Source organism: Diospyros lotus, chromosome 2 (assembly GCF_014633365.1).
Source record: "Diospyros lotus cultivar Yz01 chromosome 2, ASM1463336v1, whole genome shotgun sequence".
NCBI classification, from domain to species: Eukaryota; Viridiplantae; Streptophyta; class Magnoliopsida; order Ericales; family Ebenaceae; genus Diospyros; species Diospyros lotus.
In genome coordinates this window covers 44587163-44862658 of record NC_068339.1, presented here as the reverse complement: position 1 = coordinate 44862658, position 275496 = coordinate 44587163, and the positions used below count along the sequence as shown (strand labels likewise).

General features: G+C 35.8%; 16 protein-coding genes and 1 pseudogene across 22 annotated transcripts; 6 read left to right on the top strand and 11 right to left on the bottom strand.

Annotated features, from left to right (window-relative positions):
• Positions 1-15742: 15742 nt before the first annotated feature.
• LOC127793926 (putative pentatricopeptide repeat-containing protein At1g17630) lies at positions 15743-19016 on the bottom strand. The gene has a single exon (XM_052324726.1). It carries the CDS (start codon positions 18825-18827, stop codon positions 16665-16667), a length of 2163 nt encoding a protein of 720 aa, XP_052180686.1. The 5' UTR covers positions 18828-19016; the 3' UTR covers positions 15743-16664.
• Positions 19017-19723: 707 nt separating this feature from the next.
• LOC127795221 (chaperonin CPN60-like 2, mitochondrial) lies at positions 19724-33267 on the bottom strand. 4 transcript variants are annotated; one of them, XR_008021763.1, is made up of 18 exons: positions 33106-33267; positions 32794-32925; positions 32410-32569; positions 30012-30187; positions 23863-23958; positions 23677-23781; positions 23286-23372; positions 23067-23156; positions 22813-22893; positions 22671-22739; positions 22486-22563; positions 21629-21724; positions 21450-21549; positions 21266-21369; positions 21074-21179; positions 20420-20498; positions 20103-20340; positions 19724-20000 (listed from the first exon to the last, which is right to left on the bottom strand). XR_008021763.1 is itself a non-coding variant. In XM_052326759.1 (17 exons), exons 1-17 carry the CDS (start codon positions 33163-33165, stop codon positions 20235-20237), a joined length of 1725 nt encoding a protein of 574 aa, XP_052182719.1. In that variant the 5' UTR covers positions 33166-33267; the 3' UTR covers positions 19724-20234. The 4 variants fall into 4 exon arrangements, 2 of the variants coding, with proteins under 2 accessions (XP_052182719.1, XP_052182720.1); XR_008021762.1 differs by having other exon boundaries at positions 19724-19995; XM_052326759.1 differs by having other exon boundaries at positions 19724-20340.
• Positions 33268-37523: 4256 nt separating this feature from the next.
• Positions 37524-38706, bottom strand: LOC127793745 (NDR1/HIN1-like protein 6). Its single transcript, XM_052324446.1, has one exon. It carries the CDS (start codon positions 38511-38513, stop codon positions 37752-37754), a length of 762 nt encoding a protein of 253 aa, XP_052180406.1. The 5' UTR covers positions 38514-38706; the 3' UTR covers positions 37524-37751.
• Positions 38707-45227: 6521 nt separating this feature from the next.
• Positions 45228-58810, top strand: LOC127794428 (receptor-like serine/threonine-protein kinase ALE2). 2 transcript variants are annotated; one of them, XM_052325490.1, is made up of 11 exons: positions 45228-45922; positions 46753-46848; positions 48236-48358; positions 48463-48669; positions 48774-48881; positions 48990-49097; positions 49220-49591; positions 49991-50281; positions 56121-56513; positions 56631-56874; positions 57696-58810. In XM_052325490.1, exons 1-11 carry the CDS (start codon positions 45853-45855, stop codon positions 58387-58389), a joined length of 2706 nt encoding a protein of 901 aa, XP_052181450.1. In that variant the 5' UTR covers positions 45228-45852; the 3' UTR covers positions 58390-58810. The 2 variants fall into 2 exon arrangements, with proteins under 2 accessions (XP_052181450.1, XP_052181451.1); XM_052325491.1 differs by having other exon boundaries at positions 45229-45922; positions 56124-56513.
• A 932-nt stretch (positions 58811-59742) lies between these two features.
• On the top strand, positions 59743-60402 carry LOC127794845 (uncharacterized). The gene has a single exon (XM_052326100.1). The coding sequence runs from the start codon at positions 59743-59745 to the stop codon at positions 60400-60402; it is 660 nt and encodes a 219-aa protein (XP_052182060.1).
• Positions 60403-64472: 4070 nt separating this feature from the next.
• LOC127794363 (protein HOTHEAD-like) lies at positions 64473-68699 on the bottom strand. 2 transcript variants are annotated; one of them, XM_052325390.1, is made up of 5 exons: positions 68290-68699; positions 67709-68084; positions 65320-66025; positions 64656-65227; positions 64473-64571 (listed from the first exon to the last, which is right to left on the bottom strand). In XM_052325390.1, the coding sequence occupies exons 1-5, from the start codon at positions 68369-68371 to the stop codon at positions 64514-64516; spliced, it is 1794 nt and encodes a 597-aa protein (XP_052181350.1). In that variant the 5' UTR covers positions 68372-68699; the 3' UTR covers positions 64473-64513. The 2 variants fall into 2 exon arrangements, with proteins under 2 accessions (XP_052181350.1, XP_052181351.1); XM_052325391.1 differs by having other exon boundaries at positions 67709-68081; positions 68290-68693.
• Positions 68700-71978: 3279 nt separating this feature from the next.
• On the bottom strand, positions 71979-103026 carry LOC127794362 (protein ROOT HAIR DEFECTIVE 3-like). The gene is made up of 23 exons (XM_052325388.1): positions 102819-103026; positions 101602-101751; positions 101198-101264; positions 100999-101101; positions 99408-99478; positions 99222-99285; positions 99069-99134; positions 98885-98932; positions 98752-98814; positions 98562-98618; positions 98004-98162; positions 97868-97936; positions 97680-97771; positions 95600-95678; positions 94542-94707; positions 78624-78748; positions 77921-78183; positions 77708-77804; positions 77447-77605; positions 76795-76899; positions 75579-75673; positions 75346-75442; positions 71979-72685 (listed from the first exon to the last, which is right to left on the bottom strand). The coding sequence occupies exons 1-23, from the start codon at positions 102820-102822 to the stop codon at positions 72437-72439; spliced, it is 2448 nt and encodes an 815-aa protein (XP_052181348.1). The 5' UTR covers positions 102823-103026; the 3' UTR covers positions 71979-72436.
• A 4403-nt stretch (positions 103027-107429) lies between these two features.
• LOC127794025 (pentatricopeptide repeat-containing protein At2g17210) lies at positions 107430-110356 on the bottom strand. Its single transcript, XM_052324884.1, has one exon. The coding sequence runs from the start codon at positions 110245-110247 to the stop codon at positions 108010-108012; it is 2238 nt and encodes a 745-aa protein (XP_052180844.1). The 5' UTR covers positions 110248-110356; the 3' UTR covers positions 107430-108009.
• A 1871-nt stretch (positions 110357-112227) lies between these two features.
• LOC127795163 (probable galacturonosyltransferase 3) lies at positions 112228-120565 on the top strand. The gene is made up of 9 exons (XM_052326659.1): positions 112228-112499; positions 113424-113476; positions 113606-113666; positions 115024-115074; positions 115146-115283; positions 117844-117981; positions 118064-118398; positions 118496-119441; positions 120277-120565. Exons 1-9 carry the CDS (start codon positions 112437-112439, stop codon positions 120550-120552), a joined length of 2061 nt encoding a protein of 686 aa, XP_052182619.1. The 5' UTR covers positions 112228-112436; the 3' UTR covers positions 120553-120565.
• A 3494-nt stretch (positions 120566-124059) lies between these two features.
• Positions 124060-126043, bottom strand: LOC127794844 (putative beta-D-xylosidase; annotated as a pseudogene).
• A 7027-nt stretch (positions 126044-133070) lies between these two features.
• LOC127795066 (WD-40 repeat-containing protein MSI4-like) lies at positions 133071-170629 on the bottom strand. Its single transcript, XM_052326509.1, has 15 exons — positions 170383-170629; positions 169953-170016; positions 165422-165508; positions 165268-165330; positions 163309-163374; positions 163129-163203; positions 162760-162835; positions 156215-156437; positions 155841-155922; positions 150614-150687; positions 150246-150357; positions 150069-150143; positions 146046-146125; positions 145822-145921; positions 133071-133408 (listed from the first exon to the last, which is right to left on the bottom strand). The coding sequence occupies exons 1-15, from the start codon at positions 170511-170513 to the stop codon at positions 133313-133315; spliced, it is 1404 nt and encodes a 467-aa protein (XP_052182469.1). The 5' UTR covers positions 170514-170629; the 3' UTR covers positions 133071-133312.
• A 6433-nt stretch (positions 170630-177062) lies between these two features.
• On the top strand, positions 177063-182812 carry LOC127795065 (transmembrane 9 superfamily member 7). The gene is made up of 7 exons (XM_052326508.1): positions 177063-177281; positions 178386-178550; positions 178678-178787; positions 179017-179125; positions 179216-179328; positions 181156-181306; positions 181412-182812. Exons 1-7 carry the CDS (start codon positions 177165-177167, stop codon positions 182567-182569), a joined length of 1923 nt encoding a protein of 640 aa, XP_052182468.1. The 5' UTR covers positions 177063-177164; the 3' UTR covers positions 182570-182812.
• Positions 182813-185060: 2248 nt separating this feature from the next.
• LOC127795067 (uncharacterized) lies at positions 185061-190552 on the bottom strand. Its single transcript, XM_052326510.1, has 6 exons — positions 190043-190552; positions 186988-187040; positions 186386-186473; positions 186201-186299; positions 185468-185601; positions 185061-185375 (listed from the first exon to the last, which is right to left on the bottom strand). The coding sequence occupies exons 1-6, from the start codon at positions 190535-190537 to the stop codon at positions 185339-185341; spliced, it is 906 nt and encodes a 301-aa protein (XP_052182470.1). The 5' UTR covers positions 190538-190552; the 3' UTR covers positions 185061-185338.
• Positions 190553-192268: 1716 nt separating this feature from the next.
• LOC127795064 (beta-galactosidase-like) lies at positions 192269-198913 on the bottom strand. Its single transcript, XM_052326507.1, has 19 exons — positions 198538-198913; positions 198337-198432; positions 197982-198094; positions 197794-197860; positions 197595-197687; positions 197323-197466; positions 196689-196777; positions 196483-196588; positions 196304-196391; positions 195566-195684; positions 195291-195455; positions 194991-195172; positions 194740-194849; positions 194219-194328; positions 193988-194098; positions 193791-193901; positions 193353-193558; positions 192935-193271; positions 192269-192698 (listed from the first exon to the last, which is right to left on the bottom strand). Exons 1-19 carry the CDS (start codon positions 198721-198723, stop codon positions 192588-192590), a joined length of 2544 nt encoding a protein of 847 aa, XP_052182467.1. The 5' UTR covers positions 198724-198913; the 3' UTR covers positions 192269-192587.
• Positions 198914-214702: 15789 nt separating this feature from the next.
• LOC127795812 (uncharacterized) lies at positions 214703-229888 on the bottom strand. Of its 2 annotated transcripts, XM_052327718.1 has the most exons (7): positions 229593-229888; positions 229392-229513; positions 228110-228199; positions 227494-227546; positions 216476-216578; positions 215896-215993; positions 214703-214972 (listed from the first exon to the last, which is right to left on the bottom strand). In XM_052327718.1, the coding sequence occupies exons 1-6, from the start codon at positions 229825-229827 to the stop codon at positions 215907-215909; spliced, it is 690 nt and encodes a 229-aa protein (XP_052183678.1). In that variant the 5' UTR covers positions 229828-229888; the 3' UTR covers positions 214703-214972; positions 215896-215906. The 2 variants fall into 2 exon arrangements, 1 of the variants encoding a protein (XP_052183678.1); XR_008021867.1 differs by lacking the exons at positions 214703-214972; positions 215896-215993 and adding an exon at positions 219685-219827.
• A 6696-nt stretch (positions 229889-236584) lies between these two features.
• On the top strand, positions 236585-256314 carry LOC127795014 (DEAD-box ATP-dependent RNA helicase 20). The gene is made up of 10 exons (XM_052326411.1): positions 236585-236786; positions 236949-237211; positions 247125-247304; positions 247415-247576; positions 247728-247882; positions 249589-249681; positions 250012-250097; positions 250206-250432; positions 254847-255077; positions 255760-256314. Exons 1-10 carry the CDS (start codon positions 236731-236733, stop codon positions 255819-255821), a joined length of 1515 nt encoding a protein of 504 aa, XP_052182371.1. The 5' UTR covers positions 236585-236730; the 3' UTR covers positions 255822-256314.
• Positions 256315-259995: 3681 nt separating this feature from the next.
• Positions 259996-273256, top strand: LOC127795527 (uncharacterized). The gene is made up of 3 exons (XM_052327276.1): positions 259996-260163; positions 260381-260569; positions 272561-273256. The coding sequence occupies exons 1-3, from the start codon at positions 260115-260117 to the stop codon at positions 272881-272883; spliced, it is 561 nt and encodes a 186-aa protein (XP_052183236.1). The 5' UTR covers positions 259996-260114; the 3' UTR covers positions 272884-273256.
• Positions 273257-275496: the final 2240 nt, after the last annotated feature.

The following is a 275496-nucleotide window of genomic DNA, read 5'->3' as shown; positions in this document are numbered from 1 at the left end:
TTATTTTGTTATTACTATTTTTAACCCAAATTAAGAAACTCTAAATTAAGTCTCTCTCTCTCTCTCTCTCTCTCTCTCTCTTGTGTCCAAAATAAAGAAGCTAAATTTAGTTCAGCCAACCCAACTCAACCCGATTCCTCTTCTCTCGAATATGTCTTTGGGTAAAGTTGCCTCGCTTTGATTTGTGAATGGCAATGTTTGATTACATATGTATATAAATATGTATATATGTATGGCCATGATGGACTCCGACGATCTTTCTCCACCTCCCATTCCCGAGAGAAAAGCAAAGGAGGATCAAGACAAAAAGCAACAACTAAAAAACAAAGCTTCATTTCTCATATCTCAGCCCATCCACCAGAAACTCAGCCAAGATATCTCACCCCAAAAACTTAACCATAATAACAATGAGCTCCACATCATCCTCCTCCACCACCACCACTAGGGCTAATGGTGCCCAGGCATGCACCATCTGTAAATACCAGCGCCACAAGTGCTATCCCGACTGCATCCTCGCCCCTACTTCCCCTAGGATTGATAGTCCTACCTCCTCAACGCCCATAAGCTCTTCTTTTTCAACAACATCACCAAGATCATCCGCAACCTCACCCGGCCAGAGAATGACGAGGCCATGAAGACCATCATCTTCTAGTCGACCCCATCGGCGGTTGCTCTTGTATCATCCGCGACCTCCAACGCTAGATCCAACTCGACTACCTTGAGCTCGACCTCGTCTTCCACTAACTCATCCTCTATCGCATTGTCGTTGACCAATGGGGAAGACGAGGACGAGGAATTTTTCTTATAGGAGAATAACAATTTTCAGGAGATATCTACATGGGCCATGCAGGATATGACATCTTCTTGCATGCAAAAGAAGCAGCAAGGGTTTCTAAAAGTGGACTGTGAAGATGACAAAGATTTCAAGCCCAACCTTCTCGACATAGTCGGCGAGAAGGTCAAGGTACAAGCGTTAAATTGACTTGAAAATCAGATTCAGAAATATAATCAAAACAAATAAAAATTCAAATAATCACACCAAAAAAAACGTAAAAGTAAATGAGCAAAAATATATATTTGACCTTATTTTTTTTATATTCTACCATAAAACAATAATCCAATAGTATATATTTGCATGAAAGCATGGAATAAAATCCAATGATGATGTGTCAATTAAGGAATTCTTCGCAATTCTTCATAATTCATTACAACGAAATTGTTATGCTACTCGTGTCGAGTAACATAACATTTGCCTTATAGGAGCAAAATCAGATAGGGGTGTGGGCTCCATCCCCCTTCCCCTTCCCCTCTTACACACCTCCCCTGCATTCTCGCTTTGGGCAAACTCGGCGTGGATAGGAGAACATTTCTCTTCATTACAATACCTCGTAATTTTACAAAATAAAAAAAATAAAAAAAGATGAATGCTTTTCATGGCATGTTAATGGATATATACAATTTACACTTTGTTGTTCAATTTGTAGATATAAGATTAGTGTAATTTTTTAAAATATACATGTAAACATTGTAATTTAGTTAAATCTAGTGGACGAGGGTAATTTACTTTGTTTCTTTAAATACAAATTAACATTGTACCAATTTTTATTTTGTTATTACTATTTTTAACCCAAATCAAGAAACTCTACATTAAGTCTCTCTCTCTCTCTCTCTCTCTCTCTCTCTCTCGTGCCCAAAATAAAGAAGCTAAATTTAGTTTAGCCAACCCAACTCAACTCGACTCCCCTTCTCCTCAATCTGTCTCTGGGTAGAGTTGTCTCACTTTGATTTGTGAATGGTGATGTTTGATTATATATGTATATACATGGTCATGATGGACTCCAATGATCTCTCTCCACCTCCCATTCCTAGGAGAAAAGTAATGGGGGATTGAGAGAAGAAGCAGCAACCAGAAAACAAAGCTTCATCTCTCATATCTCAACCCCTCCGTTGGAAACTCAGCTGAGATATCTCATCCAAAAAACTTAACCATAATAACAATAAGGTCCACCACCACCACCAGGCCTAATCGCACTTAGGCATGCGCCGCCTGTAAATTCCAACGCCGCAAGTGCTATCCTGACTGCATCCTCACCCCCTACTTCCCCTACGACCGCCAGTCCCAGTTCCTTAACGTTCACGAGCTCTTCGGTGTCAGCAACATCACCAAGATCATTTGTAACCTCACCCTGTCGAAAAAGAACAAGGCCATGAGGACCATCATTTTCCAATTCGACATCCGCGCAACCAACCCCATCGGCGGCTACTGCCACATCATCTGTGACCTCCAACGCCAGATCGAGCTCAACCACCTTGAGCTTGACCTCGTCTTCCACTAGCTTGTCCTCTACTGCATCGCCTCCTCCCTGATTAGTGGTTAATTTTGTAAAATTTTGTTACAATTATAACCCTTGTTTTGATTTTAAATTAGTTTAATTGAATAGTTATGTGTAATATATATATATATATTATAACATAATACATATACTCAATAGAGTGCATGCATGGAGCATCTATATAATATATAAGTATATAATATACCATATAAATATATACATAATATATAATTTAATAACACTCAATTGCTTGTTTGTAGGCATGAAGAATGTGGGGTTGGAGATTCAAATTGAATTAAAGAATGAAGAATTAAAACTCATGAGGAATTAAAACCATGAAGAATTAAGGCCCAACTTGAGCAAGCTCATGGAAGACATCATTTGAAAAAAGCCCAAGCATTTTTTTTAATCCTAATGAAGACCAAAAACTCAATTGTAGAAATTTATTTTTTTTTATTTTTTTATTTTTAAATATTTATTTTATGAGTGCTTTATTAAATGTGTTTTTTAGCTAAAATTCATTTAACTATTAGGTGTATATTATAGTTAAAATTCATTTAACTTTATGAGTGCTTTATTATGTGTGTATTTTAGCTAAAATCTATTTAATATTAGGTGTGTATTATAGCTAAAATCTATTTAACTTTAAGTGTGTGAGTGCCCGTTAAATATAATTATGTCTAATTGAATAATTGAAATTGTGTGGTTTGTATTGCATCTTGTGGGCTATAAATAACTTACTTGATTGTATTTGTAAGGGTGATTATTATTCTTGAATCAAATCTTAGTTGTTTTTTTAGAATTCTCTATTTGAGAATTGCTTTTGTTTTCTCTTATTTTCTCTTGTGATCTTACTTTCTTTTTTTCTTATCTTGAATTCTTATGACATTTATTGTTACTTTATTATTCACCGGTTAATTTCTGCCTTTAAATTTCTGTAATTTTAATTCTTATCATTTTATTATCCACCGCCTAAATAGCCAGTTAATTAATTTATGCTATTTTAATTCCTATTATTTAAATTATGTTATTTAAATTACACCATTTAAATTCCTGCCAATTAACTTTTAAATAGAGATAAGTAGCTAAATTCAATCTTGGGTTAAAGCAAGAACAATGTCCAATGCCAATGATTCCCAAAGAAAGCTGCGCTTTAAATGAGTGACATTAATTTAATTTTCAGTATGAGTGTGTATTAATTATTGAAAAATTACTAGATTGGATTGGAGCGTAAGCCTAACTTAGAGCTTCCATGCCATGTATGGGAGTTACTAGAACTGAAAACGCTATCATACCCAAATCTGGATGATTAATTTAGTTGTTTTGTGTATTAATTACAATTGAATTTATGGTAGTTGCTTAAATTAAAATCTTGTATATCATGTATGGGGATTGCTTAAACTAGAAGTATCATTATCTCTAATTGCATTTAATAACAAACCCTCATATCTGAAATTAAAGTAATGTTGTTAATCTTCTATGCTAAAATTTGGGAATCAACGGGTTGGTGCTGAAATTGTCTTAACTCAAATGCTATCCAATTTCATATCATCACATATAGTGTTTATTTCAACTTTTGTCTTGCTTTATTTCCTTATATCTGTTATCTAAAAAAATTCATAAAAAAATCTTGTTGTCATTTCATCCAAATTCGTGTGCGTGTGTGACATTCTTTTTCTTTTGTCATAAATAAATCTCTTAGTGGACGACCTAGACTCATCCAGAAAATATAAATTTAAATTTGGACTACAACTGCACTCGTACACTGATGAATATAAACCTCTCACTAAAATAAAGGAAAAAATATAAAATTTTTATTATGTTTTGTTTTGTATTTTAATTGCAGGGTGAGAGTGCAGCCACTCCCAGCAAGCCTCTTTGCCCAATTCTAGGGTAGAGAACTTGAGCTAGTATGACAGGACGATCAGGTATGAGAACATAGCTCTGCCACTGACAACCCAGGAAGAGGAGGAGGATGAGGAATTTTTCTTGCAGAAGAATAACGATTTCCAGGAGATAACTGCATAAGCCATGCAGGACACGGCGCCATCTTGCATACAAGAGAAGCAACACGGGTTTCTAAAGGTGGACTGTGGGGATGACAAAGATTTCAAGCCCAACCTTCTCGACATAGCCGACAACAGGCTAAAGCTCTCCTTCTACCATGACGATGATGCTATTGAACAAAGATTCTTCGATTCTCTTATTTTCTTCTTAATTCTTTCTAATGTCTTTCGTTCTTTCTTTTAGATTCATAAATTAATAAATACAAACCCTAAACCAAACTCTATTATTTCAATCACAAATGGCCAAATGGGTATTCTTATTTAACCACCCTATCAACACTTACAAATCATGAGTACACTTCTAACCCTCATCTTCCCTAAGATGAAGTTTAATTTAATGTTAAATGTAGTGACGAGGCAATATCAAAAGAGGAAAGGGCAAGGCTAAAAGATGAGATAGCAACCTTAATGTCATTGAAAGATGATATCAACAATGACTCTCATGATCTACACACAAGTACTCCTGCACTCAGTTTGTTTACACTTAAGTAAATGTAATAGCTAGTTAAACCTCTGTGGACTCACAATTAATTAATTGATGTAGCTAACATATATTTGTTTGTTTATGTATATAAACCTTAAATTCTACGACAATGTACAACTAACTAAACCCCTGTGGACTCACTCTTTAATTGTTGTCATCAAATTGAGCACAAATAGGATAGACAATATGGAAGTAGTGTCTTCTTAGTGCCAAACATTATATAACCTGTGCATAGTTATCCTTCATTTTGCAGGGAATGTTTAGTTCTTGTGTGATCAAGAGCATACAATCTCAAACTATGAGAACAATTTGAAGGTTTAGTAATGGCTCCACAAGAACCAATTGAGAAATAATATTCTTACATTATAAGTTAGTACGTACCATGAGTCTTTTTCTTGCAAGCCTTACTTCCACTAGGTGGGGTTGACTATATAAATTTTAGCTCTCTAATCATCTCTATCCACGTCCAAATCAATAATTTTGTTCATATACGAACATAATATTGTACACATCCAGGTCTTTTATCAGTCCTCACAATCTTCTCTTCCTTTCATCCAAATCTCATTTGTTTTTCAATAATTCCCATTCTTCATTGTTCATGCAAGTAACTATAAATTTCTTCTATGACTTTCAACTGCTGCAAAACTGTTTAGACAAAATTAGCATTCCACGTTGATGAATTCCACCCGTAAATGGAAGAAGAGTAGCAATATATCTTACTGAAAGGTTGGAGGCGTGGCCTCATGAGATGAGTAGAGACACATTGTCCATGGAAAGTCACCAAGGAGATACTCTGAGAAGTCTATAGTATCGAGCATGTAACTGTGGAAAATGGAGATCACAATGGTGCTTATTGGTGTGGCTTATAAGCATCAGAAGTAATATGTCCCATGTTGTTATTTAGCTCTAACAACTAGTACTTTTGGTATATTGCAAAGTCTAACAAGACCAAAAAAGTGCAGCATAATATAACATTGATCGAAGTTGGGATGTTGCATAGATTCATACAACATTGAGATAATAAAGAATCAAGCATACTTTGTCATTTCCTTGGAACTCCTCTAGAATAGTAATTTTTTGCGATCTCAGGTTCTTTCATTATAAGTAGTTCAACCTTGTCTTAAAGTTTGAAGTTTCACAATGCGTACCTTGTCATTCCCTTGGAGCTCCTCCTACTATATATCCCATGTCTCTCTAGCACTAGTTGCTCCCATTGTTCTTGGAAAACTTGCCTCTGGCAAGGCTGTTGGAAAGAAGAGAAGACAACGTTGAAGAAGAGAGAAAATACGAAGTGAATTTTGATAAAGGCAACAACTTCAATTAATAATCTTATTTATTTAAAAAATTTCGAACAATACATTTAAATAGACAAACAAGAACAAAGTGGAAGCATCCACGTATTGAGATCAAGGCCTCACCTCCACCCACCAAGCCATAAATAAAAAACATAAGATGATAACAACTAAATCCTAAATATTAAGAATCGCAATTGCTCCATCTTTTACAAGTAATACACATGAGTGGAAGACTTATTCAACAACGTTAACATTTTGCATCAGCACCTAACATCCCCCCTTGATGCAAAATCGACAACTCCAAGTGAGCATCTAAACTTCACAAACTTGGGATAGCTAAATCCCTTAGTAAGGGCATCAACAACTTGATCATTTTTTGAGCAATACTTCATCACAATCAATCCTTCAACGACAACATCTCGAATAAAATGATGACGAAGCTCAATATGCTTTGTTCTTCCATAAAACACTAGATTCTTAGTCATTGAAATTTTTGTTTTGTTGTCACAAAAAATCTCCATTGCCTTTCCTTTAACTTGGTGCAAATCCTCTATTATTCTTCGCATCCAAATTGCTTGACAAGCAGCCAATGTAGCATCAATGTACTCAACTTCTAAAGATGAAAATGTTGTGCTTGCTTGCTTCTTTGAGTTCCATGACACCACTCTCAAACCAAGACTGAAAATGAAGTTGCTTATGCTCTTTTTGTCATCTACAAGACTTACCCAATCATTATCAATAAAACCAAGCAATTTAAAGTTAGGAACTGCCTTGTACCAAATCCCAAAATTGTTTGTAGCTCGAATGTAGTGAAGAATTCATTTGGTTGCTCCAAGATGATGCAAGGAGGGATTATGCATGAACCTTGACACTAAACTGATGAAAAACATGATATCCGGATAAGTGCAAGTCAAATACATTAACCCACCAACCAAATTCATGAAATACTTCTCATTGCCCCTTGAAATTCCATCATCCATTGTCAACGTCTCACTTGTGTTCATAGGAGTAGAAAACGTCTTACAATCCTGCATGTTAAAATTTTTTAACAAATCCAGAACATATTTTTCTTGTGAAATAAAAATACCATCAGTTTGGCAAATTTATAATCCAAGAAAATAATGCAACAACACCAAATCTTACATTTCAAATTCATCAGTCATGCCCTTCTTGAATTCTCTAGTAAGAATTTCAGAAGAATTAGAAAAGATAATGTCATCCACATAAATACAAACAATGAGAATATCATTACCTTTCTCCTTCACATACAAAGTGAGCTCACTACTACTACAATGAAAACCATTATCGTTCAACAATGAATCAAGCCTACCATACCATGCTCGTGGTGCTTGCTTGAGCCCATAAAGGGTCTTCTTAAGCTTCTACACCTTATCTTCTTCTCCTTCAACAACAAACCCTTGTGGTTGCTCAATATAAATATTATCTTCCAAATAACCATTCAGAAAGGCAAATTTTACATTAAACTAAAAAACGTTCCATTTCATATGAGTTATCAATGCTAGTCTCAAATCTAACAATAAGAGAAAAGGTTACAAAAAGTCTTTATCATAGTTTTGCACATATCATTTGGCCATTAACCTTGCCTTACACTTTTGCACACTTTCATCTGCATTGTACTTCACCTTGTAGATCCACTTTACACCAATTGCATCTTTTCCTTGTGGCCTATCTACTAGCTTCCAAGTGTTGTTTTTCTCAATGGAAGTCATCTCCTTCTTTATGGAATTTTCACATTCATCTTTTCCATATGCTTCATCAAAACTCATGGGTTTTGTTACTAAAAGAGCAAACGTGTTAAAAGTCTTAAACTTCTTCTCAAGGTTTTTCCTTCCTTGGAAAAGCCCCAAAAATGTTCCTAGTAGTCATTCTTAAAGGTTGAGGAGTTGGAAAGGCCTGTGCTGACAACCTTGGAGGACTAGGTGTAGGTGGATCTTGTTATGTTACTTCGTTATCTTTTTCTTGTGACCCATTTGACTCTTTTTTTCATATGAAATATTCTAGAGTTTTTCTGCATTCCACTCCCAAAAGATGTTCTCATCAAAAATAACTTCTCCATGAATGATTAGCTTCTTAGTAACAAGATTATACAATGGATCCCCTTTTTATCTCATCACTATGCCTAACAAAAATGCATTTCTCACTCTTCTTGTCCATCTTTGTACGATCAGTAGGAGCTAGCATGGCATAAGCAATGCAACCAAAAATCTTTTAGGCACTTTCATTGGGCTTGCAGTTCCACCAAGCTTCATAAGGAGTCATATCATGCACTGCCTTCATTGGAGAGATGTTGAGAAGGTAAACCGATGCAACAACTGTTTCAGCTCAAAAATCATTTGAAAGCTTCTTCTCATTCAACATATTCCCTGCCATCTCTACTACTGTTCGATTCTTTCTTTCAGCGACTCCATTCTATTCCAAAGTTCCTCTCACAGTAGTTGTTTCTTGATCCCATTTTGCTTGCAAAATAGGGTAAATTCATCAGATAAAATTTCTCCTCATCTATCAGTTCAAAGAATTTTTAATCAATGACCACATTTTTTTTTCTGCAAAGGTCTTGAATTCTAGAAATTTTTCAAGAGCTTCTGATTTCTAAACAAGGAAAAACACCCAACTCATCCAAGTAACATCATCAGTAAACAACAAAAAGTATCTACTCTTATTCAAGGATAGGGTATTAATTAGCCCACAATATTTGCATGCAACAATTCCAAAGGCTCATTTGCTCTCCATGCTTTTGCAACCGAAAATGATGGTCTATGTTGTTTCCCATAAACAGATCCTTCATAAACATCATCAACAAAGGTAATAGAAGGCAAACCATGAACCATATTTTCTAGCTCAATAACTTTAACCCATTAAAATGCAAGTGCCCATATCTTAAATGCCACAACCATGAGCCATCTTTAACACTAGCAACAATTGCAAAATCATCCAAACATGAAACCTCAAAAAGGAACATCTTATTTTCAGCCATGGGAATTTTAACAAAAGGCATATCAGATTTTTCACACACACCATAATGAAATACAACTTAATAACTCTTTTGTACCAATTGACCCACATTGAGTAAATTATGTGCTAAGCTAAGGATGTAATAAACATCATGAATCAATCTTTCAATACCTGACTTGGTTCTTACCACTATTGTTCCCTTGCCTTCAATTTGCACTTGTTTGTCATTTTCAAGACAAACTTGCAACTTCATTATTTCATCAATACTCCAAGAAATATTTCTAATACCTATCATGTGATTACTACATCCATTATCCAGAAACCAAAAATCACAGTTACTCACCTTTGGATTCATACAAGTAAGAAACAAGTTACCCTATCTTCTTTTTCTTAAATAAAATTTGCTTGTTACTTAGCCTTTCTCCAACAGTTCACCTTAATGTGCCCCATTGACTGCACTCCCACCCTGCAATTAAAACACAAAAACAAAACACAATAAAAATTTTATATTTTTTTCTTTATTTAGGTGAGAGGTTTATACTCGTCAGTGTACGAGTGCAGTTGTAGTCCAAACTTAAATTTATATTTTCTGAATGAGTCCAGGTCGTCCACTGAGAGATTTATTTATGGCAAAATAAAAAGAATGTCACACAAGCACACACGCATTTGGACAAATTGGCAACAAGGTTTTTTATGGTTTTTTAAACAACAGATACTAGAAAATAAATTAAGGCAGTAATTGAAATAAATACTTTAAGTGAGAATATAAAATTGGATAGTACTTGAGTTAAGACAATTTCAGTACCAACCCGTTGATTCCCAAATTTTAGCATAAAAGATTAGCAACATTAATTTAATTTCAGATATGAGGGTTTGTTATTAAATGCAATTAGAGATGATGATAGTTCTAGGTTAAGAAATCCCATACATGATATGCGGGATTCTAATTTAAGCAACCACCATAAATCCAATTGCAATTAATACACAAAACAACTAAATTAATCATCCGGGTTTGGGTATGATAGCGTTTCCAGTTCTAGTAACTCTCATACATGGCATGAAAGCTCTAAGTTAGGCTTACGCTCCAATCCAAACCTAGTGATTTTTCAATAATTAATACACACTCATACTGAAATTTAAATTAATGTTACTTATTTAAAGCGCAGCTTTCTTTGGGAATCATTGGCGTTGGACACTGTCCTTGCCTTAACCCAAGATTAGATTTAGCTACTCATTTCCATTTAAAAGTTAATTGACATGAATTTAAACGACGTAATTTAAATAACAGAATTTAAATGACAAGAAATTTAAAGGCATAAACTAACCGGCTATTTAGGCGGTGGATAATTACATGACAAGAATTAAAATTGCAGAAATTTAAAGGCATAAACTAACCGGCCATTTAGGCGGTGGATAATTAAATGACAAGAATTAAAATTACAGAAATTTAAAGGCACAAATTAACCGGCCATTTAGGCGGTGAATAATAAAGTAATAATAAATGACATAAGAATTTAAAAGAAGAAAGGAAGGAAGTAAGATCACAAGAGAGAATATTAAAAAAAAGAGGAAAGAACAAGAACAATTCTCAAAGAAAGAATTATAAGGAAACAACTAAACTTTGATTCAAAAATAATAATCACACTTACAAATGCAATCAAGTGAGCTATTTATAGGCCACAAGCTGCAATACAAACCACACAATTTCAATTATTTAATTAGACATAATTATATCTAATGGGCACTCACACACTTAAAGTTAAATGGATTTTAGCTATAATACACACCTAATATTAAATGGATTTTAGCTAAAATACATACCTAATAAAGCACTCATAAAGTTAAATGGATTTTAGCTATAATATCCACCTAATAGTTAAATAGATTTTAGCTAAAAAACACACCTAATAAAGCTCTCACATAAAAAATAAAAATAGATTTCTATAAATTAGTTTTTTAATCTTCATTAGGATTAAAAATAATCCTTGGGCCTTCTCCAAATAATATCTTCCATGGGTTGCTCAAATTGGGCCTTAATTCTTCATGGGTTTGAATTCTTCATGGGCTTGATTTCTTCATGGGTTTGATTTCTTCATGGACTTTAAGTCTTCATGGGCTTGAATTCTTCATGGACTTTAAGTCTTCATGAGCTTGAATTCTTCATGCCTAAAAAAAATAATTTAATGTTATTAATAAATTATATATTATATATATGTATTACACATGGCACATATATATATATATTAGATTATATTATATATATATATATTACATGCATGCATATAATGATGTATATGTATTATATATAATTTTATTTATTATTATTATTATTATTAAATTTTACTTTAAAATTTCATTTCATTCATTTTTCAATTTAAACTTGCATATAACCATAAAATATATATTAATATCTAATTTAAACCATTTTTAAGATCAAAAGAAGGGTATAATTATAACAAAATTTTTACAAAATTAACCATTAATCACCCATCTTCTTGCAAAAGTAGCACTACTTATCATTGCGGTTCAACTTTTGATTGCCTTTGTCACGACTCTTAGTTTCTTAGTGGCTTGAATCTGATCTTCCACAACCTCTATTGCAACCACAGTAGCCACATCTATCTCTGCCTGCAAAACCATTGTCAATATTTCTCTTTTCACTAGAGATCTCCATATTCGTCTGAAAAGCTTGCTCTATGTTATACTATGCAAGCATGTTCATCCTCTCTTCATGTGCTAAGAGTGAACCCATTAGCTCATTGAGAGAATACTTAGCAAGATCCTTTAACTCCTCAATAGCAATAAAAACATAATCAAACTTAGAAGGCAACTCCTCAAAACCTTCTCTATAATTGTCTGATCCTTAATTGTCTCCCCATAAGTTTTCATTTAATTTACAATAGCAAACTCTACCAAAATAATCTTGAACCGACTCACTACTTTCCATCTGCAGGTTCTCAAATTCTCTATGAAGAGTTTGGAGTTTCACAATGGTTACCTTGTTATCTCCATAGAACTCTTGACATAGAATGGTCCAAGCTTTTCTTCGATGTCACCACATTCGTAATCCAAGGAAAGATTGAGTCTATCGCTACTTGTTGCAATACGAGCAACACCTTTGTGTCTTTCTTCTAAAACTCTTTCAACTTTGTCGCCTTCTCAACTTTGTTAGATTCTCTACACCCAATTTCTACAAGATCTCATAGCTCTTCAAAAATGAACAACGTTTTCATCTTAATGCTCCAAAAAGCATAATTATCTCCATTGAAGATTGGCACCAACGATTGAGAAAGGTTTAGAGTATCCATACCATTAGACATTAAACAAAGTTAGGTCCCTTAGACAGGGAACCCAAGAATCAAAATGAGTTTGTGAAAAATCAAACTCTTACTTGATTACTCATGAATCTCACTCTTATACAAATTGCTATGCAATCTATACCTAACAATTAAGAGATAAAATACAACATAAATTTAAGTTTGATAAAGATTAGATTAGATTAGATACATAGCCTACTCCTACAAATTCTCCTAAATTTTAGGGACTTATCTAGACTCTTGTTTTCATTATCCCTTGAGTCTCCAAATCCTCCTTATCTCTACTTATCAGTACCTAATTATTTTTAGTCCCACATTTATTCTCTCAATAAGACTCCTTAGCAGTCTAGGTGTAACACCCAAAAATTTTGTAAATAAGCATTTTGATTTAAATATGAAAATTCGTGAAAAATAGGATATCAAAATACCCTGAATAGGTGACCTAATCAACTGCAGGGATTACCCAGGAGCTTAGATGTCTAAAGAAGAGGGTATGTCAGTGACGAGCGTCTCGAGACAAGATTTATGACGTCAAAAGAAATTGGATCAAAGACAATTTCGGTTCAACTATGATTTGGCCTGAAAAAATTGAATGATTGTAAGGGACTTTTGAGAAGTCAACGAAACCCTGAATAGGTTCATATTTAGCATAAGAAGCAACCCTTAAGTGGTTTCGAGAAAAAACAAAAGGATTTGCGGTCAAAACAAGATCTTTCGTATATTCGGGCCTAAGTGTAATTTATCAATTTTGGCTTAAGGAGGTTGAAATGATGGTTTTTCTAAATCTTTGGAGGTGAGATGAAGGGTTTAGAACTTATAGGTATTATTGGAATTATTGGATAACTCAAGGGCTTCGAATAAGGGCCAAAATGAAATTTAGAATCAACAGAGGTCAAAGTGCAACATTTATAAAAATGGCCATGGCCACCTTCGACTACCATCGAAAAAGGTCGCCTCAAAGCCCAGCATGGGCTTTAGGGCATGAAGAGTCGAATGGGGCAGGGTATAGGTCAAGGATGGCCATGATTTGATGTCAGTAAGATGGGGTATGGTCGAGACTTGCCGAAAAATCGGGGGACAGGTGTTCGAGGTACATCTTAGTGATTTGAGGCTACCTAAGGTTGTATCAGGCATTAAAGGCTTAGATTAAACTAGGCATGGCTCGTTTTGGACCAAAAATTAAGTATAAATAGAGGGTTTAAAGTGGCCCAATACACCAAGAATTAAACTTCAAATTGCTGGGTTTGAGAGTGAATCGGAGGTCGTGGATATGGGATTTTGTTTTTGAGTGAGTGAGAATCATTTCTGAAAAATTTTAGAGATCTTCAAGGTCAATTGAGTGGTGTTCGAAGATGGCTAGAATTTCGAGAATGTCGCCAAGTCAGACTAATTTTAGTCAATTTGTGGCACCTCTAGTGGTGTTTTTGGACTAAGGTTGGTACCATCAGGACCGACTTGAAATGGGCTACAAAGTATTGCAAAAGATAGGTTATCGGAGCATCGTCGGTGATTAGCAAGAGGTTGAAGATGATAGGCGCATGTTCTACTCTCAGATCACGCGTAGGGCGCGTAGGTAATTTTTGAAATTTTTTATTATTTTTTAGAAACATATTTTATAAATTATGGTGGAGAAAAATTTGAAAAAAAAAAAAACCTTGAAGTATTTATTTTGGAATTTTTTAGGAAAAAAATAAAAAGAAGATGAGAAAATATAAGAAAATTATGAAAAATAGATGTTGATATTATTTTGAATAAATATGATATCTAGGGATTGTTAAAGCTCGAGATTAAGCATTAGTACGATTATTGAGAACTGACACAAAAATTGAGGTTGACACAAGAATCAAGGTATTTTGAATTATAGTTAAGGTGAGTGTTCGCCTTTATAACTTGGTTCATCGTGAGTTGTTTCTCGAAACTTGATTTTGTTTCATGTAAATGATTTGACATGTGATAGATTATTTTCATATGGATGGTTCATCTAAAGTGGTTAGTTACATGTGCATTGAATTTTGTGATTTAAATTATGTGCATGGAAATGTTGGTTTTAAATTATGCATGGTATGTGATAGTGATATTGGCATGTTTGTGTGTTATCCATATGGGATGTGGGTTGTCAACTTGTGTTGTGGCACTTAAGTGATAGCATTCGGGATGCATGCCAAGGATTAATGTTATGTGACCCACTTGGGATGAGGTTGAGACGGACAACACCCTATGGTATTCAAATGGCGGGGCTAAAAGTGGACACCACCCCAGATTCATTTGAGAAATAACATTATTGTCGATGTGAACGTTGATTTCGGGGATAGTGTTGAGATTCAGAATGCTTTTGATATAGAAGCATAATGTCTGACATGATAGTGGGGTGATACCTAGGTTCATGCGTTGAGATTGTCCCTCTTAAGCAGGATTATCTTATGCTAATGTGTCAATATAGTTGTGTTGCATTTAGAGAGATTGCATTTTCCTCGGTTATGGTTAAATATTGTGTGGGATTCTCTTAGACTGAGACATGTCAAGATATATCGGCTTGTTTCATGGTCTTGCATATATTCCTAAAAATATTTTTGAACTCTCGCTTAAATTATTCACTATCTAATTTGAATTTTATCCTTAAAATATTCAAACGTTCCAGGTGAAAGCAACGGCGCCAAATGAAATAAGGTTTTCGAGATGTAGCCATTGTTTTCGTTAATAATCTTTAGCATATATTTTGCTTATGATCGAGATGTTAGTAATTGTTATTGAAATATAAGTCTCTATATACTTTGTTTTGAAATGTCACATATTAAACAATGATACGAATTCTATATTATAAATAAAGAAATTACAATTATCTATCATTGAGATTTTGATATTACTTGCATTGATGTGATGATATTACCCTTTTTACCTTATTCCTTTAAGTTGATACGTTGAAAAAATAGATCAAAATTATCAAAATTTAATTTATGTTGAGTGAATATTTAAATATATATATATATATATATTCCTAAAATCTCAAGTTAACACACGCTTTGAAAGAATGGGACGTTACACTTGGACTCTCTCCAATAGACATGATGAAAACAAAAACCTTTACCTCCACTCTAGAAGCTATAACTTACCACACAATAACGTTAGTTTTTTTAATCGAAACCTAACTTCAATATAACAAATGTTGGAAAGGAGAAGAGCAAACATCGTTGAAGAAGAGAGAAAATACGAATCAGAGAAATAATACAAAGCAAAAAAGTACGAAGCGAAATTTAATAAAGGCAATAACTTCAATTAATATTTTGATCTATTCAAGGCATTTCTAACAACACATTTAAATAGACAAACAAAAACATCCACCCAATATGCCATAAATTAAAAATATGGGATAAATAACAACTAAATCCTAAGTACTAGGAACTGCAACTGCTCCAATTTCTACACGTGAGTAGAAGACTTATTTAACAACGTTAACATTTTGCATCAGCATTTAACAAAGGTTTGTTGCAAGATAAATAGATTTTGTGAATCCTTCAACTCTGTTTTTTGAGCTACAATAAGAGTTGAAGTATCCTCCGGAGCAAATTGAAAAAAAAAAAAAAAACCATCTTGTACATTGTCCCACAAATCTTGGGAGCCCAAAATTGTCTTCATTTTTATACTCTAAAAATCATAATTTTCCCTCGAGAAAATTGGGACAGTGACAGAAGATTACTGAATAAATTCTGCCATGATGAAGGAATCTTTAGAGTAATATGGAACGATAGAATGGGATTTTAGTAATGTTTGGGGGATGGACCTATGCCCAATTTATGATGGAACCATGTTGTTCTGATACCACTTGTTGAAATGGAAATGAGGAAATGATATTCTCAAAGTAGTATTTTACTAATGGAGGAGAAGAGTGCAAAAGGTTTATATATAGCAGAGAGTCCTTTTCAGTAGATGAGGCAAAGTAGGAGAACCAGGAGTTGCTTGGTTGGAGCAGAGCAGAGCACTGGAGTTTGGGATTTTGTTGCTTCCTCCAATTGAAAGAGCCATTCCTATTTACAGGAATTGGAAGTCATTGTGCTCACCTACATCACAAATCACCGCCTTTGATCGTGGCTCCAGTTTAATTTCTTTATCTTTCTAGTGCTTTTATCCACCATGTGCAATTTGATGTTTCTAGATAGAGGTTTCTAGATGGAGGCTTCCAGATGTGCATCACAGCTTCATCAGGCATATAATTCTTCACCTACATATTGCGGAACAAAGCTCCTGTCAGGAATATAGCCTTCAATCTCCATCTGGAGGCCCAAAACCTTCAGCATATGATGAACTTTCTCCATCCCTGTTTGCATGGTATTCCCTGCTAAGAACATATGCGGTTTATTCTTAACCTCAATCCAACTCTGCCCAGGGATCTTATTTAAACCCTTCACCTTAGTAGAGATTCTAACTCTTGCAGAATCCTCCCATCTTCCATGTGCAGCATAAATATTAGAGAGCAGCATGTAGCTCCCAGTTGTCTCCAAGTCAAGACCAAGGATCTGAGAAGCAATTTGTTCTGCGGCATCTGAATTTTTATATATCCTACAAGCGTTCAGAAGAGCTCCCCAGACATAAACATTGGGTTCCATTGGCATGCTTCTCATTGTGTTACTTGCCTCTTGAAAGAACCCAGCCCGGCCAAGAAGATCGACAATGCAAGCATAGTGCTCCACTTGGGGTTCCACTCTAAACTCTCTTATCATTTGATCAAAAAGCTCACGACCCTCATTAACAAGCCCAGCATGGCTACATGCAGAAAGAACAGCAACAAAAGTAACAGCATCTGGTTTATATCCAGCTTTAACCATTCGCTTAAAAGTTTCTAGAGCATCGTTACCAAGTCCGTGCATTCCATACCCTGCAATCATTGTGTTCCATGAAATTACATCTCTACCATCAAGCTTCTCAAACAACAAATGTGCTTCTTTGAGACTCCCACATTTAGCGTACATGTTAATCAAGCCATTCCCCACTAAAACGTTCCCGTCCATCATGGCTTTAATTACATGGCCATGGATTTCCCTGCCAAGACCAAGGCCTGATAATTCTGCACAAACTGATAAAACACTGGAAATTGTAATGGAGTTTGCCCGTACTTTGGCCAGTTGCATACGCCGGAAGAGTCCCAAGGACTCCTCCCCGCGTCCCTTAGAAGCAAATCCATCAATAACAGCACTCCAGCTTATTACATTAGGTCTCACCACTGGATACTCATTTGAGTTTTCCATATGTGAAAACAATGAGAAAGCCTCGTCACATAACCCAGAATCTGCATAGGACGATATCAAAGCATTCCAACTCACTACGTTCTTCAATTCTATTTCCATAAACAGCTTTTCAGCATCTGTAACCGCTCCATGTTTACCATACATGGATATAAGAGAGTTTTTGACAAATAAGTACTTCTCAAAACCACCCTTTGTAACATGTCCATGGATTACCTCACCCTTACCAAGTGCACCCAAATCAGCACAAACAGATATGACAACAGCAAGGGCTTCAGCGGTGGTGCCATTTCCTTTCTTTCTCATCACGCCATACAAACGTAACGTTTCTTCGTGACGCCCACACCGGGCATGACTAGACAACAATGACGTCCAAGTCACTAAGTTTGGCTCCAAACCTTCCAATTCCATCCGACGAAACATTTCAAAAGCGCCATCACAGTCATAATTAAGTGCATATCCCGAAACCATGGTGTTCCACGAAATATGGCTTCTCACAGGCATTCTATCAAACACTCTGCGGGCATCCCCCGTTTCCCCGAGCTTTCCATACATACCCAACAACTCATTCACAACATGAAGATGATACTGAAAACCCATCTGCACAACATGACCATGAACACTCTTGCACAACCTAGAATCGCCGAACGAAGCACAGGCCCTCGTAGCCAACGGGAGCGTGAAACCATCAACTCCAACCCCAAGCTTTAGCATCCGAAGATAAAGTCTGAGAAGCTCATCATATTCTTGATATGCTGCATTAGCTCTCAAGATTGAGTTCCACAAAAGCAGGTTCCAATAGCATTCAACTGGGGTGGCTGCAAATGCTTTGCGGGCATCATCAAGAAACCCGAAACCAGCGTAGGTGGAAACAATCCTCGCAGCCAAGAACGCCCAGCGGCAAGAACCAGTAACAAAAACTTGGGCGTGAAGTTGTTGGCATTGCAGAATAGTAGTGCATTGTCGAAGGAGGCGATCGAGGAAATCGGGAAGTTCGTTGTGGGTCTCCCAGTGGAGCGACTTCAAGATCGAACGCTGGAAAATCGAAGGGTAAGAGGGTTTGGGGAGAGAGAGATGGAGCGGGACTGAAATCAGACGCCTTGAGAAAGCAGCATGAAGCATGGAGGTGTCAAGGATTATTCAAACTCTGCTGGTACTTTCATCGAACAACTTGCGAGTTGCAGCTAAAATTTCATGGACCAAATAGTACTTTTAATGTCTTACATTGAAAATTTATTTTGACCTAATAAATGCTAATTCTTTTCTAAGATAAAAGGGATCGAAAAAAAATAATTGAATCTAACAATTATATATATATATGTATTTACACAAAAAAAAAAAAAAAATCTCTCGATTGTTGTTTAAGTGTATAATTACATCTCTTACGAAATTTATATGTGTTTTTTTATATAAAAATTTAATTAATATTTAAACATTAATTACTTTGTCTTATCCCATAAAATTTGTAATTCATATGATTGAGATATAACTAAATTATTATAAGAGATAAGAGTGAAAACCCTCTTAAGAAATATATATATATTTTCAAAAGCGAAAAAGCTACTCTTATCACCTTTTTAATTATTTTAAAAATCTGGGTCAAAAACATTATGTACATTTAAAAAAAATCTCAATAAACAAATGTAAAGTATCCTTAAAGATGAAAAGGCAGATAAGACACATTTAATTTTGTAGTGTTTTTAAAACATAATAATTTATTTTTATTAAACATTTAAAAATATATAAAAAAATATCTATTTAATATACTAATATCTTTTTTAATCATTTTATAAACTATCTAAATAATATACTACCTATTTATTAAACATTTAAAACATAATATTTTATAACAAGTACTTTGAATTTATAAACAATTTAATATAAACTATCTATTTAATATACTAATGTCTTTTTTAATCATTTTATATACCTCCTGACTTACTAAACGCTATTTTTATCAACAGTGTTTTTATATAACACATCATAAGAAAGCACGACACAATAACAAATGAGCCAAGTAGACAAATAGACCCCTCCTAATTCTAATTGCAATAGAGTACTGTACTGTTAAAACAGTAGCAGTAGCCAAAAAGGAAGCCTAATTGCAATAGAAGATCTTGTTTTCCCTTCACTTGAGGAAAGAGAGCAAACAGGAACAATGGGCAGGAATCATCCCCAATGCATTTTCCTCCAAACATTAACTGGAATTGACGATCACATCTATCATCCCATTTTTGGGTCTCATTTGAAGGCATGAATCAACCAGAAAGAGATCAACGATGAGCAGTGTCTGCCCTTGAATGGAATAGGATTATAATTAGAAGGATAAATCTAGCAAATAACAAAACTGTACGTTACCTAAGAGCTACTGTAACTGTTCTTGTAGAAGTTGTAAACCTGTTAGCTCTTGGGTCGAGAAGTTCGACAGCTCTAGGGAGGAATGATACATGTTCCCGAAACGATACAAGTCGAGCATTGCTAGCATAGCATCTTAACAATGTCAAAACTTCAAAGTTCGTGTCAACCGAATCAGTAACCCATGTCATCCAAGTTAGGCATGCGGTTTGCAAGTGGGTTCTTCTCTCCTTGAAGGTCCACGACAGTAGCCTCCGTTGTTGTCAATAACATTGACACACTGCAAACCAACACCAGTTTTGGTCTATGAGTTTGGGAAGATTGAATAGAGATGCACACAAGTGTAATACTATGATCACCTGGCAGCATCTACCAAGGCTGTTCTAACTACTTTCAACGGATCCATAATTCCAGCTGCTACCATGTTAACATAACGACCTGGTTCAATACAACAACCATGCATAAACGCAGCATACTTAAAGCAAAATATTTACTTTACAAGCTCAGTTTGCTACAGAGTATCTGTCATTTGAACTAAAACAGAAAATAGTCAACGGTTGATGATGCAACTCTAGTTCAAAATCTTGGGAAGTCATCCCAACAGACATGGCAGCACCATTTGCCAAGCCTAGATCAACTAAAGAGAATATTTTCCTATTTCAACCACAAAGCTAAGTCTACGCAGCTTAAAGCCAATACTAGTGATCAGAAAAATCATTTGCTTTTGTAAAGGCTAATACTATGATCAGAAAAAAGCCAAATCCCAATTGAACAGAGCATGAAAAAAATATTTGTTTTTGTAATTGTTCAGATAAGTTATGCGAGGATTCATTGAACCAAGATCAAATCTGGACTGGAAAATTTGAACGGTCATGAGCCATCTCTTGATCCAGGCAACAAACAGGTTTTAAGTGTTTATCTGATTCACAAGATTCAGCTTGGTCAAAGTTGAGTTCCATATAACAGAATTATGAGGATGAGGGGATTATAAAACAGTATCCAGAACAACAAACCCTTAGCAGCATCATAACCCAAATTAAGGTCATCTTGCTCCAAAAGCTTGCCAACAACCAAAGCACCATCATCGCCAGCATTTGAAACAATAGTGAAAGTAGGTGCCTGCAAAACAATATTCAACATTAAGGTAATATAAGAGTGCAGATAACACTTCAGAGCATGTGACCTGGAAATTCCAAAATTGGAACCTTTAGAGCATTCTCAATAATTTGAACCCCTCTCTTCTGGTCTTCATTTGCCGTTTGGATATTCCCCAGAGCTTTGGTGGCATACAAGAGAGCAATGCCACCACCTAGAAAACACAAGAACATTGTAACTATCTCTTGGATAACAAAATGTATTTGAACTTTGATACTGAAAACATCAACTTGCCTGGAACAATTCCCTCTTCAACTGCTGCCCTTGTGGCATTTAAAGCATCTGTAACCCTATCTTTCCTTTCTCCAACCTCTACCTCGCTAGCTCCTCCAACCTGAAAGAAGTTGAAGATTTGCAATGAAGCCTCAAATTACAAACAAATGCATAAATTCAGTAAGATAAAGAATGCTTACCTTGAATACAGCAACACCACCAGATAGTTTTGACAATCGCTCCTGTGCTTTCTCCTTGTCAAAAATAGCAGTGCTCTTCTTAATGGTGGTCCTTAGCTGTTAAATATATGAGTATTGCATCATTTACATTTTCTCGTGTATTTAAATTTGAAAATCAACAAAATTCTTCAGTCTCTGCTTCCAGTTTAAACATGTAATGATACATCAATATAATCCAGGAAAGAAGCTGAAAAATTAATGACTAATTGTGAAATGATACACAGACCTGAGAGAAGAGAAGGGAGGGAAAAGAGAGATTGGAGGGAAAAACTGATTCAATTCTATTAATCTAGGGCTACAAGTATTACTAAAACACTGCAACTGCTATATACAAGTTACCTAAGCTAGGTACAAGGTAAAACTAATATACACAGCACCTAATACAATCAAACTAATATGAATTGTCAATACTAATAAATGTAACTATGTATATCATGTTGGAACCTATATAACATGTGAATTCTACATATCTTCCATCATAAAATCTTTTCTGGAGTAATCCATAGATTAAGACCATACCAAGAGGCCCAATATATATATATAAAGAAAGAAAGTCATTTGTCAGTGCTCAAAGAAATGGGTAATAACGAGTTCCCTTCCAATAAATGGAAAGCTAAATAAAACTCATATTTGTCTTTATATGGACACTTTGTGTAAATGTTAATATTTCTTTCTATGCAAATTCCTTAGCTCAACAATACCACCCACACAGTTGAGATTAATTGTAGGACTCAAATACAATAACCAAAAAGAGAAAGGGAAAAACAAACAAAAGAAAGGCCTAACTAAATCAGCATGTCTTCCAAAGCCACCAATACCTGTTCACATCTTTCTTCAATCAGCTTCTTATCCCCACCTCCATGAAGAATTATAGTGTCATCAAGAGAAACTGTGACCTGCTCCATAAATCTTCAATAGCTCTCAGAAATTTCAGGTTAACCAAAAATTAATAATAATAAACAGATGTATGCATATGCATACAAGCTCATGCATCCACACAAACCTTTTTTGCAGTACCAAGCATTTCAATTTTAACCTTGTCAAGATTTAAGCCGCTTTCTTCACTGATAATCTGAAAGAAACACAATGAGTCCATTTAACAATACAATAAATTCAGGCCTAGGTATCTAAACTGCTTGAGTTACCTCTCCTCCAGTAAGAATAGCAATGTCATTTAAATTAGCTCGTCTGTTTTCCCCAAATCCTGGCGCTTTAATGGCACAAACCTAATCAACATGGATCAGCAGGTTAAAAGATCATGAGAAAATTGCCATAATCAAAAAGAATACACTAAACAAGTGAAAGTATTGACATTATTGTTCCTTGTTCACTTTGTTGTATAACTTTTATTGAAGCAATTTGTCAACTAAACTGGGCTCAATCAAAGCCAAGTTGATACCTTAATTCCAGCACGATGCTTGTTTATAATGAGCATAGCCAGTGCATCACCCTCCACATCCTCAGCAACAATAAGCAAGGGCCGATTTTTCTGTCCAACAAGTAAACAGAGAAAGAAAAGAGAAAAAGTAATTATAAATACAATTTCTCAACAACCTCAAGGTGTGGCCATTCTTCAGCTTGCCACACATGCAGGACCCTCTAAAAAGTGACTTCTTACCTTTACAGCAAGCTCTAATATTTGAACAAGTGAGTTCACATCTGAAATTTTCTTGTCATGAATAAGAATGAGTGGATATTCCAGTTCCTGCCAACACAAAAGTATTGATATCATGAAAATAGATAGATAACTCAATTCAGGTCAAATAAAAAGGGGCAATGCATGAAGGGACTGAGACCACTTTAGAAAACATAGAAATGGGTACATTTGAACAGAATTAGCCAATGAAATAGAAAAACTACAGCTTCAGCCATATGAGGAACAGTATTATGATAATCAAGCAGCAGATGCTTCAAAGTAATGACATTATTTTAAGAGGAGATAGAAACATTTCAATTTTAGGAAATTAAACTATAAATCGTAACAGTATCCATTGAAGAGTTATACATACACATTTTTGTGTCTTCTGATCAGTAACAAAGTAAGGAGATATGTATCCCCTGCCCAGCTTCATTCCTTCCACCGCATCCAATTCGTCATCCAAAGTATTTCCATCCTGCATATTTTTTCAGAGCCAGAATGCATGTCAAAGAATTGATTGACGGTTTCCCATCAGGATAAGAGCTGGGGTACTCACAGAAACAGTAATCACTCCTTCGTTTCCAACTTTCTCCATTGCACGTGCTATCATTTCCCCAATTTCACGCTCACCATTTGCAGATATAGTTGCCACCTAACTCATATGTAAAGTGTAAGTACACAAGGACAGGGTCATGCAAGAGCAGCATAAGACTGTTACCTGCAGTCATGTGAAGGCACAGGAGAGGCGAAAAAACCAAGAAACACAAAACAATTACATGAAGCATAACTCAAGTAACCTACAAAAAAGTTCTAAAAATGAGGAAAATTTCACATTCTGTTGGTATACTTGTTAAAGATGACATTTGAGTTGTTGCATGCAGTCACGTATAAGCACTGTTGAGGAGAAAAAACTAAGAAACACATCAAGCAATTACATGAAGCATCAATTAAGTAACCTGCAAGAGGGTTCATGAAAATGCCCAATCCAAACTAGCCACTTTGACAGGAAAAACCGGGAACTGGACATTAGACTGGTCCAGTCAATCCCAAAAATCAGCCGGTTTTATAGCAAACCAGGTGGTTGAACTAGGAATCAGGTGACCAGCCCAGTTCAACCACTTGTTCCCCAAAATCTCCCCTCCCCTTTGTTCATGAAACAGACACAACAAAACCCAAACCACCAATTTGCAGAATTTACAAACTAACCAGATTCCTCCTTTGTTGATGTCGGTACACAACTGACATTTAGCTTGTTCAAATGGATTATTGAAAGCTAACAAACAAAATCCAACCCATACAAAGAAGCAGAGGCAGAGGCAGAGGCGTTTTAAGGGGCAGGGAGGCCACAGCCCTTTCCAACCTGCATTAATGGTCTAATGCAATGTTGGCTTTTGGATTGGCTCAGTGGGGCAAGGTTGAAGGTTAGGTTTTGGTTTTCCCATTCTGCTTTGTTGGGTTTGTTTTAGATAGTCTCCTCAAGTTATGTCTGAGTGGGTTGTTTTATGTATGTCTGGTTGGGCTTTTAGGTTGTGGCTAGTTCTTGCATCGTATCTAGCTTAATCTATTGTCAATAAAATTTTCATCTCTTTTCAGGAAAAAAAAAAAAGCCCGGTACATGCTTGCTATTTATCAACAGATTCAGTCACCATAAATTGGTATATGCTTGCTACTAATATTAAAAGTTCCATCTTTTTTTCCTCTCTTAGCAAGCTCCAAGTCATCTGAAGACAAAGCTCATCTGTGACTTTCAACTCTTTGGGCCCCCCAAAAACAGAGGTCTTTTTTTTTTCTGTAAATACCCAAAAAACAGATGTCACCCTCTGCCTCTGCAAAGAAGGTCCTTTCTAGTAACTGAATCTCAAACGCAAACAAAAAGGAAACAGACAAACACTTGTTGAGAGGAACAGAAGGAACCAAAAACACTTGACGGCTACTCCATTTGAAGGAAAATAAATCACTCTGCATACAGCCGCAGGTCCCACAGCTATCGCCATGACCGACCTCATCCAAAAAGCATGTAATCATTCAGATTTATTGATTAACTCTTTCCAGCACCCCATAACTACAATCGAAGAACATCTCCACAAGCCCTCTCCCAAGGTACTATGAAGCATGGGTGGCAAGATCACTGTTCGCTAGGGGCCATGGTAGAAGGTCAGAGGGTTGCCTGTCACAGGTGAGCCTTCCAATGAGGAGAAGTCACCGGAAGAGTGAGCCACGCGCCAGGGGTCCCCAGCGCGAGACAACTCCAATTGGCCTCCAGCAATTGCTCTTCGACTCATCTCCCTCAGATCTATCAGATGGCGGTCATTAGAACTATAGGAAAGTTTAAAAAATGGGAGAAATCAAAAGAATACAATGGTTTTGCATCAGTAAGGCGTAGCAGCAGAAAAACAACAAGGTCAGGTTTTATTTCCTCTATTTGATTTCTCAATTTCCTCTTTATATTAGATTTCTCATTTTCCTCCTTTGAAACTCTGGATTGCTATTTTTGGTGATACAGTTCATGACACCAAGCGAATCAGGTCATTTTTTCCTCCCAAATTGGGACATTCGACCCAATTTGCAGTTCCAGGGGTGCTACTGCAACCCTGGTAACTACGATATGAAGTGTGGACGAGCCTAGACTCTCCCTCTTTCCCTCCATCGGTATTGAATTGACTTTTTGATTCCTTTTTGGTGGTGGGATTATTTAGAAATCAATAGAGCATCCAGCTTTTATTGCGTAGATGTGGAGTCATGTGGAGCATCTTAATGGCCTATGTATTTTGAATATATATTTTGATTTGACAAAAGAGTGTATATATAATATAAATTAATGCTGCAAAGCTATGCACTTGTACTTTCACCTTTGTTGGTGGTGAGTTCAAAGCCATGGTTTATAGATGCATATATAAAAAAGTTTTAGATGTAGGAGAATGTTATTATAGATCATATATTGTATTTTTAATTTTTTTAAATCATAGATTTAATTATTATATTTTTTATTTAGTAAAATTACATTCAGGTTCTTCAACCATACCGCTTTGCCCTCTCCCCTTTGTACTTCGGTGACCCGGTTCATTTTTCTGATCATCGATTGATATACTTATTAAGGATATTGATGCGGTCACCAATCAAGACTCGGCCCAAGGCCGACCCAACTAAACTGGAATAGTATCACCAAAATAGTAGTGTCATAATGTTATTTTAATACTTCTTAAGTTTTAGAATTCTACTTGATTTAGGATTCTACTTTATATTTCTACTTGATTTAGGATTCTATTTCATGTTTCTACTTGATTTAGGATTCTACTTCATGTTTGATTAGAGTTTTATTTTTATTAGGATTCTAGTTAAATTTTATTTAGGATTTATTTCTATTAGAATTCTAATTGGATTTTGTTTTCCAAATATTAGATGGATTTGGATTAGCCAAATACTATAAATATGCCTAGAATCTAGAGTTTGTAATCAAGTTTTTCTTAATCAAATTTCAGCAACCTATTTAGGTTTTCTTAGCAAACCAGTCTTGTTTTTGCGTCTTCTTGAAAGCCAAGCTTCGGCCATTGAAGTTTGCTCTTTCAAGTGTTTATTTTGGTGTGTTTTCTTCACACTCGCGCTACACGCTGCGTCAGGTGGTATCAGAGCGGTTAATCAACCAATCAGATGGCCAATCTTGAAGGTAACGGTAGCAACCAGCCTCGTGACGGTGATCAGGGGTTGTTCGCAGTTTGGAGAGCAATCGAAGAACAGCGGGAAGTAACTCGTACTATCCAGCAACGATTGGAGCAACATAGCAACCAATTGGGCACCTTACTACGAGTTGATGATGACAGGAACCTGAATAATGGGGTGAATCAAGCCGGAGCGGGAAGACCACCCATTAATCATGTCCTTGTTAATCCTAGAAGACTAGTGATTGAAGATAGCGATGAAGAGGATGATTTTGGTCGAGCAATAGCTAACCCTGGTGGTAGAGGGGTTAGGAGGAATGCGCATCAGCACAACCACTGGGGCAATGATGAGTATAAACTAAAAGTTGATATTCCCACCTTTAGTGGAGATCTTGATATTGAGGGGTTCCTGGATTGGATCACTGAGGTTGACCGTTTTTTCGAATACATGGAGATCCCAGATGAACGACAAGTAAAGTTAGTGGCTTACAGATTGAAGGGCGGTGCATCTGTTTGGTGGGAGCGATTAAGAGAAACAAGATTGAGGGAAGGCCGACAACCAGTTCAGACATGGAGACGAATGAAGCAGCTGTTAAGAGGTAGGTTTTTGCCCCCTGACTATGAACAATATATGTTTGAAACTTATCAAAGATGTGCACAGGGAATGAAGAGTGTGAATGAATATACCTCTGAGTTTCTGCGATTGGCGGAGAGAAACCAATTGTCAGAAAGTGACAATCAACAAGCAGCTCGTTACTTGAATGGATTGAAGCTTGCTATTCGTGATAAAATTGGGGTTCAGATGGTTCTGAGTGTGCAAGAAGCAAGGAACTTAGCTTTAAAGGCTGAGTTAATGTTGAGTGAGAGATCTCGTAATGACAACTATCGTCGGTATAGTGGGAATGAAAATAAACAACCAGCTTTTGATAAAGGCAAGTCGGTTCAAGGAGCGCAACCCTCCAATCCACCCCATACAGTCAACCCTAATAAGGCTACAACAGGGGGAAACATTCGAGTGAACATTGTAGAAAAGGAAGAGGAAGATGTTGCTGAAGAGGAAGTATATTGCGGGCCTGATGGGGAGGATGACAAAGAAGATTATGGACATGAGCAATATACCTGTGTAGTGAGGAAGTTAATGCTATCTCAAAAGAATGAAGATACTACTCAACGGCATAAGCTTTTTCGCACGAGGTGTACGGTGAAAAGAAAAATCTTTGAGTTGATTATTGATAGTGGAAGTCAAGAGAACATCATAGGAAGAGATGTGGTGGCAAAGATGCAGTTAATTCCTGAAAAACATCCAAGCCCTTACATGATTGGATGGATCAAAGAAGTTTGTGGCATACATGTGGATGAACGTTGCAGAGTGCCTTTCTCTATTGGTAAGTACTTCGACGAAGTCTATTGTGATATTGTTGATATGGATGCTTGCCATATTTTATTTGGGAGGCCTTGGCAATTTGATGTGGATGCTACGCACTCGGGTAGGAAGAACACATATCAGCTTGAGAAAGAAGGTGTGCGTTATACTTTGTTACCCATAGTGGAAAAGAATCAAACCAAAGCTTATAAAGTGGAGCTTGATTTCGAAGATTATGTTGTGCCAGCAACCTCAACGTTTGCAAACTCAGGTCTTATTTATGTTGCTAACATGACAGAAACTCCAAGGTTATTGACTCATACTGGGGTATTTTCCAGTCCCGATGGCTCAAGCATTGCTTCGCAACCCAAGGATGGTGGTGTTTCTTCTGATCGACTTGCGACTGTAAAGGAGATAGAGGTCATGGTAGCAAATCCTTCTACAGTTCATTCAAGCTCTGGCATGGTTGAATCGAAGGCAATAAGATCTACCAGATTAGAGAAGCGCTCAAGATGGAAGGTTCAACATCCTCAATCTAACAGTAATAATGCAATGGAGGCAGAAGGCAACAAACATGGTGATGATTGGACCCATGCCAATGCTGATATGGCTAAGAAGGGGAGGAATGTCTTTGCTCATGTTCTCTTAGCAGAAAAGTTCAAGCGGTTTAGGAAGATGTCAAGCAAAAGTTGCACAAATAAGAAATATAAGGCAACAGCTGACAAGCATAGGAAGCACAAGGTATTTGAGATTGGAGATGAAGTTATGATCTTTTTGAAGAAGGAACGAATTCCAACAGGAAAGCATAACAAGTTCAAGCCAAAGAAGTATGGTCCTTACAAGATTCCAAAGAAGACCAATGACAATGCTTATGTTGTGGATTTGCCTAATCATATGGGTATTTCTAAACATTCAAAGTGGCTAATATCTCTTCGTACTTATCGGATGTGGATTTGTCCAAACAGGATCAAAATTCGAGGTCGAATTTTTCTCAAGTGAAGGTGAATGATGCGGTCACCAATCAAGACTCGGCACAAGGCCGACCCAACTAAACTGGAATAGTATCACCAAAATAGTAGTGTCATAATGTTATTTTAATACTTCTTAAGTTTTAGAATTCTACTTGATTTAGGATTCTACTTTATATTTCTACTTGATTTAGGATTCTATTTCATGTTTCTACTTGATTTAGGATTCTACTTCATGTTTGATTAGAGTTTTATTTTTATTAAGATTCTAGTTAAATTTTATTTAGGATTTATTTCTATTAGAATTCTAATTGGATTTTGTTTTCCAAATATTAGATGGATTTGGATTAGCCAAATACTATAAATATGCCTAGAATCTAGAGTTTGTAATCAAGTTTTTCTTAATCAAATTTCAGCAACCTATTTAGGTTTTCTTAGCAAAACAGTCTTGTTTTTGCGTCTTCTTGAAAGCCAAGCTTCGGCCATTGAAGTTTGCTCTTTCAAGTGTTTATTTTGGTGTGTTTTCTTCACACTCGCGCTACACGCTGCGTCAGATATACTTTAGTCTAGAAGAGAAAGAAGAAGAAGAAAGTGAGGGCATGATCATAGGAGTATATATATCTTGATAAGCATGATATAAATTATATATAATATTTCCCAAATTTACTTTTCTTTAGAAAGCCCAACAATTAAAGTAACTCTTTTTCAAAACTATTACCTGTGTTATCTCTTCTGGTGTGCTTATCTTTATAGCTCTGCTCTTCAACTCATCCATAACAGCATCAACTGCCATACTAATACCACTACGCAAATCCATCACATTTACACCAGCAGCTACAGACTTGCAACCTTCCATGAATATTGCCTGTGTAAGGACCGTGGCACAGGTGGTACCTGCAACCATGAATGTGAGAAGTATATAAATCTAAAGAGAACTTTTTATATGGCATACTAGACATTACATGCAACAATGATTTGAAAGCCACTGGGTCATGGTAGATTTTGTATTCTCACTAGAGAAAATGCTCAATCAGACATATTCACAACAGAATACCAAACAATATCTTGAGCCAAGAAAAATAAGCTACATAACTCCAATGTCTTCAAATGCAAATGCTTTTGTCAAACAAGTGAAAATAATGGTATTGCTAGTGATGGTGTTATGCACGTTAACAATGGCCAAGAACGGTGGTGGTCTCTGTTAGAGTTATGCCCCACAAGCCAATCATGTTTTATGTAATTGATCATACTTTACATTAGAATTCTTTTTCTTCAATCAATTGTTATTGCAAGGCATTATATTTTTATTTGTCATTGATGATTGTTGTCATTATTTATTGCAATCCATACTTGACAAAGTCCATAGATCAAATAGGCTCATGGAATATGGTCGTGCATAGAGATGACGATCATGAAACATATTCCTTATAAGTCTTGATCTTAAATGTTCCTAGTCATAAATGGACACTGATAACTCGGATAGACTAACACATATGATACGTGCTCAATCAAGAAAATGTCTTGTTTCATGGGCATTGGTGTGAGGACACTAGTGCATATATGTGGGTGCTTATTATAAAAATAAGTACACTGAACTGACCCGCTACAGAATTCCTAATGGTTATTATTTAATGTCGAATTGGAATTCTTGTGTTGCAATAGTGCAGATTGATCCTTAGACTTGAGACATCATGGTAGTCTTATATTTGACTAGTTACACCTTGGTGCTTTTTTGGATTCTAATGGAGTCATTGACAAACTATCACTGGGCGTGGACTTATCACATATGAAGGCTTGTGAATGTCAAAATAGGATTCATCACTTGTCATCAAGATGAAAGGATGTCCTATGTATTTCGATGATTTCATGACTGAGAAAATCCTTGGCCAATGTGAGGTGGAAATCAAAAGGTGTTTTGATTTCACCTATCAAGTCATAAATCTGGAATGGATATATAGTTATTGAATGATTAGGGTTTCATCATAAAACCATACCCTAAATTCAATCGGGACATAAATCGATGAAAGGATTTTACTGCACGGTACTTGCAATTGAAAAGATCCGTGTTTTTTCATCGTTGGCTAGGTATTCATGGCATGTTGCTAGACGTTAACCATGATATGTAGGGTTTTAGAATTAATTTGATTAATTCTAAAACTATTAATTAAAGAGTTTAATTAAGAAACCCATAAGTTTAATTAAAGAGTTTAGTTAATCTAATAAGTTGGGCCTTGAGATAGCCCAATATAATTGGCCCTACATCTAGTCTAATGGTGGACCTAAGGGGTCAAACACTTAGATCGAGCCCATTCCACAATTAAAAAAAAGAGAGAGTCGGCCCAATGTGATTTAAGGGTCGGACCGAACCTAAAGTGTTTAGGGTTTTTCCATGGCGTGATTAGGGTTCTTGAACTCTATTTATATGCCGCTTAAGAAGCTGGAAAAAAAAGAGGAAAATTTCGTGTCTCTCAAAAGGCGCCTAGGGTTGCTAGCAAGACCGAGGCGTCCGTGGAAAGATCGATCGTGTGGACCAACTTAGAGGAGATCGCGCTTGCATCTCTGTGGATTGAAATCGGGCAGAATTGAAGCCTACACAATTGTGGTTTCCTAACAGTCCCATCTATGACAAATACCAATAAATAGAAATGAACATGTGAAACAAGTAACCATACATGGAGAAAGCAATATGTTAACTTTGAATATACTCTCAGAGAACATAATAGCACTTTTTAAGGTTTACACTACTGCAAAAAGAAGTTCATTTCCTGAAGGGCCAGTAGACATTTATGCAAATCATAGATGGCCATGAAATGATGGTGATGATAGAGTGATTATTGCAGCACAAGTGGTATCTTATGCATGTCAGAGGCAACACCAATGATTATGAAGGAAGAGATGCACAAGTTGCTGCACGGCAAGAAAACATTATGTCTCTGCGAAGACTACTTATTATTTAAGTATGAAGGATTTCATTTCTTACTTGCTTTTCCCTTATCAAGGAAGCTATTTCAAGTAAAACTAAGGAAAGACTCCTAATAACATATAGGCACGATGCTTTGACTAATGCGTGGAGATTACAATTTTTCATGGCATGAAGTCAAGAGAGAGTATTTTACCGTCGCCTGCAGCAGAATTTGTTGCATTAGCAACCTGCTTCACAAGATCTGCACCAACATTTTTAGCCTTTTCAGCAAAATTTATGCTTTTGGCAACAGTGACACCATCCTTTGTGACTTTATGTGCTCCGTGGCTTTTCTCAATAATTACATTACGACCCTGAGTTGAAAGCATGAAGAAGACATCCTGGTCAGTCTTGAGCCTTTGAGACATTCACTCCAAATTGCAATCTCAAAGCCAATTGAAGAAGATTTTGGATTGAATTTCTTCCATCAACATATCAGAGCACCAACCAGTTGTTAAAGGAATTAGAAGAACGTATCAACGGAGATTCTAAACCACATAGTGAACAGTGTAATATAAAGCTACAAGATTCTAACTACCTTTGGTCCCATGGTGACCTTAACGGCCTCTGCGAGCTCGTTAACGCCCTGCAGCATAGCGGCTCGAGCCCCAGTGCCAAAACTGATATCCTTGGCAACATAATTTCTGCCATGTACAACTCTACTGCGCACCTTCCAAACCAAACAGTAATCGGCAAAGCAGACTTGTCAAGTCACCAATCCAACATTGAACAGAATAATCAAATCTTTCAGTGCCAAAGTGGAAACCGAATTCAATCAAACGTTAAAGAACATGAAATTGGGCAAATGCAGGGAAAAGAGTAGGGAAATGAATTGGGGGAAGGGACTCACCAGTTCTCTGGAAGCAGAGGACCTCAAAGACGAGGACAAGGCTGCACCGACTCGGTACATGGCGGCGATGGAGAGAGAGGAACTGATGATGAAGAAGAAGAAGAATGGTTGGATTCGAGGGGCTCGAGAGCGAGAGGCCTCCAGGCAGAAATGGGGTTTAGAGAGTAGGGTTTAAACTTCGAGCCTAATTTAAATTATGGGGTATATTTAAATAATTTTAAATATAATTAATTGTTAAATACCAGACTTTACTTTAGATAATAAATAATTATTATATCTTATTTTCAACGTACGAACAATTTTATTAACTAACAATGAATACGCAGTTCTTTGAATTACTTAATCAATTAATAAAACAATATTGAATGTCGTATCCTTGGTCCATTATTCAAGATCTTTTTATATCTTTTAGTAGGGATGTTTAAAAAAATTAACTCATTGTGAAAAATCGGTTGAACCGCACTACTCTGCATCGTGCGATTTTTTGAGTGAGCAGTTCGGCACAATTTTATGTTTGAAAATTTCACAATTCGGCTCAAAATCGAACTGCCCAAATAATATTTTAATAATAAAAAAATATACCCGTGTATATATTATTTCATTTGATATAAATCTCACTTATTAAATTTATGAGTTCAATTTTTAAAGTATTTTGTTTTAACAAAAAGTAACAGATTCATTTGATTCATTGGTGCATTTTGCTAAGTACATACCTAACTGCATAAATCAAACCATGCCAAACTACAAAAACTAAGCACATTTGTGCATTCTGCTAAGTACATGCCTACTCGTAGAAATCAAACCATAATAAATTGTGCCAAACTACAAAAACTAAGCATTCAACAAATTGTGAGAATCGCACTTTGAAATGTGTTGCAGTTTCTCCTCACCAAACTAATCCATGCAGTTTGATTTTATAAAAAAATCGCACATGCAGTTTGAAATATTGAAAATGTCAAAAATCGGTCAAATCGAACGTACACACCGCTACCTTTTAGGTGAACCTTTATAATTTAAATAATAATAAGAATAAGTAACTCTACCCATATCATATATATTTAGTTGATTAAAAACAATATTAAATTACTAAAACAACAAATATTATAATTTAGTCTTTAATTGAACACACCAATATAATCAAAATCAATTATTGTTTTTAAAGGAATATCATAAAGTTTCTAGCTATTTTTGAAATTATCACTAAAACAATGTATAAATCGATATATATGAAAATAGTTATATTTACTAAAATATTTGAGATTTCTACTTAAACTTCGTTAATATTGGTTGTTTTGAAAATAATTTGATTAATTTTGATCATTTCAATTTATTGGATTTTCTTAATTTCAATTTATTTTGGTTTTATTATATCTAAATTTAATTAATTAATTTCAATTGCTAAATTGTCCAATAATTGACCAAATACTCACTTTTAACAAAAATATCTTGTCTTCTAATTTGGCAATAATTTTGTCATGATTACATTATTAATTAATTTCATAACGTAAATCTATTATTACTTTTAATATTAGATATATAATTTGTTTTTATCATAATTGATCCAAGATGCAAACAAAAGAAAAGTATTGTATTAGGTAGCTCGCGATTAGTATAAAAAATGATTTTCATTATGTATTTTATAAATGAGAATTTATACAATTGATATTTAGTTTTAAAATTATAAAAAAATTCACATTAATATAATTTATTATATTTGAATTAAACGTGGTCAAGATCACTTCTACACTTTGCTCTCATGAATCCTAATTTATCATAGTGTCGAGAAACATACAATCACAAAGTACGATAAATTATGCAAACTATCAGCCCTCTAATGTCTAAGTTAGTTATAGTATAAATAAAATTATATAATAAAAAATTAAAAGATAAAAATATATATATTTATTAATTAAGATGTAAAAAGAATCTCAAATCCCATAATAATTCTCAAAATTTCATTATGTACATGTTTTCTAGGTTGGTTGTATCGACCTATGAAACACGAAAACACTTCATAGGAGTCGTTTTTTCATTTTCGAAACGTTTCATATTCCTATTTCAAACTCTATTTATGTCTTTTTTTTAGAAAAATGTTCATTTCCATGTTTTCGTTTCTTATCGAAAACGTTTCCCGTTTCCATGCAACATAGGTATCGACTTTCTTTTTCTCTTAATTTACAAAAGTACCCCTTATCTCATAGCCTAAGTCATACTTTGAATGGGGTTGCTAATGAATCATTAAAGCGAGCATTTGTTGAATGCTCATGTGCCAGATGGCAGCGTCATGTTCCAGAGATGAGTGCCGAATTGCCTCAACATGAACTCCATTAATTAATGATTTATTTATAATGAGTGATTGATCAATTATTTATCCACCCTGATTAGCCACTCAATTGTTTTTTAAAAAAATTTACATTAATCACTCTTTAATATAACTTCTAATTTAATGAATCTTAGACCGTCTTCTCTTTACTATTTTCAGTCTATTTTAAATTTTGAGTTCTTTAAAATATTAAAAATAAGTTTATTTTATTTTTTTTAAAAAATATATATTTGAAAATAATAAAAAAATTATAAAAAAACTTAAAAAAACATTTTATTGTTTTAAGTGTTTTCAGTGTCAAAACAATTTATTCCTAAATTTTGAACATAAAATTATATATTTATTTAAAATTTTAAAAATATAGTATATCTATATTATAATTAAAAATATAAGATGACATATAGTGTATTATTAAGTGTATTATATATATTATGTATAGTAATACTTAATATAAATTATGTTCAAATATCACTAATTTATTAATTAATTTTATTATTTTATTTTAATAGTAAAATTTAGTTAATTTTATTATTTAATAATAAAATTCATTGAATAAAATATCACTTTGAATTTTTTTTTTAAATTACAAAATAAACGCATTTTCTAATTTTATGTTTCAAGAAATAATTTTTTAAAATAACGAAAAAACACGTTTTCAAAAATTTTAAAATAAATACTCAAAATATAAAATTAAAAATAAATTAAAAATTAAAACACGAAAGATGACGCAACCTTATTTTTTTCATTTTGAGAAATTATTGCATTAAGAAAATAGATAAAATGAATATTTTATCCTTGATTTTAGATTTACTCGTTCAAGTTCTCTATAAATTCAAAATAAATTTAAAAAAATTATCAAGTGATGATCAAAATGACAATATTGAATTGTAACAACAACCCAACAAATGTTGGAAATTAACATGGAGTTTAATCCCAATGGTTGAATTAAATAATTGAGATTAACCTTTATTCGTCGCTATGTTTTTCAATCCCACAATATAAAAGGATAGCAAAAAAAGAGAAAATGAAATGAAAAAAGAGAAAGTGTGTGGTCAATAAAATGTGAATGTTGGGTTTGCATTGAATCTAATTATTTGGGTTCAAAGTGAATCTCAAATTGTCATTGGGTTTATTACATGAGAAAATTCAGAACTTTAACATGATTATTACTAAATAAGAAGAATTAAAAAAATAAAGCGAGATATATAAGGGTAAGAATAAAGAGTTTTAGGGCATGTGAGTATTTTTAAAATTTAACAATAGACATTACGAGGTTAATTTACTAAATTCTTAATGTCATATGTCTTCCTAGCAATTTCTAAAAATCAATAGGCAAGTGGCTTTATTTGAAGAGTGATTAGTGCATTTTATTAAAAAATTAATTGAAAAGTATTTTGTAGACTAAGAGTGCTTTCTTTTTCTTTCTTTTTTCACTTATTTTAAATTTTGATATTATAATCCTCTACTCATGAAGAGATGCAATGAAAAAAAGAAAATTTATTAGAGGGAAAAATTCAATATTGTATAAATCTTAGGGTTATAGTAATTTTATAGTTAGTGATGAATATATTCGACGAAAACGATGTTTTATCCATAAGTCATAATTAGATGTCGTTTTAACAATTAAAATTGATATATCTTTTGTTAATCAATTTTTTAGTCAAGAATGAGTATAACATTTCAATTATAAATTTTAAAAATATTAAGATGTCATTTTATACACGCATCATACCCACATTAATTTTATTTATCTTGTATTTTTATAAATATAAATTTCAATTTTATAAAATAATAATAATAATAATAATAATTTGTTGTTTTTTATTTTGGGCCCCAATAAAATTAGACAAATAGTCACCAGAACCACCCCCTTGGACAAGTAAGGGCCAACCGCACGTCGGTGGCGTTTCCTTTACAACCAAATTAACGCGGCGCTAAAATGTCAACACCTCACCGTCCCTCGATCGTTATCGTTCACATGATCCGCACGTGTCACCCCCCCAACCAAAACTGTTCACGTTATTTTCCCTCGTTTTCTCGCCAACCAAACAGCATCAGATTATGAACCAGAATGAACGGATCAAAAATCAATCAATTTCCAAACAAATATACATATATATAAATCCTATTACAGTTCATCGAAAGAATTATATCATATGATGACTTCCTATATCCTATTACAACCATACAGAAGAGAATCAAGCTTCCTCCATTTACAAACCCATCAACGTTAATTCAATCCCAATAAGAGAAAACAAAAGGAACGTGGAAATTTCAAGTAATCGAGAAGAGGAATTACGTACGAGATAACAGCTTTAATCTTTCAGAGAGTCCATTTCCAGATCTTGATTCGGAGGTCAACCTTGCACTTGGCGTCCGCCGTGGAGGCCGCGGCAGCCGCCTTTCCGGTGGGCACGGAAGCTGTAACGCCGCTGCATTTCACTCTGACGGGGACTTTCTTCGTCTTCACCCCGCCCATCTTCACTTTGACCTTGGTGTCGAGCTGGATCTTGATGGGCAACCCGTTTTTGTTCTTGAGATCCGACTTCAGTAAAGTGGCTGATGAGTCGTCCAAGCTTTGACCTTTGGACACAATTGCCGTTCGCAGAGTGGTCGTGTTCTTGGTGCCGTGCGCGAAGGCCGGGAAAGAGCCGGAGCCGACGTTGACGCCGTCGGCGGAGATGGAGACGGAGATGGGGTCGTAGAAGAACTGGAGCTTCTTGTTGGGGTTACGGGCGGTGATGGAGATATTGAATTTGGCGTTGAGCTGAGAGGAAGTGAGGTTGAATTGGGAGATTTGGAGGGCGGCGACGGAGAAGGAAGGGCGGTGGGGGCGGTACAGGACCCAGATGACTGCGCCCGCGACGGTGGCGAGGACGAGGAGGATGAGGATGAGGAGGGTGGTCCAGAGGCAGCAGGAGCAGCAGCAGCTCCGCCGGCTGCGGCGTGGGGGCTGGGGGCGGTACAGGGGGCGGGCGGTGTTGTACATCTGGGCCTTGGTGGCCGGGAAAGAGGGGTTGCCGCCACCTGGCGCGGCGGTGCCGTTGGTGGCGGGCTTGGCGGAAGGGTAGACCCTGTCTGCCATGGCGGAGCTTGGGATTGAGAAATTGCCAAGCTTTATGTGCAGTAGTGGTAGTGATTGGGAATTTGTACAGGGAATATAGCTTTATGGAGGCAGTTTTAGAGAGAGCAAGGGAAAGGAAAAGGAAAAGGAAAGGCAGCGGCAATGGGAGAAGACAGCTGCCTCATAACCAATCCACAGCTCATCTCTTCAAATATTAATTTATTTTTACTTAATATTATTCCATATATGCTATTCAGTACCAACAATGATAACAAGAGGCCACTCAGGCGGTGCCCGGTGCGATGGTGATTGAATCTTCAACGCCAAATTCCCTTGCAAGTATGGTAGTGTGTTATATCTTACATTTATATTGACATAACACTTAAATACACTTATATTTATATAAATTTTTTAAATTTTATATGAAAAGTCTTTTTTACTTCTGGTGAAGATCTACAGATCGAGATTGACCCACTTTTCTTTTCTTCGACCGACAATTTATAATTGACCCCCCATCTTCCATCTTCTTTACTTTGACCAATAACTTACAATTAACTCTTATTTTTTTTTTATCTTTATTTTCATTGACTACCCATAACTTATTTATTGGTGAATTTGTAATTTGACGATTCTTGAACATAGTGTTTTACTGTTTTGTTTTACGATTTTATATTTTTGTGCTAAATGACATGTTTATTATATACTCAATACTAATTATATAATTAGATAGTTAATATATATAAATTATAAAAGATCAAATATTCAATATATCATATTTGAAGTTCAGAAGGTGATAGATAGACTTTTTATGTAAAATTTATGAGAAAATATGTAAGTTTAACCAAATATTAATGTAGGGTATCATTATAAATATCACACTTTAACTTTAAGTGTTCAAATACTATTTCTATTGTAATAAATGACACTTGGGGGTGACAATCCGTATTTCTATTGCACATTTACATTGATAAGATATACAATATAATCCATCAATACATAAACTTCACCTCAAATATCAAAATTCGAGTGTCACAATACAATAGATTAATGTTACTTAAACACTTAAGCTGATATCAAAATTAATGTATTATTCATTGGCATTGATATGTCATGTGATACAATATATCAATACACGAATATTATCTTAAATATTAAAATTGAGTGTAAAAATAATATTTTTAAAATAAAAATACCCTTAAAAGTCAAAGTCATTGTATAATAAGACTATCACAGAGTGACATTTAAGTCTGCCATCTTTGTCATAAAAAAAAAATCAGTGATTATCATGTGGCTTATATTTTATTTTCATCCCCTTTCTTAAATTCTCAGCCTCAAAGATGGACCTGGGCATTTTACCTGCAAGTGCAGCCGAGTGCATAATATAATCTCTCAACTAGTAGTAGTTAATGCAACTAGTAGTAGTCGATTCAACTTGTACCCACGTGCGATTATGACTTGCGATCCACCATTATGATTCAAGTAGATCCGGGGGGCCATGATCTCCTACTCCTAGGATCATCGGACGGCCTCTGATCGCCGGATTTCTCGCGGCTCCATTTGACTTGGGTGATGTCTTTCCCACGCTATAAGATCTTACTAATAAAGTAATTTTTTAAAGTATATTTATATATCTTACTTTTAAAAATAAAAATTATATGAACAATATTTAAACCCACGATCTTTAATATTTAACGTAAAATTAATTTTACTATGCCATTTAACTTCGCTTCGACACAAATCACATCTCTAATATATACATATATAAATATTTTAAATAAAAAAATTGAAAAGAGAGGAAAGGGAGGTAAATATAGATTCAGATTATTATTTGATTTTTTTTGTTAAAATTAGCTTTAGAAATAATAGGCGAAGAGTCTATTCTACCCTTGCATCAACATACATTTTGAAAAACAGGAGGTGTGTCAATGTAAGGCTTTTTGACAATTCCTCCCATCAATTTGGTCGTAGTTTATAGAGATTAAATAGATGCAATGTCATGCACACATAAAAGAAATAATATGTTTCCATTTTATATTGTCGATAAGTGAACAGAACATTGTCGATATTAGGACATTATCTATTTCATTAGAGATAATTTACAAAAAAAGAAAATAGACTATCAACAATTTAATACATAATTAGTAAGTAGTTATATTTCTTATATTGTCTTGAAGTGTGTCCAATAATGCTCTTTCCAATCCTTAAATCAAAAGTAAGGAGTTAATGGAAAAGAAAAATATATGAACATTGTTATAAAAAAAAAAAATGTAGGGTGACAATAAATAACAACAAAATAAATAAAAATTTAAGATAAAATAAAATTATTATGTTATCTGCGTCGAGCCAAACAACATAAGATTTGCTCAACACAAGTAAAATCAAATGGGAGGCGTGGGCTCCATCCCTTCCCCACGCATATACACCCTCCATATGTTCACATTAGACAACAAAATAAATTTTTAAAATAAGATAAATAATCCTTTACACTTTCGAGGTCTCAACCCTTATATATATATATACTTATGAAAATTAGTAATGATTGATGTCAATATAGTGATGATACATAGTCCACAATGGTGTCTCCATATTGGGCATGGTAAATATCTCTCTTCATTATTATAAAATTTTGTGCTAGTTATCTAAAGATAGTGAGTACTTTTAGTAGCTACTTTAATATAACTTATATATTTAAATATTTACATATATCGACACCATATGTGATAATACTTAATAAATACATTTAAAGTATATTCTCCTGTCACGTTTCATTATACATATTAATAACTTATAATTTGTGTCAACATTAATATGTATATTTTCATAATTTTCATTTGTACTTTTATTCTCCAACACTCATGTGGCTTAGAAACAAGGGTCATGGTTTTAGTTAATACTCAAATCCCATTGAGAAACAATCAAGGTTGGTGACATATCTAAAATCTCAAATTCTCTACTTTGTAATATTCTACATTTCACTATTGTGATTGTTACCTTCTAACATAAACTTTACTTTTATTTTAAGTTTCATTTCTTATTAATTATAGTAAAGAGACGGACCGTGTAAAATATGTATACAAAATTTTTTAATGAAAGTTCATTGAGTGGCATTTGACAGCTATAATTTATTTTTTTAGGTAAAATTTTAAATTAATTAATCCTTGGAGTGATGAAAGATTGTTTGAGAAATTAAATATGATTAGAAGGTTATGAGTTTAAATCTTATTAGTATAATTAGTTTTTTAAGCTAGATACATAAATGGTATTTAAAAATATATATAATTTATTAATAAGATTTCATAATATTAAGAGAGGGTGTTCGCTTATACACTAGTATAAATTATTAGAACTTTTTCGTAAATTGACTACCACTAATTAGAATTTTGAACTATGAGAAACAAGTTTATAAGACTAGTAAAACCCACTAAAGTAATCTGGTCAGGTTTACTTAGGTCTATCTTAGTATTTAATTATGTTGATACGAAAAGATATAGAGAGTTTGTAAGTTATTAAGTCGTTTAAAGAGATGAGCCATTAATAAAATCTAGAATTAGATATCCCTCTCATCCAAATTCATTTTTCTATTTAAATAAAACGTTTTATTTGTTTATCCCATTAATAATAACCATACAGTTATTTGAGATAAAATGAGACCACCTACTTAGAACACGTGAATGTTCTCATATTTATTCAATCTCGATAGTGTCAACTAGCAGTTCGCTTAAAGAGAAGATTTAGATGGTTGTGGAATTTGATATTTCTACAACCTTCTTTTAATTAGTGTTGTTACAAGTGGTTTTAACAATAAGATTACCTAAGAAAATATATCGACAAAAGTGTTTATGTAACTAAAATATTATTTGGTAAATGTAACGCTTGCAATTCAAAACTTTGATTGGGGATAATTTTGTTGAAAAAATAATTTTCTACTCTTGCTTTTGGCTTATCACAAAAGTTTCAAATTTTTACTTTTACCTTACAAACAAAAATAAATAAATAAAAATTTCAGTCAATATAACACTTATGGTTTACTTTTACTTTACAAAAAAAAATAAAAATAAAAATTTCAGTCAATATAACATTTATGGTTTTGATCTTGCACTGTAAAAGAACTTTCAAAAAAAAAAAAATCGCCTTTTTATACACAACCAATTGTAAGGGTGACCAAATGAGCTAAATTGGATCGGAACCGAGAAGTTTTTCATCTGAAGATCAAATATTGGTAATTATTTTCCTGTTTAATGTGAATTTAAAATAATATGTACATGTATATATATAGTTCATATAAAAAATATTAACTATTAAGTAATATATTGTGTATATAATAATATTAAGTAATATATTAAGTCTTAAATTATTAGCTATTACTAACCAAACTGACCCCTAATTTTGTAAAAAGCTCCATAATGAGAGAGAATTAATTGCCACCCTTTTGAGGGCTTATAGGAGACAAGCCCGGCATCTCTTTGGGTTGGGCCTGTTTGTGGAGCTGCCAGCCCAAGTTTACAATAGGCAGCCCGATCCAGCTCTATGTCACCTTCACCACATATAATATTTATGTTTTTCTTCAAGAGATACCCAAGAGGGCAACTAAGTAAAACTTCTCAGGGCCCTTATGGACCATACTCAAGTAGTTGTAACACTTGTGGTCCCATTTTTATTTTTTTTAAAAAGATAAATACATATAACCTAACTGATAATTTAAAAGTAATGAGATGTCATGATAAGTAACCATGATGTAATAATGCGACAAATATTGTAATTAAGCTCTATATTGAATTCAAAGGATGAAAAGATGGGTAGGCTTTGTGATCCTTCCAAAAGTTAGGTCAAGTTATTAAATTCAGTTCAGAGGGCATTAGTGTGGTCAAATTAATAATTCAGTTCAAAGGGCATTAGTGTGTTCCAATGGGGGCATGGTGGGAGATGGTTAGGAATATTGCTATTATGAGGAGTAGGAAAGTCATTACTTATTAGAAGGTTTGGTGGGTTTCACTACAAATCCTTTTATTGGCTCTACCCTTTCCTTGCTTCACTTATTGCAAACCCAACTAACTTTCCAATTAGTCAAATTGAGTGTGACATCAAAGCATATATATATATATATAGTTAAGTCGGTAAATGTTTTGAAGTTTTACAATAAATTTTTATTTATAGAAAAAAAAAATTATGTAATTAATCTAGACATCAAAAAGGCAATCCTATTGTTTTTACAAAGTTTCTTGTAAATAAAAATTTCATTGAAATAAAAAAATATTTACATCTTTAAGCCAAGGCATACTCTGAACCTCACACCAAAAGATTAAACTAAAAAATTTAAACAACTAATAAAAATATACAATCCCATTAAAATCAAGATATTTACAATTATCAGGAGAAAATATCATTAGTGCCGTCTATTGAATTCATTCAAAAAAAAAAAAAAACTTTTTTAATGATTATGTTAACTTTGGTCATCAAATATTAATAGTTGTATTGATAATTCAATGATACTTACTAAAATAATCATTTAGAATGTATAAGCAAACTCATGAGTTTAAATCGTCATTTTACCAAGTCTGCTCTCAAAGATATTGAAAGGATGAAGAAAAATGCAATCTTTTTTATAATTGCATATTATAATTTGTAATAAGATTGAAGTGATTTTTATTAAAGATCCAAATATGTGATACATAATTAAGATGATTTGACTGTATGATAGAAATATTAATAGATGTACTTTTATAAAGAAAGTTGATAAAATGTAAGAAAATTGTAGTAAAAAGAGATAAAGAGAGAAGACTTTTAGTTTTAGGTACCAATAGATTAGAATTTCGTTACAAAATATATATGATAGCGGACAAAAATAGTTGACTAATTAACATTTATACTATTGATTTTTAGAATTTCGTTACAAAAGATATGATAGAGGACAAAAATAATTGACTAATTAACATTTATGTTATTAATTTTTACTTAATGAGATTAAGACTTGATATATTGTTATTATTAATTATATTTCAATGATAAATAATGTTATAAAAATAAAATAAAAAATCTTGTACATCGTGAAGAGTGAAGGTGGGGGGATTTAATTAATGGGTAACCCAACTTTGTCACATAAAGGAAAGCCCACCGACACCTCCATGGTGATGGTGATTGTGGGGGTGGGGGTACATAGGATTGGGATGAAAAGCCACCGCCAATGTCGTTTCTATCCCATGTCAAACAAATACAGCGGGGTCCCAACACCTCTCTCCAAACCAGCACCTAGCCCATGGTCTTCTGTACTGTGGGTCCCACGCCTCTAAAACTGAAAACAGTATCTTTATGTTGAATACGCCCATATCATAGTTGTAAATCTTAACTTATATTCAACTCATGAACTTATACGTATCATGAAGTATTGATAATCATCGATGAGTTACATCAAGATACATCTGAAATAACACTTTGATTGAGTCACTTAATGACAAAGGATTTATATAGTTAATAAAGTATCAACCTTTGATGTTGTTGAAGATTGACGAAGTTAATTTGTGTTCGCCTGCATCTCTAGTTATGCTTGATTTAGCATCCTTGTTTGCTAGGATTAACCCTTAATCATGTGAGGTTTAAGAACTCAAATCAAGGTATTAAATTTTAATTGGGTTTTATTAAGTTTTAATGTTTAATATTCATTAAATCAATTAAAAAATAAGGGTAGCTTCCCCAACCTTAATAAATCACTGTAACAACTGTTACGTCCTGAGAATAGGAGTAGCAGTTTGACAAAAGCTTTGATCCCAAGATCAAATCTTCATATCAAAAGGCCACTGGTCACTACAGTAATGATTACAGCTTGGAATTGATAAAGAAATGGGTCAAGCATTCCCTAAGTTAAACAAATCAGCACAATTCAATCTTTTTCTACGCTCCAACTAACTTCTGACTGATCCTCAATTCTTTTGGATTCCTCTCTCTCTCTCTCTCAAAACCGCCCTTTTCAGAGGGGAGGTGGGGCTGATACTTCTGTAGGTTTGCTGGATTTGCCTTTTGCTCGATCAGTTTAGACATCTCTAATCACTCATGACAACTGAAGCTATTCCATCAGAACCCCAATCAAAGTTCTGTAATAAACTCAAGGGCTTTGTCTCAAGAAAGGCACCAAAATTGAGTCCTTCCCCTCACCTAACCCTTTGTTGTACTCTCTACACACTGCATTCTCCTTACTTCACTTGTACTGCTTGTGGGTCTCCTCCTGTAATCTAAAACCCCCAATACCCATGTCTTTACTTCTCTGTTTTCTCCAACTCTCGCTTGATTTCTCTTCATTTTCACTTCTCCCTTGGATTGGTTGGGCCAGAAATGGAAGATCTTGAGGGCTGATTTCAGATTGAAGGACATGGGGGTGCCTCTGATTCTCATTTTTAAGCTCGTAATTGTCAGTGCTTTATCAGTTTGTGGATCTGCAGGTAATGGTTTTCTTCTTCCTTGAGTTAATTAGAGATGAACTTGGTTGCTGCTTTTAGTTTCTTGATTAACTCCATTTGGGGGTTCTCAAATTTTGGATTCTGAGTGGAATTAGGATTTGGGATATCAAAATTGAACTTACCTGGGCTTTAGGGATTGGGATAGAGGAATGTGTTTTATGTGGAATTAATTTTGTTAGGAAGCCTCTTTTGATTATGACCAGTGTATATCTCAATTAAGCTTGTTTCATCAAACCGGTTAATTGAGAATTTGCATTTCAATTTTCTATTGCTGTGATCTTTATTCAGAAAAAGCAAAAGGAGGATTTAGAGTCTCCTTTATTCTTTGCAAGCAGATGTGGCTCCAAAAATTGACCACTGCTTTCTTTTCCAGATTGGTAATTTACTGGTGTTTGTAACCTTCAGCAGCTAATCAAGAATCGTTGATGGTGTATTTACCTTTTCAAGAATATGAGCTTTCTATTTATCTCATCTTATTTTCACTTTTCGACATCAAACAGGCAATTGTTTCTTGAATGTCAATATCGAACACTTGAACTTCATTAATGCCTAACAAACTATTTTATGTTGAAAAAAAAAAGGAAAGATATTCCATATTCATCTCAAGTAGGATTAATCTTCAACAATTAATTTCAAGGTGATAATCCTTTGAAGCAAATGCATGCATTTTTATCCCTGAATGAGTTTTGTGTCAGAAGTTCAGTTCTAGATTCCATTTCTCATTTATTTATTTGTTTGATTTTTGTACGATCTGGATGGCATACATGGAAATTAAATTCTTGACTGTGACATATTGGCTTTTCCCCCTTCAGCAGGTTTCTCTATACCTTCACTTGCAGCAGCTTCAGCAGTTCTTCGTTTAAATCTAGGAACACCTGTCCTCAGCTCTCATGAAACCACCAGACCAGGTCAGACATTCCTAGAGAATTGTAACTGTCTCTAAAACATAACATTTATAGATTAGAATATAGATTCCCATTTTTCCTTCACTTCAGCTGGTGCCAATACCTTTAGAATATTTTCGCTGAAGTAATTAAGTTTACATCATTTCATACTCGTGAAAGCGCTTTTGTTAACAATGTCTCCTCATGGCCTTCACTGGATAGCATCCTATGCCAATGAATTACTCACTAGATACTAGTAGATCATAGTTTTGCCTTGCCATCTTGTTGGATATCATCCTGATCAAGGGTGTGTGCATAAGTATGAAAAAGTTATACGCGTCCAAATGCTTACACGCATTGAATGATTGTGCTGTTCTCGAGCAGTTATCTACCTCACTCCTGTCATAGCAGCTTTCAGCTTAGTAATAAAGTCTACATTATAGGGACCCTTCTGAATTGGTGAAGTAGTTAGCTGCCCTCCTCCTCAACATCTTTCAGCTCCATGGTAAAGGCTATATTACAAAGATGAGGGCTTAGTAAATATGATAAAGTAAAAAGTTCCTTTATGAAATTATGCATAAAACTTGAGCACACAAAAAGAAAGAAAGAAAGAAAAGAATTATGCATAAAACACTTATTTCTGAGCACAATAAATTGTATGCTAGAGCCTGAACACCCTTACCATTAATTAAATTAAAGAAAAAGGTATCTAAGAATTCAAAATTTGTCCCTAATCATGTGTCCTTGGATGTGAGAATTGGGTGCCTGACATGTTCACAGACACCGACACCTGAGACCCATACCCAAATCCTTGTAGCATGGGTTAAAGTATTAACCGTAATCAAGTAACAGAATTCCAAACCCACGAGCAAAGCAACAACTGGCTGATTATGTGTACCTCAAAATCCTTGTTAACTGCTGTACTTGTTTCAAAAAGTCCCTGTTAAATCTCAATTTTGTGTTGCTATTTCTTTAACACTGTAATAACTTGTCACCCAGAAAATTATCACCTTCCCATAAGGCCATTCATTTCTCATATATTCTAACAAGGCAGTTTTTCTGGTTGTACCCTTTGGATACATGTATTTTGCACATACAAGGTCTTCATCAAGCCCAACATTTGTCTAATTATTTTCTTAAAATGGATGTTACAAGTACTTTCAGCCATTTAGCCTTATATATTAAAATGAACCAAAACAGATGGTGATAGTTAATACAACCATGAATTCCAATAGAATGTTATACAGGAACTACAGATGTGAAAAATGGAACTGTTGTATTGGGAGAGGAGAAGAGATGTCAATAATCAATTAATCATTGTTTCTATACTCTACAGTAGAAAAAATAGAATTCATATATATGCTTCTGTTATTAGAATTTGAGATATGATTGGTCCAAATAAATGTCACAGGCCCCATTATCTCTCCCATATCAACTTCTCTAAGCTTTGACTGGAAAAGACATGGAATTCAAGCACTACAACCAAATGAAGCATTGCACAATTTGTCACCTAGTTTTACTTATCCCGCTAAAGGTACTTCCATAATTCCACCCAAGTTTTTGTCCTACTCACCTTTATGGATGGAAATGATTTTAATGTGCATCACTCTTGCCAATATAATGTGTTTTTTCTTGCAGCCCCTTTTCAGCACCAGGCTGTGAAGCACCCCATGAAAGCATTTGCTCCTTCAGTATCATCTCTAAGACATCATGCAAAAAATTCAGTGCATGGTTCTGCATCTTCATCGTCATTCTCATTTTATAAGCATCATCATGCAAAGAACAAAACTAGCTTGGCTCCTAAAGAATCTAAATATCATCCTTCATCCACTTATAGTCGTGAAGGTAAGATGTTTCGATTGAGGAGCATTAATCAACTTAGTTCATGAGCATTACTGTGAAAAATTCATGTCAAAATTCTTTTGCCCTTTCAATTCTTTCTTACAAAGGTTTAGGCCCTTCAATCTCCCCTTTACATTCTCCCTCTCCTTCTACAACAAGGCAAAGTTATCCTGTACCTGCACCATCACCAGCAGCCACACCAGGCCAATTTAACAGTATGGCAAGACTTCTATTTATTTTCCATTTGTTTCTTGTTGGAGCCTATACTTCAGTTACATCAATACTAACGTGTCTACATGGTGGTCATTTTCTGTTTGTGGAAGTGCTTATCCGTCCGCCTACAATATCTCCACAGAGCTCTTCAGTTAAAAAGAAGGCTACTCCACCATCGTCACCACTTTTCTCGTTGCCACCTCCTCCTCCTAATGAAGGTATGCTTGTATATACAAGTTGTTCTCCGTTGTGCAAGTCTGGCTGCATTACTTTCAGATTTGGTGATTAAAACTACTTCACGTGTTCATAGAAATTAAGAATTTTCTTATTGTATTTGTAGATTGTACATCAGTGACATGCACAGAGCCATTGACATATACAGCTCCTGGATCACCCTGTGGTTGTGTGTGGCCAATTGAAGTTAGACTGTCCCTTAGCATTGCCTTGTACACATTCTTCCCTTTGGTCTCTGAACTGGCCAAGGAAATTGCTTCCAGTGTTGCACTTAACCAAAGTCAAGTTCGCATTATGGGGGCAAATGCAGCCAGCCAACAGCTAGAGAAAACAATTGCTCTCATCAACTTGGTTCCATCAAGAGAACATTTTGACGCATCTACTGCATTCTTGATCTACAGGAAATTCTGGCACAAACAGGTTTTAATAAAGACTTCACTCTTTGGTGCCTATGAAGTGGTATACGTCCGTTATCCAGGTTGTGCATTGATCTTCAGATTGTAGGATTGTCTTTGGAAGACTTCAACAAAGATATACAATGTTCATCTCACACAAGCGTTTTAACAATTTAAAGCAAACTATATTATTAGAAACTTAAATTCTACTAAAAGACATTGATAACCAATTTCTCAAAAAGTATGTTATTTGAAAATCTGCACAGAACATTGGACTCAGCTGAATTCTTATTATTTCTTTGAGCACAATGCACTATGCCTCCTTTTTGTGTGTCATATGAAACCTTCTAACTAGACCATTGAATTCAATAGCTTCAATAAATAATTTTCAGTTCTTCCTTGAATTGGTTTCACAAACTTCTTAAGCTTCTATAGAGGTATTTTTGGGTCTGTATACACTGCTGAACTTTTGACCTCAACAGGTCTTCCACCATCTCCTCCTTCAATCCCTTCAAGCATCAGTACTATAGATAGTCATCCATATCCTGGCCAGGACAATGATGCAAGTATGATAAAACCTTTAGGTGTTGATGTGCCAAGGAAAAAGAAGGAAAGTTCTAATGGAAGTATGATTGCTGTAATTGTTCTATCATCTGTTACAGCTTTTGTTGTATGCACAGCAGTTATTTGGCTTTTGCTGTTCAAATCTGGCTGCATGCATCAACCAGCACAAGCTCCACATATTTTAATATCCTCCAACAGAAAACCATCAGGTAATCGATTCTGTTAAAACGATAAAATTCATTACATATTTTAGGAAGTTGAAATTTATAGAAACTATGTTATGCAGCTGCTTGAACATGATTTTATCTGTTACAATCAAAGAATATGTGAACTAAGTGAAGATGCAAATGCCGTAATAATTTACATTTACTTGTCTACATATATATGTATATAAAAATGTACATTTTTCCTACTCAAGAATCACAATTATGGAAATTTCTTAAACACTTGCCTACTCAAGAGTCTTAATTTTCTGTTTTTGTATTCAACTCAACTCAATATTGCCTGATTCAAGTTTCTTAGCTCAGCTAGATAAATTCAGTTCTTCTAGCTGGCTCTGTTGATATATATATTCCAAATCAGATCCAAGAAAATCATGTATTTTGCTTCAGCCTCAGCCAATAAAATTATTGGCCTTTCAGAACCTTCAATCTAGAAAAAACAATCACTCTTTACCGGCACAATTGTTGGCCTATGTGCACATGTTATCCTTGATTAGTGCCATTTATAATGTCCTACAACTGCATCCATATCATATTATTTTCTGTAGAAACTGGAATCTCTTGTTCCTCCTTTTTTCTTACTCAAACCCTAGAGAATAGATTACAATATATACATAAACTTCGGCTAAGATTTCCTAAAAAATCTCCTAGACTTTAGCTTCTAGATATTAGGATGAGGACTCCTAATTTTTAGGACTAGATTATACACTAGATTAATTCATAAGATAAACAAAATACATGAACAGATAAATAAGATAACTCTAAAGATGATAAGCTCTTCTTCCAAATAAGATGATAAGCCTAAGCAGCCCATTCTTCATTCACGACACTAGCAGATAGAAAGCATGTAGGACATTGTGATGCACAACTGTAATTCTACACTCCCTCTCAAGCTGGGCTGTGTATATCAAGCATACCCAGCTTGGACTTCAGTTTCTCAAAGGTCTGTCTCGACAGTGCTTTTGTTAGAATATTCGCAGTTTGAGACACTGTTGGAATATAAGTTAAGTTCACCATACCTGCTTCCACCTTTTCTTTAATGAAGTGTCGATCCAATTCTATGTGCTTGGTTCGATCATGATGGACTGAATCTTTTGCAGTACTTATTGTGGCCTTGTTATCACATAATACTCTCATAGACATACTGATTTGCATGTTTAGCTCCCTTAGCAGCCTCATAAGCCATATTCCTTCACATATTCCATGAGACATGGCCCGATATTCTGCTTCAGCACTACTTCTTGCAACCATTGACTGTTTTTTGCTCCTCCATGTAACAAGGTTTCCCCAAACATAGGAACAATAGCTTGTTATAGATCGTCGGTCACTTATGGAACCAGCCCAGTCTGCATCAGTGAACACATCTATTCCTTTATTTTCTGTTTTCTTGAAGTATAGTCCCTCACCTGGATTTCTTTTTAGATACTGAAGAATTCGATGAACAGCCTTAAGATGCACTTTTGTTGGATTATTCATGCTTCGACTTACCATGCCCACTGCAAATCCGATGTCAGGTCGAGTATGGAAGAGGTAGATTAGTTTTCCCACAAGCCGTTGGTATCTCTCTTTGTCTGTTAATCTATCTCCTTGAATTTCATCAAACTTGTAGGCTGCATCCATTGGAGTTTCAACTGGTTTGCACCCAATCATATCTGTCTCCTTTAATAAGTCTAACACGTATTTCCTTTGGGTCACAGAAATTCCCTTTTTTGATCGAGCTATTTCCATCCCGAGAAATTACTTTAGGAATCCCAAGTCTTTTACTTCAAATTCCTTTGCTAACAGTCTCTTTGCATTACTAATTTCTTCATTGAAATCTCTTGTGATAATTATATCATCCACATACATAATAATAATAGCTCTTTTCCCTTCCTTTGAAAATTTCACAAATAATATATGATCAGATTGGCATTGGAGGAATTCATACCTTTTTAGAACTCTAGTGAGTCGGTCAAACCATGCTCTTGGAGATTGCTTAAGCCCGTATAATGATTTTCTGAGTTTGCATACTTTCCCATCCTTACCTTGGTTATCAAATCCTGGAGGTATTTCCATATACACGTCTTCTTCCAAGTCACCATTTAAAAAGGCATTCTTGATGTCGAGTTGGTGAAGTGGCCAATCAAGTTTGCTGCTAAGGTAAGTAGGACTCGAAATGAATTTAATTTGGCCACTGGAGCAAATGTCTCCTCGTAGTCTATTCCATAGATTGGGTGAATCCTTTGGCAACTAGTCAGGCCTTGAATCAGTTTAAACTTCCATCAGCATTATATTTAACTGTAAAAATCCACTTGCAACCAACTGGTTACTTACCTTTGGGAAGATCAGTTATCACCCAGGTGCCATTCTTTTCAAGTGCTGTAATTTCATCCATTACTGCCATCTTCCACTTAGGTTCCCTGAGAGCTTCATAAATATCCTTTGGAATCTGTACATTGTCCAATTGGGTAGAAAATGCACGAAAACTGGGCGATAATTTGTCATATGAGACAAATTTCGCTATTGGATGTCGGGTACAGGATTTGACTCCTTTCCGCAGGGCTATAGGCTGTTTAAATCAGCTGAGATCTCCTGTACTTGGGTTTCAATGTTAGCTTCAGGAGTAGGAATATAAAGTATATTACCTGTATCAACTTCAGGAGGTTCAAAATTTGGAGTTGATTCTTGGTCAGTGGTGGGTATGTTGCAATGCTCTACTTTCCCTTGAGTTTTTTGACGCCTTGAATACACAATCAGCTCCTTAGGATCATTGGAAGGCTAAAGTAGAGGGGTTATAGAGGTAGGTTGAAGATCCTGAAACTAATATTCCTCATGAGGGTGATGCTTCCCCTGAATATCAATTCTGGTGTAAAAAGGTTGATTTTCGAAGAAGGTAATATCCATAGTGTTGTAAAATTTTCTGGTGGCTGGAGAATAGTATTTGTAAACCCCTTGATGAGATGAATATCCAAGAAAGACACACTTAATAGATTTTGGATCAAGTTTGCTGCGTTGCGGCTGAGTATTATGAATAAATGCAGTGCACCCAAATACTTTTAGGGGAATGGATGAGAGTAATTTGGTGTGAGGGTAGGTTTTAAGAAGAGTTTGAGATGGGGTTTTGAAGTTCAACACATGAGAAGGCATCCGGTTTATAAGGTAGGTGGCAGTGAGGACTGCTTCACCCCAAAGATGTTTAGGGATGTTGGATGTTAACATAAGAGATCTGGTGACTTCCAAAAGGTGTCTATTTTTCCTTTCGGCAACTCCATTTTGTTGTGGAGTGTCAACACACGAAGTTTGGTGAATAATACCATGTTTGGATAGGTAGGCATTAAGATTGGAATGGAAATACTCCTGCCCATTGTCAGTTTTGAACACTTGAATCTTGGTTTGAAACTGATTCATGATCATGCTGTGGAAATGTTCAAAAATATTTCCAAGTTCTGATTTCTCTTTCATTAGGAACACCCAAGTGAGTCTAGTGTGGTCATCAATGAATGTGACAAACCACTTAGCACCGGTGATATTGTGGACCCTAGATGGCCCCCAAATATCACTATGTATCATAGAAAAAGGATGCGAGGATTTGTAAGAACGAGTAGGATATGTAGCACGAGTATGCTTAGAAAGTTGACAAATCTCACATTGATAAAGAACAGCCTTCTTATTGAATAATGAGGGAAATAATTTCTTGAGATACATGAAATTTGGATGTCCTAATCGATAATGCCACAACATGGCTGGACTAAGGGTATTTAAGCTAGAGTTTAGTGCACTACATGGTTTTGGACTTGATTGTGATAGTTGAACATCTTCAACTCGAAGTAAGTAGAGTCCTGAACACATCTTAGCACTGCCAATCCTCTTCTCTGAGTCCAATTCCTGAAATTCACACAAGTTGGAAGAGAATTTAGTGATGCAGTTTCTCTCTTTGTCAGCTTACTCACTGAAAGTAAGTTACAATTGAGATTAGGGACATAAAGAACTGATTCAAGGTTGATGCTCCCTAAAATCATAACAGATCCTATGCCTTTTACTTGGGATAGAGTTCCATCTGCTATGCGGACAGTATACTTACTATCAGAACAAGAAGTATACTTGTTAAATAAAGATATATGTCCTGTGATATGATCTGTTGCACCTAAGTCAACTATCCAGGCCTTTGGATTTTCTTGTTGGACACTTAGGGCATGACGGAAGTTACCTTTTGAGGCTAGTGTACTAGATCCAGTAGAATTATTTTGAAGAGTCTGTTGCAGTATCTTTTGAAGGGCTTCTAGTTGTTCTTTACTGAAGGGATTGGCCTCGGCGTTTATTTGTGATTCAACAGTATTTCCACGTCCTTCTTTCTCTCGGGCTGGTTTCCAGTTTGCTAGTTTGCCATGAAACTTCCAATATATATCCTTAGTATGCCCAATTTTCTTACAGTGTTCGCACACTGGTCTGTTCTTCTGCTATTTGTCTCGATTGGAGGAATTTCCTTGGGCTATCATGGCAGAGTTTTCAGCTAGGAGAAAAGGGTGATGTGATCCCAGCATTAGTTTCTTCCAGCTTTCCTCCCTACAGACTTCTGAGAAAACTTCCTTGACACTAGGAAGAGGCTTAATACTTAGTATTCTTCCCCTCACATCATCCAGATCTTTGTTGAGTCCAAGGAGGAATTGGTAGACTTGATCTTTTTCAACAATCTTCTTGTATTGTTGAGAATCTTTTGAACACTTCCACGATTTTTCTTCAAGAATATCCAGCTGCTGCCATTGGCGAGTTAAAGCATTGAAATAGTCTGTTACAGACATATCTCTTTGCCTTAATTCATGAAGCACACTCTTTATTCCGAACACCTCTGATGTATTATCAACATTGGAGTAAGTCTCCTTAACCGCATCCCATATCTCCTTTGTGGTTTTATAATACAAGAAGTTCTCTCCTGTTGCATTCGTCATGGAGTTTATTAACCATGACATGACCATGCTGTTTTCTACCTTCCAAATCTTGTAGGTAGGATCGGTTTCTTGAGGTTGCACTACAGTTCCGGTGAGGTAATCTTCCTTGCCTCTTCCACAGACGAACAACATGACTGATCGTGACCATTGGATGAAGTTTTGGCCATTCAATTTGTGTCCAGTAATCTGAAGAATAGGACCTTCAGGGATGCTGGACATTGGAACGACCATTCCTCTGGATCCGGACGATACTTCAGATGCTGAAATCTTGCCTGTGTTAGCCATGACGGCTTATCAGAAACAAGCCCGCAATGGATTAGATTTACTGCTCTGATACCATGTAGAAACTGGAACCTCTTGTTCCTCCTTTTTTCTTACTCAAATCCTAGAGAATAGATTATAATATATACATAAACTTCGGCTAAGATTTCCTAAAAATTCTCCTAGACTTTAGCTTCTAGATATTAGGATGAGGACTCCTAATTTTTAGGACTAGATTATACACTAGATTAATTCATAAGATAAACAAAATACATGAACAGATAAATAAGATAACTCTAAAGATGATAAGCTCTTCTTCCAAATAAGATGATAAGCCTAAGCAGCCCATTCTTCATTCACGGCACTAGCAGATAGAAAGCATGTAGGACATTGTGATGCACAGCTGGAATTCTACATTTTCCTTGGAAGGGAATCATCCATCTCAACATTTGCAGTTCTAGTATGACTGTCTTCTGAAGATCTTGTTTCATGTATTTCATCTTGAATCTGGTTGCATATCTTGATTCTATGAGGCAAGTTTATTTACTCTTAATTTCTGGTTAACTTGGTCTAGAATACCAGAGGGTCATCATTTCATTTATGCCAAGTTCTTTTTAAGACAATAACGAACATGAATTCAGCAGGGGATGCCAGATCGACATTTGGAAGCAGGACCAGTTCTGCATCTCGGTCCTTGAGTTCTAGCTTGTTTGCATATACAGGAACTGCCAAGATTTTCAACCTACATGAAATAGAGAGAGCCACAGATCATTTTGATGGAACAAGGATACTCGGGGAAGGTGGGTTTGGACTTGTCTATAGTGGCCTTCTTGATGATGGACGGAACGTAGCTGTGAAAGTTCTCAAGAGAGATGACCATCAGGGCACCCGTGAGTTCTTAGCAGAAGTTGAGATGCTTAGTCGTCTGCACCACAGAAACTTGGTCAAATTAATTGGTATTTGCACTGAAGAACATACTCGCTGCCTGATCTATGAACTAATTCCCAATGGAAGTGTCGAATCCCATTTACATGGTAGATACCTATTGAAATGATATTCTAAGATCTTTGCAGTTATTTGATCAAAGTTCTCCATTTTCATTTCTAGCCAACTAGATGTGTTCTCATTGTTTTCTTTTCACGTGCTTTCAGGAGTTGACAAGGCAGCTGCCCCTCTTGATTGGGGTTCTCGAATGAAGATTGCCCTCGGTGCAGCACGGGGTTTGGCTTACCTGCATGAAGACTCAAGCCCTCGTGTTATACATAGGGACTTCAAGTCCAGCAACATTTTGTTAGAACATGATTTTACACCAAAAGTTTCAGATTTTGGATTGGCTAGATCCGCATTGGAAGAGGGAAACAAACACATCTCGACACATGTCATGGGAACTTTTGGGTAAGAACTCTTATTCTCGAAGCGTTGTTTCATATGTCCTAACACCCTATTATTGTATGAATATGAACAGTAGTTATGGTAATTAATGGTAATGGCACCGGTAGCAGGGACTGGAGTCAATAAAATTTTGTCCTAGGACTAAATTAACAATGTAAGATCCACGTCATACTCATCATGCCAGTAGATGTAAGAACTTACCTAGCAAAGTCCTACTAATCTTACTATAAAAAAAAAAAAAAAAGAGGACCTGTTGATGAAGGATGAGGAGAACAGAAAAGAAGGCAGAGAAGAGAACAGTGAGACAATTAGAAGAATAGCGAGAGAAGAACACAAAAATGAGACAGAAGATGAAACTGGAGGCAGAGATTCTATGGAGGAAATTAGATATTCGATATTCAACACATAGTAATTCAATCATCTAGATTAGCTTTACGTTTGTCAAGTATTTATATGTATCCACTTAATCATACTAATCTGAGAATCACAATTTCAAACAATATAATTGAAAGAGGAAAAAAATCCTAATGCTGCAATATTCCTAAATAAACGAGGGCCTGAAATTTTCGATGCTTCTGTTCTTGGTTGCTGAGCTTGAGATTGAAACAAAAAATGGCATCCTGCACAGTGAAAAGCACAAGTGTATTCATGCTGCTGGCCTTGAACTAAGGAGATGATTCCCTCTTCTGTTCATTATTTGCCTCTGCTTGAACATACAAGGATTCAATCAGTATCAGTATAGTTCAGTGCCTAAATATCTGCCATGGTGTTTTTCTGCTCTTAATTCTTCGACCTTCTTGTCTGGTGAACGTTCTTTTCTGCAGTTACTTGGCTCCAGAATACGCAATGACCGGTCATCTTCTGGTGAAGAGCGATGTTTACAGCTATGGTGTAGTCCTCCTCGAGCTCCTAACAGGAAGAAAGCCTGTAGACTTGTCACAGCCTCCAGGTCAAGAGAATCTGGTTGCTTGGGCTCGTCCTCTCCTCACAACCAGGGAGGGTTTAGAAATGATCATCGACCCTGCTCTGAAGCCAAACATTCCATATGATAATGCAGCCAAGGTAGCGGCAATTGCGTCAATGTGTGTGCAACCAGAAGTGTCGCACCGTCCTTTCATGGGGGAAGTTGTTCAGGCCTTGAATCTTGTCTGCAGTGAGTTTGATGACATAAAAGAGCCGGCATCAAGAACTTGCAGCCAGGATGAACTCTCTATCGATTTGGAAATGAAGACTAGTGGAGTTTCAAGTGAGCTCATGAGAGCCTCAGTCGGCCATTATCCAATACCTGGCAATGATGATTCTATCTTTGATGCGAAGCCGGCGTTATCAGCTTCAGACTTTGTTAGTGCATCGGCTAGGTTTGAAGAAGAGGAGCATGGATCTTTTAGAAAGCAATATAATTCTGCACCTCTGGGAATGGGAAGAGGAAGGCCATTCTGGCAAAGGTTAAGAGGGCTCTCTCGGGGCACCATGAGCGAGCGAGGATTTTCGCTAAGACTATGGCCTGGATCTCGTTAAACCTTTCCAATCTGCACCACCATAACGAAAGCTCTCGACATGACTGAAACAACGCATGAATTGCAGTCGCCTTCAGTTCTCGTCGGTTTCTCTGTGGCAGTGAAGCATTCAAAAACCTGGAATCACCGAACCAGAACAGATGATATTCATGAGCATTGGATGAATATCTTGGGTTTTTCCGGGTGATCCTGCTATTGTGCATAACAGTTTCTCTGTTGCAAATGGTGAAGTGTCTTGTGTTTTCTTTGTTTGCATGAATTGAGAGACTCTTTGAATCCTTTGTGAACCTTTTACTTAATCAGCCTACTTCTGTAAGCGTGCATGTGCCTCCTTCACTTGAGATAGTGATTTAAGCAGCAGCCTACGAACCTCATTTCTTGAGAAACCTCCTACCATTTGTGTCTGTTAATCTCTTGTTGCATTTTAGCTGGCAGCATCTCTGATGCATTAGACTCTTCTTTTTGTAATGGTTAGGGTTTGGTCCGAATTAGATTGGATCGACCCTATACTAGACCGATTCTGGACAAGAAAGGCTTCAGGGATGGATCTGAGGAGAGCTGACCCCCAAATTTATAGGTCATTTTAGATCCCTCCTCAAATGGTCTAGATCCACATGACAAATCTGAGGGAGGGTTGAGATTGACATGTGCTGCAACTTATGTTTGCCCCTAGATTCGCTCTTGGTTTTGGATATTTTTTTCTTGTTTTTTAACATAACTTTTTTTAAGAAATACATATATATATATCATTTAGACAAAAAAATTTATAAAAAAATTTAAATAAGAATAAACATGTTTATATTTTAATAATGTATTAATATATATATTATGTTATTATTTAATTTCAACCGATTGAAATTAAAATATGGACTGAGGACCGGATCGATTGGTCTAAATTGAAATTTGAACACCTCTATCCATAACTTTTAAATTATAAAAGTTGTTTAAATTATGTCTCCGTAGCTGTTGAAGCGGTAGATTCTGATTTGGACTGAGTCAAGGTTGCACATATTTGTTTTTTGTTTGTTTGTTCTATTTTCTTGGTGTTTGTTAATAGCAACGGCAAGATAGAATAGTCAATTAATTAGTGCCTTAGTGTGTGGCATATTTTTAGTTTTTTTTATTCTTAGTTGATCTATTTAAACAGTGAAATCATTTCAATAAAGATCTCATTTTCTTGTGTGGCCTATTCTTGCTCTCTGTAATTTCTATGTTTGCAGAATAAACTTCTGCAATCTTCAATTGAATATTCCAACAATGTGGTATCAAAGCAGTCTTCTTACGGGACTTGTGAGTATTTCCAAATGCCTCCCATTGAAAGGCCCAACCAATATTCCAGCAAATCTGTTATACAATGGATTCAGATTCACCATTTACAGTAGTTGCACCACCTGTATTTGATGGTGAAAATTATCAAGTCTGGGCAGTTAGAATAAAGGCTTACTTGGATTCAAGTGATCTTTGGGAGGCTGTTGAAGTGGATTACGAGATTCCTCCATTGCCTAACAATCCAACACTTGCTCAAATCAGACATCACAAAGAAAGAAGGCAAAGGAAGTCAAAGGCAAAATCATGCCTGTTTTCTGCTGTCTCATCAACAATCTTTACCAGGATTATGACCCTAAAATCAGCCAAGGAAATCTGGGACTTCCTCAAGCAAGAGTATGAAGGCAATGAGAGAGTCAAAGGAATGGAAGTGCTGAATTTGATCAGGGAATTTGAGATGCAGAAGATGAAAGAGTTAGAAACAATTAAGGAGTATGCTGACAGGCTCCTCAGCATTGCTAATCGGGTAAGATTGTTGAAATCTGAAATGCCTAATAGTAGGATTGTACAAAAAATCCTAGTTACAGTGCCTGAAAAATTTGAGGCAACAATTTCCTCATTGGAGAATTCTAAAGATCTGTCAAGTATTACTTTGGCAGAATTATTAAATGCATTGCAGACACAAGAACAAAGAAGACTCATGAGGCAAGAAGGTGCAATTGAAGGTGCCCTACAAGCTAAGTTCTAAAGCAAAGGAAAGAAAAAAAATGAAAAAAAGAAGAATGTTGATGCAAATGAGGTTGTTGCTAATGAAAATGGTAGTAATAGTGGCTACAAGAAGAAAAATTATCCTCATTGTCATCACTGTGGCAAGAAAAGGCATCCTCCTTTCAAATGTTGGAAAAGGCCAGATGTGAAGTGTCGTAAATGCAACAAAATGGGGCCTCATGAGAAGATCTACAAAAGCAACTCTCAGCAACAGAATGAAGCTCAAGTTGCAAACCAACAAGAGGAGGATGAACAGTTGTTTGTAGCCACATGCTTTGCTGGATGTAGCCCAAGTGAAAATTGGCTCATTGATAGTGGTTGTACTAGCCATATGACTCATGATCAACAACTTTTTAAGGAGCTTGATAGATCTGAAGTGTCAAGAGTTAGAATTGGCAATGGTGAGCATATTGTAGTCAAAGGAAAGGAAACAGTAGCCATTGAAACCTGCACAGGTACAAAGATAATTTCTGATGTTTTATTTGTGCCTGACATTGATCAAAATTTGCTAAGTGTTGGATAGTTGCTAGAAAAGGGTTTCAAAGTAATTTTTGAAGATAAGCAATGTCTGATCAAAGATGAAAGTGACCAGGAGATGTTCAAAATCAAAATGAGAGGCAAATGTTTTTCTCTAGGCCCAATAGAGGATGAACAGGTAGCCTATCCTATTTCAGTAAAAAATGCAGAGACCTAGCACAAAAGGCTAGGCCATTTCCATCATGTTGCAGTGTTATTTATGCAAAGGAAGGAGCTAGTTCGGGGCTTACCTCATATGGAGACTGAATTGCCAAGTTGCACGGCTTGCCAATATGGCAAGCAAGCAAGGCTTTTCTTCAAACAATCAACCTGGAGAGCAAGTGAAAAGCTGCAACTAATCCACACAGATCTGACTGGACCTCAAAGGACTTCTACACTCAAAGGGAGTAAATATTACATTATTTTTATAGATGATTTCACCAGAATGTGCTGGATTTATTTTCTTAGGTTCAAGTCAGAGGTTGCAAGTGTGTTTTGGAGGTTCAAGGCATGGATTGAGAACCAAAGTGGTTGTAGAATTCAAGTCTTGAGATCAGATAATGGCAAAGAGTATACATCAGAACAATTCAATATTTTTTGCGAAAAGGCTGGCATTGAGCATCAATTAACTGCCCCTTACACTCCACAACAAAATGGAGTGAGTGAAAGGAAAAATAGAACAATAATGGAGATGGAAAGATGTATGCTGCATGAGAAAGGCTTACCTAAAACTTTTTGGGCGGAAGCTACAAATACTGCTGTGTTTCTATTGAATAGACTTCCCACTTAGGCTGTAAAAGGGAAGACACCATTTGAGGCTTGGTATGGATTTAAACCATCCCTACAAAATCTTAAAGTTTTTGGTTGTATTTGTTTTTCACATGTTCCTCAGGTGAAAAGGGACAAGCTTGATAGGAAGGCGGAACCAGGCATTTTCGTTGGCTACAGTGATTTCTCTAAGGCTTACAGAATCTTTCAACCTCAAACAGGGAAGATTTTGATAAGCAGAGATGTTCATTTTGTGGAGCATCAACAGTGGCACTGATAAGCAGAGATGTTCATTTTGTGGAACATCAACAGCGGCACTGGGAAACTGAAAAGAGAAATCAAAACATCAATATTCCACTAAATCATGGAGAAGAGGTTGATGAGGCACCTATTAGAGGTACCAGACCACTTTTTGACATTTATCAGAAATGTAATGTTGCTATTTTTGAGCCTGCAGGATTTGAGGAAGCTAAAAATGATCCAAAATGGACAGCTGCAATGAAGGAGAAGCTACATATGATTGAGAAGAACCAAACTTGGGAGTTGGTTGAAAGGCCTAAGAATAGGAAGATCATTGGTGTTAAATGGGTGTTTAGGACAAAACTAAATGCTGATGGCTCAGTCAACAAGCACAAAGCCAGACTTGTGGTGAAGGGTTTTGCTCAGGTGTTTGGTATTGATTTTTCAGAGACATTTGCTCCTGTTGCACGATTGGACACCATCAGAATGTTATTAGCATTAGCTGCTCAGAATAGATGGAAAGTATTTCAGCTTGATGTCAAATCAACTTTTCTCAATGGTTATTTGCACGAGGAGATTTATGTTGAACAGCCTGAAGGCTTTGTAGTGAAAGGGTATGAAAACAAAGTTTTTTTGCTCAAGAAAGCCCTATATGGCTTAAAGCAAGCTCCAAGGGCTTGGTACAGCATAATTAATGAGCACTTACTGAGCTTAGACTTTGTAAAAAGTCTAAGTGAATCTACTCTCTTTGTTAAAGTTCATAAAACTGACATAATGATTGTTTCTCTATATGTGGATGATCTCTTGGTAACAGGAAGTGGTGCTATGCTCATGGAGTAGTTCAAAAAAGAGACGATGAAGGTCTTTGAAATGACAGACTTAGGAGAAATGGCATATTTCCTTGGCATGGAGGTTAAACAAAATCAGAAAGGTGTGTTCATCTGTCAAAGGAAATATGCTAAGGAGATTTTAAAGAAGTTTCAGATGGAGGATTGCAAACCAATGAGCACTCCTATGAATCAGAAAGAAAAACTCAACAAAGAAGATGGTGCAGAGAAGATAGAAGAGGCTATTTACAGAAGCCTAATTGGGTGCCTAATGTATCTCATAGCAACAAGACTTGACATTTTGCATTCAGTGAGTGTCTTGTCAAGATTTATGCACTGTGCAAGTGAAGTGCATTTCAAAGCAGCCAAGCGTGTGCTAAGATATGTCAAAGGGACTCTTGATTATGGAATTAAGTTTTGTTATGATCAGGATTTTTATTTTCATGGTTATTCTGATAATGACTGGGTAGGGTCTGTTGATGATATGAAGAGTACCTTAGGGTACTATTTTAGTTTTGGCTCAGCTGTGTTCTCTTGGTGTTCCAAGAAGTAGGAGATTGTTGCTCAATTAACAGCTGAGGCAGAGTTCATTGCTGCCACAGCTGTTGTAAATCAAGCCCTATGGCTTAGGAAGATTTTGGTTGATTTACATATGGAGCAAAATGAGAGCACAAAGGTGTTTATTGATAATCAGGCAGCCATTGCAATCTCCAATAATCCAGTATTCCATGGGAAGACTAAACATTTTAGCATTAAGTTGTATTTTTTAAGGGAAGTGCAGAAAAATGGAGAAGTATGCTTGTTGTACTGCAAGACAGAAAATCAGCTTGCTGATATTTTTATGAAGGCACTCCCTGGAAGCAGATTTGAGTATCTAAGAAAGAAACTTGGAGTGTGCAGCTACTAAGGCAAGGAGGAGTGTTTAAATTATGCCTCCGTAGCTGTTGAAGTGGCAGATTCTGATTTGAACTGAGTCAAGGCTGCACATATTTGTTTTTTGTTTGTTTGTTCTATTTTCTTAGTGTTTGTTAATAGCAACGGCAAGATAGAATAGTCAATTAATTAGTGCCTTAGTGTGCGACATATTTTTAGCTTTTTCTGTTCTTAGTTGATCTATTTAAATAGTGAAATCATTTCAATAAAGATCTCATTTTCTTTTGCGGCCTATTCTTGCTCTCTGTAATTTCTATGTTTGCAGAATAAACTTCTACGATCTTCAATTGAATATTCCAACAGAATTGAAGTTTTACTGTTGCAAAGCTGCTAAAGTATTTTAGAGGAATATCAAAAAATTGGAAGCTCCTTTATTATTTTGCAATCTCTTAGTATATGATTAGTGTTGTGAAAGTTTTACTATCGCAAAATCACTTTTTATAGAAAGTAGTTTTAAGCAAGACGATAAACATATGAATCATGATCGATATTCTTTTTAACTATTTTATAAATAACGCATAATAAACTAAATATAATAAAATTGAGAGTATTATATGTAGTATACATACTTGGCCAACTAAAAGATAATATGTTGAGAGTTACACCTTGAGCATAAAATATGTAGCACACATTGAGAAGAAGAGATAAAATTAAGGGTAAAGAAAATTTGAAAGAGTCTATTAAGAATTGGGAAATCATTCATTTGTTGACAAGCTTTCTCTATGTGTAAACTGCTTGTAAAAATAATATATATATAAGTAAAAAACCCTATTATTAATATTCATGCTGCAATTCTCTGCATGGCCATCAAACACCAGATGATCTTCTTCCCAGCCTCTCCCTCAAGATCTTCACTCCCATGTACCTGCAAAAGACCATTCTTGGTTAGTGCAGACATTTGCAATGGGATTTGATCTAATCTAATTCAGCTGATGATCTTCCAATTTACCTGCCCATCATCATGACGGTGGCCTGCGGATTGGTGCCGGGAGATTCGCGAAACGTGGAGCCGTCAATAACTCGGAGACTCTGAACCCCAAGAACCTTGTGGTCAGGGCTCACAACCTTGCCCACGTGGCAGCCTCCGTGGTAGTGCCAAATGGTGGTGACAGTGTCTCTGCAGAACTGCTCCAAGGACTTGGTGTCATTGGTATGCTTGGGGATGAGGTTGACATTGGCCTGGACACTCATGTTGAGCAGCCTCTCCGCAGACACGGCGTCGCCGCCCTGGATGAAGTTTGCAAAGTGTTTGGAACTCACCAGCTTCTCCACGGTGCGAATCCCGTCGACGCATCGCTGCAGGTCGCGGGGATGGCCGAAGTAATTGAAGGTCACAGAAGGGTTATCGTCGACATTGGAATTGATCAGCTTCAGCTCCCCTCTTGCAACAGGCCTGGCAATCTTCTCCAAGATGAAACCCCCCCTGAATGCTTCATGTGGAAGATCACCCTTGCCTTTCCTATAGGCTGCTAGAGCCTCTTGTGTTCTTTGCTTTGGGGGGATGGTGGAGAGTTGCCCAATCTAGCAAGTAATTAAACAACATCCACCGATCATTATTCGTTGTTAACTATATATCTAGAAAATTAAAGAGGAAGGAATTAATTAGAGCTCACCTCAGCTGATAGGATTCCATGGTTGCACTTGATGCTATCCTTGGACTGGCCGAACCCGCTGCTGGCCTCAATGTACACACCCTTCTTGGTGATCCCCACAGTCTGAATTAAGGACTGCCTCACCGGTTTAGTACTGGGTATGAACACCGAGTTAAGGGGATTATCCGACATGCCTTTCCCGACGAACTTGTTCTCAAGCACGAGCGGAATGTTGAGCTTCTCCAGTTCCGGCTTAGGCCCAATGCCGCTGAGCATCATCAGCTGGGGGCTGCCAATTGCTCCGCAGGACAATATCACTTCACTCTCCCGCCTCTGTGCAAGCAATGCTCGGTGTTTCTTGCCATTTTCATCTCTGAAGATCACTCCCACTGCCCTCCGCTTCTTCCCAGCAGGCGGCGCGGTGTCAAAAACGATCTTGTGAACGGTGGCATGAACCAGAACCCGGAGGTTTTGAGGGTTGGCGGAAGCGAGCAACTCGGCGGCGGTGTGCCGGTGGCCGAGCTGGTCGAAGATGGTTCCGCCGACTTTGGTTCCGAACAAGTGATCGTAGGTGAAGCCATTGAAAGGGGAGATGCCCACTTCAAGAAGACTGTCCCTTAGGGCGGCCTGCCATGGCGCGAGATCTGGCTGGTGAACTATTTGCTTCTCTATCCATGGGTATGACTGGTTCACCAGTTTGGGATCCCACCCTGCCCTCCTTACATACCTGCAACCCCCTTATTTACATGAGCAAGCAATTCATTCGGTCGGATGGACCAATACAAGTTTTATAATAATAACATTTATGAAATTTATATGTACACATAATTAAAAAAAAAAAAATGTAACTTGATTTTCTAAATTATCCCTCCATAGTTCTGTGCAACCCTTAAACATCGCCAACCATCGTCAGCCCCTCACAGTCGCCCTCACAATCTCAATCATCGTTTTCGATCATTGCAACCGTTCTCGTGCCTTCTCCAATCATCGTGATCGACCGTCAATCTTCTCTTGTCAATAAAACCTCTTATTTCGTCTTCTCTAATCATGGTCTTCCTAATTGGCAGCTATATTGCATGAAAATGAAAACGTGAAAATAGACATTCTTTTAAAAAAAATAGGCATCAATAAGGTCTAAAACAAGAATAGAAAATGTTTCGAAAATGGAGAAATGACTCCTATGAGATATTATCGTGCAACATAGATTGGCAGTGCCTCTCATCGTCCGTCTTTTTCTTCAGTCGCAGAAACTAATCATCCATTAAACTTGTTTGTTTCCCCCGATCAATTTGACAGGTTCAAGGGTTGCAAAGGTTGAAGGGATAATTTGATAAGTACTCAATTTATATTTTTTCTTATTTATGTATATATGTAGATCTCACAAATATTATTATTATACGACAATTGGCAAGTCAGTATGAACACACTCCTTCTAAATTGATTTTACATATTGGATAAAATTACACACAATTAAACTAATTTGTATCTAATTGACAAAATTAAAAGGATTGGATAAAATTGTAAATAAAACATTTATAATAAATAATACATCATATGGTTGTTAATAGAGTAAAGAAACATTTATTGTTAAATTTTTATGTAAATTGATGGGATAATGGGTACTTGTGGATGGGAATGATAGATAAATGACACAAAAATACCCAGTGGGGTTGGGGACAAGGGGATGAAAACGGGAGAAGGGACACACTCAGTTTATACTTGAATATTTATTATCATTTTTATGGAGACTTAATAATCTTAATGTCCAACAATCATCATATATATAATTTAATGTCCAACCCAATAAAATAAATATTGCATTAAATTTGACTTAAAAAATTGAGTAGCAATTCTCAGATCGATCTAGGTAGAGGGGAGGGAAGTGAAGGACAGATGCATTTATAGCATTTAAGAAACCCACCCACAAGGCAAAAGGAAAGGAAAATGGATCAGATCACAAATATGGGCTGTGATTTTCCATGGCTGGCTGGACAGCTCATGCCTCGCAGAAGTGTATGCCCCCATTAAGAGATTAATTATGGCCCTTCATGTTTTGTTGTCCCAATACCCATTTATCAATTGTTGTTTGTGCTTCCTAAAACTAAAACTAAAACTAAAAGGACAATGACTTCTTCTAATCTCATGGACCCCCCCCAACAGATCTTCTAAGCTCTTAATTTGGTGATTGCACTTGATTGTCACTAACACTAACACTAACACTATCAAATGATAACGACAAGAAGATCATGAGTGGATGCATGCCGTCGTGATACCACTCTTATCTCTATCTATGTTGTATATATATAATAAGGTCAAAATGAAATATATATATATATATAGATGTGACAGACACCATATTTAATGCAAGGCAAATCAAGGGTAAACATTAGAGGAGGATTAAAGCAAGTACCTTGTGCTGGCTCTAGTGTAGAAGCCGGCATTGATGCTGGTGCCGCCGCCCAGGACCCTGGCCCGGGAATTGAAGACGCCGTCGGTGGAGATGAAGAGCTGAGAGGCGGAGGCCGGCGAAGTGTCCGCCAAAGAGATGTGGAAATTCTTCAACAGCGACACGTTGAGGTTGCCGAAGGGGACCCCTCCTCTCTCCAGCAACAGCACCCTGAAGTTGCGGGACAGCGTCGCAGCCAGCGGGCAGCCGGCGGTGCCTCCCCCCACCACTATGTAGTCGTAACCCTCGTCCCCGCCGCCTGATGACGTGTACGCTGGCCGGAAAGTGCTCGCCCTCCTTATGAACGGGTACTCGTCTTCCCACCTGATCCCCTTCCCTGCTAAAAATCAAGAAAAATCATGGTTGACACCGTAACATGGGATTATAGTAATCTTTGACGTCACTCTCGACGAACAAATTCATGCACATATTTGTCACTTAAAAGATTAGTTTTAAGTGTTTTGTGATCGAGTTATTGTGTATATCGATTATCGACCAAGTAATCGTGGGTTCTGATCGATTCATCAAAGAAAGAGAGTGAGGACCTTGGGAAAGAGAGAGTGAGTTGAGAAATAGGAGGAGGCAGAGGCAGAGAAACAGCTTGTACGCAGCCCAAAGCAAAGCCATTGAGAGCTAGAATAAAGCAGGTTCTGGATCGATCTCTCTCTCTTTCTTGAAGGTCTCTGCAATGAGGCTTGAGGTTGGAAGATGGCTGCCAGTGGTTGGCGTTGTTCAGTGTGTGTTGACAGTATACATTTACTCATTTATATATATACAGAGAGGGGGAGGGAGAGCTCATTATTGTGGAAACAATATTTGGCACAGATAAGAGAAGAGGAGAGATGAGGGGAAGGCTGTAATATTAATGGCGGTGATGGTGAGCACACAGAGCGGAAGAACCTCCTCTCTCTCTCTCTCTCTCTCTCTCCATGACTGCATTAAAGATGCCAACAAAGAGCACATTAATGGCGGAGTGAATTAGGCCACGGTTGGAAGATCACCGCCTGATCCCCCCTCATGATCGGATCTCGTCCGTCCATCGCTGGCGGTTGTCGATCGTTGCCCAGCTCGATCTCACCTTCTTCGCCTTCAACCAGCCAGCCAACCTCACCCTACTGGTGCTCATTGATGGCTTCCCATCGCGAGTATTTTCAATGCTTTTATGGAAGTTTACTAATAAGAGTATATATATGAATCATTTCTCCAATTGTCTTTGACCCCATTAATCTCCACTCTTCATTCTCCAAATAGTTAGTTTTTGATCCCACTAATCTCCACATTTCATACAAAGACATTTATAAGTTGTCCTTCCATTGTCATCTTCACTATCATTTGAAGCTTTTTAGAGCTGAGTGTTTAAATACCACTTCTGATATATAATTAATAGTATTTTTTTTTCTCTTATTGATGTATAAATGTCTCATTTCTTCCTATTTTTTAAGCTAAAATTATGTGGTTTAATTTAGATTTACTCCCTTTTATTGTTTTATTTAATTAATTTATTTATTAAAATTAAACAATTATATTATTAATTCTCAAATCTCCTACCATAAATTAATTTTTGTCACAAGTAGTAACTATATAAACTTTGATTTCATGAGTCGTTCTACAGGGCTCGACGAGTCTATCGAGCGACTCATAGAAAAGAGGCAAAAAAATGATTTTATCTTCACCCACTTTGTAAATTTGCAAAACAGGCCACTGCCCCCTGCTCTGTGCGTCTCCTCTGTCGTGGTTGCCGCCTCGCCCCGTCTTACTGCCGTGCCTCGTTGCCGTCGTCTCTCTATCATCACTGCTTAGCCGACAGTCGATGCAGCGATTGTCGGCGAAGGCGAGGCGAGGCAAAACTACGATGGCAGAGGGACAACGGAGGCGAGGTGAGGTGACGGCGGCGAGGCGTGGCGGTGGCCATGGCAAGGGAGACGCACAGAGCAAGGGAATTAATCCATGAGAGGGGGAGGGAGAGAGCAAGGCGTGGGGGCAAAATCGTCTTTTTGCCCTCTTTTGGTAAACTCGTCTATAAATTAGTCGGGTTTTCTAGCATTTTCCTTGATTTCGCTAAGTTTAGTTTCTCTTCTAATTTTTTATCAAATTCAATTCTGTCAACGAAAACAAAAGTATTCTACGACAATATAAACCCTCAAATCACTTATTTTTAGAGTTTAGTTCAAATTTAACATTAATGTATGCTATGAAAAATTAAAGGAGAGACTGAATTTTAACAATCGAAATTTAATAATTACAATAACAAAAATTAAAATATAGTAATTAATTTATTACTAGATGCAAATTTTATACACTAATAATAAAATTTACTCTGAAAAAAATTATATAAATATAAATAAATATATATATATGTGTGTGTGTGTGTATAGCATTGCTTAGGGTGGCCTATAGCTACAAGCAGTAGGTTGGTAATTACTGTAGGCAATCAATTTATGAAGCCTCAACTAACCACCACCATTTTTCATTCATTAATTTTAGCATCATTTTGTCTTATCAGCCTGCAAAAAACAACAATGTTGGTGCAATAATTTCATGTAATAATACATGAAAATGAAAAAAAAAAAAATTGATGTTTACTTTGCAATTCTTTTAAAAATTTTAAGTTGAATGATTACGAAAATAATTAAGCATCAATAAATGTATTTTATTTATAAATCACGCGCATTTACTATGTCTTATTTTCAAAATCAAAATAATTTTATTGATTGATAATAAATATATTATGATTTGAATATTATATTTACTCACTCGATTGATCATCGAATGTTAAAAATAATATGTAATAAATATATTTTATTTAAAAATAAAATTAATTTATTGTTACTTAGGATTACCCTTTTTATATATATATAAAAAAGGGGTTTGCTAATAAGTCATCCAAATACTTATTAAGGTACATTCAATTCAATGCAACAATAAGAAGTACATTAAGGAGTACTAATTAATTTGACATTGCCAGGACGCTGGTGAACCAGCAAAGTCAGCATTAATTTGACTAATTAATGATCTAACCAAAGGCAATTCTAAAAGATTAAAACAATAATAACAATCACAAATAAATAAATTTCCAAACTCAAACCATCTTAAATTCAGTGTTAAATGTGATATGCATAAATTTATAATAGTTTTATCTAAAATTAATAATAAACTTATTTATTATTATAAACTATTACAAATTATTATTAATTTTATATAGAACTATTATAAATTCGTGTACTATGTGAAAATTATTTATTAATTTTATTTATAAGTGTAGTAATCTTCTTAGATTTAACATTTAACTTTTAGTTTTCAAAATTTATTAGACCAATCAACCTCTTATATTTATTGCTTAAAGTGGGCTGTTGTTTTTTTTTTTTTTAAATACTATTTATACATTATTGTGTATATTTTAGGCTACACAATAATATACTAATGTCTAAAATACCCTCACCCAAGTCGATAAAACGATGATATTTATGTCATTTATGTGTTTTATGTAGTTTAAAATATACATAAATGATGTTAAAATTGTATAACTTTTTTTTTTTTTTTTGAGATTATTCTGATAAATCAACCAATCTAATAAGGCTTGACCTCTAATTAAAAATAATAAAAATAAATTAAAATTTATTATTATTATTATTATTATTTTAAAAATAGTAGTAGATTGCTTTAATATCACCTTATCCAAAAAGAACGAAACAAAGAAATATCAAGTTCTCAACATAGTTCAGGTAAGTAATGATCGATGCCTCATGATAAATATAGAATTGTGAATTTAAAGCTTTTTATGTCTTTTGGTATGAATATTTAACTGTCAAAAAATAAAAAGAAAGAAATAAAGGGTTTTGTCTGAAATAGACCTTACTAATCTTGTGCATTATTAGAAGCCATTGCTTGCCAAATAAAACAAACCCGCGTAACATCATCTCAACCATGCAGGAGGAACAAATATTAAAGACAACCTACCTCTTGGCCCTCTACTTAATACTATCATTACATTCGAGAACTACAAAACCAACCTTACTACATACGAAGCAATACATCAACTCAAACCAAGAGAGCCCCACTCCATCCCATTAAATTCCTGCTGCCAAAGGAAGTCCCCCCCCTACCCCACCCCCCCCCCAACTATAAAGTTGGGACTATTTGTTGTATGATTTTTCACACTTTTCATATCCGTATCGAGGCATAAAATGAATGAAAAAGAGTAAAGAGACTGCCAAGCAGAGTGTGTATGTCTTGGTTTTCAAGTGCAAATAGGCTTACTAATTCCAAATAATTATATCCTTTAAATACAAAGGACTTTGATGCTTCTTGTAATACAAAATCGCCGACAAATCCAAAAAGGAAAAGAACCCCCCCCCCCCCCCCCCCCCCCAAGAAAGAAGAAAAGAAGAAGACGAAGAACCCACCATAGCGTCGGTCGATGAAACTTGTTGCCCTTCCCACAGGCAAGAAATCAACCAGTCCTCACAAAACTAAAAACTAAGAAGAACCTATGGCGTGGGGTTTTCACAACAGCAACCCCAGTGCCCGACACCTGAACAAAAAGTCAATTTCCTATAAAATGTTGATCCTCACAAAGCTCACTATTAGTTGGATGAAATATATGATGCTAGAACCATCCCACGCTGAAGGAAGCACAAAGCAGCATCCCCAGCCTCATCAAACATTAAGAGAATTGGTCTTTGAACAAATGGTTTACTGTACTTTTTCGCGTATTGAGGGACTTGAGTATTCGGTCCCATTCTCCGATGAGATTACCTCAGACGAAGCACTGGAAGACAATTCACCATTACTATTTACTCCACTCTGAAAGCTCTTTGATGTTAGTGGATGGTTCCTCTGCGGTTCAGTAGTTGCAGCTTTTTGTCCCTCTTCAGCTAGTCTTCTAAGAAGGTTCATAACAGTAGGGACAAACTTGGAAGACAAGGAGAGAAGTCCGGGAAGCTGGAAGCATTCAATCAAGGATCAGCCCATGAATTCTTATTAGGGAGAAAAAAAAAACAGAAACAGTAACTTATTTCATAATGTTTTTAAAGGTGTGTTATGTAACATTAAACGCCATTTACATCCAACTGCCACCAGAGAGAATATACTATGCACCAATATTACCATCACTGCCTAACAATAATTAATTTAAAGAGCCAACATTATGTAGCCCTACTGGGAGAGAGAGAAACCAACACAATGTACAGAGGAAACATACGAAATGCCAACAGAACGTAAAGAGAGCCAAAAATTGATAATCAAGTATTTCAGATAGAAGTTTTCTTTTGAGACAAGTGATAAGTAACACAATAATAATAAGAAAATAATAAAAAGGGACCAACCACTTTGAAGCCCAACCCAATGGGCCGATCCAGACCAGCCTTGAGAGGGGGAACAGGCTTGAAGAGGATCCAACCCAAGCAGATTAGACCAATCCCACCCGCCCCCCCGGCAGGGACTACACGGCCACAGGGAGCAACAGGTCGGATGATGGAAGCGGAGCAAGGGAATGCAAGAGAGATACAGAGTGAGTGTGCACGAGAGAGAGAGAGACTGATCTAAGGTGCCGATGCCACGGTAAACCCCCTTTTTTCTCTCTTCTCCTTTTCCCTTCCCTTCTTCCCTTACCTCTGTTCTACCAAAAGGGTTGTGGTGAAAACCTAAACCACCAGTGCCAACCACCCTCATGGCACCGGCTATTGGAACTCTCCTCCTCCTTCCCGTTCCGTCTCTTTCCCGCTCTCTGTTGGTGGGAGGGCTGCGGCAAAAACCTATGAATTCCAGCCAAGTAAAACCAACCTGAAATTGACCCCAAGAACTAACTCAACCAAATATCAACTCAATTTCACCCCACTTCTATAAATCGCTCCAATTCCAACCCAATTCCATTTCTTGTTGCTCACCAAGGTAATTTCTAGACATGATATTCAAATAAGATGGTTGCTCCAATTCCAACCCAATTTAGTACAGCATTGGTCAAGACCAACCTCACTGGCTGATGTTCATAGCCTATTGGATTTGGCATGTCGTTATTAAAGTTTCATAAAGATTTCTCCAAGATAGAAGCCCCTCTAACTGTAGCTTGACACTAGAACATACATCCAATGGTACAATGCTTTTGAGGAGAGCTTTTGGACAAACTCGAGTTTTGTTTGACCTTTTCTGAAGTGCCAACTTTCCCTTCAGGGTCTGGAGATTATACATTTAATTGTGACAGAAATAAACACATAGAAATAGACTATCACTTTGTGAAACAAAAGTTGATTTCTGGAAAAATTAGTACCTCATTTGTTGGCTCTAATGACCAGCTGCTGGCTGATCTTACAAAGGCATTACAGGGCCCATGATTTGACTACATTTGTACCAAGCTAGGCACATATGATGTGTATGTGCCTGCTTGAGGGGGAGTGAGAGCTTTATAGTATTGCACATGCTTAGACTTGTACATAGTGCTTCCTAAGTGGTACCTAGTAGAATTGTATATATACCTAACACATGAATAAAATATTAAAATTTTTTCTCTCTCAAAACACAGACTTTGAAGAATATGTTATGAGCATGTATGCTGAACTCTGGGAGAAAGTAAATAGATATCTTAATGGAGCTTTCCTATGACAATAGCTATCAAACTAGTATTCAAATGGCACTTCTTGAGCCTTTGTATGATAAGGATTATAGATCTCCTATTGGATGGTTTTAGAAAGTTGATCTCTTAGGATTGGAATTAGTGTAGGACTCTATTAACAAGGTAGATAGATTAGGCACAAAACTAATGGAGGGCCAAAATAGATAAAAGGCATATGTTGATCACAAACATCAGGACTTAAAATCTGAAGTTGGTTATAGAGATGGTTGGGAATTTCGAACTCATGTAGCCAACCCTACTTAGTGGAATTAAGACTTAGGATCGTTGTTTTATTGATCATGTGTTGATCAAACCAATATGAGAGGGGATGGGTCTAGCTAAGAGGATTTCAGCTGAGGGCCATTAAGGCAACCCCCCAACAAAAAGAATTCGTAGGGGCCAGCAAGGAGAGGGAGATAAGAATGAGGAAGGGATAGAGCAAGAGATGGACAGAGCAAGGGAGGGAGGGAGGGAGGGAGAGAGAGAGAGACACACACACACACACAGATGGACTGACACCAAGATGACAGAGGAGGAAGTAGAGAAACCAGATAGGTACCACGAATCAAAGGAGCTGGCATAACAAGTAAACCCCATTTTTCTTCCTCACCCTCTTTTTTATTGCAAGGACTGTGCCAAAAGTCTGCAACTTATTGCACAACCCCATGTGGCACCAAGTATCAAAAAACCCTTCCCCTCCCAGTCAAGGTCACATTAGTCTCAATCTTCACTTTGGGCTCCTGATTCAGAATCCACTCAGGGAAATGACATCAACAATAACAATCGGTAAAGAAGTCAGATATTACTTTGAGTCTCCCATCTTCAACTGAGAGAGAGAGAGAGAGAGAGAGAGAGAAGGGGGGGGCCATGAAAAGGTCAAGCAGACATACAGTTTCTGTAATTTGTTACCTTCAATGAACTTCCTTTTAACTCCCAGCCACAACAGATCCTAACCAATAAAAGGCAGAAGGCAAGAACAGTCTATAACACTCACCATGCCATTCCGGAATTCACCAGATATGTCTAGCTGCACCCACAATGCTTTGACAAGCAGAAAACCAACAAAAATTACGCCTAGATACAAAGGGTTCCTGTCCACGAATAAATGTTTAACAGTTAAAATGCAGTTGAAATCAAAGGGAATAGTTGCTTTAAGTTGAAGATGAAAGGGAAAACCAGAAATCAAAAGCCAATAAAATTAACTCCGATATGTGGAGGAACAAGTACCTCAAAAGTGTCATAAATTCATTGAACCCAAGGACCAACAGGGCAACAATTGCCCATGGAGGTGGCAGCCAGTTATTGTTGCGCTTGTTGGCTTCCTGAAAAATGTAAAGATAAATTCCAATCACTATCGAACATCATATAAATTCAGCAATAAATTCATGGTGCAAGACAAACTACTTATGAAGAACCTATTCAAATGTATTTCATCCAAACTAGAAAGTACACAATTCTGGTCTACAGGTAGTTGTGAAGTAATGTATAATCGTCATTCTTCCCCTATGCAATTCTGTTTTACATAAACTAAAACATGCTTTTGGTGTAAATGAAGTTGTCTATTAAGAAATAATCATAATTCTTCAAGAGAGTGGATGAGTCCTTGCAAATCTTAACTATCAAAACAAAATATGCGATATTGAGGCTTAACAGCATGAAACATTTTACACAAAGCTCATGGCCAGAGACCAGGATAATAGCTAGACAGAGGAGTGAGGACAACCTGCCTTGGAGTTCTACAGATCTGTGCATATATCGACCACCGGGGGATGGAGCTCAACAGAACATGATGTTTACAGAGTTGCTTTTCTTTCTTTTCCTCAGTGTGTCACATTAATGCACATGACTACCACCACATTGATCTTACATATTCCTTATTCTACAACTACATTTCTTTCGAGTCCTAGAAGATTACTGCTTGACTTCTGTAAGCCACATGCAATTTAGAAATCTCATTCTATAAGTCTATATATGTCAGATGCTTGTCAAACCCATCCTGGTGTGTATTAGAGGAAAATTATCTCTACAATGGGATGAAAAGAAGCACATCCAATCTAGGAAGTGCCAGAATGAAATAGCTTGCAAGTACCTAAGTCACTAAAAGACATGATCAGATCATCTAACAAAATGAGAGCCTGACCTCTAAACACATCACCTTCTTACTTACTAATATTCTCACTTTACTGTATAGTAGTTCTTGCAGGTGAATACCATACCACTACACATTAAACCCATTACTTTCTTATTTATTATTCTTGACACTACTGTGTAGTATAAGTTCTTGCAGGTGAATATACACCATTTATTGTGACAGTTAAAAGAGCACTCAAAATCCAAGCTACCTTTGTTTAGAATAATTGCAAATAAGGAAAAGGGGAAGGGGCCATTGAAACAACAAAAGAAAAAAAGAAAAGACCACAAGCTCCATAGAATGAAATCATGCCTGAGCAGCAATAGCTTGAGTAACTGTGTATTCTGTCTCAGTCTTGAATTGCCTCCACAAAGATTTGCACTGGACAGGTGTGATCAATGTCTTCTGTGATGGAACCTGCTCATCAAAGAACATATAAGTACATCAATTAAACAAAATACCACCAGTAAGCAGTTCAAGTCAATAAAATAAGCTCTCAAAAAATGCAAATAACTAGTCTGGCGTTCAGATCTGCATGGGCATGCAGAGTGCAACAGTGAAAGCACAGAAACATGAAGCAGCATGAACCACTCCATATATTTTTTTTTATCATCATTACTAATACCAGATAGTAAGTACTACAATTAACTTATCAAAAAGAACAAAGAAACAATTATAAGAAGTTAAATATCCAGACGGTAGATTTTTGACGTTATAACCAAGTGATAAAAGCTATTCAGGCTTCTGTACACATGATATTTCTCACAGAATAGTCAGGGTTTAAAAGCTATAACTCTGTAAGAGTTACAAGAGAAATAGTTCACATGAGGACTAAACTAATTTATCCTGGTGAATTAATCACCCGTATTTATATCAACTAGTAAATAATAATTCCATAATTATTAAATATTTTCACAATATCAGAAGCTTAAAGTAGTGAATCTCAGCAACAACAAATGCTCACCTCTTCCCAAGTGCTTGAGGCCAAAGGATCATCTGATGTGATACTCTTGTTGGCAGCACCACTTTTGGTGTCTACCAAAGCAACAGCAAGTGTCTGCTCAATATTATCCACATCATCATCCAAACGGATTGCAGCCATAACAGAAAGCAGCTTGAGAGACTGAAAAGGAGAAATAACATTTAAACAGAACAATCCCAAATTTAAAATGAAACTGAAAATTCACACAATATAAATGAAATTGTAAGATAAAGCACATCATACTGCAGATCTAGCCGTTTTAGTAATAGCTCGAATATCTTCATTCCCAGTCCAAACACGAGGCATTGAATCAGAATCATGGCTAAACAATGTTGAAAACCTGTTGGTCAATTTAGAATCAGCATCAGTAACCAATAGGCTTAAACAACTAAATGAAACTATTGCAAGAAAGCTAAATTTCAGATCCGAACCAGAGATGCTACAAGGATGTAATACCTATCCTTCATGCGGATCAGAACTCTCCCAGCTTCTTCTTTTGCTTTATATTCAACCACTTCTCTTGCATAATTCTCCAAATTTGCAAGCATCTCATCCTTGGTTTGTTCATCCATGTCAAAAGAAGAAATTGCAACAGAAAACCCAGAGACTGCTGATTTAGTCTCACGGAGAAGAAGCTTCTTTATTGCTGGCCAGGTATCATTACCAGCTTCATCTAAAAGAGCTTCCACAGGTCCAGATAATGCCTCATTCAATTTTTTCTGCAGATGAAGTATATCAAACCTTTTTATGACAAAGATTAACTAATTAAGGACAATTCTACTCTGTTTTGGAATCCCTAAACACATGCAGCTTTTCTGTTCACATGCATAACCCGGCATACATAACCTAGAACTCGATAAATAAAAATGACTAAATTTAGTTGAAACAATTAGCAAGATGAAGGTCATATAATTAATATCCATGCTTCTTTTTCAAACCATGAATTGTCTCTACTCAACAAAACTATATCTTGGAAACTTACATTGCACGTAACTCCAAGTTAAACATTACATAATGTTTTTTATCATCCTCTTTGTTTGCCTGATTGATTCAAGAATCATGAAAAACAGAAATGCTTGTGGGATCTCAAAACTTTATCACCATAATTGAAGTCCTTGTGGACAACAAAAATCAATGCCAAGGTCATAGGCTAAATTACCTTGTAGAAGGTAGTAAATTCAGACAGCTTGGCATCACGAACTGCAACAACATGAGCATCTATATCACGCCGAAGTTTCTCCCTCACTTTAGATGGGTCCCAGTTTGCTTGTTGGATGCTGGCATCTGGCAAAATTATTTGGTCAGCATCATCCAAAATGCACTTTGTTAGGGGAATAAGATGTTCAGCTTATTAACCATTTAAACCACGATTTCCAGAACATTCAGCACCTCAAACCGTTTATATTGCTTTGAAATCTTTTTTTACCATAAGAGTCAGTTGAAAGCAACCCCAAAATCTGGTGTTGTGGAAGATGTTGAAATATATCACTAGCTCATAATTAATAACATCTAGAAAATAATTTTGTATACATTCCAAAATGAGTAAAGATCATTCTTATCAGAACATGCATAGTAAATTGAACAAGAAAACCGATAGTTTCTAAAATGTGGCCTGTCAAGTATTAGTGTTGTGAATCAAGGTTTTGATTATATGTGTGATTGGCCAATATTCTGTAGATTTAAAGCTATAATTAGGATGTGATTATATCTACATTACTGTAAATAGAAGGTTACTCAATTAGGAGATTTGTTTCCATAGTTAGGTAAGCATCCTATGTGTATATATATGTCTACCAGTTCAATGAAAATTATTGCCATATTTTTCCACATAGTATCAGAGCCTAAGAAAACCTAGGACTCTTTTTTCGAGAGTTCATTGCCGACTGCCCTTCTGTCGCTACCTACAGCCTACCACCAGCAGCCGACATTGCTGCCTAGCCTTACCTGCTACCACAACCATCACTAGCAGCCTTTACTGCTGCAATAGTACCTTATTTACCACTCTTCTCTCAGCCCTTCCCATTAACTAGAGATGTCGGCCGCCACCTGTGAAGTTAGTTCCCGTGACACAGGAGAAACACTAGCACCCTTGTTGCTTCAGCCGTTTGGAGAATTGTAGCAAATCAATCTGCCTATCAGTTGGATGGGAAGAATTATCTTAAATGGTCCCAGTTGATTTGAACCATTTTGAAAGGGAAAGGGAAGATTAGCCATATCATAGGGACTGAACCAAAGAAGGAAGATCCAACCTATGCAACATGGGATGAAGAAGATTCCATGATAATTGCATAGCTATGGAGTTCCATGGCACCCGAAATCAGTGACACCGGCATGTTTTTATCAATAGCAAAAGAGGTTTGGGAGTCTATCCAACAAACCTACTCAAAGGTTCAAGATGCAGCCCAAATCTACGAATTAAAGACCAAACTAGCTTCAGCGAGGCAAGGGAACAAAACTATCACTGAGTATGCCAATTTCCTAAGGGACTCTGGCAAGAGATGGATCACTACTGGGTCATTGAGATGAATAGTGATGATGCAGCCACCTTAAAAGCTTTCATAGACAAAGATCACACCTACGATTTCCTTGCAGATGTCAACATGGAGTACGAAAAAGTGAAGTTTCAAATCCTAGGTAAAGATGACTTACCTTCACTTAATAAAGTGATTTCGATTATTCTAGCCAAGGAAAGCAAGCGAGGTGTCATGTTGGACCCAAAACCAGTTGAGGCCTCAACAATGATGGAAAATGGAGGAAGTCATGGGTTTAAGAAGGACCAACTGAGTGGAGAGAATGGGAAAATAGTTCCCAAATCCACGGGCAGTGACAGCCATGAGAATATTTGGTGTACTTTCTACAAAAAACCAAGCATACTAGGGAGATGTGTCGGAAGCTGAATGGCAAGCCACCAAGCAAGGAATGGGGAAATAGAGGTGGACAACAACATCGGAGCCAGGGGCAAGCCAATATGGCAAGCCCACAAGTGGAAGAACAGTCCCACGAACCAAAGGAATTCTACAAGGAGGAGATTGAAAGTTTGCAATACTTCCTAAGTACTCTTGACAAACCATTCTCTTAAGATACCTACTCATTGCTACACTTAGATAAACCTTCAATTTCTCATGCTTTAAATGCCTCTGATGCATCCTTTAAAGGCTTATGGATTATTGACTTTGGAATCACTGACCATATGACTCCTTCCTCCCAAATGTTTCACTCATACTCACCCTGTTCTAGCAATCAGAAAATTGCTACAGAAGATGGTTCTTTGATCACAGTAGCTAGAATAGGAGAGATTAAAATCAGTCCTGCCTTGACTCTCAAAAATGTCCTTCATGTGTCTAAACTGTCCACCAACCTTCTCCCCATATCCAAACTATCCTATGATGTCAATTGCAAAGTGATTTTTCTCCTTTCTTGCTATTTGCAAATGTTTCACTCATACTCACCCTGTTCTAGCAATCAGAAAATTGCTACAGAAGATGGTTCTTTGATCACAGTAGCTAGAATAGGAGAGATTAAAATCAGTCCTGCCTTGACTCTCAAAAATGTCCTTCATGTGTCTAAACTGTCCACCAACCTTCTCCCCATATCCAAACTATCCTATGATGTCAATTGCAAAGTGATTTTTCTCCTTTCTTGCTATTTGTTTCAGAACAAGGACTCGGGAATGATGATTAGATATGCTAAGGAATGGAATGGCTTATACTATCTTGATAAATCTGAAAAATTACTAGTTAGCAGGTGGAACCAGCCCTTAACATGCCTTTCAGAAGCATACATACCCACTAAAGACACTATTTGGCTGCATCATTACAGGCTGGGACATCTTGCTTTTTCCAATCTTAAAATCCTATTTCCTTCTTTGTTTAAAGACCTAGATATTAGACAATTTCATTACGATGTCTGTGAGTTTGCCAAATATAAACATGTTGTTTTTCCTGTTAGTAATAACATATGTCATCTTCCTTTTGAATTAATTCATAGTGATATTTAGAGTCCATCAACCATTCAAAATGTTTATGGGGCACATTGGTTTGTTTCATTTATTGATGATTGCACAAGGGTTACATGGGTCTTTTGTCACATACTTAGGCTATAAGGCTCTTACAATAAAGGGGGATTAGCATAGCTGATGGGTGTTGTACCTAGCTATAGCATTACAATTGTACTCGGAGATTGGTAATTGTTTTTGGCGTCAATCTTTTGCTGAGGATCAGTATAAAAAGGATTGACACAGCCATTTCAAATGATTGAATAGAATTGAGTGATCTAATTTCCTGGCTCCTATTCTCTCTCTCTCTCTCGATCCTTCTCCCTCCTCAATTCTCAAATTCTCTACCCTCTCCCTCTCACTTCCCCGCCAAATTCTCTTCTCAAATAGTTGAGAATTCTCTGTCAGATCCTCGATCTGACATTCTAGTATCAGAGCAAGTTCTTGGTCGATGATCTCTCCAAGCGATAATCCACCATGGCCGACAGCACCTGAATGAAGCAAATGAAAGCACAATTGCAGCAAGTCATAGCAACGGTGGAGGAGATGCAGAGTCACATGGGATCCATGTAAGAGATGGTTGGATCAGTGGTAGATAAGAAATTGGATGTTGTAACAGAGGTTGCATGGAGATATGCGCAATCATATGCGGGAGGACATGCAGGAGCAGAGCAACATGTTACACGATCAAATGCAATAATTCATGTTCATGTTTTCCAGCCAAAATCATGTAAGAATTTCGCTTGATTTCCCCCCTAGAGACAGGCTGGAACCAATTCTCTCGAGAATTGAAACCAACAACAGGATCGTTGAATCATCAAAGTTCGAGGTTGAACCAGCCACCGTGGGTGAGAATGTGGTAGAGAGGTGACAAGAGGCACAAGTTACACCCCATCAATTTGGTTTTCCAGTACCAAAACTGGAATTACCTTTGTTTAAGGGACAGAAGCCTCGATGGTGGGTAAGGTGATGTGAGAAGTTATTTAGCATCCATCAGGTGGCCAAGAGCAAGAGAGTGGCCCTAGCATCCGCCTATCTCAACGACATTGGGGATGTGTGGTTTCAAGGATGGTCCAAGGTTAGAGATGGCTATAATTGGGATGAGTTTGTCAAGGGCTTGTGTGTGAGGTTTGGAGATCATGGCATTATGGATATAGTAGAAGAATTTAACAAGTTGAGACGGGATGGAACAATGCAGGAATATTAGCTCATATTCGAGGAGTTAAAGTCACTTACGTTGTGTTGTAACCGTTACATGACCGAGGAGTACTTTGTATCAAATTTTGTTAGTGGTTTGAGCAATGAGCTTCAGTAAACGGTGAAAATGTTGAAGCCAAAGACGGTACAAGAAAGTAGCTGAGGGGGTTTCTTTGCAAGAATTATCAATGGAGGCACTAATGAGAAATCATAGGGTGTAAAGTAAAGGAGGCAGCCATGGGCTGATGCAAATCGGAGGGAAAGTGCATGGGAAGGAATTCCTTAAAACAGGGGCAGGACTCAGATATCAAACAGCCCCATCGTCCACCCCAACCCTGCAACAAAGGGATAAGCTCATAGAACAGAGGAGACAAGCCAGTTTATGTTTTCGGTGCGGGGAAAAGTATTCCCCAGAACATCAATGTAGAAAGCAGTTACTTCTATTGGAAGGGGAAGAAGATGATGGAGATATTGAAGAAGGGGGGCTGACAGTAGTGGAAGAAATGGAAGAAAAGGATAATGAAGCAATATCCCTGCTAGCGATCAAGGGAATGACAAGTAGCAAGATAATCAAAGTAGAAGGAAGAGTGCAAGATAGCACATTGATAGTTCTGATAGCACCCACAGTTTCATTGATGAGGGAACAACTAAGAGGATGAAGTGTAAGTTGGCTAGTACACAACCACTATCAGTAACCGTGGCTAATGACAATAAGGTGGTAAGCAAATCTACTTGTGTGGGCTTTTGTTGGGAGATGCAAGGAGAGACTTTTGAAGCTGATTTAAGATTATTGAAGCTTGGAGGCTGCCACATAGTGTTGGGGGTAGATTGGATGAAGGGGGTAAGTCCGATTAGTTTTGATTTCAATAGATGAAAGTATCCCTTGAAAAAGAGGGCCAAAGGGTGGTTCTCGAAATATGGAAATGGGGACCTACAAAATGATCAAGGGAAAGAGGCTACAGCAAATGTTCAAGAGAAAATTATCCCAGGTGGCACAACTATTCTCAATTGAAGCTAAGGAAGAACTTGAGAATTATGGGGAACTAGAAGGGGAGTGTATGCCGCCCACAAATAGCCTCAAATCTCATGGCAGGTGCATGAATTGGCCCTACTTGATATACTACTAGTTGAATTTCAAGACCTCTTTGTAGAACCTAAGTCATTACCACCTAAGAGACCTTTGGACCATTTCATACCCCTCCAACCCAATGCTGAACCAGTAAACATTTGATCCTACAGATACCCTCCCAAGCTTATATCAGAGATTGAAAAACTTGTGAAAGACATGCTAAACCAATCTATTATCAAACCAAGACATAGCCCTTTTGCCTCACCCGTACTCTTGGTATAAAAGAAAAATGGTACATGGCATTTCTATGTTGATTACAAACAGCTCAATGCCATCACCATCAAGGATAAATTTCAATTCCTATCATCAAAGATTTGCTAGAAGAACTTAAAGATGCCTCGGTATTCTCCAAGTTGGACCTGAGATCAAGTTATCATCAGATCTAGATGAATCCGGTCTAAATGTGCCTTTGCACAGAAACAAGTGGAATATCTTTGGCATGTTATTTCCAGTGCTGGAGTTGGCACGGATCCCAAGAAAATAGTGGCTATAACTGTCTGGCCTAAGCCCACCAACATCAAGGCGCTACGGAGATTCTTGGAGCTCACTGGTTACTAAAGAAAATTTGTGAAGAATTATGGGTTGATTAGCAAATCCTTAACTGAACAGTTGAAGAAATATGGGTTTAAATGGGGTCCTAGGGCAAATGAGGCGTTTGAACAACCAAGGAAGGTGATGAGTGAGGTACCAGTGTTTGGATTATCGGATTTCAACAAGCCCTTCATGCTCGAAATAGATGCCAGCAACACCGAGATAGGGGTAGTTCTATCACAAGATGGTTGACCATTGGCTTTCCTTAGCCAGGCCCTAGCCCCAAGACATCAAAGGCTTAGCATCTATGGTAAGGAGTTGTTGGTAATATTGATGGTCGTGGACAAGTAGAGACATTATTTAGAGAGGGGGGGGGGGGGGGGGCAGTTCATAATTAAGATGGATCACGAAAGCCTCGAGTTCCTATTATAACAGAGGCTACACATACACTTGCAAAAGAATGGCATGGCCAAGTTAATAGGGTTAGACTATGTGATTCACTTCAGAATAGGGAAGGAAAATGTGGCAACGAACGCATTGTCCCGCTGTCAAGAAGAGAGTATGTCAACAACTATCATGACAGTAGTGCCTGATTGGTATCACAAAACGACAGATAGAAATCAGAAGAGGGCGTGAGTGAAGGAATTATTGGAAGAGTTGAGCATTGATACTAATAGCTGGCTAGGGAATACATTGGTCAACGGGTTACTGAGGTATAAAAGACGGTTAGTAATTGAGGAATGCGAGACACTGAAGAATAAGATCCTTCAATCTTTGCATGGGTCACTGTTGGGAGGACCCTTGAGCATACAAAATACCCACCGAAAGGTGAAGCAAATATTCTATTGGCCACAACTTAAGAAATATGTGATGGAGTATGTGATGAATTGTGACATTTGTAGGCGGTGCAAACATGAGATAGTGGCTCACCCAGGCCTCCTACAGCCCCTAGCTATTCCAGAGCAGGCATGGACTAATGTGACTATGCATTTTATAGAAGGCTTACCGAAATCGGAGGGAAAATATTGCATTCTAGTTGTGGTTGATAGATTTACGAAATTCAGTCATTTCCTAAGCCTCTCTCATCCCTTCACAACACAGGAAGTGGCTAGAATCTTTTTGAATAATGTGGTGAAGTTGCTACCACAGCTCAACCAAGATGACTCCCTTCGAAGCCTTATACGGCTACAAGCCAACCCTCTTACCCATTATTGGGGGGCAATCCACAGTGGCAACTGTTGATACCTATATGCAGCAAAGGAAGGACATCCTACAAATGTTGAAGACAGAATTGGACACGGCACAGAATTGGATGAAGCAAATGGCAAACATGAAGTGTAGTTAGAGAGAAATTTCAGTAGGAGAGTAAGTATACTTGAGGCTGAACCATCCCTACCTAAGGACCTAAACTCGCTAGCAAGTATCTAAATTGAGCCCCAAATTCTATAAGCCTTATCTGATTCTTGCAAAGATAAGACAAATGGCCTACTGATTGCAGTTGTTTGAGGGATCCCAGATCCACCCCGTATTCCACGTCTCCTTGCTCAAGAAAGCTATCAAGACACAAGTGGCCAGCCAAGCACTTCCTCCTAGCCTTAAGGAGGAGGTAGACATAGTGACCCCAACCACTATCCTAGATATGCGTATCATCTACAAGCACGGAGCTCCTCTCACCCAAGTGTTGGTCAAATGGTCCTCCTTCCACTCGGACAACAACACTTGGGAGTATTGGCCTGATCTACTCAAGCAGTTTCCTAGCAGTGCCAATTTACTGAACATTTCTTGAGAATAAGAAATAACTTTTTTTGGGGGGGGAGGGGGAGTTGTCATGCACTTAGACTATAAGGCCCTTACAATAAGGGGGGATTAGCATAACTAATGCGTGTTGTACCTAGTTATAGCATTACAATGGTACTCGGAGATTGGTAACCGTTTTTGTGCCAATCTTTTGCAGAGGATCAGTATAAAAAGGACTGAACCAGCCATTTCAAATGATTGAATAGAATTGAGTGATCTGATTTCCTGGCTCCTATTCTCTCTCTCTTGATCCTTCTCCCTCCTCAATTCTCTACCCTCTCCCTCTCACTTCCCCACCAAATTCTCTTCTTAAATAGTTGAGAATTTCCTATCAAATCAGGGATCTGACATCTTTCTTCTTAAATCTAAATCTGGTGTGAGTGATATTCTCCTCAATTTCTTTTCTATGATCCACAACCAATTTGGGACACAAATCAAACGGTTTAAGTTAGACAATGCAATGGATTATTTCAACCAAACCCTTTCCACCTATTTCCTTCAACGGGGAGTTATGAATCCTCATGTGTTTCTACCCCTCAACAGAATGGGATTGTAGAACGAAAGAACAACCATCTCCTGGATACTACTAGAGCCTTGTTGTTTCACAAAATGTGCCTAAACAATTTTGGAGGAAACTCGTCCTCACAGCCACTTATGTCATCAATCGATTACCCTCTAGTGTTACATTTTTAGCCTCTAATGGGAATTTTATCGCACTTCTATCTTAATCTTCTTTCCACAAATCAACTTAGCCCTAAGGTATTCAGGTGTGTTTCATTTGTTCATTTTCACAGCCCTAATCGAGGGAAGTTGGATCCTAGAGCTCTTAAATGTGTCTTTGTCGGGGCTATTTTTCTGCACAAAAAGGTTACAAATGCTATCATCCTCCGACTAAAAAAATTTTGGTTTTTATGGATGTTACATTTGTTGAGACTGAACCCTATTTTACTTACCCTTCTCTTCAGAAGGAGACCTCAAATATAGAGGATAAGGATAAGTTGTTCCTTCCTAACTTATCATCAACTCCTAAACCTCTGCTCAAACCTACATCTGAATCCACTAAACTTGCATTTGAACCTACTTCTAGCCTACTACCCGAACCTGCACTTGACTCTACTCCACAAACTAATGAACCTGAATCTCCCTACAACTTGGTTTCCAATTTGAAGGGGGAGAGGCAACCACTAAAATGTTTTTTCCATATTTACTCAAAAAGGACTAATCCAGAACCCGAACCAAGACTGCACCTATCATCAGATGCAACGTCTAGAAATGAGGTAACATCTCTTGACTCACCTTCTAATGTTGATTCCATAACTGATATTAACCTACCTATAGCACTAAAGAAAGGAATTAAAGAGTGCATGAAATATCCCTTATATCCACTCTCTTACTTTGTATCCTTTAAAAGATGCTCTCCATTTCATAGAAACTTTCTTACCAACATACATACAGTATCCATTTCTACCACATTATTAGAGGCTTTAAACTGTTAAAATTGGAGGAATGCTATGAAAGTTGACATGCAGGCCCTGGAAAAGAATAATACATGGGAGATTGTGGATTTACCAAAAGGGAAGAAACATGTTGGGTACAAATGGGTCTTCCCAATCAAGTATAAAACAGATGGGACACTTGAAAGATACAAAATTAGGTTGGTAGCTAAAAGTTACACCCAAACATATGGAATAAACTACCAAGAAACCTTTACCCCGGTAGCCAAGAAGAACACGATGAGAATTCTCTTATCCCTAGCAGCTAACTTTTACTAGCCTTTACTACAGTTTGATGTGAAGAATGATTTCTTGCACGGAGACCTTGACGAGGAAATTTACATGGGCATACCCCCAGGATTCAACAAAAACAGAATTGAGACTAAGGTTTGTAGACTCAAGAAGGCAGTATATGGCCTAAAACAGTCGCCTAGAGCTTTGTTCAAGAGATTTTCCAAAGTAATGCAAGCCATGGGTTACAAACCGAGCCAAGGGGACCACACCCTATTCATCAAACACTTAGGTTCAGGTTCTGTCACAGCTCTTATTGTTTATGTTGATGACATTATAGTGACAGGAAATGATGAAAAAGAGGGGCAGAACTTGGGTAGATGTTTGGCTGAGGAGTTTGAGATCAAGAAATTAGGGAATTTGAAATATTTCCTAGGTATTAAAGTGGCACAATCCAGACAGGGGATATTTATATCCCAACACAATTATGTCCTTGATCTTTTATGAGACACAAGAAAAATGTGGCTAGCAAACCATCTAACATCCCAATTGACCCTAATCACAAACTTGCTGAAGCTAAGGGAGATAGAGACACAGACAAAGAGGCATATCAGAGGTTGGTCGGCAGGCTAATTTACCTATCTCACACACAATCGGATATAGCCTATGCCATTAGCATAGTAAGTCAATTCACGCAAAAACCCAAGGAGCTTCACTTGCAAGCAGCCTACATAATTTTGAATTATATCAAGGGTACTCTAGGAAAGGGAATTTTATTCGGGGGGGGGGGGGGGAACTCATCCTAAAGGCCTGCATTGATGCAGATTATGCAAGCTCAATGGTTGATAGGAGGTCTACCACAGGATTTTGTACTTTATTGGGTGGAAATTTGGTTACTTGGAGAAGCAAGAAGCAATGAAACTCTATTGTGACAATAAGTCGGCTATCAGCATTGCACACAATTCTGTGCAGCATGACTAAACAAAACACATTGAGGTGGATCAACATTTTATTAAAAAGAAATTGAACAGTGTTCTTATCTGCATACCTTATATACCAAGTGAATTACAGCTAACCGATATTCTAACTAAACTCAATAGTCAGGTCTTTCACTAGCTTACAACCAAGTTGGGAATGGATAATGTCTATTCACCAACTTGGGAGGGAGTGTCATGAATCAAGCCTTTGATTATATGTGTGATTGGTCAATATTTTATAGATTTAAAGTTGTAATTAGGATGTGGTTATATCTATGTTATTGTAAATAGAAGATTACTCAATTAGGATACTTGTTTCCATAGTTAGGTAAGCATCTTATGTGTATACATATGTCTACCAGTTCAATGAAAATTATTGCCATATTTTTCCACAATTATAACCATAAAAATACTTGAAAGTGACAAGATGCTTTGATTATCTCCATTGACAACCTGTATTGAGAAGTGCTTTCATTTTGTTGATATTTGCCTCGAGTTAGCCTAGAAGATCAATGAAGACAATGGCTTATACTGACTAAGGTTTATATAGATAGTTGTGTTTTTTATACCCTAATGTAATTAGTAAAAGTTTGGGGTTAAAACTAGAATTATCTAAATCCAATCTGTTATATTGGATGCTCACCCCTATTATAAATAGAGGGCAAGAGTTAGCTGGTAGGTAAGTGTTCTCATTCCTATTGCAACGAGTTTTGTGATCATTCTAAGAGAAAAGCTAGAGAAAATGTAGCTTTGTAATCTTAGGGAACGAGCATTGTGTGGTACTCGGGAATAGAAGAGAGGGAACTTCTTGTTGTACTGATCATTCTTTTGGAATAAAGAAGACTGCTCACAGGGTGCTTTGACTGCTAGATGTAGGGTTGCAACACTTGCAATCCGAACCAGGATAAATTCCGACTTCTTGTGGTTTGGTTTTCTGGTTTCTGTTAGTTTTGTGAATTCTTGACTTTATGTTTGAGTTAATATCTCTTATTGTTGATCCGAGAGTGGGAAAAGAGTATGAGAGAGAATTGTTCATCTAAATCTGCCTAAACTAGTGAGTCTAAAACAACAATTTGGTATCAGAGCCTTCCCCTAGGATCAAGAAAAGCTTTCATTTCATTTTCTTGGTGTCTCTTTGTCATAATAGCATCAAGAATAGCTGCAACAAGACACGATATAGAAAAATTCGATGGCCAGAATGATTTCGGCCTTTGGAGGATAAAAATGAAAGCACTACTAGGGAACTTAGGACTGGAAGAGGCTTTAGATGAAGAAAAGAAAATACCTGGCACTTGTACTGAAGAACAGAAAAAAGAAATAAGTCAACAGAAGAAAGAAATCAATAAAAAGGCATTCAATACTTTAATTGTAGGTCTAGGAGACCCTTGCGGGAAGTCTCTAAAATGACTACCACAGAAGCCCTTTGGAAGAGACTAGAGACATTATACTTGACCAAAACTTTATCTACCAGGTTATTCTTGAAAACCAAGTTTTTCTCATTTAAAATGGGGGAAGGTTAGAAACTGTAAGAACATATAGATTATTTTAATAAATTATGTCTGGACCTTGAAAACATAGATATCAAATATGACGATGAGGATAAAACATGGAAGAGACAAACTATCCCTAGAAGATGTAGTAAGAGCCTTAAACTCCAAGGAATTACAACAGAAGGTTGAAGGCAAGAATTCTATGGGTGATGCTCTTGTTGTTAGGTCAAGACCAGAAAAGAGGGATCAAAGGTTTAGGGGTAGACCAAGGTCAAAATCTAAAACCAATAGGAAACCTATCAAATGTTTTTTCTATCATGAAGAAAGTCACATCAAACGCAATTGTCCTAAGAAAAAGAGGGAATTTCAGGGTAAAGGGAATGCTGAAATATCATCTTCAATTTGTGAATTTGACTATGATAATGTAGATGCACTGATTATATCTAATACCGAGGATAGGCAAATTGGGGTGTTAGATTCCGGTTGTTCCTTTCATATGACTCCTCATAGGGATTGGTTCCTAAACTATAGGGACATTAATGGTGGTAACGTATTGTTGGGAAATAACCAATAGTGTAAAATCAAAGGGATTGGGGATGTTAAAATTAAAATGCATGATGGAATAGTGAGAATATTGCCGGCTGTTAGTTATGTCCCTGATTTAAAGAGAAACCTTATATCTCTTGGAGAATTAGATAAAAATGGTTACTCCTATAGAGGAGTTGGTGGAGTCCTTAAGGTATCTAGAGGCTCTCTCATATGCATGAAGGCAATCCTTCAAAATGGCATATATGTACTACAAGCATCCACAGTTGGTGGAGAGGCAGCAGTAGGACAGGATAAATCCTATGAGCATTCTAGGTTATGGCATTAGAGGATGGCTCACATTAGTGAGCAAGGGCTTAAGGAATTGACTAGAGAAGGGATTGTGGGTGCTGGAAATGTAACAGCCTTAGATAAATGTGAAACATGCATCTTTGGAAAATCAGCTAAAGTAAAATTCCCTAGGAAGGCTATCCATTCCACTAAGGCCCCTTTAGAAAACATTCATTTTGATCTGTGGGGCCCTTCCCGAGCCTTATCTCATGGTGGAATTAGGTATTTCCTGTCAATAATTGATGATTATTCTAAAATGGTTTGGATTTATGTATTGAATTCAAAGGATAACACTTTTGAAACATTTAAAACCTGAAAAACTATGATAGAAAATAAAAAAGATAGCAAAATTAAAATCATTAGGACTAATAATGGGTTGGAATTTTGCAATAAGGATTTTACCCACCTATGTAATCAAAATGGTATCCTTAGACATCTTTCAGTTCCAGGGAATCCCAAACAGAATGGTCTAGCTGAAAGGATGAATAGGACTCTATTAGAGAGGGTTAGATGCATGATAATTTATACTAGGCTATCTAAATTGTTTTGGGCATAAGCAGTTACTACAGCAGCCTATGTGATTAATAGGTCCCCATCCGCAGCCATAGGGTTTAAAACCCCCTATGAAATGTGGACAGGTCATAAACCTAATATAGACCATGTAAGGGTGTTTTGAGTGTATTGCTTATGCTCACTCTAAGCAAGGTAAGTTAAAACTGGAATTATCTAAGTCCAGTCTATTATATTGGGATGTCCACCCCTATTATAAATAGAGGGCAAAAGTTAGCCAATAGGTAAGTGTTCTCATTTCTATTGTAACGAGTGTTGTGATCGTTCTGAGAGAAAGGCTAGAGAAAAGGTAGCTTTGTAATCTTGGGAATGAGGGTTGTGTGGTACTCAGGAATAGAAGGGAGGGAACTTCTTGTTGTACATATCATTCTTTTGGAATAAAGAAGATTGCTTGCGGGGTGTCTTGACTGCTGGATGTAGGGTTGCAACACTTGCAATCCGAACCAAGATAAATTTCGGCTTCTTGTGGTTTGGTTTTCTGATTTTTGTTTAGTTTTGTGAATTCTTTACTTTTTATTTGTGTTAATATCTCTTACTGTTGATCCGAGAGTGGGAAAGGAGTTTGACAGAGAATTTTTCGTCTAAATCTGCCTAAACCAGTGAGTCTAAAACAACACATTCATCTAAAAGAAAGTAATGAAAACTTGCCTCATGGAAGATTGTCGCTCTTCTTATGTAGATGAAAAGAGTCAAGGACAAGCTCTTCTTTGGTTTTGGGGAATGTGGAAAAGTCATAAGTCTTTCAATTGGGCTATTGTAGTCAAGGAGAAGCTTAAGACTGGAGATTGGAAGAAGAGCTTCCATGCTGATGAAAGGGATCAAGTCCTACGCGTCTAGTGATATTTGGGGCCCAACAAAGGGCTCCAAAGAGGTGCCTCTCATCTGCTCTCCCAATTGTGGCATGTTCATGGAGGTATGCAGCCTTTAGCTATGGCATCCCTTTATTGGATGGGATTGACGCCTCTCCCTTCACATGATAACGGACAATAGGTGCTGAGAGGTCAATAAGGTTTAGCAGATTCATGGGTGTGTCAACTGAGGTTGTGAACCAGAAACCTAGGACTGTATGAGAAGATTGAGAATAGATGGAAGTCTAGTAACAAAGATTCCCATAAGAAAAGGTGCTTCCTCAAGTAAAAAGAAAGAAGAGGGAGCTCAAGAGGTTTAGTAATGATGTGAATCACAAAGAGGGTAGAAAAGGGCAAAGGATGAAGGCTCAGTATTCTGTTAGATTGTACTGTCAGGTAACCCTCGCATTACTGCTTGGAATATAAGAGGTCTTATTTATCCCAACAAGAGGGTGACAATAAAAGTTTTGTTAAATAAATGGAAGCGGAATATTGTTTAACCTCAACAAAAAGCAATCAGGATATGAGCTCAGACATTTTTGGGAGTCCTGGGGATCATGGATGGAGCAGGTCAACAGTGGCACAAATTCGAAATGTCCAGAAGTTTTACTGGAGTACACAGTCCCTATTTCAATGCTGGAAGAAGGCCAATACAAATGGAATCATTTGGGGTTAAAGAAGGTAGAAATGTCCCAAGTACAAGGTTCCTTCTTTATGCTGGTTAAGGGGAGCACATTCTCAAATGCAATATTTTCTGCCTACAATATTTCCGACTATTTTGCTTAATAGTTGTTAGTACTGGTCTCAATTTGGGTCCCATGCCTGTAGGTTTAATAACACATGGCTAAAGGAGAGGCCAGTACTAACACAAGGCCCTGTGGATTTAGTTAAGAGGATCATGGAACGATACATTCTTGGTTCCTCTATTTTACCTCACACGGAAGCTGCACAAATTTGAATGGGACGAGTCCCTTGCATTAGAGCGTCCACAGGTTGACTACATTTGTACCAAGCCGGGCACATATGATATATATGTCTGCTTGAGGGGGAGTGTTGGAAGGATGTAGCTCAGAAGTACTATACATAGTGTTGTTTATCTCAATTGTACGAAGTTAGTTTGTTTTGAGTTGTATATAAACCTAACGATGAATAGAGAATTTAGATCTTTTTTCCTCTATATCATTCCCTCTCTCTCCTCCTCATTCTCTCTCTCTCTCTCTCTCTCTCTCTCTCTCTTCTTCACACTCCAAATATTCTTCAAATATGTTCAAATCATCTTAAATGCATCTCGCATATATTATCTACGATGGGCATCACTCTAATTGTATTACAAATAATCTCATTTTTAATTTTGTTTTTTTCTTATATGGTCGTGTATCTACCTTAACAACCCCAACCCAATTACACTTGCACATTTTATAGTTAACTACCCAACACAAAAATGACATACAATGAGCCAAACTTGTAGCCATCCAATAAAACTTTTCTTTTACCTTTAGCAGAAGGTTACAATCGCATAAAAAAATTGAAAACATTTATCCCTATCTCCAAGACTCGCCACAACCCCATTCACACTTCTATTTTAACTGAATTCACATTCCATATATTTTCAATTTTTAGCCTAGTCAACTTAAAACATTTTTATTCTAAGGTGTCCATCCAAAGCGCAATCTTATTATTGACTCCTTTTGTTTTATCAACTAAGATAATATTATTTGTAAACAATATACACAACACCTCGTCTTGAATGTGCTTAGTGAGCTCATTCATCACTACAAGAAAGGGCTTGATTCATAGCCCCTTTTATTTAACCATATAAAAGGCATAGTAATAGAGAGCATAACAAAATATAAGCAATCATCAAAATAAAAATACAACCAGTAAATCAAAAAAAGGAAATTTGTTTTATAAATATGAATGCATTGTAAAATTTGTAAAAAGTACCTGCAGATGCTTCATCAAACTGAGTCATGAAAGATTTGGTATAATCACGAGCAGCAATAGAAAACCCTTCCCCTTCATTTAAAGCTTTATCAAATGCCTCCTTGAATTTATCCAGAGTTCCTGACCGTATGTGTCCCAACATGGATTGGTAGGCCGGTTGGACAAGCTAAGAAACCAGGAGACAAACAACAAGGAAAGTGAATGTAAATGGATTATCCATCTTCATAGATTTAAGAATAATTACAACATTCCAGTGACCTAGTGGCATCAAGGAACTCCAAAAATGAGAAGCTTGTGTAATCAAGATCTCTTCCCCTTTGAGGCCATGTTTTGGAGCAATTTTGTAATGGAAAGTAATAGAATGGTAAGAAAATGAGTGATGAAAATAAGTGGAATGGAATCAAAAATCTTTTCTCCTTGTTCAGGAGAGGAGAGGTGGATGGTAATGGAAAATACTTTCTCCCTGTCTTAGAGAGCTATGGAAATGGTTGGAATGGAAAATTATTAAATAGTAATATACCCTCATAACAAATATATAAAAAAATGGATATTATAAATACTGAGGCTAGTTTTGTCCATAACTCCATTTACCACACTAAAAAGTTTCCCCGTACTTCCATTCCATCCATTCTCCCCCAAATTGGGGAGAGAAAGAAAGGAGCTTTTAAGGAGATTGGACACAAACCCTTTCCATCTAATGCTCCATGGTAAATTATCAATGCTGCTTCTTAATACACAAACGAACAACCTTCTTCTTATGCTACTATTCAAAATCATCAATGCTCCATGATATTAGATGTTCAGAACCTAGAGACAAACTTATAGAGCTTTCACTCAAGTTAATGTCACACTCAAGGGTCAAATTCCCTCAGCTGGCAGTGCAAGAATTTAGATTCCAATGCTAAAAATCTCAATCAGATAATCTGAGCTTTCTCCACATGCAGATGAGGCAAGAGCTCACACCATTTGCCAGACACATTATTCTAATTATATTGTTTACCCAACAGTAAAGGGTATATAAATGCTAGTTCTACAGAGAGAGACATAAGGAGGCATACTTGCAGCAATTTCTCTTCCAACTGCTTCCGCTTTGCAGATCTAACACCTTCATCAAAATATGTTGCTTCTATATCATACCTGAGAGCAAAAAAAAGGATTGTAACTGAAATTTTGTGATAGACACCACAAAATGATGCTTGAAAAGATAATAGAAATACACCCAAGCATCCAAACAAACTTGCAGGGGATAGCACCACTTGTTGAACAAATAGTTTGAAAGTAGTAAATGCTTAGAAAGACTGCATCACTCAAAAGACAAACATATTTTTAAAAAAAAAAATGTTAATAAGGGACATGATAAACTAATCCACCATAAAACCATTCAATATATGCATGGCTCATATTTATAAGAGTCAAAAATCTTATATTTCCTCCAATAGCATCAAGCGCAAGCCACTGCAGACCAAGACTATGGATTATGACAATACAATCTCTTATACTAAGATATTAGTTTTTTTGACAAGACTGTGAATTATTATCATTCACTTCTCCAAAACACTATTAAATATTGGGCATCTAGATCAGAGGTTGAGAAATGCTTGGTTTCCATTAGTTAGTGCAAACCATAAGGGAATGGAATCAAATCCAAGCTCAGTTGAATCACAGAGCCTGATCCCTTGCACAGTTGGAGGCTCCGGCTATCTTCAAGAAGCATCATCACGCCTGTTAGCCAGATTTGACAGTAGCTTCAGCTCTGGTTTTCTAACACACATGAAAAAGGATGCTGATTACTTGCAAATTTGCAGATACAAGGGGCTTGATGAGGCATTAGAAGAGTTCTTCAATGCCGTGGATAAGGTCAAGGTGGTGTGGGTAGATGATACAATGTCATGGAAGGGAATTATAATGTCTTTCAATGATATCCCCCCGTTTAACTTTTCCTCTGAACTCTATTCTCATTGTTAATAATCAAGGTAAAGGGGGAAACATGCTTTCTTATTGATACCGCACCTACAGAAAAGCAAAACATTATGCTGACAATCCTTACATATTGCCATGTTTGGGATTAAGTTCATTCTTCTGCATTTTTGTTATCCATTGAGTTTTCTGAGCTCTATCCTCGTGCTATTTCATCAGAAGGTACTGTTATAAAGCATCTAAAGAAAGAAGTGTTGGCTGTTAGCTTCAAATGGTGCATCACATCTAGAGGGTGTAAAATGGAAGGACAGTTAAAGAAAAGCTGTTATGTCAGGTCATAGATTCAAATTTATTTTCTCACAATTTTTTGAATTCCCTTTAGCTTCTATATATTCCATGGCTTTATTTTAGAATAATAAATCATACTCTTTTACTCATTAGAAAATTAAAAATGAGTTATGAAGACAAATGCCATCATATCATATTACAATAGTTTGATGTTCTTAGTTAAGCAAAGAATGCCGGTAAGTTCTTCTCATCAATGCAAAAGGCAAGCTTGTAAATTCTAAGCTAACAATAAAACACAGAAAAATGAACCCAAATATTAAAAAGCACACATGAATACAATTCTTAAGACAAATATATTGGTAATAAGAAGCCAAGACAATTATAGCCTTCTTCCTTATTTTATCATCTGCCTCATTCCATCACAAATTGTTATCTCTACATAAAGCCTCAACCATGTAACACTAAAACAACTTAACTTCAGCTGATGTTTGCAATTCAGTCAACGGGCTCTTAACTCTCAAACAACAAAGATATTGAAATGACGAAGAACTTGGATAGCAGGGAGCCAACCCATCTGTTCCTCCCATTCATCAACCACATTCATACAATTATCCATCCCCCATCCCCAGGTCTATTATCATAGCATTCACTAGTATCACTAAGTTGATCAAATCTCTCTTACCAGTTTACTCTTTAAGAAGTTTTCAAAAATTATCATTCCTTAATATGTTGAGCAGCTCCAGTTTCTGTTTTTGGCAACTATTCTTCCAAGATGAAACGTCAAACACATAGACCTTTAGCCAGTTATGCATACCACACACCCAGATTTATCCCTTAATGCCACAAGCTTATGCATCATGGAAGCTAAACATGAAAACGAGACCTGCTCTGAAAACTGATACACAAATATTGGCACAAAGGACATATACTTACTCTGACAGACAAGTGCCAAGAATTGAACTAAGCTTCTGCCCAAAGCCCGATACTGGTTGAGTTTGTACAGTCTCCTCCAAGTGACACCACTCCTGCAATAAATTTTAATATACTAGCTGTTTAAACACAAGAAAATTAAACGAAAAAAATGAGAAGAAACAAACTTTACATGAATGGATGGCAGGTACCTCATTTGTGACAAAAGAAGCAACCTTTTCATTGGCAATTTCTTCACATCGTACAGTCGCCACCATAACCTACAGCACCGGAATATATATGAACAAATTTCCAAAGCTTTACTGGAGTATGTTTTCAAGCCATTACCTTGTGGGCCGGAAGGTCGAGGTCCTTGTTCTCCTTAATAACTTTCCATATCTGTTGTGAACTAAAAGCAAACCCTGAAGCGGGAACTACACCACGCCTATCTCCAGCAAGCCCACCAGGTGCTATAGAGTGGAAAAATCGCTGTCTTAAACTAGCCACCTTTATTTCAGAAAAGCAAAAATACATTATATTCAAATATATAAAATATATATATATATCTGTAACCAAATAGTTACTGCATTGTATTTGAAATTGTGAACTTGAATAAAAATTAAAAAAATAATAATTAAGAAAACAAAATGCTACAAAGTGAGCTAATTTATTGAAAAAAATATCATATCAACAACTTGATAATAGAACATCTGAATTTGGATTAGTTCCAAAGACAAAATGGAAGTCTCGTGTATATTATAAATTAAATTACACAAAAACATTGTTTACTGTAACACTATACTTCATATAGCTAGAAAAAAGATAAAAACATGAATGTCATCTTATATGCTAATGAACAAAAAACGTGGGATTTTTATATCATTACATTATTCTACTCAAATTTACCTGCTCTCTGAATTGTTCTTCCTTCTCCTCATAACTAGAAAGAGCCACAACCTCAACCTGGAAAAAAAATCAGCAGTAAGACTTTTTTGCGTGTGCATATTACATCTTATCAAAAAGAAATGCATCCATAATATACTTTCTCAACAAAATAAGAATGCATAAGCTCATCTTTTAGTAAGATTTAACTTACATTAAAAAATTCACTCAAGGGAGTTTCCTTGTGAGCTTGTGGCTTAGGGACAGAATCCCAAATCTGCATCAAAGTAGTAGTTAGAGAATTGACAACCCAAGATTATAAGTGAGAAATATAATTAATACATTACCTTCTGAATGTCTTCCCTCAGAACAGGTTCCAAGTTTTCCAAGGGAGTCTACACTCAAAGAAAAGGTTAAAACACACACTCAAGATTTAGTTCAATTTCACAAATCCTTAGATTGGGTGAATTCTAAATCTAAGTAGATTTTCTACCCAAAGATGCAAGATGAAATAAGAAGAGAGGTACATACCCTTGTTTTATCACGAATTACAAACATCAAAGTTGTTTTACGTGGGCTAAATAATCGCATCATGACCTTTACAACAACCAAGGACCATGATTAAGCTTAACCAAGTGCATGCAACACAAAATAATTATTTACATACAGATGCATAACAGATACCTGGAAAACAGTTTTCAAAAGAGGTTTATTTGCAGCCTGCTCCCGGCCAATGTCATGGCACCACCTAGAAGCATAATTTTCAGAATATTCATGATATAAGTTATTAAATATCCCAAGAAATAAGCCAAATCAATTGTACAGAGTCCATATAGTACACCTTGCTTGAGTTACTGAAAACAAACTTACATATTAATTAGCACTATATCTGAAACAGCAAGGGCAAACAGGGCACTCTGCTTTTCAAATGCAGTATCATCCTGAAAACAACAGAAAATAGAAACTGAGGGAGGGAGAGAATACCATAATAGTCATTTCTAATTGATTCCAACAATGATCAAATATCTAAATGCGTAGTGACAATATCCTAGATTTATTCCCAAGATGAACAGAAGGTCAATGAATTTGAACCATATATACAACTCCAAATGATTTTTATTTTCAAGCTTAAAACATGAATCCAATAAATCATCCAGCTCACTTCTTGTAAAGACTGCTAACCTTTAGCTGTTTTGGACATCTTTTCCAATGTTGGGGGTTTGAGGGGGAAGAAAAAAATTATACCAAAGGAAAACCAAAATATATCTTTAAATGCAAATAAATCTTTGCCATTCAATGACAAATCATCAATAGGCTGTCATCCATACAGCCTATTGAATTAATCAAGTAAAAGATAATGCATATCAGTGAGATTATAATCTAAAAATGGCATGTTTTAAATCCTTCTCCAATTGTGACATTACAGCTTTATACCTTTTCTTTCTTTGCCAAGATGGTTTCTAGTTGGCCAAAGAAACCATGAAGGAGGTTTTTACTTTAAACAAAAAGACCACTTTTGCGGTTACTTTTCTTTAAAGAAGAAACAAGAGACTACCTTTTCCAAAATCCAAAAGGCATAAACCGCCCATGCAGTTTCTTCGATAAATTTCAAATTGGCTTAGCGGTTTCTTCCTCTCCTGAGGTTTTGCATGTGAGATGAGTGATGTGATTGGGAGTTTTATTCAGGGAATAAGTTTGGTTGAGATTTTTATTTGTACAATTTTTTTATACATAGTTCTATATTTTGAAAAACTCTGTTGTCGTTTAAGCTCTGTGTAAGTTGTTTCATTTTCACAACACTGCTGATACAATTTGCCAACTAGAAGTACAACATACATCACTGCAAATAGAATAGTGAGGTTGTGCATAGAAGAGACATCACTTGGTAATCCCATAATGGAAAAGGTCCCTTTTTTTACAGACCTTAAAAGAAAATCATCGTGATTACGTCAATCCTTGTATTGTCTGAGGCTGATGCAAACTGAAAAGGCCAAAATGTATGCCCCAACAATTAAAAGGTGACACAACCTTGTGAAAGGGAAAAACAAGGTCTGTCACCTCAAGCAATATATGCACATTATACACACATAATCAAGATGCATTAATGCATATAGTACAAGCCCAGTTCAATATACATGCATATATAAATTTATTTTCAGGTAAATATTTCAAGTGTCGGACATAATTAGGTTCGATTGATGAGAAGATATAAAGTAGTACAAGTAAATGGATACATACATAGATAAGAAGCATTATTATATACAGTACAAAACACAACTCAATACATAAATATTAGATATAAATTATTTATTGTTAAGTAAATTTTTCAAGTGTCTGCCATAGTTAGGTAACAAGTTCAATTACAGGAGAAGATATAAAGTAGTATAACATTGATAAAGACAACCATAACAATGAAACCACATGAAGATAATAACAACAAAGGCAAGGTTTCAAAAAGTACTTCTCCTCGTTCTCTCCCATCAGTACCCTCCAAATCCATTACAAGAGTGCAAGGATCAATACCAGCACAATGTGCCATCCAAATACCCTTGGTTGTTTGAGACCTTGAGATAGGGAAAGAAAGAAGGTGTATCTCGTTAGCTTAATGATTGCTGGTTAAAAACAATTTAACTGAACATGAGAGAGCTATGAGTGCTTGCCTGCCCTTAAAAGCGTCCATCTCCCTAAAGTTGGTCCCAAACAGGTTATTTAGCAGAGTACTCTTCCCTGTTAAAGACATGAAAATCATCATCAGAACCATCGAATGAAGTAATAGCATACCTAAAGCCAAACAATGTTGACAGGTAATATATGTTCTCAAACCAAAAATGATAATAATGTCAGGTCCAAAGAGAAGGGGAAAAAAAAAAAAACCCTCATAAAAGAAACTTGAAGTTTAAATTTTTTGCAATATTGAGTCAAAGAAAGAGTTAAGAGTTATGCAGTAAAACATTTTACAGTTATCATATGTCAATAATGCAAAATGCAAGGGAGCATTGGTCCAGAGTGAAAATGTCTTGTCACAAAAATGCATTAGTAACAATTTTGGAGAAAAAAATCATACCACTACTTTGTGGGCCCATGATGGAAACTACAGCATAGGAAAGGCCACACTCAGCCAATTTCACCTCCTTCATAAAATTCTCAATTCCAGTAATGTTGAAATTTCCATCACCATCTATGAGCTGAGTAGAACAACTTTCTTTGCCTTTCTCTGGGACGGGGATCAAATATATTAGCAAGAAAATATAAATCATGGCTCCTAAAATTACAGGGAAAATCCCTGATGTGACTCTGTACTAAAAGAACTACCATTGTTCACCCAAAAATCACTTCTATAAGAAACTAGATGAATGTGACATCTTATAACATTGACCACCAATCTTCATTCCAATGCCGTTTAAATAAAAACCACAAACAGTAGGGTACAGATTAAATGTAACAATGAAGACGAAAATCAAAACGAAAACATTGAGCATTTATGCGTGGTCATATCTTTAACCCTTAAACAACTGCTGCAAACAAATATGCATATGTACAACTTTGAACCTTATGGCAAGACTTCTGATTTTCCAAAGAAGAAACTCTCCTAGGCTAAAGTACTGGACAGAGCTGACATTTTGTGAGGGTAACTGTGATTTATCAGATCCTAGTAGTGACATAGCCAAATCTCAAAACAACCCATTTCTTTTCCCCGCCAATGGTTTCCTGGCAAGTGACTGGAAAGTAGGTTCCTATCATGAAAACAACGTGTATAAGCACCTATCCAGTCCATATCAACTGCTAATCTTCTCAATAATGGTTACAGATGTACGTTAAAGAGCCAAAAAATGAAGGCTCAATCTTGGATAATGTCTAATCATGAGAAGATTCGGAAAACCAACAATCAACCTGCCCAAGATTTATCAAAGATAAGAATTTAACAACAACAAAAATTATTAAAAAAAAAAGTAGAAGCAACTCCATCTATGCTATTTTCCTACCAAACCATACTTCGCGCGGATCCAAATCCCTAAAACTGAATTCGATTCGGAAAAATGAAGAGCATCAGAAATTAGAAACACGGAAATTAACGAGCAGCAACGAACCCAAGAAACGCATAAGAGTTCGTTATTTGCGTCAATTAAAACCCTAAGAGCAACACGGAATTAATTGCCGCCGTAATAAAGCGGGATCAATAAATCAAAGAGTTAAATTCAATGAGTGAGATGACGAAATTAAAGACGCACCCATTTCGTGTAGATCAAATGGATCAGAAGATCGGGAGTTGGAAAGACGTACCCATTTTCCGAGACTTGTTCGACGTGGTAGCTTCGACCAAAGGGGGGGCACCTGAGAAACGAATGGAACCGAGAATTGAAGCCGAGGAAGAGAGAGAGATAGAGAGATCTCAGAATCGATTGGACATCTGAACCTCTACGTGGGTCTTTAAAAGTAGGCTCAACGATCCGACAATGGCAAGAGGGGGCAAAGCGGGTTGGTTTGCAACTTCACCTCTTTTTCTGCAAAGGGGGAATATGTTAAATTCTCCTGAACTTCATGCCCCTTCGTGTAATTATTTGGAATTAAATTGCAATTACTAGTTAACCCTGCCTAATTACACGAAAATGGTAATATTATAATGTGAAAGCCATAGGTCATAATCGTCCTCCTCTTATTTTGTGAACACCACCCAATAAAAATAATTAAGCTTCATTCATTTTAACATAAATAATCCAATCTTAATTAAAAATATACACAAATTTAATTTAGCTGGAATAATAAAATTGAATTGACGAAAATTGTTAACTCAGTTTGATTTCTCCTATCAATTTGGTTCGATTATCAAATTTGATAATTTTAATTAATTTAATTTATTTTATTTTTTATTTAAATAATTCAAAATAATCAAACTAGTAAAAAAAATATTTGTTTATTTTCCTTTTTTGGGTTTCCTTTAGTTTGTTCAATTCATTTTTTTTTTTTAAGTTTTTTAGTGTTGTTCAACATTTTTAATTTCATTTGAATATTTTTTAGTCAAATCGTTTTTTAGTTTGTTAAGTATTTTAATTTATTCAATTGATTCAATTCAACTTTTCACATAACTTTAATCTATTCAGTTTTAATATACTGATTGATTCTGTAATTATTATGTGTTTTTTTTTGCACCATTTTTTATGGACTAGGTCAAACACATAAAAGTTCAGGAAATCTAAGCGAACTTATCAAAAGGAGCTCATATACCACCGAAATTCGAATCTTATAAAGCGAGCTCATTGCAAGCTTTCGACAAAACTCCTAGTGAGCTCTCAGCAATCTACCTAATGAGTTCTTAATAAAACCCTCAGTTTGTTGGACCATCCATATCGCTGCCCTAAAACCACTAACTCGCATAAATAGTAAAACTACTGAAAAGCTAGAAGTATGGTCCATTTACTTTATCTGCAACGGCCCATACTCCTCATAATGAGGATCCTACTTTCGGATTTGTACAAATGATAATGACTGTTTGTCCCTCGTTATATCATCTTTATATTTCTATATGTTATCCAAATTGTAAAGGTCCCTCATTATAAATAAGAGTCAAAGACATCATAAGGGGGCAAAGAAAATAATCAGACACTACCCTTATGAAAGAATAATCAGAGTGTGGTCGTGGAGCAGGTAGTTCTGATCGAACCACGTGAAAATTACTTGTATTTACTCATATTTGAGATATTTATTTTATTCTTCTTGGCATTTTCGAATTCATTTACCGTGATTCAAAATAAATCACGATCGACCGAAATCGAACGTCGACATAACTTTATTTAAACGTGCATAAATTTCAATTTGATCCATTATTAAACCATCTCAATTTGATTTTAAATTTAAAATAGTAATTTTTAATTTTTCATATAGTTCCGCTTTATTAATTAATATTAAAATAAAAAAGTATTTTTTATCCATCATAATCAAATCAATAAATAAATAAATTAATTAAATTATAATGCAATGTGGTTTGCAAGAGAAGTACAAAGTGATGAGGTGGCGATGAGGGGTGGGGCGGGGGCGCGGAATTGTTGGTGTGGCACGTTTTCCCGCACCGACGGTGTGGGCCCCGCCGACCGCCCATCTATCCTTTCGGCGAAGCGGGTGGCGGAGGCTACCGGCGCGTGGGGGCACGGCCGAATCGCAGCCTAGCAAAGTGGGATTTGAGCTTTGATTCTTGTGGGCCCCGCATCTAAATCCACGATTAAAAAGGCATTCATTCCCCTGCCACAAAAGTCCGACCAAAATTATTGATTTACTGATTTATTATTCACATTCTAAATTATTTTTTTAAATTAAGATCAAGAGATGAGACAGTTGCTTATAATTATATGAGCTTATAAGTTAATTTTTTTTAATAAGCTGTTAAAGTGTTTGAATAAAGAGTTTATTTTAATATGAGTAATTTAGATGTTTGATTAATGCCAATTTAATTAAAAATAACTTATGAATGATAAAAAATTAAGCAGGAGTTACCAACTTTTTAAAAAAATTATTAAAGTAAATAAATTATAAGTTCCTTAACTTATAAAGCGAGATATTTCAGATCTCATGTTATAAATTGATCGAATTTATATTTTTTATGTAGTTATTTAAATTTTTTTATTATTTTAATTACATTATTAATTTTAATTTTTGAGTTAATTTAATCTTTATATTTTGATTTCTTTTCATACAACAATTCAAACTTTTTGTTATTTCAATTATAACTAAACATACATTTTTTAATCAATTTAATTCATGTATTTTTATATTTAAAAAAAAAATAATACACATCAAAATATAAAAGTTAAATTGAGTCGAAAATGTAGATCTTAATTGAAATAAGAAAAAGTTTGAATTATCACACGAAAAAAATTAAAATACATAAATTAAATCGAATCGAAAATGCAGGTTAAATAATTTAATTGAAATAAAGAAGAAATTTAAATAATCACATAAAAAATATAAAAACTCAAGAACAAAAATATAAATCTTATACCCAGCAACAATAATTTTAGAAGCTTTTTAATTTATTTTTTGAATACATTGCCCCCACTTCGCGTGGTTTGGGCAATTTGCAGAATAATTTTTTTGTGATTTAAAAATTTTCATGATTTAATTTTGATACTCGGACACCTCATCCTCATCCATAATGAATTTTGTTATTTAGCCTCTAATTAAGTAAAACTAAATAAAAGTATAAGAAATTTAGAAAAACATTAAAAAAACAAACCACATGAGTTAGGTGAGCTACCAAGAGAAAGAGAGATGAGATTGTTGAAATCTATGGTTTGGGGTTAAATTTATGGAATCAAATGAACAAAGAAGACAAAGACGTGAAATAAAAAAAAAAAAAAAAAGAACAAAACACATACATCCCTCTTTAAATCATTTAAGTGAAGAGTGTATTCGTAATTCATTCAAATACATACTTAAATGAATTATCAATATACTCTTAAATAATTTAGTAAGGGATATATTAGTAATTGATTAATAGGGTGTTAACATGAATGTCAACTTGAATGTTTAAGCAACATTATTCAATTTGACAAAATAACTATATTTGTGCTTCTATAAGTTTTACGATGCTATATTCAATTATTAAATATTATTTTTGTTATTAACACTGCTTCAACAACACACAGAAAGCAAGCCCAAACGCTAACAACAAACGTGGGGATGATGATAGAGAAAAGTGATTTTTCAGGTGATATTTGGAATGTTTGAACAGTGCTTGAACATGGATTATCATATTTTTATTCTACAAATGCCAGATTATACCCATAAATATTCTACAAAGTCCAATGACAAACAGAATAATGACAATATATCATACTTTTATTCTATTTTATGCCAAGTTATCTATATATATTTCTATCCAAAACCCATATACTCAATATCCAGCCTAAATATTTCCCATTATTGTTCTCGTCTTCATCTACCTCTTTGCTAACCATTTGTTCTATTCTATTCTCTCACAGTAGATGTGCGCGCATGTGTGTGAGAGAGAGAGGAGCAGTAGCAGAAACAGACAGATAAGCACAGAGAAAGGAGGGAGAAACCAAGACCAATCAACATGTCCAAATAACATAGATGGGGAGGATTGAAGTGGGTAAAATCTTTACAGGAGAGATATTTAAATACCTGGAGAAGGAAAAGTCTAGAGAGCCCGACAGATTTACTGACCGGGTTACTGAAAGGGGGTAAAAAGACGATTTTTTCCCTGCCCTGCTTTCTCCTCTCTCCTCCCATGGATTGCCCCTCCCCTGCTTCTCTCCTCTCCCCTCCCATGGCCACTGCCCTAGCCTCGCTGCTATGCTTTCGTCGCCTCACTGCCCTCGCCTTCATCGCCTCGCCACGCGCACGGTGAGGCGACGGAGGCGCAGCGGCGAGACGAGACGAGGGCGGCAGCGAAGCTAGGGCAATGGCCATGGGAGGGGAAAGGAGAGAAAGAGAGGCGGGGGCAATTTTGTCTTTTTGCTCACTTTCTATAAATCTCTCTGTGATCTTCTCTGGCTCTGTAGTGGAGCTCCCTAGATAATTTTGCCAAAACTATAGTAGTAAAGATGATCCATTCTCAATCTCTGGTTCTTAATCAGTGAAGGGCCCTGCAAAGCTTTTCACACGAACTCCAGTCAAGTGAAAATAGAAATAAAAATCGGAAGTGAACACATTAGCAACCAATGGACTAATAAAGTAAAAAAGCTTAGAACAGAACCAGCTAGCGGCTGATTGCTTACACATTCCCACTCCCATCCCACAAACAACCTCCCCCACCTTCTAAAAAAACCAACAATCACAATAATACTTCCAAAAATGATGATGATGAAGAAGAAAACTAACAATCTTTTGAGTAGTCCTCCAAACACCTGTGGTAGTAATTGCCCAAACCCATAAATGACCACAACTGTGAGACATTCTCAATTGGCTATTCAGCATAACAGACATTTTATTCCTAATCAAAACTTAAGATACAGATCAAACTTAAGATGCTGAGCATAACAGACATGATGAGTCAAGGTAAAAAAAATACATCTAGCTTAAAAAGAAAAATAAAAAAACTGCATATAAATGTACAGCTGATACTTATGTATGAAGCCCTAATTGATCTTTCTACAGCATCTTAAACTAGGCTTCCAATGTGCCGACCCAAGCCAGTTTGGCAGTGAGTTTCTCATATCCAGAGCTTGTGCTACAATTGACAGGCAAGACCGTGAATGATTTGGCAATACCATGTGTTTCCATTTATAACATAATAAAAGATTAGTACACATCCTGAAGAAGAAGAAGAAGAAAGAAACAAAGAAAAGATTAGTGTACATTAATGACAAGTGTTTAATCCCCTGGAAACGTACAGAGACAATTGGGCCAAAGGATAGAAGGTTTCCTCTTTACCCACTTCCCTTGAGTGTGTACTGGATAAATTCACCCGTAACTGTAACAGCGCACAAACCAGGTGCACTCTGACAAAAGGTTTCAACTAGTCAAAAAAAGGCTCATCTAATCTCTTGTCTTTTCTCATACAGGCATGCAGTTGCTCACTCAGAAGGTATGTTGCACCAGAAGATTGGTGACTTTTATCTCCCGCAACAAACTTGCATGCTTTGTTATTCACATGCACCAAACTGTAACCAGACACCATCCCCACCCTTCTCTCCTTCGCCAACCATCTCATCCTGGCAGCGTCAACCCATGACCCATTTGCTGCATACATGCTTGATGCAAGCAAATATCCTGCTGAGTTGGATGGCTCCAACTCAAGAATGTGAGAAAGAGCATCAGCGCCAAGCTGGTTGTTCCCCTGACTCCTACAGGCACTCAACAATGCCCCCCATGCACTTGCACCAGCCTTAAAACCATTAGGCATGCTCTTGATCAACTCCATTGCACAATCAAGCTTCCCAGCTCTGCCCAATAAGTCCACCACGCATGAATAATGTTCTAGCTTTAGTTCGATATTCTGATCTTGAACTAATTCTTTGAAAAATGACAGTCCCTCCTCAATTAACCCCCCATGGCTACATGCAGACAACACTGACAGTGTTGTCACTGGGTTCGGTTTCAGACCATGGGCTTTCATCTTGCCAATTAAAGCCAAGGCACCACGAGGGAGGCCATTCATGCCATATGCTGCAACCATAGCACTCCATGATACAATGTTTTTCTGGGGAATTTGATCAAAAACCTTTTCTGAAGCTTTTATTGCTCCACATTTTGAGTACATATCGACAATTGCAGTGCCAACTGCTACTTCTCCAGCCAAGCCCCTGCGAACTGCAATGCCATGAGCTGATTTTGATCTTTTCAGTTCAGCAGAAACAGAGCAAGCCTCAAGAAGATTCAATAGGGTAATGGCATTCGGCTTGTTTTCTACTTGGCTCATCTCTTGGAAGAGATAAAGGGCTTCATCGGGCATCCCACAACGGGTGAACCCAGCAATCATTGTACTCCATGTTACTGTGTCTCTTCTCTTAATCAGATTAAATAAGTTCCACGCAGGTCTAATGAGATTGCATTTTGAATAGGCATCAATTAAAGAATTGATCACTATATAATTATTTTCATAACCTCGACGGACTATTACCGAATGAATGGATTTGCAATGAACTGGATCCAAAAAATGCTTCCACGCTTGGAGAAGATTTACCAGAGTCACCTCATCAGCCTCGGCTCCAGCCTTCTGCATAGAATCAAACACCATTTGAGCTTCTGAATACTTTCCATCACTAACAAATCCAGATAAGAGAGAATTCCACGAAACAATATTCCAACTAGGCGTCTCCATGAATGCTTTTAAGGCAGATTCAGTATCATGGCACTTGGAATACATGTCAATTAAAGAATTCCCAACAAACGGATCATAATTGAAGGCTCTAAGGATCACAAAACCATGAACCAGTCTTCCGATGCTAAGTTCCCCGAGGTGAACGCAGGCCTTAATTACGTTTACCATTAATTGTTCATCTACTTCAAATTCATTTCTAGTTACAATCTCCCGGAACAAACCAAAGGCGACCTCAGCTTCTTCACTTTGCAGATAGCCCCCAATCATCACACTCCAGGAAATCAAATCTCTATAACTCATTTCATCAAACAGTTTTCCTGCACTTTCCATTTCAATGTCAGCATACATACTCAAAAGAGAATTCTGAACAGACGCAATGGCCCAAAACCCACTCACAACTAAGTAAGCATGCAATTTCAGTCCTTCGTACGTAGCTTTAAGACTTCGACATGCGTGAATTACGAGCACCAACGTTCCATTATTGGGCTCGAATCCTGCAACCCTACCTTCCAGAAACATCCACATGCCTTGCTGCAAAGCACCGTGAACAAGGTGCCCATGAATCACTATATTCCATGAAACGGAATCCTTATTTCTCGTGCTATCAAAAACGCCCAATGCGGAACTGAGTGCCCCAGATTTCATGTAAAAGTCCATGAGAGAGTTTCCAATAGAAGAGAACGATTCCAACCCCTGCTTGACGAAACAAGCGTGCACAGACTCCCCATGTTTGAACGAGAGGTTTGCGAATGATTTAAGAATGGGATGGAATAACGAAGGATCTGTCCCTGTGAATCGAACTCCAGCTTTGTTCAGATTACGGAAATGGGTGAAACCTTGGTGCCATTTCCCACTAGATGACGACGACGACTCTTTGATCCTCCAAACGCCATTGGCGAGTTTTGAACTTGGAGAAGCAATTGGGAATCGCATTGCCGAGAAACCAATCTGATAAGCAGGGAATTCTCATTAGTCTTTGGCAGTTGGGTTTGGATGCTGCTTCCAACCGTCGCCTTCCAACACCAGCAGAAGATGAAAAAAGGTTCAGACACTGCCATTATTGTTGGAGAAAATTATAGGAAAATGTGGGATAAATACCATAACTTGTAATTTAACTTTGCACTAAAATAAAAAAATATATTAATTTATAATTAAAAAAATAAAATTTTAACTTAGTATATAATTTCATAATTAACATCAATTATTATTAAAATAAATTAATAAAATATTAATATTTTTATATATAAAATTTAGTAAATTTTGTTATATTTTTATACAAAATTCAGTAATCATTTATGTTATTTAACCGTCCACATTATTAATCAAGACAACATCTTATTAAATGATATTTTTGCCTACAAATTAAAGTTTAGTGACCATATTTTAGTGATCTTTTATCTATAAATTAAAATTAAGTGACCATATTTTAATGATCTTTTTGTCTATAAATTAAAATTCAATAACCATTTATATTATTTAGTTAAAATTTTGTATAACGTAGCTTTAACCATTACAAATTACGCTCAAAAGTTATCAAAGTCATGAAAATCACAAATCACCCTCAATAGTTATCAAAGTTATGAAAATCCACAGACAATCATTTATAGATATTTATTTTTAGAGTATTAAATCACAAATAAAGATTTATTATTTCATTATTATCATGAATTCACCTTTTTGTAATAAGAGATAGACATATTCATTTATCTAAAAATTATATCTTTTCCATTTAAACAAAGAACATCCTATTTTAATTATGACAATGGTATTTTTTTATAAAGAATTCTCAATTCCATTTAAATACCTATTTATAAAATTATTTATGTGTCATTTATACATTCTCGTATTCATAAAAAACTCTTGTTGTTACTTAATTTAATCTAAATCATTAATTAAAACCCAAATTAAACTTCCAAAACAAATCATACGGTTTAATTTTTTCAAAAAGATAGTTTGGTTTAAATTTATTGAGAATATAATATTATTTTAATAAAAAAATCCCCCAATTTCTCATTCTAACCATGCCCATATCCATACCTTTTTTTTTTTAATTTTAAAAAAATTATAAGTTTAAAGGAATATTGTTATGCTTGTTTTGTCAATATATAATATTAAATTTATAGTTACAAATGAGTATTCATCTTTAACCTTTAATTTTCAATCGATTTGTAAAATATAAGATAGTTAAGGATTTAGGGTGTTTTTCGTGTATATATTTCAATGTTTAAGTTAGTTATGCCTGAAAAATATACTATATTAATAGTAAAAATATAATTTCAATAAAGTTATAGGTGTAACTTGATCGGATGAATCATTTCACAGTTTTTTTATTATGTATTTTTTATGAAATTTGTCTCTTTTAATAAATTTTACGTATTTTTATGAAATTTTAGTTTTTGGGAAATATTTTTAGGCTTTTTTATGAAAATTTTAGATTTTTTTAATGAAAATCTGATATTTTTAAGTATTTTTTCATAAAATTTGTAGGAATTTTTTTATGAAATTTAGGTCATATTTTATTATTATTTTAGGTATTTTGAATGAAAATTTTAGGTATTTTTTAATGAAAATTTAGTATTTTTTGAATATTTATAATTTTTAATAATTTTTTTTAGATATTTTTATGAAATTTAGATTTTTTTATCAAATTTATTTTTTTTGTATCAATGATCAAATGTCAAATTTTTTAATAGGGACTGATGTTAAATTTATATATTAAATTTAATTTAATGTATTTCGTTAATATAGTTTTTTCATTGGGTAACATTATAAATAACATATATAATAACTCAACTTACTCTTAATTATTATAAGTATTTAAAATAATAATTTGTAATAATTAAAATATTAAATCATGATATTTTATACCTCAAAAACTTACAATTGAAAATTAATTGCTTAAACAACATTTTGAGAAGAATTTCGACTTCCCTGGATTGAAAGTATCGGGGCGTTGGGGGCAGCATTTCTGAATCTCAAGGCCTCTACTATTACGCGATGATACCAACAGCCAGATACGATTCAGCGAAGGCTACGCGCATAAAGGCGTGCCGCTCTCCTGATTGTCGGTGAGACCTATCAATCATTCATACATTTCAATCATCATCTCTCTCTCGCGCGCGATGAATACAGCTTGGAGAATATTGTTGAAAGCTGCATGTCCACTACTCCTCTTCGTGTTCCTGGTAAAATTCTGCTCCTCATCTCAATTTGTTTCGTTTTCTTTGCGTTCTTTGTGATTCCCGTGTGTGTTAGATTTTCTGCTTGTTAATCTTCATGTCATCTCCTTCGGTTCTATTGCGGTGTCGGTGTTAAGCCTGTTACTGTTATCGCACAACGACGCTGTTAGGTTCTTAGAGCAGGAAGAGGAGTGTTGATCCTCCTATCATTCTGCGATTGGTGTCAAAAGGCTTTGCAGCATCAGTATGTTTCACGTTTAATTCAGTTTGAGTTTTCGCGATCTGCCTGACTCGATGAATCTCTCGCCTCTCTTTCTCTCTCCAGTTGTTTAAAATGTGGATCTGCATTTTGGATTTAAATCTTGTTCGGTGTAAATCTCAGTCAAGCTATCAGATGGCATTTTGGTGCTATTTTTGTTGGCATTTGAATGTTTCATTAGGCTATTCGCCGCCGTTATTGTAATTAAATTACCAAGTGCATAAAATAGAAGCAGCAAGGACAATATTAACAATAAGAAAGATTAAAAAAAGAACAAAAAGTAAAGAGAAGATAAACTGGTCTTAAAAGAAAATTTAAATTTGTCTTTTACTTACAATGTTATAGTTGTTACATCCCTGACTTTCTTTCGTTTTATGATTATGCAAGAGTGCAAGTGTTTCTTTGACCAGTCAGAATTTTCAAAGCCAAGTTCATGTTTCTAATGATTTGCCATTGGCTTCAGCTTCTCCTTTGGCCTAGCACTTCAAGTACCACACATTTTAGGGTTTGCTTTTAGTCATTTACTCGTTGCTTTGCAAGGACATTGCAATTGAGGTTTTCTTCAAGCACTGCACCATTTTGCAGATCAACGTTTTCAGTTTATAAATTTATCGTTCGATCTGTGTTTTAACTCTTCATTTGTGTCTTATATTTCCCATACATTCATGCAGGCCACGATTCTTATTACTATAGCTGAAGCAGATTTGTCAGCCACTCAAACATTGTAAGATTAGTGATAAGCATCTCAAATGCTGATAGATCATAGATGGATCTGCAAGGTTCTATGAATCTTTTTCTTGACATTTTCTTGCATCTAATTTTGTATTCTCTTCTGTTTTTCTTTTCCTTCCAGACAAAGGGACCTGAAAGTACATTGGCCAATGTTTGAATGTCCTCAATGTCTTGGTAGAGAGGTTTCTTTCTTGCCTTTGTTTCTGGCATTTGCAATATGTAACACTACTTAAGTAATATTCTGTAATTTTTTATATGCTGATTTTTTTTTTTTATAAATGAATTATATTGTTGTAGCATGCGCATCTTCTAGTAGTTAAAGCTAGACTCATGCAACCTTTACCAAAGTTGCCTCTCTTGTAATTAACTGTAAGCTGTTTTTCAAATCACTTGTGGTGGTGTCCTGTCAATTTTATTGTTCCCGGCACACAGCCTGCTTTTTTTGGAACATATATGGCACAAACAGGTTGTGTTTTTTTGGATGGGAAATGTTGAGTCCTGACTGTTTTTTCATTTGTGATTCTGCTTTTCCTTCAAATGGATTGAATTCTCTGCTTGTGGGGGATGTCTCCTTGGTAGTTGACCGTCCACCTCCCTCCTCTAGCTGGGGAATGAGGTCAAATTTTTTTCTGTGGATCAAACATGTTCCTTTCTTTTCTTATTGCCATGGAAAATCCTCTAATACATGAAGCATGGAAGACATAGGATCTGATATTTCGTTAGCTCACTAAGGGGTAATGCAGTATATAGTTTCATGCATAGGACTTCAGATGAGAGTTATAGTTAAAGAGATTAATTGATGTTTCTTTTAGGATGGGATATGCTGCTTCTATGTTTTAATGAATTTAACAGTGAATTTGTCTTCAATAAAGTATGGTCCTCATCTTCAGTTCTTATTTTTTGGTATTTTGTTGTTAGGGTTGGGGGATCTGATTATTTTTAGTGGTAGTTTGGGGCTCTTTTGAACTGATGTAGAATCTTTCAGAGATGGCACCTAGTTATCTTGTTTACTTTATTGAAATAGGAGAATTTGGTGGGGAGTTGGGGGGGGACAGAGCTTCCTTGCTGTAAGTCTAAGGCATTCTTGCTTACATCATCATATTTCAGTGTCTTTGAGATTGGATGTGCAGGGAATACTTCTCTTAGCTTCTAGATCGACTTTCTGAAAACATAGAGTGAATGATTTGCAATTTTTATGGAAACACTTGTCAGTGCTCGCGTGCAGGCTGATAAGTGTAGATAATGGAAAGACTTGTCAAAAGGAGAAAAAATTTCTGGGGAAACTACTGCTAGGGAGAGGGAATGCCTTTTCTTTCCATTGAGTAGGTGGAGAAGATTTTGGATATTTTGTCTTTGTCCCTAGTTGTTGGAATAGCAGAGTTGTCTTGAAAAAATCAGAACAATACATAACCTTCCCCCCTAAAAGTAAAAAGGATATATTATTTTTAATTATTTTTATTTTTTTGAAGGTCAGATGTTGACTTGCAACTGAAATTCTTTTACACTTATTCACATCTGGACCTACTGATGGCTTTGCAGGAACAAGATCAATTGAAATCTACTTCAGATGGGAAGCCTCCAGATGAAAATGTAGTCAGCATATTTTGTTCAATTTATTGTAGTCATTATGTTATGGTGCTTATTTTTTGTTGTTCATGCAGGATATTGACATTATTGTGACTTATAGTGACACTGTTGGTTCTGTTCGAATTAGAGCTGTGAAGTCTAGTGACCTATCACCTTCCTGGATCTGGACAAACCCCACTGATGAAAAATTTGACCATGCAAAAAATTTGCAGGTATTATACCACCAATTTTTTACTATTAAACAATTTTTTGGGGGGTCTGTGTATGTTTTGAATTGACATATTTCAGCAGGTATGGCAATGGGTTCAGTTACATATGAGTCTATAACTCAGGACTGTTGCTGCTTTCTCAAATCACCCTACGTATTCACAATTGTGTCATGTAAGGTTCAGAGGCTGAGCCCTGACTGAACATTAAGAATGCGCTTATGAATTGCAGAAAAATGAAGAAAGCAGAATAGAACACCGCCCAGCACACACTGATAGACTGTTTGAAACACAAAGAAGAAAATGCAAACATGCTTTTCGCTAAAAGATTTTGACACAATCTTCAAGAAACATATTTTGTGAGATGAGAATGACATCTCACGAAAGTTGCAATATGAGATCCCATACCTGTGAATTGATTTTATTAACCAGTTCTTGAAGAGAAGATTGAGTGGATTGGTAAATGAGCTGGAAATGAGGAGAAATTTGAACTCTGATTTGGCAGGGAAGGATCTAGGGGAAGGTGTTGGGCCTTGGAAAATGTGCTAAAAATGCCATTTAGCAACTGACCCTAGTTTTGGAGAATCACCAACTTATCTCTCACCTTGTGTGGTTTTGTGAGACAGTGACCTTCTGTGGCCTAGATTGACCTGTAACATTTGGTATGAGATGCTCTTCCTTGGTCTGTGTTGATGTTCAAGGTGCTCTTGAGGTGTGGGGCTTGGAGTCTCTCACGTTCTAGGTCCTGGTCTTAGTTTTTTTCTTTTGTATATCCCTTTTGTAGCCTCCAACTGACTTTCTCACCATCAGGCAAGTATGGTGCCATTCTGTGATCCACAATTAAGCCATGGTTGACTGTTCCCTTTGACAGTCAATCCTCTAGGTGACAAGTGGCCCTCTAGTTGATTGTCCCTTCCTGTGGCCAAGATCCTTTTGTCTCTAATTTGGACAGTTGATCCAACAGTTGGCAGTATCCTCTCAAATTGACCTTCCAGGCTTCCAGTCTCTCTGTATATCCACTGTAGATCTAATAGTTGACTGTCATTCATGGTCCACTACCCACTGAGCCTATTGTTGGCTCTCAGTTGACTATTGGTGTTGTTGTCTATTATTCTCAACACACAACACATATCATAATAATGAGGAAAGTATATATGTAACATGTTTTTGAGCAAAAGTACAACATGGCCTTCACTTCATGACATGCTTATTAGGTGTTGTACAACATCATGTGCATTATAGCCATGATACATGGTAAATTAAAGCTTGATCATATAGGAAGCCCTTTTTTTCAAATAACTCAGTTCTCCAGGTGCACCCCTTGGTTCAAGCCCCACTCCCATTATTGGCCTTCACAGCCCCTCATCCACATTCTGCCTCTCACCAGGCACAATCACAACTAGTCCCTTGAGGAGTCTCACACATAGTATTGAACCCACACACACACCAAAACATGCTCAACTCAACAATGTATCTCATGCACACATAATGCAGCAGCAAAATCATGTCATTATGCCAAGAATGTTGCCAGGATCATTTTCATGCAGAGTGCCACCACGAAATGAAGAAACCATAGCGTGCAACTTACCTCAGCCAATGCAAGTGAAGGACTTTTTTCTCAGCTTTCCTTTGTAGTTCCTTTCTCAGCCTTCATTCTCTCTTTCTCTCCTCCCCTGCAGGTTTTCTGTCATTTCTATCACTAGCTAGAGAGCCTCTCTCTCTCCACACTCCTTTGTGCTAGAGCAAATGGTTTGAGGTCCTGTTAATAGACCTCTCCAAGCAGGTGAAACTGTTGCTAGGTGGCTCTTCATCTTTCAGCCACCTAGAACTTCTTGGTGGCATCTCCCTTCTTTGACACATAACCACCTGCTTCAGCATTCTAAGGGAGAGCTCAACATCTTCTATACCCTTCTCCTTTCTTCTAGTTCCTGGAGAACCGGCTAGAGTGCTGGAGAGTTCCCTTATCCCACTTCATTAATCTGAATGACCTTATCAGCTCCAAATCATAGACTTAACAAATTGTAACCAAATTTTTATCAAATTAATATTTATAGAATCCTCTCACTATGCTCTATAACATATCCAAAAATGAAATAACTAATCCTTCATTTAATCAACCAAATTTAAGCTTAAAATCAGCTACTTACCTGGAACAATTCACTTGCTTCAACGATAGACTCTTGGATCAACTAGTGGCTCCAGCAATGCATTTCCTCAGGCAATTTAATCAAGCTCCATGGTCAACTTATAGTTGGATGTCAAGGCTACTAGTGGACAGTTGACTCTTAAATCAATGTATGGTCAACTGATGCCTCAACTGTAAGTTGACTTTCAGCCCCCCGTCTTCACTCTTATACTTTCTCTAGGTCCTCAAATGAAATACAGGGTATTATGCATAGAATGCCAGCAGCTGAACATTTAGTGCCGTTAAACTCAGACAATCGAGGAGTAGTGAAAATCATATGACACAATGCACTGAAAATTTCATATAGCTTTATGACAATGTTCGACTAGCTGAAATCATAATTTGTGGGTTACTTACTGCCTATCTATAATTTGTACTCAGACAGCAGAAGAGTCATATCAAGCTGAAACAAGATTTGAAGATGAGCAAGAACACCGTACTACTTCTGAGCATCACTCTGGAGGTGAAATGCCGATGCGACAAGCATTTACCACAAACCCAGTGAAGCTCAAGCGCCAGGTAACTTTTCAAATGCTTCTGATAGTTTTCACCAAGTATGTCTTCAGTTGATATTTCAGTGCAACTGGTTCTTGCACTTCAGATGTTACGGAAGCAGAGGAAAGATCTCCGAACTGCAGAGCTAATTCAACAAGACAAAGAGATTGATGACCAGATACAAGCAGCTGCTATAAAAAGAGCTAAAGAGCTTGACACCACTGTCAAGGGAAAATACAGTATATGGAGAAAAGAATATGAAAGCCCAAACTCTGATTCAACTGTCAAGCTTATGCGTGATCAAATCATAATGGCAAAGGCTTATGCAAGCATTGCAAAAGCTAAAAATGATACTGTTCTATTTGATTCCCTTATGAAACATTGCAGAGAAAATAGGCATGCCATTGAAGAAGCCAGTTCTGATGCTGAGCTTAAGCCCAGGTATTGCTACTTTCTTTTTCTTTAGGTTACTAATCCTACATTTTGCTGTTGGTTCTGATGTAGACTCTCTCTCTCTCTTCTCCCCCCACCAATCCAGTGCTCTTGATCATGCAATATCAATGGGTCATGTACTGTCTATAGCCAAGGACCAATTATATGACTGCCTCATGGTAGCAAGGAAGCTAAGGGCAATGCTTCAATCTACAGAAGCAAATGTAAACTTGCAGAGGAAAAAGAGTGCTTTCTTAATTCAGCTTGCTGCAAAAATAATCCCTAAACCTTTACATTGCCTTCCTCTACAGCTGACAACAGACTATTACCTTCAGGGTTATGAAAACAAGGGTTTTCCCAACAAAGACAAGTTTGAAGATACTTATCTCTACCATTATGCTATTTTCTCTGATAATGTGCTGGCAGCATCTGTTGTTGTCAATTCCACAGTGCTACATGCAAAGGAACCGGAAAAGCATGTTTTCCATATAGTAACAGATAAACTGAACTTCCCAGCTATGAGAATGTGGTTTCTCATCAACCCTCCTACCGGTGCAGCAATCCAAGTTGAGAATGTTGATGATTTCACATGGCTGAATTCTTCTTATTGCCCTGTACTTCGCCAACTTGAATCTGCAAGAATGAAAGAATATTATTTTAAGGCGAATCAAGCATCTTCACTCTCTGCTGGCACTGACAATTTGAAATATAGGAACCCAAAGTATTTGTCCATGTTGAATCACCTCAGATTTTACCTTCCTGAAGTTTACCCAAAGTTGGATAAAATTCTGTTTCTAGATGATGATATTGTAGTTCAAAAGGATCTTACACCTCTTTGGTCTGTAAATCTGCATGGGATGGTGAATGGTGCTGTGGAGACCTGTAAGGAGAGCTTTCACCGATTTGACAAGTATCTGAACTTTTCCAATCCAATGATCTCTGAGAATTTTGATCCAAATGCTTGTGGTTGGGCATTTGGCATGAATATTTTTGATCTGAAAGAATGGAGGAAGCGAGACATTACAGGAATATATCATCATTGGCAAGACATGGTAAGAAAATGCTAATGTCCTATCTCCCCTTCTCCATTCATGCCCCCAAAAAGATATTATTATGCTAAAGTTCTATACTGGTGCATGCCCATGCAGTTTTTTTTGTTTCTTTCTTCCCTCCCCCTATCTTTAGCTGCATGCATTTCATATAGTTTGATGTGTATTTGGTGTGAGGTGCATGTAAAGTTGTGTACATGTGGCTACAAGCACTTGTTGCTGATATGCAGTACTGTTTTGTCAAATTAAATGATGCAGTTATTTTTCTATGATAATGGATTGGTCCTATTGGATATTTCTCGATCAATTGTTTGAAATGAAAAAAGAAAAAATAAGTGACTGCAATGGATCATTGGGCATCTACTTCAGTTTTCAAGAATAGAGCTAGGAATTTGATGCAACTGTTTTGTTCCATTTGAATATAGTTTTACTGGAAGGTTATGGGAACATCAATTTTATTCTAACTACTGCAGCTCAAAAGATTATTGTTTTTCTTTTCTTCCCCACATGCAGTGTTGGAGGAATTTAATTGTCTTCAAAAAGCTTGTGTAAGTACCAGAAAACCTTTTCCTCCATCTGGAATGAAAAATAGCTTCTGCTAGAATGGAACAAAATATGTTTGCACAATAATCAGAACTGTTTGTTGAAAGATTATGTTCCTAATTCCAGGCTTTTGTTGGTGCATGCAACTGAAATGCTGATCAAATAAATAGTTTTATTGATTTTAATTGTGTTGTGTTTGTCCAATTTCCCCAGTAACTGCTTTGTTTCCATTACTTGTGTGTTGGACCTGAATTGTTGGTCTTCTAACTAGGGGCTTTTTTTCTTTACCCTGCAGAATGAGGATAGAACACTTTGGAAACTTGGCTCATTGCCACCTGGGCTGATAACATTCTATAATTTGACTCATCCACTGGACAGGAGCTGGCATGTCTTGGGACTTGGCTATGATCCTGCACTTAATCAAACAGAAATAGAAAATGCAGCTGTCATACATTACAATGGGAACTATAAGCCATGGTTGGATCTGGCCATCTCCAAATATAAGTCATATTGGTCTAGATATGTAATCTCCAATAACACTTATCTTCAAGTTTGCAATGTTAACAAGTGATGGTTAAATGTTAGCCTTGGGCTTCCACTACAAGCATGCAACACTACATCATTACACTCAGCAAACACTGACAGAGCTCGGTGCAGCTATATTTCTTTTATGTTTCAGGACTTAGAGGATAGTTTTGGCATGCGTGCTTATACAAGTGGGTCTAAGATCTTTCTGTCGCAGTATATTGTATGTCATCATTTTATGAGATGGTATGGAGAGCTGCAAAAGGGCACACATTTTTAATTGGTTTCTTGTTCTTCTTATTCTTCATTTTTGGAAGTAGTACTTCTATAATTACTGGTTTCTTAGGGGGGTGGGGAGGCTGTTTTCAGTTTTATTATCTTATTAGTTTTATTGCTTGTAAATTTTTTACTTATGATTTTTACTTCAACACTTAACTGGAATTTTTGTGAAAAGCTTTGCTATGCTCTTTAGTGATGAAGAACCCGAGATTGAGAATGGATTTCTTTTCTTACTTCAGTTTTGATTGAGTTATGCAGGTATATAAATAACTCACATTGTAAAGCTTTTACCTACTTTGGCTGACACATCATAGTGAGATTAAGGCTTGATATATTGTTTGGACATGTTGATTGGTTGAATATAGAAATATAGAAAATGAGCAAATATATATATATATATATAGAGAGAGAGAGATCACTACTTGGTTACTCTCTCCTTTCTCTGTGCTTCTCTCTCCGTTTCTGCTATTGCTTCTTTCTCCCCCTTCCCCCCTCCCCCCCAGTCTCATTCTTCTCCTGTTCTTTTTCTGATATTCTTCTGTTTGTGCCTCACTTTTTGCTCGGTAAGAATTTTTGTTCTGAATCTGTACTTGTAGAAGTTCATTGTTCCTTATATGACATTTTAAGCAATTTGTTAACTGCTTTATTATTCTCTAAAAGTATAACAACACACTGTATTTGCTTCAAGTATGAATTAATAAATTTATAATGTTCCAGATTGGTAAAAAGCATGACTGCTTGATCCAGAGTTCCAAATTATCCACCAGGCTTGTTTCTTTGACATGCGGGACACAGGTATGGTCCTTCTCAAGTATTTGACACTTGGGCTTTGCCATTTGACATTTGTGACTAGCAGGCCAGTACATTGCAAATCTGATTTGTATTTGATGGAGGCATTTTGTGGCTAGATGTGAGTACTAATTGATATTGGTAGCAAAAGATACATTTATGCTTAGCCTATCGACTCATACAGAGATAAGGTCATTGATTTTACACTGGAACTCATGCAACCCTTGGACACTTGTCAGTGTGTCTGATGATGGTGAAAGTATTGGCTGGGGTGGTGCACCGCAGCTATGTGCAACTTTTCAGCTAGTTTTTTTTCGAAAGTGTTGCTTTACCCTCTTGTATATTTGTCAGTTTAAGAAGATCCCATGACTAATATTTTATTTACAACCTTTAGGCGTGACATGGAGATCAGCACATTTTGACAATGCAATTATATTTATTATATATTCTAAGCAGATAATTCTATGAAACTCGTAAAAATAAGTTCTCTTAGTTTGGGGGTGGGGGGCTGAAGTCATATTCTTTTAAATTAGTGCGTCTTGTCAATGCGTTGTCATCTTATCACATATGGCTTCAACTGTCAAACAAAAGAGTCTCCTACATTAAAACTGGAGAGTGATGGTGGACTCATTTGTAGAGTTAAAGGGTGTCTGGAGAAATTAGCAGCCCTGGCCCTCACACTTAAGATCAGTTGAAAAATAAAATGCAAAAAAGCAAAAGAGAGCTTCTCATTGATTGATTAGTTTTATATAATTCATATTATCCAATTATTAACATTCTATTGATGTGTAGTAGTAGACAGTACCCAAAAGGCCAGTACATTACCATGTGTTTGTTTGACTGAAGCAGCACTTATCTCGCAGCAGATATGGCATATGATTGACTTGGTCTACAGGCCAGAAGATGAGGTGCTTGCTGAGCTCGATAAGTTTAAATCCCACATTCTTAGATGTTCATCTTGATTTCTGTAGAGAGTAAAAAGAAGCCTTTAGGGGCTGTTTAGTTGTAGAAAATGATTTCCAGTTTTCTATCTCCAATTTTCTATAAAATCTCTAGTTTTCATTTTCCATAAATAATATGAAACATGCATTCATATGTTAGAAATACAGAAAACTAATTTTCAATATAGAAAATTGAAATATATGTTCAGAAAAGAGTGTTTTAATTTCTTTTGTGTAACTTCTGTTAGAGAAAGATGGAGATGATTTGGGAAAATTCTTAGAAAATTGTGCATTCCAAATCTTCAAATTAATAAGTAAAACTTAGAAAACTCATGCTAGGGGGTTTCCAAGTTTAGTTCAATTTTGGAAGACAGTGTTCCCCATATCTCCATTTTCTATTTGGAAAATTTTTGTATTTGAATAAAATTTCTAATTTTCTGTTTTTGTGGAGTAACTTTCTGGAAAACTGAGGCTGTTTTCTTTCCACAACTAAACAGCCCTCATTGTTTCCACTTTCAATTGTGAGGTGCGTATCAGCCCCCACGTTCATTCATAGCTTTTATTGTTAATATTTTTGGAGTTTGTCCAGATGTTTCATCCTGGTCACTTTTGTATAGCAGGCCTAGACATTGGAAGAGCTTTTTCTGTTTTGAGCTCTTTATTTTTGTTGTGACTCTGCGATCTCCATTGTGGAATAAAGGTGAATGTGTAGAAGAAGCAGCATAAAGATAAACCTTTTGTTTTCTAAATCAAACTGGCATAGTGTTTTCTTTATTTTAAAACCATGGCTCGCGTTTCTTGTTGTATGAAAGGAAACTTGCTGTGGCTATGGTTGTATCCACATTCTAAACAGCTGTTATTCCTTTACTTGCCCTTAACTATTGGGTTAAATCTTCTGTTACTCAAAATATTTATCTTCTCTACTTATCTTCTCACCTGGATTTTAAATATTTTCTTTTTGTATGTCTATTACATCCTGCCTTTTGTTACCAAAACTGACATGTGACATTCTGATTAACATTTTTGGCTTCTTTAAGCTTTCGTCTTTGTTGCCCCTGTAATCCCAAAGTAGATTTTGGTGTGCCTTATTTCTACCATAAAGAATATGCATATGGATTTCCCCTATAGAATGTTATTCAGCTTTCCTTATTTCTTCCCCTTTTAATCTAAAAGTAGGTTACGCCTAGATCTGTTTTATTGCACAGGACAATAAAGAATATGCATATAGATTTCCTCTATAGAATGTTATTCACTTTTCCTTATTTCTTCCACTTTTTATCTAAAATTTGGTTATGCCTAGATCTGTTTTATTGCATGGTATAATCTCTGACTGAACTGAAAAGGAATGTTCATTAAATTCTCATCTTTCACTACAGTGCTAAAGCCTCAAAACATCGTCAATGTTTTGGCTGAAAAAGATCTTTTACTATGGTTCTAAACCTGGGAAAAACCATCAATCTACTGCCTTTTTGCTTCCAAGCTTTTTAGCGTGCGTGCACAATGAACAGTTAAAAGCTTCTGCATTACTACTTGATTACAGGATCTTATTGCTTGAAGCTAATGCTAACCGGGAATGAGACTGTACCATCTCCAATCATGATTGTGTGCATCCCAGCTGGAAAAAGATGGTAAGCTTTTTGATCCACAATGCCAAGGCTCTTGCGAGCATTTACGTCAAACTTCATAGTCTCACTTTGTCCTGCAGCCATAAAAACTCTCTGGAAGGCAATCAGCTCCTTCAATGGGGCCCCTACAATGCCTTTAGGTGGGGCTCTGTAAACCATCACAACCTCACTTCCATCTCTCTTCCCCACATTTTGAACCTGGACTTCGAACTCGATTGTCGTGGCACTTCAGGTCATTGGTCAAAACTGCAGGGCATGAGGGCTTGTATGCACTTGCATAGTTCACATCGCGACAATGCTGCAACTTGCGTAACTTGATGTTGAGTGATCTTTTGGAGGATTTGAGGCTGTAGTTGAAGTAGGTGTAGCTGAGCCCATACCCAAACGAGTAGACTGTCGAGCCATTGTAGAATTTGTATGTTCTGCCAGGATATCCTAAACTGTCAATTGGTCTCAGTGACATGGATGACATTAGCATCATATCAACATAGCCAGCTCCATGCCATGTGACAGGCAATCTTCCTCCTAAAAATGCAATAACTTAAATGGTTACATTGAGTTCACAGGAATTTCTGTAAAAAATTGCACTGCAGGTGAGGGTGGAAAGCCTACCGGGATTGTACTTTCCAAATACAACATCAGCTATGGCTCGGCCGCCTTCTTCGCCGGGATACCCAACCCATAAGATTGCCTTGAGCTTTGGATTGTTCTTGGCAAAAGAGACATCAATTCTGCCACCGGACATGACTACAAGAATGACTGGACCTTTGGAGACGCTGGCAACTCGTTTGATTAGCTGAGTTTGGTAGCCTGGCAGTAGCAAATCTACTCTGTGAACCCTCAGCCTCTGCTTTTAAGTCCAACCCGAGTACAACTACAGTAGCATCAGCTTTCTTAGCAGCTTTCATGGCCGGGAATATTAAACTCTCATTCTTGCATGCAACATCATTACAGCCCATCTCATATTTCACTTCTCCAAATACAAAGAAGCCATCAACAGGTGAGGAATATCTACAAGGGGTACCTGTACATGTACAAAACCCAAAGATTCTCATTGGTTTACTTGCAAAAAATTCAATTCATGTGCTTAGTTTTCTTTTAATATACACGCGCGCACACACACACACGAGTACCTGCATAGTTTCCGATCATGGCTTCCGTGGCATTGGCATGGGGCCCTATAACTGCTATAGTCTTTATTTGATTATCGCTCAAAGGTAAAGTTTCATTTTCATTCTTCAAAAGTACAATTCATTGCCTTGCTGCATCTGCTGCTAATTCGATGTGTTGGTTGCAGCAGATATCAGCCTTGCCCAGGCATTTAAATTGAGGGCTACCATCAAAATAGCCGAGTCTCATTAGCACAGTGTAAAGGTTTTTGAGTGCTTTGTCTAGCTCTGCCTCTCTAACTTTCCCTTGTGCCACTGCACTGGCTGCATAGTTGCCATAGAAACTGCTAACTTTGCACCCACAATCCAAATCCAAACCTAAGAGCAACAAAATTATTAAACCAGGTTAATTTGAATATATTAATTTGTGATTTGATCATGGTTTCAATTAGTCTAAAGTGGATATTAACCTGCTTTTAGTGTCTGTGCAACAGCATCTTCTGGTGTGTCACCTAGCCACTTGTTACCATTTACCATTACTTCAAGTGAATCACAATCTAAAACTATGTACCTAGAATAAAAAAGATGATAAAAGTATTTAGGGATTGAGTTTTTGATTGCCAATTAAGATATCACATATAATTCTCAATTGAATTTCATCCATCTTCCATACTCACGAAGATCCCATTCTCCTCTAATGGTGTCTTTCAAAAGTCGTGGATCAACGCAAATAGGCATATTGTTGATGTGATTAAATGAGCACATTAAATAATAACATCACCATCTTTAACACACAATTCGGTTACCTTAATTACTTCAAATATAAAAAAAAAAAAATCTCAACAAGTCAATTAAAAAAAAAATAGAATTTGGTACTTAATTAATTGCTAGCTACTTACTTACCTTGAAATCAAAATGATACCTATCAGTTCCAAGCCAACTCTCAAGATCGTATGCAGCATAGTGCTTGCAACATGTCGCAACTTTGAGGGGTCTGGAGTTCAAATTTGTGGTATTTTCAATGCCTTTCAACATCTTGCTAGCCTCTGACATAGTTTACAGCATATCTTTCAGTGACGAAAGGGTATTCGTCAGGTGTTTCTAGAGTTCTTCCCCACCTGGGATCCCTTGCCACATTAATGTTCGGGCTCCAAAATGTCAATCCAGCATGTCCCAAGTTCTACATGGCTCTTGCTTCTGTTGAAACAACCTATAATAAAATAATTAAACAAGGACAAAACAAATGTGATTCATATTTAAAAGTGATTAAATCTTACTAATTAATATTTTTTTTTCCAAAATTAAGTAAAAATGACTCTTTGTCTTAAAGTCTAACCCTCATAAAATAATCAACTTACAAGGTCTTACTTCTAATGTCATACAAACAATTTTTTTTTGCTAAGAATTAGATTTAATTTGTCCATATATGCATGTACACAATCTAAGACTTTAATACATAAAAGAATATGATTTATATTAATTAATTAATTATCTTTCAAAATAATTTTATATGATGGTGGTTGGTAGAAAAAGTTGTTTTTTAGACATGCAACATCAAATCACCTTTATTATTATTGTTGTTGTTGTAAAGAATTTATGAAAAGAAATAAAATTTAAAGCGTCTAGAACTCTTGCTAGACAAACATATATTAAACAAACATGCTGGATGATATTTTCAAAATGAGGGCACTTAAACATATATATATATATATATATATTTGTTTTTAACAACTCAAATATGTAACTTTTCGATCACAAAAACAAACTTATTTTATAAGTTTTATTTATTCATTGTATACAACTAATTTAAAAAAGACTAAAAAAAGGAGCTTTAATTTTGAATTTAGTATTACTGACTTGGCCAATGGTTTTTGCAGGAGTGAGAATGACGGTGGGTTGGCGCCGGGGACTTGGTGGTCGAAGAAGGTGGCGTGGCTGCCGGGTTGGCCTGTCTTGGTGACCCCGGCCCGTGCAGCGCCTCCGACCGCCACTCATAGCTGGGCAGCCCTATATCCTTGCCACCCCACTCGCCGTCTCTCCGAGCTGCTGCGCCTTCTCCGGCAGCGTCATCCGATCCAGTATCCACCAAGTCCTTCACCCTCACTTCATAGGGCAACGACGAGTTGCAGAACCCAAATTCCTTCATCTCCAACCCCAGCTCTCTGAACCTCCACGAATCACAGACGTGACTGTAGCAGCTTCTTTCGCTTGATGATTTAGAGCTTCGCTGAGGGATGGTTCTGACGGAGATTGAACCGGCAAACAAGGGAACAGACAACCAGCAGAGAAGAAGAAAGCTCGGCTTGGCCATGGCGGCCTCTCTCTTCTGTTTGTGATTCAGTGAAATATATATATATATATATCGCGTGTATATATATATATGTATTAATATATATTGTACATTTATATTTATATAATACAGAATATAATATATTATTAATACACCAGTATAAAAAAAAAATGTCACTAACTGATTAAACCTTTAAAACAGTAATCAAAATTTATTAATTTAAGCAACTTAATAAATAACTTTAAAGCTGATATTGACCAGCTTTAAAGTCTAATCGAACACCCTTAATTATAGTTCCCAAATAAAATTTTCGAGCCTATATATAATATGTATGCCTATAAATAAAAAAAAAGAAGAGGAAAGTGTCAAATAAATTACTATTCTTTCAAGAAGAGCTAAATAAATCATTGTTCTTTCAAATTTAGTGTTGATTACTTATTTTGAGAAAATATAAATTGCAACCATGTATACGCCACGTTTACAATAAAGGTGACGTGAAAAAACATTTATCAAAATACCTATTTAAATTTATAGTGACTTGTTTGACACTATTTAAAATATATATAGTAACTAACTTCAAATTTACAACTATTGTTACATATGTATCCTTATCATTAATCCATTTCCTTTTAACTCATTATAGATAAATTTGTATTTAAAAAGAGAATTTAAATTTAAAGAACTTCTAGAGATATGATTAATATTCCGAAGCTACATTGAAATATACTAATTTTATATGTTTAAAATTAAGTTTTTAATGATATTTAAATTTATAATTTATAAAAAAACACTTATATAAAACTCACTTAAAATTCGTTAAATATAAATAAATTAAACTCAGAATCAGATTTAAACTTGACAAATTTTTAAATAAATAAGTTTGAACCCTCATCTTTTAGCACGAATTCAAGCTCAACCCAGAAAAGCTTCTTAGCAAACAAATCCGAACATTTATGGACTCTTTACTTGTTTGTAACCCTAGATATATGCATGCCCCTGATTTAGGGCAATCTTATGCTATTTCTCCCTTATTTATGTATGAAATCGAAAAAAAATTATTCTTTTCGTATTTTAATTTTTAATTTTAAGTTTTAAATTTATTTTTAATTTTATATTTTAAATATCTACTTGAAATTGCTAAAAATACATTCTTTTTATCTGTAATATTATATGGATTTTAAAATTTTTGGACTTGTTTATGATAAAAATAGCCAAAATAATTTTTTATTATTTTGAATTTTTCTTATAATTTTTTTTTTTGTTTTCAAAAATATTTATTTTAAGAATATCAATATAAATACATTTTCACTATTTTAAAAAACTAAAAACTAAAAAGAATCTAATAACAACAAAAGAGAATAAGGTCAAAGATTTTGGTGTGATTCAATTAATAATCTCATTAGTACACCTAAGCTTCTATCAGTCTTTCTTCTCTAAACAAGGAAACTGTGTTAGTTGGGCTTAAGGCCTTGAGTTCTAGGTAGTTTGTGATCTGGAAGAAATCTCTCAAATATTCTTCTAAGTACAAAGCTTTCAGAAATACAGAAACACTCACTGGCACCATTCCACATTGCTTTTCTTAGATAAAGGAAAATGTTTCAAAACTTTTTCTATTTTGTTATTTTCAAGGAAGCTTCATGTGGGCATGCAACATTCTACCCATTGGTAGAGGGAAATTCTATTCACAGCGAGGGTTTTACTCTTCGCAGCTTTTTTTTGTCAAAATTTTTCATCATTTTTCAAAAATCCTATTTCACCCTTCTATCACCCCACCATATCATCTTCTTTCCCTTTTTACTTTGCACAGTCACTCCATCTCTCTTTCTCTCATTATACCCATTTTTTTCTCTCTCACACCCATCTCTCCATCTCTCTCTCCTAATGAACACATATACAAATATGTATATATATATATATACAAACACACACACAGATAATTTATTATAATAAAATAAAATTAAAAAAATATAAATAAATAAATTATTTTTAAATATCTGTATTTTAAATAATTATAAATTTTTTAACTAATTTTAAATTATCGTGAATTAAAATTTTGATACTCAAAAAAATTTAAAATTAGTTAATTTATCTTATTAAATTACTTAAAGATACATATACTTAAAATTAGTTATTCAATCAACTAATTTAATAAGATATATATCCTTAAAAATTAGTTGAATTTATTTAAAGATATATGTATCTTTTTAAAAATAATTTATTAAATAAATTCAACTAATTTATTCTTAAAAAGAATTAACTAATTTAATTTATTTAAAGATAGATGGATCTTTTTAAAAGAATTAACTAATTTATTTATTAAATAAATTCAACTAATAAGATATATGTATTTTTTTAAAAAGAATTTATTTATTTATATTTTTTATTTTATTTTATTATAATAAAAAAATAATTAAAATAAAAAAAATTCCCCAAAAGCCAACTTTCAGGACGCATTGGGTTCCTAGCTTTCGGGGAACAATTTGATAGTAAAAAAAAAAAATTAAAATTAGCTATTTTATTTTATTAAATTACTTAAAAGTACATATATTTAAAATTAGTTATTCAATCAATTAATTTAATAAGATATATATCTTTAAAAATAATTTATTAAATAAATTCAACTAATTTATTTTCAAAAAAATTAACTAATTTAATTTATTTAAAGATGGATATATCTTTTTAAAAGAATTAACTAATTTATTTATTAAATAAATTCATTTAAAAAGAATTTATTTATTTGTATTTTTTAGTTATTTTTTTAAAAAAAATTTATTTATTTGTATTTATTTATTTTATTTTATTATAATAAAAAATAATTAAAATAAAAAAAACTTTCCCGAAAGTTGGGGGTCGGGAACGCCCTCGAAAGTTGGCTTTCGGGGTAGTTTTTTTTTTTTTTAATTACTTTTTTATTATAATAAAATAAAAAAATACAAATAAATAAATTCTTTTTAAAAAGATACATATATATTATTAGTTAAATTTTTTTAATAAATAAATTACTTAATTCTTTTAAAAAGATACATCTATCTTTAAATAAATTAAATTAGTTAATTCTTTTTAAAAATAAATTAGTTGAATTTATTTAATAAATTATTTTTAAAAAGATACATATATTTTTAAATAAATTCAACTAATTTTTAAAGATATATATCTTATTAAATTAGTTGATTGAATAACTAATTTTAAATATATGTATTTTTAAGTAATTTAATAAAATAAAATAACTAATTTTAATTTTTTTTTTACTATCAAATTGTTCCCCAATGTTTCTTGAAAGTTGGCTTTGGGGAATTTTTTTTATTTTAATTATTTTTTATTATAATAAAATAAAATAAAATATATAAATAAATAAATTCTTTTTAAAAAAATACCTATATCTTATTAGTTGAATTTACTTAATAAATAAATTAGTTAATTCTTTTAAAAAGATACATCTATCTTTAAATAAATTAAATTAGTTAATTCTTTTTAAAAATAAATTAGTTGAATTTATTTAATAAATTATTTTTAAAAAGATACATATATCTTTAAATAAATTTAACTAATTTTTAAAGATATATATCTTATTAAATTAGTTGATTGAATAACTAATTTTAAGTATATGTATCTTTAAGTAATTTAATAAGATAAATTAACTAATTTTAAATTTTTTTAAGTATCAAAAATTTAACTCACAATAATTTAAAATTTAAAATTAGTTAAAAAATTTATAATTAGTTAATTTATAATTATTTAAAATACAAATATTTAAAAATAATTTATTTATTTATATATTTTTAATTTTATTTTATTATAGTAAATTATCTGTGTGTGTGTTTGTATATATATACATACATATTTGTGTGTGTGCTCATTAGGAGAGAGAGATGGAGAGATTGGTGTGAGAAAGAAAAAAATGAGTATAATGAGAGAGAAAGAGAGATAGAATGACTATGCAGAGTAAAAAGGGAAAGAAGATGATATGATGAGATAACAGAAAGGTAAAATAAGATTTTTAAAAAATGATAAAAAATTTTGATGAAAAAAGACTGCGAAGAGTAAAACCCTCACTGTGAATAAAATTTCTCATTGACAGAAATTCAATGCCCATTAATATATATATATAATTTTAATCTCCTAAACAACATTATTTTATTTATATTAAATAATATTAATATAATAACTGAAATATAATAATTATATAAGATCTATTCATTTAATTCTTTCAGCACAACAATTTTGAATATTTCTCACATCATTATATTTAAATTATTTATTTAGTATAAATTAAACATTATTTAAAAAATTAAAATTATATATATATAATAATAGTTGAAAATTCATAATCTAATTTAATTGACATACGACATTACACACCATGAAACATGCTAAATGAAATTGACCCTTCGACACCATATTTTCTTCTATTTAGTGCAAACAAGAAAAACTAATCTACAAATGCATTAGGTGAAAGAAAATAATAATAATATATATAAATATATATGGTGTTTTTGTTTAAAATCTACTATTTATTTTACTTACTTTACAAATAAGTATGTATTGCCTTACATGTAAATTTTGTAAAGCATTTAGTACAACCAACATCAAGCATTATCCATTAACAAACTTCTAGTTTCTTAAAAGGCAAAAAACTTTTAAAGTATTGTCCTCAACCCAAAAAGTGCGTCAAAATTTTCACTCAAAAAGTTACTTACGACTTTACAACCAATTTACAAAATTCCAACCTCAAAAGTCAAATAAAAAGCTTATACTGAATTCTTTTAACTTTGTAAGAATCATATTTATGCACAATGTTTACCTTTCCGTTACCTTTAAAAAATAGATCATTTTTTACGACCCAAATTTATAATTTTTATAATCACTTCTGAAGACTCATCCACTGAAGCAAAATATACACTCTTAATAGGAAATTAAAGATGCCACCTAGTGGCTACCAATATTTGACTTAGTTGACCAACCATGATATAAAGCCATAAAATCTATTACACGTGACCAAGGCTTGGGTTTCGACCCAATCTTACCGACTCCGCTTGTGTGCCCATGCAGCAGGGCCATGGGGTTATAGAAAAGATGTCACGGTCCCAACCAAAGCACCTCCTCATGTACAAGTACTCAAGCATTGATCATAAGAAATTTCCCCGAGTACATCTTGATAACACAGGTATCAGACACAAAGCTCTGAGGTCCACTCTCTTTCTAAAGAACAGTGGCTATCACAACCAGGGAGATTCAGTACACAGAACAGAATTGAATAAAAGAATATTATTACTCCAAGCTTCATAGGAATTAACCTAACATTTGGGGGCAAGTCAAGGAACGACCATCCAAATTGTGGATACAACTATAGCCACGGCAAGTCTACTTTCACACAAGAAACTCGGGCAATGGTTTATGTGTGTGTGCGCTCGTTTGATTCAAATAAAAAAAATATCTCTATGGTGCCGCACCTACAGTTCCTACACATCCACCTCCATTCCATAATTAAGGGTCAACAGAAAAGAGAGATCACAACCAAAAGAAAAGAAAAAAATAAAAAAAACTCTTCCAATGTCTAGACCTGATCTACAAAGCCACCAAGAGAAACATCTGGACCAACTCCAAAATAATAATAATAGTAGTAGTAGTAGTAGTGGTAGTAGTACTAATAATAATAACAATAATAATTGAAGCTACAAACAGATTGGGGAAATCATATTTGCCTCACCATTTTCAGTAGAGATTAAAATGGAAGGTGGAAACACCAGGGGCTTCGGTTTACTCTCTAGAGACATCAGGATGAACAAGTAAGAATATGGGATTTGAACTTATCAAGTTCTGCGACCACCTCATCTTCTGGCCTGTAGATCATGTCAATCATACGCCATATCTGCAGCAAAGATAAGCATTGGTTCAGTCGAACAAACACATGATCAACGTACACATGGTAGTGTACTGGCCTTTTGGGTACCGTCCACTTACTACGCATCAATAAATTGACAAAAAATCTATATGGTTTAGTGCAATCTATGCATTCAATGAATTGAAAAAAAAATCTATGTATCATTATCTGTAGGAAAATCCATGAAGAGTACCTTGAAAGGAGGGGCAAAAAGTCTATTGTTTGATACAAAAAGGATGATGCAGAAGGGGGTGTTATCGAAGATATGGAAAAGGAATATGGGGTTATGCAAGCTACAGAAGAGACTAAGGAGGTGCCAAAGGTGAAACTTACAAATCTATATGGTTTAGTGCTAGTGCAATTGACTATTAGTGAGGCTCCTTGATTGTGGTTGTGCTCTCATTAGAGGTGTTGAACAGAAATATGAATAGGAGAGTTACATCGAGTGTTTTGGAGGCTGAATAAAAGAAATGTTCTTCCTCTCTATGCATTGATCCATAGATTGAAATATATACACAAGATATCCTAAAATACAGGGATAAGATACAACAAATTCAAACAACACTACATTACAGATTAGAGCAAATTTGATCTTGACTTCATGTCATTCTGTTTTGGAGCTGCTTCATCTCTTCTTCCATTTATCCTTTCAGTTTGAAATTCTCCTATCTTTTCTCTCATAACAACCTTATCGCTTATCCACTGATTCACAACTCAAACTCATTCTTTTCTTATCTTCTCTAACACTCCCCCTCAAACTGGTGAATAGATATCCATCATTCCAAGCTTGTCTCTAATTGATTCAAATCCTTGTTTTTGCTTTGCCTTAGCAAGAATGTCTGCTTCTTGAATCTCAGTGGGAACATAAGAAAGGCTTATACTACCCCCGTTTTCAATCTCTTGTTTGAAAAAATATCAGCTAATTTTCACATGTTTCATCCGGTCGTATTGCATTGAATTATTAACAATACTTATTGTCGATTTGTTCACTATAGAGCCTAATTGGAGAGGATATAGGTATGTTTAGATCCCTTATTAGTTTTTCCTACCAAACCACCTCACGTATACCTTGAGCAATGGTTCTATACTCTGCTTTTGTACTATTACAAGTTGTTTCTTGCTTCTCCATGTAACCAAGTTACCCCATAGTTTTGTGCAATAGCCTAATGTAGACTTGCTATTCTCAATGGAGCCAGCCCAATCTACATCTACATATCCCATAATTCCCTTGTCTTGGCTCTTTTTAAATAATAATCTTTTCCCAAGGGTTCCTTTGAGATACCTAAGGATGTGATTTGCTGCATCAAGATGTTTTTTCATGGTAGAGTGCATGAATTGACTTACTATACTCACAACATATGCAATGTCAGAACGAGTGAGAGAAAGGTAGATTAGCTTCCCAACTAAGCGCTAATATCTTCCCTTATCCACTTGGTATTCACTTTTGCTATCTTCTTTATTTTTTCCAATTCGGTTCTAGTGGAGTGCTAGTAGGTTTACAACCAAGCTTGTCTGTTTCCTTCAACAAATCTATAGTGTATTTCTTTTGAGATATGAAAATACCTTCTTTGCTTCTAGCCACCTCCATTCCAAGGAAATATTTTAGTTCACCAAACTCTTTTACTTCAACTACATTCCTTAGTTGCTTATTGAGATTCTCAACTTCTTGTTTGTTATCCCCTTTGAAGATAATATCATCCACATACACAATGAGAATTGTCCTTTTTCCATCTACTTTAAGTTTTGTAAATAGGATATGGTATGCTTGCCCTTGCTTGTACCGAAATTGATTTAGAGTATCATTGAACTGTTTGAACCATGCTTTAAGAGACTGCTTAAGGCCATATAGGGACTTCTTTAGTTTACATACCTTCCCCCTTTTATCCTCTGTCTCAAAGCCAGGTGGCATCCTCATATAGATCTCTTCTTCTAACTCACCATTCAAACAAGCATTCTTGATATCTAGCTAGTGCAATTCCCAGTCAAGGTTGACAGCTAATGAGAGTAACACCTGTATAGAGTTTAGCTTAGCCACCTAGGAAAAAGTCTCCTTGTAGTCAACTACTTGAGTTTGTGTGAAACATTGGACTACTAGTGTAGCCTTGTACCTGTCAATACTGCCATTTGACTTATACTTAACCGTAAATACCCACTTGCTGCCAACAATCTTTTTGCCATTAGGTAGCCTCGCAATATCCCAAGTGTTATTGGTTTCTAAGACTTGCATCTCATCCATAATTGTTGCCTTCCATTTTTCATCATGTAGTGCATGATATATGTTTCTAGGGATTTTAATTTCATCAATGCTAGCAGTGAAAGCCCTGCACTTAGGAGATAGGTTTGAATACATCAAATAATTGGAAATAAGATGTTTAGTACATGATCTCACCCCTTTCCGTAGTACTATTGGGATGTCTAAGTCATCAAATCCGGTAGATTCCACTCTTTCCATATCTTTAGTATCTAGACTTATCTCTGAATTGGACAATGGGCCTTGTTCAGGATCACGAGGCCTTCTGGAATAAACCAACGGTGGTTTTTCAAGAGACTGAGCTTCCTGGACTTGGTTGTTCTTGTCTCCCCCTTGATAAGGTACCAAGCTTTGAGTAGGAATAGGAACTATTTCAGTAAGTGATTCGGTAGGTAATGAACAATTAGTGGGAGGAGAAACAAAAACAGTAGAAGGAGAGGTAGGAAGTGAATAGGTGGGAAGAGAAATAGTGGGGTCTCAATATTGCTTTGTACTAGGTATGCCCCCCTACAAAGGAATATAAGGGTAAAAAGGTTGATGCTTGAGAAAGGAGACATCACAAGACACAATGAATTGTTAGGTAGAAGGACAATAGCACTTATATCCTTGCTGGGTAGGAGAATAGGCAACAAACACACATTTAAGGGTTTAGGTTCAAGTTTGGATTGAGAAGGTTGATGCTTGTGCACAAAGACAGTGCATCCAAAGACCTTAGGGGAAAGGGAATTAAGGATTAAGTGTGATGAGGGTAGCATTCAAGGAAGACACATAAGGGAGTCCTGAATGCAAGAACCTTAGATGGAAGTTGATTAATGAGATATGAGGCTGTGAGAATGGCTTCCCCCCAATAGGAATTAAGCACTGAACCAATAAACATGATAAGCAGTCTCAAGAAGATGGCAATTTTTTCTTTTTGCCACCCTATTTTGCTGAGGATCATTGCAAGGGCATGAACTTTGGTGAATGATCCGTGCTCAATTAGATAATGGTTGAATTCATTTGAGAAGTAATCTCGATCATTATCTGATCCTAGAACATGGATGGAGGATTGAAATACATTTCTCACCATTTAATGCAACATTTTGAAGACAATATAGGCTTCAGATTTGTCTTTTATTAAAAAAACTCAACAAACTCTTGTATGGTTATCTATGAAAGTGATGAACTAACGAGTATTAATCAAATTAGGAGTTCTTGCTGGTCCCCAAATGTCACTATGGACCAAGTAAAATAGTTTCGAAGGCTTATAAACGTGAGTTGGATGTGGAATTCTACTTTGTTTAGCAAGAATGCATTGCTCACAATAAAAAGGTCTCTTTTTAATGATGAAAAAAGAGGGATACAAAACTTTAAGATAAGTAAAGCTAGGATACCCTAAACGTTGGTGCCATAACATGACTTTAGAATTTGAAACAACAGATAAGGAGGATTGAATGTGTGACCTAGATCTAAGGAAATGACAGGGCCCTGAGATATGATATAGACCACCTTTCTCCTCAGCACTGTCAATCGTCTTCCTCGAAGATGTCATGAAATTCACAATGAGATGAGAAGAAAGTTACCAAACAACTCACGTCTCTAGTTAGCTTCCTTATTGATAAGAATCATGCTAGATGTACACCCATTTTGTACATCTTGGGCTACATAAAGGGGTATTATGACCAAAATACCCTGCGCCTCATGAGGGGTTTTTTTGTCATAATACCCTCTTATGTAGCCCAAGATGTACAAAATGGGTGTACTAATAGCATTTTCCTATTGATAATAAATTACATTTCAAATCAAGCACATATAACACTAATTTTAGGATTAAGCCTGCCAAAGATACTGTCCCTTTCCCTTGAGCCAAAGATGTTGTACCATCAGCCATGGAGATGGTTATATTGTGATCATAGGGTTCATAGGCTAATAAGACCTTGAGTGAACCGATCATGTGGTCTAAAGCACTTGTATCTATAATCCAAGAATCTATAGGGAATCTATGAGAAAGTAAGGAGTGTCTAGGTATAGCTTGTTTGGCCAGAGGTACTACCAATTTAGGATTATCTGTAGCATCATATTTGACCTTTGTCTAGCTCAATAGCTACTACAATACTTTCAACTGATCTGCTAATAAGGTCAGATTAGTTAGTTTTCTAACTTCAGATTCTACCACATAGGCAAATTAGGTTACCTTCCTTTGATTCTTTGGCCTCCAATTTGCTAATTTTCCATGGATCTTCCAGTAAGTATCCCCTGTATGGTATGGCTTATTACAATGGTCACATCACTGTTTGTCTCTTTAGGACTTTCCTCTAGATGAGTTAAAAGAGTTTTCATCCTTGAGGTAGTCATGGCCGATGTTCGTGGGTTTGTATCATTATTGGAAGACCCTAATGAATTTAGCATCACTCTATTCTTGCTTTCTTCTTATCTTAGTTCTACAAATGCTTCTCTTATAGATGGGACAAGCTTAGTTTCAAGCAATCTGCCTCTAACCTCATCTAACTCAGATTGAGACTATGAAGGAAGTCAAACACTCTCTCTTTCTCTATCATCTTCTTATATTTTATTCCATCTTCAAAACACTCCCAAGTGATTTCATAGAATAGGTCCATCTCTTGCCACAATTCAATCAAGGTATTATAATATTCAGTAATGGAGTTGGTACCTTGCCTTGCTGTCCAAATAGCAAATTGAATCTCGAAACACTGAGCAGTGTTTTCCATGTCAGAGTATACTTCTTGTACTGCTTCCCAGATCTCCTTGGTTGTCTTGTAAAACACGTAGGTTCTTCCAATCTTCGGCTCCATAGAATTGATCAACCAGGCCATGACAATAGAATTACCCGCTTCCCAAATGCCATAGGTTGTTGATTCTGTGTTAGGTTAGGCTTGGGGACTACTCCTGTAAGGTAACCAACCTTCCATTTTCCCTTAATTATCAGCAAAACTGATTGGGACTATTCTCTAAAGTTAGTCCCATTTAGTTTATGCAGAATAATCTAGAGGGAATGGTTGTTGAGAGCCATTAGAACCGTTGGAACTTGTGTACCTTTAATTGGATGAGGGACAGTGGTGGACGTCTCACTAGCTGCTTGGGTTTTAGCCATGACATGCATCTAAAGAACTCTACAATCCATAGATAAAGAGGAAATGTCGGCCACAAGAACGGGTGGCTCTAACACCATGAACAAAAATATGAATAGGAGAGTTCAAGTGTTTTGGAGGCTAAATAAAAGACATGTTCTTCCTCTCTGTGCATTAATCCATAGATTGAAATATATACACGAGATATCCTAAAATACAAGTATAAGATACAACAAATTCAAACAACATGTTAGCTCCCAAAGGATCTGACCAATTCTCTCACTAATTCAGTGAGAATGTAAGAGGAGGAGGAAGAATTAAGAAGTTAAGAAGGAATTAGAAGAATAGAAAATGGAGGGGGAAGAGAAGAAAGAGAGAGATTCAGAAGAATTTTAGAATTCTGGTATTGCATACTTTTCCTCAGGTGTGGACAGCTTGTATATATATAAGCTAGTCCAACCACCCATGTGCAGCTAACCGCCTCCACGCTCTGGGAATTACAAGCAATTAAGCTATTTCACTAGGTACAAGCTCTTACAGCAGTAACTAACTAGGTACAATCCCTCAATGTTGTAACAACTATTCATCATCTATAGTCTTCTCCAATGTTATTAAAGGCCCAAGGTGCACTAAGGCGCAAAAAAGTGTTGGAGCCTAAGGCGCAAAGCGAAAAATGAGACGTGGGCCTAATGGAACTGAGTGCATGCAAACTAAAAAAAATTAAAAAATATATATCTTAATTGAAGAATAAGGTATAAAATAGGTTCCAAATCCTAATAACATATTTACAAGCATGTTATCAAGAAATTTAAAAAAAATCAACATATATTAATGAAAAGAACAATAAAATATGCCAAAAAATGCAATTTAAAAGTTTTTAAGTCAACTTAAATTAAATCTTAAACAATTTATAGGTTTTAAATCTTAATTAAAATGAACTAATTATACATTTTAAATAATCTAAAAATCATCTTCATCATCAAAATCAAACATTTCCATATTTTCATCATTAGAAACATCATCTCTAATATCCTCTTATTCCACATCATCTCCCTCTCCATCTTCATCAAGTACAAATTCAATTGGAGCATTTGAAGTAGTAACATTTTACTCATTGTCAAATTTGTACTTGAATTAATAAATATAAACCCTAAACAATAAAAAATTAAATAAAATAAACTAAAAATAAAAACCCTAAAAGTAATTAAAAAGATCCAAGTGTGCCCAAGCCCAAGGCACCTTGGGCCTAGGCACGCCTTGCTAGTGTGCACATGCTTGGAAGCATTCCAGGTACCCAAGGTGTGCCTAGGCATGCCTTTAATAACACTGGTCTTCTTTAAATAAGGTACCCCCCCTTACATAGCTAGTACATGACAATTACCCCCCCCCCCCCCCCCTCTTTAGAAATTTCTTATCCTCAAGAATGCAAAGAAGGTTAGCAACTTGAGGGAATTGATTTGAGTAAATTTGGAAGATATTCCTAGGTGTTATTGTCCGAAAGAAGGTTGGACCATCGAATAAGTACTTGAGTGATAGGGGCACCCTATTTATAGATGACTCGTCAGTCCACTATGGATGTTGGTTCCATGGTGTTGTTGTCTGGGTTAGGGAGAGTAAGCCAGGAAGAACTCATTGGTTGTGTTCCCACTTATTTCTTTAAGGAAAGAGACATGAAATACCGGATGAATGTTGGAGTCTTCTAGTAGTTGCAGCCAGTAAGCAACATTTCCAATTCTGGCAATAATTGAGAAAGGACCATAGAATTTAGGATTCAATTTTGAACTAGGCCTTTGCAGTAAGGCCTTTAAGTGGCCTGGTTTGAGATTTAAGTACACTGCATCCCTAACCCGAAACTCCCTTTCACTCCTCCTTTTGTCTGCAAGCTGTTTCATTCCATTCTTAGATGTAGCCAATTCAATTTTCAATAGTTGTAAGGCTTGATGCCTCTATTGCAAATAAGTGTCTTAAGGCTGCCACTGTAGATGAATTGCTTAGGGCTAGTAATAGGGGTGGGTTGTACCCGCGAAGAGCCTCAAAGGGAGACATCTTTATAAAACTATGGTGGTTGGGGTTGTACCACCACTAAGTTAGGGCTAGCCATCTGTGCCAAATCTTATGTTGTAGGAAATAGGTGTAACGTAAGTAGGTCTCCAAACATTGGTTTACTCTCTCCGTTTGGCCATTAGATTTCGGATGGGATGGTAAGCGGTGGATCTGTGTAGTTTGACCCCCAGTAATTTCATCAATTCCTACCATAACAAACTTATAAAAATTGTCTTGGTCAAACACTAATGCTTGAGAACCATGGAATTTCACTAACTGGTCTAGGAAGAGTGGCTACTTCTTGTGCAGTGTAGGGATGGGTTAGGCTAAGGAAATGGACATATTTTGCGAATCGATCTACCACCACCATTATACAATCCCTTTGTTCTGACTTGGGAAGTCCTTTAATGAAGTCCATGGAAATGCTTTCCCATGGCTACCATGGAATAGCCACAAGCTGTAACAGGCTCGAGATGGCTACTGTTTCAAACTTGCACCTTTTACAGACATCACAACTTAACATAAACCCCATCACAAACTTCTTTAGTCCTGGCCAATGGAAAAGTTGTTTGACCTTATGGTAGGTATTCACTATACCCGAATGCCCCCTTATGGGAGACTCGTGTAAGGCCTCTAGTATCCTCCTCTTTAGTTGATCATCACCCCCTTATTACTAATCTTCCTTGATATATAATTAAGCCATTTGTAAGGGTATAGCTAGGCTTACCCGAGGGATCCACCACTAATTACTCAAGTAACTGTAGTGTTCCTATCAGCTGCATAGCTGGAAGTTACATCTTGGTACCAATTCGATACAACAAATGCGATAGCAGCAAAGCTTCCTTCTTCATAACACCTTGACAATGCATCGACAGCTATATTATCCCTCCCCTTTCAATATTGTATAACATAATCTAGGCCCATCAGATTTGTCATTCCTTCCTTTGAAACTGAGTATGTAACTTTTGTTGAAACAAAAAATTTCAGATTCTCATGGTCTGTTCTAATCATGAATTTGTTCCCTTCCAAATAATGTCTCCATTTGTCCACCGCCAACAACTCCTTCTCATATATACTCAAACCAAGATGCCAGGGACCTAAAGCCTAACTGAGGAATGCTAAAGGTCTACCCTCCTGCACTAAGACAACCCCAATCCCATTTCCAAAATGAAAGGTTTACTGAAATCTGGTAATCGAAGGGTTGGCACTTCACTCATTGCCTTCTTGAGTTTATCAAATGCTTCCTCAGCCTTAGAACTCTATTTGAACCCATCCTTTTTCAACAACTCAATGAGGGATGGCTAATTACCCCATAATCCTTTACAAACCTTCGGTAGTAGCCAATCAACGCCAAAAAACCCGTAAGGCCCTTAACATTGGTAGGCCTAGGCCAAGCAATCACGGCTACTACTTTGCTTGGATCAGTGCTTACCCTTGCATTTGAGATGATGTGCCCTAAATACTCCACCTGCCTTTGTGCAAAGGCACACTTTAACACCTTAACATACAATTTGTTGAATCTAAGGATCTCAAAAGTGGTTCTCAGGTGGTCTAGATGTTTGGCAAAAAAGGGACTGTAGACAAGAATGTCATAAAAAAATACTATGATGAATTTACGCAAATAAGGTTCAAAAGTTTGGTTCATCAATGCTTAAAAGGTGGTTGGCGCATTAGTGAGTCCAAAGGGCATCACTATGAACTCATAGTGCCCTTAATGAGTATGTCTTCAGGCTTCATTTTTATTTGGTCATAGCCAACCCTAAGGTCTAAGTTTGTGAAAACTAAAACATGTTTGAGTTCATCAAGCAAATCTTCCACGATAGATATAGGAAACTTATCTTTGATGGTGATGGCATGTAGTTGACGACAGTTAACACAAAACTACCATGTCCCATTCTTCTTTTTTGCAAGTAGCACGGGGGAGGCAAAAGGGCCATGGCTTGGTTGGATGATAGCTCTTTGTAGCATATCTTTGATTAATATTTCAATTTATGTTTTCTGTCTAGACAAGTAACGGTAGGATCTCACATTGACTGGTTCCATGTTAGGTTTGAAGTTGATGGCATGATCATAAGGTCTTTCGAGTGGTAACGAATTTGGTTCAACAAAGAGGTCCCTAAATTCAAATAAAAGTATGTTAAATGAATCAATCTCATGTACCTCCCATTGGTCTTGCAATTGGTTGCTCATTGTCACCCTTAGTTGCCCTTCCTGTTCCTGAGCCTCCCCTAACTCGGAGCTACCTGTGAGGGTCCTTTTGTGTCCCTCCTTCTCAAAAGTTACCTCCATCTTATTGAGATCGAAACTAATGGGGTTTACGTCCTTCATCCAGTCCACCCCAAGAACAAATATCACACCCTCCCAATTTCAACAATCTCAAATCAACAACAAATTCTTCTCCATGCATCTCCCAACAAAATCCCATGCAAGCCGATTGTCAATAAGCACCATCAATTGATAGTTTTGTACCTTTCCTTCTACCTTGATAATCTTGCTATTTGCTAACCCCTTTAGGGCATGCAAGGAAATATCTCTCTTGTCCTCTCCTTCGACCTTTGATGGTCTACTTGGTTCTCCTCCTTCCACCTCTTCATCCTCTTCTCCTTCTAACAAAAGTAATTGTCTCTTACATCTATGTCCTGGGAAATATTTATCACCACAACAGTAGCACAATCCTGCTTGTCGTCTCTACTCCATCATCTTTCTTCCTTGTGCTTGCACGCAGTTAGCCCCTGGTAGGGTAGTATCCCCTTGTGACCTTGACCTGCCTCCTTACCAACTCATCTTTTTCCTACTTGCCAGACGCTGGAGCTTACCCCTCTGATTTGTACTCTCTGCTTCTTCATTAAGGCCTCTACAGTTAGCTCTTGCAACCAGGCAATTTCAGCCACTCGTTTGATGGTTCGGGGTTGCAGCATCTTCACCATTAGCCTCACCTCATCACTTAAACCACTAACGAAACTTGATACAAAATATTCTTCTATTAGGTAGGGGTTATGGATCATCATCAATGACCTTAGTTCCTCAAACTTGAGCTGGTAGACCTCTACCGTTCCTTCTTGTTTGAGTTTATTGAATTCTTCGACCATATCCATCATACTCCTATCCCCAAATCTCTCACACAACTCATTTACAAACTCATTCCATGGACAACCCTCTCACTCGAATCCACCCTTGGAACCAAGCATCTCCCATCTCATTGAGGTAGGCAGAAGCTAATGTAATCTTCTGCTGATCGAGCACATTGTACATAGTGAACATCCATAACGTCTCACCAACCACCTTGGGTTGTCCCCATCAAACAGTGGTATCTCCAACTTCGGTGCAGGGAAACTCGGCTGGTTGCAATTAACTTGAGTCTCTTGTCTACTCTCTAAAGTGTTATCCCCCATAATCTTCGGTTCTATCCCAAACTCTAATGACCTTACTAGTCGGTGTCCCATTCCCACTCCAGGAAGGATTGGTTTCGATCGCTCCCTAGGAGGAAATTTAGCAAAAAGCCATACCAATTGTTGGCTGGAGAACATCCTCATAAATTAATGCATTTATTCCTTCATCTGATCGCGAATCTGTTTTGTGTAACATATTGCTTTGTTCCTGATTCTCCTCTCTCCATCATCCTATCAATCCTTGTCACCACCACCATTTCAACCGATGACTCTAGAGTTTCCATCCGCACATGCATATCAGCCATCACCACCGTGACTTGCTAGAGTTGTGACTCCGTCTGCTTCATCCTTGTTCTATCGACCATGGTGACGAACTTCACAGGAAGAACAACACCCAAGAGCGTTGCTTTGATACCAAAATATCAGCTCCCAAAGGATCTGATCAATTCTCTCACCAATTTAGTGAGAATGTTAGAGAAGGATGAAGAATTAAGAAGTTTAGAAGGAATTAAAAGAACGGAGAATGGAGGGAGAAGAGAAGAGAGAGAGAGATTCGAAAGAATATCATAATTCTGGTATTAGATATTTTTCCTTAGGTGTGGACAGCTTGTATATATATAACCTGGTCCAGCCACCCATGTGCAGCTAACTGCCTCGAATTACAAGCAATTAAGCTATGTCACTAGGTACAAGCTCTTACAACAGTAACTACTCATCATCTATAGTCTTCTCTAACTAAGGTACCCCCCTACATAGCTGGTACATAACACAACACTACATTACATATTAGAACAAATTTGATCTTGACTTCATCTCATTCTGTTCTAGAACTGCTTCATTTCTTCTTCCAGTTATCCTTTTAGTTTGAAATTCTCCTATCTTTTCTCTCATAACAACCTCATCTCTTATGCACTCGTTCACAACTCAAACTCATTCTTTTCTTATCTTCTCCAATAGGTGTCATTGGAGAGTTTTGATGTTCATCGAAGAGTTTCTACTTCAATGCCAATCGCCATCAAGGATTTGGTTGTCCTTCAAACCACACCAACCACCATCAGGGTTACACTACTCATCAGAGGGGCAAAAGACCAATGGGGTTCCTATGCATGTTGTATGCCTACCATTTGGTCATTCGAGAGTCAAAAATGACTATATCTCGAGGTCACTAATACAAGTCATCAACGACATGTCAATCATTGCAAGTCTCCCCACCAAGTGTGGTGCTTGGGAGGGTGGTTTCTTTTTTATATGTGTAGGGTTGAAATGAACCCAACATAGAAACATCAATTTTGAAGTTTCCAAAAATTCCAAGATTTGCAAATGTGTTGGATTTTTTTTTTTTTTTGGAAACAAAAACAAAACAAAAAAATCAAACAACTTTTTCTCTTTTTGTTTCCACAGTTTGAAAATGAACGTAGAAAATTGGAAAAAGCAATGAAATCAATCAGTCCCTAAACTTGTTTCTACTAGTTTCAAAGAAATATCAGTTAAAACATATTATAAATATAATTCCATCCTGAAATGTGCTGGTCTCCATGTCACACCTAAAGGATGTAAATAAAACATAAGTTATGGAATCTTCTTAAACTCTTACAAGAGGGTAAAGCAACACTCTGATCGCAAAAAAACTAGCAGAAAAGTTGCAAATACCTGCAGTGTTCCACCACCACCAGTACTTTCACCATCATCAGACACACTGACAATTGTCCAAGGGTCACATGAGTTCCAGTGGAAATCAACAACCTTATCCCTGTATGAGTCAATAGGAAAAGCATAAATGTATCATTTGCTTCCAAGATCAATTAGTACCCAAATCTAGCCACAAAACACTTCATCAAATACATACTAGCCAGCTAGTCACAAGAGGACCATACCTGTGTCCAGCATGTCTAAAAAACAAGCCTGGTGGATGATCTGAAACTCTAGATAAAGCATTATCCGGTCTTTTACCAATCTGAAACAATATAAATTTATCAATTCATTCTTGTAGAGAATAACAAAGCAGCTAACAGAATAGTTAAAATGTCCCATAAGGAACTTCTACAAGTACAGGTTGAGAACAAAAATTCTTACAGAGTGAAACAAGAATAAGAGGAATAACTGAAAGAGTTTAAGAACTAAAGACTATTAATTAAATTAACAAATTATCACTGCAAAATATAGATGAAATTTGGAATATTTGAACATGGATTATCCTACTGGATTAGACAACTTCCCCCAAATGCCAGAATAAACCATAAGAAATAGCATGAAGCATCTAGGGAGCCAAATGATGAACAGAGTGAACAAGAAAAGGAAAGGAAATTGTCAGCTCCGATAGCAAAAAGTGAAGCACAAAGAAAAGAATGACAAGAAAAAATCAGGAGAACAATGAGATGAGCGAAAAAAGAAAAGAAAAGAAAAAGCAGCAGAAACAGAGAGAGAAGCACAGATAAAGGAGACAGAAACCAAGTAGCAATCTGTAAGAAAAGAATCTAAGGACAGTCCCAGTGGAGCTGAGATGGTATTCAACTGTGTAATTGTCCACGAAGACCAGAGGAGGCAAGAGTCAACTGTCCTATCAGTTTCCAAAACAGAATGTCAAAAAGATTGACTGGAGGGGACACCATTGCATGTTGACTACTGAAGGTCCAGAAACACAGGTAGGTCAACTGGTTGTTTGAAAGTCAACTGTCAGGTTGACTGGGAAAAAAACAGATGAAGAGGTCAACTGGTTAATTGACAGGGGAATCAAATATCAGGACCCCAGAAGCAGCAATTCAGCTGGTTACTGCCGAGTCAATTGGTGGAGTCAACTAAGGTGTTATGGCCCAGTTTTACCATAAACCAATGATGAAAAAAGTAGAGTTCAATTATAAGATGTGATTAAACACTTAATAGCAAGAGTTTGAGGATCATCCTGGTTTGTAAAATGATGTAAAAGAATTAACTCTTTGTTACATTATAAGTGATTACAGCGAAGGAGATGTTTATGTGTTTGGAGAGGGAGGTGGTTTTCTTTCTTCTTCTTCTTCTCTTTTTTTTTTCTTTTTTCTTTTTTTTTTTTTTTTGGGGGGGGGGGGGGGGGGGGGGGGGTGGGAGGGGGTGTTGGGTGGGTTGATAATCACTTAATATGCAACCCAAAGCTGTGCTCAGGCACCTAGGGCATAACACATTTTTATTTTAGGCTTATCCCCTCCAACAATCTCCCTTGATAGTAGCCACACCTCAAATCTAGCTTGAAGAAACACCTTGCATGGCTAAAGTTGATCAGAAAGCCAGCAATAAAAAGTGTGTGATATCTTCTCTTAATTGTCAACTTGAAGGTGCCTAGTAGCCAATACACTATCAAGGACTACCATCATAGTGTCAAAACAAGAGCACCAAACATAGCTCGAGATCGCTAAATGAAGATAGCATGAAGTAGCTCCTTGAGATGCTTCCTTAACTAACTCTTAAATGCCCATTCTACAAGAATATTGAACCAATTGCCTTACTCCCCACACTTCCCACATGGATCCTAACTCACATGCCATATGACATCCAAGTATTGTACAGTATAAAACTCAGCATTTCCTGCCATCGCGTTGTCTTTCAGTCAATATTCCTTGGCATAACAAGCTCGAATTACAGTTTGCCAAAATAGTGATAATAATGCAGAGTTTGGAACTGTGTAGCAGACCCAAAAACAATAGTCCAAACATGATGCGGTCACCAATCAAGACTCGGCCCAAGGCCAACCCAACTAAACCGGAACAGTATCACCAAAATAGTAGTGCCATAATGTTATTTTAATACTTCTTAAGTTTTAGAATTCTACTTTATATTTCTACTTGATTTAGGATTCTATTTCATGTTTCTACTTGATTTAGGATTCTATTTCATGTTTGATTAGAGTTTTATTTTTATTAGGATTCTAGTTGACTTTTATTTAGGATTTATTTCTATTAGAATTCTAGTTGAATTTTGTTTTCCAAATATTAGATAGATTTGGATTAGCCAAACACTATAAATATACCTAGGATCTAGAGTTTGTAATCAAGTTTTTCTCAATCAAATTTCAGCAATCTATTTGAGTTTTCTTGGCAAAACAGTCTTGTTTTTGCATCTTCTTGAAACCCATGCTTCGGCCATTGAAGTTTGCTCTTTCAAGAGTTTATTTTGGTGTGTTTTTTTCACACACGCGCTACACGCTGCGTCAAAACACATATCACTTGCTAGACCTGAATAAAGTGTTAAGAGACAGGAGAAGGGAAGAGAGCAGCAAAGTAGAAAAATTGAGACAGGAAGGTAGCCCCATGCCCAGAATCAATGAGCATGAAAAAATAACCATAAAAGAACACCAAATATGCAAAGGATAACAGAGGGAAAGATAGCTAAGAACCCAAAAAATTTCTTACTATTCTTTGTTATCCATGTCCCCATTGTTGTTAAAATCCCGATTTTATGCGTACGATTTTACGATTTTACGATTCGAAGACCCCCAAACGATTCAAATCCCATGTAAAATCCAATTTGGGATAAAATCCTATAAAATCTCGATTTTACATGTACGATTTTACGATTTTACGCTTCAAAGATCCCCAAACGATTTTACGATTCAAAGACCTCAATTGATTTAAGTTGTAATTTAGAGGATGCTTCCAACGTCTCAATGTCACATAGCATCTGACATTGGAACTTATGTAATGAATTGTTATATTTTGCCTCTAAATTGGAACTTGATTTAACATTGATTGCATAAGTTCCAATGTCACATAACATCTAACATTAATTGCATAAGTTCCAATTTACTTGATTTAAATTATAATTTTTACTTGATTTAACATTGATTACATAAGTAAATCAAGACAAACAAGTAATTAATTAATGGACCACCCAACTCCAAATCGGGATATTACTTGATTTAATCAATGTTAAATCAAGAAAAAATTACAATCTAAATCTAATGGAAGACGTTGGAAGCATCCTCTAAAGAATTATAAGCTATATTTTACCTCTAAATTACCTATATTTTGCCTTTAAATTGCCTATACCAACCTGCTAGTTTTTGAGCTATATTTTGGAAATATCATCTTTTGAATTATAATAAGGAATAATTAGGCTATTAAATGATATTAATTCATTTTCCACAAAATTATGTTATTATAAACATATATTTACAAAAATTAAAGGGTATTTTTAATTATTTCTAAAATCTTACGATTTTACGATTCGATTTTACGATACGATTTTATGGACCCTTTGTCGATCCCACATAAAATCCCGATTTTAACAACCTTGCATGTCCCTCTTTCTTTCTTTATATGGCTCAACATCCTGAGTAGGTAGCAAGGTGCCATGTACCTAGGATTTGCCCAAGGTTTTGATAGAAATTGGAAGAAATCAAGGGGGAATCAGACTGAAAGGGAGGGAAATATAGCAAGAATTCGGGGAGGATTACAGAGAAATTAGAGAGATCAGGAGAGAATTCAGAGGGAAATTGAGAGAGAAGACACGAGGAAATGAATAGAGTATTTTACACCACACAAATCTGACCTATCTACATGTGAAAAAAAAAGGAGAGAGAGAGAGAGAAACAAAAACAAGAAAAGAGGCCAATTAAGAGAGGGTGCTTGTCCAACAGACCAAAACTAAGTACAAAGGAAGAATGCCCCATGTCCACTTTTTGGTTCTCTCCTCAAAATAATATCCCAGATAACTAAAAACTTATGCTCACACACATGGCATGTCGCCGTGGCATGGTTTGCCCAACATCATTCCTTATCTAACGCTCTGTAGTGGCTTAGCAAAGCAAAACATTCTTTGAGTTCCCCCTCTGGCACATATATCTGAAGGCTACCATATGTTGGGTGCCGGATAATACCATCAATAAAAACACAAAAAATTACAGTATGTAGATGGTTTAGCCTCCATACCTTTTCGTGATCCCAGATATTCAAGATACCATCCTCTGCTGAACTCCCAAATACAGATGACTTGTCAGGAGACCACTGAAGACAAATGCAATTCCATATTAGTAACAAGCATAAAATCCAAACAAATAACTCCTTTCTGGTAAATAACACATTCAACGGCAGTCAATCTACCAGGACCTGTACACAAAGCACGGCAGCATTGTGACCCTCAAATATATGAACAGGTGATCCAACTCCTCCAGAAGTGAGCTTTCGACGGTCAAACATGTGAATGGAATTATCAGCTGACCTGAATAAATAGCATGGCAAATTAAAGGTGCCACCAGAAAATGTAAACACAAATTATGTGGTATTGTAAGTCAAAGGTTCAATGGAGACGCTGCTTGTGTTTTTAAGTGTCATCAGCACCAGAACTGTCAAAAATATACCTCCATAATGCTTCAACTACTTAAATTGAAGGGACCAGAAGTGTATGATTGAATAATGGACCTAAAAAAGGAGAAAAAGTAACATATATATATAATATATATATATATATATATTACCCCGTTAGTATGAGATTAACATCATGAGGATTCCAATCAACACAGTGCAGGTCAGCATTGTGAGCTTTCTCAACCTTCAAAAAGAACCACCACCAAAAATACAAAGCCATTGTCAGCATTAACTATGATGCAACAAAATAAAGCAATTGCAGATGGAATCCATAAACATGTAATAATAAGGATGGATGATACTTTAAAATAAGCAAATAAGAAGAAGCTGATAGAAAAGAGTCAAAACAGAAACATAGAGAGATGTTACTCCAAAAACAGAGGGACTCTTCAAGATTTTCAAATCATGATTTTGTCCACCGTATGAGTCCTACATTGAGACCACTAGACCAAAACTAAGTCAACTATAATAAATTATATCAGTTTGTATCTCTAAGCACTGATAACTACGTAAGCCAAGCAAAAGAATATAATTCATCAAGACGTGAAGCATAACTACAGATATATCTATCACGTTCCCAGGGTGGTATTTGTAATTTTCTTTTCTGTTATAGATATTTACCCTTAGCTATAGGTGGTTATGATTACAGTTGTACTGTACATGTGGGGCTGTGAGGATATAAATAAGCGACAGCTGTAGGATGGAAGGGCATGTTGAGAAATGAATTGAATATTCTACGTTATCTCTCTCTCCCTTGTCTATTATCTCTCTCCCTTTCTCTCAAACATTCTCCCTGTTCTTGATTTTCCTCTCTCTTCCATCTGAACTCTTCCCCCAAAATTCTTCTCTTAATCTTCCCAATTCCCTTTTCATACCCTAGCTCAACCCGAGGGTGTGACAATATGTAGCTCAAAAGAAATATCAAATAACTGCATATAAATGTACAAAAGTACTTCTATATAAAAGCCCTGTCAGTTATTATCTTTGTCGATCTGACTTAGCCCAAAAAAATTACTTTCTTTATACAGCATCTTAAACTAGGCTGCCAACATGCCACCGCAAGTCGGGATGGCGTTCATTTTCTTCTTCTTCTGGGGAAATTGAGAAACTTATGGTTAGAATAGGAGAGAAAGGCATCATAAGTTGGGTTAACATAGGAGATGAAGGCAAAATTTTGAGAAGATTTAGAGGGGTCAATACAAGAAATACATAAAGAGAGAAGATCATTATAGGAGGTGACTTAAAAAGATCATATGGGTAGAGAAGGGTATGGGTATAGAGATGTACACAGGGGCTATGGATTTCAAGAAAGAATAATGAGTCAAGCTATTTTGAATTTTGCCACAGCATATGAACTCATCATAGAAAAACACTGGGAAAGAAATGGGATAAACACTTGATCACATATGAAAATGGCTTATCATCTATTCAAATAGACTACTTTCTTATGAGACAAGAAGACCACTTATGGTGTCAGGATTGTGAAGTCATACAAGGAGAATGCCTAACCACTTAACATATTCTTATGGCCATTGATGTCCATATCAAAAAGTATAGAAAAATTATACAAAACAAAGGCCAAGAATCAGATATTGGGATTAAAAGGTAAAAAACAAACTGTTTTCAAGGAAAAAAGTGTGGCAGAAGAGATTGGACTATAGAAGGAGAGGCCAGCCAAATGTGAATTAAATTGACTACTATTATTTGAAATACAACAAAAATTATTCTATGAGAGTCAAAGGCAAAGCCTGAAAACAAAAAAGAGTCTTGGCAGTGGAATGAAAAGATATAAGAAAAAATGAAATAGAAGAGAACTTGAGAAAAAAACCTTATTGTTATAATGAAAAACCTAAATGTGTATATTTTGGCAAAAAAGAAGCAAAAAAAAAAGGCAGGCTAATAAAGCAAGGTCAAAAGCTTATAAAAATTTATACCGACGACTTGAAATAAGAATTAGGATAAGAGATATATACAAAGGCAAGACAAAGAAAAATAAGGGATCTAAGCCAAGTAAAATGCATAAAAGACAAAAACCAAAAAGCACTTATAAGTGAGAGGGCAATCCAAAAGAGATGGGAGGAGTATTTCTCAAAGATACTCAATAAAGGTGAAAAAACAAGCATTATGTTAGGTCATCTTAGTAACTTTGAAGAAGATGCAGATTACACATTCTATAAACGTATATGTCCAAACGAAATAAAGCAAACATTCAAAAAGATGGAGAATGGTAAAGCAGTTGGACCAAATAATATCCTATTAGAGTCATGGAATTGAATGAGAGAAGAGGGCATTTTCCAACTAATAAAGTTATTTAATCTGATTCTTAAATAAAAACGGATCCCAAATGAGCGAAGGAAGAGCCCTTTGGTACCTATTTATAATAATAATAATAATGAAAGAGATGTTTGAAGTGGTGGAAATTATTAAGGAATTAAGCTAATGAGCCACAGTACGAAACTTTGGGCAAAAGTGATTGAATAAAGATTAAGAAGAGAAACCAATTATATGTCTATATATATATAAAGATGACTAATGGAAAGATATAAAGATATATATATATATAAAGATTTACATTTGGTTATTAAAGATTTAGAAAAAGCTATGACAAAGTTTATAGAATCTAGTGGGGGATCTTAGATTCCTTAGATACAGGTTAAGAAAAACATGTATCATGGAGCAGAAATACATGTTAGAAGATCCTGGAGATACTGATCCTTTTCCAATTAAAATTGGATGTAAATCAAGGATCTGCCCTAAACCTACCTTTTTTCTCTAACTAAATCCTTACCTATTTTCCATAATAATGGATGAACTAACTAAAATATTCAGACATGCTTGACTTGGTGTATGCTATTTGCAAAGGACATTGTCTTGGTGGATGAGACAAAAGAAAGCACAAATACTAAATTCAAGATATGGAGGAACATTTTAGAATGATTTAAGTTAAGCATGTTGAAAACCGAATATATGGAATGCAAATTTAGTAAAAATACAAATGTGGATGAGGCTATGGTGAAACATGAAAAGCAAGTAACCCCAAGAAAAAATCAGTTCAAATAGCCTAGATCAATCATCCAAAAATATGGGAGAGATTAATGAAGATGTTATGTTACCCATAGAATTAAAGAAGGATGGTTAAAATAGAGAACTTCATTCAGTGTTTTTTAATTAAGATTTTGTTAAAGTTAAAAGGAAAATTTTATAAAACTGTTGTAAGATCAAATTTGTTATACGGCACAAAATGGGGGCAATAAAGCACCAATGTGTGAAAAACATGAGTGTAACCAAGATGCAAATATCACTATGAATGCGTGTCCATAGAAGAAAAGATAAAATCACAAAAGAGGTTATTCACAATAAGATTGGAGTGGTTCCTATTGAAGATAAGATGTATGAGAAATGATTAAGATCGTTTAGCCATGTGAGAAAAGATTAATAGAGGCTCCTATGAGGAATGGACGGAATCCAACAAGTTTTTCACCAAAGAGGTTGAGGAAAACCAAAATAAGCTTGGTGTGAGACTCTTATATATGATATAAGTTACAAGGACTTTACAAAAAATAAGATCATAAATAGAAATAATTGGCAAGGTAGAATTCATGTAATTGAACCCCATGTAGTGGGATTAAGACTTGATGTGGTGTTCACAAATAGGCGAACAATGAAAAGAAAACTCTCCAAGATTTCTTCTCTCTCTCTCTCTCTCTTAGTGAACCTCCTTCTGTGATTTTTATTCTTTCTCTTCCCCCTCTCTCATTCTTCTTCTCTTCCATTTCTACTCCTTCCTCATCTCTTTCTTCTCCTCCAGTTGATTGCCGCTCATTTTCACATCAAATTTTCATATCAGAACCCAATTTACCCTCTCATAACCATCCATGATTCCAAAATTGATGCAAACTCTAGGGGCAAGAAAACAGTTGATAGGACAAAAAGAAGAAAGAGACAAAGAAAAATAAATCTTGAGAGAAAAGGGAAGAATAAGAAACAATGAGAGAGGAGAAGCGGAGAAGAATAAGGTACAAAGAGAGAAGAAAACTCAAAATCTTCCTATATTCAGTATCATCAAACATGAGTTTTTCTATTGATCATTCATCCATCTATATAGAAAAATAAATAGAATCCTACTAAAAATTAAATGTAGAATTCTGCTACAATAGTACTACAAAAAATAATGGAAAATAAAATATAAAATAAACGAATCCTAAGTTGTTTTAGGATCAAATATATTCTATTACTAATCCCTATCACCTAAACACCTTATCACCTATGCACCATTATTATATTACTAATCCAAAATATGAATTAAATACATTTAATATTATGGCTTCTCATATATTACCATCTAATCTCCCCTAATAAATAAAAAAATTGACAAAATAAAACCTAAATTTTAAAGCCATTCAAAGAGATTTTACAATAATAGCATCATGTACGACACCAACTAATCCAAACTTCCTTGATAAATAGAAAATATATGTCAATATAAAACGGATTTGAAAGGTAATCGTGACTTCCTTGATAAATAGAATATATATGTCGATATAAAAAACGGATTTGAAAGGCATTCATCAGATGAAGCTAACTGGAATTCGTAAATTGTACACAACCTTCCCTAGCTGTTTTCTTCAAAGAGACAGCTTCTACAACTCAAAACCATAAGCTTCCAGTCACAAAAGGAGCAAGCAGGCTTAGCATTGCTAGCAAAGCTTGCCCTCCATTTATGTGACTTTTCTCACTATTTCACTCTGCAATTCTGCATACACGTGAATTTTTACCGCCAAAACACAAAAAAAAGGAAAAAATCTTCATGAAATGTGGAAATGACTATTTAAAATTGCATAAGATAACCATTCAATATTCTAACAACAGTTATCAGCCAACACCAGAGACATCACTTTTGCACGCGCGCACTCCTCAGCATGGAACCTTTCAGAATAGAGGTAAAAAAAGCTCTATCCGAGCACTCCAACTTTATTGTACAACTCTTTCTTAATCAACCCCTCCATGCATACACGTGTATATCCATATAGAGAGATTGGGTGCAAGAGTTCATATGCATGCAGAACTTCAGAGTAAAATAGTAAAGAAAACAGATAAATAGAATAGATAATAATTTCCTCAGACTACATGTTATGCAAGCACCATGACTATAAGTTTCTAGTTACTCCTATAGGTTTATCAAAAGATGTATACAGCATCAAAGAAGACTAGTACCAAGACAAGTACTCAATTTATTAGAACAGACAGCCATTTGATGCACTCGAATGTAATTCATTTATATACATATATATATATATATACACTGTCAAACGTATAGAATGAAATTAAGATGAAAACCTTGACGACTGGACTAGAGCCCGTTCTTGCATCCCATAGTATAAGGCAAGAATCATCACCGACACTGCAGAACTCTTCAGCACTTCAACACAGAAAAGGCACAATGTCACAACAGTGCACTAACAGAGAATAGCATCTCACTGAATTTCAAGTTAAAGCAGAAAAAAGAATCAGCAAACAGGAAAAAGATTCTTTGCTTTCTTCTTAGAAATGACTAAACTACTTAATACAAGCAATTCCTAGCAAATTATTTAATATTGTAACAATAAAAATTTATTGGCATATCTAACCTCCAACTGTAGACCTTAAATGAGGTGATAATATCAGTGTCCCCTTATAATATTAGGGCATATGATTATAGTAGTGACAGCTACCTTGAAGGGCAAAACTGAACATCTTCAACAGTGTCCCCATGCCCTAGGTAAGTACCTCGAGGTCCAATAGTAGGGCTCTCTACAGGTTTATCATTACCCACACCAACCTTTGTGATGCTTTTGACGCCGGAAACACCAAATTGGGACTTCGAGGGTCCCGGATCTGCAGCCAAGCTAGAGATATGATCCTGAATGCTCCACAAAACCACCGACTTATCCTTCCCTGACATGAGGAAATTCCTGATTAGACATATATCCGAACCTAAAAGCAGGTAATTATCAACTTAAATCTTAGTGGAGACACCAAAGACAATCTACAAAGGGGATTACCACCCCTATCTAACACCCAAAGCCAAAAATAAGCTAAACTCTGTCCCCTCTGCCAAAAGACTACAAAAGTAAATAAAGAATATCCATATGGATCTTTCCTAGAAATAAAATTAGCACATCCAAAGTATAAGATAGGTCAAAGAATGCTCCTTCGGTATGGAGTGGGTGCCTCCAAGAGAAGCTGCCATGTAGACGGTCTTAAAAGTAACCCTATTCTTTCATGTATGTCAACGATATAGAATAAAACATAAGCAAGCAATATAAAGTAGATCAACAATTTCTAATATAGCTTTGTAGCTAACTTATATAACCCAAAAAATACCTACTTTTTCAAGTTGATGTCATATCAATTAGCATCAGACCAACTTTGTCCTCATAATAAATAGGGTTGAGCTTACAAAGTCCCATCGCAATCTAGCAAGAAAGTAGACAGCAACAGCAGTACTTTCACTACAAAACTTCAAACCAGGAAATATCCAAAGTAAACAGCACAAAAAACAAAGTATGAAGAGAGAAATAAACTTGCAAAAGGGCCAATGAAGCCCTCCTACTTTCAAATTAAGGGCCACATTAGCCCTCCTGTCAATTTGGCACAAACAGCCTTTAAACGGCCATTTGGGTTCTCCTTCTTTGGTAGCAGCACAGCAGTGGTGGCAGCAGCAACAATCCTTATCCAGCAGTGACTAATTCTTTGACGGTCATCCTCTTCTCCAACCATGGAGAAAACCAAAACTCTTGCTCTTGCCAGTTACCAATCACTAGCATGGGTCAATCCTCACAATTGGATTGACAAACCCATCATCACCATTTGCATCTCTGTCGCTACACACTCCTCTTCCTCGATCTCTACAAGCCTCACCAGCTCCAGCCATCTCTCCACCATCAAGTCCCACTGCACAACACTGCCTTGTCCAATCCTTGTGCACTATGCATCAGCATCTTCATCAGTCTCATCATTGTTGCTGGTTCTTCACCGTTGTCGCCGCTATACCTTGCAGATCTGTCATCTTCTCCATCAAAGGCCAAGCAACCTCTCCATCCATCCTACTCTAGCTCTATTTCTCATTAAATTTCAGCACTCCACAACATAATACCTCAAAAATTTTAGGAAAAAAAAGGGTGAAACTTTTACCCATTGGACAACAAGCCAATTGCATCAAAGAGGGAAAAGCTATATAAAGGCAGTAGAGACTCAAGACAAATGAGAATGCAGATTTGAACATTTTATCTAAAGTCTCAAAGCATGCAAGCTTACAAATCTACATCCTTATAAACTACAATTAGAGAGAGAGTACTCTTTATTGTAAATCTTTTCAATTCTCTGATTCTTTGAGAGAAGTTTTGTCTTTAGTTGAGTGCTTAATTGTAAAAGCTTCTCTTAGTGGTCCAATCACTTCTTAGCTTCTTTAAGCTGCAAATGGTTCCAGCTAAGCCCGCAAAAGCTGATTGTAAGGTTCCAGTTGATCCCGCAAAAGCTGAGTGTAACGATTCCAGCTGATCCCACAAAAGCTGTGTAATGCTTCCAGCTGATCCCGTAAAAGCTGTGTAACGGTTCCAGCTAACCCCACAAAAAGTAAATAGTAAGTTGTGAACATCCTTAACAAGGAGTTAAGGTGGTGGACATAGGTAGTTGGCCGACTTGGCTTTTATTTCTACAAGATTTTTTTAATTTTTGGGTGAGCTTAATTCAACCCCCCCCCCCCCCCCCCCCCCCAAAAAAAAAAAAAAAAAACGAAACAGCGGAAAAACTTAGAAACACCAAACAACCATTGGGTAAAACCTTGAATCGATCAAATTGTTGCTTCAATCTTGTGTAAATCCGATTTAGTTCATCTTAAAACCACAAATGGGAGGAAGGTTGGGAGAAAACCAGCCAAATTAAACCAAAAATGGCAAGAAATCAATAATTTGTACTATCATATCAAAATCTTATGTTCATTACAAATTTGATCCAAAATTGCTATGAATTAATCAATTGGACGGAAAGGGATGATCAACAAAGCTGGCAGAATGACATTGGTGGCAAACAAATCGATCTAAGGGTGGCGAAAGCAACTACCAAAGAAGAAAAAGGGTGCAGGTGCAATTTTCAAAAACCAGGGGTGAGGCTGGCACAATTTCAAAACGTTTCTAAACTTTGAAAGCTGATGCTTTCACCCCAAAATTTATGTTTTATTATACTTTTACCCAAATATATTTGAAGAAAATTACATTTTTGCCCCCAAATTTCATTCAAATGTTACCGAGAACAAGTTATTTTTTATTGCATATGTGACCACTTATTTAGCATTTAATGCATATTTGACTTCATGAAATTGCATATTCGCCCCAAATTGTTGGTGTGTTGACGAATGTGCTTAAAAGTTTTGTATTGAACATGCATACATGGCCATGTCATTATCAATGGGAGAATTGTGTTTTTACCTTGAACCATCATGTAGGTTCAATTGATAAATGAATCGGCATTTTTGCAACCCCTTAGTCATAAGACATGGATATTGAGGGCATCACTAAGTGCTTTCATCGTTTGTTGGCTATTCGACATACCAAGTAGTCCAAATACCTCCAAAGGAAATGAGAAGGTTCAAGAATAGGAGAAATGCCTGCTTATTTACTAATTGACTCACTTTAAGTGATACATGTGCTTTGTAACAATTATTTCTGTGAAAGTGCTTGATGTGTGTGATATGTATGGTGACATGAATAGTTTATTCTTAATATCCAGTACAAGTATATTCAATTCCAATTATTAGGTTCAATCCTAGAACCATGCACCATGTATGTTTCTATAAAATAAGGAGAATAAACTACAATAAATAGGGTACCCACGTATATGTGTATGTGTGTGTGTGTGTGTGTGTAAAAAAGAAAAAACCCCTCCCTTTATTTTAGAACAATAACATGCCTAAGAGAGCAGGGTGTTACTCACAAAGTCCAAAAACATCATTCCTGCATTGTTCTTTAGGCTATTCTAACCACCTAGACTCTTCTTAGACGAGTTTTTGCTTCCTGCAATTACAAAGAAATCAAAGACAAGCCCAACTCATGGCTGTAGCTATGGCTGCTGCAATCTTTGATTCATTGCACCCCAGATTTTATGCCTTCCACCACTGATTGCATGGGCACAACCCTTGTTAGCAATTCGCCGAATTATTCCGTATTTTTATCAAAAGTATTATACTTGCATATTTTTAAAATATTCGAATTAATTCGTGTATTTTAAATTTAAGAAGTATAAAACGCATATCAGCCGAATTTTTAAAAATTCGGCTGAATAATTAGTTGCCTGCTCATAAGGCCATGTGCAGCAAACTCTGATAGTAAGGTTTTTTTATTATTATTATGGCTAATGGCTCATGATGATTCTATTATTTAATACATTTATTATCAACACTAAAGAAATATGTCTCTTGGTTTCCCGTTCCCACTTTCCAATTCCACCCACATCTCCTTTAGTTTTTTTTAAATACTAATGAATATTATTATTCATTCATCTCATACATAACTTTCCTCTCTCTGTCATCGTTTTAACAATTCTTATTTTGTAACATCGGTGAAAATATAAAATTATTTTTTTGTGTTTAATGAGTTGTTTTCTTATTTATTAGGAATATGTTTGTGTGTGTATATATATATAATATGCCGAATTTTTATTGCGGAATTTATTCAATTGAAACGTATTAAACACGAATTAAGTCTTTGCCGAATATTTTCGAATGATGAATGTTTGATCGAATTTTTGACCGTATTTAAAATATATCAAACCGAATAATACTCGTACTTTTATCGTCCCGAATTTTTCCCGTTCGCCAAATTGCTAACAAGGGGCACAACCATCAAGAAGCCCATCCTCGCCACCTCAATCACCCTCTTTGCCATCTCCACCCTTGGAAGCTTCCACCTCACACCAATTGCCACTCCAAATTGGAGAAAATCTGCCACTATTGCCTCCTTTTTTTCCCTTGAAAGTAAGAGGTGACGATGACAACAAAGGAAAATGAGGAGAGAAAAGGCGAGGGAAATCGCCGTCATTGTCATCACCGATGGCATCACATTACTAGTGAAGGAGTGGAGACTGATGCTTGTGAAAGTGGGATAGGGGTGATGCTTATGCAGCAAGGTAGGCCCCTAGCTTATATTAGTCACGCTTTAGCTCCAAAGCACCTTGGACTGAGTGTTTATGATAAGGAATTACTAGCAGTATTGGGGGCAACAAATAAAAGGAGACACTACCTTGAAGGGGAACCCTTTCATAATCGAAACAAATCATGAAAGTCTACAATTTCTATCTCAAGGAAGGTTACATACACACTTGCAAAGGAAGGGGGTTTCAAAGTTAATTGGGCTAGATTACACTATTCTCTATTGTAAGGGAAATAAGAATGTAGTGGCAGATGCTCTATCCCAGAGGGAAAAAAAGTGCAACTATCAAGCTATAACCGTAGTGATGCCTGAGTGGGTTAAGGAGATAGCATGGAGTTATGATCAGATTGAATGGTTGAAGGATCTTATGACCCAACTAACTATGCATCCCACAGGAGCCCAGGTTACTCACTCTCCAATAGCTTAGTGAGATTCAATGGAAGGCTAGTGGTAGGAGATGATAAAGCCTTGAAGGACAGGATCCTAAAGACACTACATTGCTCCCTATTGGGTGGTCATTCAAGAATAAGGGCTACATATCATAAGGTGGGACAATTGTTTTCTAGCCGAAACAACAACAACAACAACAAAAAAGATGTGGTGAAGTTTGTGCTTTCTTATCCAACCTGCCAACGTTGTAAACATGAGCAAGTGGCTTATCTAGGCCTATTGCAACCACTAGCTATTCCTGAGTAGGCATGGGAGGAAATTTCCATGAATTTTATTGAGAGACTACCCAAATCCAAAGGGAAGGACGTAATACTAGTAGTGGTGGATCAACTAACTAAGTTGGCACACTTTATCAGCCTCACACACCTTTTTTCAGCTCAGGAAATGGCAAGGACATTCTTAGAGTCAGTGGTAAGACTTTATGGGGTGCCTAAATCTATTGTGTTTAACAAGGATAAAATCTTTACTAGCAATTTTTGGCAGGAATTGTTTAATTTAGGAGTGGGGTTGCATATATCGACTGCCTATCATCCGCAAATAAGTGGCCAAACTGAGAGGGTCAACCAATGCCTCGAAGCATATTTGAGGTGGTTGTCTTTAGCACAATGGTGGTATAATTCCAATTTCCACAGTGCCATTAAAAAAAAGCCCCTTCAAAGCAATGTTTGGTTACTGGCCTCCCCTATTGCCAACAATATCTAGTTCCACAACCTCCATAACTATTGTGGAATAATATTTGCAACAGAGGCAAGAGATGCTAACTATACTGAAGAAGGAATTGTCCACAGCACAGAACAAGATGAAGCAGAAAGCAAATAGACGGAGGACTGACAGGTCTTTCAATGTGGGTGACAAGGTTTACCTTAAGGTGAAAAGATTCCTACAGCCACACCTGGCTCCAAACTCAGCCCTAAGTACTTTAGCCCCTATCCCATAGAATCAAAAGTGGAGAAGGTGGCTTATAAGTTGCAATTGCCAACGGGGATCAACACTCACCCCGTGTTCCATGTTTCATTACTGAAGAAATCTATTAAACCTAATGCCCCTACTAACCAAAACCTACCAACTGTGGGCGAAGATCTAGAAGAAGCTCTTAAGCCTCGGGCCATTCTAGATAAAAGGGTGATCTACCACGGTGCAGCCCTCTTGACCCAGATGTTGGTACAATGGTCACACATGCAACCAGACCATACAACTAGGGAGTAGCTCCCAAAACTGCTAAAGCAATTCCCAAGAGCTATTAGCCTACTCTAAATTCTTGAGGACAAGAATTGTTTTTAAGGGGAGAGGAATCTCACAATCCAAGGGCAATTCTGAAATTTGTGGTCGATAAGGCATTAGCCAACTATATTAGTTAGTTGTTGCATTGTCAATTGTGCCCCTTGGTTAGGTTGTTAGCCAAAAGGAAGAGCCTATATAAGGCTAAGATGTATGATGATGGAATTCATGTGAGTAATAACAGAATTCTCTCTCTCTCTCTCTCAAATTCTCCCTTCTTTCAAATTCTCCCTCCAAACCTCTCACCTCTCTCTCGGATATTCTAGAATTCCCGACTTGTTCGACTCTCATTTTAGAGACTTGACATCTAAAAGCAATAAAATAATGAAATATGAAATTCTTACCACCAGAGAGCACGAAAGGTTCAATTGGGCACATTGCAAGAGCAAATTCTGCATTGTCCTGATGCCCGGTCAGTATCTGCAAGATAGTTCAAGCATATAAAATAATCCAACAGTCCATTTAAAGATGCAATGCTAGCAAAGAAAAAAGTCAAGAAATGTTCTAGAATATCAAAATAAGTTTCAAATGTCCTAAGATTCAAAAGTAAATGAGAAAACACAAAGCTAGTGAGCAGACAGTACCTGCACATGATTCAGTTAAAATGTTACAAGGATAACAAAAGGAACAAAGTAATGAAAGCAAAATCAATGGGTAGCTGAAGACAATATAAATCAAAGAATCCAAATCTACAGTTCTTTAACAAGACAGACCAAGTCTGGACGAGAATCTTGAGCTCCCAAAACAGCATGACGATTAGGTTGAGCCTCAACATCCCAAATGAGAACCTACTTGAAAGAATAGAAAATTTCAACAACATACAGCTTCACTGGCTTTATAAATTTCAAAATAGAGGGAAAAGATAAAACAGATAAGCATAATAACAGCCATACATCTGGACTGTCGGTGTGTGTCGCCACTATCTTGCTACTCTGTGGGAGCTCTCTGATCCGATTGACCTGCAGATACATCAAACTCAGGTCTTGTACAAATGAAAGGGAAGTTCTATCAGTAAGATATCATTTCATACAGTAATTTTCCAGTTTGGGTGACACAAATCAAAAAATATAAATAAAAACAAACCAACAGACAATCAGCAAAAAAACAACAGCTCACCCAAACAACAACAACCAACAGACAATCAACTATTATAAGAACATCCATGAATTTTAAAAATAAACCGTCAGGAGTTCACCCTAAAGAACATACTTTATAATGTCAAGCCAAAAAGACAAAAACAGCTCATTAATAAATCTGGATACTGCAACCCGTGAAGAATGGTCTGTCAGTTGCCATCACTACTACTGAAAAGGGATAATACAAAATGCCATGTAGGTGACATTCCCACAAATACTCAGCTTGGCAAGCAATATAATATGAGAAAGAAACATAATTTTTTTCCAATATGTTTAATGATTATTCTTGAACACTAGCGCCTTAGAGAGCATAGCTACCAGAATAATTTTCCTCCCCTTTCATGCTCGAACAAAACATATGCTGAAACTGAAAATCAGCCACATAGCTCAACCAAAGAGAGTTTTCTACTTCTCTCATAACACAAGACAAATCGAGCTACTTGCCACTTGTGTGCCAAATCAAAACATGAATGATAAAGACACTGATTCAAAGCAAAAAACATTAAAAATCTGTGACTGACCAATATAATAGATCTGAACATTATTTACTCAAAAATGAAAAGAAAAATCTGTGACTGAACAGGGCTTTTTGAACAATTAAGAACATAGCATGAACCCTAAATTACAAATAGTTGTGCAACTCAAATATTAAAATGAATCCCAGTAGCATCACCAACTATTTTGAATCAGCATCATTAATCTTCTAACACTTTACCCAGTACACTTTCCCTCTAGGTTTAACCGTAGAAATAAATTAATGAATGAGAAACACAAGAAATTCAATCAAAATATATAAAAACTAATAAAATCGCAGTATAGTATATCAGTTTCAAAAAACCATTGCCATTACTCAAACAGACAAAAGAGGCTTTTCGTAAAATAATTTAGACTGGAGCTTGAACCTTAAAACAGACACAATGTGCAACTCAAATATCAGCTTTGGACAATAACATGCCAAGTAAAACCATGAATTACAAACACTCTAATCTCGAGCAAGACATCAGAAACTGCATGAAAATCACAATATAATATACCAGTTTTAAACAATAAATTATTGAACGTAATCTGTAAGAGCAAGATTTAATATAAAAATATACATGTAGCATGAACCTTAAAGAAACACATAATCATGTAGCTCAAAGTTGCAAGAAATAACATAGCATCACCCAACTGTTTTGGATCAGTAACATGAATCTTCTAAAACTTTAAATGAGCATGTAAACCAAAATCAATCAGTATAAAAGCAGTTGGAACCCAAAAAAAAAAAAAGGAAAAATGATTAACAGAGACAATCAGTACAAAGTACAAACCATGCCAATCAATCTCAATAATCCCAATCCCTAATTTAAGCTATCATAATCCCACAGAAAATTTTGAGACTGCCAATCAATATCTGTCAACACACCCCCTTACCAAATGTGAAAATATCTCGTACTCCCCACTGGCCCAAGATTGTCAGGAAACTCACAACCCTGAGGTTAGGTATCCTTACCCCTGAGTCAGGATGTTACTCTTTACATTTGAGATGCAAAGATGAGTGTATAAGTCTTCTGGACTCTATAATGCATAAGATGTATTACTTACAGAAGGATCTAAAATTACATCCCACTTAGAACTGAATCCAAGCATTCAACTAATCTATTTCACAATCCAAGAACAAACAAAATGGAACGAGTACACCAAAATAAAATTAACATTTTGAAAAGTTACAAGTACCTCTCCAGGATGAATGATTGTTTTGAACTTCTTTACAAAAGGAGAGCGTGCCTCTTCATTGAACTGAAAGGCCAAATACAACAAGGTTTAATCAATAGGGAATAATCAAATCATAACAACTGAAAGGCCAAATATGCATACAATAATGCATAACCTGAGATATGTGCTCTGCAGCAGCAACCCTGGGCTTCACAACTTCACAGTTTGCTATAACTAGTGTGTTTGGAACACTGCCATCAGTCTACCAGGAGAAGATGGGGGAAGGACAACATAAGTTAGGATATGAGGTAATAAGATCATAAAAATGGATTCTACAGCCAATGTAAACAAGCACAAACAAGTAAAAAAATCAACCATCCATGCAGGATAACAGACAAAACTTGCTTCCCCACTAGCTAGCCAAGTCCCTGATCTCTAATCGTCATTACTCTTTAAAACTTGAAAGTTTGTGTCACGACCCTAGGGTTTGAATAGGAATTTTGGAGGAATTTGAAGAAGAAGAAGAAGAAGAAAACAGAACAGAAAGAGGGAGAAGTTGAGAAGGAAAGGAAGGTTTAGACGGACAGAGAGGAAGAGATAAGAAAGAGGGAGAGAAAACAGAATGATTCATTCAATTAATCGATAGCCCTTATTCTCCATTCAACAGCCTATTTATAGGCTGTGCAGTTATTACCCAACAAACCAACTAACAACTCAAGTACCACTACACACTAAGCAAAATACAAACAAGAAACAATTACAATTAATGCCCTTGGAGTCATAACATTTCCCCCCTCCTTGAGAAAGTTCTTGTCCCCAATAACTTGCAGCTGATGACCATGTTCTTCATAGGGGGTGTCAACGGTTCAGATTGGTCCAGTTCTATAAGAATCCAGTAACCAAACTATTTTTAACAATTCCGAAAAAATAAGAACCATAACCAAACCATTACATATATAAAACCAAACCATGACCAATCCGTCACACTGGACCGGTTTCGATTCTAATTAACATTTAGCTTCTAAACATTTTCGCAAAATATAAAATTACAAACAAATTTACTAATTAAATTAAACCCATAACTTCATTAATGATTCAAGTCTTGAAGTAAAAGTAGAACAAAATAATTCATAGACTACCTCATCAAATGAGATTACATCGACCATTTAGTATAGCAATAGCGCATAAAAGTCTAGAAATGAAAGAGTTTGTGAATCTCGCTAGTTTCCTAGGAAGTGATACTATTTATGCGTATGTGTGTATATATATATATCCAAAAAACTATAATATATATATAAGTATAATATCGGTTCCAATTCGGTTCGAACCACGGTTTGAAAAAAAAAAAAAAAACCAATAACCAAACCAAATATATCGGTTCTTAATTTTTTAGAACCAGAATCTAACCATTGAACCAATCCAAAAGACACGGTTCGATCCGGTTTGATCCGGTTCACCGGTTTTCAGATATTTTTTTACACCCCTCTTCATCCAATTCCAACCTTCACAATCTGATTTCTTCTTTGCCTTTTCTTGTTCTTTTCTCTTACTCGCTTTGGCCTTTTTTTCTTTCTCCTTCTTGGCTTTATTTGATGAATGAGAAAGGAAACAGCATCTCTTTGTTCAGCAGGTATTTCAAGCTCTCTTTAAGTACCTCTTTTATTTTCCTCTACTAAAATCAACACCAACTCCTTTGCATCTTCAAGGCTAAAAAATATCCAACAATATCATCAGTTGTGATTTCCTTGGTAGAGACTAAAAGACCAACAAAATCTTTTGCCACACGTTGACATTCTTTAATTGCTTCTTCCTCCTCCTCGTTGGCTCTATTCTGTAGATCCTCAAACTTTGTATTGTCATCAGGTATTGGAGTACCCCTTTTTCCAAGAGAAACTGACTTGAATTCTTCAAAATCCAAAGTTGATGTGATCATATCCTTTCTCGAGTTCACAACATCTTTTACTTCATCATCTTCCTTAGAGATATCATCAATCGGAGTATCTTTTACTTCTTGAATTTCTCATCCATTCTAGAAAGTTCATCAACTTCCTGCTACAAACGGGAGGTAGCCATAGAAATACCTTTATTCTGTTGGTTGCTCTTAAGATAACTTTTAGGTGGCAGCCCATACTTTTTGTAAATAGCTTCTAGCACCCACTCTTGCATCCTAGCCCTCTCCACTACTTGTAAATAGCTTATAGCACCCACTCTCGCATCCTAGCCCTCTCCACTACTTGTTGTATCGTGGCAGGACACGTCATTTTCACAATAGGCCTCGGCGTATCGTTAAGACTATTAATGAATCTTGATACAAAATAAAACTCATTCAGGGTCGGATGAGATTTGAGCAACACTGCTTTCAATTCCTCAAACCTGACATTATAATCCCTTACAGAGCCTTCTTGCTTTAGATTATTGAATTCTTCATTGCACCTCTCATCTCCGACCTAATGTAATGCTAACTCATCCTCTGTCTACAAATTGGAAGCATTAGGTATGCTGAGAGCTGACTCCGTGGATCTAGAGTTTCCAATGCTTGCTCAAATTGGTCCTATAGTGGATCTAGAGCTTTCCTTTATTTCTGAAAGCTGAAATTTCTGTGAAAATAGAATCAACAAGTCGTCCAACTTCCATTTGAGGGTAGCGAATTGATTTCTTGTTTCAGCCCATTCCTTCTTGAGTGATTTCTCCCCTGACAGTGCACTTCCAAGCAGTCCTTCAACCATCTCCATAGTTCGATTCTTAAGAATTCACCTCTTAACAACTTCTTAACTAGCTTCTAAGGATCCCTTCGGAAATCAAAATTGGTTTCAGTAAACCTAATCCACCTCCTTAGCGACTTCAAGTTCTGCCAACCTAATTCGACCTCAAACAGAATCCGCCAAAATTTGGGTTTTATTTGCCTTCAACTTCAAGTTATACTCTGCCTACGACTTCTAATAATCGATCACCTTTCCAGTAAACCTAATATGCCTCCTTAGCAGCTTCAAGTTCTACCAATCTAATTCCACATCAAACGGAATCCGTTGAAATCTAGGTCAAAAACGAATTGCTCAATTCAGTCGTACTACTACTTGGCCCCAAATGCCCCACTGATCGAAATTGTTGCCGACCAACAACCTCTCGACTTCTACCTTCAAGTCGCGCCTACATGTTCGCCATCACCCTCTCCTCAACCAAGGATCATTTTGCGTTTCAATCTTTGGATTTCACAACAAATCACTAAAAATTAACACTCAAACTAGAGAAGTCGAAAGCCCAAGACTTCTCATTAACCTCTTATGACCTAATCGATCCTGGGTCAGTCTTGCTCAGTCACACACCTTCAAATCTGAGCCGAGAATTAGTGAAATTAACCGTCGCAAAACTACCTCCTGCTTCGCCTTCAAGATTCAACCGAGAGTTGCTTGCCCGTGCTCACCTACCCAAGCCGTGACCCATTTGAAATCATCAGAATCTTGAATCCGCCGAGATTGCCTGAAATCACTTCTCAACTGATTCCCATTTGCTAGCCTGTTAACGTTCGAAAGTCGCTGCTCAAGCCAAGCTTTGATCCACTTCCATGAAGGGGTGGCACCACCGGCTCTGATGTCGCTCCTTGAGTTTGCCTGGATTGTTAGAATCGCTGCTTCAAATCCCGTAACTAATTGCCAAGGATTGCCAGAATCATCGCCGATGATTGTTGGAACTCACATGGCCTTGCGTTGCTACGTAGAACGCTAGAGTTAATTGCTAAGAGAATTTGTAGGAATCATGGCCAAGAATTGCACCAAGAACTATTGGGACTTACTCCGCAAAGAAGCATCGGAAATAAGCCGAAAATGAATTTTGCCTTAATTCTTACAGCAATAATTGTTGTAATCACAGCCGATGATTGATTGACTCTAATAGCAATTGTCACAACCCTGGGGTTTGAATAGGAATTTTGGAGGAATTTGAAGAAGAACAACAACAACAAAATGGGGAAGAAAACATAATAGAAAGAAGGAGAAGTTGAGAAGGAAAGGACGGGTTTAGACAGACAGAAAGGAAGAGATAAGAGTGAGAGAGAAAACAGAATGGTTCATTCAATTAATCAATAGCCCCTATTCTCCATTCAACAGCCTATCTATAGGCTGTGCAGTTTTTACCCCAACTAACAAACTAACAACTCAAGTACAACTACACACTGAGAAAAATATAAACAAGAAACAATTACAACTAATGCCCTTGGGGTCATGACAGTTTGGCAAACATGCAGATTTAATAACAATTCCAGTTTTTCACCACTGCACTTATTGGTAATGCTTTTAAAGAATGCTTCTGAACCCAATGAGACTAGTGACACAGTTATTTTTCATGTTTAATCTATCCAACAGATAACGTCGATAGGATTTAGCACCTGTTGCACCAAAGATGCCACAAAAATGATAACGCAAACTTGATAAAACCCTAGAAGGCATTATGGACTATTATATCAAGACAGTGTAACATACTTCTAACGTCAATATAATGCATAAGAAATATTCAATTCCGATGGCAGATCAAACTCCGCTACCAAAATTTGAGTGTATACAGCCGGAAGCTATTGAAGGCTCAAGCACAAGCGCAACTTCAACCCCGTATTTTCCTCAGGAAGTACCATAGGAATACAATGTACTTATCAAGGAATTCCAAGTGATAGCAAAATGCATGGCAAAGCAGAGTGCCGAAGACGGTGATCCTACCTGTTCTGAAAGGTAGAGCCGCTGGCGATTCTTGTACGTCGCGGTCTCTATCAGCGGCCCCCATCTATGGTCACCAAGAACAAAATCAAAATTAAAATGAGCCGGGCGCTAATCGAGTTAGGGCTACAAATCGTTCGCATCCTACATATATCTCAGCGAAAGCATCACAGCCAACAGATTAATAATGCACTAGTTGCAGAAAGTGATAAACACGAAAACAGATACAAATTCCATGGCGAGAGAAATAGCAACACCAAATTTCTCAAAAGGTGAAGAGGTTAGGGTTTTGCTCGCATGAAATACAACAGAATGCAGGGAAACGAAAAAGAGAAGGAGAGATTTCTTGAGAAATCAAACTCCCTTGTAATCGAGGGTTGGGGTTTCTCGCGTTTTTTAGGAAATGAAGACAGGGATTTTTCAGGGAACGGACCGGCAAGAGAGAGAAGGCCAAACGAGGTTGTGGTTGGCCAACCAGTCGTAGAGAATGGGGACCAGCGATTTCCACTGTGTGTAGCGCTCGTCGACCGTCGGTTGCGCTGCTCTTCCCCCTTCCTCCTTCATCTCTCACTCTCTCTCACTCTCTCTCTCTCTCTCAGTTTTCCCGCCTCTTTCGATGTCTCGCTGTTGGAAGCTTTCAAGTCCCCGCAAGCAAAGATGGCACCCACACTCACAAGTCGCGTCCTCACCCGTGCCCCCTCGTGTAATGACACTCGGGTTGGATTGGGTAAATTACGCGACACATTACTAAATTTTGGTATATTTTTTATTTTGATTATTAAATTTTAATTTTTTACGATGTAATTATAAAAGTTTAAAAAATTTTACAATATAATCATATATAAGATTTTTCAGTCACTCTATAGTCAGAATGGGTGCCGCGGAACTGATGTGACAAACAATAAAAATATTCTTTAACACATGGGTCATTCTGATTAATTATCATTGCACAATAATTTTTAGTGAAATTCTATCTGTAGCCCGTGAAATTGCTCTTCACAGCTCATATCATTCAAAATTCCCCACTAATTTTAAAATTCCCAGTTTAACCCCACAACCCACTATCTCCTTCAATCACCTTCGACCCTGCCTCACCTTTCTCTTTCTCTCCCACACCATATACACACAAACACATACGTATATATATACACACGAGCGGCAATCATGGCTGCTGACCTACCGCCATTTCCCCCCCCCACACACATACACTCTCACTCTCTCTCTGTACAATGGCCGCGAGCCGTAGCAGATAGAAGAGAGAGAATGGGTTGACTGTCATGGCCGACCCTTACACACACATATATATATACACACAGAGCATGGTTGCAGCCATGGAACCTAGCCCTGTACACACTCACACACACCTATATATATATATATATATTTATATACACACTCACACACACAAAGCATGGTCGCACCCATCAGAAACCTTCGCACCTCTTGGCACCTCACGGTGTGGGGGTTTGAGAATCCTCCGCACCCCGAGGTACGGAGGTTTCTGAAACCTCCGTCCCGACCTCTCCCCACCCCAACGACAATGGCAGCATTGCCAGGGTCAGCCACGATGCCGCCATCATCGCCCCAAGTCGGGGAACGCTGGGTTCCCCGACTGCTGCCATGGCTAGGTTCCATGGTCGCGGCCATGCGTATGTGTGTGTGTAAGTCGGCCATGGCCGACCCTCTCTCTTTCTCTCTCTGTGCGACGGCCACCAGGTGGGTCGACTTCCATGGCCGCGACCATGGAATCGTATGTGTGTGTGTGGGGGGGGGTCGGTCATGGCAGCCGACCCACTATCTCTTCTCTCTGCTATAGTTGTGAGGCTAAAATGGGAATTTTAAAATTAGGGAAGCATTTTGCATGGTGTGGGCTGTGAAGAGCAATTTCACAGGCTGCATATAGAAATTTTATAATTTGTATTGTTTGCTATATCAACGCCACGTCACTCACTCTGACTATAGAATGATCGAAAAATCTTATATATGACCACATTACAAAAATTTTTAAACTTCTATAATCACATTGCAAATAATTAAATTTTAGTAACAAAAATGAAAATACACACCAAAATTTAGTGATATTTGGTCTGATTTACCCCGGGATATTACTTGACATGATTATAAGATATTCGGGATATGATATCCCTTCGATAAGGATCATGTTATAGGTATATTTTAGACTACATAATGTATCACAAATAACGAAAATATTTTTCGTGTCTCGTCACTTCACCTCACCGCGGCTTATCGCCTCACCACCTCACTCAGTCTCACTGCTTTGAGTGATGGAAATTTTAGTATCATTGTGTAGTTCAAGATGTATATAATGATATACCAATAGTATTTTTCCTTTGGTAATATCGTTTCCTCTCACCCAAATTTATATTTGTATCCTTATACTTTTATATATTTTTATATAGTTATTTTTTTTTTTTGTTGGTTACTTTAATTATACCTCAAAATTTATATTTTTTAATTAATTTAACCCCTACACTTTAATATTTTTTTGTTTAACAACTCAAATTTGTCGTTATTTTGATCACACTCATGTGCCTGCATTATCGAATCAATTTAATTATTGTACTTTAATTTTTTTTGGGTAATAAATCGAACTTTTTGTTGTTTCATTTACATCCATATATTTATATTATCAAGACAATTTAAACCCTATACTTTGATATATAAAAACGTAGGTACTAGTGTTAAGTTGACTTGAAAAGGTAGATGCAATGATATTATCAAAATAACAAAAAGTTTGGATAACTATTAAGAGAAACTTAAAAGTATTAAGACAAAAATATATATTTGGCCTTTATTTCTCTCTTTCCTATGTTTTTGCATATTGATCCCATAAGATGAAATTGTGAGAGAGATAAAATATAAAAGATGTCGAGAAAGATAATTGAGTTGGGATAAATCTCTTAATTTATAGTTTAATTAATGACTACTTAATTTTTTTTCATTTGATTGATTTAATCTGGAGATCAATTATCATTTTCTAACCCTATGACCATTCAATTTTCATAACATTAACGTTAACGATCCACACATGATTTTACATTTTCTAATGTTCAATTACTATGTTACACAGAAATGGGAAATGTGGAAACGGTATTTTTCAAAAAAGTTAGAAAACGAAAACGCGAGATAAACTGTAATTTTAAAAAATATAGGAGTGTATGTGAAATTAATATATAATTTATATACTATAAATAATGTTAAGTTATAATTTTGCAAACCCTAGATTTGCTTTTCTCTGCCTTGAGAAAAACCTACGCCGCTTGCTGTCAATGGCCGATTGTCGCCGCTTCCTCCGTCTGCCACCATTGCCGACTCACCGCCTTTCTTGCCGTCAATGCGTTTGTTACCCTCGCCCTCGTTGTCGATCTCACCTTTCTCGTAGTCGATCTCTGCCATCATTGCTGCCTCTCTCACCATTGATGAGTCTCTTGCCCTCCCCATCGCATTCGTCTTGCCTCTCTCACAGTTGACTCGTCTCTGCCACCGTCGTTCGTTTCTCTCTCAATTGACGAGTCTCTTGCCCTCACCATTGCGTTCGATCTCGCATCTTTCACAGTCGAAGCGTTTTTGCCACCGTCGCTCATCTCTTACCCTTGTCGCCGCCCACCGCCGTACACCATATCTCACATAGACCGTCGACGCACACTCTATATCTCGCCTCGACACGCTCACCGCCGCCTCGTCTCTTGGTGATCATTGTCTTCCTTGCTACAAGTGACCGATCGTGGTCACTGAAAACGCGTTTCCCACATTTCCTGTAAATTGCGAAACTGCCACCAAAATGTTTCGCAATTTATAGAAATGGCCCGAAGGCCGTTTTGGGCTGTCTTCGTATTTCCGAAACGGGAAACGGTTCGGAAATGTCGAACCGATTTGGAGGCGCCGTTTCCATGCTTCATAGTTTAATTATAAGCACGTATAGTATAGTACATCAGCTTTGTCGAGTTTTTATTTTTTGTAATTATGCCATATTTATTTTTATAAGAGTTGAAGTAAATTACCCTAACTGCTTATGAAGGTTACAGTTAGGGTGATTGCAGGTAATTGCAATCAGTACCTTTTATGTTCTAAAAGTAGCAAGAAAATACTTTTATGTTAGTATTGGAATTACTGTTATTACGTAGTCCCCTTAGATATGGCAAATGGATAGGTTGGGCCGGGCCGGCTCGCCTCCCGCTTGACTTGCCTATTTGGTGGGCTGGGCCCAATTTAGCCCGTGAGAGAGCCGGGCCGGGGTAATGGAAACTGGGGCCCGGCACGGCCCTATGGTCTTTAATAAATGGGGTGGGCTGGGTGGAGCTTGTCGGGCCGGCCTTTGGGGCTGGCTATCTGGGCCAACCCGTGGGCCATTTATTTTTAATTTTTTAAATTTTGTTCTCAAATGCAACATATATTTTTTAAAATATGTTTATAATTTTTATGTTTGTATTACAAACATAATGTTTATTGTAAACAATGTTTTTTTCTGTAAACATAATTATAATTTTTATGTTTAAAATATGTTTATAATTACTAATTACAAATATATTTTTTATTTATTTTTTATTTTTGATGGGTCGAACCGGGCCATTTGGTGGGCCGGCACACGGGCCATTTTGATGGGCCGAGCCATGGGCTACAAATCAATGGCCTGGCACGGCCCATATTATTCTCGTCAAGTCGGCCCGTTTGCTATAGTATTGGGCGAGGTGAGATGTGAGGCGGGCCGGCCCATTTGCCATCTCTAGATCCCTTGCTGCTTGTACCCTCGATTTTTGTAAAGGAAATAAATCGTAAGTGAAGGTTTTGCCTAATTGTGCATGACAAAAAATTGAATTTATGACCTACTAATACGAATTCCAACTTATCGTGACCCAATTACTTAATCTATACCAGAGGCAATTTTTATGTTAGTTTTGACATTATGTAGGATGACAAATGATAATTTTGCCCTAGTAATAAAAAATAATTTATGATTTTAGAAAAAAATAAAAAATAACTGATGGTGGTAAATTGCTACCATCGCCTATGTTATTGATTGTTAGCTTGGGTTTTGTGTTGCAATTATGAATATATTTGTTGTTACACAACAAAATGTGTAGGTTAAATTAATTAAAAATATAGATTTATAAGTGTAATCGAAATAATGAAAAATTCGTGTTATCACGTGAAAATATGTCAAATTGTAGGAGTTAAATTGACTACAAAATGCAAATACAACGATATAATTAAAATAAAAAAAATTAAGTACTCATATGAAAAAAACATAAAAGTATAATAACAACTTAAGAATATACGAGGTCTAGGTCAATAGTTGTTTTTGTGGCCATTTAATAATATAAATAAATATACAAATTTATTTAAATTTTACATATTTTTTATTTTTTGAGATGCAAAATCATTAATTAAATTTTTGTATTAAAGTTTGGAAAGTAAATAATCTTCAATTAACAATATAAACAAGAGAAAAATATTTGAAAATGTATGAGTTGAATAAGTAATAAACGTTGAGAGTATACAACCAAGTCCTTAAATAAAATAGTCATTAATTTACTTTTTTTTCTTTAATATACATATCAGCGCGGATTCCTTATATAAACTTTGTGTCGTCTAAATAATTGTTTTATCAAATTGTTGTGTTAAATTAATAGCACATCTTGCATTTTTTTTTCTCGTTGCATTACTAATTTATACATCACCATTCATTATCTAACTTTGAAAAATTATATGTGGACTTGGAAAATCTGAAGGCCTTGTCGTTTAAATAACACCTCATTATTTATTACATAATATTAAAAAATAGTTTAGAAGCTTCGTCGTCTAAACAATATCTCATTATTTATTGCCAAACTAATCCTATATTCCAATTTAGTTTCATTCAATTTGTTTTAAATTTATTAACAAATCCATTAGTTGTGTCTAATAAAGTAGGTCAAAGTTCAATATAAATCAAGAGAAATAAGCCCAAATAATAAAGCTCGAGAGACCTTTAAGACATAATAGTCCCTAGGAGATTTTTTCAAATGCGACTCCTAAATACTCTTGAGAGACTTTATTAAGTTAAAAAACATGTCAACTCACACTCGATGTGTTCGTCTTAAAATTCAAATGAGGCAATCTCTAGAGACGAGGGTGCTATTCTAACTACCAATTTCACTATATGAGTCAATATAAATAGAAAATAATTATTATAATTGAGGTATACTCATAATATTCTAATTACACATATATTGTTATTGCACTCTTACTCAAAGATAGAGATTAAGTTAAGCATTTGCGAGCTCGTGCAATAGACACTTTGCACAATTAATTGCTTCATTTTTTGCAAATATCTTGAATACTAAAATCTCAAAACAGATACTTTATAGTAACTACAATTTTATTATTGTATTTAGACAACAATACATTCAAATATAACTTTACAATATATTAAAGAAAATTTCATCTAATATGAATAATCATCATTTTCAATATTATACACAGTATATGGTGACATGACATACCTCCTTGAAATTGATTCCAACTTCCCAAATTGAGATGAGCTTTGGCTTATAGCTACAAATTTAGAGCCCAATGATGCAAAGAATCGCTGGTTATGGACCCAAAATGACAAATAAACCCAAAATGATGAAAACTTTCACTTTAGTGTTCACTTGGAAAGGATATTTTGAGTAAAAACACGTGCCATTTAAAAAGTTTAGAAAATTATGATTTTATAATTTTAAAATTTATATAAAATGATAAATTAATTTAAAAATATTAATTATACATAATTTTTTACCAAATCAAACTCGAGTAGAATAGAGAAATATGATTAACTCAATTCGATTGGATTGCAATCTTATTAGAAGATGACAAACTCGTATATCAAGATTTTAATTATACATCTTTATATATAATTTTGATAATTAATTAAAAAATATATTTTCATATCACATGCAATATTTTATATAAAATGCCTTTAATTTTTTTTCCAAATAATATGTAAAATAAAATAAAAAATAATTTATAATAAAAATATTTACATTAAACTAAATGGAACAAAATAGATGACAACGGAACTCAAATGGCACAAGCAATTCTGGACGAGCGGAAACAGCACAAAGGCGGCGTGGAAATAGCCAAATCGCTTTCCTCTTTATTCACCTGAAGACTGATAACGCGATCCTTCTGGGTCTCTCTCTCTCTCTCCCAAATCTCAGAGAGGAATCAACGATGGGAAGCAGCTCAGCCTCAGAGAGAGCCTTCACTCTGTTCTTCGCTCTGCTACTGCTAATCTCATCGGCGAACTCGTTCTATCTCCCCGGCGTCGCTCCTCGCGATTTCCAAAGGGTACTTTCCCTTCTCCTCTCTATCTCGTTGTGCTTCTTCAACTATTCGGTCATTTGATCTATTGGTTTACGGTACTTCTCTTATAAACTATTAAATTATTTACTTTGAATGAATTCGATTTATTGTTTTGACTTTGTTGTTCGAATCAGTCGTGTCGGATCTAGGGTTGTGAATTATGTGTTATTGGGGTTTTCACTTCAGATCTCTTGTTTTGACCAGAATGAGTTCCGATCTAGGGTTTGGCTGGATGCCTAATTTGTGTTTTGCATGTTTTTGTTTTTGTTTTTGTTCCGCCTGTTTTTATGGTTTTCGACGAGTTAGGTTGCTGCTAACTAATTTGTTGTACCGACATTTGTACTTGATTGTGTGACACATTATTGACTCTAGTTCTAAGTGAGTGGCTTATGGGCAAGTGGCTTGGGTTTGAATTCAGAGTTTTTGGCTGTAAATGGTTGTCACGAGCTAGTTTTCTACAAAATTTCATCACCATGATCCCTTTTGGCTTGGGATTTCATGAAGATTATGTTCTCGTGGGAATGTCAATATACGTGACTCTCGATTTAGCATGTTCTTATATGAGATAATGCATTAGGAGGGAGTAACCATCCTTCGTAAATACCCAGCAAAAATCCATCAAGAGCCTAGATTATTATTAGGTGGCACAAATTTACTTAACCATCATTCCTCCTTATAACGATGCTTGTCTTGATATTTTCCAACCAAATTTATTGATTACGAGGACTTGTGCACCATGACTGATAGAACCCACAACTCTCGCTGTTGTACGTTATTTATTTTGAGCTCTATGTTTATTTTGATTATTCTTATTTTAAATACATAAATATTTCATTATCTCATGATTTGTTTCAGAAATTTAATCACAGCTTTACATTAGATTGATATGGGAGGGTCATAAGTTTGGTGGCAAGACTTTGACTAGTAGTTTAGATTTACCCAAGTTTGTTTTGGATTATTATTTTTTTCCCTTTGAAAGAGGAGAGTAGCTAAGAGTTTGTGGTTAATGGGACCGTCTTTCCAGTTTTGTTTCTGATAGCTCATAGTCTGTCACTGCATGTTTCGATTGTTTTTCTTCATTTATAACAGGGTGATCTCCTTCTTGTTAAAGTGAACAAGCTGTCTTCTACGAAGACACAGCTTCCTTATGACTACTATTTCTTGAAATACTGCAAACCTTCCAAAATTACAAACAATGCTGAGAATTTGGGGGAGGTCCTTCGAGGTGACCGTATAGAGAATTCTGTTTACACTGTAAGCATCTACTACCATTCCTTCTATTGATTGATAGTTTTGTTAGAAAGTAAATTACTTAAGCATAACTTGTACTTTTGTATATGTCATCTTGATCATAGATCTAAGTTTTGAAAGTTCATTGCAGTTCAATATGGGGGAAGAGCAGCCATGCAAAGTTGCTTGTCGGGTCACCCTTGATGCTGAATCTGCAAAGAATTTTAGGGAAAAAATTGGTGATGAGTACAGAGTTAACATGTATGGCAAATTGAGTGGTTTTCATTATTTTCCTACTGCGAAGGCTGCTTAGTTTCGTTATTTGGGAATGCAATTCATAGATTAGTTTTAGTTGGGATCTTTTGATGTCATTGAATGAAATTTTTTATGTTTTTTCTTTTCTTTTATTCTTGTTGACATCACAAAATTTATATGCATTATACTGCAATCTGTTTTCTATTTAAAAGTGGTATTTCTGGATTTATGGCAGGATTCTGGATAACCTTCCGGTTGCTGTTCGGAGACAAAGGAGGGATGGTAGTCCATCAACTACTTACGAACATGGCTTTCGGGTGGGGCTCAAAGGAAACTATCAGGGGGTAAGTTAGTGATGGTTAAACACTGTTTTAGTGTACCTGTGTTTTTTCTAATTATTTTTTTGCTCTGTTTTGTTTTTTCCCTGTATACAGAGCAAAGAGGATAAGTATTTTATAAATAACCACTTGAGCTTTAGAGTTATGTATCACAAGGACACAGAGATTGATTCTGCCAGAATTGTTGGCTTTGAGGTTACTCCAAGCAGGTTCTTACTTTTTATGTGCACCACATTTGTGCTCAGTTTTTACTTTTTATTTTCTTGTAGAAAGTTTAATGAGTTTGGGTTCAGAGTTTGTTTGATTACTAAGTAGTGTTGCAAGCCTTTCAAGATAGGACTTTAATTTGAATTTTTACTAAACCTTTGTTTGGAAGAGGGGTAGGGTAGAGGACGGAGTGGAACATAAGGTTAAGGGAAGTGACATAAGTTTGTTACCCTTCCATTGTTTGGGAAGAATGCAATGTAAATGAGCATAATATAGCTTTACTTTGTTTGGACAAAGAATGGAAGGGAACAAAATGGTAAAAAAATAAAAATAAAGTTACAATTATATCCCGTCACTTTTAAAATAATTATAAAAAAATTGTTATAGATATCAAATTATTAGAGTAATATATAAAAATTAAAGTAATATGTGAATGAAATATACAAAGAATTGTTATAAATGTTTCCGTGCAAACCTGTTAATTGATATTTCATTCTCCACAAGCAACAATAAATTAAAGTAAGTGTAATTATAAGATTTTTTAGGTTAAGGGTAATATTGAGTTTTTACCCAAAAAAAGAAGAAGGAATATTTAAAAGGGCAATGCTAACCATTGCCTTTAGGTTGGGGTGCAATAAGTACATATTGTTTTTAGATAAGATGCATTTATTTCACCTTGTTTTTAGTTTCCTAACAATCCTATTTATTGATGATAAATGCGTCATGTTTGAGATATTTAATCAACTAGTAGGATTGTTAAAAAACTGAAAACAAGGTGCAATAAATTCTCTGTCTGAAAACAAGGCATATTTAGGGCACTGGTTTACATTACCCTATTTAAAATATTTCTCCTTTCCTTTGCTTACACTCCGATTTGGGGTGCAAGGAAAATAGAGGTATGGTAGAATGGAGGGCATCATGTACCTTCCCCTCCCTTTGCTTCCATTATGAAACTCTTTCCCAAGCAATGGAAAGAGTTCCCCTCTCCCCCTCCTATCCAAACAACAGGTAAGGTACAAAAATGAAATGTACCAATCCCGAAGGAACGAGAATTTGTCCGTTTATTTCTTTAGGCTTTGAAACTTTCATATCCTGCTTGGCAATAATTCTATCGTGACTAGGGATCTCAATTAAGAAAATTTTAAGTTAATAAATAAAGATACTTGTATACAAAAAAAAGAGGAGCATTTTAGTTAAATACCCCTTCCCCATTTTGAAAGGATGGCACTGAATAGCTTCGTGGGCTTCTACTTGGGATGGCTGATTGGCACTAGTTAATTCAATGTTTATAAAGAAAAGCCCTTCAGATGAGGTGATCTGACTTCCCATTTTAACTTTTCCCTTGTCCTTCCTTTAATTTGTTCACAAATATACATGATTTATTTATTTTTTTTTACTTTTTTTTGGAGACCTATGAGGAGAGTTGACGAAATGGAATAATTAGTAAAAAAAAAAAGAGGTAAAGGCATACCCAAGAAGATTTTGAGAGATACATTAAAGTTTGATATGAAGTGTATGGGCCTAAATGAAGATATGGCAAAACACAGAAATACATGGAAGTCTAGAATTTATGTAACCGACCCTATATAGTGGGATAAAGGTTGGATATGTTGTTGTTATTGGAGGATCATCTGTTGAAGAGCCATTGATGATTTTTTCTGATGAAATCGTGCCTTATGATTCTTCGCACTGCATAGACAATAGTGTCAGTTTACTGGCTCCTTTAGTGTTGATTGCCATGATAATGCAGAAGTCTCTACTAGGCTTAATCTGTTGTTTGACAATTGCGGGGTTATATTCCATTCTAATATTTGTACTTGCTTGAGCAGTATTAAACACGAGTACAAGGAGTGGGATGAAAAGAATCCTCAGTTGACAACATGCAACCAGAACACCAAAAACATAATTCATAATAGCAACATTCTGCAGGAAGTTGATGCAGACAAGGAGGTGGTTTTTACATATGATGTTTCTTTCAAGGTACTATTTAGTTGTGTCCTCAGACATCTGCTACTTAAAAAGTTTTTTATGGAAAATCCTCTAGTGGCCTGTTCCTTAATCTAGTGATCCTCTTTCTCCTTCCAGGAAAGTGATGTCAAATGGGCTTCGCGTTGGGACACTTACCTCCTCATGAATGATGATCAGATTCACTGGTTCTCCATCATAAACTCACTGATGATTGTCCTCTTCCTTTCTGGCATGGTTGCCATGATTATGATGAGAACCCTGTATAGAGATATTGCAAATTATAATCAATTGGAAACGCAGGATGAGGCTCAGGAAGAAACAGGGTGGAAACTTCTCCATGGAGATGTTTTTAGGGCACCAATCAACTCAGGGTTGCTCTGCGTTTATATTGGGACTGGGGTGCAGGTTTTAGGGATGACACTTGTTACCATGATATTTGCAGTGCTTGGTTTCTTATCACCTTCCAATCGAGGTGGGCTTATGACTGCCATGGTTCTCTTGTGGGTCTTCATGGGCTTGTTTGCTGGTCATGCCTCTGCACGTCTATACAAAATGTTTAAGGGCATCGAGTGGAAGAGGAATACTTTAAAAACTGCCGTAATGTTTCCTGGTATTCTCTTTGCCATCTTCTTCGTGCTGAATGCCCTGATTTGGGGGGAGAAATCTTCTGGAGCTGTACCGTTTGGGACAATGTTTGCTCTTGTGTGCTTGTGGTTTGGCATATCAGTACCTTTGGTGTTTGTGGGCAGTTACTTGGGTTTTAAGAAACCAGCCATTGAAGATCCAGTGAAGACAAATAAAATCCCAAGGCAGATACCAGACCAGGCGTGGTACATGAAACCAGTCTTCTCTATACTGATTGGAGGCATTCTTCCTTTTGGGGCTGTTTTCATTGAGCTATTCTTTATCCTGACATCCATATGGCTGAACCAGTTCTATTACATCTTCGGCTTCCTTTTCATTGTGTTTGTCATCCTTATAATCACATGTGCCGAGATTAGTATTGTGCTTTGCTATTTCCAGCTGTGCAGTGAAGACTACCACTGGTGGTGGAGGGCTTACCTGACTGCTGGTTCCTCTGCTTTGTACCTTTTCCTGTATTCCATCTTTTATTTCTTCACTAAGCTGCAAATCACAAAGCTGGTTTCAGGCATCCTCTACTTCGGCTACATGTTAATCATCTCATATGCCTTCTTTGTCCTGACTGGTACAATTGGATTCTATGCTTGCTTCTGGTTTGTACGAAAAATCTACTCATCAGTGAAAATTGACTGAAGTGAAAGATGCTGGGTAGGGAACGAGTCTTCTGCGAAAGGTATAGAGTTGATCTGAATGAAACAGAAAGAAACACCTCTACTTCCTGATAAGTTTTCCCCTCCACCAAAACTCTCCCCCATTTTGCTGATGGCAGTGTAGGTTGTATGTTTTTATTTTTGTTTTCATTAATGTAAACAATTGGTGAACTGTACTAAAGTAGTAGTTCCTTGAAAGCTTTCAGCAGAGGTATAGTTTTCATAAGAGCTGATGAATTTATTAATACCAATCAATTAACGATGTGGAATCCAGATATTATGGTAGAACATACAGGTCGCCGCTCTTGAAGCCAAGCGAGACATCAGCCTAGAGGAGGCATTTCATGACAAATGGAAACAATCGCCTTTTAAGGTATTGTACAGGAAAAGCCTTCTGCTAGAGGAGTTGAATTTAGGTTTTTGTGTGCTGTAAAGTGAAAGCCTTGCTTGATCATTTTGGCTCTTCTTCTACACGTGATATTTTAGGTTTACAGAAAATTCGGTTTGCATTCCTTGTAGATGCGGTTGATTGCTTTTGCTTTTTGTATGCCTGCCTTGAGTGATCTATGACTGCACTTCCTAATTATGCATGATACTATTATTATTTTTAGTAATGCGATTAGACATGTTAAATGGGCCGTGTCGGTCTTGTTCCGGTCCACCCCATTGCACAGCCTGAACTCATGCCGGGTCACTCACACCTTTAGGTGATTCTTGGGCCTTAGTTGCGACTTGAGCAATTCTGATTCAGCCAGGTTTGGATGTGAATTGTAATTTCTTTTTCCACGACATGGGAAACTCGGGGGGTTCTTGATCACAGACAGTATTCGATTTGGACCTATCTTACTCTCTATAAAACTCATGGTTTGTCTGCTCCACAGTTTTAGGGGAACGGATAGGTTTGTTGCGAGTTGAAGTTTGGAAGGTCGGCTCCTTGGATAGACATAGGTGATTATGTAATCTCGTATGGAGATAGGTTCAAACTTATGATCTCTTGGTATTCTAATTTTTTGAGTGCATGTGATGGATCATCTATGTGATCCCAATATCACCCAATTGAGAAATAAAAAAGAGATTTTGATGAATTATGCATGATGATTCTTCTTTTTTTTTCTATGATATTTCATCAATCAATGGTTCATGATATTTTATTGATTAATTTGCGAGTTTTCTCTAGTAAAATTAATTTGGAAGGCATTTTTATAAATATATCACATCAAGTTTTAATTTCACTAGGTGGCGGGTTAGGGTTTGATTATATAAATTTTACCATGTTAATCTTCTTATTTAGAGCTAAACCATATTTAGAATTTTTTTATTTTGGTAAATTGTAAAGAGATTTTGGGATTTATTATTATTATTTTTTTCTGGCACAAACCCTCTTTTTGTAAGCTAATAGCCCAAATAAGCTGTTTTTTATGGTACATTTGATTTATGAAAAATTTAAATAACCTCAAAGTGGGGTATTTGTGAAATAATCACAATTATAGAGACTCAGTGTTTGCCTTTTTAACCTAGTGGGGGACTTACGTAAAAAAGTAAAATAACAAAAATTTTGAAGAACATTTGTAAAATTGCAAGGGATGTCCTTACAAATGGTTCAAATAACAAAAAGTTTTAGGTGCAGACCTGAGAACAACTATAAATAAAAATTTAATAGGTTTACAAGGTATTCTCATAATATGAAATCTTATAATTATTACCAATTTTTAGGGTTTTCCCTATTTAATGTATTAATATTACTGGGACATCCTTTTGTATGGGAACTTTTTCTAGAATTTTTATTTGTATGGAATTATTCTTATATAAAACTTCATATATCTTTTCAGACTAGATTTCCATAAAATTATAAAAATATAATTCTAATTATTTTAGAATTTTTCCCTATTTGTCACTTACAATAATAGTAGTTGACATAATTTCATACAAAAAATACAATCTAAATCCAAATAATAAATTTATTTACTAAAAAATAAAACAATCATTATTGACTCAAAATTTTCTAATTAAAAGGTTAAAGAGTTGTATAATAGTATTCAAAATTGTGGTTATATAATGAAAGCCTTGTCTACTCCAAATCTGAATTCAAATTAGAATAAGATACAATGGCTTAATCTCATTATATAAGGTCAAATATATAAACTATAAACTTGAGACAAAGTCAAAGTTGATGCGGAGATTAGGTCGTCACACTCCAACCTAGTTTTGATTATTTTTTGCCAAGTAAATTACACTCAACACATCACATGATACTCTAAAGTTTACTACATAAAACTCTATATGTATAGAGAATTAATTACACTGACCTCCCATCCCATAAATTAGGGTTAGGAAACTTGTGTGACTATATAAAAAGACAAAAATGCCCATTCCTAGTACCATTTCATTTTGATGTTAATGAGTCGATAAAAACTCGAATTTCATTTTGATGTCAATAATGACTATATTATAAAATGTGAATAAGACGCAGGAGGAGATGAGAATGCGATCATATTAACAAAGTTCAACTGCACTGAGAATGCTGAGCAAAAATTATCCAGCTATTAGCGAAGGCCACTGGCCACAGTATACAATATTTTTGGTTCGGAGACTAGAGGATTCGACCCGGCCGGCCGCCGGCCGCGCTGGCGGGAAACCCCATAAAGGAAAACAAAATGACGTTTTTTATAAGGAACCTGTGGAAGCCGAGGACTGGATGTACATTCAGCTGTCAGTGGTTTAGTGAAGTGAAGGTTAGCAAGAAATACTGTCATCAACCCGAGCATGGCCTGGGTTTCCTGTTTTTCTGCCTGCACGAGGGGCAGATAATTGTCGACAATGTGCCAAAAGATGCCAAAAAGGGCGATAAAGACAATGAGATTCAGTGGAGGAAGAGACTAACCAGAAAGAATCCTTCTTTTCTCGTGCTAATAGTTCTTCAAATGAGATATCATCTTTAAACTGATCAGCATCTGCACTTTCTGAGAGCTCACGGGATTTGGCTTTCAACTCCATGCTCACACTGATTTCGAGCATCTTCAATATTGCAGTAGGGATGAGGATCAGATTAATACAGCATTTTTTTTAAGCAAAGTCTAAAAATAGAAAATGGAAGCTAGTGATAAGATATGCATTCGTATTTTATTTGTTTCTGTTATTTATTTATCTTTGCAGTCTCTCCTCTCCCATCAAAATGATAACGCCAGAAATAACAGCAAGACAGACCATTCTGCACGAGGGACTCCATATGTTTATATTTTCTGAGAACTAGACATGTGACATGTGCCAGTCTTCCTATTATATCATGCATCTTTTTCTTCCAGCTACCTCAATTTTAACAAAATGACAGTTGGGCTTCCCAGCATTACAGCCAGCCACTATGAATCTATGACTGGCATGCTGAATGTGCAAGGAATTTCATGAAACAGGGTCACAAAAGAACACTATACATGGTGAATTGTCGGTGATTTGCACATCAACTTACATTCTGGGTAGTCCCTAAATGCAAATAAGAAAAGCAGATCGAAGGTCAGACCAATTGAACCTATGATTAAAGACCCTTATCTTGTTTTTTCTTTCCTTTTCTTTTATAAACTTCAATTAAATGTTTCAAATGCAATTAGTAACAATATTACCTTCTTATATGCTGGTGAGAGCTTAAGCTGTTGCTGGAGCCAGTTATATACAAACGCGTCCTCTTCTAACCTCTTTTGTTCTAATTCTAGCTTGTATATCTGTACAAACCAGAAAACAAATTAACATCAAAAGACAAAACCTAAGACCAACAGATCAAAGTTCTACAAGCTAGCACAATGCCAACCTGTTGACGGAGGCGGTCAAATGAAGATCTGTCTGCCTTAAGTAGTAGGGCCTTGGTTATGGTGAACTTCCGCTGGATGACATCAGACCTAATTGGAAAAATAAAATTATAGAGAATGGATGGAAGAAAAGAAGAGAGAGAAAATATCGATTAGTTAGTAACTTAGGAGCTGATAAAATTATAGAGAATGGATAGAAGAAAAGAACAGAGAAAATATCGTTTAGTTAGAAACTTAGGAGCTACACAGGTACCCATAAAAAAAGGTTGGGTCACGGTAAAATGAGAAACATACATTGTGTATACAGTTGGGGTGGGAGGACAAACCAATTTTTGGAATCAATTTGGGTAGAAAATTACACTGGTCACTAATACTTGTTAGCAAAGGTGCTTAATCTTTGAGGAATCTCACTCTCATGATTTGTAATTCTACAGAAAACAACCATAGTTTTGGCAAACTGGAAAGTTGCATGCATCACTTGGAGCACAAGTTGAAAAGATTTTAGCAGACACAAGAAGCATTAAATGGAATCTTTAAGAGACCCAAGAAGTTCATGCAAAGGAAGACCAAAAAAAAATCATTTGGAAGAGGTTGTTCGACATACTTGTGCTGCAGCTCATTTCTTGCCTCAATCAAGCAATTAACAAATTCTCCAACCTGCAGTTTGCAAAGCAGAAAAGATTTATCGTAAACCCTCAATTCTCGTTCAAAAAAGCTCATGCAATTAACAACCCTTAATCCATTCCCAGAAGACAAATGCATTAGGGTACAGTGAACTATCTCTAATAAAATTAAAAACGAGATCATTTTGATATCCATAGAGAGAGATCAGTCTCCAGGGGCATCTCCAGATAATGCAATTTACAGACGTAATAAGTGAGGAAAGACAGGCTGCAAGGATTCTGATGACAGTTCATGTCAAGGAATTTTTTATTCCCATCTCACCAGACAAGAATGAATATAACACAGTTCTGCACATTTACCAGGTTTAATTAGTGTTTAAAAACATTTAGAGAATGGCAACTGAGGCAAACATTGCATGTGCTACATGCTAGTGATCAAACAGCTAATTATAAATTTATTGAAAGCAGAGGGTTATTGATTATAGGTGATGCAAACTCCACATTAATGCAAAATTGGAAACCTATGAGCAAGCTGCCAACTGCACATGATCTATAATGTGTCGAGGAAGTTGGGAAAAAAAAAGAAAGAAGAAAAGAAAGGCAACTAATAAGGTAATCAATCAAGTTGATAGGCTTGAAAAGAAAATATGGAAAATGTCAGATAAAGCAAGTAAGATGGTTAACTATTTCAAGTAATACTCAAACGTTGCAAGGTCTATTAGAGACCTGCATATTGGGGTTACAGTTGCAAGGTCTATTAGAAAATATCAACTTAGGAAGTGTAGATAATTAAATTTCCAACCATTTGGATGTATTTCTTTTCCACCACACATATTTAGGGGGCACACACAAATCTAGCATTCCATAAATGTGGATCATGTCAGCCAGGCTACTTTTATAATCAGTCATACCCTGCTGATTATGATGCATGGAGCAGCAAGAAGTGAAGGTCTGGAGGTTTCCTGGAAGCTTCTAGAATTTTCTAGTTCCTTGAAGAGTGTTCTACATTTATCGTGGAAGGTTCTAGTGGTTCTAGAGTGTTCTACTACCTCCTAGGTTCTAGAATGTTCTTTTATAATATCTTGAATAGTTGGTACGTATATTTATGAGGAATGTTAGAGGTTAATCCTAGATGTAGATTAGAGTCAATCTCAACCATCAATTGTGAGGTGGGGGATCTATGTACAGGGAGAGCCTAATTTTGTCGTTGTACCCTGAAACAAGTTGAGAGTTCTATACAAGGCTCCTAGATAGCTTCACTCTAGCTTTGTGCTGTGCCTCCTATACTCAAGCTCCTCAAATAGGCGTGCACGAGGGTTGGGATGACTTAGCACTACCAGAGGGTGTAGTTGCTAAGTGCTGGTCATTTGGTCGCTTGGTAGGGTCCAAGGCCATGCTAAGTAGCCCAAATTCAAGTCCAGTGTTAAACATGTAGATGTACATGCCCACAGCACTGTTTATGACAATGAGGTTCTAAATAAGCACACAAAAGAACATTACAGGCCACCATCTTTGTTTCATTTTTTGTCTACAATCCACAGCACTAAAAAACTGGAACAGGCCAAGAATAGTTCTTCAACTCAACTTTACATTTGATTACTTTGTGAGGGACTTGAAGCTCCATGCGCAATGAAGTTAGAACAAATATAGAAACCACTAGAAATCCCCAGGTTTATTACATGACTGCCAATTTTACTATTTCTCCAAACCTAACATCTACTGAACATATTTACATCACTAGACAAAAACCAACAATTGGTACTAAGTGACATAAATCATTCACTAATGCCTACTTAAGTTATTACATTTTAGATAAAAACCAAATTAACAATTGGTACAAAGTCATAGGTATATCTTATTCGGGCAAATCATGGACACAAGGTGATTCAATTTGAGTATTGTAGCATAGGTTACCAAATCATATGAAAATGAAGAGGTGAGAATAAAAGCCAATGATCTACTATTCTCAATTTTGCAAAGGCGAATCTTCAAGGTGCTGTAATGGTCTGTCTAACCATAATGTAAAGTTTATGATGGTTTCAGTTGGCCATAACTGTTAGTTTGTTTAGGTTTTGAGATTCACATTTTAACTAATTCATGGCTGGCTGAGTTTCTAACTTTCAATTTCAAAGTAGATTGATTGATCCATGCCCAATATCCAAAATGTGATGCATTCTCCAGCAATGTTACAGTATCTACATGTCATATCAGACTATTGAAAATTTGCTGAACGAAGTGTTAACTGATATTGAAGTCAGTTTAGCTTCCAGTGACAAGCTTAGTCTTATCCTCAATCTCAATTAGAGTCAAGACTGAGCCTCTGATCAAGCAGGCTCCTAATCCTATAACTTAATTCGTTTTCATTCTTTCACTCTCTTTTATGAAATTTGCCCAATATGGTGATTATATTAGATTTTTTGGGTACAAGTAAAAAAAAGGTTTAAAAAAAAGCTCCTTTTCCTTAAAAAAAGTCGTCACCACCCATAATCTCCAGATGGATAATGTCTTGCCAGCTATATCTAACAACATATATAGCATAAATCTGATGAAGGTGATTAGAACTCACTCATCCTACTCTGCGGCAATCTCTTGTTCTCGAAAAACAACTACCATACACATGAACAAGTATGGCCTGGAGAATTACTACAGAACACGGAGCATCAGGAAGAAGTATACATTCTACAGTTGGGGTTAGGTTTCTTCATCCTGCAAACGAAACTAATTTGACAAACATTCCTAGCTTAATATTAAAGAAGAACCACTCTGCAGACTCATATAATGCTCACAGAAGAAAAAACAACTAAGCCAAGAACTATGCTTAGATTATGTATTATCTCCAACTTCATTTTTGAAAAAATAATAGCAAGTCAGAACAGAAAGTCAGAAACAAACACATCAATGCCAATTATATATATAGTCAATCAGTAACGTTCTATGAATAATAGGGTTTTGTTTTGTTTTATCTGATTACCAAACACTGGATAGCCTAACCAACCATATAGAACCAGAAACAAATAGAATCGCAAAAGTAGAAACCTGAGCCAGCGTCAGGCCATTGGACTCGTGCGACTTGACGAGCTGATCATACTGCTGCTTGATCTTCCTCTGCGTGGCGCTGGACGACGACGTGAAAGGATACAAGCACACCAGCTCCTGCTTCTCCTTCAACCCCAACCCTTCCTTCTCGCCGCCATCTCCCACTCTCGGCTTCTTCCTCTTCGGCCTCCTCTTCTTCTTCCTCTTGGCACGGTCCTCGCCGCCGGAATCGGCGCGGTCGGCGTTCAAATTGGAGGGCAAGATCTCGAGGAGAAGCGAGTGGGTCAGGGTGGAATTGGGATCGTTGGAATCGTGGGCGTCGGGTTTACGGAGACGGCGGTGGAGAGAGAACAGGAGGAGAGAGAGCGAGAGGAGAGAGAGAGTGAGGGTGAGCAAGAGGAGAGGAGAGGCCATTGTAGGCGATGATGGTTGATTTGGGGATAAGAGGAGGAGAGGGAGGAAGTGAAAGGCCTCGTCGCCATCCAAACGCGGCATTAGCAGGTTACGGCTTTCGGCTTTGTTTTATAATTAGGAGACATATCTGTCTTAATAATAAAAATAAAAAATAAAATAAGATACTAAAATGGAATAAATTAATTAACATTTAAAGACGACGGGTTGAAATTTTATTGTTATAATTATTATTTTTTTATTTTTAAACAAAATATATAAAAATATTTTATTAACAAAATGTTATGATCAAGTAATATTGTAACATATTTTTTTAGAGAAATATTCCTAAAAAATGTATCATTCATAAGAGAATTAGTTCTCCCAAAAAATGTTATAAATAATTTTTTCAAAGAAACATCTTGCGTGCATAGAAGTCACCTAGTCAAATCATTCTCCAAGGAAGAATAAGAGAAACCCTTCTCTCGAATAATTTTTGCCCCACATTGTTTTACACAACGTGACTTACCTAGAACATTGACATTTTTTCCTTTGGGACAATTTCTTGAGGGTTCCCATAAGCTCTATTCTAAACTTAACTTTGGGATAACTACATGTGATTGGAAGAGCAATTAGTTCTCGCCCTATGTCGATGATCAGGTGAGTAATATGTCGATGTCAATCCAGTGGATTACAAGTTCGATCCTCTACTTGTGTAAGGGCCAAAGGCTCTACTTGTAATTCATATCTCTTGACGTAATCGAATGCACAAGCACCAAGAACGGTCATCCAAAGTACAATTAGTCCCTTATATGTGCGTATCACATGTCCTAATCACAATTGAATGGAATAAACACCCCTTCAAGCTTTTGACTTCTGAATCCCTTTTTCGATCTTTGACATTCCTCACACTCGGATAAGTTTCTTCTACAATTCCATTTGCATTCTTTCTATGCAATGACTTTTTTTGACTTAAGTATTAAAGAATCTGTATTAGAGAAATCTTTAAGCGTCTTTTAACTTACTTTGGCCTTGCATAGCTACTTTTGACCGACCATTTCTCTCGATCAATTTTTGGTTCTCCCAGACAACAGATTAAGCCCTCTCATAACTATGCTAACTTCTCTCCGACAAACCTTATTCTCTTGTCAAGTTCTATCGATTTTTTGCTAAGATTTCTTCAAAATAAATAAATTTTAATTATTATATTCATGCAACCAAAAAACATATAAGAAAAGTGGTGTCCTCTCCTGTTCTCAAATTTAAGATTGTTCTAAAGCAAAAGGTAAAGCTTCTTTTGACCGTTTGACTAAAATCTTTAGGCAATTAATTAATATACATTAATTTTAGAAAAATTACAATAATTGTGTGTTGGTTTTTTCACTCAAATGATCTCATTTGTTAAATAAGTATATATCCATTAATAATAATGTCAATAAAATGTAAAAGAGACTTGTTTTCAAACTCTACCAATACCAATGAAAACTAAGATTATTCTTTTGTGACAAAAAAATCACAGATTTCAGATATAAAATCAAACCCTTTTTCAAAATAAGAGTAAGACTGCACACTTTGCTTGACTGACTTAACAAAGTGGGAAGCCTAGTGTAAGATTGGCAGTAACAAAAGTGCAATTTCTTGCAATAATAGTTCACAATCTTGGTATTATAAGAGATATTGGAAAAGCCTTCTTACAAGTAGAGAGCAATGAGACAATTGCTCATTTAACATAGACAGCAAGAGATACATTTAGATTTAGAGCTGGAGAACAAAAATTCTTAAAGCAATGAAAGCCAACAAGAGCTTAGATGCTGTAGAAACTAAGGTACTAAGAACCCAATGCACATGGACACATACAATTGTCGCGTCTCAACGTGTTTGCGATCCTGCAGGCTGCTCTGACCCCTTATCGGGCTGCTGCTGCAGCAGGAGGCTGGCTTCTGACAGACCTCTATATACAACAACAATGATCTTAAAGAGTTTAAACGGGCTTTGAACCGAATGGTGTGTCGTATATTTCTACAACTTCACCCTGGCAAAGCATTGACTAATGGTCGCGTGATCTTCGATCAATGAAGGTACTCGAAAGAAACAAGTTACTAATGAATTTGTAAGGTGCTTGGATCTTCTTGTATGCTTCTTACTGTGCTCTGCATCAGCTGCAGATGACTTCGGCAGAAAGCTTCTTCATCACATTTGGACATGGATCTCCTCCAAATGCCTCGGGCACTACAGGTACCGAGCATGATTGCTGCCCAATGCAGTACTGCAATAACAGGATTTATCGATAAGTAACAGCAAGAACTGGTCCTTTTTGGAAGGCTCAGAGATGCAGGAAGTTGAAAGTGTTACAGAGTAACTATTATCTTACAAAGCTGCCTAATTTGGTTAACTTAATGAAGGCCTTAACCAAAAAACAAAATCAAGAAACCACAGTATGAGAGACTGAATGGCATCATCGAAGCAAGTGGGATGGCTAGAGCAAGCTGTGAGATCAATTACCTTTTGGAAGACATCATAAGAATGGTGGGCATGGCAGGCCCCCTCTCGGAAGCTTCCACAAACCCCTTCGGGTGTTCCAAAGCTTGCAAATTTAATCGAGGAGATCTTCTGACCAGGGGCACACTGCAGGTGTGCTTTCGGTCTCAGGGGCTTGTTAACTTTACCGGAGGCTTGGAGCTGCCAATTTACTAGAGTGGGCTGCCACTCAAAAATATCAGAACATACACTTGCTACTTCTCTCTTCACCAACGATATGCCATATGGGTTTCCACCCAATTCTTCAAACGCAACCAACAAGTTTCCTCTTGGACGCAGCCAGGAACGAGGAACATGATACCTGAGATGATCGGCCACTGGTAAGTTAATTCAAATAATTTGAGACAGCAACAACATTGCAGTTTATGTGGGTTCAACTCACCATCTTTGGGAAGCCTCCCCACAATTACTCAGGCATTTCTTCTCATTGAAATAACCAGCATAATTACAGGCACCACAAGCACCGGATGCTTTGTACGCTGGCCAATAGCGCCCAACGCTTTGCCCATTGATCCATACTTGACCTTTACCCATGCTATTCATGTCCAAAGCCAAAGGTTCATCTCCAGCAGGAGCATTGAAAGTAGTCTGGAAGCAGCACAAGAAAATAATGTTTATAGCTTTAGTTGTACAAGTAAGAGCATTTTTCTTTCATGTGCATATCAGAATGCATGCTGTTGTTCTCAAAGGATTGTTGCATGGAAAATGTTCGTTTCTGATGCATCCCACAAATGATTTTTTCTTTAACGACCTTCTGCTTAGATAGAAATATAGAAGGAAAACCGTTTTTGTGTTCACTGCAAGAATATACTTATCTCACCTTGTACCATGTCAGTGGCTGCTTTTGTGCCATTAAAGAACCTTCAACCCATTCAACAGAGGAGCTTCCACTGATTGAATCAAGATTCAATGCTTCTCCTTTTAGACCAATCTGATCACGTGCATAACGTCAAATAACTACCAGGATGTAGAGCTCGTGCACGCACACAAACGAAAATGTTGCACTAGAAAACAAACCTTGTAGGACCATTTTTGCCACGATAGGTCCCGTCTTCCCTCATTGAGACCGCTTAGTGAAACTGGGCCAAGAACACCGGCATTCCATGTCTCAAAATGTGGGCCAACATTCTGGTCTCATAACAAGGCAGCAAAGAAGCACAGAAAAATCAGCTGCAGCGAAACACGTTTGCCAAACAGTTTGTGCCAGTACCCATGTGTGTGTGTCACAGAGAGAGAGAGAGAGCTAACCGGGAGACCAACAGCAATGCTTAGCAGTGCAATTTTGTTTACACCAGCTCTCAGATTCACCCCTTCACTATATGTCAACTTTGGGTTCTCTAAACTTCCATAGGCAGTTCCTGCCAACAGTAGGACAGAAAATATTAGAAGGAAATTCATGAACCCCTTAGACTGTTAGAAAAAGTGATCCCTTTTCCGCAAGTAGCAAGATCAAGGAAGAAAAATCATTTTCTAGATGGGTGTGATTCATATTCTTGAACATATTTTCATGATCACAATCCGCTGTGATAGCTAACAGACTTAAACAAAACCTGCTTTCTGACAATAGCGTCCGAAGTTCTAAGACAGCTAAAACTCTGGAATAGCGAATAATGACGATTAGTATATTTCCAACTTCATTTTCTTCAAGTACGAAGAATGTTTTGAAGACAGAATACTATGACAATAATCAGCCTAAAAAATAACACGATTATTGATTTATCCATGATTTGCAGCTAATGCATCATTAATATCAAACGTTATTGGCTCACCTGATAATTGGCCATTAACAAACACGTGTAAAGCATGGCCAGCAGAGAAGACGGTAAGAACAGGATACTTCCCGCTCCTCAAAAATTGTTCATTATGACCAATCTTGATACTGGGAATTCAAGGAAAAAATATAAATAACACAGATGAGAGATTAATCAGCAGTAAAAATCATAATATTGAAATTGACTTAAGTGTAATGTCTATGTAAAGGTAAAGATAAAAGTCAGTATTTAATAGACTGCAAACTCACTCTGTCATATACCACAGATAATCAGTGGCATCCCTCGTGGTATTTATCTGCTCCAACAGCCCGACCATTGTAAAGGAATTGTCATCATAAGAGGCCGCCGGTTCTTCATTGAATGATTGCCAAGAGAACCCGGTACCATAAACAACAGGAGTCATCTTCATCACCGCACTTTGAGCACCCACCTGTATATAGAAATTTAAATAAAATATTTCAAAGGGAAACAGAAATGATCAATCATGACAAGCATACAACCTAAAAAAACGTGAGAAATGCTATATTAATTAAGATTTCCTGTCTCACCCGTGCCGTGTTATAAACAGTGTGCTTGCAGTCAGGAAGAATGCTGATGGACCAAGGAGGCAGGTTGTAATGCATATTCTCAAACGCCACCTTTGCGAAGGATCTGGAGTTGTAGTTTGCAAGGAATGCAGCACAAGTTCCAGATTTAGATTTGAATACATGCGCCTGCAAGAACAGTGAAAGAAAGGAGCCAATTTACATCAAGATCAGTATGGGATAGGACAACTAATACCAAGATTGGATAATTAGTATTTAGATAACAGATATTATCTGACCTCTTGGTAGTTCCCAAGGTGAATCACATTGGGGTCTCCAGATAATAAAGCCGGCTCACACAGCTTTATAGCTCTATGCAAGTCTTTCAAATGTCCCCATTTAGGTTCTCTTAGTAGTCCTAAGACAAAAGGGAGAAAAAATTTGTAAGTTTATGAAGAAAATTTAACCTTGAAAACTTATTTTGATTTTGTTATGAGGGAATAATGGAACATCCTGAAAATGAAAGCGTCCGCGCTCCACCCTCCCCCTATTCACATGGTTACAGGAAAATAAGAACATAAATACGGTAAGTAGGACTTTTTTGGGATATCCCCATCTTCATACATCGGGAAATAACATTTTTTATAACTAAAATGGCCGAGGAAACAACAAAGAGGGCCATTTTGCATACAAGTTCAAGGCATCCGTCACCCATCAAATGATGGGATTCAGCTTCTGATCAATTATGATAAACACTTAAGACCATGACCGTGTTGGAAACATGGAGGATGCAACTATCACTTGAAAAAACTATAAACAAGAGAGCAACTAAACTACCAGTTGCCCATTAGCGTTCCACAAAAAGACATGGCAAATATTGACGTGTAGGTCTGTGTATGGTGACAGGCTGGAAATTAAGTTCCTCTTTTGTAGGAAAGCTAAATTGAATTTCACTCCCACCTTCTGTTGGTTCATATTTAAGTAGTAGGGAAATCATCAAGGTGTGGCACACTAAAATGATGGTCCTGTAGGCATACCGTATTCGTCCAAAGGAGCATCATAATCATAGCTGGTGGCAATAAAAGGACCGCCGGAAGTCCTGCCAAAATTTGTTCCTCCGTGATACTGGAAACACAAAGAAAAGTAAACAAGAAAGTTCGATTAACTGATATAAGAATAAGATTCACTCAGGAAATATAGCAAAGAACTCGCATACCATATAGTAGTTAATGAAAGATCCCCCCTTCTGTATAAACCTTGCAACTGAAAATGCCAAATCTTCAGCAGGTCGGTAAGGAACCGGGCCTCCAAACTCCGTGAACCTGTAAATATTCAAACAAAATAAGTAGCCAGATACAAATTGCTACTCCCTTTTGCACTGGGTAGTTGGAAAGGTAACGCAGATAACAACTGTGTAATCACCATCCAGTCCATGCTTCAGTCCACATCTTGGGTTTGTAGGCTTTATTCGGGGAGAAGTAGTCGCAATAAAAACCATTGCAAGTGTTAATCTGCACGTGACGAGCAAAACTGTATCAAAATATAATTAAGAAATGTAAACTACGGAAATAAACTATTTAGAAGAAGCAGTGTTTGACTTGAATAGGGTTAACTAAGACGACACCGGTTTAGATAAATTAGAAGTTAAATGAATGAACTGACTCCACGAGAGATCAGGTTATGGAAATTATTAATTGTTTGATACTTCAAAGACTTCTAGGAAAGATAAGGAAAATATCTTTAATAAATACACCGAAATATGGAAGTAGAAAGAAGAAACAGATTTAAATGCAATTCAACAAGGCAATATGCTCATCAGTATATCACTACAAACAAAAAAAGACAGAACATAAAAGCTAGGTGTGGGGAAGCACAAGGCCAACCCATGTGCCGGTTGAAATAAAAATTCATGTAATCCATGATCAGACGGGGGACAACACGGTTTTACAGGAAGCCCATTAAGTGTGAACATGGAGCACGAAAAGCATCATTAACAAATAGCTATCAAGACATGCCAAGAAAAAGGAAGAAAATTGATTGAGGCAGAGGTACTTACAACAGGGTCGGGGGCATCGTCTTGCTTGCACATGACCCACGGGACTCCAGTGCCGAGCCCCACCGCCATTTGAGCTGCCCATCTGGCATATGCTCGGCCAGCAGCACCAAGCTCAGACTCCAGGGGTCCATATTCATTCTCAATCTGTCACATGTATTTACGAAGAAGATACTTTTTGATCAATTGGCTTGTTACCTCGGCTTAAAAACCCATAAAACAAAAGATTTGAGTCACTATAGTAGTGGAATTAATAAAAATAAAGTTTTGACTACCTGGGACAAGATTATTGGACCACCCTGAGACTCATATAACCCTTCAGCTTTCATCATATCCACTATCTTCTTTGAAAATTTTTGCATTGCAGCCTTCACAGCGACAATGATGACATCGAAATCAAAGAGATTATTCACAACTAAATCACGTCAATAGAAAAAGGATGTTGTTGAAAATGGTGAGTCACCGTTGGCTGACCTTGAAAGGCCCGTTATTGGTTCTGAAACTGATGCCTGGGACGTACTTGAGCCATACAGGAAAACCCCTGAATTCAATGAAAAGGATGGGTGCTTAGGAATCAAAACATTTTCTGGATTATTATTATTTTTTTATTTTTATTTTTATTTTTATTTTTCGGTATGCAAATGATGAACTTGTAGTGTTACCCAAAGTTCCATTCAGCACAAGCATAGGGGCCAATCCTGAGATGAACATAGAGACCTGCTTGTTTCACCAGCTTGATAAATTTGACCAGATCATACCTCCCCCCAAAATAATACTACAAACATAAACAAAGACAGACTTGTTGTCAATCCACATGCACATGAATTAGCATTTGAAAAATCGAAAGATAAGTAAGGTAAGGGACTACAGTGCCCTCCTCCACCGCCAAGTTTCAAACCTCTCCGAAGGGAGTTTATACACAGATTTCCGTATACTTATCTGGTATACGTGGTTCGGGAGGTATTATGTGAAAAAAAAAAAAAAAATTGAAGTAGGAAAAAGAAGTTGGATTGTTACTTTTCCAGGTTGGGGTTCATGCCCATTCCAGAAAACATAAGTCTGAATCACATCTAGACCTCCCTCCTTGGCCTTCTGGATAAGATCTGGCCACATCTGCAGAAAAGAAAGAAGCCCATTTGCAAAACCACTGAGAAAATGAGCAGGAAAACAAGGTGGGAAAATCAGAGAGAGAGAGAGATTGACAAAGAAAAACTCTACCTCAGGGGTGCTTCGTGGGTAGTGAATGGATCCAGAAATGAGGATCCTCCTCTGGCCATTGATGACTATGGCCTTGCTGTCATACGAAACAGAGGCTGTGCAACAAGAAAGCCATGAACAGAAAACCGCCGTGGCCAAAAGCTTCCACATTACAGGGCCCGAACCCATTGTCTTCCCCAAAGGCATGGGCTTCCTCAGCTCTTATTCCCCTTCCTTCCCTTCCGCACTTTATTCGATACTTGGAGAAATGAGTATCCACAGTGAGAAGAAAACAGCTGTATTTTCCTTGTTTTTTTTTCCCCCCTCTCTTATTTTCTTTCCCTTTCCGGCAGTGTCAGGCTATAATAAACAGAAGTGTGAAAGTGTGATTAATGGGTTGATTGGAGAGCGTCAAAGACTGGACCTTTATAGCCGCTTTTAAGCGCTAACCAATGGCCGGTCCAAAAATGAAAGCGAGAGGTGGGGCCGCAGCATTTGGCCCTGCCTATCCAAACGCGGTGTTGCACTGTTCATTAAACCTTCAAAGCTTGATACTTTAATCCCTCGCTCGCCCCCACTAATTTCAATTTTTGAATTCACAATCTGCTGCCCCGGTAAAAACTGAGATCTAAGGCCGTGTTTGGATGTGGCAGACAAAGCCGTTTTTAATCCATTTGTTGCACAAAGATTTTATTCACCACCCACTAATTTTAATTTGGTAAAAATTAAATTTTAAAATTAAATAAAACCATTAGCTTTAATTAAAAAGACTGAAATAGTCAACATATGACAACAATTACATTTACCCAAATATTTTAAATTTCCCGTAAACTTTCTAAATATAATATATTATTAAATTTCACCGTTCACAAACCAACACAAAAATAATAACAGTTCATGATAATAAATAAATTTATTATTAATTTAAAATAAAATTATTATAAAAGAGTATAGTATTTTTCTAAAAATTATACTTGAATTCTCAATAAAATAAAGAAAAAAACTGGACACTAGGGCTTGTTTGGATGTGGCTGACAAAAAGCCATTTACAAGGCGTTTTTCAATGCATTTGTTGCACAAAGATTCTCCACACCAGACGATCCCAACAAACAGCTGTTCCGCCTTTACTGGCCCCGCCTGTTTTTGCGTTTCACCGCCCACACCAACAATTGCGCCTTTTATCTTTAGGGTTTTCATTTTTAAATTCTTTATTTTATTTTTTTTAAACATGAACAACAAAAAAATAAATATTTTTATAATTTTTATATTATTTTTATTTTTTTCCTTTTCACCGCGTGAAGACTTTAGTTACCAAAACTCCTAACAATCCCCAAACCTCTTCGAGGGGTTGTGACCACGAAGTTAAAATGGGACCATTATTTATTTAGAGAATTAAAAATTAGAGCAACGAATGCATTATATACTCTGAATAAAATATTATATATATATTTAATATCTTAAATCAGTTATGATATGACACTAAAAACTTATTGAATGTCCTTTCAAATGAATCAGTCTAAACTTGCCACGTGTCTTTATATTAAGTTACTGAAGGGATGACGTGTGTCAATACTATGATGAAAATTCAGATCCAAATCTTGAAAGATCTAAGATAATTTGAAAAAAATTCGACCCTATTCACGTCAGGTTCAAAAAATTCTCCTAAAATCTACGAGATATGAGCTCAAGAATCTTAAAACCCGCTCCAAATATCTCACCTCCAAACTTGAGTTACCTTACAAAATGTATAGACTCTTATGTATAATATATGACTAGGTTTGCTTCTCAACTCTTACTTTGACTTAATTGTCAAATGATATATAAAGGATCGAGCCTCGCCGTTACATGTCGAATAAGTTTGGTACAAATTCGGGGTAGAGAATAGTTACTAAAAATTTTAGACAAGATAAAGTCCAACAAAATTAAAAAATTAAGAATATTTTTTTCTCGATGATTACGATAATCATGGGGAGGGTGTTGTCATCCTATGTTTAAAATAGGGAAGTAGGACGAATGTGTTATGTCACGGGTTAGGTTGAGCGCCAAATGGAACAGATTCCGATTCACTAACCAAAGATTAGGGTGGATCCGGACACCCCCCAATACTGTGCCTTAAAATTAACCCATTTAATTAACTAATCAACATTGATTTGAGACCCGCCACCTAATTTGACCCGTACGGAAAGATCCACTCCATACGTGGCGGTGGCGCACTATCTTTTATTTATTTTTAGTTAAATACAAATTCCAATAATCAAGGAAATAAATTACATTATAAATTCAATAAAATAATGCATACGTTACGTTATTTTTAGTATGCATATTCTTTATTTATATTTAATATTATTTTTTTATGATTATTATTAAGTTTTTAAATTCTGCTTCAAATTGATCGAAATTTAATTAAGTTCTCGGTCTCCATTTTTACTTTAATCTGGTCTTGTCCAGGACCATGGGCCTGTTTGTTGCAACTTAAAAGTTGTAATTTTTAGTTTCTAGTTTTAAAAAAGTGAGTATGTAGTGTTTATTTTAGCTCGTAAAATTATAACTTATAGTTTTTACTAATTTTTAGAACAGATAGAAGCTGGCTTTTTCAAAACTAGGGTACCCCAATTTCTACAACTTCTGATTAAACAGTTACATTTTTGTGACAATTTTACCCCTATTTTTAACAAATAATTAATCTTCTGTTCATACAATCAAGGGTCTCTCTTTTCCACTGCTATCTCCATTTTCAGATCTTTTCTTTTCTCTTGCCATCTCCCTTTCTCTCTATAAACTAATTAATTTTTTTATAACACTTGAAACTTATACATATAAACTAATTAATTTTTAAATTGTCATTCTATAACTATTAAGGGTATTATAGACAATTATACAAAAAAAAATTATTTTACAACTTATGGTATCAAACACCACAAGTGTTTAACTACAACTTCTGAAAAATTATAACAAACAAGTTCACAACTTATTCTAAGTTTTAGAAACTATAATTTCTTTAATTAAATTGCAACAAACGGCCATGTCTATGATTGAAAATTGATTTAAAAATATTATTATTTATAAGTGATATATATATATTTATATTTTTAAAAATTTTATATTAAAAACAAAAAAAAATTATTTAGGACCAGCTTTGCCCAAGCTAGACGAAACCGATTTAGTCCCGCTCTAATCGATTGGGTATTGGATCCAAGATTCTTATGAATCTTAGTCTCAATCTGGTATATTTTAAGGTCGAGTAATTCAATTCAGATCAATTAAACACTCTTGATAAATATAAAATACATTTTAATTAATTAAATATCAAAATCACTTAATAAAATATGACTAGTAAAGTCTCTCGTTCCAAATCACATAACTACAAAATAAAATTTATGAATAATTAATTTAAATCAAAAAAGGAAAAAACATCAAAATTTTTATTTTTTAAAAATGTTACCCATAAATGAATGACATGCCTCTATAGGCATTAATTTTGATGTTATTTTTGAATACATTTTTTATTTGAGCATCTATTCGATCACTTTAGTTTGAATTTTTTAAAATGTTCGGTCTATTCAATTTGAATAATTCGATCGATTTAATAATCAAAATAACTAAATACTCATTCCTAGTATTAATAATGTAATATATTTTTAAAATTCCATGTTAAAATTCATTTGAATAGCATTGTTAATTTTTTAATCCTTCTACTTTTGCATCATATAATAAGCCATTAATTAGACAATGGTTAGCCACTCTACTCAAATATGAGACCTTTGGTCTCGATGCAAAAATCACCATAATAAAAGGTGATAAGATCGGTTTTCACGTCACAATATAAGAATTTATTTGTGAATAAATGATTAAATATATATATAAATAATTGAAATCCTAAACCCTAAATCACAGAGTTGGCATACAATTCATCCATTAATAAGTAATTAGACAATAACTAATAATCTTCTATTATATTATTAAGCAAACCCACAAGTTGGGGTTACCTCTAGGCTGACTTTTTCTAATTTTTACCTCTAGGCTGACTTTTTCTAATTTTTCTAAAATGCTATTTTATGTAATGTAACTTATGTTTTAAAAAAAAATTATTAACAAGATTTAAACTTATAATTTCGAATTATAGCTAGTTTATAAACACACTAAATATTATTTTATTTATATTATTGCCTAAAAAGACGTAAGAACTATACAATACCTATCGAATGCACCCAATAAACCTTCAATTTTTTTTTTTTATGTACAAATGCATAGCACGAATTAGAAGTGTAGAAGCAGGTAGAATTAATCAAAATCCACTAATCGATTAAATCGAATCGAAGAGTAAAATTCAATCGAATAGATCAATTAATTCGAAAAATCAAACTAACTGATAATTAAAAAAAATGAACTCATACATATAAATCAAACCGATTAAACTGAAAAAAATAATCGATAAAAATACATAAAATTAAATAAAATAAAGTCGTTTTATAAAAATAAAAATGATGTCATTTTATAAACATCAAAACAATATTGTTCTAAAATTCAGTCAATTCAATTATTCTAACCAAAAACTCGAGCTAAAAATTGATAACCGAAATTATAAGAAAAATTAACTGAATGGAATTGATAAGTTTAGTCAATTTAATCTTGTTAATTCGAATAAACTAAACTTTTACCCACCCATTACCTAATAATGTGTAAGTGTAATTTTTACCCATAATTAAGGTCAATTTTCAGTCAATATTGGATGTTGCATTTAGCTAAGAGCGTGCTTGACGTTATCCTTAGTTGCTTGGATTTTTGGTGGTCTAAAATTTCATAGACAAAGACAGCTTCGAACCAAAATTATCAATGATGATTATTATTATTATTATTATATGGTCCATCCTATTATAAATAAGTAAAAATAGTAAAAATGTCGATAAAGTGAATTTTTAGATTACTTTTTATATTTTTTATTTTAAAAAATTAATTACAAAGATTTAATCTCGTGACTTTGCAAAGATAAAGCATTTAGTTTTACCACTTTGCTAACTTTGATCTTTGTCTAAATATTATCTTAAAAAAATATAAAAATTATAATATAGTCATCGAATAAATTTTTATTAAAAATATTTTATTTTTTATTTATATGTACATAACTAATATATATATATATATATATAAATGCCACCAAATATCACCGCCACAATATTAAATACAAGTTAATTAATGTAAAATATGTAAAATATTAGTTTTTATTTGTTACATAAAACAAATATAAATATCCCACTTTAAATGTAATAAAAAATTAAATTCATAATTTCATATTTGTCTTGACATGTTTGTCACTATTTGAGTCACCGTTGATAAACACTTTGTAAGAGGCAAATGATTCGAGAAAAAATTCAAGCACTCGCCCTATTTTAGGAGTTATTATTAAAATGGTTTAATTTTATAAGTTTATCTCATAATTTTTAAAAATTGTTAAAATATTAACTTGTCACCAAAACTTTCATTCATATTATGCTTAGGGGTGAGAAATCGACCGAATTGTTTAAACTAAATAAATCAGATATGTGTCAAAAATTAAACTGAATTGATCGAATAGATTTTCTAATTGAATAAATAAAAAAAATTAAAAAAAACCAAACGGATCAAAAAATATTGAAAAAATAAAAAAATTGAAGTAATAAAGTGTAAAAATAACATTGTTTTTGGCATTTCGATTGATTTGCTTATTTTGATTTTTTTTCAATATAGATGAGACTAAATCGAACCAAAATAATTAAAATTGATAAATTTAAAAATTGAACAAATCTACAGTTTGAACCGAATTAACTTGACAATTTCGATCGATTTAATTTGGTTATTTTAGTTTAACTGAAATGTTTTTCACCCTTAATTATATCCTAATAAAAAGGAAATATTGATGGCAAAAATAACTTTAAAGTTTGAATGGCCAAGATAAAGTCACTTCAATTCTATTATTTATTATTATTTAGATATATAATTATTGAAAAGATTTGAATTTGGGTTCGAATCCATCATAAATCTGAACATAAAGATCAAAAGAAAAATCATTCAAGAACCCTAATTGAATTTTAAAATAAAATTTGAAACTTGCACACAAGGGCTTATTAAATTATCTGTAAATAATGGTGGAATGATGAGTGATGTGGGGGGGGATACATCTGCATTTAACAACAATAAGTGAAATGAAATGGGAAGCCTTTCACTTTCAGAAATGAAGGGTTACTTGACGGCAGGAGCAAGAGAAGAGACAGCAAAAGCAAAAGCAAAGGCCAAAGCAGCAGCAGCAACCCACAACATGCTTGTGCATGCAATTGCCTTTGGTTGGTTAAAGTGTCCTTTAATTAAAGTCACAAACATTAATGCCAAACTAAAATCAAACGAAGCAATTGCCCATCCAGTCATTGCCAACACCCACCTCCCCAATTTTTTTATTTTTTAATAAATTTACATCTCTTACCCTTCACATCATTACCTATCATTATTAACCTAATTTGGATGAAAAAATAAATATTTTTTATCCCAATAGTTTTACGTTTCTATTGTGTGATCAACTAAACTTTTCGTTATTTCGATTACACCCATATACACCTGTATTTTTAAGTTAAATTAATTAATATATTTTGATATATTTTTTGTATGGTAATTCAATTTTTTTATTATTTTAAGTTAATTTAACACTTATATTTTAACGTGTAAAAAAAAAGATTAAATTGACTCACCTCACTTTATTTTTTTTTTTTTACACATCATAGTATAAGAATTAAATTGACTCAAAAATACAAATATAAATGTATCGTTAAAATTATAATAAAAAGTTCAAATTGACACAAAAAAAATGTCAAAGTATAAGAAGTTAAATTGATTAAAAAATACATATTTATGGATGTAATTGAAATAACAAAAAGTTTAGATAATCACAATAAAAATATAAAAATACAAGAATAAAAATATAAAATAAAATATAATTACTGAATATATGAACATAGATTCCCATCAAGATATATAATATATAACAGTATTTATTAAGAAAAAAGAGACAGGAAACCAATATGATAGGCAGGAAAACAATATTTTCCAAAAAAAAAAGTAAAAATGAAAAAGTGAGAAAATACGTAAATAAAAAAAATATAAGGGACATTTATAAATATAATTCTTAATATAAAAATAATTACTTAATTAAATATAAACGTAAATTATATCATTCATTCAAATAAATATATACACAAATTATTTTTGTTTCTAATATGGCCGTCGAGACAGTAAAAACGAAATTATTTTCATCTTTAACATGGTTATGGAATAGAAAATCATTTTTAATATTTTTTTAAACGATTCTAAAATATTTTTAAAATTATGAAAACGACTCAAAAACGTTTCTTTTTTTGTATATTTCTTAATATTTTAAAATAAAAAATATTTCAAAAACACCGAAACAACACCGATTCGATGTTTTGTGCATCAGAAGGTTCCTCTTCATTACTGGCATGAACAGTCTACCCAATCTCTTAAACAATAAATTTGTTATGAGAGATGAAAGTCAAATTATTTAGTTGGCGTTGAGATAATTTAGATGATGAGTTGTTGGATATCAGATATGTCACATTAAAAAAAAAATAATAATAATGTTGTATGAATGGTTGGATTGGAGGTGGATGGATGTATATTATTTTTAAAAATAATTATTATATAGTATTATTATTTCAGATAATGGAGTGTTTGGGGCACAAGTAAATGACTAAATGGGATACAATCAGATCTGTTGAACCTTCTCCTCTGTAGCCTCACATGACTTATTAAATAATAATACAAAATTAATAAAAGATTGCCCACCTGATAGATAAAGAATAATTAGAGATTTTTTTCTATCTCGATTTTGAAAAATATATTTTTATTTCAACTATAAATTTAAACGATGTTATGTAATAATGTTTTGTAAATTTATATTGATATAACGTAATATTACAAATTAATTAATATACGAGTGTTACTCAAATATCAGTAAAGTGTGTAGATGGGTAGTTTTCAATTTCAACTTACATATTATCTTTATTATTTTCTCATGTTTGTGCCAACTAAATCACAAGTAATAGATGGGTAGCCTTTATTTTCGTGCATCAAAAATGTTATTTGAACATGAGATTAGTTACTCATCGTTAATGCGAAATGTGACCTAAAATATTAAAATTATGTATCTAAATAACATTTTGGTTAAGTGGGTATTTTGATAGTTGTTGATATTAGTAGTAGTAATGGCATTACTGGGCATTTTACTATGATTTTGGCAGCAGAAAATGGGATCAAGCTGTTGCTCCAACAACCATTTAGATGTTGCTTTCAGCAATGTCAAAAGATTCATTCATAACATAACAAACTCTACTACTACTACTACTACTACTACTACCACTCTCCCACCTAATTTCCACCAAAAGCAACTCCCCATTGGGTTTCATTTATTTCTTTGGAAGGGGCAGGTCATGGAAAGAACTACTTTTTAATCTTTATTGGGATGTCCTCTAAGCCCCAACTTTTATATTCTTGATTTTGTTGAAAGAAGTAAATTACGAGAATGTATGGAGAAATCCAGAACTCAAATTCATGACTTACTAAAATAACACTGACATATTATTTGTCTTTTCTTTATCAACCGAGCTATATCTCGAGGATATTTTATTTTAATCTTTCTTTGTTTCCTTCAATTAAAAGAATTGTAGTGTATGTTAACTTTTTTTGGTCACTGGTGTCGCGTTGAGGGTATATTCTAACATTGTCTATATATAGTTTAATTTTTTTTATTTATATATTTTTAGTAAAATAAATTATTGATTCTTGAAAGTTGGTAGGGATGATTTTTTAAATTAATTTGTTGAAGCAAATTTTGTCAAATTTAATTAAAAAAACTTTTAGAAATATGAAAAGTTGGTTGTCTTTACATTGAAAGTGCATGACATAAAGTATATGGTAGGCATCCAACTGGTGGGTCCAAACATTAGGGGGTGAAAGTCAAATTGATTGAAATAAAATATAAAAATAATAACAAAGGAAAATTGCGGAAGCTTCCGTAAAATTATTATATATGTCAGTTAAGCCCTGCTGCTACCACTCACCGCTATAGAATATTTGTTATTTTAACTTAACTCTATTGACAAAACTCCAAAAGTACAAAAATAACCTTAAAGTTAAATTATTATTATTATATGTCAGTATAAAAAAGAGCAGAGATTTCAACTTAGTCATATATATCTATTCAATATTACAAAAAATAAACGCTTTTAAAAGTTTATTTTGTTTTATTAATATATATTATTTTAATTATTTAGAACAAAACCACAAAATCAACGAAAGATATAATAGATATGAAAATGCTCTTGAATGGTACGTGTGCTTATTAATCAAGTTAAGCTTAATATTGACTCATTAGTTAGGCCATCTTTAGCATTTGTATTCTATAGAGGCCTTACTCATTTTAAATAAAGGGTTTTTTACAGACTCGTGAGTAAATTAATTTTAATTAATATTAAATTACCTAAATCGATTATGATTGTCACCTATAATTAAGAAATAAGCTCAACTAAGATTTGTAATAATTTCTTAAAATTCAATGATGTAACCAAATTTCAACAAACTTGGCATAAACCCATTATTCTAAATCTCATAAATGCGCTTTCTGTAGGCAATCATGATATTCTGAATTCGTCTATAATAACCTCTCTTAAACATTGTCCAACGAGAAAACTTAATTCTAAATGAAGAATTTATCTTTACGTTGTTATAAATAAAGGAAGATCTCACATATAAAGTAAATATTCTCAATTCTAACTTAAGTATCATAGTGTATATCCCAGTTAGCTCCAAGACAGTCTCATATCTTTTTCTTTTGCAACCTATTAGTTTCTATGATCCAAAATTGATGTTTCGTCATCGCATATGTTCATTCTTTGTAAATATATTAGTAGTTGAATACGCATGTCATTAGAATATTTAGACAAAAAAGAAAAGAAGAAAATTGTAATATCTCTTAAATTATGGGGGTTAAATCATATAAACGATAGTTAAGTAGGTGTCTAAGTAGTTTTCCCAAAATTAGGGACCTATGACCTCTACCCTACCCTATTGCCTTGTCTAAAGTATGAGATTTGCACAAATGTGTTGTTTTGTTCCTCCAAGTACACATTGTTTTTCAATCTATATCTTTTTTACCCCCAAAAAAATATAAATTAGGAGAAGCAAAAATATAACCAAAGAGATTTATAATTATGAAATATTACTATTATATTATTTTCTGTAAATTATATATATATATATATATTATAAAGATAAAATGCAGTTGTCGTTTACCATATAGTTGAGGAGGTGTAAGGACTTGTTTGGACTTTTGGGCGGCAGCATAAGAGCTTGTGGCTCCTACTTGAGAGGCCCTTTTTGGCCCCCTACTCACTTCATCAATGGCCTGACCCCCCCAACAAACAAATCTGCAACAAACCAGACCATGAAGCTTCATTTTTCTCTCTTTATTGGCAGGCATATGTATATATCATGTGATGGCCCTTTTGATTGCCAAACAATGCTTATAAATTTGAATTTTGTAAAGATAAAAGTTTAAAAAAAATAAGAGGAACACTATGGATAAACATGACCTTCCTCCACCTCGTGAAGAATCATGTACATTAAAAATGTCATTTTCACTTTGTTTATGACTTATCATCTATTTTTTGAAAAGAAAAAAGAGAAATATATATAAAATAAGGATAAATGATATAATTGGTCCCCCGTTCCATAACAAAATAGTCATTGTACTTCAATTTATTTTATAACAACTATTGAACTTTTAAACTTGTTATAGTTCGATCCATTTTTAAAAATTTCATTGAATTAAAGAAGCAATGACTACCAGTAATTGTTGCTTGATATTTTAAAAAATTTGTATATATATATATATATAATTGGCGATAAGATTTTAGCAAGCGAAGGCGAAGAGAATATTCTTTTTGATTTTGAAGATAATTTTTTAATAAATTAAAAGAAAAGCAATTTTGGAAGAAAACCTAATAATTTTTTATGTCGAAAAAGAAATAACCTAATGATGGGTTCTACTTTCGTAAGGTCTTTGATAACAGTTATCAACAAAAGTCACTGAAAATTGATATTTTTGTATTTTTATTTTTTATTTATTTTATATATCTATCATGTGATATTTTTTTGATGAAATAAATTAAAATACAAAACCTAATTTATTACCCAAAAAAATTTAAAAATCAACAATGTTATTTACTCTATAAAATGAAATTAGGTACAAACATCACTCATTACATACCATAGCACACATTTGAGCAAATGTGTGTTGTAATAATTAAAGCCCTCTTGATGTGTAGTAGAGGCCTTTACAAAAGATTAGATTGGCACATAAACAAAAATGCAGGATGGGGCCATGGATGCTCCATGAAGATGAGAATGCCACGTCAGCTAATCCAGTCGGACCATGTGATAGCAAAGACAACAATAGTAATCCATTTAAACTTTGTATATAATCATTTTATTTTTACATGATTAAATCAGTATTTTTTTTTTTTTAATATAGGAATTGAAGGAAGCCCCGATACATAAGCCTTTGACAGAGACCGTCACCTTCTCCCCATAACCTATGGGCCCGACCCAAATCGGGCAATCACGTCAGTCTAAGGTAAGTCCGGGTCAAGACCCGTACCCGTGGCCCCCGTGTAGATAGGCGATACCTACTGTACTGCCCAAAATTCGAACACACAACCTCGGCATACCCAGCACCCGTAACCCATGTGGTAGACAACTTGAGCTATCTCGGGGGGTTTTATTAAATCAGTAGTTATGTTTCATTTTTGTCAAGAATAATGTATAAAAGAGTTACGATTAGCATAGTTTAGACATGTAAGAAGAGTGCTAACAATAGCACATGTGCTACAAGTCGACAAAATGAGATAAATTTGTGACCAAGGAGCAAGAGTTAGATAAAAAAAAATTGATGAAATACTTTTAAACATGACATAAATTATAATGACATTATAAAAAATGTGAACATAAATAAAAATGGGCCAAACCTCATATTCTTGCTTCTATAGTTTTACATTTTTTTCATTGTTTTAATTATACTCTTAAATTTATATTTTTGAGTCAATTTAATTTTTATACTTTAATATATTTTTTTATGTGACAATTTAAAATTTTCGTTGTTTCGATTACATCGATGTACTTTTATTTTTTAATCAATTTAATTTATGTGTTTTAATATGTAAAAAAAATAAAGTGAGATGAATCAATTTAAATCTTGTTTATATATCAAAATATAAAGGTTAAATTAATTAAAAAATCTAAGTAGATGAGTGTAATCAAATAATAAAAAATTCATATTGTCACAAAAAAAAAGAGAGGTTAAAGTACACAAGCTAAATTGATTCAAAAATATAAATATAGATGTATAATTAAAATAATAAAAAGTTTAGATGATTATATGAAAAATACGTAAAAATACATAAATAAAAATATAAATTTAGTTGTAAAAATGATTAAAGATCAACAATATACATATATATATATATAGGGAAATTTTTGTTATCCTAGCAAGGATGAGCATGCCACACATATAGCAAGCCACAAGGGCATCCACTGCAGTCTACATCCACAGTTCTTGGATTTAGAAGGGCCCACCTTATTCATCCAGTTGAAGCAGTGGCTTCTGGCCATGGAGGAAATGTGTGGGTCAAGTGAACAAACAGATGGTGTGCTCATCAACTATCATCATCAAGCTAGATGGACCTTTCAATTGTGGGCCTCAATGCAATGGCCCTTTGGGTTTAGGGTTATCCCTACACACTCAATACTTGGCCTGCCACAGATGCCCTTGTACAAGGTGGCACAGTGGCCATGATTGATTTCCCAAAATTGTTTGATTTTCTGATTTTTGGAATTAGCTTTATATATATATATATATATATATATATATTTGGAATCATTTTTAAAATGGTGTTGTATTTAGTAGCAATCCGATTTTTTAATTTTATACTTGTTACGGACATTTTCTGGACTGCTTTGGGCTAAGAATAGTCCAATGATTGAGTCGACCTCTTGAAACTCAATGAACCCAAGGCCGAAGACATCTCAGTGAGGTTGCATAATTGCTAAAGCATGAACTCCGACCGAAATAGCAAGCGAGCTCCCAGCAACGCCTCTAGCTTGCTGACTGACCCGATCAACTCACAAAACGAACCATAAAACATGATAACCAAAAATGATGTCCACCTGTCTTATTCGTAACAAACTAGGTCTCAGATGGTGTGAAACTTTTTCTCCCAACTTTATGGAGATAATAAAAACACATTATCATTCACGATGTGGTCCATTGTTTTGAACTTCGTGTAAATTGTAAATACCTTACACTATAAATAGGGAGTCGAAAATCATTGTACAGATATGAAAAATATATACTGTTACTTTGCCAAAATTATCAAAAAACAATCATGGAGTATACATCATTCTAACCGAACCACGTAAAAATTCTCGCGTATTGTTTGTTGATTGTGTTATTATTTTCTTCCCCTTGTATTTGTGATCATTTTATCAATACTGGCCGATGAATCATAGTCGACCAATTTTAAAGGTCAACAATATTGAACATAGCTAATTTTTAGTCTAGTTTAGTCTATTAATGAAAATCGATTATGATTATTAAATATTAATAATAATTAAAGTAAAAAAAAGTACATAATACTTAATATACTCTCTCTCTCTCTCTCTCTCTATATATATATATATATATGATTCAACTCTTAGTTGTATTATTATTTTATAGGAAAACGATTGAAAAACACTTTAACATTTAAAAAATGTAAAATTTGAATAGGCCTTGGAAAGCCAGTGCCATGCCTTGTCTTTTCCTTTCATGGGCTATAAGATAATAAGGTTTATTGGAGGCCAATAGATTAGTGTTAGTAGGAATAATCAAATTAGTAAAAAAATTTATAGACAATGATGTTGCCTTTGTTTTCTTAATGCTAAAACTGGGCCAGCTTTAGTTATAACAATAAATTGTCATTATCTTATCTTTTCAATAATTTGTAGTGTGAAAGTGATGTTTTGTCAATTGATATGTACCTAAAGTCATCAAATGCACAATTTCTTAATTTATATCTAAAATGATGAAATCAACTCATCATTATCTCCCTTGCTTGCTTAAGAGTTCCCCATTATAATAATTTTGGTGACTTCATTTGTTGACAATTTTAGTGTCACGAACTCAAATCTTAAATTATCATCAGATGTGATTATTATTTTTTTTTCAGATAAAGATATTACATTATCTTTTACTAAATCATATAATACTCTTATTATGTTAGGTTTAAACATTCTCGACAAGTAGACATGATCATTTTAATTAAAGTCCATTAACTCTTATATTTTCAACACAACTCACTACAATAACAGAAAAATTTTGCGTCTTGGACTTCTCTAATACTAAGTTATCGTGAATTTATATTTATAGGATTAGACGCTTATTAATAGGCCGAAAACTTAAATTGTTAGTAGAAGTACAATTTTATTATCTTATAACGTAACACCCTATCGATTCATGATTCGGTTCAACCAAACACCCACTATGATAGGAGATGGACTCAACTTAACTTGGCCTCCATCCAACAATATTCTTAAAACAATTACTTTTAACTTAGAGAAAGCTAACACACTAACCACTCAAAATATTTATAACATTTCATCCCTAGGATTGATTACTTGTGCATGAGGACATCTTAATTGACCTTAGCACATGATTTCATAGCCATCTTTTGGCATTCCCTAAAGCCTTTCTCAAGCATTGCTTGCCACATTCAATGCTCTCTCTCCCATATTCTTGATGTTGGTTGAAATGGGGCCAAACCCATGTTCCAAACGTTTGGTTGATATCACAATCATAGGGGTAATGTGATCTCAAAACCCCCACATAAATAGGGTTGCCCATATGGGAGGACTAATATTTTACACGTTTTTTTTTTTTTCAAAAATAAAACATAATTAAAACTGTCAACTTTTATATTTATCACCTCATTTTGATATTATAAATAAATATCGTTCTTAGGATTTGGAGGCTCTTTAAAGCAAACAAGGGCCAACCACTAGTGCCCTTTAATGTTGGACCATCATAGCCATTAGGGGCCCGAGTCCCTCCCCTTGCATGGCACCTTCCATGCCTTCCTGGTCAAAAAGACAAACACGAAACATGCCTATCTTCATCAAAATTATATGCCCTAAAAGCCCATAACGTAACTGACAAACCAAATAAATTTGGTACTAAAAACATTTGTATGATTAATGGATCTAATTAAGCCTAAATTCATATTCCATTCAATTCAATCACTTGAACTCACTTTTCAATTCGATTAAATATAAGATGCATGATGATGGCAGATGAGGTTGACACCAAGCTTATCTAGAATGGAATTGAATGCTTTTGTTGATATAATATTATAGCATGACAAGCTTTAATCTTCATTGTTTTGGTGCAATGCAACTTTGTGGTTCTATAAAATGTGGCAGCCCTTTAGCAGTGACTGGCTGCTTGATAAGAGGCAGAGAAGTGGATAGGCCTTATCATCATCCTACTCACCAACCTTTCATTTCATTCCTTATTTATTTCTAGCATTGGGACAATTGGCAAAGAGATCAGTCCATGCACAGAATTGGTGTTGGGGTCAAACCCAATACCTCAAAATTACATATATAAATCATAAAAGTCATGTATAATCTTATATTTACTTATGCAAATATAATTCTATAACTCGAACTGATAACCTTCCATTCGCATGGCAACGAGGTTACCTGCTTGTTGATTTGGAAACCCGTGATAATGTGATTGGAAATGCAAAACCCAAAAACATAAAAGGGTGATAAAAGGGGATCATTCTTATATAATGGCCCACCACATCCAATTGAACAGTGACGCTTGTAGTGGTCAAGAGTTTCTTGAAAGTGTAGGGATTTTCTTTCTGTTTAATTGCACTTCTTCATGAGCTCAGTGAAAGCCTTGTCAGTTGCCTTATCCATTTGGGTTGGGGCATAAGATGACACAATCGGCCTATGATGTTTGTGGATGCAAATGAAAGAAACCCTTTCTTTTTTGCACACTTTACAGATGGCTTTCACACCATCACTCTCCACTGTTCATTCTGTCTCAAAAAAACACGATAGAGTTGCTCTTTTATAACCGGAAGGTCTAGAATTGAATTGTAAAAATGAAGGCAAGACTGCCAAGAGTAAGCCACATATGAGCAAGATATACACATCTACTCTATGAGCAAAGGCAAAATGTTACACTCAAGAGCTGCATCATGCAAATTTTTTCTACACATGGATCTTTCAATTTCTGATAATCAAGGCTGTGCTGAATCCTGCCGGTCCATCATGAATTATTGTTCGAATCCAATCTTCAAAGATTGTCAGCCTGGAGGAAGAGAGAACAAAAGCAAGCAACAGTGAATGCTACAAATAATAATGGCAATAGAAAAGAGAATGAATGAACCTTCCAATTCAAGCAGTAATGGCAGCAAAGAATTTCGATATAGGGCATGCTTCAAGTAAAAGAACAGAAAAATGAAGAATAAGTACGGAAATAATGAAGATTACGAAGTTCATGGAAAGAATATAGTATCACCAATATGCTTATCTTTAACTGTTTTGAAATTCTTTCCCAGTGCAATCTGGACTCCATGAAATCCTTTGATGACAAAAGAGAAAGAGACCACAAAAAATTGGCACTTTTCATCGTTAAAACCCATGATTCATGAAATACAAGATTTTTCCCTCTTCACCAGTTACATCAGATAGATGACACAGATAAAGAGTTGATACCTTTGATCAGAGTCATACATACGATGCTTTTCAGGGGAACCCCATGATTCACGAAATATAAGATTTTTCCCCCTTCACCAGTTACATCAGATAGATGACACATATAAAGAATTCATAACTTTGATCAGAGTCATACATACGACACTTTTCAAGGGCAAGATTGCTGGTCTTCTGCCAAAATCATCATTGCGTCAACAGTGATGATTTACCACAACTTTTAAAAGGTATCATTTATATCATAAAAATCAGATGAAACTTTTCTCTTGGCTTCCATTACTACCAAGGGAAAAGTAAAGGAACTAGATCCAAAAACTATCAGGATATCGCAAAACACAAGGAAATGAGCATAGATAAAAAGCATGAGAAGAGAAAAATTTTACACAAGAAAAGAAAAGAAAAAAGAGAGAAAAAAATGCTAATAAAGAAAATATATGACTGCATGATGCTCGAAATGTGCACTGTAGATTTAAGTTAACAGCAATATACCCTCTAAATATTGGAAGAGAAAAACCTTACCATTGGCTTCCTCAATTGGATGAAGTGCCACATGAGAAACCCAATTTTAGCATTATTTCTTCCAGACGGTTCACATTCGTCAGGTAGAGATAGCCAATCTGCATCATATGATACATGTGAGTCCTCTTTTTTTTTTGGCGGGGGGCCTAAGTGAGATATGCATACAAGTCATTTAAACTAAGCCAAGTTCATATCTGAAGTGAACTCCAGAAATATTCACCAGTGTATAAAACTGATCCACATATTAGTTAATTAAGGGGGTTTCTGAACACTATAACTAGATATCTGCTATGTTCAGTTTTTGCTTCATAAACGTTATTGCATGAAATGTATGGTATCAGGTACAAGATACTCATTATTAGTTTCTCTTACTTCTAAGGAGATCAATCAAACAATAATCCATATTAGTTTAATTACAACTTAATAAAAATGACTGATGCACTTCCACACAGGCACAAACAAAAACTGTGGTAAGACTATTATTCCATGCACTGACAAAAAATATCCCAGGGAGTTAATTGAACACACTTCTTTAGCACCATAGTAAGAATCTTAAAATTAACTAGGACAAGAGACTGACCAGAGTTTCTAGCGAAGATGCTCTATTGTAAGCTGCTACACCGACACGCCTTTTAGTCCGTGTTTTAGCAGATGAAATATTTTTTCCCCACCGGAGAACATCCCTGAAGTAAAGTATATTAAATTCCACGAGTAATGACCTTATAATAGCAAAATGAATACTGCATGCTTCAACTTAAAAAAGCCTTAAAGCAGAAAACTGTCTTTCACAGAATCACATTAAACAACCAACATTTATAGAGGTTTCCACAAGGTATTGTGGGCAAGAAGCAGGAGTAGGTAGCTTGCATTGGGCTTTGCAAATTGCAGGTACGAAATCAATGTAATGATGAAGAATAGCAAGCAAATTTGCAAGAAGCCAACTAAAAACAAAGCAAAAGACAAAAGGGACATGACCTCACTTCTCATCCTTCCACTTGCATCTTCCAAGACAACTATTGTCAACTCTATCAACTTTGGGTAAACACATTTTATGTGTAAGTCGCTGAGGTGGGGAAGGCAAGAAAGAGAGAAGGAATACACCACAGCCAACAATGAATCAACACTTCAATACCCGAGTGATTCACAAAATGAGAAATGTGTCCTAAATATGGTATAATTTCATTTGAAAGTGATGAATCAAAAATTATAAAAACAATGTTGAAGTTTCTTCATCCTTTTTCTTTGTATGCATTTCCTCAAAAGATTTTCTTACAAGGAAAAATATCACATATGATAAGCTAAAAGAATTGGACATCATGCAGAAGAAATGGTTTTATGTAAGATTACTTTTAAGTAAAAATAGACAAATCACCTTACAAATAACTCAGATTGTAATAAGAAATCTGCAAGTTTACTAATATCATAAATATGATTTAGAACATATGCCATGCTTCCCAGGTAACAAGGCGTCAGACCTTTAGACTTCTCATGAAGGATTTATTTTATATGGAACTTGTCTAAACAAGCATCCAGGGGGAAAAGATATTGTTTCTACCTACCATACCTCTTAACTTTTTTTTTTTTTGGGGGGGGGGGCACGGGCACTAGATCACACCTCTCCTTTAAAATCAAGGAATTAAGTAGTCGTTTTGCATGCCAGGTTGTTTCAAAAAGTAAACCACTTCCACTACGTAGCATTTTCTTAAGTGACCACAAAAAATTAAAGCAGCCTCAGTTGACAGGAACAATTATGAAAATGTTGTTCTATCAAGAGTAGTGTTGAAGGTGCTCCTTTTATTTATAGCCAGTCCCAAGCCCGAATAAAGGAGGAACGTCATGTTAGGTACCCGACAGCTAGCACAAAACTTATCAGATCAAACATCATGAGTTCTACACAACATGAGAAAATCTTTGGGGCATAACCCTTTTAGTGATGTGCTATACTGCTTGAGTCAACGGAAAATGAGGTACGACTATTGCATTGACACCCTAAATGTTGCATTAAATTTGCAAGGGTTCTCAAAATTTCATGGACGGGTGCATATAAATAAGTTAATTTAGGATCATAGATTAAAAATTTGATCGTGAACACAAGAACTTTAACAGGAAAATCTATGTAAGTGGTGCATGTGATGATTACAAGAAAATTTAATATTATGTGCTCCAAGAGACAAAAACTGGTTGGAGAGAAGGCTAAAATGTTTGCAGAGCCTGGATAAAAATTTTGGTACCCGGGGAAGGATCATGCAAGGAATGGAGTGGGGATTTTTATGGATAAGATTTTTAAAGAATGGGGGTTAGTGGATGTGAAGAGAACAGGGCACAAGATTATTACATTACAACTAAAGTGGTTCTAGGAGAAGAGACTATGAGTATTATCATTACATATGCATCAGAAGTTGGATTAGCAAAAGAGATTAAAAAACAAAATTTTAAGAGGATTTAAAGGGTTTGGTATAAGGGATGCCTAGAAAGAGAAAATCATTATAGGAGGTGATTTAAATAGTTATGTGGGCAGAGAAGAGAATGGGCATAGAGATATGCATGGAGTTATGAATTTGGAGAAAGAAATAACAAGGGCAAAACTGTTCTAGATTCTGTCATGGCATATGAGCTCATCAAAGCTAATACTAGGTTTAAACATTTGAACACATATAAAAATACTTTAGTGCCTATTTATAAGAAAAAAGGAGATATGCAAAGTTGTGAAAATTATAGAGGGACCAAGCTAAAGAGCCATGCTATGAAACTTTGAGAGAGTGTAATTGAGCAAAGATTAAGGAGAGAAGCTAAGATCTCCGAAAACCAATTTGGTTTTATTCTTGACAGACCAACATTGGAAGCTATATATTTACTCAGACACATAATAGACATAGAAAAAGCCTATGATAGAGTCCACAGTGAAGTCTTGTGGAAGGTGTTTAACAAGAAAGGAATTTGGATTACTTATACCCAAGCTATTAAGGACATATATCATCAAGCAGAAATGTGTATTAAGACTATAGAGGAGATACTGATATTTTCCCGTTTATAATTGGATTACACCAAGGATCTACATTGATCCCCTTATCTCTTTGCTCTCATGATGGATGAACTCTCAAAACACATCCAAGAAAAAATGCCTTAGTGCATGCTATTTGCACACAATATTGTATTGATGGATGAGACAAAAAAATGTGTAAATAATAAACTTGAATTATGGAGACACACCTTCGAATTCAAAGGTTTTAAATTAAGTAGATCAGATACTGATTACGTGGAATGTGAGTTCAATAAAAATATAAATGTGGATTATGTTATTGTGGAACTTGAGAGTCAAGTTATTCCAAAAAATGATCAGTTTTGATATCTTGGATCCATTGTTCAAAAAGAAAGGGAGGATGATGCTTGTAGGATCAAGGCATGATGGTTAAAGTGGATAAATTCTTCTAGCATTTTATGCGATCTACAATTCCTTTAAGTCTGCCAAAAGGAAAGTTTTATCAAATTGCCATCAGACTATATTTGTTGTATGATTCATAAGAAATGAGACCATATTAAACAAGGTTTGAGTAACGCCTATTAAAGATAAGATGCAGGAGTCATGATTTAGATAGTTTGTACATGTTAAGAAGAAGACTGATATAAACTCCTATGAAACGAGTGGATGACATTGAGTACATGTAAAAAAAGGGAAGTATACGAAAGGAAACCTGGTGGGAAATTCTTAAACGTGACATAATATAATGGCCTCATAAAGGAGGCGGATAGAGACATGTGGATGCCTATAATTCATTTAGTTGATCTCACCTGGTGAGATTAAGGCTTGGGATGATGGTGGAGGTGGTGGTGGTTGTATGTTCTATAGTTTGGTAATGAATCCCAAGATGAGATGAAGAAGCAACAGACGATGGCAATAATCCAAAGGGCCATATTTCAAGACTTCCTGAAATCTAAAGACATGGCAATAATTAACAATAAATAAAAGAAGCTTCCGTTAATCAAGCTTAGTCTTAGAGGAACATGGTATGCTACTCCTAAAGTATTAAGTAGCTTCTTCTCTTGCACTGAGTTACAATTCCCTTATTGCAGAAAGTACATGGATAAAAGGGTTTTCTTGGTGTTTGATTAAGAAGCATTAGATCCTTTAAAATGCTTCAACATACCTATAGACAAAAACAAATAAACACAAATAACCATCACAAATCACAATACTCAATTAAAAAAAAAAAAAAAGGAACAGAAGTTATAATTCATAACTTCTCACATTATTAGATAACTTATCTTCAAGTTGTGTGCAACTCCCTGTGATGAGACACCACTTCATGAAACCACATAATGATGTCAACTCGATTAGCATGTGTACTTTAAGGAATCTCATCTTTATCTTCTCTTCAAATGCCACTTGTAATTGGCTTTGGTCTTACAAAGAAGTTTTTGTCAACTAACATTGTCCACTAGTGTATTTCAAATAAGTTCAACAAGAAATTTTGTGATTGGTGTGAACCATGCCCACAACATTCGAAAATCAAATGACCTTGAATTCTTGAAGAGTTGTAATAATAACACCAAAAACAAATAGCAACCTAATGCCCATAATTAACTTTTATTTGGTTATTCAACCTTAACACAAACTGGTTTTATGGCCTCTAGTAAAAAATGCTGTCCACACGAACCCCACTTGGCCTTCTGGGAGAAATATTAGAGCCCAGAGGAAGGCCAACATGAGGAAAGTTGTCCAAATATTCATCCTTGTTCAACAAACATCACCCGTGTTAATGAACATCTTTCAGCAATTCTTTAAATTGTGAGGATAATTATATGATAAAAACTGGCCCACATGATTGTACTTTGACACTCAAATATTTTTACACAGGAGCTTTGTGTTCATCCTCAGTCATCATCATGTTAGTATCCATTTGCATGCAAGCCACTATCTTTTATATTTAATCACTTTGGACTTCTTTTATATAAATAAACAAGTATTAGAACAAAAGGATACATTGATGGCAAGGCAGAATGTTACAGGTTCCACACTCTAGGTACATGTAATAGTACATGAAAAACGGATGCCCACCCTTCACCACAAAAAAAGGCAAAACAAAATATAGCCTGCAAATAAAAAATGAAGCCCTCTACAGCCTTGAATGCTCTTCTTTTCCTTCTCTCTAGAAGCTCAAATAACATACAAATTAATAGTCAACCAAAAGGAAATATTGCAAGCAGGCCACCAATTCCTTGCAAGAACTAAACCGAGATCCATACAAAGGTTGGCATAACCCAATAAAATCTAAAAATCAAGGAAATGAAACCTCTTGCCTCTATTGCAACCAAATGGAGAGAAAGATGGCCACCAACTCGTTGCTGTTTCTATACATATAATACCAATCCAATGCAACCTGCTTTTGCTTTCTTAGGTTATCAGTGGTAAGAGTCCAAGGGCACTCACCATGGAAATAAGGCAAATCTTGAGGAGCACTTGTTTTCCAAATCTCTTTATGAGGGATTGTTGAACGAGGAAGAGAAATTCAAAGTTTGAAGAGGCTCAAAGATGGGATAATGATAAGACTTTAAAGTCTTGTAGATTAGATGTTGTAAACTTGCATTTGAAAGTTTGATTAGCTTCTATAATTTAGGAGATAGGGTATCCTAAAATTTAGGAGATAGAATATCTTATCTCATCTCCTACTTTATAGGAGAAAAGATAAGAATAACTGTTGTATTTAATCCCTTTCTTGTTTCTAGTCGAATTAATCAAGCAAGAATTCACTACTTGTTTCATGGTATCAGAGCCCTAGGCAAGATCCCTAAGTAGCTTTTTTTTCTGCTGGTTGTTCCCTTCCTCAAAGATCATGGCCGATGCAAATCAAAACCCTACCCTTACTGAAACCTCAACCACCAGTTCCCTGAGTATGATTCAACCCTCTACTCCTTCTCAATCTGTCCCCAATCTGTCCAGCCATCCAATCGACAACCATCCACTACAAATTACTCACCATAAACTAAAAGGGAGTAATTCTAAGGAATGGTTTCAATCCGTTTTACTAGTGATCAAGGGAAAAGGAAAATCAGGCTATTTGACCGGTGCAATTTCTGCTCCTCCATCAACAGATGTCTCTTACAACACTTGGGAAGCAGAAAATTCAACCATCATGGCATGGTTGATAAATTCCATGGAGCCTAGGATTGGAAGGATTGGGATTTGGTGCAAGAGATGTACTAAGATTTGGAAAATTCATCTCAAAGTTTCGAAATCAAGTCAGCCATAAGAAACACCAAACAAGGTAACTCAAATGTTACAGATTATTTCAATACTTTGGTAGAATTATGGCATGAGATGGACTTATTCTATACTATTGCTTGGGAGAATGCTATTGATAGTATTAAGTATAACAAGATGGTCGAAAAAGATCGGATTTTTTATTTTCTCCATGGACTTAACAGTGATCTAGATGAAATGCGTGGTAGGATTTTAGGTACTAAGCCTCTGCCTACTTTAAGAGAAGTTTTTGCAGAAGTTAGACGAGAAGAAAGCTGACGCAAGGTGATGCTTCAATCGGCCGATGTCCTAGCTCATCAACATTCTGCTCTTGTTACTGTTAAGCAAGGGGAGTTTGTCGAAAGAATGCGGAAGGGAGAAGCAATGGTATGATCATTGCAAGAAACCATATCATATGCGAGAAACTTGTTGGAAGATCCATGGCAAACCCGCCAATTGGAGGCCAAAGAATAAGAGAGAAGGTATCAGATCAGCTTATATAGCTGCACATCCAGTGAGAACGAACCAAAACCAGTGGAAAAAGGACAAAAAACAGATTTGAATCTAACAGAGGAACAAATCCAGACCCTGTACCAACTGTTAAATCAAGGTAGAAGCCTGGCCAGCCCTTCTAATCATCAATCTATAGCATCAGTTGCTCTGCAAGGTAATCCTCACTACTCTTTGGTGTCAAAACAGCTTCCTAAGGATGTATGGATAATAGACACTGGGGCATCTAACCATATGTCTAATTCTATGGACTGTATGACTGAATATAGGCCATGTAAAACACTGATTGAGATCTCTATGGCTGATGGTACTATTTCTCCTTCCTTGGGATTTGGTAAAGTTTGTATTTCTAGCCTAAAACTTAATGCAGTCCTATATCTGCCAGGATTAAGCTACAACCTGTTATTAGTGAATAGAATTACAAATGACATGAATTGCAAAGTGATTTTCTTCCCATCCTTCTGTTTATTTCAGAACCAAGCCTCGGGGATGATAATTGGCAATGCTGAAGCTAGGGATGGTCTCTATTGGTTGAAAGGAAGTCCCTCAAATCCATTCCATTCAAATAAAGTTGTTCTAAATGTTAATTCAAATGCCAAAGCTATGTTATGGCATAAACGTTTAAGACATCCTAGTTTCCCTTATCTTAAATTTGTGTACCCTCAATTCTTCATTAAAAAAGATCACACTCTTTCATGTGAACAATGTACTCTTGCAAAACAGCCTAGAGCTCATCATTCCATCCAACCCTATAAACCCTCATCACCATTTCATTTGGTTCATAGTGACATTTGGGGCCTTCTAAACTCTCAAATATTTCAGGTTCTAGGTGGTTCATTACCTTCATTGACGACCACTCTAGGGCTTGTTGGGTATATCTTATGAAAGAGAAATTCGAAGCTAGCAGTATTTTTAAACGATTCCATAAGTTTGTCTTGAATATGTTCCAAACTTCTATTCATATTCTTAGAACTGATAATGAGAGGGAATATTTTTCACATGACAACCAATTACCTACTTGACAATGGGATTGTGCACCAAAGTTCTTGTCTCTACACACCTCAACAAAATGGTATGGCTGAAAGAAAAAATAGGTATCTCTTAGAAGTTGCTAGAGCCATAATGTTCACCACTCATGTCCCTAATTCTTATTGGGGGGAGGCAGTTCTTACGGCCGCCTATCTCATAAATCATCTTCCCTCCAAGACATTGAACTTCCAAACACCCCTTGAATCCCTTTGTGCCATATATCCTCATGTCCGATTCTCACAATCTCTTGAGCCTAAAGTGTTTGGTTGTGTTGTCTATGTTCACAACCACAGTATTTCTCACACTAAGCTTGATCACAAGGCCCTAAAATGCCTATTCATTGGTTATTCCCCTACCCAAAAGGGCTACAAGTGTTACTGCCCTATGAACCGCAAGTATTACATCTCCACCGATGTTACATTCTATGAAGATCTTCCCCTCTATCAATCCACCTCCTCCATGGATATACCTGCTGATCCTGTCTCTGCTCTTCCCTTTTCACTGCCGGTGTATTCTCAAGGGGGAGAAACTCCAACTTATGACAATACACTGATAGTGGAATCAATACCTATAACAACAGCAGCCCCAGTAGCTCCTGAAACAAGCCCAGTAGCTCCTGAAACCAGCCCAGCAGCTCCTGAAACAACCCCAACAGTTCCTGAAACAGCCCGTGATTCAAAACCAGCAGCTTCTGACCATTGTTCTGGTCAGTCCTATTCATCCCAGCGTCAGACAACTGTTTCTCAGCCTCAGTTTGTCTATTCCTGACAACCAAGGAACCAAACAGGGCTGCAGCAGTGCCAATCATCTCTACCAAAAGCTGGTCCATCAGAGGATGACTGCAGCTTTGAAGGAGATATGTCAAGAAACAGCACAGAACATGGCACTGACAGTGATGCTATACCTAAAGATGGGATAGATTGGGCAATGCCAATAGCCCTAAGAAAGGGGGTAAGGTCTTGTGCAAAATATCCTATCAAAAATCATTTGACTTATGCTAAGTTATCTCCTAAGTTCATAGGTTTTATTGCTAAAATGACATTATAGTAGTTCCAAAAGACATCCAAGGAGCTATGCAAGATCCTAAATGGAAAGCAACAGTTATGGAGGAAATGAAGGCACTAGTTGGGAATGGTACTTGGGATATAGTGAAAAAACCCTTAGACAAGAAAATAGTTGGATGCAAATGGGTATTTATTGTGAAGCACAAATCTGATGGCAGTGTTGAAAGATATAAAGCTCGGTTGGTAGCCCAAGATTTTACTAAAACTTATGGGATAGACTATGAGGAGACTTTTGCTCCTGTGGCAAAATTAAATTCTATCCGAGTAATCCTTTCTATTGCTGTAAATTTAGATTGGCCACTATCTCAATTTGATATTAAAAATGCATTTCTAAATGGGGATTTGGATGAGGAAATATATATGAAAATCGCACCAGGTTTTGAAGATGAGGCTGGTATAGGAAATGTTTGTAAGCTGAGGAAGTCATTATATGGCTTGAAACAATCACCTAGGGCTTGGTTCAAAAAGTTTAGCATGACCTTAATTCAGTTTGGGTATCAACAAGGACAGGCTGATCATACTTTGTTTGTGAAAACCACAGAAAATGGAAAGAAGTCTATTCTAATTGTTTGTGTTGATGATATTATTGTAACAGGAGATGACATACAAGGGATTGAAACCTTAAAGGGGCAGCTGAAGGCCAAATTTGAAGTCAAGGATCTCGGGCTTATGAAATACTTCTTAGGCATGGAGGTTGCTAGAAACTGAGAAGGGTTATTTATCTCACAAAGGAGGTACACCATGGATTTGCTAAAGGACACTGGGATGATGGCATGTAGACTTACTAGAACTCCACTAGACAAAGGCTGGAAATCAAGAGAAGAAGATGATGATGTCCCCGTAGACAAGGAAAGGTACCAACGTTTGGTAGAAAGATTGATTTATTTGTCTCTTACTAGGCCTGACATAGGCTATGCAGTAAGTAAAATAAGTTAATACATGCATTCACCCACACAAAGACACATGGATGCCGTTTTTCATGTACTGAGATATCTTAAATGAACCCCTAGAAAAGGGTTGATGCTTTAGAAAAGGGAAATTGAGGGATTTGTGGATGCAGATTGGGTAGGCTCAAGTGAGGACAGCAGATCAACAACTGGGTATTATACCAAGGTATGGGGAAATGTTATGACATGGAGAAATAAAAGGCAATCAGTGGTGGCTCATAGTAGTGCTAAGGCAGAATTCGAGCTATAGCTCAAGGAATATGTGAAGTTATTTGGTTAGAAAGGCTATTAGGAGACCTAAAGATACCTTTGGTTCAACCTACAAGGGTATACAGTGATAGTAGGTCGGCAATAAGCATAATAAAGAATCTTATCCAACAAGATTGCACGAAACATGTTAGGATAGACAGAAGCTTTATAAAATGAGAAATTGAAGAAGGGGAATAATTTTGTCTTATATTCCTACTAATGATCAAATTGCGGATGTATTCACAAAGACCATGGTAAGACCTGGATTTGAATTTCTAATTGGCAAGCTGGGGATGACTAGCATCTACTCCTCAGCTTGAGGGGGAGTGTTGAACGAGGAAGAGAAATTCAAAGTTTGAAGAGGCTCAAAGATGGGATAATGATAAGACTTTAAAGTCTTGTAGATTAGATGTTGTAAACTTGTATTTTAAAGTTTGATTAACTTCTATAATTTAGGAGATAGGGTATCCTAAAATTTAGAAGATAGCATATCTTATCTCATCTCCTACTTTATAGGAGAGAAGATAAGAATAACTATTGTATTTAATCCCTCTCTTGTTTCTAGTCGAATTAATCAAGCAATAATTCAAATTAATCAAGCAATAATTCACTGCTTGTTTCAGGGATGCTAGTCTTTCTCTCTCTCTTTCTCTCTCTCTCTCTTTTTGGTCACAAGGAGCTTTCTAAAAGGATCAAACAAAAAATGTCTTCCCTCAACATGCATGTTCTGGAGCAGCTCAGAAAAAGATATTGAAGAGTGTATTTCCCATACTAAAAATAGTGACAGAAATGCAAAAGCCCAACCATTCCCAAGGGAGAAAATTAATCATCACTCAACCTACCCACTTCTTTACCATCTGCAAGCAAGAAGAGGTATGGAAATTTGGAAACAGATCACACAAGGGCCTATGGCCAACCAAATTAAAACCTATCCTCTTTCAAAACAATATTCTCCAGGAACAAGATTTGACTTAATCTTCCTAGGATTTTGCCTACCGGAATGTCTTCGATATATTCAGTATCTCTTAAGAGCTTTGAATTTCTATAACATTTGAATTCCCCTTTCTCTAAAATAATGGTGATTGCAACAAACCTTGCCCACAGCTGGAAGGAATTTTAAATCCAAACACATAACTATCACCATCGGTGATCTTGCATGATATATTATCTCCAACTATTGACTTGGTCATCCATTGGTGTCTAAAAATCAAAATTATTTGTCAAGGCCTAAAACAAATGCAAATTTTAGCAAAATGAAAATCTCATTTAACAAATGGGTCTAGATGTTTTGCCCAGAAAATCAAGGAAAGAAAATTTACTAACTCCTCTTGATAAACAATAAATAAATTCAAGTTTTCTAAGTCTAAATCACAAGTGAGAAGAACAGTAATACTTCTTTTGTATGTCACATTTGTGAGATACGAAGATTAAAGATGCCACTAGTTCATCCTTCATACAATTAAATTGCATTAAACATTCGGGTTTGAACATCTTTCTTTCTTATATATTAGATAACTCATTGAGAAAGAAATTTATTGAAAATATAAGATATATTGCTAACCTTTCCTCTTCTGACAAGTAATTCTCATTAAGAAGCTTCTTAAGCATTGTATCCTGAACAAATCCACCTCAATATTCAAAGTCTGTCTCAAGTACAAATGATATCCCCAAAAAAACAAAACAAAAAAAACAACTAAACAAAACAGCCTCTCTTTTATGGGGGAAGGGATACAAGAAAAGTGGCTCCCACCATCATCAACTCAACTCAAAAAAATGCACCACGCATTCAGAGCCCAAAAATATGAATATGTACATATATACATAGACAGAGAGAGAGAGAGAGAAAGAGAGAGAGAAATAGCATAATCTAAGAACCCATTGCAGATATTACAAATCAGGGTGTGAAAAAGGAAGAGAGGGATGAAGCTAAAGGAGACCCAAAAAAAAAAGAATAAAAAAGCAAACAGAAAAGTGAGGACATTTTGCAGACCAAAGGATGTTATTGCTTCAAGGTCTGGGAGATCCCAAGAGCAATGCCACAAAAATGTCTGACTTCAAATGAGAAGAGTTATATGACTCAATTTGTTGCAATACCCAAAATAAAGTCCTCAAAATGGAAAAATACACTTACTGAACTAAAACACTGTGTACTGTAATGAAATATGAACAGATCATACCTGTGCCTCACAACGTACTACAGCTGTCACACGGCTGTTGTATTCTTCAATATTTAGTGGGGGAAATAAGAAGTGCCTCCTCGCATATAACTGCATACAGATCAATGAACATAAAGAATATATGAAGATTTTCATGATGAAGATAGGTAATCAGTACCAAAGAAAGCAATCTAGGATTATACTCAGCAAAAAAAGGAAAGAAAGAAAGCAATCTAGGATTATGGTGTTTAATTCCCCATAAGGGAAAACTAGCTTCAAAAACAACTATATTATGGATTTGTTTTCCCAGATGAAAGCAATGGGCTTCTGTCTTGTAGCCAACATGTCACCATTTTGATATTGCATCTTTGCAGTAGTTAACCACAAAGTTTTGAAACTCCTGAAAGTGGGGGCATATTTCAAGTCAGGCAATTGAAGCCAATGACACCAATTTTAGAATGAGAAGCCACTTCTTGTTGTAGTTTTACTCAGCCAATCGAAGCAGCTTCCTCGGTGAGATGTGACAAGTTTCTTACTGGTCACCTGTCAGTGCTCTGTTTATCCCCTAACCATTTCATTGGAATTTCCCTAGTGCTTTGTTTGGGAGAGGGGTGAGGTAGGGGATGGAATGATGCATGATGGAACAAAACGGAATGGTAAAGTAAGATAGAAAAACACTGTTACTCTCCCTCTGTTTTGGATGAATGGAATGTAAAGGAAAGTAATATAGCTTCACTTTGTTCAGTTGAAAATGAAAGGGGGCAGAATGATAAAGTAATAAAAACAGAGTGTCCATTGTACATTTCAAGGTACAAAAAGTTGAATTTAATTACAACATATTGTAGCCTATTACTAATGTAAAAACCCCCAAAACTAGCTATTATTACATAAACAAAATTTCATACTTTCTAGATAAATCACCAATATTAATAATAAAAATTTATGACTCCAACATTATATCTCATAGAATGATATAAAATTACTAATGTCCTGATGAGTTAGCATCAATCCCTCGCATGGGCCAGTCAGGCCATCTACTAATCGAATTTCCTTAAAATCCTTCAGCTGTATGATATCCTTTGGAAAACAAAAGTTTGTTGACATTCTGCTTTTCAAAACAACAATCCAGACTCCAGGGAATAATATTTTACACATTCTAGTGGAAATTGAGCATATTTACATTCATTTTGATAGAATTTTCTGTATCGAAACTCGATAACAATATTATTAATTTGGGCCCATGCCTAAATTATGAACCTGGAAGAAGCAGCAGAATTCAAGTATAGTTTACAACACAAAGAACCTCGTATACGCAGTCTCCGATATACGCCAGAGAAGCGGCATTATATATAGAACGAGGCTTCTTCACTTTGGGCGGACTCGGCAGCCATGTATCGTAACCCAGATACGTGTCCTCCATTTTCCCTGCAACCGATTCAAAATCACGGTAAAAGAAGAACATTCGCTGCGTTTTTCTTCAAATCAAAAAGCATTCCAGCACTACCTTGAGAGGTGATTTTCTCGGTGTTGAGGATGAGAAGGGTTGAAGTGGATGAATCCCTGAGTTTGGTAGATGGAGTTGGAGTTGCGGTGGCTGTGGGCGGATAGAGAGTGGTGGGTTTATGGGTTTGGGGTTTTTTGGGAGTGGTGCGATGTGGGTTGTAAGGAAGCCTCTGATGGGTGTCCCATGAAGCTGAAACTGCTTTCAGTGAAATCGGTGAAGAGAGGGCAACCGCCATGGCTCCTTACAGAGACGACAGTGTAAAGAGTGAACGAAGGGCTCCTCACAAATGATTTTAGTTGTTCCTCAAGTAAAAAATTTCCTTACATAGTTAAAATAAATATTATTTTATAATATCACGTCAAATAACATAACATTTATCCGATATAAACAAATTTATAAAATAGTCTTTACATGCCCACGTTACTCTATTAAATTTAGATATTAGCTGATTAAACTTCAAATATTTCTTAGTAAATTACAAATATACAATTACCCGTGATGTGTACAACTAACTTTTTTAAATATATTTACTTCATTAAAAATGAGTAAGATAAAATTATATAAATATATAGTTGAAATATTTTTTGGACCAATGTATGAAATTGTTAATATAAAATTGTAAATTATTATAAGATTTTTATTAAATTTTTTAAAATACACTTGATGACATATGCATCATTTTGTTATTTGTAAAGTCCAATATATACTTATCTAAATAAGAAAAGAGTTAAGTACATGTAAAAAATATCATATCTGAAATCACGCGACTTATTTTTCAATGGCCGCCATATAAGTTAAAAATATACATTGAAAATAATATAAGCTTGTAATATTTTTTATATCTCAAATTTTTCGATCTATATCTTTATTAACAATAACTATCTTAACAAGGAGCTTTACTTTAGTAAAATGAATGTTAATCAATTAAGTTAGCCATATTACTCAATTAACATCCTAATATTTCATAATTTTAATAGGTTTAATTATTAATTTTAAAACTAAATTTCTTAAAAATAATACTTGAGTATTAGTCACTCAATACTTGACTCACAAGCTTTAAATCCTTCGAACACTTTAACGTTCTACTTCTCAAATAACAAACATTTAATTTTTAAGTATTTCAAGTGTTATTTCATCGCCATTAAATTTGAAAATATCAAAAACTTGCTTTGAACTATTTGAAGGACTTTCAAGTGACTTTTTAAAACTTCAAGTGTCATAATCAGTGGCGGAGCCACGTTCTGACCAGCTAGTTTTTTGATTTTTTTATATATATTAATATAAATAATTATAATTTTTATATTTTTGTCCGGACTAAAATTTTTTCTTAACTCCGCCACTGGTCATAATCATCTTTAGAATCTTTACTTGAGCTTGATGTTTGTCACCTAAACATTAAATATCAAATATATATTAGAAACATTTTTCTTTTAACATTTCTATGTATATTTATTGTTGAGTCAACTTCATCATATTAATTAATATTTGATAATTAACAAAAAAAAATCAATATGCAAATAATAGTATTTTTAATGATTAACAAAAAGAGTATTTTCTTTGAAATATAGTATCTATAGTACCAAATTATTTTTGATTAATTTATAAAATATTTTTTGATAGTACATATATTAGCAAAAATATTATTTTATATAGAAATTATTTTTATAAAATTTATTTTACATAAAAAAAAATTTCTCAAAAATTGGACCATAAAGTCGACTATTAAAATCCTCAAAGTCGACTCTTTGGATATCAAAAAGTCGACCTTGAATCCTTGAGGGTCGACCCTTGGTGTACTCGAAGCTCAACCCTTGGTGCATGGAAGATCGACCCTTGGTCCAACGGTCGAATTTTCGACCGTTGCAAAATTCAAGCAAATGTTGACCCTTCCCCACGAAAAGTCAACAATTGGCCAATGGTCATAAATATGACCATTCGGAATTGTGCTCCAAAGGCTTATAAATACCCTTAATCTCATTTTTGAAATATCAAGTGCTTTTATTACAAATTAAAAGCACTCAAAAGATTTCAAACACTCTCAAGCTTTCATCCAAGCAATCAAAGGCTTACAAAAATATTATTGCACATCAACCGAAAAGCCACAAGACAAGAGGAGAAAATATCTTCGAGTCTATTTTGAATTTCTCCAAGGTTAGCAAATTTATTTATTCATTTAATTATTATTGGTTTGTATATTTTTGTGCTTAATTGCTTATTTGTGTCAAAGTGTAAACAAATTAATTGTAAACATTTACAAAATTATATAGATTTCCAATAACCATTAAAATCTATGTTGTATTTAGTTTCCAATATAAGTTAGAGTGAAAACCTTGGTGTAGTGGTTCATATAACTCGTAATCTAAGTGTGTATATAATTTCCAATGTGAGATAGTGTAGAAGTCTTGGTGATTTGACTTAGTGAAACCCCAATGGTGATTAAATTTTGAAAGAGTAAATTATGTATGTATGAAAATACTGAACTACTATAAATTGTCTTATACCTCATTTTATTTATTTTTGTTATATCTCGTGGCTTGGGTTAATTATTAATCTCAAACATAACTTATTATATCTATCAAATATATATTATTAAATAAAATTATTAATCAATAATATTTATTAAAATAAAAAAATAATTACTCAATTCACTCCCCTTTTTGAGTAGCCATAATCTAAGGAACTAATATTTATCTTAAATCTTTAAATGATTACTCAATTAAAATAAATGTTATCTCCAATAATAATGCTTTAATTTAAGTTTACTTTATGTATTACTCAATTAACACCCATGTAAAGACACATGATCTTATTCAAATATGTTAAAGTATACTCTAAGTACATTCATGAATACTTAAGTTATTCTAACACATTAAGGATAATCATATATTATCATCGTCAAAATATAATAGAGAAAGTTTCTTAAATGTTATCCCTTTTAAAAATTTAGTAGTACCTATGTTAAAAGGTAAAATTTAGAGAATGTATAGTTTATTTATTGTTTTTAAATAATATAAATTGATAAATTATTTTAAAAAAACTTACACTATAAATGAAATAAAACCCATGAACAAATTATAATTGATTTAAGGAAAAAATAATAAACATTGAAAAACATATAAGCATATATATGTATATGTATACATGTACGTACGTATGTATATGTATATATGATGATAGCCGTTAAAAAATGATAAAGTTTCTAACGGTTGCCAATTTGCAATCTTTTGGATTTGGAGATATTCTTAATTTTTTTCAATGATTGTCAAAAAATTTGAAAAATTTATTTTCTTGTAATCTTAACATAAGCTCGTGTTCTATTTTGTTCACTAACTATACCGAAATTATAACGTATGTTTACGTGTTTTGCCTATACTTAATTAGTCATGTTTTGGTGAATTTTGGCAATCTTCAATAGATGCAAATAAGTGTTGCCAACAAAACTTGAAAATCTTATTTTTCTTGGAATCTTAACATGAGATGTGAAGATATGTGCTAAAGTATGGAAAAAACGCTTGAAGAGCTAACATTTTGAGAGCATATACTAAAATAAAATTTATTGGCTTTTTATTTAGTTAGTAGTAGTTTCATTTTGGTGTTTATTTATGTATCGTGTTATCTTTTTGTTCGCTAATCATATCAAAATTATGAACATATATTTATGTGTTTTGCCTATACCTAATTAGTGAAATTTTGGCAAACTTTGGCAATCTTCAATAAATGCAAATACGTGTTGCCAAAAAACCTTAAAATTTTTATTTTTCTTATAATCTTATCACAAGTTGTGAGAATATGTGCTAAAGCATGGAGATGACGCTTTGAGAGCATAAACTTCTCGATCTTTGCTTATTTTCATATATGTAAATATATATATATATATACACACACATACATAAAGACTTTATGGTTGGTTTTTCATCTAGTTAATAATCGTTTCTTTTTGTGTAGTGTTCTCTTTTTGTCCGTTGACCATATCAAGATTTTGAACATATGCCCAATGTTTTTTCCATACCTATTTAGTCAAGCTTTGGTAAACTTTGTCAATATTCAATAGATGCAAAAAGGTGTTACAAAAAAACTTGATTTTTTTTTTCTTTGAATCTTAACATGAGTTGTGAGGACATGTGCTCAAATATGGAAATGATGTTAGATATGAGCCTTAAAGATCGATTATAGTGACATAAATAGACTCAATCTTGTAATTCTTTAAATATTATCTAAATGATAAATTTATGTTTTATTTAAATTACAATATGATTTAAATTAAAGACATATATCCATTAATATAACAAGAAGTGAATACCATTCTTAATTAAGAATATGAGTTACAGATAATCCACAATTCGTTATACTATAACCAAGTTTATGCTCATAGAGTTCATAATCTAGATAATATCAACTCGTAAAGGCGAGCACATTTTCTTCTTCCTTTTTCAGTGTGAGATATTAAAACATAATGTTGGTGAATCTCGTACCATTCTGTATGAGATATAGAAATAATATGAGTGAGTGCTCATTATAAAAACGAGTTCATTGAATTTGACTGTTAACATTGAATCACGTGGATTATTTATCATAGACCAGTGATTCAATATTATCTGCAAATGTGCAACTAATCCTTAGACTTGAGATGACATGAATATCTATATATTAATGGATTATGATATTATCGATATTATATGGTTGTTATAATCAAGAATAATCATATGTATTAATGTTCATAGTTCAGTGATACATAAGACATGTGTGCATCAGACATGGAATCTATTACATTGAGATTTATGATAAGGATATTTTATGCGATCCAATAATCATTTGATGATAAATCATTGGCTGGAGTAATATGACGATGAAATTTGTTCCATAAAGTTGTGTCATAATTAGTCAATATTGACTTTAAATTTGATCATATGACGGGATTAAGAGATTTAACATGTTGACCATTATCTCATATCTTGTCACAATATATGATGATAGAATAACCGTATTGCATGGTAATGCAGTAAAATGTTCATAATACCCACTTCACAATAAATTGTATAATCATGAAATATTGTTATATATCACTTATGATTTATGATAATTAATTATTATTTATTCTCGTTGTCAATTTATCTGCGAACCTATAAAGTCTCACCCAAAATAAATCACTTTCAAATATAATATGGATAAATTAGTAATTTTATAATTACTAATATAAGTGCATTTATTTATTAGATAAATAAAAATAATTAAATTATTATATTGTAAATATAATTATTTAATCATCAATTGGATTTGACATTTTGCTAGCACATTAGACTTACCCCAATGGTACTATTGGATTAGATTTAACACAGTTAAACTCCATTTGATTGGACTTAGTCCAACAACATTAAATGGAATGGGCTTGAGAAGCCCAACCCATTAAAAGAGTAGGATTATGTTGGAACTCTATAAATAGCTCTATTAAATCTTCATTTATTATTCTTGAAACACTTGAGAATTGAGAGAGTTTTTGAAAAAATGAATGTGTGAATCCAAAAGTAAGTTAGAAATTTTTGAGAAAAATTTATTTCACTTCCATTTCTCTTGATATTATTGGATAGAAATGATTTTGGGTGAATCGACTCGGTATCCTACACTTGAAATATTATACAGCAGAAAACTTAACGGTGAAATCAGATTTCATCAAAGAGATAATTTTTTGTTTTTGCCTTTAATTTGTACACCATAATTTATGAAAATGGGTTACTTGTAAGTTAGATTTGTATTCTTCTATGCATATAATGAGATCTATGTAATCTAAACAGATGATACTTCTAGAGCTAACATATCATATGCACTAACTTCTAGATAGTAGATTTAAGGACATGGGTTGCATAATAATAGGATAATTCCCTAAATATGGTAGCTCTTTGTTCTATACCTACTTATTTTTCCTCGCTTATTCTCATTATCCTCTATATACTTTAAAACCAATTAGGCTTTTGCAGTTATGTTAATGTTTAGCACTTTCCTAATTTATAAATTTTGTAATATATCAATATTTTCATTTGTACTTGAGAAACAATGGTCGACATTATCCTTTACTCTTTCTTAATCATTTGTGACAAAGTTAATTTCCACTATTTTCATGGGATTAAGTTTGCTATCACTATTTTGAAATTCTCAAGGACATAACTCCCCCATATCTTAAACTTCACATGTAATGTTTGTATTTTTCATTCAAATTTGTGTTTTTGGAAAAATTTATTATCGTTAAGATAATTATTATTTTTTCAAATAAATCATTAGAATAAAGTTATGATAAGGATGACTTTATATAGGTTAAATAGTTCTACCATTGATTCTAAAATAATGAAAGAATAAAATAAATAAATTATATAAAGTTCTATAAGTAGTTTCAAATCACAAAGATTTTGTGAAAATGATTGAAATCGGATGAGATGGCAATAGTGTCTCGACATATTCACAACTATCAATTTCCCAACTATTGAGTCTAATAAGACTAATAGTCGTAGTGTAAAAAAAGAAGGTCAATTACAATATAATATGAATTGTAGTAATTGATTATGATTTGACAATTTTAAAAAGTGATCAAAACAAATTTATTTGAGTTTTGTATTGTGATAAATTGCAAAATTGATCGATCCGATCATTAAAATAAAGTATTTTATGTTAAAATCATAAAGTTGTGAATTTTAATTAATTCTTAAGTAAAGTAACAAAATTACAATATAAAATTATAAATGCATATAAATTTTACAAATAATTGTTTTTAAAAAAGTTAAATGTTCTCAAGAATTAAAGTGTATTAGTATATTAACATATATTTTTATACATGATTAAATATTTTTTTAATTATTTTCCATATACATTAACAATTATTTTTTAAATTATTGTTTATATAAATATTAAACAATTAATTTGTATTTTTTTATATCCAAACTTACTATTTAACACTCTAATTCTCGTGGTTAATGAAATTGCAGTGAGGTAAGCGGTGACAGCACCTAAATATCACAAGCGGGTAAGAACCAGATGTCTTCTTCGTCCCCATTTCAGTTTCGCTCGCAAGAGAGAAAGCCCTAGAATTTTCCATAGCCTTTCTGCGTAAACTCTAATTTAATCAGGCCCTCCTTTACTCCATACGCAAAACATGAGCCGCTATGACAGCCGCTCCACCGATCCCGGCTCGTACCGCGACCGGAGAAGGTAACCCTAGCACTTCTCAGTTCTCAGTAGCCCCCCCCCCCCCCTCCTCTCTCTCTCTCTCTATATATATATATATATACATATATACATACATATGCATATGCTGAAGTTCTAGATGATGATTTTGTTACTCATTTCGTGCGAATTTCTGTGAGTTAGCAGCGATTCAGGGTTCGGCGGGGGTTCGTCTTACAGCGGAGCTCGTTCGTCGTCGGGAAGGAGAGATTACGAGGGGATTGAGTCGCCTCGGAAGTTGGATTTGGATGGATTGCCTCCATTCGAGAAGAATTTCTATGTGGAGTCTCCGTCCGTGGCAGCGATGTCGGAAAGTGAGGTTGAGGAGTACCGGAGGCGGCGGGAGATCACCATTGAAGGTCGGGACGTGCCAAAGCCAATCAAGACTTTCCGTGATGCCGGGTTTCCAGGTACTTCTCTGTGATGTTGGGCAGAGCATTCTTTTGTTGTCGCATGGCTCGGGTTAATATCAAGTGTATTATGCTCGCCAGTATGCTATAGTATTGTTGGGATTGAAATTCCCCTGGCATAGCTTTCAACTTCGTGGTAGATGACAAATGTGTGTATATTGTTTTGGTTCATATTTTTTTGTACGAATGAAACAGGGCTCTTTAACACTTTGGGAAAATATACTGTTCCTTAGATAATCGGGAAAATTTGTCTTTGAAGTGAAATCAAATGACTGAATCATTATACTTGATGGGGATAGTAGTTCAGAGGAAGCAGATAGAAGTAGATGTCTGTGGATTATGTGCAATGGATGCAGATGTAGCTGATTGTTATAGGACAAGGTTTTGGTGAGAGAAAGCAGATAAAAGAACATGTCTGCCACTGCAGTTATTGTCCAGCATTGGATCATAGTGCAATGGATGTGGACATATGTGTTAATAGGGCATGGTTTTAGTGAGTGAGCAAATACAAGAACATATCTGCCATTGCAGTACTTGTGCAATGGATTCAAACTTCACAGATTTTTCATTTTGCACAATAGGAATTTAAAAAATGGGCGAATCTCTATAAAGTTTATTGCTATACTAAATTACTAATCTTGATTCTGGCTCTGTTTTCCTTTTGTTTTTGATCATCTTATAGTGAAAGATTGTTTGGTGTGGAATTAACATGTTATGTCTTTTTAAGTGGTGAAAAATCACACTAATCAGAAAATACCACCAGAATGGTGATAAGTGATACAATTATAATCTATAATGATTTTTTAATTTTTTTTGCTATTTAATGCATTGATATAACACTTTGTGTTTGTTGTATGAAACTCTTCCTTAACTCTTCCTTACATGGTATTACTTAATATTATAGAAGAACACAAGCTTGTTGCCTTTTCCTTCCTAGAATTAATTGAACCCATGAGGATTTATGATAGGCACTTGACTTATCAAAGACAAGGGGCAAGGGTGTCAATTGGATGGCTGTCATAACAGCTAGCCACGTGCGTAGGGGTAGTGAAGGGAAATCGCTGGGTTGTGTAACAACCTAGCAAGCGCGTAACAGATTTCTATTGAGGAGGAGGGAGGGAAGAATATATAGAGGGGGAAGAAGTTGGGAGAGGGGGAGATAGTTCTTGTATTGAGTCTTAGGGAGAGTTAAGGGCCTCTCGAACGCCCTAGGTTGCTTTTGTTCTTGGCTGGAAAGTCTGATAGCTATTGATATTTGATTGTTGTTTGGATTTCTATCGGGGATTCTATCAATTTGGTATCAGAGCATCTCCGATCCTAATGGTGAACCTGACCGACCGAGTGGGTGACTTGGAAGGGAGGATGGAAGGCATGCAACAGAGTGTTCAATCGGTGGGGAAGAAGGTAGCGAGCTTGCTGGAACAATTCGCTTGGATGAGAACGAGGTGGGAAGAGCAGGATCGGGGGAGGAAGAATGAGGAGAGACGGGAGGAGCAAGAGAGAGAGAGGAAGGGGAAGCGAGATGAGGAAGACCCACCTGCGGGTTCAACCTTGACAAGGGAGGGAACGCCGGTAGCAGGAGCGAGAAATGGCGAAGGGGGCGATTGGGTCGATGGTGTCGGAAGGCAGGAGTATCGTGGGAGACGCCTAGAAATACCCATCTTCGAGGGAGATGATCTAGATGGTTGGGTCTTTAGGGCTGAGCGCTACTTCGTTGTGAACAAGCTGTCCGATGCGGAGAAGATGGAGGGGATGCAGAAGGGAGTCGACGCCATAAGAGGGGAGGATCAAGAACGGGAGAGGAAGATCAAAGCGAAGAAGGGAGATAGACCTTCAGAATTTACCCAAAATTCTGAGGGATCACCTAGAATCAAAATGGGCAGAGAGTTCAAGGGTGGAATTGGAGGGAACTGGCATCCAGACGTGCATGGAAGAAGGCTGGAGATGCCGCTTGTTGAAGGTGAAGAGTGTGACGGTTGGATATTCCGAGTTGAACGTTACTTTGCGGAGGCTGGGATGACTGATGAGGAGAAGTTAGATGCAGCATCATGGTGTTTGGAGGGTGTTGCATTTTCATGGTTCCAGTGGAAGCAACGGAGACCAAGAGTGAGAAGCTGGGAAGAGCTAAAGGGGCTACTGAGGAATCGCTTAGGATCCATGCAGGAAGGCACGTTGGAGAAGTCGGACGAGCTGGAGGACACGATGAAGGAGAGTGAGATGGTGGAATTGTCGTGGAATTCCGTGGTAGGCCTAACTCCACCACAGACGATGAAGGTAAAATTATGTGGTGTTGGGGAGTTCACCGGCCAGCAGAAGGGCATTCGACGATCAGTCTGTTTAAAATGCCAAGGACTGCCAATCTGGAGATATCCAAGGAGAGCATCGTTCCGATGAGTGGGGCGCCATCAATGGTCCAGGTTGTCTGGGAAGCTGGTTTGATTCTTAGCCCAGTTTCTCAGAGATTTCACATGGGGTGGGTTGATAATGGAGGGCCCCCCATGTATTCTCACCATCATAAGGGGGTGGGTGCCTCGTCCAAGCAGGTCATGATGGTGGAAGGGCAGCTTGTTTCTAGAAGTCAAGGGCTCAATTTGCATTCTGTTGTGGAGCCCAATGAATGTGCATCACTATCAAGCATTCCTCATGGTATATGGTACTATCCGTATTGCCAGAATATGTTCCAAAGAGGTAAGTTTGTGGAGCGTAATGCTAATGCTGTAGCAGCTGGAAGGGTTTTAGGAATTGATCCTATTGAAGAAATAACCAAACGTTGTATTAGAATTGTCAAAAATCCTGAAGATGTTGAGGTCATTGCATGTGTTTTGTGCAGAGGTTCTGATTTTAGCAAATCTGGATTTGGCCCACAAACTGTTATAGTTTGTGATCAGTGTGAGAGAATATCATGATGGCTGCTTGAAGGAACATAAGATGGCCGATCTAAAGAAATTTCACAGGGAAAGTGGTTCTGTTGCATGGGTTGTAGGATGACATATTCTGCTTTAAAAAATTTACTAACTTGTGGAGAAGAGAAGATTCAAGATTCTCTGTTAGATGTCATAAAGAAGAAGCATGAGGACAAAGTTCCACGTATGGTTTCTGACTTTGATGTTAGATGGAGGGTACTCAATGACAAAATTGCTTCTCGGGAAACTAGAATGTTGCTCTCAAAAGCAGTTGCCATCTTCCATGAATGCTTTGACCCTATTGTCGATTCAGGAACTGAACGTGACTTAATTCCATCTATGGTTTATGGAAGGAGCTCAAGGGGCCAAGACTTTGGAGGAATGTATTGTGCAGTATTAATGGTGCACTCATCCATTGCATCAGCTGAAATCTTCAGGCTTTTTGGACAAGAAATTGCAGAGCTTCCTTTGGTTGCAACAAGTAATGATAACCAAGGCAAGGGCTACTTCCAGATATTGTTTTCTTGTATCGAGAAACTGCTTGCAAGCTTCAATGTGAAGAACTTGTGCCCAATGGTATTGACCCAAAGATCTTAAATAATTATGGAAATTTGGGTGAACTTCATGATGAGGTTGAGAATTGGCAAGCCTTGAAACAACTGACAAAGTCAAGGTGCTGGGAGTTCGACTAGGGTCCGGAAAGAACTTACGGGGTTCGAAGTGCTCATACAATGGAAGAGGGCTACCCCCATTGGAAACTACTTGGGAACCTTACCTTTTGATCTCGCAGCAGTTTTTATTTTTCCACCTTGAAGACAAGGTGAAAGTTGGGGGGGGAGTAATGATAGGCACTTGACTTATCAAAGACAAGGGGCAAGGGTGTAAATTGGATGGTTGGCATAACAACTAGCCATGTGCGTAGGGGTAGTGAAGGGAAATCGCTGGGTTGTTACACAACCCAGCAAGCGCGTAACAAATTTTTGTTGAGGAGGAGGGAGGGAAGAATATTGTCATGAACCTAGGGTTCATAACGGGGCTGGATTGGCAATCGGAAAAATCCGATTGAGTAGAACTAAGAACAAAAAGTTTAGAGGGATATTTGGACAGAAATGGGGGAAGGATGTAGAGAGAAATGAGGGAGAGAAGTAGAGAGAAAATGAGAGAGAATCAGATATCCATTTAATCAATTTCAACATACCATCCCCTCCATTTACCTCAGCCTTATATAGGCATATTTGTCCCCTAACAGCCTTGCACATGTAGTCATGTGCACCTAACTAATTGCTAAAATATCTCTAACAAACTATTCTATCCTATTACAATAATACCCTTTTATTACTCATAGGGTCATGACAATTCCCCCCTCCTTAAGAGAGTTCTTGTCCTCAAGAACTTGCCGCAAATAGTCATTGCTTTTCATCCAATTCCACCATTCTCTATGCGGATAATCCTCCTTTCTTTCTTTCTACTTCTAGGTCTCTTCTTCTTCATTCTTAGGTTTTCAAGATCAATTTCAAGTATGGATTGGCCCAGAATTTCAATAGGGAAAACTTCATTACCATCCAAAACAAGTAAGAAGGGCAGATCTTCAGCCATTGTTGCTGTTACTCTATCCCCATTCAACCCACAACCATGTTTTGGTGCAGAAATATCAACAACAGCCTCAAAATGCAGCAATGGAGGTTTGTATTCTTTCCTTGAATACTCATACCAAGGCTATTTGTGAGCATTAACATTAGGAGATGCTGCAACTTCACTTCCAGCCAACAATTGCTCAATAATTGACACCTGGCCAAGTGTTTCAGCACTAGTAAGAGTGCTTGAGAGGCTGTCAATTGATTGAGTGTCATCCTCCAATCCCTTTTCCTCACTTTTTTCTTCCTCCTCCTCTTCCCCTTCTTCCTTAAAGTTGGACTGCTCTTGTTGCAGAATCCCAAAAACATCACCATTGAGAACTTCTTTTCCAAAGGAATCGGTGTGTTCCTTTAATTGTCCTTTTGCCCACACACCTTGTACCGAACCCCCCGCAAAGTCTGCTATTGTTGCCAGCATTGTCATTATCGTCACCTTTCTTGTCCATTCCACCTAGGCCGATATACTTCTTCCACTCCGTATTGGAGGTAGGCAGTGAATCTGCTTCTTGCCTCCTAAATTTCACCTTCGGCTGCTCCATTTTAAGAAACTCCTCCTTATTAAAACTTTCATGATAGTCATCAAAGTATTCGGCGGGAAAACTGTAATGATACTCCTTAGATAGTATCATTGCAAATTTTTGCAACTTCTCGCGAAACATTCGACCGACTTCCTTGCACTCTTCATCAAACCCACTGTTGGTTCCTTTGTCCAATTGGCTGATCCCCTTCTTATGTTCATTGTTGCTGTCAACTGAAAATGCAGCCTCCTTTGGCTGCCATTGAAGCTCCATTCCAGCTGAAAATGAAGTATTCATCTGCGGCAATTGAGGCTCCAATGGTCTCATATATGCACTGCTACCCATGGCCGAATTTTCACCAACAACATACTTCGACGGCCAAGGAATGAGAGTTCTATACATGCTTCTGGTTTGCCTTTCCACTTTGACCTAAGTTAGCCAAAAATTTATAGCCAAAATCTATCTCTTGTTTCCTCTGCTCACAGCCTCAACGCAATTCAACATCCAAGGCAATTCGAAAGAGGTTAACAGTAATTCACAGCCGAATTTTGCCTCTTGTCTCCCCTTACTTACAGTTTAGATTTTTTTTTATTGGAATTTTCGCTTGCGGAATACCTCTTCACTGATTCGCTGATCAATCCCTTCGCCGGAGCCACGGACAAGTCGCCTTAAGCCTTACTCGCAGCTTCCAAAGTCGCCAGCGCTTCAACACTGACTTCCGTTTCTATAAACGCCTACCACAAAGCGTTCAGCTTCTGCTTTTCCTCCACAATCTGAACCGAGACTCCTCTGACTTGATCTGTCTCCTCTTTTCTTAAATTGAATTGACCCACAACCGAGGCTTAAGGATCTGCTAATGGAACTGGAATTCACGATTGAGAGTCATGGCGGACTCGTCTTCAATATTCCAACTCAAATCTACTGCAATCACGAAGGCCAAGAATTAATCCTCCGCCGAGAGCCCACCCAGACTCACTGGAATGCTGGAACTCGCTGATTCCGTTGAAATTGTTGCTTGATCAATCCAAGTCGAATTCCTCCTTGCATTGGTCGCCACCCAATCACCGACCAAAAGCTCCAATCGTGAATCCTCCTGGCTTGCTCACCTTCAATTCTGGACAAGATTGAAGTCTTAGCCGCGAGCCATCAGCCTCTTGCAGTGATCGCTCTCCACACAAGATTACAGCGGATTCAAGATTGCCCAAGCTTTGTGTGCATTTGCTGAGATTCAATGACTACCCCCACTCGCTTCCACTTCGCGCCTTCCTTTCTCGCCAGAATCAACTCCTTTGTCTCACCCAACCGTCTTTGACGGACTCCTTCACCAACAACGAGCGTTGTCTGTTCGCGACGCTTCAAGTATGCTTGCCTATTGACCCACTCCAATCGCGAACGCTCCTCTATACTGATCGATGATGGGCTCCGCTATGAATCGACAACGGAAATTACAGCCAACCAAATCGACCAACTCTCTTACAAGAACGATTGAATTTACAACCGAGGAACGATTGGCTCTAGTCGGAATCACCTTCCCATCCAAATGAGCAGCACATTGCTGAGCCCCAATTGGATTCGCCTTCAAATCGGAGCTGTAACAGAATCACAGCCGAGGATGGTAAGGCTTTGCTTGACCTGGCTGTGACAGCCTTCCTCACACACGTCGTCACTCTGATGGAGCCCTCGCAACTTGTCTTCTGCTTGCCCAATCACCGACCACTTCTCTGCACCACCCACGAAATTCACTGCTCAATCAATAGTCATCAGAATCAATTTACCCACAATTGTATGAACCACAGTCGAAGAAGTATTGCTCTGTTTCGAATCGGCTTGATTACTTCATAATCGGATTGGACAAGGACAACCACCGAATTTCAGAACTCACAGCCGAGGAACGACTGCTCTGATACCATTTGTCATGAACCTAGGGTTCATAACGGGGCTGGATTGGCAATTGGAAGAATCCGATTGAGTAGAACTAAGAACAGAAAGTTTAGAGGGATATTTGGTCAGAAATAGGGGAAGGATGTAGAGAGAAATGAGGGAGAGAAGTAGAGAGAAAATGAGAGAGAATTAGATATTCATTTAATCAATTTCAGCATACCATCCCCTCCATTTACCTCAGCCCTATATAGGCATATTTGTCCCCTAACAGCCTTGCACATGCAGCCATGTGCACCTAACTAATTGCTAAAACATCCCTAACAAACTATTCTACCCTATTACAATAATACCCTTTTATTACTCATAGGGTCATGACAAATATATAGAGGGGGAAGAAGTTGGGAGAGGGGGAGATTGTTCTTGTATTGAGTCTTAGGGAGAGTTAAGGGCCTCTTGAACGCCCTAGGTTGCTTTTGTTCTTGGCTGGAAAGTCTGATAGCTATTGATATTTGATTGTTGTTTGGATTTCTATCGGGGATCCTATCAGTTTATCAATTTGTTCATTTGACTCAACTTTAAATTTATATTTAAATTATTATGTGTCAAGAATTCTGAAAATGTTTTATGTTGATCTATTAAGAATTGTTTTCTCATAATTCTTGATTGATATTGTACCATATTTGATTATTTGCTAGGTTTTGACCATGTTATAAAGAGTTAGATGTGAGAAAACAAAGGACAGGAGAAAACATAATTGCAGGAAAGGACAGAAAGGTGCCGTAACACTTTTCTGCAGAGAATCCATTAAAATGAGAATCAGAGGCCTAAAATTGGGCGCCTGATAATGTTATGTTATTAGTAATTACCAAATTGTCATTTCATGGAAGACATGTCTGAAAGGGGAGGAGGAGTTTTAGATGATAGGCTAAAGATGATGACTAACTAGAAAGAAGTGATAAAACCTTTGAACTTCAGTGTAATTGTTATATTAGTTTATTCATGTGATATTAATCTAATTAATATGGGTCGGTCTCAGCATGAGTACAGATTTGATATAATTGTAGAAGTGCTTCCCAGGAGATGCTGAAACTTATTTTATGTGATGAGCATATATTTCTTGGTGCTCATTTGTTCTTTATTTGGCTAACTTGTTTGTATTAGAGGTTCTGTTTTATAGAACAAAATATTGTTGAGTTGACAGGAGCATAAATATCAAAATTACTGGTTTTATTTCCAAAATTTAAATCAAATAGACCAATGGTTAGTCCACATAATCCTATCCTGGAACAAGCATTGGCTAGTGTACAAAATTGAATGTTTGTCCAATAAAAAGCGCATTTGCCTAATGTGCATAATTAGACAGTGTTTGCTAACAAGGTCTGGTGTAGAGCTATCCGTTCTTCTTCTCGCTTGCATTATGGTTCCTGTTGGACTAACTGCATGTAGTGGTGTATGCTTAGATTTGTTTTATTGTGACAAAAAACTTATGTAACATTAATAGTCCTCATATATGTTAATTCTAATGTTAGTACATTTTAAAAAATGTAAATGAATCTTAAACATCAAAGTGTTTAGTGATCCTTTGAAATATTTTTTTGAAGGTTTTTTAGGTATGCGGGCTCATTTTTTTGTGTAACATTTGTATGCAAATAATACTATTGTGCCTTTTGGTCTTTGTTGGGTTATCGTTGATGTGCAATTTGCTTTGGGGTGGTTTCTCCTTTGAGGATGAGTGTTGCAAGGCTGCAAAACATTGTTGGACAAGGTGTTTCCAGTAGAAGGCTTTGCTTGGCCTTGATTTTGTTCTGTATGTAAGGTGGAGGCTTTTTGTTGCAAGTATTGGTGTCTTCCTTTGGGTTTACTTGGAGTACTATGTTTTCTTTTTTCGAGTTCATTGATATTATATATTTCCCTGTTTACCCTTCTGCACAAGAAAAAGATAAGGTAAGAGATTTACAAATAATTTTTCTTCTGAAATGGCCAAACTATTCATTTGCCGGATTGGTGTGCTTTTATGCTGTTTGATTGCTTGTTAGCGCTCCTATGGTGTGGGGCTAGAAAATTTGCATCCGCAAATAACACAAAAAAAAGAAAAAAGAAAGAAAGAAAGAAAATCTACATCTTTAATGGAGCTCTTTTTGTGAAGATGGCTTCCTTCCCTTTGTCAGTTCGCTGGTTAATCCTAATAGAAATTAAGGAGTCACTTCTATTTTTTGTGGTGTTGTGTTTTCGCATAATTTAAAGTGATTCAACTTATTCAAGGGCCAGCATAGACAATCTTCTTAGTAAGGCCCCTCATTTCTGAGTAGGCATGAACATTTTCAGATGGAGGCATTTGTATTTAAGTATTTCCAGGGCAGTCGTTCTTTTATTTACATATCTATGTATAGTGTTCATGCAGGGCATAGAAGTTCATATTTTACTAGGAAAAAGCTTCAGCTTTAGATGCTCGGTCTAATTCTTTACCATTTTTTTTATGGTTGGTTTTTTGTGGAAAGATTTTGATCATCAATAACCTAATTGGTAAGCATGTGATAGTTACCTATTAGGCCTCTATGTACAACAGATGATTATGAATTCGTTAACCACCTGTTTATTCATAGCTAGGCTAGGTGGTTGGGAAGGTTTGGCCTTTGATTCTTTATTTGTTTTTCTTTAGTTAGATTTGCTTCAAGAGGGCCTTGATATGACTTTTGTCCTTTTGTGTAATTTGGCCTCTGCTGGTGTGGATCCATCTTTACTTCAGTTTTTGGATTTTGAGATGTAGTAGATTCCTTCTATTTGTCATTGTTTTTTTTTTCTCGGCCCAGCCTTCTCTCTGTATATGGTGGCAAGCTGTTGGTATTTTTTATTCTAAATGATGCACTAACTGCTACTTATAGGAAGGATGACTCATAGACATTTGTGACATTTAAGGGTTAATACTTTCTTATATTTCTGATTATTAAGCTGTACATTTGGACTGTTATGACTGCAGATTATGTGCTGCAAGAAATTGTAAAGGCTGGCTTTTCTGAACCTACACCAATTCAAGCTCAGGGATGGCCAATGGCTTTAAAGGGTCGTGATCTGATCGGTATTGCTGAAACAGGTTCAGGCAAGACACTTGCCTACCTCTTGCCTGCAATCGTCCATGTGAATGCTCAGCCAATTTTAGGTAATTTTATAATTTCTTACCCCAGAAGTTTGGGCTTGGTATTGGTTGGTTATTTGGTTTTTATGGCCACTCTTCGCAGAAATGTTAATTTGTTTCCTCTATTTTCTTAGCTCCTGGAGATGGCCCCATCGTGCTAGTTTTAGCTCCAACACGTGAGCTTGCTGTTCAGATACAGCAAGAAGCTACTAAGTTTGGTGCATCATCAAGGATTAAAAATACCTGCATATATGGTGGGGTTCCTAAGGGTCCCCAAGTTCGTGATCTCCAGAAAGGTAGGTGGTGATTAAGTTCAAGATGACTTAACTGCTGTATCGTGATACATGAATCGGGTATCTCCTAATGCTTTATCTTTCTTCTTATTATTCTCATCTCATTCACTCATCCTCCTCTTCTTCCTACTCAACGTTTTACATTCTGGGTTAGGTGTTGAAATTGTTATTGCTACCCCTGGAAGGTTGATTGATATGATAGAATCTCATCATACAAACTTGCGAAGGGTTACATACCTTGTGTTGGACGAAGCAGACCGAATGCTTGACATGGGATTTGAACCTCAGATTCGAAAAATTGTTTCTCAGGTTGGTTTCCATATTTGTGCTGCATTTCCTATGTAATATGCAGAGAAAGCATGTCCTATATATTTGTCCTCTTTCCCAATTTCTGTGTGTTTGCTTGTGCTGGGGTTGATATGAATTACAACAATATAGTAAGCCTTTATCTCACTATGGGGGTTCAGCTTCATATTTGTGCTGACAAGTTTTGCACTAACTATTGGCTACCTAAGGCAACTATCTTCCTTTATCCGTGATTGGGATTGGCTATAGATAGAAATTCACTGCAGTGTTGGTATGAGCAACTTCTTCTTCTTTTTCTTTTTTGCAAAATTGAAAACATGAACTGGTTTCTGAAATAGTATTGGGTGCAGGATGTACATTTTGACATTTTTCAAGAAGAATGATTTCAAGTTAAAGTGATAATAAGTGCTGTTGAGATGATACTCAAGTTTTGTCAGTAAATAGGCTATTTTATTGCCAACAGATTATATTAGATATTCAAATATTCTGATGTGGTAACTACAAAAGTTCATGTTTATGGTTTCCTACACCTGGAATGCATTGTCATTTTTCTTTAATATTCTTAGATCCTGAATGGGTTGCTATTATTAGTCTCATCTCTTTATTGTTCTAGACATGAATTTGATTGGAGTAAATACTAGAGTGGGTGTAAATGTTGTACTCTCTTAAAGTCTTTTTTATGTCAAGAAAAAATTAAATTGATTTGTGCTTAAAATATTTAGCTAGTATATCATATAAATTCATAAGATGCCTCTTTTGTGGGCCACCTGCAGCAACATGTGCTTAATAGATCTTAGTAGTCATGCTTTTGTTATGATAAGTTAATTGGCTCATCTAATGGGATTAAGGTTTGGGAAGGTTGTTTTTGTATGTTGATTGGGTGGATTATGGTATGTCTTCCCACCATCATTGAGGTATCATTACTCCCCCCCCCCCCCCTCCTTTCTCTTCTCTCTCTCTCTCTCTCTCTCGTTTTCTTTTTCTTTTTCTTTCCTTTCCCTTTTTCCGAATGAGGCAATGCATGGAATGCTTCCAAACGATTACTGATGTGTCCATTCAGTTTATGCTCACTCTTCTACCTCTTTAGTATAAGAGCTGCTGAAGAAAAATCTCATTTGGTGTGGTTTTGGCAGACAGAATGCATGTGTCATCCTGTCGTTGAAATGTTTTTTACTGAACTTATATGGTTTTATGTTATGCTTACATTTAAAACTCTAATAAAGGTAATTCATTTACAAGGAATATAGCTGTGGAATAAGAGTTAACTTAGTTGACTTTCCTTGCTACTGTGCATTTGGCTGGTTACTTCCTCTAACACCTGTGCCTCTTGACATTCGTTTTCTTTTTTACGTTTGATCGTATTATAGGGGTCTCAATGTTGGTGTGTTGTATGTGGTTCAATATTTTCTGGGTGGTGCGTGTATAGGTGTGGTCATTGCATGGTAGAGTGAAAAAATTGGACCATGTATGCTTGGTAAAGAATTTAGACTAGCTTATTTTTTTTTTTCTGGAATATTTGATCACCATTCTCCAGTTGATGTTAATTTTGAATGATTTAGATAGTTCAAGTAATTACTTCTATTAGAATGATGGCAGGATCATCACTGTAGGCAAGGCCGCAAGGGCTATTGTTGTATGATCTCAGCTCTCTGCATCTAATGTTTTTGCTGGCTCCAACTGTGCTTACTTTTCAAAATTTTGTTCTGTAGATTCGGCCTGATCGTCAAACCTTGTACTGGAGTGCTACATGGCCCAAGGAGGTTGAACAACTTGCAAGGCAATTCCTTTATAATGCCTACAAAGTAAGTTACTTGTTTCATTGTTAGGATTGTAGCATTCTGAGCACAAATAGTGGGCATTATACTTAAAAATATTTTATCAATTCGTGCTTTTTTCAATTTGGTTTTATGTTTTTCCATACTGTAGGGCCGTTATGTTATTTCCTTTCATATGAATTATTTTTCCAAATGCTCTCTATCCATTTTTCCATTTTTCTCCATATTGGAGTGTTCTAGTTTCAGGCAAGAATTTTGGATCTTGCCCTTTCCTAGGATGGTTAACTGCCAGGGTACTCGCTTGAAATGTTATTGATGTGCATTCATTTTGATGTTCTCTCTTTTGATTCTGTACAGGTCATTATAGGTTCTCCAGATTTGAAAGCTAATCATGCAATTCGCCAGCATGTGGAGATTGTTTCTGAGAACCATAAATATAACAAGTAGGTGTACATTATAGTGGTGGTCTCTGTCCTATTATATTGGCTACATCTGCTAGGATAAGAATAAGTTTCACCTTCTGTTTTAATAGTATTTCTGATTAAATTCAGATTGGTGAAGTTGCTGGAGGACATCATGGATGGTAGCAGGATTCTGATCTTCATGGATACCAAAAAAGGATGTGACCAGACTACTCGGCAGCTTCGTATGGATGGCTGGCCTGCTCTCTCTATACATGGAGACAAGAGTCAAGCAGAGAGGGATTGGGTTCTCTCAGAGTTCAAAGCTGGCAAGAGTCCTATAATGACTGCAACAGATGTTGCAGCTCGTGGTTTAGGTGTGTATGCTGGTGCATTCTTTCTTATATGAGATCCTTTCTGGTTCTATGCGTTGTTCATCTCACTATTCATCTTGGTATATGATAATAGGCTGAAGCATTTCTGTGTAAGATAAATGACATTTCTTGTATATGCTGGTGTTCATTAATTGAATTGTTTGGAAGAATTGGACCTATTGACATGTACAAACATGTTCTTTCCCCATTGGTTAAATAGCAGCCCTTAGAGATGGATTTACATTCATGCTGAAGACTAGCTTTACCATTGCATCAAGCTATAGTCCTGGTATTTTGCATAGCAATTTAAGTGATGAAATTTCTTGGTGGACCTTTTATGTTTTTTCTTGGATATATTTACATGTATATAAAAATTAGCAGTAATGGTAATTAATTGGCTTATCACTGGCCTCCATCAATTTCTCTTGGTGTGGGCTACATGGATTATGCAACTTATGTTATTTTGTTTATATTTTTGGGCTAGCTGCTTGAGTTATGGAGGGGCACCATAGAATTCAAAGGCTTCATGTTGCGCTGGTCGAAGATTGAATAAATGGAATGCAAGTTTAGTAAAGGTAGAAGTGTGGATGATGTTGTAAGGCTTGAAGATCAAGTTGTCCCAAGGAAAAATCAATTTTAGATACTTCAGATCAATTATTTAAAAAGACACGAGAATCTGGAGGTTGTCATGTACAGAAGAACCAAGGCAAGATAGTTAAAATTGCAATCTATTTAAAACTAACCGAATGCTTATCCAGACAATTATAAGGCTGGTTTTGTTATATGGTATAAAATGTTGGGCAATTAAGCACCAACATTTATAAATTATAAGTGCAACTTGGTTGAGGATGTCATTTTGGATCTTTGGTTATACAAGAAAAGACAATTAAAAATGAGGTTATTCATAATAAGGTTAAATTAACTCCTTTTGAAGATACCATGTGCAATACGCTTTTAAGATGGTTTAAATATGTGAGAAGAATATTGATAAACACACATGGTGAGGAGAGTGGATTGAATAGAAGAAATTTGTAGGAAAAGAGATGGGAAAAAAATCCTTTGACATGACAGGATATAGTGGCCTTACAGATGATATGATCATAGATAAAGATGATTAATAAGCTCGATAGTATTGTTATGTTTTTGAGGTGGCCATACCTTTTAATCAATAACCCATTAGGATCTTTACAGATGGAGAGAAATCTTGAGCTTCCTAACACAATTCTTCTGCCTTATTTGTGCTCTCAGCCTACTGTTATTTCACTTAAGCATCTCTTATCTGCTATAAGGTTTTCCTATTTTGCCTGGACATAGCCTATTCTAATCTACAAAGGCACAGGCCAAGTTGTCTCCTTGGCAGCGAGCTCTTTTGTCACTTTCTGCTACCAGCTGTAATGTCTTAATTGTTTCTTCCTCCAATATATCACCTTCCAAAAGTGATTTCCTATTTTACATCTGAGTTTTCTGCTGTAAGATGTATACCTTTGATAAATCAACTTGATTCCATCTCTAGTCAAACAAGTCTCCTCGGCTTCCAGGTTCAGGGTGGTCGCATCAGTTGTTTTCTCGACACCTTTGATAACTTCTGTCTATTTATGTCTTCCGGTAACTGCCTCTTTACTTGTCAATTGCTGTAATCCTAATCTCACTCTTTCTCATATATTGAGCCAGTGAAGATGCTTGCTCTTGATTGATCACTGGTTTTCAGTTTTACTATTGTTTCATTCAAGGTGTGAAATACAAATTGTTATGTATTATAAAGTCTTGCAAGTAGTTCCTTGTCACCATTGCGTATCTTTTTAATTTTTTCTCTTTATGTAGTCCAATTGCCTTATTTTTGTTGTCGTAATGATTTATTATTAGTTTAAAGAACCTTTTTGAGGATAATAAATAACTTTGGTTTGTGTTATGAGGTTAAGTGTGAATGCTATTCATCTGATAGCCTTAGTGGATGATCTCTGTTGTGGTGTTCATAGCTTCAGGATTTCTACCCTTTTTAGAATCCCCACCATCTAAATGTTGGTCACTGACATCATTGCGTAGGTTCTTAGTGGGTGCCTTACTTCATTTGTTACAAGTGCAATTGTGAGCTTGCTTTGTACATAGGGTAGGCATATATCTATCTATACAAACGGAGGTCACTAACAAGTGGCTCATTTCATGTGTATCTCAATTTTTGGTTACTTTCTTTTTTGGGGAAAAATAATAAAAAGGCTTGTGATTATTGCAATTTGCAATTATCTCTTAAGTTTGCTATATATATTATTCAGTTCATGTACTTTTGAAAATTGTGTTAGGGTAAATTACATGGCAGGGTCTGTCAGTTAACAAATTTAATGAAAATTGTTAAAAGATCATTTCATCCTTGACTTGGAAAAATGTTTTTTGGTCATTGACCTTATATTTATATTTAATAGGTAGAACATTTACAAAAATAGTAAATAAGTTAGTCTATAAAAATTAAATGCAATCACATGTCAATTAGGTCAGCCCACAGTCCAAGTCAACCCATTGAACCCAAAATTACGTACCCATTGCTGGAGACTGTTCTTCTCTTCTTGTTCATTGTCTTCTATTTCTCTCCTTTGGTTTCCATGGGGAGGAGTTGAAGAGTCAATGTCTAGTGCTCCTGATTGGGGAGCTAGGCAATTGGAAGCAACCTGTGCAATCCTGCATGACTAAACATTCTTCTTCTTCCCTTGAAAGCAGAAAAGGCCAGTGAGCAAATGAAAGCAAAAAAAGGTCCATTCTCTTGACCCTGAATCTCCGCCCTAATATATCTGCTCTCTCTCTCTCTCTATATATATATATATATATATCTGCTCTCTCTCTCTCTCTATATATATATATATGTGCATATATGTATGCATGTGTATATACCCATCAATGTGCCACTGTGGTGCCCTACTCCACCCATAGAAATTGAGAGCAGCCAATCTCCTGGATTGTGTGAAGATGTGAAGACCACCCCGAAATTGGCCATCTCTCCTCTTTCTTAATCTCTATGTGTCTCTAGAGAATCCATCTTCGTATGCTTGGTGATTATATATATATAGGCATCTTTTAGTTTTAATTTTGCAAACTTTAATATTGTTTATGTGATTCCTGATAAAGATGGAGATGATGGGTGTTGGCTGTTGGCAGTTGACGGTTGGTGGAGGCAATAGAGGCTGGATCATTGGAGTTTGAGGCTTGGGGTAGAAGTGGCTGAGGTGATAGGTTTGGCTTGATAGGTTTGGCTTGACTGACCGATTTGGGGTTGAATTGGTGGTGTTGATAGTCAGGACATATGGTTTGTCAATGGTGGGGTTGGCCATTGGTGTTGGTGGAGGTGGTAATGGTTGCTGGTCCCAGCAACAGGAGGGCATTATTAAGAGAGAGCGAAATTAAACCTGATTAATTTAAGATATAATTAATATTAAGTTGGTTAATTACATGATAGATAGTTTCTTAGGAAATTTAACAATCAAGTATTGACTTTGTGAGTTCTTGGTAATGGAGGATTAAAGGTAATACGAAATTATTGAAAAATGTTTTGGATTAAGGGATTTGAGTCTAGTATAAAAATGGAGGGTGTTGTGTATTTTAGAAATAAGTCAAGTGTATAATACATAATCTACCCCATAGTCATCAAATATTTACTATTGTGTGTGCATTTTGTTTCTATTGAAGCTAAAGTCAGTAATATCACCTATTTGCAACTGTAGAAATACTCCTTTTGAGAGAATAATCCACTAACTCTATTTCCTCGGAAATGCTACAAATATATATACAGTGGATCCTAAGAATTCTCCTAAGAATTTTGTTAGATTTTAGAGATTAGATTCCCACTTTGTAGGACTAGATTACAACCACCTTAAATACAAACAAATCTAATAAAAAGGAAAGATAAGATATAACAATTATATAAATCAAAATAAATCACAAAGGATAAATCAGCCGATAACAAGCTTAGTAGCTCGGCCCTCCATCAGCTCAACAGCTCGGCCTTCCATCAGCTCGGCCAACAGCAACCATGCATACACAATAAATTTATGACCTTAATTTGTTCTTAAAGCATATTTGATTTGAAATATGCCAGCAGTATCAATATCTGTTTACATTTAGAAAAAGTAATGGACACAAAAAAACATTGTAAACAAGACCAATACCTTTGCCATTTTCTGAGAGAAATGAGAGGTTTGATCCTTGATTACTTTGGCTTTATTAATCTGTCCACATCCAAAAATGGGGTCAGACGTGAAGGATTTAATATACATAGAAAAAAATAAAAATTGTAAAGAAGACCTGAGTATTGAAATATCTTTTGAGTAAGGAACATTGATTACCTTTTGGCATTTTTTGAGAGAAATTAGAGGTTTTGATTCTTAATTTACTTTGGCCTGATTTATCTGTCCACATTGAAAAATGGTGTCAGATGTGAAGGATGTGAAATTTGTCATCAACTATGATTTTCCGGGATCCTTGGAGGATTATGTTCACCGGATTGGTCGTACTGGAAGAGCTGGGGCCAAAGGAACAGCATACACTTTTTTTACAGCTGCAAATGCGAGGTTTGCAAAAGACCTCATGAGAATTCTCGAGGAAGCTGGACAGAAGGTCAGTCCTGAGCTGGCAGCAATGGGTCGTGGTGCACCCCCTCCTCCAGGTCAGTTGATAGGAATGCTTGTTTTTTTATGTTTTGTTTTGATTCCAATTAAGGCACATATTTGCAACATGATTATGCTACTGGGATTAGAGTTGACATAACCAGCTAAAATCTCATCTCCGCCTAGCTTCCATGCTCCTCTCATCATTTATTTCAGGTAGGGCAGGGAGGATTCCAGTTCAATTTGGATTTGAGATTTGTATGTGAGTGTATATATGCACATCTGTTGTGCCTAAAAACCCTGCAATGCAACTCTGATTCATGTACAATTATCTACACAAGTGATGCTATAGTACCAATTTAAACATCCTTCAAACTGTTGGTACTAGTGGCAGCCTCAGTAGAGAACCAGGTTTGTTTGCATATGGTTAGATGGTGATGAAAAGTGAAAGTTTAAATTTAATTGCATTAACCTTCCCTTGCATTGTAGCAGTTGGTTTTGTTGATGGCTTTCTGCAACATTCCCAACAATTATGCAGTTTGTACCGTGTACAATGTTATGAAGCAATTCTGTTCTCTGTCTGACATATTGAAACAGGCCTTGCTAGTGTTAGAAAACTTTTTCTGCTGCAATTTTGATTGATAGCTCGTCAATTGGATCAATAACTAGCCGTCTGTAATCTTTACTTGTGTGTGTGTGTGTTCCTGCTTATTTTGTGATGGGTGTTTACATGATGGCTAGGTCATGGGGGCTTTCGAGATCGAGGCCGGGGGTACAGTGGTGGTGGTCGCCCGTGGAACTAATGGAACTGATCTAGAAACGGGATGTCGGCTAGGGATAGAAATCCAAACAGAATAGAAGTGCTTGCAGTGTCTTGGGATGGCATGTAAGGATCCGATTCCATTCATCTTCATAACTTCGTGGAGTATTGCTTTGTAAAATTGAGACACTCATGAGCAGCAGTATCTTCTTTCTTCCCAGATGAACTTGGGGCACTACTAGCAGCGTTAGGATTATATATTATTAGCAGTTTATGGTCCCAGTCTCACAATTACTTAGTATTTTATTTACGTGTTTATTATTATTATTATTATTAACTAAAGCTTTAATCTCGGTATTCTCCGAGGTTCACAACTTAAACATCTTCCACACAGAGTAATCCCCCACACCTTCAGTACATGTTAGTCCTAGGTTTTGGCATATTCTTTTCCATGTTAGTCCTGTAAACTTCTTTAGGTTCTTGTTAGTTTGTTAACGCATAAGTCGTATATATCACTATTAACTTATCAAGTTTTATATTTTAACTTTTTGAGGGTTGGAAAAGGGTGTCTTTGTTTCCTTTGCAAAAATGCAGTTTCCTCCACATGAAATGAAGGTATACAAAATATATGTGCTTGTATAATCTCTAGTCACAGGGAGTTTTTCATCATTTGGTTCTGTGGTCAGTTTTTACAATTTTTTGACCCAATGACAGTCTTATTAGGTTAGGGGGAAGAGAGGGGTCTTGGGAACTGGTTGTAGGTTCAAATTTTACCATTTCCATTTTTAAACTTGATCTTAGGATCGATTTGGTGGCGTGGGGTTAATTAGTAAGTAATTATTTTTTACTTTAACTGAACTTAAGACAACTCTAGATCCCCCGTCTCCTCAGTCCAAGATGAATGAAGAGATAAGTCACAGATTAAAATTTGATGACTCAGCCCCTTGGATAGATATAAGGCTTAATATATCTTAAAGTCCTTGATCTATTATAAAATATGACATTAAGTTCTTCACTTAAAAAATCTCAAGATTCAGTTTTTAAATAATTAAAAAGATACCTTTTTAGTCTTTGTCGTTTACATCTATTGGTGTGTGACATCACGCACCGTTTAAGGTACGTGACATAACAAATGATTTAAAATGATTTTATATTATTTTAATTGTTGTTATTATATTCTTGCATTTAGATGGCATTTACTTGGCATTTCATGTGCATTTCGGCTTGGTTTATGCGGCCTGCTCAGATCCATCCTTTCCCATGGTTGCTGTCATCACCCCCTTCCGCCATAGCTATGGCCCTCTCTCTTTCTCTCTCTCTATATATATTGCACAGACCCATCCTCCCCTTTCTCTCTCTCTCTTTATGTATATATACTGCACAGTACACAGACCCACCCCCCTCCTATGGTCGCGACCCTCCCTTTCTCTCTCTATATATATTGCACAGTGCATAGACCCACCCCCCTCCGTTGGCCACAACCTTCTCTTTCTCTATATATATTGCACAGACCCACCCCATCTCTCTCTCTCTCTCTATATATATATATACATATATATTGCACAGGTACATGGGGAACAATGGGGGTTGGTCTGGGCTACTGCATTATTGCAGCTATGGCTTCACCTGACTGGCTAGTGGTTGCTGTTGAAGGGGACTCTGGTTTTGGTTTTAGCGCCATGGAAGTGGAGTTTGTCTCGAATTCCCAATACTTGACTATAAGTTCTCACATTATTGCTGGTAGATAGATAATAGAAATCTCTTGCTCGCATGCCTTATTCCTTTCAATTATGAAAGCATAGAATACAAATTGCACGTTGAATGCTTAAGTCTAAATTTTGACAGCTAAAAATTCATTTGCATTCATGTTTGGCATTTAATCATATTGCTGTCTATAATCGGTTAAATATTATGTTTTGTTTCTTGCTTCAATGGGGATTTAGATAGGGCATTAGTCTCTTTCTCTCTCTCTCTCTATACTGCACAGACTCATCCCCCCCTCTCTCTTTATGTATATATTGTACAATCCATCACTCATTCCCGGCCAACTCTCTCTCTCTCTCTCGCAATGATGGCCGTGTTCATCGCGGTTGCCATGGCGGGTGGGTGACGGCTGTGTTCATAGCGGCCATGTGTGTGTGTGTGTTTGTGTATATTGGGGGTGGGTGATGGCTGCGACCCTTTGTGTGTTTGTGTATATGTATATATATATATATATAGAGTTGGATGTATATGTATATATATATGTGTATATATAGGTTTGGCACAAACATAACGGAGTCGTTTACTTGCATTGACGACAAGGACTAAAAAGATATCTTTTTAATTGTTTAAAGATCGAATCTTGAGATTTTTTAGGTGAGAGATTTAATGTCATAATTTGTAATAGTTGGGGGATTTTAAGATGTATTAAGCCTAGATATAATTAGATGCACAATTTGGTACGGAGATAAAATTAAACTTAAGATCTTAGGGTACGTTTAATTGGAGGGTGAAAGTGAGGTGGAATTTCAATTTTATGGAATTTTAATTTTCACCCCACCTCTAGGAATTTCAATTCATTGATTTCAAGGAAAATTTTAACTTTTTGAACTAAGATGGAATTCGAATTTCATAGAAAAAAAAGTTGATTGATGGAATTTCTTGAAATTTAGATGAAAAATAAATTTTACCTTATTTTTTACTCTTATCAAATGCACCGTTAGTGTATCCTAACCTTGTGACGAGGGGTTTAGTAAGTGTGACTTATCTAAAAAAAAAAAAAAAGTTAGCATGAATATAAATTTATTTTTAAAATTTGTTTTTCTTTTCATCAACAAATTTTAATTTTTAATTCTTCTACCCAGCAAAAAAATAAATTTTCTTATCATATAAAACAATTTTTGCATGGTAAAATAACACCTTTTGTAAGGGTTGTTCCAGTTATGAAAATAATTTTTTTTTTTATTTTTGTTTTCTCCTTACGAGATAAATTTTACGAGATAAAGGTTATATATATTTGGATAAATTGTCAAGTTAGTCTTTATATTTTGGTTTAGGGTCTAAATTAATTGATTGATTTATTTTATTTTTTAAACAATTGAATAAATCTTTGCCCTTTCAAATTTAATTACAATAAATCAATATTTATTCGGGGATGTTTATATTCTGTTAATTAAGTTAAATCTACCCTAAATCAAGTTTTAACCTGCAGAATTAAAACGCTAATCATATTGCATGCACTTTATAATATTCTCGTGTTTGATTTAGACAAAATAAAATTTTTTAATTGCTAATAAGCCTAAAGATGTTACTGTGAGGTACGAGTTTGAATTTGGGTTGGTATTGTTTTTTTTCTCCAAATTTATATTTTTATATATAATTATATAAATTTTTTATTATTTTGATTACATACTTAAATTTGTATTTTTAACAAAAATTAACTCTTGTATTTTTATTTTTTTACTATTTTTTTTATTATTTTAATTACACTTTTAAATCTATATTTTCATATCAGTTTAATTTCTGTATTTTAATATTTAAAAAAAATAAAGTGAGAAGAGTTAACACTTTACACACATTAAAGTATAGAGATTAAATTGATTTAAAAATATAAATAAAATAGTATAATTAAAAGAAGGAAAAATTTGAATTGTTATATAAAAAAATATTAAAGTATATTGATTAATTTAATTCAAAAATATAAATATAATTATATAATTAAAATAACAAAAAAAAATTAAATAATCATATAAAAAAAACATATAAGTACATGCAAAAAAAAATGCCTTTTCTCAAATTTTTTTTCTTTTTATGATCTAAGTGTTTGAATTTCGTTTGTTCGGGAAGAGATTGATTTTTTCCTTAATTCGATCTCTATCTCTAGATAAATTAGATATAATCATAAATTTATATATTTTTAAATAGACACGTAATTATTTTCTATCAAATAAAATATTTTTATCACTACCAAACATTAATTCCTATTGCTCTTAACAAAATTTGAGAGCTTTTACCACATGAAAATTGCTACTCTTACACCATTATATATATCTTAAACTATACAATAGTGTAAGAATGTCTAAAACATCCCTAAATCTCAATAAAGCCCAATAAAATGTAAGGTATTTAAAATATTTTTATATTATTATATAACTCAAAATATACACAATAGTCACTCTTACCACATTTGCCCTCCCTGGAGCGCCTCTCCTCAATTACTTTTACCATTGGTTGAATGCAGCGTAGTGAAGCGACGTCGTTTGGTATGTCCAGCGATGAACCAGCGTCCGTAACGAGGATAGAAAATAGAAAGTACAACGAAAATGGGGCAGTGAAGTAGAAGAAGAGGGCGACAATGAGCGAAGCCGAAGCTCCAAAGCTTTACACCAACAAACCTAAGAAATGTAAGCACAGTCCACAACTCCTTCTTCTTCTTCTTCTTCGTTGCTGTTGTCCTATGGATTGCTTTTATCAATTTCTTTCTCTTGATTACACGTTTGCAAACACAGACGGCGAAGAAGAGGAATCTTTTATTAATTTTTCCTTTTTATTTTTCTTCCATCTTTGGATGTTGAAATCATTAGCGTTTTGACGTTTGATTATCGATTATTATTGTGACAGCCCAGCTGAGGCCGCGCCACCAGCTACTGCGAGAGCAGGCACCGCCTTCCCCGTTCTCTTCTTCGTCGTCAATGGGGACTCTGCCGCCCTCAAAGACTGGGCCCCCGCCTCAACCCCCGAGGGAATCGTTCGCTAGGCGTTATAAGTTCTTCTGGCCTCTTCTCCTCACTGTCAATCTCGCTGTCGGAGGTCTTGTTTTGTCTCTCCATCTCTCTAAATATGTCCGCGTACTCGTGAATTTCAGACTCTTATCATCGATTAGTTGACCTGATATTTGGTTGGTTTTATTTTGATTCAATTCGATGAATGGAGCTGTGAATTAGGGTTTTGGCCTGACATTTCATGTATCAGCGATTCCTGATTAGGCTGCTTCTTTGTCCCCTATTTTGTCGAATTTAAACTAAATCGATTGTTTTTCACGTAATTTCATGGCGTCCTAGACGAAGTTTAGCTGAGTTGACTTTAGTGGGCAAATGCCATCTCTATTGGAATATTAATGATGATTTGACTGAGATCTTTTACTTGTCCTGGATCAGCTTGTTTGTCATCACATTTTGGAAGGTTTGATCATTGTGAAACAGTGGTTTCTCGCAATTATGTGATGCAAATACAATGGACATTCTACTAATGTTAATTGATTTCAAGGGAAGAACCACTTTTTGAACCTGTGGCTGTGGAAGATAAAAAGTATGCAAAGTGAGAAAGGAGTTAAAATTTTGGAAATATGATTGTTTCTTAAAGTGATGGCACTCTCTGAGAGTGCTGATGCATGTTGAACACTGAAATGCATATGGGTTGATTATGTAGAAACTAGTGATAAAATAAGAAAATATTAGGGAAAAGATACCTGAGATGCCTGATGTTTAGACAAAAAGTAGGTGGTACTCCTAAGGTTATAAAAATAACAATGACCTCCCTTGACTCTATAAACCTTGTTGCACTTAATCCCATGTTGTTACTTAATCCTAATGATTAAAACACACTCTCTCTCTCTCTCTCTCATCCCTCCCTCCCTTGCAGGGTTTGGCCACTGCAGAACTGAATCCAACAATTTGAGGGTTTGAGCAAATTGCTGGGGTTAATCGAACCCCAAACTACACACACACAAACACACGTGTGTATATATTTAGTATATTCAACACCAGCACATCACTGCGGCAATCCCCAATGATTTTCTAGGGTGATTGAACCCCAACATTTATCTATATAAAAACACATATTTATTTTCAACCACATCGAATTGCTGGGGTTCATTTGAACCCAAGCTCACTGAGGTTGAAGAGGCTCCAGTGATGGCTGCCTGAACTTTTTTTTTATATATAAATATTTTCTATGAAAATATATTTTGACATATATACGTTTAGTTGATATATATACTCATTAGAAACTATAATTTTAATTTAGAATTAAATTTTCTTAATATATTTGTGTTCGATAAAATATATATGTTTAGTTAAAGATTAGAAATATATTTTTGTAATTAAATATATTTTCTATAATTATGATATATTTTTAATTTACAATTAGATTTTCAATATATTTAGGAAATATACTTTTCATCAAATAAAATTTATATACATAGTTTAGAGAGAGAGAGAGAGAGAGAGAGAGAGATCCAAGTGGTAGAATAGTCAACTTACCTTGATTTTCAACGGTAGTGGTAGTCTTTGTCATTTCCAATGAGGGGTACTTTCTGCAATTAGGACGGTGGTTAGTGTAATTTACTCAAAAATTAATTGCTCTTCTCATGGACTTTTAATAGTAAAAATTTAAAACCTAATTTTTATTTATTTATTTTTATGAATAGAGCTATTTTAAGTACATATTAAGTTTTCCTTTGTCCACATATACACTTACACATTATTCTGATGTGTAGAATTTGAAATATGACTTTTATTGTTCTTGACATATGAAAATGTATGATTATTGATTAATGTAGAAAATGGGGGAATTATTTAAGTTTTTATTTGTACATAGAAAATTCAAAATTATATGTTTATTTTTGTGTCTCAATTGTCGTGTCCCAAATATCCTTGTGCGATTGTGTCATATAGTATCGTGCTACTCTTGTGATTATTTTCTTTAATGAGGTCTTTCGCAAAGAAAAAAGGAAAGAAATGAGAAGGAAACCGCTTTCCCCTATTTGTTTGTTGAGGAAAGAGAAAAGAGTATAAAGGGTAATTATTAATTTTTGATAGGGTTGGACGGGTGGTGATTCTTGTTTGTTAGTCGTATTTGGGTTATGTCAATCTAGGAATATGACAGTAAACATGTCAACTCAAACTTGACTTAATTGTTTAATCATGTCAGATACCTTGACTTGAATATGACTTGTTTATTGAACATGTAACACTGCAAAATTTGTTTAGGGCTTGTTTACATCAACTTTTTTGTTCAGCTATTGTTTTCATTCTTTTGACAACAAAAGTGGAAGATGGTGTTAGGTACTTATTTTCCTTGTGAAAAGTTTTAAAAATATCCAAATTTTTGAATCACAATTTTAACACTTTTTTCTAGTGCATAGAATTTGAAACATGAGTTTTGTTATTGTTATTGTTCTTGTTCTTGATATGCAAAATGTATTATTAATGAAGAAAATGGTGGAATTGTTTTTTTTTTTCATTTATACATAGAAAGCTATATGTTTATATTTGTTTCTGATTTGTCATCCCCTGAATATTTTGTAACTATAGTGTAGGTATGTCCTTGTGTGATCTTGTCATATAGTATTGATGCTACTAAGGTCATTACTTTCCTTCATGAGGTCATTTGCAAAGGCTAAGGAAAGAAATGAGAAGTAGATAACTTTCCCTCTTTTAGTCAAAGATTAAAGAGAAGAGAGAATAAAAGGTTATGTGGAATAGCCAGAAAATAGAGAAAGATTGAAGAAGAAGAGTAGAAGAAGATTTGGAGGAGAAGAAAAGAGAAGAAGTTAAAGAGAGGAAGAAATCCTAACTAAAGTGTGAATTTTTCCTCCTTGAATGTATCATTCAAAGAGAAAAATCACATTCAATTTCAGTCAAAAGTGTGAATTTTTTATACATGGTAAGCTTATTTATAGGTTGGAATCATAACTAAAGTAATTAATCTAACTACAATCATCTGAACAAAACTGAAAATCTAAAATCTAAATAAAATAAGATAAATAATTAACGAACCTTTCATAATTGTCCTAACCATAAATATTCTAGCAAAATAAATAAAACTAATAAGAATCTAAAATCCAAATTCCAAAATCAAATCAAAACTAAATCCTAATATCAAATGTTAAAATTTAATAATCCTAATTCCTCATCAAAAGCTAAATACTAATTTGTGATAGGGAAGGTAATTTTTGTGTTTGTTTTGGGTCAATCTAGGAATATAACAGTACACAGGTTGACTTGAATATGACTTAATTGATTAATAATGTCAAATACCTGTACTCGAATTTGACTTGTTTATTGAATAGGTAGCACCTCATAATTTGTTTAGGTCCCGTTTGGATTGACTTTTGTTTTTCATTATCTTGACGACAAAAACAGAAGATGGAGTTTAATTACCTGTTTTTTTCAAAAGTTTTGGAATTTTAAAATTTAAAAATAAGAAAAATGTGTTTTCAATTTTTAATTCGTTTTCATTTTCTTCCCTGTGTGCCACTCCTCATTACTGGAGACCTTGCAGTTGCCACTCATCAGCAACTCCCAGAGATCTTTTTTATCATTGATCCCAAAAAATGCATAAACTATAAGCTCCCTCTCTGTGAATCAGAAACCGGAATCTGTAACAGCTACAAGAGGAGCAAATTCTGATTTGTCCATAAAGACATTACCACAGCAGAAGAAAGAGTGGGCCTTTCTGGTTAGAGAAGCAGAGAAAGTACAGAGTCTTCTCTATAGTTTACTGAAAACCAATCTTTCTTCTGCAACGCCACCAGTCCTCTCTCTCTCTCCCTCTCCACCCATATATATGCATACGTACATGTGCAGTGTGTGGGTCTTTGGGCTTTTCTCTCCTAGGAACCCCCTTTTGCCCTTCTCTCTGGTTTTCACAAGACCAGAGTTTCTGCTTTCATCATTTGTTTAGTTGCTGATGCTGGGTTTATCTATGGAGACCAGATTTAGTCTCCTGTTTCGATTTTCTGGTCTTCTTATGTTCTTTTTGCTTATTTTCCTTGATTTGTTTTCTGTATACATCTGTTCGTATAATGTGTGTCTCTGTGTATCCAATCAGTGTAAATCCACTCCCAGCAGCCCATAACAAGCACTAGGACGGAGTGGGGAGGGAAAATACAAAAAATAAAGAAGAAATAAAACAAACCTGTCAAACAATTTGTTAAGTTATTATTTTTTAAAAATGAAAATAAAACCTAAACACAAAAAATTGAAAATGAAAATTGGAAACAGAAAGTTGAAAAATCTCAGCCGAGTGACCCCTTAGTGAATGAATGGATTGTGTCAGGTTGGGTTGGCATGATGCAACTTGCATAACGTACACATCAATAAATAGATTGTGTTAGGTTAACACGACTTGACTTGTTTAATCCATTTCATAAATAGATCATGTCTGATCACCAACTAATTAATTACTATTAGAACTAGATAATTAATGCTAGTGAAGGTTAAGTCAAGTATCTAAATCTAATTGCAATGGTTAAATAGAAAAACAACTATGATAAGTCCAACTAAATTCAGCAACACAAACAACAGTCATAATCATCAATACTAAACCATATAGCAACATTTAAAATAATTCAAATAGAAAAGGAGCCATATTTTCTCTAAAAAAGGGTTGAGGTTTCTCCAATTTTTAAACTTATGAAATTAACCTTATAATTTTTATTATTATACACATTTAAGCAATTTTTTTTTTGGCTTTATTTTGACAAAAATAGTATTTTTAGGAAAAAAAAAAAATCACAAGTCTTAATCCCACTAAATTGGGATCAATACATGAATTCTAAGCCCCCAACCATTTTATCCATGACCATATAGTTTCCCACTAAGTTTTTATGTTTTCCTTGTTTTTCGCCTGCCCTTTTTTGCTCCGACACTCATTTCATCCATTCACCACACACATGCATTCATTGATTTTTTTTTCCCCGACGTGTCCAAGCCCTCTTAATCATGTCTCTTGCATCTTGTATTCAATAGATGCCACTTTAACCTTATTACATTGTTAGATCTAAGGATCTGAGCTAGGGTTTCTTTAGGAAGTAACCAGAAAAGAGAGAAGTGAGGGAGAAATAGAGTAGAAAGAACGGAGAGAGAGAGAGAGAGAGAGAGAGAGAGAGAGAGGGAAAAGATTTTTGTATTATCTCACAATGAATCCCCATCCTCTAACTGATTGCCTATTTATAGGCTTTCTAGCTTTCGCACACAATAACAACTAAAAGGTACAAACAGTTTCAACAGCAAAGTACAACCAGAAAAAATACATGTAACATACAATTACTGCCTTAACCCTTGGGTCATGACAATTCTCTCCTCTTTGAGAAATTTCTTGTCCCCAAGAAATCACAAAAGCTGAGTCACCCGAGGGAATTGCTTAAGTAAGTTGGGCAAGTATTCCCAAGTAGTGTGATCTGGGTGTAGACCATTGCACCAAAACTTGAGTTAGGGGCAGTGTGTTCTGATAGATAACCCTCTTCTCCAAGACAGCTAGGGGCTCAATGTCCACTGCCATATCTTCAGCTGTTAAGGAAGATTAGTACCAGTAATGTCAGTAGGCCCTACTGGTCTTTTCAGCAAAGAAACATGAAAAACAGGGTGAATTTGCACATCATCTGGCAGCTGCAACCAATAGGCTACATCTCCCACTTTAACCACTATAGGAAAAAGCCCATAGTACTTCGGACTCAGCTTAGATGCAGGGGAATTAGAAAAAAACATACTGCTGAAATTGTTTCACACTTAAATATACCATATCTCCCACATCAAATGCTCTTTCACTCCTTCTGTCAGCAAACTGTTTCATCCGGTTCTGGGCTATAGCCAATTCCTTCTTAATCAACTGCAGCACCTCCTGTCGCTGCTGTAAATACTGATCCACTGCAACTTCAGTACTAGAATATTACATCACAGCAGGCAATAGAGGAGCTTTATACCCGAATAAAGCCTCAAAAGGAGTTGTCTTCAGTGAGCTATGAAAACTGGAGTTATACCACCACTAAGCCAAATATAACCACTTGTTCCAGCTCGTAGGTTTGGAGAAGCAGATACATCTGAGAAAAGTTTCCAAGCATTGTGTCATGACCCTAGGGTTTAGCTAGGGTCTAGGAAGGAATTTGGATAAGAATTAGAGGAAGGAAGAGCAGAAAGGGAGGGAAAGGAAGAACAGAACAGAATTGAGGGAGAGAGAGAGAAGCCATGGGAGAGTATTGAGAGAGGAAATTGAGATTCAAATCATTCATTAAAAAACCCCTTCCTCTAACTACTCAAGCCTATTTATAGGCTTACAATTGAAGATGCTAACAACAACAGAAAATACAACTAATAAGGAAAACACAACATGTATTACTAATATATCCTTGGGGTCATGACAATCCCCACCCCTTCAAACAATTCTTGTCCCCAAGAATTGGCTGCTGTTAACCCTATTATTCAGCCAATTCCAGCCTTAATAATTTGTTTTCTTCTTCGCCTTTTCTTGTTCTTATCTCTCACTTTTCTTCTCTTTTGTCTTTCCGTGTCTTTTCCTCCGAAAACAGCAGTATCACGATTCGCTGCAGCACTTGTTCCAGCCATCCACCCATTCCTTGTTGCTCTCAAAATTAATTCCATTTGACCTATCACACCTTCCACCATAATCTCTCTAACTGTAGAGAGTAAGTCAAATTGCTTTGCAGGCCGAAATTTGGTTCGATGCTGTTGCTTTCCAATGGAAATAAGAACTATCAAAGCAGAAAAAGTCTCGTTTCCTTCCACAGAATTTTCCCACCATCTTCCCAATGTCTTCTTTCTCTTTAGTAGAGGTATCCTCAATTGGGATATCTTTAACTTCCAGCAGATTTTTCTGGAAGTTACCACTTCCAGCAGAGTTTTCTGTGAGTGGAACCTTGATAGCTTCTTCAACAATTACCATTACTTCCTTAGCAGCCTGAATTGCCTGATCCAATTCAGGTTTTTCCTCCTTTGCAGCTATCGTCCTTATCCTTAGGTCTTTATTAGCCTCATACTTCTCATCAGCTGCAAGGACACTATCACCATTGCCATCCTTCCCTTCTAGTGCTGATACATCAACCTCCAGCAGATATGAACAATGATCCCCACCGATAGCATTGTCCAATCTCTCTTCCTTGCTGAAATCTTTAGTTACAATTGGCCGATCCAACTCCAATTTTTCCTCTGATTCATGCTTGGCATGATTTGCAGCCTTAGAAGCTTCCTCAATCAGTTGTCTGCCCTTAATATAATTGTTAGGCTGCAACTCTTGCTTTCTAAAAATGGCTTCCAAGGCGAGTTCCTGCAGCCTTGCTCTCTTGGCTGCCTTTTTCACAGTTGTCGGCATCATCATCCTAACCATTGACCTCAGTTTGTCCTTCAAACCACTAACAAATCTTGATACAAAATAGTGCTCCATCAAAGCTGGTTGATTACTCCACAACAGGGATCTTAACTCCTCAAATCTATCCCAATAATTTGTCACCGATCCCTCTTGACTTAATTTGTTGAACTCCTCAGTCACCTTAATCATGTTCTTTTTCATCCCAAATTGGTCATGTAAATTTCCAACAAGATCAGTCCATCTGATCTGCCCTTCCCTAGACATTGGAGTTTGATTGGCAGTGTGGAAAGATGAACATCTTACCTGAATTTCCAGTTTCAAGGCCAGTAGTCCCTCGGCCTCTTGCCAACCATGGGTCATAGGAAAGGTGCCTTGGCTGGGCAGAATTGAATCAGCTACTGCCCGGGGAGGAAAATTCGGTGATAACCGGAATTGAGGTGGCGAAGACAACATGTTAAACATGTTGTTGATCCGCTAGACGTGTTGCTCCATCATCTCCCGATGCCTCTCCAAGTCACTCTGCACTCTTTCTTGAGAGGCAGCTAGATCCCAATGCATGTTTGCTTTGTTGGTCACAATTTCCTCCCAGCTGTGGGTCATCGCCTCTTGCGTTGCCTTAGATTCCTTAACTTTAGAATTCTGCCTCTTAAAATGATTAACAGCCTCAGAAAATCGATCTTCCATAGATCGTTGTTCTATACGTTCTTCCTTAATCTCTGAATTAAAAACAACTTCCAAAGTTCAGCTGTTACTGAACAGCCTTCAATAATCACCCTTCCTTCACACCACAGTCACAAGCAGTGTCCTAGACGAGTTCCAATAGTCACTTCACTTTGATTCACCTTCAAATTCGAACCTCAATTATCAGTCGTGATTCACTGGTTCTTTGTTGCCTTCCAATTTTGAACAATATTTACCGGAGTTCCGTCCGAAATGGCCTCACAACCGTCACCCTTTCACATGCAGCAACCTAGTTCTGAATTTTCGCTCCTGACCGCTCTTGCCTTTCTCCTCAATCACATGCAGCGAGTTTGTTGGAATCAAACTGATTTAAGGTTAGCCCCAGCTAAGTCGGCACCCAATTACCATCCACCGTCTTGCTTTTGAAGCAACTTCCGCTGCGTAACTCCTCCTTATTGGATTTGATTTCGTCACTAAGAGCAATAGCCTATGGCTGTAGGCAGATCGTGATTCTCTTGTTCTATATCAGATTCATTGCGGATTCCAGCATCGCTTGGATTCTTATGGTAATCGCCCAAGCCTGCGTCCACTTCCAACCACACCACCCTGAACTACCTTCAGATTCTCTCGGAGTCACTGTCGGAACCTAGCTGCTTCGTCTCCAATTCTGAGCTGAAATTGCTTTGCTTGGCTTCGCCACTTGCAACTAATCTATAATCGACTGCCTTCCTTACTCACTGGAATCTCAATCTAAATCATTGGGGTTCCGCGCTCGCCCAGACCTTTTCCGCGCCTTCAAGTCCACCAAAAGTTAATTGAAGGACTCGCCTAGTCTGCTTCCACGCCTTGTCTCTTCCAGTCACGTTCCTTGTTGTCAAAAGTCCCTCCAGTACGCTTCAATTTCCGTATCGTCCGAACAACAACGTTTGCTCCCTACATTCGCTTCAATTTCCAAATCATTGGAACAACAACCTTCAATTTTGAATCATCACCGGACTCGAAGTGATTCAACGATCGCCTTCCGCCATTCCGAAAACCTTCTGGCGCACTTCAATTATACTGATCAACACACAACCTTCCGCCATTTCGAACACCTTCTGGCGCGCTTCAATTATACCGATCAACACATGGCCTGACGTTGGAATCATAGCCGAGGACTCACACTCAAGGACGACCAGCTCTGATACCAAATGTCATGACCCTAGGGTTTAGCTAGGGTCTAGGAAGGAATTTGGATAAGAATTAGAGGAAGGAAGAGCAGAAAGGGAGGGAAAGGAAGAACATAATAGAATTGAGGGAGAGAGAGAGAAGCTGTGGGAGAGTATTGAGAGAGGGAATTGAGATTCAAATCATTCATTAAAAAACCCCTTCCTCTAACTACTCAAGCCTATTTATAGGCTTACAATTGAAGATGCTAACAACAACAAAAAATACAACTAATAAGGAAAACACAACATGTATTACTAATATATCCTTGGGATTCCTTGGGGTCATGACACATCGGTTCACTCTTTCAGTCTGACCATCTGTCTCCAGATGATAAGCAGTTGACATGTGTAATCCCGCCCCCAAACTTTTGGACAACTCCTGCTGGAAATTATTGGTGAATATTTTGTCTCTATTAGATACTATAGATAGTGGCAGCCCATGAAACTTGATAACAGAGTCCAGGAGTAAATGAGCAACTTCTTGAGTTGTGAAAGGATGAGCCAAACTCAAGAAATGCGCAAACTTAGTTAACCTGTCCACCGCCACCATTATAACATCTCTTCCTTCAGACTTGGGCAGTCCCTCCACAAATTCCATAGGAATTTGTTCCCAAGCCTCTTCTAGAATGTCTAATGGCTGCAGCAGACCAGGGTAGGCAACATGTTCATGCTTGTAGCGTTGACAAATAGCACAAGCCAGAACAAATGCAGTCAGATCCCTCTTGAGTTCTGGACAGTAGAATTGCTGCCTCACCTTGTGATATGTGACTCTTAAACCAGCTTGTCCCCCCAAAGGAGAGCTGTGCAAGGACTGTAAAATTCAGTCCTTTAGTTGGCTATCGTCCCCTACCACCAGTCTTCCTTTAAACCTGATTAAACCGATTGACAGAGTGTATCCAGGTTACCTTGTGGGTTGAATGGCCAACTGAGATATAAGATTCTTAGCCCAATTAGAATTTTCATAAATCACAGAAATTTCTTTCACCCAATTTGGAATTACTGCTGATATGGCTTGACAGCTTCCTTTCTCTTCCCTTCTAGATGGGGCTTCAGCCACCACATTCTCCTTGCCCCCTCTGATATTGAATTGTATAATCCAGACCCAGTAATTTAGTAATTCCTTTCTTCTGTAGCTGTGTGTGTAACCTTTGCTATAGCAAGAATTTTAGACTTTCATGATTAGTTCTAATAACAAACTGATTTCTCTCCAAATAATGCCTCCATTTTTCCACTGCTATCAGTACTACAATTAGCTCTGTGTCATAGATACTTGGCCCCAAGTGCTTTGGTGCTAAGGCTTGACTAATACTGGTGGTGGTGGACAGGTTAACTAAGTTTGTGCATTTCTTGAGTTTGGCTCATCCTTTCACAGCTCAAGAAGTTTCTTGTTTACACCTGGGCTCTGTTGTCAAGTTTCATGGGCTGCCACTATCTATAGTGTCTGATAGAGACAAAATAGTCGGTATTAATTTCTAGCAGGAGTTGTTCAGAAGTTTAGGGGGTGAGATTACACATGTCAACTGTTTATCATCCTGACTAATGGTCAAACTGAAAGAGTGAACCAATGCTTGGAAACTCATCTCAGATGTATCTGCTTCTCCAAACCTAAGAGCTGGAACAAGTGGTTATCTTTGGCTTAGTGGTGGTATAACTCCAGTTTTTCATTTTTTTTTTTTTTTTTTTATGGTTGCACATTCACCATAACATTTTAATCTCAATTATGCTTATCTTGCACATGTTGGTATTTAAATGCCCAACAAAGGTGATCTTATTATTATTCAATAAAATTTTCTTCTTAACTTCAAGGAAGTTTTAGTCATAAAAGTCTAGGTGTACTTTTTCACTTTAGCCATCCTGCTTTGATTTTGAGTAATATTCTTCATAATGCCCCTTTCTTTTTGAGCAATTGATCCAAGACATCTAAACTGATCTTTTGTTGGAATAACTTCCAAGTTTCACAATGTCAACATCCACACTTCTTTCCCGAAATCACATTCTACATATTCAGTTTTTGACCTATATAACTTAAAACATTTGTATTCTAAGGTGTTCTTTCATAGTTTAAGTTCATTTTTCACGCATGGTTTTGTCTCACCTAACAATATGGTCAACACATGGCATAAACTAAGGCAATTCTTATTGGATGTATTTCGTGAATTTATCCATCACAAGAGCAAAGAGGTAAGGCATCAATGCTGATATTTTTTTTTTTTATGACTTCTTGATGTAGATCTGTGATATAATCCCCTTGGAATTGGAAAAGTTTCAATATCTCCTCTACAAGTACTTGCACATGTTTTTGCTTGATACTTCTTTTACAAAAAACAATAATCAGGTTAGATGAGTTGCTGTTGGCACGATTAACTTGTTTAATTATGGGCCTACTGCAATTTATTTTGGGGTTAAAAGAGTCAACTTTATTGGATTAAACATAATAATCCTTCTAATAAATGGGTCCAATCCATGTCATATTTGAGTTAAGCAAGTCAACCAAACTTATTTTTGTGTTAGGTTTAGGTTGAATAAATTTGACATGGATCCATTTATACCTAACCAAATTTATGTCAGATTCAAGTTGTATTTTCAAGTTTTGTGCCAATTGTCATCCCTAATTTGATGAGAAAGATAGAAAATGAAAGTGATAAATTTAAGAACCAAACAGAGGTTGAGAAACTTGTTTTCTCCTCCTCTCTTTCCTCTTTCCTTCCAGTGATTGCCAATCATGCACTGTTATTGTTTCTATTGCTCGAGTAGTTAATAGGAATCTTTGCCATTTCTTTTCTGACTGGGATATATATATATATAGCTTATCTGTTCATGAGGACAAGCAAGAAGGAAACAGGTGTAGAGGAAGAAGAAACACAGAAGGTTCCTCCCTCTGCAAGTCCAACTGCTACTGCTGTTGTAGTTGTTCCAGATACCGAGCAAACACCATCCCCTGCGCTTGTAACAAAACCTGTAATATTGCGAGAACCAATACCCGAGAATCAGCAGCGTGAATTGTTCAAGTGGCTACTGGAGGAGAAGAGGAAGGTGAAGCCAAAGGATCCCGAGGAGAAGAAACGCATTGATGAAGAGAAAGCCATCATCAAACAGTTTATTCGAGCCAAATCTCTTCCAAGTTTGTGATTCATAATAATTTCTTCTAGTTTCACAACCCCAGAGAATTATTCTAGGGTTGGAATCCGGTTATTGTCAATGTTATCATTGCTCTCTCTTTCCTGCTTTAGGATCATAAAGTTTGCGACTTTGCTTTTGGCGGAATATTACCAATCTAGATGTCTTCTTGTGTCTGCTTGGAGATGAAGTCAGCTCTTTTCTTTCTTATGTGAATATCAGTGCCTAATTTTGGAACCTTGGTGCCTGTGCCCTGTTTAACAGTGCATTCGAGAGGAGGTGATGAATGAAAAAAGGTGGAATCACTTTCAATCCCCTTTGGTTCAAGCCTTAACATTGAATGAAAATTTACCTTTGTGTATAAATTACATTCTATCTGTCTTCATTAATTTTCTCCCATTCCATCCATTTCTATTGCCTTCCCAGATATGAAGAAGCATCTTTTATTGTTTTTTATTTTTTTTTTACCCCTTATTTCTTACATTCTCCCAAACAAGGCCTAGCCCAGATAGGACTAAGGAAAGTGGTGGTTAGGGGCTGGCGTGGAATGGAAGATTCAAGGTTAGCTATGGCGGCTGCCTTTGGGTTTGGGGCCTCTCTGAGTTTGCAGCCAATGTAATTATATGGAGAGATTAGTTGAGAGTAGGACACTGACGTGATATCCGGAAGGGGCCAAGCAACACGTGAGCTAGCAAGAAAGGGTCTTCATCCTTCAATTCAACTAAATTCCATGGAAAGCCCTCCTTCCAACAGTCTCTTCTCTTTGTAGCCTAAGGGCTGCCAATTGCCATGTTCGATGCTATCCACGTAAATTTACACATAAATTTCTAAGAGTACGAGTAGATGATGATCAAGAGCTGAGGTTGTTTTGTCATCGTAGTTGTTATGCAAGCCCTTGGAATGTCCTTTTCCTTCCGGGCAATGCATGCATCCACGTGAAGAAGAAAAGGACTCCACATTAGGAAAATTATCATCCCATCCAATCCAATGTTCCATCAAAATTCCCATCCAATCCAATGTTCCATCAAAATTCCCAATCTTTTCTAGATTTCTTTGGGGCAAGACTTGGAGTCTATGGGTGTGCTTTGGAGTTTATGGGTTTTTTAATTTATTAGTGATAATAGATGACTTTATTGATCTATCAACATTGAAAAATAGAAATTTGATTTGAATCTAGAAGGGGGTTAACTATATGTAATAATAAGATTCGAGATGGATTAGAATTTTCTTAAATTAATTCGATTAAGACATTAGAGAGAGGCTTAATTAATTTGTTAACACAAGGGCAAAATAGAGAAAATGGCCTTTTGGCCTCACACTTTCAGCCTTTGCAGCATGATTTTTAGTCTTATTAGGATTGGGGTTGGGATGATAATTTCATACATTTTTACTCCCCACCTTGACTTGACTTTGAGTAGAATTAGTATTATGGAGTGTTATTGTAATTTTTGTTTATGATTTATGGTTACTGTTATTCTAGATTTCCAATCAATTCTATTCAGGTTTATGGCATTATCATTTATTGTGTTACTCTTTCTGATTGCTTTAAGAATTTAATTTTAAAATGTTTTAGGTAAATTTATAAATGTAATTAAATAAAATTGATAATGATAATGTATGACTTAAATAATGATTTTTGTTTGTTGTTAAATTCAAGTTGGACACATGGTTAAGAGAATTATGTGAAAAACTCGAGCGGTCCCTCGATAACAGACAACTCCCGACTTGGACCTTTATAAAATCCACACCCCATGTGACAAGTTCGTCTTGAGTCAAAGCTCTGGACATGTCCTCTTAAATAGATGCAATCGATTGCGTAATGAGTAATACTATTCATATCTAGTAGAGATGAATAATAATGATGTGGTAGATTATGCGGAAGTGTTTGTCTAGGGAAGATGAAAGAGTACCCAACAGATTTTATTTTTTATATAGATGTGTAATGTTAATTAAATACTTTCACATGGTTGTCATGTCATTGTTGTTCATCTCTATTGAAGATGAATAGTATTATTTTTGCGTAATCTCACATGAAATAGCTTCAAACCCACCAATCTTGTGATATCCCAACTCCAAATATATTTCCCCCCATCATTTATATGCTGAGGACAGTTAGGGGTGTCAAAAAATATTCGAAAATCGGTGAACCGGATCAAATTGGATCAAACCGTGCCTTTTGGATTGGTTCTATGGTTCAAAAGTTAGGTTTTGGTTTTAAAAAATTAAATATCGATATATTTGGTTAGGTTACTTTTTTTTTTTTTTTTTTCAAATTGTGGTTCGAACCGAATCGAAACCCATATTATACTTATATATATATTATATTTTTTGAGTATATATATACATACACTATATTACTTACCGGTGGTAGTGGAAACTTTGCTTTGATTATGTTGCTTCAATTTTAATCTGTTAGTTTATGTTTATTTCTTTTTTGTTGTTGGTTATTGTTATTCATGAACTTTTTTATTTCTAGACTTTTATGCGCTATTACTATACTAAATAATCAATGTAATCTCATTTGATGAGGTAGTTTATGAATTATTTTGTTCTACTTTTACTTTAAGATTTGAAGTATTAATAAAGTTATGGGTTTATTTTAACTAATAAATTTGTTTGTAATTT

Excerpts from the sequence above, each read along its gene's own strand:
- LOC127795014 (XM_052326411.1), top strand. The coding sequence starts at position 236,731 with ATGAGCCGCTATGACAGCCGCTCCACCGATCCCGGCTCGTACCGCGAC. Across the intron at positions 236,787-236,948 it reads TCGTACCGCGACCGGAGAAG|CGATTCAGGGTTCGGCGGGG; the intron begins GTAACCCTAGCA and ends GTGAGTTAGCAG. Across the intron at positions 255,078-255,759 it reads TGGTGCACCCCCTCCTCCAG|GTCATGGGGGCTTTCGAGAT; the intron begins GTCAGTTGATAG and ends CATGATGGCTAG.
- LOC127794362 (XM_052325388.1), bottom strand. Across the intron at positions 99,135-99,221 it reads TTTTGAAAACTGTTTTCCAG|GTCATGATGCGATTATTTAG; the intron begins GTATCTGTTATG and ends GTTGTTGTAAAG. Across the intron at positions 77,606-77,707 it reads CTAAAACGGCTAGATCTGCA|TCTCTCAAGCTGCTTTCTGT; the intron begins GTATGATGTGCT and ends TCTCCTTTTCAG.
- LOC127795067 (XM_052326510.1), bottom strand. The coding sequence starts at position 190,537 with ATGCCGCGTTTGGATGGCGACGAGGCCTTTCACTTCCTCCCTCTCCTC. Across the intron at positions 186,474-186,987 it reads AGAAATGAGCTGCAGCACAA|GTCTGATGTCATCCAGCGGA; the intron begins GTATGTCGAACA and ends TTTTCCAATTAG. Across the intron at positions 185,602-186,200 it reads TCTCACCAGCATATAAGAAG|ATGCTCGAAATCAGTGTGAG; the intron begins GTAATATTGTTA and ends GCAATATTGAAG.
- LOC127795812 (XM_052327718.1), bottom strand. The coding sequence starts at position 229,827 with ATGGCGGTTGCCCTCTCTTCACCGATTTCACTGAAAGCAGTTTCAGCT. Across the intron at positions 227,547-228,109 it reads TAGTACGTTGTGAGGCACAG|GATACAATGCTTAAGAAGCT; the intron begins GTATGATCTGTT and ends GGATTTGTTCAG. Across the intron at positions 215,994-216,475 it reads CATCTTCGCTAGAAACTCTG|ATTGGCTATCTCTACCTGAC; the intron begins GTCAGTCTCTTG and ends CATATGATGCAG.
- LOC127795064 (XM_052326507.1), bottom strand. The coding sequence starts at position 198,723 with ATGCCTTTGGGGAAGACAATGGGTTCGGGCCCTGTAATGTGGAAGCTT. Across the intron at positions 194,099-194,218 it reads GCATTGCTGTTGGTCTCCCG|AATGTTGGCCCACATTTTGA; the intron begins GTTAGCTCTCTC and ends TTATGAGACCAG. Across the intron at positions 193,272-193,352 it reads GGGGAGGCTTCCCAAAGATG|GTATCATGTTCCTCGTTCCT; the intron begins GTGAGTTGAACC and ends CGATCATCTCAG.
- LOC127794845 (XM_052326100.1), top strand. The coding sequence starts at position 59,743 with ATGGATTCAGATTCACCATTTACAGTAGTTGCACCACCTGTATTTGAT.
- LOC127794025 (XM_052324884.1), bottom strand. The coding sequence starts at position 110,247 with ATGCGATTCCCAATTGCTTCTCCAAGTTCAAAACTCGCCAATGGCGTT.
- LOC127793926 (XM_052324726.1), bottom strand. The coding sequence starts at position 18,827 with ATGCTTCATGCTGCTTTCTCAAGGCGTCTGATTTCAGTCCCGCTCCAT.
- LOC127795163 (XM_052326659.1), top strand. The coding sequence starts at position 112,437 with ATGAATACAGCTTGGAGAATATTGTTGAAAGCTGCATGTCCACTACTC. Across the intron at positions 115,075-115,145 it reads GGAAGCCTCCAGATGAAAAT|GATATTGACATTATTGTGAC; the intron begins GTAGTCAGCATA and ends TTGTTCATGCAG. Across the intron at positions 115,284-117,843 it reads ACCATGCAAAAAATTTGCAG|ACAGCAGAAGAGTCATATCA; the intron begins GTATTATACCAC and ends ATTTGTACTCAG.
- LOC127793745 (XM_052324446.1), bottom strand. The coding sequence starts at position 38,513 with ATGGCAGACAGGGTCTACCCTTCCGCCAAGCCCGCCACCAACGGCACC.
- LOC127795221 (XM_052326759.1), bottom strand. The coding sequence starts at position 33,165 with ATGTACCGAGTCGGTGCAGCCTTGTCCTCGTCTTTGAGGTCCTCTGCT. Across the intron at positions 22,740-22,812 it reads CTATTCTTACTGGAGGAGAG|ATTATCAGTGAAGAAAGCGG; the intron begins GTAACTCAAGCA and ends TGTTTCTTTCAG. Across the intron at positions 21,180-21,265 it reads TTATTGAGAATGCTCTAAAG|GCACCTACTTTCACTATTGT; the intron begins GTTCCAATTTTG and ends ATTGTTTTGCAG.
- LOC127795065 (XM_052326508.1), top strand. The coding sequence starts at position 177,165 with ATGGGAAGCAGCTCAGCCTCAGAGAGAGCCTTCACTCTGTTCTTCGCT. Across the intron at positions 179,126-179,215 it reads TCAAAGGAAACTATCAGGGG|AGCAAAGAGGATAAGTATTT; the intron begins GTAAGTTAGTGA and ends CCCTGTATACAG. Across the intron at positions 179,329-181,155 it reads TTTGAGGTTACTCCAAGCAG|TATTAAACACGAGTACAAGG; the intron begins GTTCTTACTTTT and ends TTGCTTGAGCAG.
- LOC127795527 (XM_052327276.1), top strand. The coding sequence starts at position 260,115 with ATGAGCGAAGCCGAAGCTCCAAAGCTTTACACCAACAAACCTAAGAAA. Across the intron at positions 260,164-260,380 it reads CACCAACAAACCTAAGAAAT|CCCAGCTGAGGCCGCGCCAC; the intron begins GTAAGCACAGTC and ends TTATTGTGACAG. Across the intron at positions 260,570-272,560 it reads TGTCAATCTCGCTGTCGGAG|CTTATCTGTTCATGAGGACA; the intron begins GTCTTGTTTTGT and ends ATATATATATAG.
- LOC127794363 (XM_052325390.1), bottom strand. The coding sequence starts at position 68,371 with ATGGCTTTGCTTTGGGCTGCGTACAAGCTGTTTCTCTGCCTCTGCCTC. Across the intron at positions 68,085-68,289 it reads CTCACTCTCTCTTTCCCAAG|CAGGGAAGGGGATCAGGTGG; the intron begins GTCCTCACTCTC and ends CTTGATTTTTAG. Across the intron at positions 66,026-67,708 it reads TACACTAGAGCCAGCACAAG|GTATGTAAGGAGGGCAGGGT; the intron begins GTACTTGCTTTA and ends AGGGGGTTGCAG.
- LOC127794428 (XM_052325490.1), top strand. The coding sequence starts at position 45,853 with ATGGGGGTGCCTCTGATTCTCATTTTTAAGCTCGTAATTGTCAGTGCT. Across the intron at positions 46,849-48,235 it reads TCATGAAACCACCAGACCAG|GCCCCATTATCTCTCCCATA; the intron begins GTCAGACATTCC and ends TAAATGTCACAG. Across the intron at positions 48,882-48,989 it reads CACACCAGGCCAATTTAACA|TGCTTATCCGTCCGCCTACA; the intron begins GTATGGCAAGAC and ends TGTTTGTGGAAG.
- LOC127795066 (XM_052326509.1), bottom strand. The coding sequence starts at position 170,513 with ATGAAGGAGGAAGGGGGAAGAGCAGCGCAACCGACGGTCGACGAGCGC. Across the intron at positions 162,836-163,128 it reads AAGATTCTCGTCCAGACTTG|ATACTGACCGGGCATCAGGA; the intron begins GTCTGTCTTGTT and ends ACTATCTTGCAG. Across the intron at positions 145,922-146,045 it reads TTTAGACATGCTGGACACAG|GGATAAGGTTGTTGATTTCC; the intron begins GTATGGTCCTCT and ends TGACTCATACAG.